Here is a 260,859-nt window from a genome sequence, read left to right as displayed (position 1 = left end):
AGAAAAACACAGAATTGTTGACATTGTTGCAGATTTATTAAAAAAGAAAAACTGAAATATCACATGGTCCTAAGTATTCAGACCCTTTGCTGTGACACTCATATATTTAACTCAGGTGCTTTCCATTTCTTCTGATCATCCTTGAGATGGTTCTACACCTTCATTTGAGTCCAGCTGTGTTTGATTATACTGATTGGACTTGATTAGGAAAGCCACACATCTGTCTATATAAGACCTTCCAGATCACAATGCATGTCAGAGCAAATGAGAATCATGAGGTCAAAGGAACTGCCTGAAGAGCTCAGAGACAGAATTGTGGCAAGGCACAGATCTGGCCAAGGTTACAAAAAGATTTCTGCTGCACTTAAGGTTCCTAAGAGCACAGTGGCCTCCATAATCCTCAAATGGAAGACATTTGGGACGACCAAAACCCTTCCTAGAGCTGGCTGTCCGGCCAAACTGAGCTATCGGGGGAGAAGAGCCTTGGTGAGAGAGGTAAAGAAGAACCCAAAGATCACTGTGGCTGAGCTCCAGAGATGCAGTCAGGAGATGGGAGAAAGTTGTAGAAAGTCAACCATCACTGCAGCCCTCCACCAGTCGGGGCCTTATGGCAGAGTGGCCCGACGGAAGCCTCTCCTCAGTGTAAGACACATGAAAGCCCGCATGGAGTTTGCTAAAAAACACCTGAAGGACTCCAAGATGGTGAGAAATAAGATTCTCTGGTCTGATGAGACCAAAATAGAACTTTTTGGCCTTAATTCTAAGCGGTATGTGTGGAGAAAACCAGGCACTGCTCATCACCTGTCCAATACAGTCCCAACAGTGAAGCATGGTGGTGGCAGCATCATGCTGTGGGAGTGTTTTTCAGCTGCAGGGAAAGGACGACTGGTTGCAATCGAGGGAAAGATGAATGCGGCCAAGTACAGGGATATCCTGGACAAAAACCTTCTCCAGAGTGCTCTGGACCTCAGACTGGGCCGAAGGTTTACCTTCCAACAAGACAATGACCCTAAGCACACAGCTAAAATAACGAAGGAGTGGCTTCACAACAACTCCGTGACTGTTCTTGAATGGCCTAGCCAGAGCCCTGACTTAAACCCAATTGAGCATCTCTGGAGAGACCTAAAAATGGCTGTCCACCAACGTTTACCATCCAACCTGACAGAACTGGAGAGGATCTGCAAGGAGGAATGGCAGAGGATCCCCAAATCCAGGTGTGAAAGACTTGTTGCATCTTTCCCAAAAAGACTCCTGGCTGTATTAGATCAAAAGGGGGCTTCTACTAAATACTGAGGAAAGGGTCTGAATACTTAGGACCATGTGATATTTCAGTTTTTCTTTTTTAATAAATCTGCAACAATGTCAACAATTCTGTGTTTTTCTGTCAGTATGGGGTGCTATGTGTACATTCATGAGGAAGAAGAATGAACCTAAATGATTTTAGCAAATGGCTGCAATATAACAAAGAGTGAAAAATTTAAGGGGGTCTGAATACTTTCCGTACCCACTGTATATCTTAGCTATATGGGCTAAAAATGTAATTATGATCATATGGCAAAAGAACCGAAGAAAAATTTAGTAGATGTGTGGGTCTAGAATATATAGAGATAGACATCAGCTTGCAGGGGGTAGCCAAAGAAATGAAGACAAATTGAATAGTGATGTAGGTCTGATATTGAACTAACATGGCTGGAACTTACCCTAATAGAGAGATGCAATATTATAAATGCAGTCAAGGCAGGCTGGAATAACCACTACAGGGTAAATCAAGGGTAAAGTGATCAGCCAGTTGAAAATCAGAAAATATGAGAAGAAATATATATGTCTATCTATATCCCTCAAAATTTGAGACCTTCTCAACAATGGCAGGTCCCTTTGCATAAGCAAAAGAGAGAGAGAGATTGCCAATTAGCCTAAAGAAACAGAAGCACACTATAATAAATATAATATAATAATAAATATGTATGAAAAGACAAAAACCAAATAGGTCTGCTGTGAGTAGAAAAGAAGAGGAGCCAAAGTCTACATACCACTGGACAGCCTATACCCTGCTTGTGTCGCCCATAGAGTCTGTGTGTGTCTGAGCTCCTTAAATGTCCCCCACCACGCAGGACGTTGGCCAGCGCGTGTGAAGCAAACCGTGATGTGCGCTCCAAAGCAGCGGCGCACACAACCGGATGAGCAGCAACCAGGGAAGTGACGACCACTCGGCCATCCAAACACTGCAAAGGCAGTGGGAGGAATACGGTGGAGAGAAATCCCTCCCAAAAGCAGGCAGAAGCATAGCTCCCAGATGGGGGAAACAGGTCCCACCTGTAGGAACGCATGTGCCCACCCAAGAAAGCCAGAAACAGCCCTGCGCCAAGAAGAAATGTTGCCACTATTAAACAAGACTTTTTCAAGAGACAAATACAAATTGAAATAAACAATATATACATATATATTTTTTAAATATGAAATTGTACATGGTGAGCTGTATCAGAGTATATGGTACAAAGGCAGGCACAAACCTGGGAGAGGGAAACAAAACAAATCAAATGTTCCCTCAATTGGCATCAAAATTGGAGTAAGATGGAGCATTATATATAAGGGGCAGTGGTGTATTTAGGTTTTGTGCTGCCCTAGGCCAGGCTACATTCGTGAACCCCCTAATTTTACTATGACCCACCCCTTCCTTTCAAGACCACACCCCTACCTGTTTCAGACCCGCCCCGTCATCGGTAAACCACACCCCTTCCTCTTTAGGCTCCACCTTTTCCTTTTAGAGCTCCACCTCTTCCTCTCTGCACATTAAGGTGGGTACAAAGTGCCTACTTGTATATTTTGTTGTTTTGTATACCATTTTATATGTTGTATCTATTATTTTAAAAGATAGAAATCATCAAATAAAATAATGAAAAGTGTAAATTTGATCATTTTACAAAGATCGGTCATCCATGTCAAGTATACTATATGGATGACAGCAGCTCTAATTGGTTGAATTAGCACGTGGTCAGTCCATATGAGCAGTAACACCATACCAAGGTTTCAACCATTGTTATTGGACATTCATACACCATTTACACCATTCATACAAGACAGTGTCACTGTACATATCAAAACATCCAGTCTTTTATACTACTTACGCCTTAGCACATACAATCAAACACCATTCACTCCATACTTACATCATTAACACCATTCACTCCATACTTACATCATTAACTCCATCATGAAACTGACATGATGATGTTTTTAATAACTTAGGTAACTTTAATTAAACTAATATATAACTCTTTTAAACTGAAAAGTGCAAATTGTTGAATCAGAGAGGATGCCAAAATCAAACTAAAGTGGCTTTCGCCGAACTCTCTGTGTGGCAAAGCTGTTGATAAGCTCATCGTAGTCCAAAGATTTTGTGAGTTCTGACTCAATTGCCAACACAGCCAGTGAGTTCAATCTTTCCTCTCCCATTCTGGATTGCAAGTAGTTCTTTACACGTTTCAAAGTGGAGAAAGAACGCTCAGCTGAGCAGTTAGTTGCTGCTGTGCATAAAAATATTCTGAGAGCAATGTCCACATTTGGATAAATACTTTGCAATCCTCTCTCTCTTATCACTTGGGACATAAGCTAGGACAGTGGTATGTTCTGCAGAAGAACTTAGGAGATAGGAACGAAAGTGGAGGCACGCATCAAAAAAACACTCCGATTCCAGGTCTTTGCTGTAGGAAGTACAAAGCTCTGTAGCATGCTGTGATATTACTGATGGTTCAATTTTTGTGAGGTCCGTAATGAATTTAAACTTTCCAAAGAAAGAGTTGTATGCAGTTTTTCTTCTCAAGTTCAGCAACCAAGTTGTCACAAATGACATAAAGGTGTTGATCCGGAACTTTTCTTGACCTTCCTCTTCCTTTGTTTTGCTGGAAGTTGCTGAGCTTTTCCTCACTTGCATACTTTTCCTCTTAATCTCAGAATTCTTGGCACTTGATTTTTCTATTGCTGTAGCTTCGTAAGTGAGGAACATTTCTCTGGTGTCTTGAACAAACTGGATCAGTGACTCATATAGCTCTACCACAATTCCAACATCAATGGCGATGCTTTTGATTTTTTTGCTAACTGCACCAAATCTTTCCAGGATAGTACCCCACAAACCACTCATAAGTGCAGTCTCCAGACATAGCAGTTTATTCAGTAGAACTTCTGCTTCCTTGCATGTTCCTGGTAACTCTGCTGTATTTTCCCTAATTGTTGTTAAAGCGCCGACTACTTGAATCCAATTTCCGATTTAGGCTCCGACAGGCATCTTCCCTGGCTGACCACCGTGTGTCAGATAGTCTCTTTAAAGCTGTGTTGGGCACAGATGATAAATGTTCTTGTAAAATCTCCCATCTGTGAGTGGAAGCAGTAAAAAAGGTATAAAGGTACTGTAAGAGACAAAAGAATGCACAAGCTTCATTGCAACTTTCAGCAGCATGCTTTCCTACTTAATTTGAAGAATGTGCAGAGCATGGAATGTACACAGCAAGTGGGTTTCTATCCAGAATTCTGGCTTGCAATCCTCTATAATGACCGGACATATTGCTTGCGTTGTCATATGACTGACCATGACAGTTGGCAATATCACATGACACTTGGCAAGGACCACTTCAGCCAGTTGTTCTGATTTATGTCCAGGATTTGGAATGAACCGTAGAAAGCGCTCAACTGGTAAACCATCTTCCTTGACATATCTTAAAGCGGAGTTCCGGCCTCAAAATCGACAAAATCGTTTTGGGGCCATCCGCTTGCTCTGGGTCACCTGAAAAATAAATGGATATTTACGATTTTTTTTTTTTTGTTTACTTACCTTGATATTAAAAAAAATATACTCACCTTTCTTCTACTTCCTCCCTCTACGGCCGCGGCCCGCGCCGTCACTTCCTCTTTGCATTGATTCCTGGGAGCTGAACGTGGGAGAAGAGGACGCAGAAGAGGACGCGCTGGCTTTAGCTGCCCACACCTGAGATGGCAGCGCTGGAGAAGAAATTTTCAAGGTAAGTATTTCTTCTAAAAGGTAAGTGTGACCCGGGACAGTTCAGAGGCTATCCATTGTGGAATGTACTAGCCCTGACTGTCCCTGGGGTATTTTTATCTAAATTCCCCCCCCCCCCCCCCGAGGCCGGAACTCCGCTTTAAGATGAAGGACAGCTGATCCGTGTGGGAGCTATCAGGTGTTAAATCTACACTGATAGAATAATACTTTGCAGCCTTTGCCTGCTGAACTATCTGCTTTGTAACATTATCAGCCATAAGCTGAATGAACTGTATGCATGTAGCAAATGAGAGGTATGATGTGACCCCCTTTTCCTGCATTGCTATAACGGGCAATATGTTCGGCTATAAATGGGTCATATTCTGAGAGAAATTCAAACTTCATCATGTAGTTTCTGTTGTGTGTGGAACCAAAACAGTCATCTTTCCCTCTGCAAGCCCTCGAGTGCCAAGTGCCTTAACAGCAGCAACAAATCTTTTTAATACACTTCTCCAATATTGGATTTCATCAGAAAGTGGCTTTGTGAGTTTCTCATCAATTCTCCCCAATACACATGTTCTTGATTTTAAAGCGAGCACGCAGGATTTGTGTTCAGCTGAATGCCCATGCTCATTTAATCGCGCTGTGCCATTTTTCCAGTCATTGAAACCACTCTCTGCCAATTGGGATTTGCCACCAAACAAGTGGCATGGAGCACAAAACACTACTCCTTTGCTTTGGGAGTAAACCAAATAGGTCCTTTGTTGTTTCTCTCTTTTTTTTTTTTTTTTTTAAACAAGTGTTTAGAAGGCTCTATGCTGACAAAGCTAGGGTGCTTACTAGACTGTGTGAAGTCCAGATTTTCATTTTGTACTATTCCATGTTTAGCCACATGGTCCTGGGTAGAATCACCATCTTGCAGCTTCATTTCTCCATTCAGACCTGCTATGCCTCAAGTCCTCCTGTCTGTGTAAGGTAGGGGAGACGTACTGTAGGAAGGGGGAGAGACACTGAGTACAGCAAAGAAGAGTACTCTAATGTGTGTGGGGGCTGAGGACTCTGATGTGTGTGTGGGGGCTGAGGACTCTGATGTGAGTGTGGGGGCTGAGGACTCTGATGTGGTGGTAATGGGGGTTAAGGCTGAATACTGTAATGTCGGGAGGGGGGGCTGAGTACTGTAAAGAGGGGAACTGAATATTGTAATAGGGGGGGGCTGAGGACTGTAATGGGGGGCTGGGGACAGTAATGTGGGGGATCTGAATACCGTATTGGGGGGCTGAGGACAATAATGTGAGGGAGCTGAGTACTGTATTTGGTGGGCTGAGCATAATAATGTAGAGGAGTTGGGTACTGTAATGGAGGAGGCTGAGGACAGTAATGTGGGGGAACTGAATACTGTATTGGGGGGCTGAGAACAATAATGTGGGGAGCTGAGTACTGTATTTGGTGGGCTGAGTACTGTGATGGGGGGGGGGGGGCTGAGGATAGTAATGTAGGGAAGTTGGGTACTGTAATAGGGGGCTGAGTACTGTAATGGAGGAGGCTGAGGACAGGAATGTGGGGGCTGAGGACTGTAATGTGGGGGAGCTAAATACTGTATTGGGGGGCTGAGGACAATAATGTGGGAGAGCTGGGGACTGTAATGGGGCGCTGAGGACAATGTGGGGGATATGAGTACTGTAATGGGGGCTGAGGACAATGTGGGGGATATGAGTACTGTAATGGGGGGCTGAGGACAATGTGGGGGATATGAGTACTGTAATGGGGGGCTGAGAAGGGTGTTGATGCCAAGGGGGTATGATAACACAAGGGGGGATCTTGATGTGAAGGGAACTGTGATGTGCGGTGGACACTGTGGAACTGATGTAAGGATTGTGATATGGGGCTCAGTTCAGATCTGTGCATGCGCATTTGCTTGTGCATGTCACAGGTAGGTCAGCCCATTCATTTTAATGGGCTTCACTACTCATGAGAAATGCAGAAAACAAGTCCCTGGCCCATTTTTAAAATTGCGCCGCACCAACCTGTGCTGAAGTGTGGCGTTTTCCTCTGCGGGCCGGGAACATGTGCAATTTCACCTGCATTCCCCAGCTGCAGAGATGGGAACGCCTAGAAGAGGGTGCTGTAATGTAAAGGATCGGAATCAAATCACAAACATGTCATTTGGACCTCCGCTGGAAGAAGATTTTACTAAGCGGTCCTCCGTGAATTTTAATTCAGTACCCCTGGTTTACAGGGTCACAGTAATGCTGAAGAACACCTATTACCCAGCAACATTATCAAGTGGTGTAGTGGTTAGCACTTTCACCTAGCAGCAAGAGGGTCGCTGGTTCGAATCCCAACCACGACACTACCTGCCTGGAGTTTTCATGTTCTCCCTGTGCCTGCGTGGGTTTCCTCCCACACTCCAAAGACATGCTGGTAGGTTAATTGGATCCTGTATGTTTTTTTGGCACACTTTGGGCCCCTTAGTACCAATCGAGCATTGTTTAATTGCCACGGCCAACCTGAGTATTGTTACTGACCATGTCCATCCCTTTATAACTACAGTGTACCCATCTTCTGATGCCTCCTTCCAGCAGGATAATGCACCATGTCACAAAGCTCAAAACCTCTCACCACTGGTTTCTTGAACATGACAATGAGGTCACCGTACTCCAATGGCCTCCACAGTTATCAGATCTCAATCCAATAGAGCACCTTTGTAATGTGGTGGAACAGGAGATTTGCATCATGGATGTGCAGCCAACAAATCTGCGGCAACTTCGTGATGCTATTGTGTCAATATGGACCACAATCTCTGAGGAATGTTTCCAACACCTTGTTGAATCTATGGCACAAAGAATTAAGGCAGTTCTGAAGCCAACCCGGTACTAGCAAGGTGTTCCTAATAAAGTGGGCGGTGAGTGTATATTTACCCTTCAGTTATGGGTGGCACATTTATTTGGCCTCAGCTTTTCTTATTTAAGCCGATTGCTCTTTGTCAGCAGTTACATACATTGTAGTACCTACTTCTTACCTCTAGGTGTCATTGTTTACTACAACCTCAATCTCTAAAGCTGTGCTATTTCTATAAATGCTACAAATAGAATTATTGACAATGATAGCTAATGTTTTTGCCTAAAAGCAAAGGTGTGCTTAATAACAGCTTATAATTACCTTAAATATTTATGTATTAACACACAATAAAAAAAAAAAAAATTGCCTAGATCATTATTTCCTTTAAAATGCTATTAACCACTTCTGGACTGGAAGGATTTACCCCCTTCCTGACCAGGCCATTTTTTGCAATACAGCACTGCGTTATTTTAACTGACAATTGCGCGGTCGTGCGACACTGTACCCAAATAAAATTGATGTCTTCTTTTCCCCACAAATAGAGCTTTCTTTTAGTGGAATTTGATCACTTCTGCGTTTTTTATTTATTATGCTATAAACAAAAAAGAATGACAATTCCTGTTTGTAATGGCTATTGCACAAAACGGCATACAGGTACGTAGTTTTGCGCAATACAGCCAACCTGCTGCAGTATATATATTGTGGCTGATTGGCAAGTGGTTAAAGTGATTGAAAAGTCTCGTTGCTATGGGGGCACCCGAGTCAAGCTGCAGCTCTGTGTGTCCATTCAGACATTTGGCTCCACCCCCAAGTATTCCAATTATCACAGAATATGAGCCAAATTTCGGCATAGGATTTTCTTCACTTTTCTTTAGTTGGATTTGGGACTCGGCTAAAACACCTTAAGAGTGGAAGTTTCTGATCTGTTGACTTTACCAAAAGAATGCTGGGCTTCCTATCTGCTAGAGAAGCTGTTCCTTCAAGATGCCATGAAGATTTAATCATCGGTGGATCCCATATATTTCGCAAACTGGACTTACCCTTAGTTCTCTGGAGGCTTGTTGAGTCTCCTTTCTTTCCACCTGCCTCATGCACTTTGTGGCACTTAAAGTGGTTGTAAACCTCAGACATGTATTATGAGCCAAGCATATCCCTCTATAGTGTGTACTTGTCTCAATTAAAAACACCAAGTGTCCTTTCTGTCTGCTGCTTCTTTTCTCTGCTATCAGCATGAGTCACTTTTGACAAGTTTTCCTGACGCCAAGAGAAAAATTGGGACGGGGAGAGAGCTCCAGCTGTGTTCCTGCATGCTGTGTGAAGGGGGTGTGTCCCTTCCCTCCAATCGGCTCTCCTTACTGAGCATTGCAGTAGCTCAAAACCAGGTACCCGCTCCTCCACCCCCCAAAAGGTGCCAAATATTGCAGCGGAGGGGGAGGAGGCAAATAAGCAGAGCTTCCCCTTTTGAGTGGAGCTCTCTTTTAAATTGTCTTTGTGGGCCTTTATGTGCTCAGTCCAATGGGGAGGATTTCTTCATTTTGATAAACATTCCTATACATTTATAAGAATTGATTTAGAGCAGCAGTTTGTATTCTTGGTTACTATGAGATCATTTAACATGACCCCAAACAACATGTGGAACCCTGGGAGCCAGTTAGTAAATCTGAGCACTTCACAGCGAGCAATGCTGGATAAAAAATATGTCTGTAGCTATATTTATACCAATCTGTGTATGCATGTGACTTGCTCTGGGATCTCATGTTTTTGTATCCTACTTCCTAAATTAGATCAACATATGGAACACACAAGTTTATTTTTATATTACTGTACTTCTTCCAAGGCACATGAATAAATTACCAGCAGAAGGTGTGAAATATAGACATCCAGTAAACATATTTCTTCTTATTTCATTTTAAATGTTTCCCAGACTGTTCCTCTGAGACCATTTAGTGTCCTTACTTATGATCAGTTTTACTGCTTCAAAGCACTGTTTGGGGAACAGAGGTCAGTGTGCAATTTCCCTAAAAGATAATGGCAACCTGGATACCATATAACATCATGTCCTGTGGAAGATGTAGACATCAGAATAGCCCTGTGCAACAGCACATATTGTGCCGCTCTTTGACACTTATTTTATGTTTTTGTATTTGTTCTTATTGTATGTACATGTTCTCTTGCCACAAAGTATGGTGTGCCCCTAGGAGGAACTGGCAGTCACCTGAGCTGTGTGGTCAATAAAGATCAACAAAACATGTGTAGCACCCTTCTAGGTAGGTGCTAGAAAAGAGAATATAGTTTTTGGGTCTTTCTGCTTTCCAGAGAGATTGCCAGGATCTGCTAGTGAGGTCTGCTCATAGTGCTCAGGTGCAGCTCAGTTTGTCTGAAGTGTTTCACACAGATCCAATAGGGAGCCATATTGGACAGTGGGAGGAAACCTGACAAATGAGTGCACAGGCATTTAGTACAGACCTGGTGATTGGTAGAGGAAAGTCCATCGGTGCATGGACAGGTGTAGGGCAAATAAACCTGAAGAGGGCTCTTTTTATCTTCTCAGGGGCACACTGAACACCCAGCCCATAGAAACCCTTAACACTGACACCTGTGCTACCATAGTGCTATGGGCTGGGCTTTCAGCGTGCCCCGGTACCTTTAAGAAGGGATGTGCTCCCTTCAGCTTTATCTGCCCTACACCTGTCCATCTAAATGCATGTGCTTCCATTGTTGGAGACTCACAGAAATTAGAGTTAGATCCACAGAAAATGGGATGCTTTGCCGGGGCTCAGTGGCTTACGCATGTATTTGCAAATGTGTGCAACTAAACCCCTGTTTTTAAGGCATGCTGTTAGACAGATTAATTCAGTTGGTCACAGGCTGGTCGGTAAGTTGGAAATTTCTTTGTTTTTTTTTATCTGTTATATACAACCTGACTGATATGAATAATGGGGGGGGGGGATCCCAGTATGTACCACCTGGGGCCCTAGGTTTGGAGGCACTCGCTAATGCATACTCTGTGGCAAAAGTAAACTCTGCTTTTTTTTTTTACTATTTACGGCTGTGTTATACACTATTGTTCATCTTGGATGAATCAATATTTAGTGACCTTCAAAAAAAAAAAAAAAGCTGTTCTCTTGTGTTTTTGATGATTTTGATTTTACTGTTTTTACTGATGGTCTTTAACTGATTGAAATGGATATAATAAAATAATATTGTTTAGACAAACTCAATAGCTATGGTCTGTGAGTTGCCCTTAAAAGTCTCATTGAGTACCTGGGGGATACCTACTTTCTTTCTACATTCCAGATAATATACACTTCACACAGCAACCCTACTAAGACCAATCTACATGAGAGTCTGCTATATGATTGTGTAGGGTTCAGCAGGGCAGGATGCAAGACACATATTTTATATTCAGCTCAGAGAAAAAGTAGGCAAGAAATGGATAGGAGAGTGGGGGGAGTGGGGGTGTATAGGGAGTCCAGGGGATCTCCTAGCATAGAATCGAATCAGGTGGCAATGGTTTCAAATACAATTGCTGCAGAAATCAAGCCTCAAGTAACGATGCATCAGATTTAGGTTGGGGGAAATTGGTGATCAATGGTTGCCATATTTTTGAGTATTTAGAAATTCTATCTTGTAGTGTGGCTTCAATCTTAGCATGTATCATTGCCTAGATAACCCTGTGTTTAGTCTCAAGAATACAAAGTGCGGGTGTTTTCCAGGCCTTGGCAATGATTTGTTGGGCAGCAACAAAAGCTTGAATTGAGACGAAGTAAGCTTAGGCTGATGTTTACTAAGAAGAGCTACCAGTGGGTTCAGCGACAAACGTGGTCTGAGAATAAGTTGACAACATTACGAAAATGTTAGACCAAAATTTGGTGACCACTAGATATGTTCACCAGATTTGGTGTTTATGCATTCCCATGTCTCCGCAGCCACTGAAGCACGTGGGAGGATAATTTGATAAGTACTTAGCAATGTGCACTGGGACTAGATGGCAGCGGGTCAGTACTTTATAATTTCTTGTGCTAGAACTTTTGGGGAGGAAGATCTAATCACTGACAAAGTCTCCCTCCAACAATCCAACTCTATGAAGATATCAAGGTCTGTCACCACTTGGTCACACATGCGGGTGGGGCATCGTAGAGTTAAAAAATGTTTTCTCAGTACAGCACAAATAGAAATTTGCCCTACATCAATCCAGGTAAAGACAAATAAGTCAGTTGGAATTAGTTGGTGGTAATATTTCTATAATGAGGATAAGAACTGCACTGAAATGCAAGAAACAAATATGTATTAGGAAATAGGTTTGTTGCTAATGTATTAGGAAATAGGTTTGTTGCTAAGGGTCACAATGAAAAAGAGCTAAAAAGGAGTTGTTAAAAGAAAAAAAGTATGAGAATTAATAAAAGAAATAAGACAAATAATACTTTTATAATTAGGTTTGGAATGCAGAATAATCAGCTTAAATGGATTATAAATAAACATTGGTCAGTATTGGTGGATTCTTGTAAACATTTTTTTTTAAGGTTTTTCAAAATTTTGCATAAAACAATGCAGAAGTTAAAAGTAATTTACAGAAATCTTGTCGTATAGAACATTTTAGACCAATCAGCCATGATGACTATAATCACAAAATTCCACCCAGGCCAGCCACCTACAGAAGTCTATAGCCAGTGTCCTGGCCTAGAGCAATAAAGCAAAATGATCATGCTATCCATATAACAAAAAAACATTTGGGACATGGCAAGACAGGGCTATCATTTAGGTCACATGTCAAACACAGGGCCTGCGGGCCGCATCCAGGCATCCAGGCCATTTCATGTAGCCCTCGCACCTCTCCTGCATTTGTGGCTCCCCCTCATCTCCACATCCACTTTGTCCCAGCAGTTGGCAGCAGAAAGGAGGACAGACCTTCACCGCCAGATCCTGCACTTCTCTATGCAGCTGAGAAGAGACTCGCCACTGCCACCCCCCCCCCCCCTTCTCAGCAGTTGGCAGCAGAGAGGACAACATAACTCCTCCTACAGATACTGTGTGTCTCTGTGCTGTGCAGCCGCAGCACCCTATCGTCTTCTTCACCTCTCCTGGTCTCAGCATTCAGCAGACTCTGGCAGTGGACTCCAGCCCACCTCTGTTCCTTCTCCAGACCTAGCAGTTTCTTCCCAATGCTGCCTCCAGCTTCTTCCCAGCAGCAGCACAGGGTAAGGGGGTGCACTGTGATGTAAGGAAAGGTGGGAGACGTCTGATGATGGGGGGGGGGGGGGATTGTGACATCTGATGAGGGGGGGGGGTGGAGTGCTCTGGACATCTAGTCTTACAGATACAACTGGCCCTTTGAGGGCAACCATAATGCTGATGCGGCCCGCAATGAAATGGAGTTTGACACCCCTGGTTTAGGTGAACACAATTCCTACATTTCTGTCAGAATATAATAAATGACCTTTCCTAAAAAAGAAAAGAAACAATAAAAAATAAATAAAATCTGTCATTGAAACATAGGAACTAAAGATCAGTAAATTTATTGCCAGTGACTAATGCTCAATAAGTGTTCTTCCCTGGGAATTGGTGAGCTGGGCCTTTGCATGCCATGCTGTTTATTTGCATGGCTTCATCAACTGCTTTAACTCCCTCTTTCAAAAGTTATTTCAATAAAGCCACCCATCTCCTGAAAAAATGAGCGATCTATGTAGTTTTTTCGGCATCCAGTTTTTCTTATATGAACAGTATTGTTGTGCTTTGAGAGAACACATACCCAAGAATCTAATGATTGTATCTGCAATTTTTTTTTTTTTATAAATACACCCCTAAGGGTTTGCATGGTAAACATTTGAGAAGGAGCATAGGGTTCTAATTGCTGGCTGGAACAAAAAAGTAAATATCCTCATGTAATATGTTATAATTATTTTTTCGTCCTGAACATAAACATATGTATACATTGTACATGTGTGTACAACATTAAAATGAAAATGTTAAAATGAAACAATTCAAATAAATTTGAAGTGCAGACTTTCAGCTTTAATTCAAGGGGTTGAACATAAATATCAAGTACAAATTTTAGGAACTGCAACAATTTTTATGCACAGTCCCCCCCATATTCAGGGGCTCAAATATAATTGGACAAATTAATATAATCATAAATAAAATGTTCATTTTTAATATTGTGTTGAGAATCCTTTACTGGCAATGACTGCCTGAAGTCTGGGACCCATGGACATTACCAAAGACTGGGTTCCCTCCTTTCTGATGCTTTACCAGGCTCTAACTGCAGCTGTCTTCAGTTGTTCTTTGTTTTTGGGGCTTTCTGCCCGGCTTTCTGCCTTTAGTTTTGCCTTCTGCAAGTGAAATGCATGCTGAATCGGGTTGAGATCAACTGAGTGACTCAGCCACTGCAGAATATTCCACTTCTTTTCCTTCAAAAGCTCATGGGTTGCTTTTGCAGTGTGTTTTGGGTTGCCCATCTGTACTGTAAAGTGCCGCCCAATCAACTTTTCTGCATTTGGCTGAATCTGGGCTGACAGTAAACACGACAGAATTAATCTGGCTGCTTCTGTCTTCTATCACATCATCAATAAACACCAATGACCCAGTGCCACTGGAAGCCATTTATGCCCATGCCATCACACTGCCTTCACTATGTTTTCCAGATGATGTTGTGTGCTTTGGGTCATGAGCTGTTCCAAGCCTTGTGCCACTTTTTCTTCCCATCATTCTGGTACAGATTAATCTTAGTTTTATCTGTCCAAAGAATGCTTTTCCAGCACTGGTCTGGCTTTTAAGATGTTTAGTCTAATCTGGCTCTTCTAGTGTTCAGGCTTATGAATGGTTTGCACCTTGTGGTGAACCCTCTGCATTTGCTCTCGTGAAGTCTTCTCTTGATTGTAGACTTTGACAATGATACACCCACCTCCTGGAGAGTATCCTCCACTTGTCTAGTTGTTGTGAATGTTTTTTTTCTTTACCATAGAGAGTATCCTGCGATCATCCACTACTATTGTCTTCCGTGGACGTCTAGGCCTTTTTAAGTTGCTGAGCTCAACAGTGTGTTCTTCTTTCCTCAGAATGTACTAAACTGTTGATTTGACCACTCCTAATGTTGATGCTATCTCTCCAATGGATTTGTTTAGTTTTTGAAGTCTTAGAATGGCCTGTTTCATTTGCGTGGACAGCTCCTTTGCACCCATGATGTAGGTTCACAGCAATACATTCCAAATGCAAATACCACACTTAGAATCAACTCCAGACCTGCTTTACTTGCTTAATTTATGAAGAAATAACAAAGGAGTAACCCACACCTGGCCATGAATCAGCTTTTGATTCAGCTGTCCAATTACTTTTGGTCCCTTGAAAAAGGAAGGGGATGGGGGGGTAGTTGGCTATTCTTAAGAGCTGTAATTCCTAAACCCTTCCTCTGATTTGGATGTACATACAATCAAATTAAGCATCAGAGTGTGCACTTTCAGCCCATATATGTTATACAACTATAGCTTGAATGTGTTTTGGTAATGCCTAAAAAAACAACAAAAATTTTGCTTGTGTCCAAATATATATATGGACCTAACTGTATATACATACAATATATGATGTGTGTGTACTGTATATGTATACAATATTATAAATATATAAAATACTATAAATTTCCTTTAAATCCCATCATTTTTACCATGTGGAGGAAAAAGATAAAAACCTGTTGGCACTGGTCAACTGTACAATTCACAGTACAACAGCAACAAGGTTTTCAGTAAACAGTGAAAGGCGCATACCTACATCTACTACCACTCCCATTGAATGTTTCCAAAACTTTCTATTGTGGTTGGAGATCTGACCCAGTCAGTTATACCTGATTCTTTGAAGCTGCAAGGAGTTCACTGAGGAGCTGTCCATGGTTGACAGCATTTTAAAATGATTTCCTGGAACATTTGCTGCTCAGCTAGGCTTACTATAGGAAAAAAAAAAAAAAAATCACTAAACAAAGTTAACATTAAATGTGCTAAGTAAACTTGTTTTTTTATTTTATCTCAATAACTTTCTGCTCAAAAAAATTTAACCTCCATTCTCCTCTATAGAGCGACGGATGAAAAAAAAATGTGTCTGTTTACATACGCCGACATCCGATCCAGTAAAACAGACGGATGGGGATTTGTTCCCCATCCCGCATTCGGATCAGATGGCAGAAAGGTGCAAATGGACAGGCGGTCCGTTTACATCTGACCACCCATAGAGGAGAGTGGGCTGTGTCCGTGTCCGCATTGCATAAGCAGAGCGGACACAGACCAGCCCATCTGCCTATAAATATTGACATGTTTATTTTTGTAAACACATAACATAGCACGTAGCAGTTTGTACACATATAGGTGCTAATTATTTCATAAATATAAAGAACAGTGGCATAATAGCAAATCATATATATACTTGGACCACATTATAGCACATTGCAGTAACCGATAATGTAAGCCAGTAACACTAGATGTCATGTGGTCAAAAAAAAAAGAATAATAATCAGGATGGAAAAATAAACTATATGTTAAAGACATGGCTGCATCCAATATGCTCAATGTGTTTCATGAATTTGCATATGCCCAAGTATACAAATGTACACTGCACCCCACACCTTGGAATATGGCTCCATGTGGCAACAACACTAGATATACTTTTCTGCACCATTATCGAAAAAAACATGGAGACCCTCTTTCCCCCTGGTGGTGTGTTTGTGCCCCCGGCTTCTCTGCGGGTCTCTGTCACCACAGCTCCCGGGACAGACCTTCCTAGCGGTCCTATGTTTGCAGTAACACATGTTTTTAATTGTAACCAATATATATATATTATGCGTCTACTCCTGAGGAAGTGGATCAAATCCATGAAACGCTTCAAGCTTATTGGATGCAGCCATGTTTTTAACAAATAGTTTATTTTACTGGCTTACATTACCAGTTACTGCAATGTACTATAATGTGATCCATCCATCTATATATATATATATATATATATATATATATATGAATTGCTATTATGCCACTATTGTGTATATATCTGAAAATATTAGTACCTATAGGTTTACAAACTGAATTTTTTTATAAGTGCATAACATTCTGTCATTTCACTCAGCCCTGATAAGTGGGGAGTTTGTCTCCCCTAAAACAAATTGACTGTTTTTTGCACTTCATGTTTTAACCTGTGGTTGCAAATAAAGATTGTGGACTCTCAAGGATTTCTGTCTGGTATGCTCATTGACCTATTATACATTCTGCCATTTCACTCAGCCCTCCTCCTAAAATGCGTTGGATGTCCTTTGCTCTTCTTGTTGTAACCAGTTGAACAATTAAAGATTTTGGACCCTCAAGGATTTTTGTTTGGTGCTCTTATTTATCTATTACATTTTGGAAGATACAGCAGGAAAGCGCTGCAAAGGTGAGAATAAAGTGGTTGGGGGGGGGGGGGGGGGGCAGGCCTTTAACCAGACACCGGGGTTTATTTACTAAAACTGGAGAGTGAAAAATCTGGTGCAGCTGTTCATGGTAACCAATCAGCTTCTAACTTCAGTTTGTTCAATTAAGCTTTGGCAAGAAAACTGGAAGCTGATTGGTTTCTATGCAGAGCTGTACCAGATTTAGCACTTTACAGTTTTAATAATTCAACCCCATAGTGCCTTTAAACAACTGTCTTCTTTCTCTCCTTGCTAAAAAAAAATCTCCCCAAAGGTCAGTTACAGCCGGGTTGAAGTTAGCAGTGTTTTAAAGAGCAATAATCTGTGTCATAGTCTGCATGAATTGATTTCTACTGTCAAAATACTTAAAAAATCAATAATATAACATGCTATTCCATACAGTAATGCCTTAGGGAAATGAAAAATCAATTTTCTTCAGTAAAGCAAAAAAAATATGCATGCTATTAAAATGAATGCCAAAAGAGTATGAATGGTCTGAACACAGATTTATTGCAGAGTTGCCAAATCTTTAAAAATCAAGGACATTCCAGGGACAAATCTCCAGAACCTTGGATTGTCCTGGAAATCCATAGTGGCACGTACTTTGATTCCATTCATCATACATATGTAGTTTTGCTACACCTCTGCTGCTAAATCTTCATGCCATCGGGTCAAAGGTGGGCATGGCAATTACAAGTAATTATACTTATATTATAGATGTTGTGACGGTACCAGCTAGCTGCATCCCTGACGAATCCAGTTTTTAAGAAAAGACGAAATCTCATAAATATTACATGCAGCTTCTCAAGGTCAGGCAGAATAGTCCCAGACACTCTAGGTTTCATTATCTCTTTGCAATATCAAAAAAATAATCCTGCATGCTGTACAAATGATGCAGCTCGATGGATGGTTGTGTGCAGCATCCGTTCCCAGCGTCTGCAGCCGCTGACATTCATTGCTTGGTGAACATGTTGGCAGCTGTTTTAACAAAGAGCTCATGTGTCAGTCATAGAGGGATTTAAAATGGAAAAAAAGCACTTGAGATTTACAGTTGGGCTAAAAATACTTTCTGCTAAGAGACAAATGACAAATTGCTCAGTGAAGGTGATATCTTTACTGGCATTCACTGCTCTGAAAGCTGGATTTAGGGAGCAGGGAGGCTGAGATAATTACAATAGCAAGGCATTTAGGGAAAAAAAAACTGTTTTTAAGCTTTGCAGAGGCTGGCAGAATTGATATTTTGGGGTAGGGCTAAGAACAGTGCATATAAAGCCAACCTTTATTCAATTGTTATTCTAAAGCTATGTGGAAAATAAAAGAAGAGAAGCACCGCTAAGTGCAGTAAGACGGTGTATTTTAATAAACCCCACAACAGGACTACTTACAATAGATAGGTAAAAAAACGGCACATAAATAAGTGTAGGTCCGGAATGCCAGTTGGAATGGGCCGCGGGAGCTACTGGTACCGCCAGGATGAATGTGACAGGAGTCCCCGTGTGGAGGAGAAAACCGGCCGAGGTCCTTCCCGAAGCGGGTGGAACACAGGCAGGAGCAGGATGATGCAGGCAGGGCTCGGGACCAGAATGCAACGCGTTTCAGAGCATGTGCTATACCACATAGGGGCATGCACGCTCCTTTCTCAAGCAAATTTCAACACCTCTTGAAAGGTGTTGAAATTTACTTGAGGAGGGAGCTCAAATGCACCTATGTGGTACAGTGCATGCTCCGAAATGCATTGCATTCTGGTCCTGAGCCCTGCCTGCGTCATCCTGCTCCTGCCTGTGTTCCATCCACTTCTGGAAGGACCTCGAAACGCATTGCATTCTGGTCCTGAGCCCTCCCTGCGTCATCCTGCTCCTGTCTATGTTCCATGCTGCATTCCACTAGCTTCGGGAAAGACCTCAGCCAGCTTTATCCTCCACATGGGGACTCCTGTCACATTCTACCTGGTGGTACCAGCAGAAGGGATGATCGAACTTTTCAAAAGTTCGGTTCGGCCAGAACATCCAAACTTCCCGAAAGTTCGGCCCGGATTTCAGAACCCCATTGAAATCAATGGGACCCGAACTTCGGTAATCAAAAAACACAATTTTGAAGCCCTAAAACCCAATAAATGCCCCTAAAAATTGCCTAGGGTTCTGGGTCATACTCCAGGGACTATTAATCACACAAAAAAAGTTCTTAAAAATTTTCATTTTTGATAGAGAGCCAATTATTAAAAAAATTAAAAAAAAAAAAAAAATTCTTTGGATTTAGTATCTGGGGGGTCTAAAAAGTGTACCTGTGAAGTTTCAGCTCTGTAGCATGTCCAAAACCATAAAAAAAAGATTGTTTGTATTAGGTCACTTATAGAACAGGTTAGTGGCTTCTCTCTTTTCACACCTTGCCGGTTTAGTAGCAAGCATTTTTTTGGGCATTTTTTGGGGTCTTTTGAGGCAGGCAAAACATCAGAACATGTGTATAGGGGGTATATATACACACCCATGTATGTATATATACACCTAGACATATATAGGTGTGATAGTAGCAGAAATATATGCTTGCGCTAATGAAATCATTTACACTAATATGGCTCCGCTCCTATCACACCTATATATGTCTAAGTGTAAAATACATATAAGTATGTGTGTATATATACCCATATACACAAGTTCAGATGTTTTGCCTGCCTCCAAAGAACCCCAAAAATGCCCAAAAAAACGCTAGCGCCAAAAATAAAACGCCCAGGTGTGTTGTTGCAGGCATTTTTTGGGGGTTTTTGGAGGCAGGCAAAACATCTGAACTTGTGTATAGTGGTATATATACACACATACTTATATGTATTTTACACTTAGACATATATAGGTGTTATAGGAGCGGAGCCATATTAGTGTAAATGATTTCATTAGCGCAAGCATATATTTCTGCTACTATCACACCTATATATGTCTAGGTGTATATATACATATAAGTATGTGTGTATATATACCCGTATACACAAGTTCAGATGTTTTGCCTGCCTCCAAAACCCCCCCAAAAATGCCTGCAACAACACACCTGGGCGTTTGATTAGAGATAATGTGACCATATTCTTAACCTGTTGAGCCCCTATGACCCTGTTCAGATGTTTTGCCTGCCTCCAAAGAACCCAAAAAAATGCCCAAAAAAACGCTAGAGCCAAAAAAAAACGCCCAGGTGTATTGTTACAGGCATTTTTTTGGGGGTTTTTGGAGGCAGGCAAAACATCTGAACTTGTGTATACGGGTATATATATACACACATACTTATATGTATATATACACCTAGACATATATAGGTGTGATAGTAGCAGAAATATATGCTTGCGCTAATGAAATCATTTACACTAATATGGCTCCGCTCCTATAACACCTATATATGTCTAAGTGTAAAATACATATAAGTATGTGTTTATATATACCACTATACACAAGTTCAGATGTTTTGCCTGCCTCCAAAAACCCCCAAAAAATGCCTGCAACAACACACCTGGGCGTTTTATTTTTGGAGCTAGCGTTTTTTTGGGCATTTTTGGGGTTCTTTGGAGGCAGGCAAAACATCTGAACTTGTGTATAGTGGTATATATATATACACACATACTTATATGTATTTTACACTTAGACATATATAGGTGTTATAGGAGCGGAGCCATATTAGTGTAAATGATTTCATTAGGGCAAGCATATATTTCTGCTACTATCACACCTATATATGTCTAGGTGTATATATATATATAAGTATGTGTGTATATATACCCGTATACACAAGTTCAGATGTTTTGCCTGCCTCCAAAAACCCCCAAAAAATGCCTGCAACAACACACCTGGGCGTTTTTTTTTTTTTGGCACCAGCTTTTTTTGGGCATTTTTTTGGGTTCTTTGGAGGCAAAATATCTGAACAGGGTCATATGGGCTCAACAGGTTAAGAATATGGTCACATTATCTCTAATCAAGGGATAAGCCAATATATACACCGGGCATGTACTTCATAGATTACCACACAACATACCTAGATTTGCGGTCACTAGCCCTAGAGGAAAACTAAAGCAGTTTTTCTCTAGGAAAGATAAAGCTGAACTCCAGGCCAATAAAAAATAATATAATAAAATTCATACACCGTATGGCGTACCTCCATACCTTTATGTTATGTTATGTTTATGTTATAATTCCCCATTAATGGGTAAACCATCCTTATTGCTGTTTACGGTCCCTGCATGTGTGGGAGTTCATAGCTAAGCTGCATATGGTTTGGGCTGCTTGGTAAACACCTCTTTGAACCTGACCTTTTACACCACATTGGCCAGCTTGGTATTCCAACAGATCCGAGTTTCAGGGTGCTCTTCATCCACTATGTCGTGTTTGTACGATATATGGTTTTATGATGTGATTGTTCTATTGACCTGTACGGTCATGTTTTAGACTGTTACAATAAAATTTTGATAAATTTTAATTACTTTTCATTATACTCTCCAGTTCTCTCCTATCTACCTTTAAAGTCCCAATTGGGGTAACAATGTTTTCGATAAGCTTCCGGGATGTTGGTAGAGTTATTTACTTCTGAGAGAGACCAGTACATGTTTGGCCTTTCCCCCCTATAATACATGTGCTAACAAGGAGCATGTTGATAGGAGCAGACAGCTGAGGGACAGAGATGAGCTCCTCAGTGTGCTGTTTCTCCTTTCATTGTCTGGTCACAGTCTGTGGGAGAGAGAGAAGACTTATTGGTGTTATGAAACTAGAATTGGGTCTTCTGCCCTACCAGAGCTGTGTATTTCATAGGACTGAATGAACAGAAGTATACATTCTAATCTATGTGCGGGGCGCTGGATGCATGGACTTCAATGGGGCTTTTTTTTTTTTTTAGCCATGTGATTAGAGCCAGAGGCTTTAATAGGCTAAAAAAAGGGTGGACTTGGGGCGCAGGGCACTGTGCCCCGAGCCCACCCAGTTGTGTGACAATAGCGAATTAAAATTCGCTATTGTCACGCGGATCCTCCTCCTGGCCAATCGGGAAGCGGGTCTTGAGACCCGTTTCCCGATTGGCCCGAAAGGAGAAGCCATGTCATTGGGCATGGAGGAGCAGGGAGGAGACGTAGAAGACAGGAGGAAGAAGCCGAAGCTGACGCCTGTTGCTGCAGATATCCAGGCAGGGTAAGTGAGCGGGGGGGGGGGGGGGGGTTTGAAGGCTGCTGTCCATCTGCCGCCCCCCCCCCCCCCCCGGCCCCGTCTGCCACTGGTTCTCTTATATGAATTTTACTAAGGTATTTATCAAATTGCCTACAGTTCAACTTTTGGTTAAAATTGCAGATCAAAATTCTCAGGAGATGCAGAAATATAGTCAGTGTAAAGTGAACCTGTGTCCAGAATAAATACAGAAAATAATTTACTTGTTCCTAACAAGCGGTAAAAGTATTTTAAAACAAGCCATCACTCATCTATAAATCTACAGACATTACAGATCATTTAAAAATCACAACAAAGTCAGTGAAATCTGTATTGTTACCAATGACTTTCTATTGCTACAGAATTTTGGAAGCCCATCGATCTTCTAATGTTAACACACAGCAGGTGTTAGCTGTGAGAAACGTTCTTGTGGTCTTTGAGAATGAATTACTTTGTAGTGTAGAGAGGTCAGGGAGGACTTTTACTGCTTGTTGGGAATACTGTATGTAAATACTTTCATCTGTATAGTCTGGACACAGGTGCACTTTAAAATGGATGTAAGCCCTGTTTGAAATTTAGTGACATTTAGCACAGTGAGGGGATTCAAAAAAGAATTTGAGACTTTTTCAGGTGGTATGGACCCTTTAACTGCTTAAGGGCCGCCCCACGTACATACACTGCAGCAGAACGGCCCTTATGGGCAAAATCACATACCTGTACGTGATTCCTTTCTCTGACTCTGGGGTGCACGCACGCGCCGGAGCCCTGCTTCTGCTGTGATTGGACACAGCGGGAGAAAATCAACGGGTCCAGGGGGACCCAATGTCCGCCGGAAACTCTGCGATCATTTGGAGAGAGGCATAAAGGCAGTCTACCTATGTAAACAATGCAGATCGCCGGTCTGCTTGTAAGAAAGCCAGAGATCTTGTGTTTCTGCTAACAGGAACATGGATCTGTCTTTCTTCAGTTAAGCCATCCTCACACAGTAAGAAAGCACTCCCAGGGAACACAGTTAACCCTTTGATCGCCCCTGGTTTTAATCCCTTCCCTGCAAGTGGCATTAGTACAGTGACAGTGCATCATTTTTTTTAGCACTAATCACTGCATTGGTGTCACCTTTTCCCCTAAAGTGTCACCTAATGTCAGATTTGTCTGCCGCAATGTCGCTGTCCCGCTAAAAAATCGCTGATTGCCGCCATTACTAGTAAAAACAATACAAAAAAAAATAAGTCCATAAATCTATCCCAAAGATTGTAGACATCATACGTTTTGCGCAGACCAATCAATATACGCGTGTTGGGATTTTTTTTAATACCAAAAATCGAAGAAATTCGATTTTTTTATCTATTTTCTTTTGGATGTATTTTATAGCAGAATGTAAAAAATATTGTTTTTTTTTTCAAAATTGTCTGTCGTTTTTTTGTTTATAGTGCAAAAAATAAAAACAGCATAGGTGATCGAATACCACCAAAAGAAAACTTTACTTGTGGGAAAAAAAAGAACATCAATTTTGTTTGTCAGTAAATTGTCAATTAAAGCAAAAATAAAAATAGTCAGTAAGGGGGTAAAACCTTCCGGCGCTGAAGTGGTTAAAACAGCCTGTGACTAATGTATGAAATCCTTGCAACCCGTGTGACAGATTCATGCAACAAATTAAAAAAAGACAGTTTGCAGATTAGGAAACTGGCAATAACTAAGACCAACTCTGAATTGGTGTACAGAGAGATGCCAGTGCTCTGGGGCATGTATATGCTGGGAAGCTATTATGAATGTGAAAGCTTCTTGACCAGGACTTGTGAGTTGTGAGTTGCTAGGACGCTGGCGTCTACCAGCATCCTAGTGACCAATGAAGCCCCATTCAGCTGCCAGCTGGAAGATTCCCTGGCCAACAGCTGAATATAAACAAAGGCGCCAGTGAATGTTGGCTGACGTCATTACCCAAATATGACAATGACAATACTTGGTCAATGATTAGACTCTCCCAGCCTGCAGCAAAATGGAGCCAGGGATGTCTCATTGGTTGCTAGGACGCTGTCAACTTTGCAACCAATGATGCTGTGCAGCTGACAAAAGTATAGCAACCAAAGACGCTGTGTGGCCCGAGGCTAAACATTCACTGAGAATTAGTTTCCAGTATGTATTCTCTGGCCTTGGAACCACCACCCACCTTGTGATTCAATAGGTATGTACATTTGAGCAGGCACCAACATTTGTTGTGTGGAGGCACAATACAATCATAAAGAGTATTTCTGACACACTTTATGAGTTCAGGGTGTATATTATAGACAATTGTCACGTGTTTCTATAAAATACTGTTTTCACCTTTGTTTTTCATCCTCCAGCCTCTTTCAGCCACTTCCTGTCATGCATGCACTCCAGTAATGGCTGCACATTGTTGCTCTGGACCAGTTTCCTGACCGTAACAATGGTGTATCATGTTTGGGCAATGTGTGTCAGCATGGCTTGTAGTCTCCACCAGATGCTCATGTGATAATGTGACAGGTGGGAACAGTATTGAGACAGCTGTCACCATATAACTGGTAGGGCCTAAACAAGAACCATTCTGGCAAAATCACAAGGTATGACTTTAATGTAAAATACAGGTTTAAAAGGACTGGAAATAACTCTTGAATGACGTTATCATGTTAATGCCGCTTATTTGAGATTTTCGTGATTTAGATCTACTTGAAGTTGTATGCAAAACTTGTTTTTTCCTGTAAGAGGTGAGGTTAGCCTCACCTCCCATTCCCTGAACCTATTTATTGGTCAGTGAGGCCGCCCTCCACATTAAAGGGCCAATATGGATTCTCAGGAGGTGGGGGCAAGCTGGACTTTTACAGAGAAAGTCAAGATTTTCATGAACCTTCAGTTGCCTATTTAGCTAAGATTATTGAACATTTTGGTTGCAGTTTTTGTAACCTCCACCCATATATTTTCCATCAAAACTTCAATTATAACTCGAAAGTTAAAATGCAACAGTTGAGTTTAAAAATGTTTTTACTTTTCTACACGGGACAAGGTAATGATTCTATTCCCGAGGTTGGTGTATCACCTGATCACAACGTTAGTTAGATAAAACATTAACTTAATCACAAACAAACCTATTGCAATCCAGTTTGATGCCAAAACACGGGATATCCAGTGTTTGATAAACAGGTGTTCTAGAGCCAACAAAGATTATTTCACAATAATCCAAAATACCTTTGCTCAAACAGACCTTAAAAAGGACTTTGATCAGATGTTTTAGGCACTACTATTTAGTTAAGAAAGGGAAATGTTGACAGGTTATGAGGGTAAATTATGGATATTGCCACTGTTACTTATCCAGTTAAGTGCTATAATTTTTTGCATAATATTTTTCTATTTTGCTCACTCTTATGCAGTGATTTACAGAAAATATAGGACCAGATTCAGATTAGTGGTGAAAAAATGGGGTGCGCTGATATAAAGTAAAGCTGCTACCGAAACTATACCTAATAGTGCTAAAATTGTAGTGAATTAGGGTGCGCTAAACAAAATTAAGGTTCCTAGCGTAAAAACACACTGAAACAATAAATGAAAATACACATGTGACCATCTCCATAAAATTCAAATCAATAGTCCAACAAGTGCAATAGTAAAACTGTAAATATTCAAGTGATGATAAACGGTGATGAAAAATCCACAATTGGTCCAATCTATTGAAAACTCTTCACCCTGTGACGGTGACCAACTTCTTGATGAAAATCAACTCTGGTGATAAAACAACTGTGTGATTGAATGATTCCCACCACCTTCAGGCTTATCTCCTTACCAGATGTTGACAGCTAATGGGCAAGGTTGATAAATACGGCCAACTGCTAAGGAGAGATCCTTCACCACACTCCCATTCTGTGTACACACACTGATGGGCCTCTTACCAAAAGGTGCAGGTAAAGCGCGGTAAAATCACCCTAAATGAAGGTTCTCTCGAATGGCCAGACGCCCTGGGCAGACTTCCCACCTTATCGGTCTGCACTCCTACCTTCCCCCCAGGTCACAGGTATCCTCATTAACTAGACTCTGGAATATTGGTGCCTTTTGTGTCATTCACCCAAAACGCCCATTTCTGGACAATGTAAACAATGAGCGTGACTAACCGACTTCCTGAGGAAGAGGAAGTTGGTTAGTCACGCTCATTGTTTACATTGTCCAGAGAGGGGGGTGGCAGGGAGAGAGAGGGGGTGACAGAGAGAGAGAGAGGGGTGACAGGGAGAGAGGAGGGGGGTGACAGGGAGAGAGGGGGGGCAACAGGGAGAAAGATAGGAGGTAACAGGGAGAGAGAGGGGGGTGAGGGAGAGAGAGGGGGGTGACAGGGAGAGAGGAGGGGGGTGACAGGGAGAGAGGAGGGGAGTGACAGAGAGAGAGAGGAGGTGACAGGGAGAGAGAGAGGGGATGACAGGGAGAGAGAGGGGGTGACAGGGAGAGAGGAGGGGGGTGACAGTGAGAAAGGGGGTGACAGGGAGAGAGGGGGTGACAGGGATAGAGAGGGGGTGACAGAGAGAGAGGGGGTGACAGGGAGAGAGAGAGGGGGGGGTGACAGCGGCTCTATGTACCTGAGAAGCTCCCGGAAGTCCAGGTAGGACAGGATCAGCAGCAGAGGGTCATACGGCAGATCAGCCAGTCCCAGCTCCCCGGCCCCCGCCATCAACAAGCGGGACTCCTCCCCTTCCCACCCCCACACCACGCCCTGTTGCACAGGAACATGCCTGCCCCTTCCTGCTGCCGCCTGGAGTGGATATGTCTCTGGAATTGGAGCTGCACGATGCCTGGGGGCGCCAGGGGCACAGGCTGAGAGCACAACAATCACCGCTAACACTGACAATTTTTTTGCGCCCCCCTCCTCAGCCTGCGCCCCTGGCGGGCGCCAGCCTGGCCAACCCCTTGGTACGCCCCTGCGCACATAAGAGGTTGCAGCTTTCAAATATTCTGTGGTACTTACATTTTAGCACGATTATTTATCTGAATAGTAGATGAGCTCAGTGGCTGCGACAGGAGAAATAGTGTTGTAGCTGCTGAGGTCAACAAGAAATAGCACTGCGCATGTACAGGGCTTGGATGGTTAGTGCTAACTCTTGTACCACTAGGAGGCACTGGTCTGTCCTAGAGAGGAGGAGAGCTGTAAAAAAATGTTTGGGGCAGGCTTCCCTCCGAGCAAAAATGGCCTATAGTTACAGGAGGAGCATGAATGGATATTTTAAAAATCAGATTTGGTTAAAACTATGTAATGGTGTTCATGGACTGCATAGAGTATTTTCTTTATAGAGATGAACTAACCATTTAATACACAGTAGCCCATGCAGCATCTCTCACAGCAGTATTTTTAGGGTTAAAATGATCAGACTGTATCTGCTACATATGGAATTGATTCATCTAACCTGACTTAATACTTGAGCTGATAAAAATGAATATTAATGACAGTCTGAACAGTCCATGTACTGACTTTAGAAACATTCATGCTTTAGAAAAAAAATCCAGCTTAAACAGACTTGTGACTCCAGAATCACTACACAGTTCTGATTATATGCATAATATGGGGAAAGGTTATAGGTGGTGTTTGTCATTAAACATGAGTGTATTTACTGTACATTGACTTTTAAGTGTTTATGCAGATGGTATGTGTTTTCCATGTTCCTTGATGAGTCGCAAGGAAACTTCAGTATTGCTGCCTGTGGGACTGAATATGATTCTTATGCTTAAAAAAAAAGGTAGTAAGAGGATGGAAGGTATGTGTATACTGAACATGTATTTAGGCTAGGTTAACATACAGGAGCATCTCAAAAAATTAGAATATCATCAAAAAGTTAATTTCAAGCATTTCTTTCTTTTAATTTTGATGATTATGGCTTATAGCTAGTGAAAGCCCAAAATTTAGCATCTAAAAAAAATAGAATATTACATAAGACCAATAAAAAAAAGGATTTTAATTACAGAAATGTTGGCTTACTAAAAAGTATGTCCATGTACAGTATAGTATGCACTCAATACTTGGTCGAGGCTCCTTTTGCTTGAACTACTGCATCAGTGCAGTGTGGAATGGAGGCGATCAGCCTGTGTCACTGCTGAGGTGTTATGGAAACCCAGATTGCTTTAATAGCGGGCCTTCAGCTCGTCTGCATTGTTGGGTCTGATGTCTCTCATCTTCCTCTTGACAATACCACACAGATTCTCTATAGGGTTTAGGTCAGGCGAGCTTGCTGGCCAATCAGGCACAGTGATACCATGATCATTAACCACTTTAGCCTCGGAAGATTTGGCTGCTCAATGATCAGGCCCTATTTTGCGATTCGGCACTGCGTGATTTAACAGACAATTGCGCAGCCGTGCGACGCTGTACCCAAACGAAATTGACATCCTTTTTTTCCCACAAACAGAGCTTTCTTTTGGTGGTATTTGATCACCTGTGTGATTTTTATTTTTTTGTGCTATAAATAAAAAAAGAGCGACAATTTTGAAAAAATAACAATATTTTTCAAATTTTTTTATATGAAATTCTCAAAAAAAAATGTAATTTTTTTTAACATTTTAGGCCAATTTGTTTTCTGCTACATATTTTTGGTAAAAAAAAAAATGCAATAAGCATATTTTGATTGGTTTGCGCAAAAGTTATTGCGTTTACTAACTACGGGAAAGATTTATGTAATTTTTATTTTTTTAACGAGTAATGGTGGCGATCTGCGATTTTTGACACTTTTGGAGGTACCAGTGACATTACTACAGTAATCAGTGCTAAAAATATGCAGTTACTGTCAAAATTACACTGGCAGGGAAGGGTTAACTTTATTGGTGATTAAGGGGTTAAGTGTGACCCTAGAGGCGTGATTCTAACTGTCAGGGGCCGTGGCTTGTTAGATCATCACAGAGACATACGATTCTACATAGCAGGATCGCATAGCCTCTGTGATGATCTAAGGGAGAATGACAGGCGGCTGTGTTTACATCAGCCATCTGCCTTTCTCCCTCTCCTGCAGGAGATTGTGAGTGGCTGGCGGACATCGGAGCCGCTGGTCACCCTCGCTAGCTCCCCAGGGAACGAGCAGGGGCGGGAGCATGCCGCCGCGCGATCGCCCCCTACAGGCGGCTGAGCGAGCGACGTACGGATACGTCGGTTTGCCCAGCAGCGGCAGAGTGCCGCAGTATATGCACGGTGGGGGGTAAAGTGGTTAAACCAGGAATTGGTACTTTTGGCAGTGTGGGTAGGTACCAAGTTCTGCTGGAAAATGAAATCAGCATCTCCATAAAGCTGGTCACCAGAGGGAAGCATGAAGTGCTCTAGAATTTCCTGGTAGAACACTGCGCTGACTTTGGACTTGATATAAAACAGTGGACCAACACCAGCTGGTGACATGTGAAACTTACCTTAGAACGCAGCCCTTCCAGCCACGAGCTGTCATCGCTGACACGGCTTTCATCTTCACCCATCTTCCTTCTGTGTTCAGGGACTCTGCCTGTGTGACTGACCGGAGCCTCAACGATGTCACTCCAGCGCATGCATGTGGGAGCTGCCGTTTACAGCACAGGACTCTTATGGAATTATCTGGGTAGCTGTACCTTCAGAGTGTGTGTGCTGGTGATGTCACCGGCTGCATGTACAGTAAATATCTCCTAAACGGTGCACGTTTAGGAGATATTTACAGTACCTATAGGTGAGCCTTATTATAGGCTTACCAATAGGTAAAAGTCATATATGTGAGTTTACTCCCACTTTAAGTATGCTCCCTCCCATTTATAACACCTATGCTAACTAACCTGTATAAGATAAAGATGTATACACTTACTGATTTTCAGCCCGCTTTGGCTTGGTCAACATGATCCCCTGTATTTGATAGTGTCAGCGGGATGGAGACAGCTCCCAACAATGGCTGGGAAGGCCAGGAGCAGTGACCCATAGGCTCTCATGGTGCAGCAATTGTTGGTCGTCTCTCCTCCCCCTGCAGCTGTTACTGGCTAACACAGGGGAGCCAGATCACATGACTAGACTGGAGCTGACATTGTTTTTGCATAGGTTATTTAATATTTTTAGTAGCTTTCTCAGGAACTTGATTGGTGAGATTTCTGAGCTTGGGTTCTTGGGTCAGCATACCTGCTGTGGCCATTATAAGTGGTTTCTGCTCATTCTAGATTTTTTTAAATTTTATTTTATGGGGAATGCAATTGTAGCTTCTGGAATTATTTATCTTATTGAATAGTGAATTCAACAGGAGCTTCAGGAATTTTTTATGCTATGGAGAATATAATAGGTGGTTCACGAGCATGAAAAGAGGGGACATGGAAAGGAACAGATTAGAAACCATGGTAATATAACTATGCTATATGCATTGCAATCCTATGAGAAGTCATGGGCTGAGCTAGTCCATCGTGTTCCACCTAATTTATCACCCTTTAAAAAGTGCCCAGTTTTAATGAGGCTGGACTATTTGTGAAACACGCACAGAGAGTTGGGGAAATATGAGGCAAGGCAGCCATATTGAGCAGACTCGGTCGTACATCATACTAGGACCAATATTTGTTTTTTATTAAGAGAGGAACCAATTATGATGAGTGCCAAACTGAGGTGAGCATCTGCATTAACAGCTCCTTTAGGGTCCTTGCCAAACCTTTGTATTGTGGTGATGTGCAGTAAAACACCCCAAGGAACTATTACACTGAAATGCACCACAACAAACATGCTTTTTTTTTTTTTTTTTACTGGGTTAAGCGGTGCTGCCATCCCATTCTAAGTAAATGAGCTGCTTTAATGCAGCATACCTTTAAGTGGTTGTAAACGTTTACATATACCCAATGTAGTGATTGGCCTCAGGTGATACACAGAGATTAAACAAATCCTCCTACATAAGTTGTACCTGTTTATCTGCTGTCTTATTTTTTCTACAGTTCTTTAAAGTCTAGAATTTATAAAGCTTGTCTGAGCTGTCAGAAACCAGGGGGCAAAGAGCTGAAGTTACACTCTGCAGAGTTCAGCGAGAGCTGATTGGAGGGATGGGACACCCTCCCCTTCACACATTTCACAGAAACAGAGCTGAGGCTGTCAATTAGCTGGAGCTCCCCTGTCACCATTTTTCTCTTGGTGTCAGGAAAACTTGTCATTACTGATTCATGCTGATAGCAGAGGAATGAAGCAGCAGAGAGAAATGAGACTTGGTGCTCTGAGTTGAGACAAGTACACACTATAGAAGGATATGCTTGGTTCATATTTGATATCTGAAGTTTTACAACCACTTTAACACACTTAATCTTTTAGGCAAAAAAAAAAACAAAACAAAAAAAAATAAAGAAACACACACACAAACTAAGCTCTATATTTAAACAAGTTTATTGACATTTTCTTTCTTTTTTGCAAAATAAAAAACATAAAATAACCACAAAGATAAAGGCCATAGGCTGTATTAACCAAATGAACCAGCCACTTGGTTAAATCAATTGACATTTAAGATTACAACAGGATATTATTGCATATACCCCAGATGTGTTAGTAGAGTTGTAACATTTGGCAAGTTTACAAACTGAGCTTTGGTTGTAAAAACCGACTGCTGAAACATTATTCCCAACGGGTCAGAGCTGACGTTAGAGAGTGATTGGATTGCCACTTCCATATTTTTCAATCAATACCCAATGTAATGTGGATTTCCCCCACCTAATCAGTAACATTATCTAGTGTTTTTTTTTCCTAAGACTTTCCATTCTGTTCATTTGCTGGTATATTGCAACAGAGTTATCCTGTTTTAATAGCACCTGTATCTACAATGCTAAACTAAACAGTTAATGGCATTGCCAAGAATGGACCCTGTAAAAACCTGAATTTCAGTCAATGGAATATGGCTTTCTACAACTCTGGGGTTAGAATGCTTTCCTATAAGTCTACAAATGATTTATTACATACTACCAACCCCTTATTACTCATGATTACAGGTGTAGGCCTACAAAGGAAATTTCCTCTTAAAAGAGTTCTCCATTTTCAGTAAAAAGTGGGAAGCCCCTGCAATGGAGATGTGACGAGCAGGGTTTTAGACTGAAAAGAAGGATTCAAGACCCCTTGAACATTACATTTCTATTGAAACATTTTCCAGTTTTTTTTGTTTTTACTGATAGTGGCATATCCTTAGCAATTATCCATTATTGAGAAAGGATAAGCCTAAAATACAAGCTGCCCATATAAATGCCATATAGATAACATTGAAACACATACTTAAAGCCCAAATGAAGTCAAAGAATTGAACAAAAAAATACAAATCAAATGTTTATAGCAATACCTCTATTTTCTCATTATAGAACTTGTGCCAGGTGTTATAAATACGACTGTGCAGTCTAATAGCAACAGAAAAGATCCACTGCAGTAATTCACAGAGACCTGTATTGACAGGTCTGTGTGAGGACACTAGTGCTGAGGGGCGTGGCTGTTACTCAGCTCTGCCAGCACAGAGCAATGCAGTATAAAGGCAAGGAGCAGCATTTTCACCAAGCATTAAAGGCATTTCCCCGCACAAATTAGTCACAATTCATAACCTGTGCACTATAAAGAGATGAAAAGGTATGATACGTCAGTTGGGCTTTAAATTTGTTTAAGAAGCCTATATTTTACTGAAGGGAAAGACAGACTGGTTACTTGCCTTACTAAAAAATACTACAGAGAGCCTCTAAATAGCCTGAAATGGTGGGTAATATATAGTATAAAGAATATTAATACTGCAGGACGTACTGTAAAAGTTCTGTCTGGGTACAAACATTCCATTACATATATTTGTGAATGTCAACGACTGGTACTTTATGCAAGGCAATTTATATTTTAGGTTAAGTGGCCATTTAAAATCTAAGAAGTAATTTGCACCATCTTCATATAAATTTGACAGAATTAAATAGAAATTGTAGAGACTAAACTATATTTAGCAGCATTATTTATAGGAGACGGGATAATTTAATCCTGTAGTGTAAATGGACTTTCCTAATTTATTCAAAAATTAAAGTAAAACTGTACTGAGAGAAACATATGTAAGCTGCAGTTGCTTACCTATCCTTTAAAAATGCTAGCTGCCAGGCTGCCCTGCCTATTAAGTGACTCTAAACATAGAAATCACTGACACAGAACAGCTTTAGAGTTCAGGGATATCATACTGGTTCCATGAGTACCAAATCCAGAGAATGAGTATGAATGCCAGGCATGTAGAATTTTCTTAAGAAGAGATATTACTATTATTATTATAATGGCAGCTTCCATATTTCTCTTATGATAGGATAAGGTTATAGTAACTAAATGGTTTCAGAGAAAGTATTTTAGTGATGTGGAAGCAAATACAAATATCAAATTCTATATTTGTAATAGGGTAATCCTTAGAACCTAAAGGTTGGGTTCACCCTTTGAATAAAAATGGACTATGCAGTCAAGGGGCCCCAGTAGGTTAAAACACACTGCAATTTTGTAAAATATTGCCTGATGTAATTGCAATACCTGTAGGCCATTTGCGGCACCCTCAAAGGCTGGAGGAAAAAATTCTGAGCTCGCCCACTGTAAGAGGAAAGAAAACGCACAGTGGCTTTTGAGCGAAGGGGCAAGCAGTCAATGCAGGCCACACCCTAGCCACAGGGCATTGCCAACAACTGTAATTTTTCAGTAACTGCCATGTCAGCATTTACATTAGGCAATATTTTTCAAAATGGCCCAGTGTATTTTAACCTACTGGGACCACTTGACTGCACAGTCCATATCATTTAACAGGTATATATCATTAAATGTAAAATGGTCTCCAAACCTAAAATACACAAATGACTAGTAACATTCACAAACACATATATAGGATAATGGATACCAGAATATGTTAAACATACCCAGCATTAATACATCTGTATGCCTATTCCAACAGTAACTAAAAGACCTTTTATATGGGGCTTGTATTTAAGGCTTATTTGAGCAGTTTTGCTCATTATTCCTTCATATTTATGGTTCTGCTTAGGCTAGTTAGGCGATATGGGCCATTTGGTACCATGTTGCTACATAACAAAGTTGTAAATAATATTCTTAGCTGAATTAGAGCATTTATGCAGTCATGGCAAGTATAGCTCCAATAGAAGACCATACCTGCTATAATGTTGATTACGATGAATAGGCCCAGAAACAGCTCTGGTTCTCTTCCTATTGTATACACATTTTTTCCTTATAATTAACACTGAAAATTCACACCACAACCAAATTTAAATAAGAAAGAGAAGGTATTTGAAAGAAATACTGATACACAGGAGCATATACTGTAAATTCACTACATAACAAAAGGGAATTTCCCTATGCACACCCCGAACATAGTGTCTGAATGAAATGCATCGAGCTACAGCTTATGTGACGTCCAGAAAATCACTTGGAAGTATATGGTTTAATGTAAACCTGACAAAATAAACAGAGTAATGTTTCCTGAAGAAGTCATCTATGACCATTATTAGGTCATGTCCATCCCTCGTCACAGGTGACATAATTAGTGTGATTCTGTTACAATGTAACTAATCAATGCATGGGGAAAACCTGTTACTGGTATGGCCTTATTTACTATTGAGGCCCATTCACGGGTCTATTTCCTGCCGTAAAATGCATGTATTTTATCGCATAAAAATGTATTAGGCCATTCATTACTATGCACTGTAGCTTATAAAATAAGATATGTAGCATTTTCCTTCATGCTACACTCTGGCCAACTCTTTTTTTTCTTGTTGTTTAGAGCCTGGACCACTGTCAGGTATTTATTGCCATCTGTGTCCCTATTTGGGAGATTTCTCTTTTCTTTGTGCCAATTTGATTGGTGTCAGACATAACCTTTCCTCACTCTGTGCAAAGCAGAAAAAAAAAAAATAATTTTGGCTGCAGTTGGCCCTTAAAAGGCACGCATAAGTGCCTGTGAAAACACATACAGTAATGCACTTCATATACTGTACATATGTTACTGCATGCACCTAGGTGTGTCGGGTCTTTTACAGTCCCTGAGGAGTCCTGGATCTTATTCATTTCAATTGTGACAAGTCTATCACACATGGATTTACAGTCTAAAAACCCAACATGGCATGCCTGCATTGACAGATTATGGGAAACAGCAGGATGCATAGGAAAGGTATAATCTGCACCTATGAAAGCAAAAGAATAAAAAAAACAACCTAATTTAGTATATATCATCACAGTATAAAGCACAGAGCTTCAGGAATAAGTCTGGCCAGGTTCACTTTAAATCATTACTTCTCTACACTGAAGGTGGAAGACCACTGCAATAAATGCATGATTCTACATGAGAAGTAGATAAGTACTTAGGTTAGTAACACATTTTGTCTGCGAATAGGGTATATATGTTGCCCTGAATATCCCTGTGAATAGAGCCCTTCCAGTCCAACGTAGGTTTTTCACATAACATGAATATTGATATATTCAAAGTAAGACAGTATAAAAAAAAAAGTTTCCATTGAAGATGGAAACCAGGTCACTGCTGGGTTGTAGTGTCCACATTCTACAAGTTAATAGTTTCATTTCTGGTGATACAGAAAACACAAAAATTATTACTTTGTTGGGATTTCTTCTCTATTCTTAACAGATAACTATTTCTTGTATCTACTTTCTAAAGATAAACAGAGAATTTTTGATTTTATATTCTTAGTGAGCAGAAAAAAATGAAAAATGTGCCTTATTTGTAAAATCGTGCCTTTTTTTTTTGCCAGATCCTTGAGAATTCCTAAGCAATGCTTGCTAAAAAAAATGTAACTAAGCAGAGTACATTGCTATACTGTTAACACAGGCAACAGGCTGCTCAGGGCTCGCTTAAAGGTAAAGGCTAGAGGCCACAAGCTAGGCAAAACCCATTATAGTTTTTAGCTCTGTAAGCGCCACATTTTACATTCACCTTGGGCCTCCATGATTATTTAGCCTGCCCTGAGGTGACCCTCCTAGATTATTTTATTAGTGGCACAGGCAAATTCTGCATCGCTGTAACTGCTGATCATGCAGGCTAATTGTTAATTCAAAAAATACCTGAATTTGAAGATTCTTTTGATTTCCAAGAGCTGGGATTTAAGCAGTATCATAAGCACATACAGCTTTGAACATGATTGTCCTAGACAGAGGTTAACGCAAAACAATTATCTTGCATGTTACACAACTATGATCCCAACTTTTAAGAACACAGTACGAGCAGAACAGATGGAGCTTGCGCTCTGCAGTATAATGATATAGTGCATAAGCGCTTGTCCTTGTATTGGCTTATTTGCTCCAAAATTAGAGATCCCTGTATTTAGTGTCATGTATTTTCCTCAACACACCTTACTTAGTCAATAGATGACCATTCTGAAAATCTGTGATTTATGCCTATTCATGCCTTAAACCTTTCCAGTGACACAAGGGGTCCACGTGGGCCCCCTTCCAGCTAAAATTAACAAGCTTTTTGACCTGCTTGAAGTGAATTGTGCTTTGATCTTATAAAAACATTAAATGCACACACGTGGATTGAAATCAGTGCTTCAAAAAGGTAACTACTGTACAGCTTGTTTGAACATTAAGACAATATTCATACACATGTGTTTTTTCAAGTCATTGCTTAGGCGAAGGCCGCGGAGGAGGAGCTCCAGAAGCACCACTTGCGTTTTGACCGGTGTTTATTAAGGACACTGTCTTCCTTCTCCCTTTCCTTCTTCACTCGTTGGTAGTGGTCTTCTTCTTTCAGGTACCAGACTGGTGGCCATCGATGTCTTTCAAAATATTCTTGATTTTCTGCAAAAAGAAATAGAACAGTTTTACAGCAGGGAAAAAGTGAAAGTCTATCTTAAAATGGTTCTAATGGCAGGGCAGTTTTTACCTTAACGCATTCCCTGTCCTAAGGTAAAGAATTTTCTCATTATTTGTATCACCCCCTCACCTCTATAAATACTTACCTGAGCCCTATCTCAATCCAGCGTGGTGCCTAGGTGCAGCAATGCTGCTCTCTCTTCCTCTCCTCACAGGACTCAGTGAGAGCAGTGAGAGTCATTGGATCTGGCTGCTGTCAATCAAATCCTGTGAGGACAGAGCAGGGGCGGGGCCGGGTCGCACTGTGCATGTCTATAGAAGCACACAGCCCAGGTCCAGCGCAAGCCTGCAGGTGCACCCCCATAGGAAGCTGCTTCCTATTGTGGCACACAGAAGAGGAGGAGCCAAGAGCATCAGCAGGGGTCCCCAGAGGAGGAGGTTTAGGGCCGCTCTGTGCAATACAACTGCATAGAAAAAAAATAGCTTTACAATTTAAAGCTGAACTACAGACAAATCGCTATATACAAATTGGAAATATATTTTTGTGGTCTGTCTCGTTAGCTCAAAAAAAATTGGCAAAGATGTCTAAATCACAAAACTGGTTTGACAGAATTACAGGCAGCTCAGCCAAGAGGGTGACACTGCTTTATTTTACGGTTAGGGAATACAGTAATGTCAGTTTGCTGATTGGACAATAAAGGAGCAGTTACACAGTGTTAAGACATCAACTCTGCTCTCTTCTCCTGCCAGAACATGCGCGTGCAACAAAGTCTGTGTGGCCTCCACTGACCCCTCTATTCAAAGTGCTGCTGAGTAAAGGATGGGAGCAGCCCATATCAAGACAGATTCAGGTACTTACGAAAGTTAGAAGTATATTTTATTATTTTTAAATGAATACACTACATGGTGTTCTAATATTTTGCCATTGCTAGACCTAGTTGTACAATGGAATTGTTTTACATGGATGGTCCTATCATGTCTACTAGAAAGTTGAAGACCAAAATCTGCTAGTCTTTGGAACTTTAAAGGTAAATTCCAGGCAGATAGATTTACTGTTAAAACTAAGCAGTCAGAAGTACCAGTGAACTAGAATAAAAGGTTTACCCTAAGCAGGTCTAATACGATGACCTGGTTAAAGTGAAAAATGGGGCAGATGAAATGACAGTGTAGTTTTAGGACTGTCATAGCCAGGTTAATGAACCTATAGGTCACCAGATGGAAATAATGTCTGAATCCAAAACAAACGAATTATCCCGTGGATGTCACTCTAGACGTGTTTCATGTTAGTGTTGTGCTTTCTGTAGTATATTCCCCACAAAATTTAGTACAGCCAACAAGGAATTCTTGTAATGCCATCATATACATTGGCAGCTTTGGTCTTTGTTATATTAGGCTCTGAATCCACCAGTTTCATTTAATATCATTGACAATTATCAATCACCCATAAGTGATACATTAGTCACAATAAGTGACAATTATTAGCAGGTAATTAAAAAAAAAAACATTTAAATTAGCTGGCATATCATTGACTAGGACTCTAGCCGACAAGTACTTATATCATGTAAACAGTGGATCCACGTAGAAAGGACAATGAATGATGGTGGTAATTGCCTGCTTTCATTTTCTAGCCTGTGGCTGAAAAATGATAACTTGGAATCTAAATGGTTGCTATAGGCCACACCTGTACTATTCTTCACTCCAGTTTTTTTCCCACATGAGGTCTAGTATGTTGCTAAGTAACCATACTGACTAAAATGATATTTCCTTAACCCCTTCACACAAGCAGATTTAATATGCTTACTATCTCACCAAGTTTAATGGTCTTGCTTAACATCTGGAATGTTTAATGACTTTGTACAAATAGGATAGGGTTGACAAAATAAGTGGTAACAGTGAATTAAGGGAAAATGCATTAAATAATTCAAGCTCATCATGTTATATAATATAGCCCATTCTCATGAATATTTGTCATAAAAAGAGTGAAAATAACAGGTTTGAATAAAAAGATTCACCCACCAGCAGATTTTGCTTTAATGTCTTTGCGGAACTTGGAGCAAACGCTGTTATAATTCGTGCAGATATGGTGCAGGCACCAGGCAGCCAACTGATGTGCATTGTGAAACTGGAAGTCAAATTTTCAGCTCGGTTATTACAAAGCTCAATAATTAACACAATTACATTTGGCATTATTGCAGAAATGTTAAATACATTTGGTCAGAGTAGGCACAGTGGGGCAACAGCTTTTAAGTTTCTCAGCTTATCTCACTCTTTCCTTAAGTATTTATGCAAGCCATTAATACCAAAATTCACACATTAAAAAGTAGTAACACAGATAATTATACTTTCTCATACAACCCATTATTGTCTTTAAATATTGCATTAACCATTAGTTCAAGACATTAGACTCTAGTTGTGTCAAATGTACAAGCATATTTTAATTTGGTGCCCAGGATTACCATAAAACAATTGCTACAGTATGTATTGAGGCATAATTATCTGGAGGGGGGGGGGCAGCCAAGAAGGGTTAGGTATGGGCTTAAAAGTGAACCCCAGGAATTAAAGCTGCTAAAAAATGCCCCTGGTGTGTAGGCACTTAGAAGATGCCAGCTATTAGACACTTTAAGAGTAATGGCCATTAGTAAAAACAAACCTGTCTTTACATAACCTAAATAAAACTCTGAGTTTTGCACAACTGGCAGAATAACCCCTGGACCTGACATAAATTTCCCTCCCATGATAAAGTGTCACAAAATTTGTTCGGAGTTACAATTTATTAGGAAAAACAATGCTCTAGCTTCCAAGCACCTTTGTACTACAGCAATGTAGCCAGTGCTTCAGGCAAAGAATATATATATATATATATATATATATATATATATATATATATATATATATAAATATATGTGTTTATGTATATATATATATATATATATATATATACACACACACACACACACACACACACACACACACTATATTGTCAAAAGTATTGGGACACCTGCCTTTAAACACACATGAACTTTCATTGATTCCCAGTCTTAGTCCGTTAGTTCGGGTTCAATATTGAGTTGACCCTTCCTTTGCAGCTATATATCCATATCTTTATGGACCTTGCTTTGTGCAATGGTCCAAATCATTTGGGGGGGGGTTATGGTGTGGGGTTGCCTTTAGGGGTTGGGCTTGAGCATCAGGAAACCAAGACATTTTGTACAATTTCATGCTTCCAACTTTGTGGGAACTGTTTTCTGTTCCAACAGGACTGCGCACCAGTGCACAAAGCAAGGTTCATAAAGACACGGAAGAGCAGGTTTGGGGTGGAGGAACATGACTGCCCTGCACAGAGTCCTGACCTCAACCCAATAGAACAACTTTGGGTGGTGGAGACTGCAAGCAAGGCTTTCTTGCCCAACATCAGTGCCTAACCTCACAAATGTGCTTCTGGAAGAATGCTCAAACATTCCAATAGTCACACTCCTAAACCTTGTGGACAGCCTTCCAAGAAGAGCTGAAGCTGTTATAGCTGTAAAGGGTGGGCCAACTCAAGATTCAACCCCACAGACTATGAATGGGATGCCATTAAAGTTCATGTGTGTGTAAAGGCAGGCATCCCAATACTTCTGACAATTTAGTGTGTGTGTGTGTATATATATAATGTTTTTTTTTTTTTTTTTTTTAAGAATATGACTATACTACTAAACAAATATATTTGTGTAAAACTGGTAGACATTATTAATGTGAAAACTGCTATTTTTTTTTTGTCCAGGAAGATCTGTCAGTATAGCATTGTGAATATCTGTGTTTGTTTTGTCTGATTCACACAATTCCATGACTGCTTGATCTTCAGCTAAGATAATCCCTACTTAATACATTTACATCTGCTCTCCTACTGCTGCCAGGTTGCCCCTAGTGCTTAATACAGTAATATGTGCTGTGCCTGATGGAACAACTGTCATAATACTGACCTGAGCCAATTCCAGATAAGTCAGCACTTCTTGATCAATATCCAGCCCATTCATTGCAGCTTTGGTCAGCTCTTGCACAGAATGCTGTTCTGCAGGACAAAGCACATTTTATGCTGTATTACAACCATTATAAATAATACAATGCTTTGCTGATGTTAAAAAAAAAATACAGAGGATGCAGAATCTATTATTAATCTACGTGCAAACTGACCTAACATTTAGCTGTATGTTGCAAAGTGTTAAAATGTAAATTCATCTTTATAATCATTTGAAACTAAAAGTTGCAGTGAGATTTTTGCATTAGTAATTAGTATTTGTAACTTTATTTACATTACTGCAACTAGGATTGTACAGGCTTTGAAAGTATCCGTGCTTCCCAGTGGTAAATCGCTGAAATTTGCTTGCCACGATGACATATCGTCCTTGTGAATGCAAGCATTTCAGGGACCACTGTGATATTAAGGATAGTTTAAGTGAGCTGGCAGTGAGAAAAACTGCACCATTTTTCATTTGATACAAATAATACTTCAACTATCCTATAAAATGTGTTCAATAGTTAACACATTTATGACTTTCCAAACCTGCTCACTATCTCAAATTTTTTGGAGAAAGCATTCAATTGGCCACATAGGGGGATCATTTGGAAGTAAAGAATCTGAACCTCAGAGGACCCTGCTCCCTCAATTTTATTTAACATGCACATTAACTATTCAGTGTACATAGTTTTTCATTAGCAGTACCATAAAGCAGGGCTCGACAAACCCCAGGCCCCGAGTCGCATTGGCGACTAGAATTAGTGGCCTGGTGCCTGGGCTACACTGCAAGGTGTCTTGTCCCCATGTGGCCCCCACCCGCGGGTGCGCATACTAAGATGCCACTCCGGCCGGTAATTGAGGCCGCGTCTTTGCAGGCCTGCTGGAGGGAGACGCTTACAACGGAAAACTGGCTCCCTCTTGTGGTTGCCGGGGCTGCAACAAGCAGACACTGGCTGCTCTAAAGGGTTTCCCCTGCCTGTTCTCACTACCCGCCCATCTCTTTCCCAAGAGAAGAGGTTGAAGATGTTAAGGGCTTGATTTGGCTGGTGAGTGGACAGGGAGTGTGGGGAAGCTGGTCGAAAAGGTCCTCAGTTCCATTTACAACCCTACAAAGATGGAAAAAAAAATGTTTTTTCCATTAAAATTAATTGTCATTCTCTCCCTGTCATGCAACACAGCCGAAGGCCCCTTACACATGGGTTGTCTAAACAGGTCTGCCTGTCAGTTGTTCAGGCGGACCTAATCGGACTCTCCAGTCTCCTCTATGGAGTGGCGGATGTCCGCTAACAACTAACGCCATCCGATCCTGTCCGCCAAAAAACAGATGGATGGTGGTCCTACTTTCCATTCAACTGATCAAATCAGATGGCATTGGATGGAAATGAACAGGCAGTCCATTTCCAACTGACTGCCCCATAAGGGAGAGCGGGACTGTTTCCATGTTCGCTCTGCATAGCGGAGCAGACAAGATCTGTCATCCGCTTGCTCAGCAGGGATAGGCTCCCTGCTGAGTAAGCAGGTTCCGCTTAGAGGAGGTGCATGTGTGAAAGGGGCCTAGGGTGGTATGAGTTACTGGATCTCCTATCGCCTCCACCTTGCTGCACTGTCCTTCCCTAGTGAGCCAATGTCCATCACACCATCAAGCCAAGTACACACAGGCTGAATGCCAGGCAATATCAACCGATTCATTAAAAACTGGCCTCCATTCGGTCTGTGTGTATGGCAGCCGGTCCGACAGAACTCGGCCATTCAGCATGCGCGGAAAAAAAATGGCTCCTAACTTTTTTAGCTGGCTCCTAGATTCCAAGCAAATTTGTCAAGCCCTGCCATAAAGCATCATGCTATCATTGGAAATAAAAAAAAAACACAAATATTTCCTAGCCGCTTAACTGCCCAAAACTCTTCTGTGGTCTACGGAAGTCCCAAAAAGTGATTACCTGTGTGCGTTGTGGCACAACTACACTACTGATGCTCATACTGTATGACTGTCTCTTCCCATATAGTCAACACAACACTTCTAAGAACTTCAGCTGAAAACCAATGTTTTAATGGAATGTTTTCTTTTCTATCTCAGTAATTTTTTTGCTCGTGCAGTCTTTGTTAAGAAACATTTGAAGATTTCCCACCTGAAGTAGCTTGGTTTAAAGTTGCTCATAAACATGACATTTTGACCAATTTTGGCCATGGGGTAATGGTCATCATGTCAAGGGGTAACAGTAGGCCCTAACAATCTGGAACTAGAGTTTGGCTGAGTGGAATGATCTTCCATATGGACAGGCTGATGCCTGAATTTTCATGAAACTATTATAAAACATTAGTTTATTCAAATAGTAATTTGGCAGCCAGAATGTACTTTTGGAATTTAACGAATATTTTCAGGTTACAAGATTCATGTGGGCAGGCTGGCTTTCAGTAAAGCTTTATGACTTTTAGTGTGTTGGTATGAATTATGATCCATGTCACATATCACTTTGTTCTCACCTGTGAGGGCAACCAAATGTGGAAGGCAGATTCTGTTGGCCAATGCAATTAGCTCCAGTGGATCCATCTCTGGGATGCATGATAGCTGCTTAGTATACAGATAGTCTAAGACTGCTTGCATTGATGATTTGCTTACATTAGGAAGTATGACCTGTAAATATGAACACATGCAAAGAAATCAGCTGAACATCCATATACAAGCTGCCAACCAAATATGATCATCACTCTGGTGCTAGAATATCTTTTTTTTTTGCAGTTTATGTGCATAAGACTTTGTATATTGTAGATCAAAAAGTATAACTTTAAACAGTACAGAAATGTATGTTAACTTGGGATCATATTAATATTTGTGAAAGAATGTTTAGTGAAAGCTTCTACTAATGGACAGTTAGGAACCACAACAGGCAATGCCTTACTTTGCGTATTATAAAATTTGTCCTTGCATCAACATATGCCAAAATTATTTTTAGTTTGACCAGTAGATGCAAAATTGCTGAAACAAGCCAGCTCACAAAAGGTCATTAAAGGGTTTGATAATGGGTATAATATAAAGCAAACTGCAAATCACACCACACAAGGGCTAAAATCATACTGTATAGCTATTCCCACATACCTCATTATTTGCACTTTCTACAAATGAACCTCCGAACATTGCAGACATCCATTCACAGCTGCAGATTAGAAGTGGTTTATGGGCACTGATGCTTCCATCATCCAATTTAAAGGTCACATCTGGAAATATGAAACCATGGTCACTCAGTGTGTGCTTCCTACAGTATCTTCAATGCTAGCAGAAAATGCCCCCTCCCCCTAGTTTTATAATTTATATATGGATGGTAGCCATATTACACAAAAAGAGGAGCTCCAGTCATTTTTGTGTTTATTAAAAGTCAGCAGCTACAAAAACTGTAGCTGCTGACTTTTAATACACAGACACTCACCAGTCCCAGGATCCAGCGATGTGCTCACTTAAGCCATTTCTTTCCTCAGTCTTCTGTTTCCGGTGCCAGCATCCCAACTGTGGGCACCCGGCTGTGACAACTTGCAGCTTCACAGACAGGTGACCACTTCACATGCGCAAGCTGCACTGTACATTGTGAATGGTCCCGCAGTCTTAGGGACCTGTGACGTGTTCCAGATGACTGCGGGGAGAGGGAGAAATTGTGCTCAGATCACCAAATGGGAGGGGTACCTGTCAAAATCAAGAACAATGAAGAGCCCAAGTTCTGGTACAAGAAATATGCAGCATTATTGTGATGACATAACTGCAATTTGCGTGCAAGTCATCACACATTATCCCCTGATGCTCTCATTACATCTCATTGATCAATGGGGGCTGTTTCATGCACAGAGATTTGCATACACTTCCAGTTTCAGATGTCTGTCATCAGAAGGAGCTTGTATTGAAGACATCAGACAGCTTCTGTAGTTATGCCACTAACTGTCAAACTCTACATGAGCAGCAGAAGTCTAATACTGGACATTGTTTTATTATCTGCAAAGCATCCTTGAAAAACTGCAAACCTCTTTTGAAATCACAAAAGTGTAAAAGCACTAGAGCTCAAGCCGGGATGCCCAGAGTCATTAAGGACTGTGGATCTACAAATTATATTTTTACATTATTCTAGAGCAAGTCCAAAATGTTTGATCCTAATGCAATATACTGAATTCATATCTAGAAAATAAAAATAAAAGTTCATGGCACAATTTGGGCCTTTCTCCTTTTGGGTCTGCACATCTGATCAAACAGCCTAAATTTTTTCTCAAGACACAGTGGGGGTTATTTATTAAGACTGCATGGTGCAAAATCTGGTGCAGCTCTGCATAGAAACCCATCAGCTTCCAGGTTTTATTGTCAAAGCTTAAAGTGGTTCTAAAGGCAGAAGATTTTTTTTCTTAATGCATTCTTTGCATTAAGATTAAAAACCTTCTGTGTGCAGCAGCCCCCCTCAGCCTCCCTAATATATACCTGAGCCCCATCTTACTTCAACGATGTTATACGAGAGACTTGGCTGTCTGGGACTCTCCCTCCTGATTGGCTGAGACAGCAGCAGGCGCCAAAGTCAGTGAGTCAAAGAGGCGAGAGAGAGGGGGTGGGGTCGAGCCATGGCTCTGTGTCTGAATTAAAACAGAGCAGAGGCTCAGCTCAGGTGCCCCCGTAGCAAGCTGCTAATTGTGGGGGCACTCAGCAAGAGGGAGGGGCCAGGAGCGCCACGAGGGGCCAGAGAAGAGGAGGCTTGGGGTTGCTCTGTGCAAAACCACTACACAGTGCAGGTAAGGATGACATTTTCTTTTTTTTTTTTAATAACAAACAACAAGATTTTAATATTACTTTAATTGAACAAGCTGAAGCGAGAAGCGGATTGGCTACCATGCACAGCTGCACCAGATTCTGAGTGCACCAGTTTTAGTAAATTTCCTCCGGTAGAACAATCAAGCTATTTTAATGAGCTTGTTTGAATGTGCTCTTAACAGGAGAAAAAAAATTATGGTCTCACCTGAATGATCAATTGTATTAATATCCCATTATGGAAAGACAGAACATACACATAAAAACAGCAACAAAAAATATAACCCTTATACTGTAATCCCTCAATCAGTATGTGTAGAATGTTTCAAAATGACATTCTCCTTTTTAAAAGTTAATGAGTTGCATGGAGGAGAAAAAAAAAAAGATGGTATGACCTTTGAAAAGATAATGAAAACATACTTATAAAGAAAAGAGGACTGCAGCTTCAAGATAAAGAATACATGGCTACAGGCAAAGCATTTGACCAAGAAGTCAGTTAGCAGTTGATATTCAATTTGACCAATAAGGTTGAGGTGGAAAGAGGTCAATAATGCTGTTGCAAAGCTGTAAACTTGACTGCGTGAAGGTGCAAAATTTGCAATTCTAATTCAGACTGAGGTGCTCAATAGATGATTTAGCTGAAAAGAGCTGTAATCAAAAGGCAATTTGCTCACCAGAAAAGGTTGCCTTGGAAAGACATTCCTTGATTCGATTTGCTTTCCTGACGTGGAATGCTTTTGTGATCTCCTGGTTCATAAAGGCTTCTTTGTTTGTAATGTTTTCTACCATCATTCTCAAGTCAAACACTTCTAGGATTTCTGCAATTTGTGCCACTCTCATCAAACCCTTCTCATTTTCATCTAACTGTCCTGTGTACAGAAACCGTAGCACAGTCCTAAAAGGCCCATACTGTATAGAAGAGTCCATTCGGACCACAGTCATTGAACAAGTCCTGTTTGAAATTGGGTTGACCATCAATTCTTGGTGCATGCTAAGAAAGCCTTTGCTCCATGTCGACAGTGCAACACAACCTTCTCCTTCACAGTCTGTAGTGAGTAAAGTATCATCACTTCTTGATATCCGAAGACAGGCATTTGAAGGTTTCAAGGAAGCCCCATCTATGTCCTCCTCTGTATCGAGACTCAATGTTCTCATTAGCAAGTCCTTGGTAGGCTTTTCTTTCTTGCAGTGCCGGTCAGCAGAATTCTGAGACTGTTCGTATTCCATTAAAAAAAGGTCATAAAATTTTGAGGAGGAGGTAGCAAGGTAAATTTTATGAGCGAAGATCTGTTTTTGGTCCTGAAGGACAAACATGATATCTGCACACAATGAATTGTCCAACAAATTTCCAGCATCATTCATGTTAGACTCGCTGGATTCTGGGATTTTAATAACTGGTGGTGGTGATTTGGGCGGAAGAAATGGTGCTTGGAGTAAAGGTTTCTGAACTCTCTTTAGATGAGACTTCCAAAACTGGAGATGTCTTCTAGAGATCAAAGCTGCTCTGATTGCATTGTCAAAAACATCCTTTATCCCAAACTGATCAAAAACACTGGTTTCGTAATATGGAATACCAAGTTCCTTCGCAACTTCTCGTCCTCTCTCTGGTGGCAAGATGTCTCCTCTTTTTATAGGTCTGCAAATCAAAATAAATATGAAATTGAGTATACTTCATAAAAAAAAAATAATAAAAAAAATAATACCTTAAAGAGGTTGTAAACCCATGAAACTTTTTTTATTTTTTGCTGCAACCTGAAAGACAAACCCATGATGAGCTAGTAGGCATCGCCTACTAGCTCATTTTAAAATACTTACCTAAGAACGAGCCCCCGCCGTGCTGCCCGCTTACCTGTATGACGGGCGACATGTCCAGTCGCCTGTCTTCTGGGATCGTGGCATCCGCGCGCGGGAGCTGACGGTCACGGCACGGGGCTCTGAAGAAACGGCACCAGCGGCCGTTCCTTCAGAGCGCATGCGCCAGTGACGTCACTGGCTGCATGTAAGGTAAATATCTCCTAAACGGTGCATGTTTAGGAGATATTTACAGTACCTATAGGTAAGCCTTAATATAGGCTTACCTATAGGTACAAGTTGTAGAGGATGGTTTACTTCCTCTTTAAAGACCCCAAGGAAAAAAACATGATTCACTTTGCGTAATAAAGAGATGAATAAAATACAATGAAACATAATTGCATGTCATCTAGTAATATTACCTTCCCGGGGCGACCTGTGAAATCTCGGAGCGGCCGGCACGGACTTCATATCATTGAAGTCAATGCAGGTCGCCCCAAAGAAGCTCCGGACCCTTTTTCTAAGTCGGAGCGATTTGTGTTGCTCCTATTACAACGGGTCCACAGCTTCTCTATGGAAGGCGACCTACGGCAACCTGTCAGGCGACCAGGTCGCCTGACAGGTCGCCCCAGTGTGAACGGGCTCTAAATTTTGTCTTTAAAACCCATTTTAAAAAAAGGGAAAGAAAAGTAGCCCATCAGTCAACCCCATGGCATAATTGGTCTGCCCCTTTGGCGGAGGGCATTACCATGGTGCCCTGCACTTACAGTATATTAATGCAGAGCCTGGAAAAGAGGCAAAAAGAATCAGGACCCTGTGCATAGCAGAAACTGGACAGAATATACCTGAAAGGGTAGGTATATGAATAAAATGCAAAAAAAGACATGCTGGAGAGTGGAGATTGACTTTAAATTAAGTTCTCAAAACTGACATTTTAAATCAGGTTCCTAAGTGGGCTTAAAAGAGGAAATAACTAAGCTGATTTTCATCCATGTGCTCATGCCTACTGGTAGTCAACAGATAAAGCAAAAGGTGGAGAAGTAACAAGTCAGCAAAATTGTTTCCATCCTCCAAACACCAGAGCAAGGGTGGGGTATATAAAGCTCTGTGTATGTGCATTTCTTTTGCAAATATTTGGGTAAGTGTTTAAATATAAAATAGTTTTTCAATTGTTCGGGTAGAATATTGCATGACAAATCAAAATAATCTAACACAAAAGGAGAAATTCACTTTCAATAGACAAGATTGACTGAGGAAGGTCAGAAAATATTAGCGAGAAAACATTTTCTTCACTTAGGAACACAAGAGAAAGGGAGTGGATATCTCCCACAGACAGCAATAACATTTTGGCAGAGGTCCTAAACCTTCCCAGCTCTATACAAAACAAAAGACAAAAATAGTTTTTATTTTAGTCCAAGTTATCTTGGGTCATCGGAGTTAAAACTTGTGTCAAATCATGAATGGTGTTCAGTTGAGCAGCCTTAGTATAGGCAATAACAATGGAAAGGATTATTTGTTCAGGCACTTACCTAGCCAATGGTCGTCTTGCCCTATTTACTGCTTCAAGATCGGCATATCGCAGGTCCAGCTGGCAGCCAACCAGTATGACAGGGGTGCGAGGACAGAAATGCTTTATCTCCTGAGCCCACATGGTTTTTACATGATTTAGGGAGTTGGGATTTGCGATTGAGAAGCACAGGACAACCACATCAGATCTAGGAGAACATAAAGTAGGACATATACAATTACAAAACTCTATTCTGTATGCATAGGTTAGCAGATAACACAAATCTAGAAAGGGAAAGAAAACAATAATTTCATTGTACAAGTTAGGCAGTGTTGGAATGTTGTTTAAGATTATATGTGCATAGTCAACATCTATCTATCTATCCATCATAGTAAAATAATTATATATTGAAAACTTTATAGTAGAAAATCTAACGTCCTCCGGAATTTCTGAAAAGAGAATGTTGCAATTGGCCCTCCACACGGTGAATTGGCCAAGTAACTCTTCATCCATACATGCATGGTAAAATACGTTTCTCTAGAATAGAGAATATGAGCAAGTTGTATTAAGGATTTGGCTACCTGATGCACCCTGTCAAGGATGGTCCTCATTTGTCACTTCACATTAAAATGGAACTTTATTCAGAAATTTAAGTTGTGCTAGATCACTTCAGGCTGGCCCTGTTTGCAGGTATTGCTATGTAAAACATAAAAATAAGTGCCTATACTTTACATCCATGGAAGCTGCTTCTGTTTGTTCTGCAACTGCCATGGTACTGCACATGTAATCAGTTATGACTAATGAGCTATTTGATGGTTTGACATTTTGGTTAAGCACACAAGCAAATGTGACAGTTAGCAATCCCAGCTTTCCAGGAATTTAACAGTTTTTGAAACTGTTCAATGGATGGTTTTAGCTCCACTTTAGGATTTACTGCTGTTAAGGGGCTCTGCGCAACTTACAGCACACACAAATTTTGGCAGCATAATTATTAATGTGGAATGTCAATGTATGTAACTTGCTAAAGAACATTTTTTTTTTAATCAAAATGTTATGGGTAAATTTCCACTTTAATGTTCCAATTTTTCTTCCTTTGCTAGAATGACACACATTGAATAACCAAGATTGCTGTGATCATCCCATACAATGGGAAAAAGACTGAAAAATCTTACAACTTGCATTACAGAAAATGAACTGAAGGCCTCTGACTGTCCGCTGTCGCTACATAGACATGGGGAAGCCATCACAACTAGTAGCATGTTCTACTCTAAATTGTCTTTACATGCCAAGTTCTCTCAATACTCTACGAGTTAATACTAAATTATCAGAGCTGAGATCTAAATGCCATATGATCATACACCCCCTGTTCTTTTTCTAGATCTTAACAGAATGGCAGGAAGATCACGCTAGACGCTCGGTTTCTAAAAATAATATGCTAATACACCAACACTGCAGGTTTCTCCTTCTTAGAATACAAAAAAGAAAAAAAAAAAAGATATCTATGGCAATTATAAAACTTAAAAAATGTTTTCTTTTTTTATTGTTGCATTGAACTTGAGCAGCATCACCTGTCTTAATTATTACATGTATTAGGTAAGGCATTGCTGGATCAATGATGTGTAGTAACCCCCAAGAGTGCACATGTCATCTGTTTAAAACGATGCAGAAGATGGATGCAGACTGGTTGTTATAGTTCACGGCTCTTTTCTTAAATAAATAAACGCATGTGAATGAATTACAGCAATTACTTTTTTTTTTGGGGGGGGGGGGGGGGGGGGATAAAGAATGTACAGTGTATCTGGTAATAAGCACAATTAACTTGCCGTAGTTTTATGCATGAATTCTCCATAGTATGGGAACACCCCATTTAACATTGGACGCTTAAGATAAATCTGTTCCTGTCCTTCTAGTCTGATGACATTAGCTTCCCTAGTACAGACTTTCATCACATGGCCAGCTTTGATACACAACTGCTGATCTCTACAGCTCTGCTCTAATAATCTCCTATTCACGTCAATTCAGACTTTACAATGGTAATTAAAGGGGGCTCAGGAACATAATAACTACTTTATTCATTCTGAACTGCAGTTAGTCATTCACTTTGCTCTCTTTGCTGCTTATATTTCAAGCCTCGCCTGTACATTATTAAAAAGTAAATGATAAAAACCAGGTTACATGAACTGTATTTGTCAGTAGTAGTTTTACTAGCTTATTATGACCTTTCATTTGTATGTGACAGAAACAGGCCTGGATTCATCATACAGTATCTGCTAATAAAAGTAATATAAAGTCAGAGTAAATCCTTCTGATGCCAGTATCTTGGTCCTGCATGCTTTAAGCGCAGGATTGCTTGCTACTTCCAAGGCCATAACTATAAAGGATTTCAGCATTGAGCTCACTGTCAGTCTGTAAATGGTGATATGACGAAGAATGATGACTTCAAACTAGTAATCATTTCAGGATTTTGCTATCTGCTGATGCCTTAATACAGATAGTGGGTATTTTTTGCTGATGCATGGGGCAGTTAATGTTTATTCTGGCCTGTGTTAGAGTGCCATCATTTTTCTCCCTGAAAATGTTTTCTACAACATCCTCATAACACAAGAAATCCATATGTTATGGCACTTTTCCACTGCAAGTACCGGCTCTGCTCTACTCGGCCCTGCTTGGCCCGGTTTGCTTTTCCACTGCTGGTACCTCATGGTACAGTGTTGGAACGGTTCGGTACGGTACGGTTTGCTTTTCCACTAAAGTAGTACTAAAGTTAAGTGGGTGGGATAACAACGGGGTGGGTGGGATTCTCTGACCAATCAGTGGCTAGTAGTGACTGCATGCAAAGGATTGTGGGATATGGTATCGGGTATGGTACCTGTTGGAACCACAATCGAGTAGGTACTGTTTTTGAGAGCCGTACCGTTCGGTTCCATGCAGTGGAAAAGCGCCATTAGACACCTGCAAACTCTGCTTCCAGTACCTGCTTACACTATATGCAGGAACTGATTGCCTTGACTTCCAATATGAAGTGTCACACTTGGGTAAAGTTGCTTTTGATGTTCTGGACTGCAGCAAATCTAGTGAGTGGCTTTGCTTGTTAAAAAGTGGGGAACTAAGACAGAAGAGGGCTTTGACGGATTAGGGGTTCCCTGTCAACCTGTGACACTTGTACAATATGGCCATCCCTGGTAACTCCCGTTCATACTGAACCAGACTTTGAAATCATGTGACTTCACTTGAATTTGTATGATTTCAAAGCCGTCAGTGCGACTTGGCTGACATCTGTGGAAAATTCACGCACAGATGTCTATGCAGGTCGCACCTGAATTCGCCAAAAATAGTGCAGGAACATTTTTTACCAATTAGTGCAGGCACTGTAAATTCAGTTCCATTGCAAACAAACAATAGGTTGCGACTTGTCATGCTATTTGGACATGTTAAATTGCACGACAAGTTGCACCGCTGTGAACAGGGGCTTTAAGACTACCCATAATATGTAAAACAGATAGCAGATGGGAAATGGAAAGAGCCCTGTATGGGCACTTGTTTCCCGCTACCCCAAGTCCGTCCCCCCCCACACCATTTTCTATTTATTTATTTTTATTTCTTTCTTTTTGCAATTTTTTGAAATAGTTAATATGTACACACATCAGGCCTGAATGAGTAATTATGAGGGAGGGATAAAGGGGATGGATATGGAAATATGGTAAAGGAAGGTAAGGGTAGAAGTTTTTGCCCCATATGTAAAAAAATGAGTACATATGTTTTTGTCTTATATGTTTTTCAGCATTTTTTTATTATTTGGTTATGTTACAAACACAAGAAGGGGTGATTGAGGGTGATGAAGGGGGGAGGATAAGTGAGTGGGGGATATGGGGAGCAAGGATTAGTACACCTAGGTTTTTCTGGGGGGGGGGGGGGGCAGTTTGAGCATTTGCATTTAAAGGCGGGGTGCCACCACCTCTCACGTTGCCTCTTGCCTCCTCTTTGGGGAAGAATTATGATAAATATTATTATAATAAGGTCCTAGGAGATATGCCTTTTAAAATTGTTTGTAAATGTACTTGTGTTGTGTTTGAGAGGTTACTTTATTGAATGAATATTGTCTTGGCTTTTTAGAGTGACGTTTTGTGTTTTGTAACCCTTTACTAAAATGAATTAAAAGAATTGAAAACTAAAAGACGGCCAGTCCTGAAAAAAAGCCCACCTGTACTTACCTTACCAGTGGCCAAAGTCTTCATATGCCATCGATTTACTGCTCCACGGGAGCAGCAGGTGTCCAAACCTTCCAGTTTGGTTGGATGCCTTCTCCCCGGGCCCCATGCAGGGATTTCTCCTGCCGCCTGGTACATCCCATAGTCATGAACGAGCTGGCAGGAGGAACCACTGTGTGTGGCAGGAGAAGCAGATATTCACACACCTGAAAGTGTGGAATACCTGCAGTGGCTGAGGAGCAGTGACTAGGTACACAAGGTTTTTTTTTTCCATGTTAACTACTGCTATAGTCATTTTGCGCTGGGTTCATTTTCACATTGCTTTATCCCAAGTGAGAAACCCAATTCAAAAGGATTTATAGATAGATTATACCAATTCCAACATAGTAAGTACATTTTAAAAAAAATCACTTTTTTTTGCTCAGAGTTGCAGGGAAATATAAAAGCTTGAGGCACAAATACTATTACCACTTTAAACATACAGATTTAAACTTTTCCTCTTTTGTGACAATGTAGATGAGCCACATTAAAGACAGAAAAAATAAAGTACTTTATATAACTGCTCTACATAGTTCTAACCTTAACATAAAAAGCCTTCCAAATCTATAAATATCAAAACCAGGCACTGCTCCAAGTATCCAGATGATATCCAATAACTTTTTTTTATGAAAAAAAAAAAAATTCAATTCAAGACTTTGCCCAGGGGCTAAGTACTGATTAAGCTGGAAAGTGCACTGTAAAGTGCGTAGAAGCACAATGAAAGAATCCAAACCAGTCTGTTGCTTAAGTGTATTCATTGCTTGTTCAGATTATCCTCAGCCATTATAAGAGAGTTTGTACCTTTCATTACTTTCCCCCGTCTTGTTACAACAATATGCGACTCTTTATATATTGTTCCTTTTGCATCTGTTTAATTCACAAACTTTGCCAACATTACAACCAATGCTTTTTTTGATGCAGATGGATGCATTGAAACCAGCTCTCTATATGTACAGTCATTATAAAGACGCCATGGATAAGCACCTTTCAAAAGGAAGTTAATAAATTGTAATCCCTGGCCTTCTATTAAGCATCCAGCATCACCAGTCAATGCTTCACTGATCCTGTAATTTAGTGCAGGATGGGAGTGCAGGACCTGAATGGACGCGCAAGAGTTTACAAGGGTGGAACTGGGAGTGACCGTGACAGTTTGCAGATTAGAAGAGTAGCGTCAGACGCCACAACTGCCAAAGAAAAAAAATTACTTTGAAAATTGGCATAGGGTTGCTGATATTTAACAATTTAATTTAAATTCCACTGAAAAATTACTTTAAGACGCTATAATAAATGTAAAGATCCTCCAAGTAAATATTAAGCTAAAACCTACAGTCACTGGTACTCAATATTGGTTTCCTCATCCTCAATATACTTGCATTGAAGGCTAGTAGCATTAATATTAAAAGTTTCACCAAACGTATTCCTCCAAAAACAGATTTAATATATATTCAAGTATTAAAACAATGTTTAAAAAACTTAATATGATCTTTAACCATTTTATACCCCCAGTGCTCTCTTTGACAAAAAATAATATAAACTTCATCTAGTTTGGCCCGAGCAGGCAGTGACAGCCGCCTGCAAACCCTTCACACTTCAACTCTATCCTGGCAAAAATAACTGCCGGTAGCACACAGCTGGGGTATAGAACAGATTACAAAAGGATTTTTGTTACATTGGAAATCAATGGGATAGGATTCATGGGATATGATTCAAAAGAGATAAAGTCTGTTAGTTCTGCTTAAAGTACAGCGTAGTTTACCATAAAAAATGACTGACTGACAAAACAAGTAGAGTTTACCCAGCTCAAAGAAAAATTAAACCCAGTTAAGGCTGGGGTGCCACAGGGTGATAATGGCCTCACTGTCTCACCCCTTCAAAAAAAGGGAAGTGGGTGTGGGGTTCCTTACCCAGCTGTTGGCCTCCTTCAGAAATGCTTGTTACCTGGCTGCTTCTGTAATTTCTCAGTTACAGAATTATAACAAGAAGGCAGATTAAAGTAGAAGTTCACCCTAATACTAAAATCTCCAAATCTACTGGCATCCAAAATCCAAGACTAACCTATCTAGCCATGTAATGAAGAAATCTCTATACATATCTTTTCTGAAACCAATTTGGTCTTGTGCCATGCTGAGCGGTCAGCGGCGGCTTCTCTGTAGAGGCGGGTGCAAAGAGGCAGCTGACAACAGAATCACCATAGTAAGTCTATGTGTGACGTCATTTGCGAACCATTTCACAGCCATTGTCGGCCTTCTCTTCCACTTTTGGAAAGTCAGAGCTCCTGTTTTGCATACTTGTTCCAGGTCAGTGACTGAGAAAGTACCAAAGCCACTGGATCATTCTAGCTTTTTTTTTTAGCAATGGCAGCTCCCCCCCCCCCCCCCACACATATTAAAGTGTTACCAAAGTCTAATTTATTTTAAAATGAAAATAACAAATATTTTATACTCACCTTCTTTGTGCAATGGTATTGCACAAATCGGTCCCGATTCTTCTCTTCTCGAGCCCCCCCCCCCCCCCACCCTGGCGATCTTGGCTCATCCTCTTCTAAGTGTGTCCCCATAGCAACCTGTTTGCTATGAGGGCACAAGGTGTCTGCTCGTTCCCGAGCTGTGTGTCTATGGAGCCGTGCTCTATAGACACACACATCGGGGCTTAGCCTCACCCCCCCACTTCCTCCCCATTGCATTTGATTGACAGTAGCAGGAGCCAATGACTCCTGCTGCTGTTCTGAGCCCCTGTGTGAAGAGGAAGCGAGGGGTAGAAGAGAAGCAGCCGTGCACAGCGCTGGATCCATTCTCCCCACTTTTCCCTTTACTTTTCCCCTTTACAAAGGGAAGGGGGGGGGGGCAGAGAAAAATAAAATTATTTTTCACCCTAATGCAGGGAATGCATTAAGGTAAAAAAAATTTTGACCTTTAGTATCACTTTAAGAGACCTATCCAGAGAAGTAAAAGACCTGTATTTTATACTGACATCCAGTACTTTTACAATCTTCTAGCTTTCCTGAAATGCAATTATCCTATTACTTATTATAATATATTACTTTAGCTGTTGCGTACATTAAAATATAACACTGCCATAAATTAAAAATGGTTGTAAAAAAAAAAACTTATTTGCAGGAACTTAACATTGTAAAGCAATCTGCTAATAACCTACAATGCAATATAAGCCAACGATGTTTTGCTTACTTAACTGTGCGGGCATTGACAGAAGTGACAGTAGCAAGTGACGTGTTTAATACAAGAGTACGCACCAACCACATCTGATGAAACCCTGTGAAGGACTGCTCTTTAAAAACCTGTGCCAAACCACACATACCAAGTGGGTTCAGGTCACTTAACCATTCAAATAAACCCTGACTATGTGAACAAGCCTCTGCAAAGCTGCTCACTGCATGTATACACAACTGCAGCTCATGTGATTTCAAGTGTTCTAAGACTACCGATAGGATATTAATCACCACACATAGGAGAAACAGCATTACAAATTAGAAGTAGAAAGATAATATGGTTGATAAATATATTATAAAGTTGGGGAATAGCTATATCCGCTTTAACAATAACCAACCATATTGCTTTTCATGTACACCTACATGAACCTGAAGCCCATGTCATATTGCTGTGTGCACCACTAAGCTCACAGAAAATGAAGACTTCACACTGCCACAGGAATCTCTATTATTGAAAGCCAATTTAGGTCTTTTTGTAGGAGCAGACAGCAAAAATGGTGATGTTCAAAGTAGACGGACTTGATCCTAATTACAAGTATTAGACTCAGATGTAGCTTATAACAACAGTTTCAATTCAGAATAGCCCAAATGTACCAGATCTCATACAGAAAAATCAAACTGGACGATATAGAGAACCCAGTATTTTTTGTGTTTTAACAGTTGTTAGCTATAAAAACCCAAAAACAAAAATTACTTTTTTTTTTGCATTTTACTAAATCTTAAAATGTGATGGCTGCATTCATTTATGTTTACCTGGTGATATGGCCACTTCCGGTGTTTGGGTGTCTCCACGCCGAATAGAAGATCAATGAAGACACCTTTAAACAGCAGCATTGTCAAGCTGGAGAGAGGGTAATATTAGGCCTGGTACACACCACTAGTTTTATTAATTCAACCAAAAAAACCTGACAGCTTCGGTCGAGGAATCGACATTAGTACAGTGATCTCCCCTGCTGTTCTTTTGTGTTCTGACAGCGGGACAGCCCCACACCAGATCACTCCGTCAGCTCTCTCAGCCATTGGCTGAGAGCACTGAATGAGAGCTGGCCGGCTGCTGGTTTTCCAGCATGCTTCTGTTGGACCAGCTGCTTTACAACACAAGCTGAATGTCAGAAGGTTTTTTATTGAACGGGCCGATGTCACCCGACATTCGGCCCGTGTGTACTAGACTTTAGACTAGCAGATTCAGACTTAAAGCAGTTGTAAACCCCACTTGGTCATTTTTACCTACAGGCTTACCTGTAGGTAAAGTGAATATCTCCTAAACCTGCACTATTTAGGAGATATTCACCCTGCATGCAGCCAGTGACATCACTGGTGCATGCACTCTGAAGGTCTGGCATACCTTGCTGAAAGTTCAGAGCTTCGTGCCAGAACCGAGGGCATGACATCATCGCAGCTCCAGCCAATCACATAGCTGGAGCGTGCGCCCCCGAAAGAAAGACAGGGGGAACATGTCAGCCCTCTCAGCGGTGACATTACAGTGCTGGAGGGCTTTGTTCCAATGTGAGTATTTCATAATGTGCTAGTATGCGATGCATACCAGCACAGTATGCCATTGCCTTGCAGGTTTTTTTTTTTTGCAATATCCACAGTTTACAACCGCTTTAACTAACAAATTCAATCTGAACTCCACCTAACACTTTTTAAGCCGGCACAGAAACCATTTTTTTTTTTAGGTGTTAAATGGTTTGTCTCAAACCTCTAGCTGCAACTTTTGTTGGACAGCCCGTTTTGTTAAAGAAAATTGAAATATAACAGACTTACTGGCCGATTCACCTGATAAAAGTGAAGGAAAAAAAGGAAAGGAATGCAGCCACCACATCGAAGATTTAGTGTACTACAATAAAATGAATTTGTATTTATTACCACTTTAACTAATAAAACTGATTTATGCAACAAATAAGTGTATGCATGAGTTAAATCAAATCAGAATAAGTTAAGACAGCAGCCTGAACATTAACACAGTGTACTTGCTTTAATTTATGGTGCTATATAGTTACTGTACATGCAACAAGAGGAGAAGGTGGACATAAAATTAGATTATGTATCAGTTACTTGTTTACTTGGTGCCAGCTGACAACCTCTGCAAAATCAGTGCAACTCCTAGACTAATGGTAAAGTCAAATGTGCCATCAAGTTTAGATAGTTTTGTTAACACAGAAGCTACACGGGTTTTAGAAAGAATCCTCTAATTAAGACAAAACATTGCCAGTAACTGTAAATTTACTAAAAAGGTAAAAAAAAAATGATAATTTTCCTTAGCTTAGTGAATGTGGTTAGAATTCACTTTGCAAAGAATACACAATCACGTGCAAGAAAAAAAATATACATTTTTGCTTGCACGTGATTGGATGATGAAAGTTAGCAGAGCTTCACCTCATTTTCTAAGCGAAGAGAAAACTCCCTTGCAAAGTGAACAACTCATTTGTCTTCAGTAGATCTACCTCCATTCAGTATCCTAAGTAAAACATAGAATCGAGTCTACCAATCAGTTTATACAAAAGGTAAGGCCCCGTTCACACTGGGGCGATCCGACTTGCCGGGGCGACCTCATAGGTCCCGGCGAGCTGCTCGCACCGCGACCTCGGAGCCGGCACGGACTTCATAACATTGAAGTCTATGCAGGTCCCTCCGGGTTGCCCCAAAGAAGCTCCGGACCCTTTTTCTAAGTCGGAGCGACTTGTGTCGCTCCTATTAGAACGGGTCCACAGCTTCTCTATGGCAGGCAACCTACGGCGACCTGTCAGGCGACCAGGTTGCCCCAGTGTGAACGGGGTCTAATACAAACAGATTCTACAAATTACAAAAAGGTAACATTTTATGTACACAAAGATTAAAGAAACAAAAAACACTTCCAAATATAAGTCCAATATCTCTCCAAACTTGATGTTTGATATTTTACTCATATTTGCAACAAGTGTATGTGTAGTTCACACTTTAGTTATGTTCTAGTCAAAGTCTGGACATATTTAACATATTTAAGATAGCAAATGAAACCCAGGGGACAGTTTGTCATACAATATACTGTATATTTATTTACATGGCCTAAAGCATCCTACACCTGCTAGTGTGAGCTGCCCTGCATTTCTGCACGTAGATTCCAGCCTATATTAATCCTAAGTATACACTGTTAAGCAATTAAATCTGTGTGTGTATTCGAGGAACGCGACCCTTCTCAGGGACAGCCTTCTGTCAACAGATTACTTGGAAGACTTATTCCAGCTAGTGACCCTCAACATAAGTAGACTAGGGTCCAAAAGACAGGTGGCATGGATTTGACGCTGGAGGAATTAACCTCAAAGTGTACCTGCCACACAGACTCGGACAAAATCCCGGGTTTATTTGCTTGATGAAGGATTTAGAGAAAGCCGTCTATCAAATCTCTAGGTGCCAATGATGTTGCTGTAGTGCCTGCCCCAGTGATACCTCTACCGCCTGGTGAATTTATAGGCTGAATATCTGTTTCAATTACTCACTTCAATCCAAGAACTCATTATTAAAGTGGTTCTACTAAAGCCTTAAGGTTTTTTACCTTAATGCATTCTATGCATTAAAGTAAAAACCTTCTGTGCTGCAGGATTCCTCAATCCACATCCCCCCACACTTATATAAGCCCGATCCAGCGATGTGCACAAGAGCAATGGCTCTTGCCAATGTCTCTCTCCTCACTGGAAAAATTGATTAATTTGCTCTTGCTGCCGTCAATCAAATGCTGTGATGGAGTGGGAGGCGGGCAGGGCCGATCCGCCTGGTCTGCTCCAATGGTAGCAGACAGGGTGGCTCGGGCCCGCGTGAGTACCCCCATAGAAAGCAGCTTTCTATAGGGACACTCACTGAACAGAAGGAGCCTGGAGCGCCAGAAGAGGAGGATCGGGCTGCTCTGTGTAAAACCATTGCACAGAGCAGGTAAGTATGACATGTTTGTTTATTGTTATATTTTATTATTTTAATTAAAAAAAAACTAAAGGTTTAATTTTACTTTAACATGACTACTTACAACTGGGCCCATGCCTAAATGCCTGTGTTGGTTTTGGCAACCAGTCAACCTTAATTGTGTATGGAAGGCTAAATTTTATTGGTTGCAGGGATTTCTCCCTTTAAAGTGTATTTTTAGGCAAAAACATTTTTTCTAATTTTGGATAGAGTGGGGAAAGGTGAACCCCCCCCCCCCCCCCATTTTTGTATGGCCGTCCGTGCCCCCACTGTAGAGATTGATCCTATATTTGTAATGGTGGCTGTTGCCTCAGGGAAAAAGTCATCCAAAATGTTACAGTTGTTTCACAAAAACAGGGAGGTGAAAGGAAGTCTTCTAATGGAGACACCTGTTCTGGGGAAAAAGAACTAAACGGGGAATTACCCTCATTTTGAGAAATTTTCACTAATTCTCAGTTTTTTCAAAGATATCCAAAGGTTTAAAAAAATATTTTGGTTATAAACTTTAAACACCTTAATATGTATAGTGTTCCAAAACAGCACATTGGAGTCTACCAAGAACTCATCAGACTGGCCTGTTTGGCATACTGGACAGTGAAAGCTCCAGTAACTGGAATTCATTTTCATTTCACCCATGACCCAACAGACTTTGGTGTTGGAAAAATAACAAAATGGCTTTCTCTAGAATGCATGGATGACACTGTCCACATAACACCATCTCATTGTTGGATAGACATCTATCCAACAAAGAGATGGATAACAAGCAGTTGCATAAAAAAAAAAAAAAAAAATAGAAAACACATTTTCTAGACCAGAATGGTGTTTGCCCTAGGCATTAGCTGAGGAATTTATCAGGTGATCGCGTCAAAGTTTCCACAACACCTGAAGTCAAGTGAATCCCAGTCATTCACAGTTTTCGTAACATTTGCCACTGTGTAGACTTTTTGTCTCCGATAACCTTCTTTACGTGCAGACGAAGGTTACATTTAAAGTGTATCATGGTACAGATATACCATTAATCAGATTCTCTGTCAATAATAAATCCTGTACATTTGTTTTGAGTAACATGCATTTTAAGCAGCAAATGCTTGGTGATCCTGCCAATTCAATTGCTGGAGCATTCTGACCATGCTAAGCACAAAAGCAGATAAATGCTGGCATGGTTAGTTTGCGTCCCTTGGCTTCTAACCCAAGCTTCAGGATCTTGTGCCGACACACATGGGTGCCTGATGATTCCAGGGTCAGTATAGCTGACATAACCCTACACCCAAATCTGCTTAATTGCCAGCATCTGCTATCCAAGGCCTTACTGTCAATACACCAGCTGCAAACAAAGTAGAACAAAGTAGGAAGACTGCAAAAATTATTTTCTCACCTGATGCAAGTGGGATTCCAATCTTCCAGTGCATGAACCTGCAGGCTTCAGCATACGTGTTTATGGAATGTATGTTAGGGTGCCTACACATCTGACCACCATCTAATGTCTATATGGGTAATTTTACTGCTGAGGAGTAAAATGTGAGAAGTACCATACAGAGGTTGATTTACTAAAACTGAAAGTGCAACATCTGGTGCTGTTGTGCATGGTAACCAATCAGCTTCTAACTTCCGCTTGTTCAATTAAAAAGGTTGTAAAGGCTGAAGGTTTTTTTTACCTTCATGCATTCTTTACAGGAAGGTAAAAAACCGTCAGTATGCAGGAGCCCCCCAGACCCCCCTATTACTTACCTGACCCCCCTTTCGATCTAGTGTGGTCCACGAGAGCCTTGCCTCTCCGGGGACTCACACTTCTGATTGGCTTTTGGCAGCAGCAGAAGCCATTGGCTCCCGCTGCTGTCAATCACAGCCAGTGAGTCCATCAGGAGACCGAGGGGCGGGGCCAAACCACGGCTGTGTGTGTGTGAATCGACACACAGAGCTGCGGGTCAGGAACGCGCCTGCTTGGGTGCCTCCAGAACAAGCTGCTTGCGGAGGAGCCAGGAACGCTGGCAAGGGACCCAAGAAGAGGAGGATCTGGGCTACTCTGTGCAAAACTACTGCACAGAGCAGGTAAGTATAACATGTTTGCAATTTAAAAAAACAAACAAAAAAAAAAGGCTTTAGGCCCCTTTCACACTTGTGCGACTTGTCCTGCGATTTGGGACTGCAAAGTCGCATGACAAGTCGTACTCCATGATTTCCAATGAGTACCATTCATATCTGTATGACTTCAAGTCGCAACGACTTGAAAGTAGTCACTGCACTACTTGGGACGATTTTAATGCGCTTTGAGGTCCAAAGACATAGGCATTGCTTCAAGCCCAGTCAAAATCACGGTAAAATCGTGGCAAAAAAATTGCGGCAAAATTGCGTGACTTTTAGGACGCACAAGTGTAAAAGGGGCCTTAGTATCACTTTAAGCTTTGACAAAAAAAAATTGGAAGCTGATTGGTTTCTTTGCAGAGCTTCAGCAAATTTTGCACTCTCCAGTTTTAGTAAATCAACCTCACTGTGTAAAGCCTTCTTATGAGCACGATGTTGGTATTAGGGGATGATGGTGACATTGGCTGCTTTATTAACCTTATAAAAGATGAAACATTTACAGACATTAAAGGAATTCTATGTTCCTTTCATGCCAAACTGTGCTAAATGGCAGTGCATGGCGTTTTCAGAACATGCATACTTTGTGAAATGGGATACCAGCCATTGTAATCCTAATGCATGTACAAGCTATTTCACCAAGCCAGCAACATAAAGGGAAAGTAGTATTCATTTACCGTCCATAGGCAAAACGTCTGTCCTTGTGATGGTCTCCAAAGGTGTCCCACAGCCTTAGCGAAACACTCACTTCATCGACCACATCCCGGGAGCGCTCAAGGACCTAAATGAAAGCCATAAATATAAGAAATGCAGGTTTACTGCTGCAGAAACCTTCACTTTTCTAATAATCCTGCAGCATGTGCACTATTTAAGGTGACATCACAGAATCTTTGCTGAAATGCACTATGCTTGGGCTGCTAATGAACTATTCATTCCATGTCTGCAGTTTCTGCTATATATTAGCAAACTGAGATTAAAGGGCCTCTTAATCTAAAATACAGCAACGCTGCAAGGAATCCTGGAATACTCATTAACATGCTTTAAACATTTCAGAATGTACAATGCATAGCTTAGAAAAAGGCTGTATAGTTAGCATAGCTTTGTTACAGAAAACCACCATTTTTGTCATTGATCCTTTACGGTTATATAACATATATACTCTAAATGGTGACTGAATGATGGGAAACAGCAAACGTACAAGGCCAATGCTGAAGTATTAAGAAGCAAAGTTCTAGAAACTAGAACATGCAGAGATCCATACTAGCCAATCCGAATTCAGCTTTTTTTTTGTTTTGGAATAAGGATTCTGATTAGTTGCTGCTACTGCACCTTCTGCTCTATTCTCTTGCCCCTTTCAGTAAAATATAGGTGGCTCAAGTAGCTGCCACTGTACCTGTCCACTAACGTGTTAGTGGAGTTGATTTATTAAAGGCAAATAGGGTGTTAATTTTGCAAGGGATGTTGTACTTTGCAAGTGAATTTTCCCCAGAGCCTAAAGTGGAACTTCACTCTCTCAATCAACATTGACTATTTTTTACTCTTTATGCGGCTAGCATTAGCAAATTGATATGAAAGTATATCATATTTACATGTTTTAAGCTTTTTTATTTTTTACATTTCTTCAGTTATTTCCTGGTTTGCAGGCCTATGGGATTGATTGAGAGTCATACATCTCAGGAGTCTTCAGGAGGGGAGGAGAGGTTTTCTCAGCTAGGCACACCCTCCTGTCTGCATGCCTGAGCTAAGGGAAGATAGATTTGAGGAAGTAAATGCTTCGTGGATCATCTGCCCTTACCCAAGATGGCCACGACCAGAAATGCTACGGGGTGTTTTTCAAAGTTATATCTCTGCAACATAAAGCCTGGAAGGTGTATACACACTGCTCAGGTGAATCTGTTCAAGCAATCTCTCATGGGTGCCTGGCCCTGGCTCGCCACTGTAACAATGCAGACAAAAAGAGAAAAATGGCCGCACACCACAAAGGAGTTTAAATGAAGTAAGTTCTTGTTTATTGACATGTCCAGGCACAAGGTAAAAAAAGGCTTGTTCACTAGTGAACAAGCACGCTGTGTCCGTATGAAATGCATCTACATTTTCCTTTTTGTACCTTGTGCCTGGACATGTCAATAAACAAGAATTTACTTCATTCAAGCTCCTTTGTGGCGTGTGGCCGTTTTTTTCTTTTTGTCTACATAAAGCCTGGAGACATGGATGGATGGGTTAGTTTGCTTTGAATATTAAAAAACAAATTAAATCATGTTTTTGGTGCTCAGATGCAGTGTAGTTCCTCTTTAAAAGTTGTGGTGAAAGTCCACTTTGAAAAGCATACCCCCCCCAAAAAAAAACATAATTTTGGCTTGCATATGATTGGACGGCAGAAGTCAGTAGAACCTCACATCATTCACTAATCTAAGGATAAATTCCCTTGTAAAGTGCACAGTGTTTGCCTTTAGTAAATAAACCCATTAGTGCCGGTGATACAATATAACACAATGGGACCTTGTGCCAATATCAGTGTGAATGTAAGGCAACACCCATGTATATGAGCCATAGGCAGGATGTACAGTAAGTCTGTAAGTATAGTAACTTTGCAGAATGTTTTCACTGTAGTGCAGAGGTACTCCTAATGTGCCTATCAAGTCTGATTAATTAAAACTAGAGAAAATAAAAAGTGCACTAAATTTTTGCTTCTTGTTGCCATACAACTGGTTACCAGTGGCAACAACATGTTGATTTTTTTGTTTTTACTGAACTGATCATGTAATATTTATGTGCTACTAGACTTGTGGTTGCATATACATTATCACTAGCCTTTTCCTTCAATTCCTAGCTTGCCTTCTAACAGGGGCTTATGCGTTCGCCAAAATATAATGTACAGTATTAGAATACGCAAATATGTATGTACAGTTCTGTAGTATATATACTACTGCATGCACAAATACTGTACATACATACATTTTGAATTTTTTAACAATGTAATTTTAATATCTAAATACACTTTTTATATTATATTTAATAAACAATTATTAAAACAACAGTTAAATACTTTAATAATTCAAAATAATTGATTTATATTAATTCTGCTACCCTAAAAATCACTGAGGGTGGCATGAACAACTATCATTCTTGGAAAGGTAAACTTTAAAGACAGAGCCAGCGGGTAAATGATCTGTGCCTGTAAATTTATAAATGTAATAGAGTGAATTAAGGAAGTGATAAAACCATTTGCCAAGACAACAAATCTGTGTTCATTTCAAGTAGTCAGATTTAGGGGAATGAAAATAAATATCCTTAATTGGGTTTTTGTGGCAAATATAAAGTTACTAGGCTGGTAAGTAACATGTTGTTGAATTTGAATGATATTCAATTGCAGCAAAGCAAACAGAAGCAAAGGATCAGAATGAAGTTTATGAGTTCAGTCTTTTATTCAGTTTGAACTAACATAATAAAGTCTGAACAGGATATGAGTAAGTATAAAAGATGTGCAATTAGATGATTTAAAAAGCAAGGAGAGATAAAGTCAATACATTTCTTCTGTCAAGCATTCCCTGTATATCAAACAGCAGACGAGGTGTGTATGGGTGGCCATACAAGTAACAATCTGATCGAATGATACAACACAGAATCTATGAATTATCAAAACGACACATAGGGACTGATATACTAAAACTGGAGAGTGCAAAATCTGTAGCAGCTCTGCATAGAAACCAATCAGTTTCCATTTTTTTTTTGTCAAAGCCTAATTGAACAGGCTGAAGTTAGAAGCTGATTGGCTACTATGCAGAGCTGCACCAGATTTGGCACTCTCCAGTTTTAGTAAATCAATCCCATACTGTTTTACGCAAAACCAAAGGATGTAATTGAAATTATTCTGATCAGTCTGCAAGAAAAAACCCACTGAAGGGAAGTAGATGTGATATGAAGTGTATAGTGCAATCTTTTCAATTATATTTTAGATTGGACAGTAAAACTATCAACAATACCATCATGTATAAAATAGTTCTGTGTATGGCCCTCATATTTTGTAAGCCGGACCTGCCTAGCTCTCTTCTATTGAATTGTATTATAACTGTCCCCTCTTATTTTGTAAAGTGCTGACATGATATATCTCATAATAATAACATTACACTGCTATGAATACCAAGCAGTTTGACAAGCAACTATGACATAGTTCAAAGAAATTTTAAGCATGCCAAAAAATTTCTGCAACTGTATTTTTAACTTAAACTGATCACCAAAACATTGCTTCACTTTGAATATTACAGCAAATTTGGGACTTTGATGACAGCTAGGAAATCTGTCTAGTTCAAGAAATCTTAAAGTTTGTAGCAAGACTTACTTCTTGGCAGACCCGGTACTGATCAATTGCCCATACTGTAGGTACATGGGTGGCCAGGAGTTGGTACTGCGTTAAGGTGGTGTTGCATGCCCTTGCGCAGATGAGCCGTGTCTTGCCCACAGCATTGTCTCCCACGACCACACACTTTATGGTTTCCACATTGGGACGTTCGTAGTCCATATCAGTGTCCATTTATGCAGGCCTGAGAAGGAAAACCAGGACCAAGTTACTACAAAGCATTCAGGCATCAAGTAATGAACAGAATAAGCATGTTCCTGCTTTTAAACTATTTGAACCGCCCACAGCTATTAGGTCAGCCTATGACAATGTACACCTGGATGAAGTAAACATTACGGCACTCTTTGTTCTCTCTAAAAAAAAAAAAAACGATCACATCAGGTACATATGGAATGTGGTTTGGTTTCTTCAGTTCATCTGAATATTATAAACATCTATGGAGTACACATACTCATAAATCTTTTCTCCAAGCACTACGGAAACTACCTAACAGTTTAAGTCACTCAAATAGTAACCATTATTAACCACCGGAAGGTTTTACCCCCTTCATGCGTAGGACATTTTTTGCCATTTTTTGTAACAAATCAGAATTTTCATTTATTGAAAAACTTGGCATAGGTACAGAGAACATAAAGGACAAGATGGAAAACATAATTGTCGGTGAAACAAGTCAGATTTGTGAGCATATGATGTTTAAAAACAAGCAGTCACCCACCAAGCTGTAGATTTAAGCATTACCATTAACTGCTGCCCATGTACTCAATCAAGTATAAGACCACAGTAGTGGCAAAACCCAGTAGAACATATAACCAACAAAAAGAGGTCTGCCAGAGGTGGCCAGCCGAATGCATTGTGAACACAGGAGGTTGCATTTTCTGAATAAATGCAGTGTTCACTGTTTGGAAAAGGTGTGGAATATGATGTCATTGACCTGCCTCTCCTTGTCCAGAGAGCGCTTTACATTCATTCAGAAAAATGAGCGGCTGACCTCCTGTGTTCACAATGCATCAGGCTGGCCGCCCGACACGGGACCAGGGAACAAGTGGAGATCACTGGCGTAGCAGTGTCTACTTCAGTGACGTCCAACTTCCAGGGCCATTGGCTATGTATGGAATAATACATAGTTACATTGGTCCAAGCTGGATCAATAGAACTATGTAAAAATATACCATATATGGAATTCTTTAAAAAATGTATAAAAACAAAAAGGTTTTTTTTTTATAGTTTTGGATAGAATAAGATTAGGATAGAATAATTAGAACTCCTATCAGTATTTTTTTTGTGCCTTCTATGTTTTCAAAAATATTGGAAAATTCTAAACTTTGACTTACCCCCCAAAAAATAAATCTCCCATTGGGGACACTTGTTCTATAGATAACAGTCTAAGAGGGTATTTTCACTTTTCTGTTTCAGTACTTATTTTATTAAGTTTCAAGAGGATATGACAAGCCATGGTTTGCCCATGCAGGGGCGACATTGAACAGGCACATACAAAAAACAGTGTATCTACGTATGATAAATAACATAACTATAAACTGTTACCAGGACCGAAGAGATTAGGTAAGTATCACAAGCAATACTGCACTGTCCACTAGGGGACATCCGTCTGGGTCTAATAGACTTAATTTCAGGAATGAAGAGGAAAGGAAAGAAATAGAGGAGGAGGATAAAGAAGGTAAATAGAGAGAGAGAGAGAAGCCCCAGAAGAGGGCAAGTACCACAGATGTGGGACCTGTACAAAAGCGATATACAGTCAAACATAGCTAGTTGGGGGCAGGGACGGGCAGGAGTAAGTTATCCAAATGTGCATGTTAATCCTTCAAAACACTGGACATCTGCTCATTAACCAACAGAGCAGTGATCCTGGTTTTTACTCCCTGGAAAGCAACAGATGGAGTCTTCCAGTTCCCTTGGCAGATATAAAAAGGTATGAGGCCAATTTCTTCTGAGGTGCTTAAAGACCCTGTATAAGGCAATGTAAAAGAGCCAGCCAGGCATCCTTAGAGACCATTACATGAAAAAAGGTCTAGAGTAGGCCAAGGACCCTGGACCAGAAGCCGATCAGACGCGAGCATGACCACTACGTATCCAAGACATCCCCACGCTGACCACAATGCCAAAAACACCTGTCACTGCTGCCAGGATAAACATGGGCAAGCCTTCCGCAGGGGCACATGATAGGCAGTCTCGAGAGTAGTAGCATTGAACGCACATTTCACTATCGTCCTCCAGGCCTTATTCCAGTTCTCCCCCTCAATACTAGAACCAAGCTCTCGTTCCCATTGTGTCACATAGGAAAGGGTAGACAAAGATGGCCAACCATTAAGGGAGGCATGAGGCATAAAGCAATATAATATGACCAGGGGACCCCAGGGAGTGTAAACAATTATGCTCAAAAGACGTCTTACAAAAAGGAAAGGAGGAAGTGTGACAGACAAAATCCAGTTGTGTAATTGCAGATAATGGAAATGTTCTTGCCCAGGGATCTTGTGCATCTCCTGGAGTGCCTCCCATGACAAAAATGAGTACATGGTTAAAAAATGATGCACACCGATAAAGCCATTGGAGGTCCACCAAGAGAAGGAACAAGGTTGTTCCACAGCTGGACATTTTAACTTTTAAGATATTTTCCCTCACTTCCTTTAAGGACTACTCGACAAGAAGTGAACAGAAGTGTTAACCATCCTTACTCTAGCCACAATGGAAACAAAAAAAAAACTTTTGGATTTAGATACACTTTAAGGTGTCCATGCGTGTATCAATTATCAATAATTCATTTGACATCTGCTTAGACACCGTTGTGATGAAATGGAAAAGTTAGCTGCTGAATACCTGCATCAGCAACCATATATCACCTTGCTTTTTCATCCATTCTCTGGCAAAAAAGCCAAGTGACCACAGTGCACAGATCTGGCCATATGTGTGTTTAGGCAAATGTGATGGATACTGCACCACCCAGGATCTGTCCCGAGTTGGATCTCATGGCCTTTGTGTGTAGGGTCAGCTGTGATATTTAATTGTATCTGATACTTACATTATCATTAGTAGACTCTTTATAAAAATAGAAGCGTACTTACAGCTAATATAAACAGCAATAACAACAATAGCACGCACATAAACTGGAAAAAAAACATTGAGGGGTACCCTGCTGTTTAGTTGAGCATTGCTAATAATCAGATTTTAAATTGTTTTTGTAAATGCAGAATCCATAAACTGGAAATAAAACACTTTACCTGAGGTTTTACTGCAGTGCAGTAATTATACCTGTTCGTTTTCTACACGTACTCCCATAGGAAATAGTTATTACACCACTTTAGCGTCTTTGCTTTCTAGAACACGTATCTATTCTCAGAGCTTGTTAACTGGCACCAGGAGAAATTATGCTAAATATTACAATGTCTTATGAGAGGCAATCTGTGCAAGCTTTCTAGAAAATATGATCTATATTTAATTTTCTAGAAACAGTGTATGCAGCTTCAAGAGCTTAAAGTGAAACTCCAGATCTGTTTAAAGCAGCATGTCATCCTCTGCATTCCTCTTGCCGTTGCTAGTCTTGGGAAAGTTCTCACAGCTAAGACAACCTCATCTATGGATCAGTCCTCTCTTTTGTAGCGGTTGTTGGATTGACTGTGGGGAGGGTTTAGGCAGAACTTCAATCTGACAGCCGCAAAGGTTGTCAATTTTGGTATTTTCCCATTTACACAATTCTGTGAATAAATGACATGGCTGGAGGAGGGGAGCCCCGCACAGGCAGCGGCTGCACCCTAAAAACAGGTGGAACATGTAACTTGTTCCCAAAGGTAAATTTATCCTTTATTCTGTGGGGGGCAGCCCCACCTCAAGATGTTTTTTTCTCTCCCTGCTATCAATTTTTTTTGCCACCTGTGTCTCTTTAGGGAGATTTTCCTTCACTTCCTATCCTGTAAACTCAACAAGAAGCGAGAGAATATATTTCCAATGTGAGGATATCCTCTATTTTTACGGGGAGATGTGTCCCCATGGGGACATCTCTCCCTCACTTCCCCTTTCTGGTGGCAACTCAAAATTTTGCACTTACCCTCAACTTTCATTCCCGGTGACACTGGTGATCAGGACAATTAGAAAGAGTGACATTGAGCAATAAAAACTGGATACTGATTCTAGTCCCCCCCAACACCAACCTAATTAAAAAAAAAAAAAAAAAAAAACACGTTTTGCCTTGAGTCATACTTTAATGACACGTTACACTTGACAGAACCTTCAGGCAGAAGTGGAAAAAAAATGTGAGGGCTGTCACTCCATTTTTTTAAGCCTGAAGCTGCTAACCTAGAACAATAATCCAGTAAATCTATAGTTGCGTTTGAACCAGAGAGTATGCTGTCATTTACTAAACCGGCCAGGTCCAACTTATTACTGGAGTAATTATCAATGTCTCAATATGGCAAGACCTAGAGCGGTCTATTGATAACATACAACATTTAAAGTCGCGGAGAGTTTGCGTCAACTTCTGGATATTACAGAACAGCCTTAAAGAAGGCTAAAAACTCAGAGCATCATATAGTGTAAAATAGACCAATTACATAATACTTCTAAAAAAAGCCACAAAAGGAGGGGATTTACTAAAACTGGTGAACACAGAATCTGGTGCAGCTGTACATAGTAACCAATCAGCTTCTAGGTTTTATTGACACAGACTAACTGAACAAGCTGAAGTTAGAAACTGGTTGGTTACTATGTCCTCCTGCACCAGTTTTTAGTAAATCTACCCCAAAGAGTGATGCAAATTTGTGCCAGGTGCTAAACGCCAAGGCCAATGAAGATTTAAAGCTGGCTTCCCAATTTGCAGGACATCAAATGTACAGTGAATGTGTATGGATGATGATGATGATCAAGCATGCTGAGTCCTACTTAGGGATCAATAAAATCAGAAATATGCCCTCTGAAAATGTTAAAAGCAGATCTGGGTTGGCTGCTGTAACATTCAACTTGTAATAAAAAAATGGGAATGTTGCAGAGGCCTGAAAAACAAAAATTCCAATAAGTGGTGAATGGTGGTGGATTCAACTAGATCCTACAAATGCATGGGTGAATCGAGCCTGTGAGCGTGCTTTATAACGTCAGCAAAATCTCCACCCCATCCAATCAGAGAACACTCTGCATTCATTGAGAAAATAGAAAATGTTCTCTGACTGGTGCCTGCGCTGAGCAGGGGACCTCCTGCATTTAGTAAAAGAAGTGAATCCATTGGAACATGTAGTTATTGGCAATCACTGTAGTAGCAGTGCCTACTACAGTGCTTTCCAGCTTTCAAGGGGATCGGCCAGGTATGGCACATACATACTTACACTAGGCCAACCCTACTACAGTGCTTTCCAGCTTCAAAGGGGATTGACAATGTATGGCACATACATACTTACACTGGGCCAAGCTGGACAAATGTAAAAATGTCCATACCTAGAATTTAGCTTAAAGCTCATTACCTCATATTAGGCAATTAGGGTTCCCTATGTTGGATGAGTCCATAACAAAATGATTTCTTAAATGCAGTAACCCATATCAGAGTCATTCTTGTACTGCTTACAGCACAGCCCCACGGCATGGGTTAACTGCTCGTTTCTGTCTAGGGGATTTCGTAGCGGAGATATACTTATCTAATCCGCCTATCCTCCTAGCGCAAGACCGATCCCCACCGCTCCTGCTCCCCTGCACACTTACGGTCTTGTGAATGAACTGTTCCTGACGTCATCACGCTTCATAGACTGGCTCTGAAGGTAAGGGCAGCAGGAACAGTCCACCACTGGACATGGGGAGCGCAGTTTTTTGGAGGATCGAAGGACCGGGTAATTAAAGCTTTTCCTTACTCCCATGAACAAAACGAGCAGTTAACCCATGCAGAGCCCCAATGCATGGGAGAATACCATTTTTTTAATGAAGTTATGCTTTAAAGCTCAATATTTTGCCTTGCTTTGTTCATCCCTCCCCTCTTCATCAACATGCTTGCTAATTAAATTTTTTATTTACTTATCTTATTTTAGACACAATGATGTCATCACTGAGACTATCATTCTCTATGTAACACAGGCAGATCAAGGCTGGTGAAAGAGGCTGCATATTAAGGAGGAGGGGCTCCTAAAAACAGACCACCCGAAAGCCCATGTATGATACCGAGCTTTTATAATTGACAGAACTGAAATCCAGTAAATGAAAGGGGGAGGCCAGGGACAGTGCAGCTGAGAAGGAAAAGGGTTAGATGATCCTAGGTGTCCTCCAGCCAGGAAAGGAGGCAGGCTCTGTCTTACTGCTGTTTCTAATGCATACTGTGAGATGCTCAGAGGATGTAATAAAATCAGAGTAAGCCATTTCAGTACAGGAGGAGTCTGACAGTAAGGCTGCAGTTTGGCATTAAACTCTGATTGATTACCAGTTACAATATCAATAATTAGCACTCTATTGAATAAGGTCAATATTGCCATATTTTTGTTCTTAGTTGCTTTTGTGAATGCTTACTGGTTATTTTAATATTATAATATAAAAAATATTTTGATAATACTTACACTACAAGCACGCACACACGTATCGGTACCATGCTCTGGATAGAACAAAGTCTCTCACGAGCACCGAATACCAAGACAAAGTGTTCTACTTCATGTTGCAATGGTGATTACAATGTGACAGCAGATAAGGGAGGGAAAGCAGGAAGAAGGCGTGCAACTTTCATCAGCTAGCTATTAAAACAATTTGTCACAATAACGCTCACGTGGCGCTGTAAGCTGACCATACACATTATGAATGAAACAGGATATTTTTCTTTTTTTTTTTGTGTTCCATTTTTTGCCACTGGTAAAATAGAAGCTTCCCCAGGGATAGATCATGTCCTAGAACTTCCCCCAAAGTCATTGCCATTTAATTAGTAAACAACTGTTTATGTCCAAAATCTGAATGTGTTACACTTTACACTAATTTTAAATTGTGTAATGTACTTTAGTGTTAGTTACTTGAACTTGGCATAAAAATAAAAATAAAAAAAAATTGTCCTAAAGAATTCTGTTATTTTTATCCTGTGCCATTTAAGAACAAGCAGCTGTACAATTTTCCATTCGTTCCCTATATATCATATTTATTACAGGTATTTAAAAGCATATAATAATGTAATATAAAGCATATGCTCATTTTTTTTAAAACACGTGTTACCCTATTTTTTATTACATACATTTTTTTTTCTCCCATACACCACCACACTTGCAATTTTATTTAGGGTACTACTATAGAAAGGGTGGCAAAAGTGTTAAAATGTTGTAATTGGTTCCCATAGTGTTTCCATTTGCAATCTACTACCTGCACTTTCATGGTGTTAGTTTCTGTCCTGGCCAATGACATGAGAGAGGATAGGCAGCTGTCCAATACAGATTCAAAACTAGGTTCAGTCTGTTTCTGTTAAAAACAATCATTTCCCACACTTGGGACCTATGTATAAAAAATGTGCCCTGCGAATGTCTTAGAGTCGGTTCACACTAAGGCGACACGACTCTGTACTACTTCGGGGGCGACTTGTGCATTCCCATGCACCACGACTTCGGAGCGACTTGCAGGGACTTCACATAATGGAAGTCTATGCAAGTCGCTCCGAGGTCGCCCTGAAGTAGTACAGGACCCTTTTTCTAAGTCGGAGCGACTTGTGTCGCTCCTATTAGAACGGGTCCTGTAGCGGTCAAGTCTCGCTAGTGTGGACCGGCTCTTAAGCATTGGCACAGACACAAGGATTGATCCCCGTATTGTTTATAATATGATTTTCTCCATTTAGTGGACATAAGGTGGTATTTTTTTTTTTGATTAGGCATTTTAGAAAACTACCACATTGTGGCCACTAGATGGAGCTGATTATCATACATGCATTACAGACAACACGGGGGATCATTTGTTGTGCCAGGGCAAACGCTTAGGAAATTCACACAGCAAATTTCTACACAGACCCCTGAAGACTGTTCTAATCTGGGCTTGTCTCTATTGAACCATGTATGGGTGGGCTGATTGTACCCAAGTCGATCCATCGATCGACTTGGGTACAACCAGCATGTCATTTTTGTTTATGCGATTATTGCCAGCGGCTACAGCTGCGACCCACAATAGCTCCACGGGAGGGATTTCCCCATAACGGTGTTGGAAATCAAGTGATTTTCTTTCCTGCAACCTGAGCTTGTAGGTAAGAAAATCACACCATCTATGGCTGGCTTTAGATCAGGTGAGAAAGGCGTTTGGATAGCCTGAGAGTTCACACACCACTTAGTGTGGTTTAGTGATCAGAAGACCCCATAGAGTAATAATTGTCCCACTGTAAGGCAGCTATATTAAGTGGAGGCACATATAAAGAAAAGATTTCCACTGAAGCTGGCCATACAAGACACTTATTTCTTCAGAGTCCAATGAACTGGCTAAAGTTCCAGCCATGGGTGTCACTGCTGATACTACCCAGCTCGGGAGGAAAGTCAGTCAAACAGTGTCTGCCACCAATCAGCTGTAGTCACTATTGGGGTATACAATAGCTGGGAAGGGACACTTCTCTATCTGATGGCGGCTCCCCGGCGGCAATTGCAGATACCGGCCCTGAAGATCAGCTTGCTCCTGAGGAGCGACGTATGGGTACGGCGATTCACGCAGCCGAGTCACCTTGCTACAGTATATCTGCGGCGGGTGGTCGGCAAGAGGTTAAACTCCTGTCTAAACTGTCCTAGGTGTCCATGCACACATGGATGTTTTTAGCAGTTTATCAGCAGAGGATTTTATAGGTTGTTTTCTGAACACCTTAAAATCGCATTCAGGGGTGGGATATCTGACCACAAAAAAACGCTGAATGCTGTAAAATGCTCATAAATGCACATAAACTCTAGGCTCATCTAGTACTTCAGCATTTGTTTATTTCAGTGGCCAGTTAAAATAAAATTCTGCCCAATGAAATAAAGAAACTCTCAAACTCTGATAAACTCATCTAGACGGTTTTGAAAAAAAAAAAAAATGCAGCTTCGGTGAGCTTATAACACAGATTCTCTCCTGTCAGGATAGATAGCGTTTACAAGTAACCAGTGTGCAAGAGGCCTTAAAAGCAGCAGTGCAAAACCAATGTATTTTGGAAATATACATACTATACAGCAGCCTTTTTCAAAGCAGGGTACCCAGGCACCCTGGGGTGCCTTGAGGTTTATTCAGGGGTGCCTTGGCAAAATGCCTAACAATTGCCCCAAAAATTGTATACAAGCCAACGTGTGGATGAAGGCTGTCTTTTAGTTACACAAAGCCACAGGTTTTCATTGTGCACCATTACAACCTTCTAGCTGCTGGCATCCTAATGACATGTGGGCACGCTTAAGTGCCCGCAACATGGGATTGTGGCCGCCAATTTTATTTAAAAAAATAAAATACATTTTAGGTGCTCACAGCTTTAAGGCCTCAAGTGGCCTGTCACGGGGACTGGAGGCGGGAAACACGCTTTTGAATCCCCTCACGTGTACTGGGGGACTATATAAGCCCCTATTATGACAGGATTTCTTCACAATTTTAAAATTGTCTCTGTACGGCTGGGCGCCATTCCCTCCCTCCCACCCTGTCGTGGCACCATTTATGTGGTTTTGTCACCCTTGGATCAAGAGGGGACTCTGCTTAATGAATTTCAGTTTTTAACACTCAAGTTCTATGACTGAGTGATTTTTGAAGTTGTAATATTTATATATTTTAAGGCCTCTTTCACACGGCCGTTCAGTTTTTTTTCTCCACTCCGGTGACATCCGATTTTGCATCCGTTCCGTTTTTTGAATGGAACAAAAATAAGGTTCTGTTCTGTTCCAAAAAACGGAACAGAACTGATAGTCATCCGCAATGCCATTGACATTCATTATGTCCGTATATCATCCACAAAAAAATAGGATGATTTGCGGACATGCGGAACGCCCGTGTGAAAGGGCCCTTCTAATACTATTTATGTTTTTTTAATAAATTTGAAATTGAGACATTTTAAACCAATAAAGGTGCCAGGGCCATTTTAAATACCAATTGGTTGTATGTCTTTATTTATTCTATATTTTAGTATGTTAGTTAAGTTTGAATGTGCAACCTACAATCCCATGACCAAAGGCATCATCAGATGATGTCAACTGAAGTCTGCATAGCATCCTTGTTGACCTTCCTATGCCCCTCTCCATCAACGTAGGGGTCACATTAGCTAAATCATGGGGAAAAACTGAGGGAGAAGAGAAACATTAGTAAACTAGTCAGTACCAGTTTGCAAAAGTGTATTTGCCTTAGAAGAATAAATCACCTCTAACGTTGGGTGTCCTATGTGTGTCGAGACTGTCAATAACTTTTTAAGGGTGCCTTGAGCTTGTCCCTCATTTTTAAAGGGTGCCTTGACTGAAAAAAGGTTGAGAAACACTGCTATACAGTATGTATTATAATGGAATGCCTGAATTTTAGACCGAAAGTGTTCAGGAAGCCTGATTTTACTATACGACCAGCTGTAGAGGATCTTTATTATAGCTGCTTGAAAGGAGACTTTTTTTTTTACTTGAGTGTCTCTGAATATTATGCAAGACACATCATAACAAATCTGGAATTTACCTCTCCACAAACATTAATAATGTAGTGTCAGCAAAACGGTACCAGGTAATTTCCAGTAAAGAACTCGTGGGAAGCCTTACACAGCCATGACTCACCATTACTAAAAAGGAAATGAAGGTACAAAGTTCAAGAGCATCCTCTGCTGCACTCTAAGGGCAATGTCACATTTCAGCATTGGGTCTGCAGCAACTAAACTGCGACAGATGTAGTTATGAATGTTAGGCAGTAATCTGCCAGCATGCTGTCAGACAGGGATACAGGCAGATTATATGCTAAAATGCAAAAAAAAATAAAAATAAAATAAGTGTCTTAGTACAACGCTCCTTGTGTGCAATAAATATGCTGAAAAAAAAAAAAACGAATTGGTAACCCAAAAGAAACTGCGCAAATGGTGATATTCGATAATAAATTATTAGTCAAATGTTGATTATATGTGAGGAATTGCTTCCATAGTGCAAGCTGCAATAAAAACGTGTATACGCATAAATAGTGAAAAGGGTAAAAATATTGCGCTTAAACACTTAAAACACAACCAAAAAAGTGCTTGTGTGCATAAACATATAAATAATAAATATATATACTAGTGAATAAATAAATAAATAAATATATATGTTGTGAAAAAGTCCTTAGTGAAATATATCAACAATCCTTAAAGTGCCCAGTGCAATACGGATCTCTCAGCAATGACTGAAAATCACTTTAGCTTCAAGTGAGGGACCTCCACCATAGGGACTTTCTCCACCCAGTGCTCAGGGTAAATACTTCTTACCGAAGCTGGTGGACCCCTTAATTACAGGGGGTCTAAAGCAGCATATAAGGTCCACAAATGCCTCCAAGCTATCCTTCAGGTCCCTTAATAAGGCTCAGCTCGCACAAGGAACTCCAAGTATTTCCAGGGTGGTATGGTATGGAGAAAAAGATAAGGAAACTCTGATAGTGTAGTATGTTCTATTATTGGGGTTTATTAATAGAAATGCACTTACTCAAACATCATAAACAGAATGCCTTCATGGGGTAAATGCAGCATGGGTTCGGTGTACGGGACGCTCCTCTGTTCCTGCGTATCACCAACCCGGAACTCCCGGGTTAGTGATACGCAGGAACAGAGGAGCGTCCCGTACACCGAACCCATGCTGCATTTACCCCATGAAGGCATTCTGTTTATGATGTTTGAGTAAGTGCATTTCTATTAATAAACCCCAATAATAGAACATACTACACTATCGGAGTTTCCTTATCTTTTTCTCCATACCATACCACCCTGGAAATACTTGGAGTTCCTTGTGCGAGCTGAGCCTTATTAAGGGACCTGAAGGATAGCTTGGAGGCATTTGTGGACCTTATATGCTGCTTTAGACCCCCTGTAATTAAGGGGTCCACCAGCTTCGGTAAGAAGTATTTACCCTGAGCACTGGGTGGAGAAAGTCCCTATGGTGGAGGTCCCTCACTTGAAGCTAAAGTGATTTTCAGTCATTGCTGAGAGATCCGTATTGCACTGGGCACTTTAAGGATTGTTGATATATTTCACTAAGGACTTTTTCACAACATATATATTTATTTATTTATTTATTCACTAGTATATATATTTATTATTTATATGTTTATGCACACAAGCACTTTTTTGGTTGTGTTTTAAGTGTTTAAGCGCAATATTTTTACCCTTTTCACAATAAATATGCTGAGCTATGCTGTTCAGCAGTGAATTCTATGGTCCTGTCACACAGGATAAAGAAAACCCAATTCACAGGGTTTCAAAAACCTTTTGAACCTCTACTGTTACATAGTTATATAATTAGTGAGGTTGAAAAAAGACACCAGTCCATCCAGTCCAACCTATGATGTGTGTGTGTGTGTGTGTGTTTGCTACTAACCGTACATTGTATACCCCTGTATGTTGTGATCTTTAGGGTGCCCATCTAATATTTTTTTTTTAAAACTATTGATGCTCCCTGCTGATAACACTGCTTGTGGAAGAGAATTCCACATCCTTACCGCTCTCACAGTAAATAACCCTTTACGCAGTTTAAGGTTAAACCGCTTCTCTTCTAATTTTAATGAGTGCCACGGGTCTTATTAAATTCCCTTTCGCTGAATAGTTTGTTCCCTATGCTGGGGTCTCCAGTACGGTATTTGTACATTGATATCATATCCCCTCTAAAGCGTCTCAGAGAGAATAAGTTCAATGTTTGTAGTCTTTCCTTATAGCTGATGTCCTCCATTCCCCTAATTATCTTTGTTGCCCTTCTCTGGACTCTCTCCAGTTCCAGCACATCCTTCCTGAGGACCGGTGCCCAGAACTGGATAGCATACTCGAGATGCGGCCGGACCAGAGTTTGTTGAAGTCATCACCACTACCAGTTCTATTAGGTACCAGTATACCTACAAAGGATGTCAACAGCTTGGCTTTACTTTACACATAGATAGCTATGAACACAAGGGTGGCAAGCAGGTACATGCTCCCACTTCTGGTTGGATTGCGGTGGCAATCAAAGTGGAAGTTTGGCTCCCCTCCTTCCCCCACAGCCTTCTGGGACATATAATGGATCCCAGGAGACTGTGGGACCATTCACAATGCACAGTGCAGCTCATGTATGTGTAGTGGGAAGCCAGCTGTGAAGCCACGAGGACGGTCAAGATGAAAGCACCTGGACCCAGAGCCGATTGAAGGCTTGGGTGAGGACAGCACTAGATCCCTTCACAGGTAAGTGTCCTTATAATTACTTGCGCTACAAATACTGTAGCTGCTGACTTTAAAGTGGAGACTGCGCTCAAATATTAGTGCATAGTGCTGTTTACTTGATATATGCAAAAAACCATATTGCGAAAATTATAAAAACATTTTTATCATTTAAGAATCAAATAAATATATAAATCGACATAAATATAAATATAGATGAGTCACACCAATAGTGCTCAAATAATATAGTGTAAGATAAAGTGACTGTGCATTTAAGTGAATATTAAACTCATAAACATATCCAGGTGCATAAACATATAGTCTATATATGCATATCAAATGTAACAGTCTTTAGTTGTTTCCAAAAAATTGCTTTTGTGATGGTCAAAGTGATAAAATGACCGTAAACATCCAGGTGCACACTTAAGTGGGGAATCCTTCACCTTAATTTCAGCCCACTTACCAGACGACCCCTTGGGGTCTAGTGTAGGTAAATGGTCCCCTTTGTATGACTCCCGAATGTCCCTCAAGATGCCACGATGGGATCTGTTTCGTCTCACTGAGGTGGGGGTGTCATCTGGGGGTCCGCTGTATTTAACCACTTAAGCCCCGGAGGATTTTGCTGCTAAAAGACCAGGGGGTTTTTTGCGATTTTTTACTGCGTGACTTTGACGGACAATTGCGCGGTCGTGCGACGCTGTACCTAAACGAATTTCGCGTCCTTTTTTTCCCACAAACAGAGCTTTCTTTTGGTGGTATTTGATCACCTGTGCGATTTTTTGATCATGCGCTATAAACAAAAAAAGAGCGTAATTTTTGCAAAAATAACAATATTTTTCACTTTTTTTTATATGAAATTCCCCCCCAAAAAAATGTAAAAATCAAAATTTTTTAACATTTTCGGCCAAATTGTTTTACGCTACATATGTTTGGTAAAAAAAAATCGCAAAAAGCGTATTTTGATTGGTTTGCGCAAAAGTTATCGCGTTTACTAACAAAGGGAAAGATTTTTGTCATTTTTGGTGTTTTTTTTTTAACGAGTAATGGCGGCGATCTGCGATTTTTTTGCGGTACTGCGACATTGCGGCGGACAGATCGGACCCTTGACTGACATTTTTGACACTTTTGGGGGTACCAGTGACATTACTGCAGTAATCAGTGCTATATATATGCACTGTTACTGCAAAAATGACACTGGCAGGGAAGGGGTTAACTTTATTGGACAGGGAGGGGTTAAGTGTGTCCTAGGGGCGTGTTTCTAACTGTGCAGGGACATGGCTATTGGTGTAAAAGCAAAGATCAACGGTTCTACATAGTAGAACTGTCAGATCTTCATTTTTACACCAGGGAGAATGACGGGCGGCTTGTTTACATAAGCCGCTCCGCCTTTCTCCCTTCACAGGAGGGATCGTAGTGTGACCGGCGGACATCGAGTCCGCCGGACACACGCACTGACTTGTCTGTGAACGAGCCGCGGCGGGCGCGCACCTCGGCGGGCGCGCGCCCGCAATAGGCTCGCAAGTCAGTGACAGGCGAGTGACGTATCAATGCGTCACTCTGCCTGGCCGGGGCTGACCGCCGCAGTATATAGTCGTTCGGCGGTCGGCAACCGGTTAAGTCGAAAAAGAGAGCGCGATATAGGAGCTGTATGGAATCCCACTGTAAATCTTGTTGGTGGGGTGGTCTCAGTGATAAATCATAAGAGAAGTAGGGAGACTCATAGTGTACTATTTCCTCCAAGTTTTATTGTAAATAGTAGTCACTTACATTATAATTAGAAGAGAACATCCGGATCGTGGAGCCGCAATGGTGGTTGCTGGTTTGCGTTCCAGATGATTTCCACATTCCCGGAAGTGACATAGGGCGTACCTCGGTACCCGACGCGTTTCGTCAGCAAGCGTCTGACGTCATCAGGGATCTCTCATAGGTCATAGGTGATCACTAAAGACGGTTACTTTTGATATGCATATATAGACTATATGTTTATGCACCTGGATATGTTTATGAGTTTAATATTCACTTAAATGCACAGTCACTTTATCTTACACTATATTATTTGAGCACTATCGGTGTGACTCATCTATATTTATATTTATATTGATTTATATATTTATTTGATTCTTAAATGATAAGAATGTTTTTATAATTTTCACTATATGTTTTTTTTGCATATATCAAGTAATTAGCCCTATGCACTAATATTTGAGCGCAGTCTCCACTTTTCTTGCACTTCACTCAACTTATAGTTGTTTGGACTAGCAGCTCATATTGATTTATTTATTTATTCATTTTTATTGATCATTTATATTGATCATAAGTATTTTCCTATGCGCGATCACGTGAGTGTTTATCACTTAATCATTTTTCACAGTATTTGTAGCAGCTGACTTAAATTTTTGAGGGGAGACTGGAGCTCCTCTTTAAGGAGACGATAGAGCTGGGCAGAAAGAGGATAGAAACAACAAATCAGTAATAATAGTAGCTATGATTAATGGAATGATCACTGTTTTTTTTTTGTTGTTACTTGCATGTCATCGGAGCACATCCAATCAATATTTCTACTTTGATTTCAAATTCAATAATGCAGAGAATCCTGTTTTAAAATGCATGAAAATTATTTAGAGATCTAGACCTATATCGCCATCATTTGGTTCTCTATCCACCCAAGGAGAATGGACACCCCTGGTCGAGGCCCCAGATTAGCTTTAGATATTGCAGCACCGCATAGTTCATCACTTCAACTTTGTAATTTTGTGTAAGCTGGAATTGTCAAACACAGGACTAAAAGTTTAAGACCCTGTGTAGCTGCATTTTAGCAACATTGTTACCGTTAGTGCGCTAACATATCCTAGAGGTTCACTATAAATCATATGATCCAGGAGAACAATAAATGTGACATATACACCAGCTCAGGACTATGCATGTATGAACTCACTATATTTAAAGGGAACCAATAAGGATAGAAATATAGGCGAGGCCATTACAAACTCAATATGGGGCCCTATTACTGGTCCAGGTTTTAGTGCCTAGTGGCTTGAAACATATGTAGGATGGTAGTTCTGGCTATATACCTATTCTAGGGCTACTAGTGATGCTAAAATCAGGATGACATCCTTGGAACATGCAGCTTACAAAACATACAACCACGGCAAGTCCCATAATTCCCTCCTCACGGGTTCTCTTTATAAACTCATCCATTGGGTTAGGAATGGCCTATTTATAAATATACATCCTGTCTTTTTACAGAAGAAGGTGAGCAGGGATCTCACTAGCAATGAAACCAAATGGAAGGCTTTAGTTTTGGTAGAACGAGAAGTCCAATAACTGAACTTGTGGCTTAAGTCAGTTTAGCCAAATTCATGTTTTGTAGATTCTAGTAAGCTAAAAGAACTCCATGATGTTTATTATTGGATCCCAGTGGTTAGATTTTCTATTGCTAACTCCTGTTTATCCCTGTCTTAGAGACTCGCACTACTTTTGATGTATTAAAGTACATTCTCGCTACACCAACAGCATATTCCACAATATTAAAATCTAACAAGAACAGTGTGCCTCCTCCAGGGATCTATATAAAAGAAAGGTTGGTGGGTGATTTGAATCAAGAATGTAACTGAAAATCTGTCAAATTAAATAATAGACCTTTTTTAACTGAAGTTTAAAAGCGGAACTAAACCCTTCCTATCGTTTTCAGCTAAGGAAGCTGCCATCTTGGCCACTGTTTGATCTTCAACTGCCATAATGCAGCACATGAGATCAGTAATGACACAAGTCATTTGATGGTTTGGTAAAGAGAACTTAAAATCATACAGCTTATCAATAATTATAAAATGATAAACTTAAAAAAAAAAAAAAAGATGTCTAAACATTAAAATAAATATTAAAAAATCAAGTAAGACAGTGGCCACAGCAAGTACGTAAACCCCCCAGTAAAAAAAAAAAAAAAAAAAAACATGCGGAAAGCTGGACACTCAAAAAAGTCCATTAGCTACTTTGCCATGTTGCTCGTGTGTAGGGAGGCCTGCTGAAATCAATGGGCTGCCCTATGCATATGCTGCAAATACACACATGAATGCCATGTGATTTTTGTGGGATTTACGATGCTGAGAATTGTTTGAGCCAGGAAATATGCAAAAACGTGTGACAATACATAGGTGTGGTTGGGCCTCAAACTGTTCACCATCTGCCAAAAACTGAAATATGACCTTTGGATGGGCTGACTATGTAAAACTGTCTATGACAGCAAATTCCTGGCCAGCTTGAAGAACTCTCTTGCCCAATAGAACTGCTACTACTAGTAGTACTACTACTAGTCCCTCTATACAAGCCTTTATAGCTCCACAGCAGTTAGAATGACTGGGGTTGATTTACTAAAACTGGTGCAGCTATACATGGCAGCCAATCAGCTTCTAACTTCAGCTTTTACAGTTAAGCTTTGGCAACAAAACCTGGAAGCCGATTGGTTCCTATGCAAAGCTGCACTCTCCAGTTTTAGTAAATAACACCACCAGGTTAGTCAGAAAGTCGAATGGTGGCCATACACTCTTCAATAAATAATTGTATTATTTTCCAATCAATCTCTTCCAATAGGAATAATCAATCTATAGTTAACAACCCATTTGATCGATATGCCACACATGGCAAAGTAGAATTTGACCAATAGTTAACTTGTGATTTTAAGTTATTATTCACACTTCTATTTCCATTATGCAATCTCATAATCTGATCAATCAAAATACGATCTTATTGATTACTACAGCATCACAACCAATCAATGTAAAAATTGATGTGTAGAATCACACATTGATCCAGATAATAAAACAGAAGTGTGTATGGCCACCATAAGCAATTGTAGTGTTCAGCCTGTTGGAGCTGCTATTTCCAGATAGTAATAGTTCCTAAAACCTGCTGTGTGATTATTAACCTCCCACCACCTTCCTTGGCTTTACTGGGATCCCCTGTCCCACGGGGAGTTCTGATCGACCAGCCGACGCTTCCACCGGGTGATCATAGAGGGGATCAAAGACCAGAACGGCTTTGATTGCCACTATGATATAGGAACCCGATGAGATGGCCTTACATCACTTCTGGTCTTGGTGTGATCAAATGCTTTTAAGTGCAGAGTAGAGATCTGGGGTCTTTTAGACCCCAAACCTCTCCATAAAGAGTACCTGTCACACAGGATATTTACATTGCTTGTGACAGCAATAAAAAGTGATAAAAAGAAAAAAATTAAAATGACAGTGTGAAAAATAAAGAAAAAGCAATAACAACAATAATAATAATAAAAAAAAAAAAGTTATGCCCCCCCCCCCCCATGCTCACGTTGGTCAAATGTCCCACAAATGTTAGGTATCACCGCAAACGTCAGATCATGGCAGTAATTGTAGCACCAGACCCTCTGTGTAAATCTAAAGTGGTAACCTGTAAAGTCTTTTAAAGCTTCATCTATGCAGTTTGTCACCACTGCATGTGACATATTTGGTATCTATTTACTTGCCATAACATCATCTTTTATATTATACAAAATAATTGGGGTATTTATTGTGTGTTATTGCAAAAAAAATTTTAAAAAGTTTTTTTTTTTTTGAAAATCACGTTTGAAAAACTGATGTGCAAATACCATGTGACATAAAAAACTGCAACACCCAACAAATTATTCTCTAGGGCCCCTGCTTTAAAAAATATAAGTTATATAAATCCTGTATAATAATAATAATAATAAGTTATCAAGTAATTTTCAAGAAAAAAAATACTGATTGTTACACGTAAACAAAAAAAGTGCCACAAAAGGCCTAGAGCTAAAGCGGTTAAAGAATTGCACTAACATGGATCTTTTCAGCAAGTCCCCTAAAAATCAAGTCACCTCACCTGATTTCCAGCATGCGGTCCTCACATGAAAGGTTGATTGAACTGTCAGTGGAGACGGATCTCTGAAGCTGGCATTTACAATAATTGAATGCTGTCTCAGTGGACTGAGGCTGCTCTCTGAACGGGAGCTGTTCGCATATTGAACTTTACTATACGTATATATATATATATATATATATATTAGGCTCCAATCCAGTCATAGAATGCAGTCAGTATGACTCACGTCTCTATACGACAGGCTTACAGGTGTGCCCGCTACCTAGTCATCTCCTGACATTACCTGAACACAGGGTGCAGCTTCCAGTCTACTGTTCAATAATTAAACACTGATACATTTCACAGACATTTCCGTACAGTGAATCCCTTTCACCTTTTTATGTGCTTGGAAACAACGTGCACATATTTCCATCAATTATTTTGTTTGGAGGTGCAGCGTGTGTAACATATCTAGTAAGTTTATAAGGCTTATATAAGAACAAACATATACAACCATGCTATTATCCATGTGCAGAACATAAAAAAACACCATACCAGCTAATCACTCTTTACTAACCTGCCAGCGGAAAGCTGCATTCTGATTGGTTGGTCTAGGTCTGGGACCCATTCACACTATATGCATTGAGCTGGATTGGGCAGCACTGTATAGACAAGGCACAGGCAAGTCCTATAAGCCAAGTAGGACATTCTCCATACCACATATGTCAAACACAAGGCCTGCGGGCCGAATCCAGCCCATCAGGCCTTGTCATGTGGCCCTCGCACCCAGTTTGGCAGCTAGAACGTGGTGGAATGCCATTTCGCCACCTATGGATCTCACCCTCTGCTCCATGCTGTCACTTTGCTCTCAGTGGCTCCTCTGACTCACAGATCCCTGTATGCACTCATAGCAGGGTTCGGTGGGGACAGATCTCCAGAATCTGAGAGAGAGAATGATCTCCCTGCAAGGCGAGGCAGAGCCACCTACACAGGGTGGTATTAGAGTTAGACAAGGTAGGAGAGAGAAGTGAGGAAGCTTTGGAGGGGGTTAGGGTTGCACGCTGTGCATGGTGCACCCCAAAACCCTGCATTCTGTACACAGCACACTCCTGAACTCTGGACTCTGTTTGTAATACACTCCTGAACCCTGCATGCTGTACGTAGCGCACCCATAAACTCTGTGCATAGGGCACCAATGGAACTGCACTCTGTGCATAATGCAATCCTGCACTCTGCACTTAGCACACTCCTGAACTCTGCACTTAGTACACTCCTGAACTCTGCACACTGTTTGTAACACACTCCTGAACCCTGCACTCTGTACGTAGCGCACCGATTCTGTGCATAACGCAATCCTGCACTCTGCACACTTCTAAACTCTGTATGTAACACACCCCTGAACCCTGCACTCTGTATTTAGCGAACCCCTGAACTCTGTGCATAACGCAATCCTGCCCTCTGCACTTAGCGCACTCCTGAACTCTGCACTCTGTATGTCACACACTCTTGAACCTTGCACTCTGTACGTAGCGCATCCCTGAACTCTGTGCATTGGGCACCAATGGAACTGCACTCTGTGCATAACACAATCCTGCACTCTGCACTTAGTGCACTCCTGTACTCTGTATGTAACACACTACTGAACCCTGCACTCCCTCTCTAGTGCATCCCAGATACAACTAGCCCTTTGGAGGGCTACCATACTGCTGATGCGGCCTACAATGAAATTGAGTTTGACACCCCTGCTATATACAGCACACTGCATACCAACCTGCTGCGGTAAATAAAGATGAATGAAATTTCATTTTGTGACATTTCAGCAAAGTCAAAACAAAAAAAGGAAACATTGTCATGCATCATTTACAAGTCACTGGCACCACCGCTCCCTTCACAATGACGACCAGAAGCCGTGGTATAAGGTGTCCACTGGTGTGGATGAGCCCAACACTTAACTTATTAAATGTGTCAGTGTACACTGTACTGTATATATACATGCACACAAAGTACTGTACATCTGAAAGAGGATGTAACCCAAATTCTAGTTTTTGCCATGTTTCAGCATCATATCTTTCCTATTTAAAGTGGTATTACTCCCAAAAATAAAAATGTAATATATTGCCGCTTACCAATCATTTGATGTGGTGGCTGCATTAGTTCTCTTTTTTTTAGGCTGCTTTCACCTGGTGATCTGGCCAGTAACACACCTATATTACCCCGCTCTGAATGAAGGAGCAATGGGGGCACCACTGGACAGCAACATTGTCAGTCAGGGGGGAGGAGAGTGTTAAATGTACCAGCAGATTCAAATATACTAACAAACTGAAGCTAAACATCGGTTAAAAAAAAAGCAGTAACAGCAACACTTTTTTTTTCTTTTAGAATAAAGTTTTTACATAAAAAAATAAAAGCTGATCATTGTAAGTATCCCTGTCAGTGGTAAATGGGTTGTCTCGTCTAACTGCTGGAGGGCTTGTTCTTTTGAAGAACAGACTTACTGGCTAATCAGAAGAAAATAGAAGAAAGAAAGCCATCATAACTTAGATTTGGTAAGCTGCAATATAATAACGGAATTTTGTAAAATCTTACCTGTAAAATTCCTTTCTCTGAGTCCTCCGACAGTCGCCGCCTCCTCTAAGTCATCACTGTTGGGTATTGTCTTCCCATCCGCAGGAATAGCTAGCTATTCCTGCGGATGGGAAGACAATACCCAACAGTGATGACTTAGAGGAGGCGGCGACTATTCCTGCGGATGGGAAGACAATACCCAACAGTGATGACTTAGAGGAGGCGGCGACTGTCGGAGGACGTAAGAGAAAAAATGTTTGCTTTTGGGTTTAATACTACTTTAAGCTAGGATACATAGGAGGAGATTTACTAAAATCTCTTAGATTGTAAGCTCTAACGAGCAGGGCCCTCTGATTCCTACTGTATTAAAGTGTATTGTATTTGTACTGTCTACCCTCAAGTTGTAAAGCGCTGCGTAAACTGTCGGTGCTACATAAATCCTATATAATAACAATAATAAAACTGGTGCACTTAGAATCTGGGGAAGCTGTGCATAATTGCCCACTCAGCTTCCAGGTTTCATTGCCAAAGCTTAATTGAACACGCTGAAATTAGAAGCTGATTGGCTACAATGCAGAGCTGCACCAGATTCTGAGTGCTCCAGGTTTAGTAAATCTGCCCCACACTATTAGGGACACTATTATTGCATAGCAGACTGACAATGCTGCTGCTAACCGTGAGATAGTGGCTAGGCTGCTTTCACACTGATCCCCCATGCATTCCTATGGGGCATCGGATGTCAGCGGAGACATGTCCGCTGACATCCGACCCGATCCGATCCGTCAAATCTGGACGGATGGAAACCCTATTTTCCATCCATCCAGCGGATCGGATCGGATGAGAACGGACCGACGGTCCGTTCCCATCCGATTTCCCCCATAGAGATGCATGGGGAACTAACAGCTGTGTCTCCGCACACAGCACGGAGACACAGCTGTCCTCCTGCTGCTCAGCGGGGGATCGGCGGCTGAGAAAAAGGGACTCCGTCCAACGGAAGGAGTGTGTGAAAGGAGCCTAAGGCACCAAGTGAGTTTAATTACCACCTTAATCAGCCACAGAACCTGTGGAATTAATGTGTGTCCTAGTTTAAAGGGATGAGGTGGCAACCCTACCCCAAACATGCTCCAAAAAATTCTGCAAGCAGGATTTTGTTCACCGCAACGGAAACACTCCATCCCAGTGTGAACAATGAACATATTGATTTTAAGGGGAAGCACTTAAAAAACTCCTCAGTATGAAAGTAGCCTTAGTGTTGTCACCCTGCAACAGGAAGTGATGTCAATGGCAGGATCTCCAGGTAACACATTTTTCAACAGATAAAATATTCTCCTAAAGTCTATCTATACCCTATTGTTAGTCTTGGATAGCATGGGGAAAGCTTAGAACCCTTGTCAGGTTTTATTACTACCCATGGCAGTGTTGTCTGCTGGCCAAACACTATATGAAAATGCAAACTCATTTTTGAAAAACGAACACTCGGCCGTGAGAGCAAACGATCGTGCCATCATGTAATGACTGATAAATCGTTCAATGGACGTAAAAGAATCATTTTTTGTTTGTTTTTTTCCCATATACCGAGTGCAAACAGCTTGGACGAGAAACACATTAACCTTTCAATTTATCGTTCGTTCGGCAGAAAATTTGCAAACTTGTCCCTCGTTTTTTCGGCTCAAAAACGTCACAACCCATTACTGATTTGTGCCCATTAATTGCCCGAAAAACGAAAGATTTGTCCAAATGACTGAATTTCGGCAGATTTTTCGTATAGTGTACGGCCAGCATTGGGCCAGCCATAGATGGTGCAATTTTCTTTCCTGCAGCCACTGGTTGCAGGAAAGAGAATCGCTAGATTCCTCCATCAACACTGACATCCCTCCCACTGAACTATGGTGTTCTCCCAGCGGAGGGGGCGTGGGGAGCTGTCCCGGCAAGGAGAACACACAGTGATTATTGCTAGTGGCTATAGTCACTGTCAATCACATTAAAAATTAGACAGTTGATTGATGGGGCAAGTTGGGTGCAATCAGTCTGCCCATAGATGGTTCAGTCTCAGTCGGCACCTGCTGAACCTACAGAGATTCAATCCAACTATGGCCGTCTTTAGAGACATTCCCTCTCACTTGTTGTCCCACTGACACCAACAAAGGGACACTATTCCTTCCACTGACACCAATGAAAGAACATTATTCCTCCCACTGACACCAATGAAGGGACACTATTCCTCCCACTGACACCATTGAAAGGACACTATTCCTTCCACTGACACCAATGAAAGGACACTATTCCTTCCACTGACACCAATGAAAGGACATTATTCCTCCCACTGACACCAACAAAGGGACACTATTCCTCCCACTGACATCAATGAAGGGACACTATTCCTCCCACTGACACCAATGAAAGGACATTATTCCTCCCACTGACACCAATGAAAGGACACTATTCCTCCCACTGACACCAACAAAGGGACACTATTTCTCCCACTGACACCAATGAAGGGACACTATTCCTCCCACTGACACCAATGAAAGGACATTATTCCTCCCACTGACACCAACGAAGGGACACTATTCCTCCCACTGACACTAACAAAAGGACACTATTCCTCCCACTGACACCAACGAAGGGACACTATTCCTCCCACTAATATCAACGAAGGGGCACTATTCCTCCCACTGACACCAATGAAGTGACACTATTCCTCCCAGTGACACCAACAAAGGGACACTATTCATCCCACTGACATCAATGAAGAGACACTATTCATCCCACTGACACCAACAAAGGGACACTAACTATTCCTCCCACTGACATCAATGAAGGGACACTATTCCTCCCACTGACACTAACAAAGGGACACTATTCCTCCCACTAATACCAACGAAGGGACACTATTCCTCCCAGTGACATCAATGAAGGGACACTATTCCTCCCACAGACACCAACAAAGGGACACTATTCCTCCCAGTGACACTTACAAAGGGACACTATTCCTCCCAGTGACATCAATGAAGGGACACTATTCCTCCCACTGACACCAATGAAGGGACACTATTCCTCCCACTGACACCAACAATGGGTCATGTTCCTCCTACTGACACCAATAATGGGGTATTATTCTTCTCATGGACACCAATGAAGGAACATTGTTATCAACGCCAGGACATTTTTTACATCTTCTACTTTCTACAGTCTGGTCCCTCTAAAGCTTGAAGGATAGTAAATGGGCCCTTTGTATAGATGGTTGGGAAACCCCTTATGTCGAGCCTTGTTCCTGGCTTTAGGGTTTCCATACACTTGCAGAGCGGATCCCGGACATCTAGAACACAGGAGAAACAACAACAATTGCTCGTGTGTGTGTGTGTGTGTGTGTGTGGGGGGGGGGGGGGGGGGGTGCTTTCCTTTATTACAACAGTTTACCTTTGGTGAAGCATGTACAGGCCGGTGTACAATGTGTATGGGGATGCTTTTCAATGTTACATGCAAGGCACAGTTCACCTTATTTATTGAAGTGTCACAAAATGACACGTCATTTACACCTCTGCACATTGCGGAGCACTGCCATGCGGGCACACTAAGGCAGATCTAGGACTATACAATCTGATTGTGAAGTCTCTGGACAATCTTATTTAGATTTACAACACAAGGCACTGTTTACCTTTTATAAAACCCTTAATGTCACACAATGACACTTCATTCCCCGGTTTTGCACTTCTACACATTGTGATGTACTGCTGAGACATGTGGTGCACTATGTTGTGCTTACTGTGCTTGTTCACACACCGCACATGGCACATAAACAAGTGCAGGCTGGTGTACACTGTGTAGGGTGCCGCACAATGCAAGGTGTGGTTTACCTTTCTGTTAATCTTTAGGCACGGTACAAATATATGCGATGCGTTTTAACCGCATCCGATTTCCATAACATGTGAAGTGAACGGCTTTCAATGGAGTCCTGTGCATTTTTCAGTCCGGTTCAGGTTCAAGTAAAAGGTCACACCTAAACTGGTAGACAAAACCGTACCAGTCTGCTTTTAAAAAGCCGCGGCCAGACATATGAGAAGCAACCCTTATTGAAGTGTCACATAATGACATGTCATTCACATCCATGCACCTCTCTATGTTGTGATGCACTGCTGTGACATGTGGTGCACTAAAGCGAACCATGGCCTAAACAATCCCTGTACAGTCTGTCTTTCTTTCCAACTTTATTAAACTGTCACACAATGACAATTCATTTATGTCTATGCACCTCTGCACATTGCGGTTCGCTACTGTGACATGTGGAGCGCTATGGCTGATCCCTGAATATACAATGTGATTGGAGAATCTCTGTGTGATCTTATCAGGATTTACAACACAATGATTACCTTTTCTGAAAACCTTTATTGTTGTGTCACAGAGACACTTCATTCACATCTGTGCACCTCTGCATGGTGTGATGCTCTGTGGTGACGAGGTTAGGATGCATAAAAACGCAGCATCCCTAAGTTTCTGCGCTGCATTGTTGTGTGAACAGAGCATCTAGATAACAATGGATCTCTATGTGCTCTTGTATTGATCTGTGCAGAGATGGTGGGAGGGAATGAGATCCAACCATGGAATATTTACATGTCATTGTCAACTCTCTGATGTATGACTACAAAGACTGCTCCTTCCTAAATAACACAACTTCCTGCACACAAGGCTCTCGCTGTTAGCGGTTTCACAGAGGAGATGTGACAGCTGATTTTTAGTGCTTGCCGTCCCTGTCTGCAACATGCCATCCCATGGACCCCCCACCCCTGATGTGTGTGTACCCCCCACAGATCTTCTGTGTGTATTTAGAAGACTTCATAAGGCTGAGCCCACTCATGCCTGTCTGCAGGAGGACAGGAGGGTTGTCACAGCAACACACATACACAACACACACTACATTCACATGACACACGCACTCCATAGACACAACACACACACACACTCTATAGACACAACACACACACTCCATGGAAATAAAACACACACACACTACATAGACACAACACACACACTCCATAGATACAACACACTCCATGGAAATAAAATACACACACTACATAGACACAACACACACACTTCACACACTACATAGACATGACACACACTCCATAGACACAACACACTCCATGGAAATAAAATACACACACACACTACATAGACACAACACACACACTCCACACACACTACATAAACACAACACACACACTCCATAGATACAACACACTCCATGGAAATAAAATACACACGCACTCCATAGACACAACACACACACTCCATAGATACAACACACTCCATGGAAATAAAATACACACACTACATAGACACAACACACACACTTCACACACTACAGAGACATGACACACACTCCATAGACACAACACACTCCATGGAAATAAAATACACACACACACTACATAGACACAACACACACACTCCACACACACTACAGAGACATGACACTAACTAGATAGACACAACACACTCCATGGAAATAAAAATACACACACACGCTACATAGACACAACACACACACACTACATAGACATGACACACACAAACACACACACAATCTACATAGACACAACACACACTTAGCACATACTACATAGACACAACACACACACTCCACACACGACACACACTCCACACACACTACATAGACATGACATACAACACATAGACATGACACACAACACACACACACTCCATAGACACGGTACACACAACACATTCCATGGAAACAAAACACACATATGCACAACACACTCCACATACACAGCACACAAAACAGACACACCACACATTCTCCACAGACACAACAAACACACCTTATAAACACAAATACACAATACACTTCATAGAAACAAAAACACAAACATACACACAACAGCACACACTCCACAGTCAACACACTCCATAAGAAACAACACACACATACACACAACACACACACACACACTTCATAGAAACAAAACACACATACATACTCCACAGACACAACTCACACACTCTGCAGACACAACACACTCCATAAACACAAACACAGACCCACAACACACTCCATAGAAACAAAACACACACATACACTCTACAGACACAACACACTCCATAAACACAGACAAACAACATACTCCATAGAAACAAAATACACACATAAACAATCTATAGACACAACACATACACACACTACACAGACACAACACACTCCATAAACACAAACACACACAGCCACACTCTATAGACACAACACAGACACACAACACACTCCATGGAAACAACACACACTCGATAGACACAGCACACATGCCATAGACAGAACATTGCACCGTCCATGGCACACACAATGGGGACACAAATCCTGCTGCCATCCGCCCTGATCTCCTGGATTTCCTGCCCCCTCCTCTCCCGTTATTTCATGTCTCCCCATCAGTGTGCAGGAATCCGCTCAGCATCCCTCTATAACACACTGCTCAGGCCGGCGCTCTGCCCATCTACACACCTGCTGTGTCCTCTCCCAGGCTCAGTGCTTGTCCTCCAGGCAGGTCGGGAGGTTGTCGGCTAGGATCGGGCTGCAGCCGTCTCATGGTCCTCTCCCCGCTCCATCTTATGGGGTGAACATTCCCTTTCTCTCCATCCCCGCCCCTCTCTGGGTTCTAGCCCCACCCTCCCGCGGCACACAGACAATCTGTGAATCGACCACACAGCCGTCTAATGCAACCCGATCTCCAGCTGCAGCAGCAGCAGCTCGCCTCGTGACGTCAGCGCCCTCCCGTGCTATTTATATCCGCCCGATTGGATTTCATTCATGAAAAACAACGAGGGAGGCGCGTGCACGGGGGAGAGCCGGGGGCGCGCTCGCGGCGGGCTGGGTCTGCTCTAGGAAGCAGAGGCTGTGTATTGTGTGTGAGAGAAGGGCTGTGCACAGGCCTGCCGGGCACAGGGGGCAAGCGTGGAGGAGAATGACGTCAATGCAATGACGGCATGACAGTCTGCCCTAGAAAGGGGTGACAAGTAAACAAAGAAGTGTCACAGTACCACACAGGTGACTATAGGCGAGCATTAGGAAATAGAGGGAATTGTCCCGACCTGCTGGGTCACCATTCGCACACATGTGTAGGGCACACCATTCATTTCAATGTACGAAATAAAAGCAAGAGTCGCTTATTCCAAAAATACATGTAACAAGGTTTCCAGGCCTATGGTCTGATGTGGGTCTGCCATTGTTACCGGTAATCCCTCCAGCCCATGTGAGCTGTGACCCTGGGGGTGACAACTGAAGCAGCGACAACTCCGGCATCTTTGTTTGTGGTTTTTATTGGAATTAGGGGATGGGAGAAGGGAATGAATGGGAGACTCCTTGAGGCTTAAAGCGGAGTTCCACCCTGGGAATAGTTTTTTTAATAAAAATACCCCCGGGACAGTCAGGGCTAGTACATTCCACAATGGATAGCCTCTGTGCTGTCCCGGGTTGCACTTACCTTTTAGGAGAAATACTTACCTAGAAAAAGTATTGTCCAGCGCTGCCATCTCAGGTGTGGGCAGCTTGAAGCCAGCGCGATCCTCTTCTGCGTCCTCTTCCTTCTTCTTCGGTCCCACGATGCACTGCACCGGCCCCGCCGTCACTTCCGGTGCGCATGCCAAGAAGCTGTTTAGAAGGGAATGACGCGCGCGCACCGGAACTGACGTCGGAGCCGGTGCCGGCGCATTGATTCCTGGGAGCGATGACGTTCAGCTCCCAGGAATCATTGCAAAAGCCAGGAAGTGACGAATCGCCATGGCCGCCGAGGGGAGGAAGAAGGAAGTAAGGTAAGTATATTTTCTCTACAAGGAAAGTAAAAAAAAAAAAAAAAAAATTGCGATTATCCATTTGTTTTTCAGGTGACCCGGAGCGAGAAGATGGAGGTAAGTATAAATTTAGGGTGGAACTCCACTTTAAACTAATTACAATTGGGACTTTACTTCTGAAATGCCCGTTGGCGCTTCTGTGATGCCAGCCGGCTCCAGCCAACGCTCATTGACACTGAGAACACTCTGTAGAACAGAAGAAGTGCTGAATCCTCGACTTCTAGTCCAGAAGATCCAGGACTGAGAACTGTAGAACTCCTGACACTGTTGCACTGTGAAAGTCACTGAATACTTTCCCCTGCCTGGCACAGCTTGAGGTAATATATAGATTCTTCAAACTACGGCCCTCCAGCTGTTGCGGAACTACACATCCCATGAGGCATTGCAAAACTCTGACATTCACAGACATGACTAGGCATGATGGGAATTGTAGTTCCTGAACAACTGGAGGGCCATAGTTTGAAGACCCCTGAGTTAGCTGTCACTGTAACTGGCACGCTCTGTGCAATTCAGGGCCCAGATGCAGATGCCCCCTTTAACCTTGAACTTTTCAGGGTCCACTGACTATGTACCCCCTTTACAACTTCAGGGTCCTCAATCTAGGTACCTCCTTTACAGCTAGCTGGCACTGGATCCTAGAACCTCTTCCGTAGTGGTCCCGTCTGACACTAGGCAGACCCCCAGGGGCAATCCTCAGTACTAACGACCTGTGTAGGCTTTCCTGGGACTGGACCCCTCTCTCTCTCCGCAGGCTCCCGGCACACCGGACCCCCTCAGCTCAACTCAGCTCTCTCTCTGGACACTCAGGCGACACCCCGAGACATCCACCTTCCTCAGACAGGAGGAGAGACAGCCGCACTCTCCTTCCTGGGACTCTGCTCCCACCAAAGACACCGTGCCACGCACTTCCCCCCAAACTTATACCCTCTCCCAGAATCTATTGCAGCATAATCTGCCTTCTGGGGTAGTTACAAGCTGGGATGTGTGCCCTGATTGGGCTTCCCCCACTGCCCTATGAGAATCCTCTCACAGGAGCCAGTGGGGATACTTCTCCCCTCAGCAGGCACATCTGGAAGCCCTGACACCCTAACTAAATAAATCACAGCCCTGCTGTTAGGCAGAGAGGGCCCACTATACATTTACCTAGCACCTACCTGTAGGCAGAGTTGTATAAAGTACTCGAAACCCATACTTGAGTAAAAGTACAAGTGCTCGATCAAAAAGTGACTTGAGTAGAAGTACTAAAGTATTCAACATTTTTTGTATTTAAGTATTGCAAGTAGTTTTTTTTTAAATTTTGCTACTCAAGTACTGAAAGTAAAAGTACCAGTAGTTTTGAAAAAAAAAATTGCTACTCAAGTACTGAAAGCAAAAGTACAAGTACTGTGTTATGTAGTTATTAAAGAAAGAAGTCAAAAGTTTGAACATCATATTGTTTATTATTTCAAATGCAGCTTTTATTTATACATACAGTAGCATTTATTTTCGTATGCGCTGATAATACACACGTTTTGAGCTTCATGAAACCTGCCATCTACTGTTCTGGCAGTGGTAATTTTTATAATTGTAACGAGTAACTATGCAGCACAAAAAAAAAATATCGGAGTAGAAGTATTGAAATCATTGAAAAAATGTAGTGAAGTAAAAGTGGAAGTAGGAGAAAAAAATTCTACTCTAGGAAAGTACAGATACCGCCTTTCGGTACTTAAGTACAGTAGTGAAGTAGTTCTACTTAGTTACTATACATCTCTGCCTGTAGGGTGCTACATATATCAGTCCATTTATGTGCTAAAGTGTGGCTTGGCACATGCAAAAATACCTCTGCAGATGAGTGAGGGGCTATTAACAATCAATAGTACCGCCGTGCATCCGCTGAAAGACCGCACGTTTCTCTGTATGTTGGATCAACATACAATTTTTTGTGTGCAAACACAAAGGTCTGAACATATCCTTAAACTGGAACTTCACACTGCTAATCATCATCAATTATTTTTAATACTGATCATCAATTATTTTTAATCCTTTTGTAAATAGATAGGGAAGTGTATCATATTTACTTGTTTTAAACTTTTATTTTTTACATTTCTTCAGGTACTAACTGGTTTCCTGCCTAGGCAAAGGATGTCATACATTCCAGGAGTCTTCAGGAGAGGAGGAGGGGTTTTCTTAGCTAAGCACACTCTCCTGTCTGCATACTCGAGCTAAGGGCAGGAAGTAAATGCTACATGAATCATTTGCCCTTACTCAAGATGGCCAGGGCCAGAAATGCTAGGGGGTGTTTTTCAAAGTGATACAATAATAATAATAAAAAAATTCTTAAAAAATTTAGGCCAAAATGTATTCTGCTACATGTCTTTTGTTAAAAAAAAATCCAAATAAGTGCATATTAATTGGATTGTGCAAAAGTTATATTGTCTACAAACTATAGTAGATATACTGGCATTTACACAGCTATACACACTATACTGTAATGGCGGTGATCAGCGACTTATAGTGAGACTGCGATAGCGTGGCAGGCAACCTGGTGCTAACAGACACTGTCTGGGAGGGACTCTGACGCTGAAGTCACTAGTGACACTAATACAGTGATCAGTGATAATACTGTACGCTGTACTAATGATACTGGCTGGGAAGGGGTTAAAGTCAATGGGCAATTAAGGAGTTAACTGTGTGCCCAACAAGTGCAATGCATGCTGCTTTTAGCCCACACTCACTCCGGTGTGACTTGTCATGCAATCTGACAGGTCCGAATCCATTGACAAGTCGCACCCCATTGTCGGCAATGGCACTGTTTAAATTGGTGAAACTCTGACTTTGCAGTGCCGCACCAATTTGAAAGAAGTTTCCTGCACTGTTTTTTGCGATTTCAGGTGCGACTTGTATAGACATCAGTGCATGCAATCGTGCAGATGTCAGCCAAGTCGCATCTGAAGTCACACTGATCTACGATTTCGAAATCGCGCAACTTCACTTCAATTTCAGAGTCGGATTCAGTGTGAACGGGGGCTTACACAGAGATCTGGCTGCTTGTTCTCCCTGCATTCAAAGTTGATTTCAGGGAGGAGAAACAAACAGATTTCCGTCTGCGTACAGAGTTCTATATGTTTGTAAACACAGAACTCTGTGCTGTGATTGGCCAGAGTCGATCATGCAGGTGTAACAGCCTTAAGCATTGGCTGTAACCTGCTGACAAACCTGTGCTGTGTAAAATACCAGCACAGGTCAGCAGGGGGCGCGCGCATGCACGCCGCAAACCTGGAAGTTTAGCAGCGACACAGAGTTATGTTGCCTAGTCTGCAGCTGCCGCCTGTCTGCAGTAAATGTACTGTGGGCAAACAGCAAGAGGGTAACATGTGTATTATTAGGCCTCATGCGCACTGGACGTTATCAAAATGTCAGTAGAAAGCTGTAGCTGTAGAAAGAGTTTTTCAGCTTTTTTGCAGTAGCCTTTTTTAGCGTATTTTAGCTTTTTTCAGCTGTAGCATTTTTTAGCTTTTTTTTTTTTTTTTTAGCAAAAATATATTCCAACAGCTTATGGCTCAAAAACGTTGATAAACACTGAATAGCCAATTTTTTTGGCTTTTATCAGAGTTAAAGTGTTTTTACAGCTGAAAAACCTCCCACTCCACCTTCTACCTGGCAGTGAAGTTAGTGGCTTTTCTCTAAGGGACACCGCGTACCCAGGAGTGCTGGGAGCACAGCCGGAACCAGCAAAGATTCTCCAGATCCCCACTGCTCGTCCTCCCACTGGAGTGGATGAACCCTTTACATGCCGGTTTATAATGCCCATCCTGTGAGTTTGCATTTGTCTGTTGTTATTAAATGCATCTTTTATACTACACTTAGATGGCGCTGCCCTTCTTTCTCTTTTGTTGTACATTTCCACAGAGTTCCTTCTAGCTCTCATCCGAGCCTGCAGCCTGCTACAGTCAATATTTCTCCATTGTCCAGCTATCACCCCATGCTTGAACTTTATGGACATTTTAACCAGAACTTATTCTTACATATGCCCTACTCTTCTCAGCCTATAGAGCGCTTATGTTTTTGTTGCTTGTGCTGTTTTTACAGCTGAAAAATGCCTCCTAAAACCCACTAGTTCTGTTTTTTTTTTTTTTTTTACAGCAAGAAAACGCCCCTGCCAAAAACTGCTCATAACAGCCTATGTGTGCATGGACACATAAGATACCATGCTGGGGAGGTTACTGGCTGCAGAAAAAAACATCTGACACCAAAAACAGCAGCTGTAAAAATGTCCAGTGTGCATGAGGCCTTATTATTATTAATAATAACAATAATAATAAAAAGAAGAAATAAACAAACAAAGAAAACATTTAAAAATACTATCTATTCCCTTCAACCACTTCAGCTCCGGGAGGTTTTACCCCCTTAATGAGCAGGCCATTTTTTGCGATGCGGCACTGCGTTACATTAACGGAAAAATGCCTGTCGTGCCACGCTGTACCCAAATACAATTGATGTTTTTTTCCCCAAAAATAGAGCTTTCTTTTGGTGGTATTTGATTTTAGATTTTGCGCTTTAAACAAAAAAAGCGACAATTCTGAAAAAAACACGATATTTTTTACTTTCTGCTATAAAACATTCCCATTAAAAACATTTAAAAAAATCAATTTATTTTTAAACAGTTTAGGCCAATTTGTATTCTGTTACATATTTTTGGTAAAAAAAAAATCCCAAAAAGTGTATTTTAATTGGTTTGCGCAAAAGTTACGGGACAGATTTTTGGACTTTTTATTTATTTTTCGTTTTTATTAGTAATGAAGGCAATATGCGATTTTTAGCGGGGCTTCGACATTGCGGCGGACAGATCGAACACCTAACTGACATCTTTGAGACTTTTTGGGGGCCTGTGTTACTAATACAGTAATCAGTGCTAAATATGATGCTCTGTTACTGTACAAATGACACTGGCAGGGAAGGGATTAATACTGGGGGTGATCAAAGGGGTTAATGTATGCCTAATAATGCTTACTCACTGTGGGGGAAGGGCTCTGTGACAGGCACAGAGAGATCGGGGTTTCAGCATAGCTGAAACTCCTGATCCCTCTCTGCCTGTGTGACAGAAGACAGGCCTGATTTGTTTACATAAGCAAGTAGGTCTTCTGTCAGTTTCTCTGATGGTCGCGGAAGGACGGCGGCAATGGCCGCCGCTCCTCCCGCTGCCTGACTTCCACTGTGTCTAATCACAGCGGGAGCCCGGTCTCGGCGGCACTCGTGTACGCATAAATGTTGCCCATTTCTCCACAGAAAAATACACACAGGATGCCAGGACTGTGGCATTGTTCTCTTTGTGTCCTTAATACAGGTGCAGAAAAATGCCCCCTGTCCCTGCACATGGTGTGAGCGAGGCCTGAAACAGATAAACCATAATTAGCTATTAACGCAGATCATTTAACAGAAAATGTCAAAAGAACATGAACATCCTGAATTTCTAGAACTGACCAAAGTGTTAGTTTCTTTCTAAGAATGATATATAAGATAAAAAGTGATAGAGACATCCTGTCTACAGAGACGCAGGAAATCAAGCAGCGTACCATGTGCAGCTTAGCTGCTAACATCAGTAGAATGTACATTCAGTTTCAGATGCAGGAAGAAATTCTCAGAATTAGGATGCTTTTCAAATAGAACATTTGTAAATTTCTCAACACAGATTGCCCCAAGTATTTCTATAGTGTTCTGTATTCAATCCTCTCTTCTGACAGGAAGGTTTGCAAGCTAATAAATAAATGTAACAATTCATAGGGAAAAAGACCAATTTCTTAGCAAGTGACATATCCAGTGTGTGTTCAGTTGTTATTAAAGTGCCCCTGTACTGATGGGAAAAACAATATGCAGAAAAGGAGCCAGCAAGGAAAGGGGGACATTGGAGTTAATTTAAAGTGGAACTTTACTCTCCTAATTAAAATTGATTATTTGTAATCTTTATGCTGGAAGCATTTGTAAATAAATAGGAACAAATATCCTCATTACTTGTTTTAAACTTTTATTTTTTAACATTTTCTCAGTTACTTCCTGGTTTCTTGCCTAGGAAAATGATGTAATATCCCAGGATTCTTCAGGAAGGGAGGAGAAGAGTAGGGATTTTATCAGCTAAGCACACTCTTCTGCATGCATGCTTGACCTAAGGGCAGAGGGCAGTGCCGGGACAAGGTCATCCAGTGCCCAGGGAAAGGATGCCAAACTGCGCCCCCCCTTCCCTTAGGGTTAGGGTCAAGGCACCCCCCCCATCCCCGCAATAAACCATTGCGCCCAAGGCAACCTGCCCACCCCTTGTCCCGGGCCTGGCAGAGTGATTCCAAGAAGTAAAGGCTTCATGAATCATCTGCCCTTACTCAAGATGTCCACGGCCAGAAATGCTAGGGGGGGTGTTTTTCAAGGTGATTTCTTAACAAAATAAAGCATGGAGACATGGAGTTTGCTTTGAATATTACAAATTAATTAAATAGTGTTTTCAACTGCTTAACGACCGCCCGCAGCAGTTGGTATACGTTATACGTCAGTCGTGCGGCTGCAGCTAGGGGGCAAGTGCGCGCCACCGGCAGTGCACTCCCACCCCTGCTCGTCAGCGGGGGTCCTGATGCCCAGGGAAGCCGGCTCCGATTGCCGCCTGACACCCGCGATCGTTCCCTGCTGAGAGGGAAGGACGGTCAGCTATTGTAAACACAGCTGGCCGTTCTCTCTGGAATGGTCACAGAGCCCCTGTGATCCTGCTATATAGGATCACAGGTCTCTGTAATCATTTCACAAGCCTCCCCCCCCCCACAGTTAGAAACACCCCCAAGGTACACATTTAACCCCTTGATCACTTACTGTGTTAATCCCTTCCATGCCAGTGTCATTATTACAGTAACAGTGCATATTTTTTGCACTGATTACTGTAGCAATGTCACTGGTCCCCCCAAAAGTGTCAAAAATGACAGTCAGGGGTCCGATCTGTCCGCCGCAATGTCACAGTCCCGAAAAAATCGCAGATCGCCGCCATTACTAGTAAAAAAAAAAAACAATAAAAATGACAAATCTTTCCCGTAGTTAGTAGACGCGATGAGTTTTGCACAAACCAATCAAAATACACTTATTGCTATTTTTTATTTATTTTTTTACCATAAATATGTAGCAGACAACAAATTGGCCTAAAATGTTAAAAAAATTAGATTTTTACATTTTTTTTGGGAATGTTATATAGCAGAAAGTGAAAAATATTTCCAGAATTGTCGCTCTTTTTTTGTATATAGCGCAAAAAATAAAAATCGCACAGGTGATCAAATACCACCAAAAGAAAGCTCTATTTGTGGGAAAAAAGCACATCAATTTTATTTAGGTACAGCATCACATGAATGCACAATTGTCCGTTAAAGTAACGCAGTGCCGAATCACAAAATATGGCCTGGTCATTAAGGGGGCAAATCCTTCTGGTCCAGAAGTGGTTAAACAGGGGTGCTCAGATGCAGTGATGATCCCCTTTAATGAAGGCAAACAGTCTGTTCTCTTTGCAAGGGAATTTTCCTTAGCTTAGTGAATATGGTGAAAATGTACTTTGCAAAGAATACCCAGCAAAGTACATGTTTGCTTACACATGATTGGATGGTGGAAGCCAGAAGAGCTTCACCTCATTCACTAGGCTAAGGGAAAATGAATTTGCAAAGTGAACAGCCTATTTGCCTTTTGTAAATGAACCCCATTGACTTTATTTTTTTCAATAAAAATATGTATTGGGCATTTCGTTTTCTTTAGAGTATTAGCCCCCACATCCCACAGACTGATTGAACCACTTCCACCAATGCTAGCTATGGCTGTCTTCCTTCTATAACCTTGGTTTGCTAGAGTGCAAAGTTCTGGAGCAGGTAAATAATAAACTCCAGGTAAGGCATCCAAAAGAGGTTGCATTTGGTACTATGGTAAATAGACTCATCTCTATCCAAACATTGGTTTTTGATTAACAAATCAGTTTAAAAATACAGTCAATCTCCCACTGTTCTGTTAGGTCTAAAATAACACAAATTGGCCCTCACATACAGATGATTAGTGGAGTTCTTTAACATATTTGAAAAGTAATTTGGGGTCACAAACAGGGAAATAATATTGTATATTGTCTAATATTAGCTATTATACCAATTGCTTTCATTACAGTAGTTGTTGATATTAGGAATGGGCTGTGTGTGTTCGAGTCGAACATCAGCTGTTCGCAGAACACACGACAAAGGGGGCGCTCGGCGGGAAGTTTACCCGCCGATGAGCACCCCATAATGCACTGCGCTCTTGCAGTGCATTGACCGCTGATAATTAGCCAAAGCATGCACCTGACCTGTATGCTTTGGCCAATCACAGCACAATGTCTTGTCAGAGCCATGATTGGCCAAAGGCAGGGTTCCTTTAGCCAACCATGGCTCAGGGGCTAAGTCTACATGCCTCACTATATAAGGCTGCTGCTTACACGGCAGCCGTGTATAGTGTGTTACAATAGAGATTAGGGAAGTAGTTAGTGGATAGTGTGTTTAGTGCAGTCAGTGTAGTGTACAGGCATACTCCACTTTTAAAATGTATGGATATGTTGTAGTCCTGGGTCCCCTCTCGGTGATCCCCAAGTTTGGTGTCCCTGTCACTTATGGTTTGGGAACAGTGCCATGTCAAGCTGACCAATGTTTCCCATAGACACCAATCTTAAAGTATAACTCCGCTTTTGTTGAGAAACAAACATTCCCCTCTGGGGGATCTCTGTACATTGTAGGGATTTAACAAACTTTGTTGCAGATCCCTATCTTTTAGTATTCTGAAGAAATCACTGTTTGTTCCTCTGTGCTGAGTGCATCAAATGGGAGTGGTTTCATAATTATCTATCATTCGTGGCAGCTGCAGAACACTAATGAGGGAAGCTGCTGGCCTGCATCCCTTTAGACGTGTTCCTATTGGGAGTGTCTCACCAAAAATGACATTTTTATTGCAGGGGATGCCAGAAATCTGACTTGTATCTTAGTGCAGACTTCTGGGAAAATTGGTGAGCCAATCACACAAGCAGGAAATGATGTTTCTGGGGTGTGGTCAGTACACATTCTGTGTACAGAACAGCTCCAGGTAGCCATATTGCATTGCAATTTCAGAAAATTACAGTGGCTTCAGATTGAAAAGGAAAGGTCATTTTTATTATCATTCAATTACAATATGATTTGTGTCACAATTGTATACGATGTATTGTTTTTTCTTTATGTGCTATTTTTTTCCCCCACGAAAGTGGAGTTTCCCTTTAAAAACAGGGAGCAGTGCCATGCTAAACTGACCAATATTTCCCATAGATGCCAATTAGCACTGAAAGCTGATAATTGGTCTAGGCAGGAAGGGGGTTAAAGTGCCCTGTATTTAAGTGGTTAAGGGGAACCCTATGACATAATTAAAAAAAAAAAAAAAACTGAGTAGGATTCCCCCAAAATCTATACCAGGCCCTTTGAGTCTGGTACAGATTTTAAGTAGAACTCCACGCCAAAATTAAAAAAAAAGAAGTGGTGCGGGGTCCCTCCCAAAATCCATACCAGACCCTTATCCAAGCATGCAGCCTGGCAGGCCAGGAAAGGGGGGATGAGTGAGCCCCCCCCCTCCTGAACCATACCAGGCCACTTTCCCCCCCATCATGGGGAGGGTGCTTTGGGGGGCTTCCCTCCTCCTGGCTCACATTAGCGAGAGAGTCTTAGCCCCTCCCGCTGTAGTTCTCAGATCAGGGAAGGAGAGCGACGGGCGGTCACGTGAGCACCGAGTGGCGCTCTGAAATAAAGTATTAAGCTGTATATTTTTTATAAAGCACATACACTGGAGCACATAACTTAATCTAACACAGGAGATTCTAGAAATAAAACAAGGTGGCTTTACAACCACTTTAACCACTTTAGCCCCAGCCCTATTTCGGACACTTTTTGTTCACAAGTTAAAACCAGTATTTTTTCCTAGAAAACTACTTAGAACCCCCAAACATTATATATATTTTTTTAGCAAAGACTCTGGAGAATAAAATGTCGGTCATTGCAAAATTTTTTGTCACGCGGTATTTGCGCAGCGGTCTTTAAAACGCCATTTTTTTGGAAAAAATTTGAAAAATCACATTTCACTGCATTTAAAAAATACTAAACAGTAAAGTTAGCCCATTTTTTTTGTATATTGTGAAAGATGATGTCACGCCGAGTAAATAGATACCAAACATGTTACGGTTTAAAATTGCGCCCCCCCGTGGGATGGCGACAAACTACGGTCAATAGAGATCTCAATCTGCGACGCTTTAAATTTATTTAACGGTTACCAGTTTAGAGTTAGAGTGTAGCTCTTTTTTTTTGATTATTGCCCACGCTCTGGCGATCGCGGCGATACCTCACATGTGTGGTTTGAACAGCGATTTCATTTGCGGCTCGACTTGCGTATACGTTTTTTTTGTGCGCGAGCTAACGGTGACGGGGACGGCTAAATTTTTTTTTTTTTTTTTTTTCCTATTTATTTTTTCTTTTTTTTTAAACTTTATTACAGGTTTTTAAAAAAAAAAAATCTGATCACTTTTATTGCTGTCACAAGCAATGTAAACATCCCTGGTGACAGCAATATGTCGTGACAGGTACTCTTTATGGAGGGATCGAGGGTCTAAAAGACCCTAGACCCCTCCACTACACTTCCCTGTATGCAAAACGCCGAAAACGGCATTTTTGCATACAGCCGTTTTTCAAATCTGCCGCCTTTTGCAGCACAGTAACCCGGACGTGACGTCATGGACGCCGCCTCCGGGTTACGTCATCGGAGACCCGATCGATGCCGTTTCCGGCATTCATCGGGACTCCATCCAGCCGGCGGACGTGCCGGCTGGGTGCTCGGGGCTCCCGGTGGGACGGTAGCCCCGAGCAAAGCCGCGGAAGGCGGCGGGAGGGGGGGGACGTCCCCTCCCGCCCCCCCGGGTAACGATCGAGCGGCTCCCGAGCCGCATCGATCGTTGCCGACGGAAAGCCGACCGTCGGCTTCAAACAACGGTACCGGGATGATGCCTCTAGCTAGAGGCATCATCCCGGTATAACCCCGCAAAGTCTGATCACGTAGAGGTTACGTGACTGGTAGTAAAGTGGTTAAGGGTTGGTAAGCTTTTTGAGTTTACTATCGCTTTAACCATAGCTCTCAACCATAGCTCCCAATCTGATTTCAGAATGAGGGACACCTATTAGCAAAAGTATGTAGGTATAGAACACACCCTCTGCCATGCCCCCCTTAAAGAAGAATTAAAGTACATAAAAAAAAGATTGGTTAAACCCACAAGTTTTTTACCACTGCTATTCCTTTATATTGCCTTTTGGAATTTACAAATACTGCAATTTAGAAATTGGATGAAAGGTTAAGCACAGTAAAACACTTTTTGAAACATAAGTAGTACATTTTACATACAACTATATAGATCGGATGAGGGACAAATCAGGAGGAAGTATGGACAGAGGGACTTTGTTCTGAATAAGGGACTGTCCCTCGAAATCAGGGACAGTTTCTTTAACTGTGCCTGGTGGAGCAACAGAAATATCACAAACTAGATAAGAACCTACTGGTAAATATTCCATGCCACTATCAACAAGGTCAAAACACAAACCTTTGTATTTAAAGAAGGCAATTAATAATCCTCCTGGCTATGTCACAAAACAACCTTAACAAAGTCTGTCTGAGTCTGATATTTAATCTATAGTGACCAAGATGATTTATTACAGCACATAAAGGGTGACTATGTAACTGTTTTGCTTGATTCAAATGTGTACTTAGTTCTCCAAAATCTTGTTGTTGCTTCATTTTATTATAGTAAGAGATACAAGTGTAGCTAAATTTTAGGCTGCATGCACACTAAGGCTCCATTCACACTAGAGCGACTTGTCAGCCTGACAAGTCGCAGTCCCTCGCGGTCCATTGACTGCTACAGGACCCGTTCTAATAGGAGCGACACAAGTCGCTCCAACTTAGAAAAGGGGTCCTGTACAAGTCCGTGCAAGTCGCGCCGAAGTCACGTTGCACAGGACTTCACAAGTCGCCCCCGAAGTAGTACAGAGTCATGCCGCTCCAGTGTGAATGGGCTCTAAGTGTCGGTTCACACTATGGCGACACGACTTCGGGGCGACTTAATGAAGTCGCCGTGCACCGCGACTTCGGCGCAGCTTGCACAGACTTCACATAATGGAAGTCAATGCAAGTCACTCCGACTTCACCCAAAAGTAGTACAGGAACTTTTTTCTAAGTCGGAGCGACTTGAGTCGCTCCTATTAAAACGGTTCCAATTGAACAGAATGGAGCACGATTTGGCAGGCAACCAAGTCGCCTGACAAGTCGGAACAGTGTGAACCGGGACTAAGGGGTTATTTACTTAAACTGGAGAGTGCAAAATTTGGTGCAGCTCTGCATAGAAACCAATCAGCTTCCAAGTTTTATTGTCAAAGCATAATTGAACAAGCTGAAGTTAGAAGTGGATTAGCTACCATCCCCAGCTGCTCCAGATTCTGAGTGCTTCAGTTATAGAAAATCAACCCCAAAGTGTCCAACCCATGTGCATCCAAGTCCAGAGTTTTTGTGCACCCGGGAGGCACAGGTGCATCTTCTAGCCCCACTGGCAGCAGCTTGTCAATGTCTATGACAGGTTGAAGTATGCTGGTGTTGGTGGCTGTACCAAGTGTTACCTGTGTTTAATGCCCTATGCATTCAGAAACCTATGTGCGGAACAGAACGGAATAGAATTGTACAAAGCAGCCTTTAACCTCCTCTTCTTGGGTCCCCTGCTGGGTGCTCCTGGCCCCTCCTCTCTGTCCAGTGCCCCCATAATCTTTAGGCTTAAATTATTTTTTAAATGTGTGCAAAAAACGCAAAAATGACTCTGGCATTACAAGGGTTAAAGGAGAAGTTCACCTTCAGAAACATGTTACATGTTTCCCCCCAGAACCGCCCCGGAGGATTTCTTTGTTGAAAAAAAAAAAGAAACTGGCTCCTCATTTTTTTGCTGGCTCCTAGATTCAAAGCAAATCTGTCAAGCCCTGCATTAGGACCACTTTAAACACTTGCCGACCGCCGCACGATTATTTACTGCGGCGGTCAGCCCCTCACAGGCAAAGCGACGTAGTACTACGTCGCTAGCCTGTGAGGCTTCTAGGGAGCGAGCGCGCGCCGCCGGAGGCGCGCTCCCGCATGGTCACGGACCCCTCCGTGCGTGTGCCTGGCGGACCAGATGTCCGCCGGGCACTCGCGATCGTTTGTGACACCGGAAGAAAGGCAGGCGGCTGATGTAAACAGAGCCGCCTGTCATTCTTCCCTGTGTAAGAATGGAGATCAAACGGTTCTACTATGTAGGACCGTTGATCTCTGTTCTTACACCAGTAGCCATGTCCAATCACAGTTAGAAGCACGCCCCTAGAACACACTTAACCCCTCCCTCTCCAATACAGTTAACCCCTTCACTGCCAGTGTCATTTTTACAGTAACAGTGCATATGTATAGCACTGATTACTGCAGTAATGTCACTGGTAACCCCAAAAGTGTCAAAAATGTCAGTCAAGGGTCCGATCTGTCTGCCGCAATGTCGCAGTCCCGCAAAAAAAATTGCAGATCGCAGCCATTACTCATTGAAAATAAAAAACAACAAAAATGACAAAAATCTTTCCCTTTGTTAGTAAATGCGATAACTTTTGCGCAAACCAATCAAAATACGCTTTTTGCAATTTTTTTTACCAAACATATGTAGCATAAAACAAATTGGCCGAAAATGTTAAAAAATTTTGATTTTTACATTTTTTTTCATATAAAAAAAAGTGAAAAATATTGTTATTTTTGCAAAAATTACGCTCTTTTTTTGTTTATAGCGCATGATCAAAAAATCGCACAGGTGATCAAATACCACCAAAAGAAAGCTCTGTTTGTGGGAAAAAAAGGACGTGAAATTCGCTTAGGTACAGCGTCGCACGACCGCGCAATTGTCCGTCAAAGTCACGCAGTAAAAAATCGCAAAAAACCCCCTGGTCTTTTAGCAGCCAAATCCTCCGGGGCTTAAGTGGTTAAATAAAGCGGACCCCCAGATGACACCCCCACCACCAAATTGGCTGAAAATGTTAAAAAATTTTGATTTTTACATTTTTTTTTGGGGAATTTCATATAAAAAAATGTGAAAAATATTGTTATTTTTGCAAAATTGAAGCTATTTTTTTGTTTATAGCGCATGATAAAAAAATCGCACAGGTGATCAAATACCACCAAAAGAAAGCTCTGTTTGTGGGGAAAAAAAGGCCGTAAATTTCGTTTAGGTACAGCGTTGCACGACCGTGCAATTGTCCTTTAAATTCACAGTGCTGAATCGCAAAATAGGCCCTGGTCAGGAAGGGGGTAAAATCTTCCGGGGCTTAAGTGGTTAAGGAAAATATTCAAATAGAAGTTTTCATGCCCAGGATTCAGAGATCAGCGTTGGTTATGCTATGTTATGATATAAACCCAATAAGAGTCATACAAAAGCCATACAAAAATCCCAAGGTACAGTATTTTCACAGGATTAGAAACAAACTATCTGGACAATAAGGACAGTGAGTCACAGTCACTATTTTGCAGGCTTGTTGCAGTCGGTAACGTAGGTACATAGACATTTTAATTTTCATCCTACATTCTCTTGTGAATACGTTGTCAGGACATTTACATGTCAAACGGAGGTGATAAACTACCAAAAGTTGGTATCTGGCATTATATACCACCCCGCATAACGCAACTAGTTACTTTGTAGGTTAATAACTCCCTATAACTTCTCTTTATTGTTCAGACCTCTCCTAAAAGCAAATATTTAGCCAAGCAGATCGGAGAGGAAAATTCCAGGCGGGCTCTGAAACACCTGGCCTGCAGAGTAAATGCATTATGGAAAGTCAACAATCTCAATGAGAAAGAAAAGAAGAAGTAGAAAATGATATCATGGCCAAAAAAAAACATGAAGGAATTGTTTTGAAGTGACAGGAAAGTGGTGGTTATAAAGGAATTCCATTGTTATACTGACATTTTGATGGACGGAACCTTTTTTGTATCCTTTCTAATAGGGTAAAGAAAATCAAGGCAAAAAAAAAGAAATGCTATCACAACAACATTTTTCTCACATGTCCAATCAAACCAGCATAGCTGTTACCTGACCTTATCTTCAGCCATATGAGAAAAGGTCAGGCAGATGTTGTGTTTAAGTAGCAGCAGACGTGTCCTGTTTGGCTATTTCAGACCATTCTTTGCAGAAAAAAATTCTGAAAAATGAAATCTGTGTTTTTTGTTTTTTTTTTATTGGCAAATGGTACAGGACTGCATAATACACAGAGCGCTGGGCACAGGACTACATAATACACAGAGCGCTGGGCATAGGACTACATAATACACAGAGTGCTGGGCATAGGACTACATAATACACAGAGCGCTGGGCACAGGACTACATAATACACAGAGCGCTGGGCATAGGACTACATAATACACAGAGTGCTGGGCACAGGACTACATATTACACAGAGCGTTGGGCATAGGACTGCATAATACACAGAGCGCTGGGCACAGGACTACATAATACACAGAGCGCTGGGCATAGGACTACATAATACACAGAGCGCTGGGCACAGGACTACATAATGCACAGAGCGCTGGGTATAGGACTACATAATACACAGAGCGCTGGGCACAGGACTACATAATGCACAGAGCGCTGGGTATAGGACTACATAATACACAGAGCGCTGGGCACAGGACTACATAATGCACAGAGCGCTGGGTATAGGACTACATAATACACAGAGCGCTGGGCATAGGACTACATAATACACAGAGGATTGGGCATAGGACTACATAATACACAGAGCGCTGGGCATAGGACTACATAATACACAGAGTGCTGGGCACAGGACTACATAATACACAGAGCACTGGGCATAGGACTACATAATACACAGAACGCTGGGCATAAGACTACATAATACACAGAGCGCTGGGCATAGGACTACATAATACACAGAGCGCTGGGCACAGGACTACATAATGCACAGAGCGCTGGGCACAGGACTACATAATACACAGAGCGCTGGGCATAGGACTACATAATACACAGAGCGCTGGGCACAGGACTACATAATGCACAGAGCGCTGGGTATAGGACTACATAATACACAGAGCGCTGGGCACAGGACTACATAATGCACAGAGCGCTGGGTATAGGACTACATAATACACAGAGCGCTGGGCACAGGACTACATAATGCACAGAGCGCTGGGTATAGGACTACATAATACACAGAGCGCTGGGCATAGGACTACATAATACACAGAGGATTGGGCATAGGACTACATAATACACAGAGCGCTGGGCATAGGACTACATAATACACAGAGTGCTGGGCACAGGACTACATAATACACAGAGCACTGGGCATAGGACTACATAATACACAGAACGCTGGGCATAAGACTACATAATACACAGAGCGCTGGGCACAGGACTGCATAATACACAGAGCGCTGGGCACAGGACTACATAATGCACAGAGCGCTGGGTATAGGACTACATAATACACAGAGCGCTGGGCATAGGACTACATAATACACAGAGGATTGGGCATAGGACTACATAATACACAGAGCGCTGGGCATAGGACTGCATAATACACAGAGTGCTGGGCATAGGACTACATAATACTCAGAGTGCTGGGCACAGAACTACATTATACACAGAGCACTGGGCACAGGACTACATAATACACAGAGCGCTGGGTACAGGACTGCATAGAACACAGTGCGTTGGGCATAGGACTACATAATACACAGAGTGCTGGGCATAGGACTACATAACACACAGAGCGCTGGGCACAGGACTACATAATACACAGAGCGCTGGGTATAGGACTACATAATACACAGAACGCTGGGCATAAGACTACATAATACACAGAGTGCTGGGCACAGGACTGCATAATACACAGAGCGCTGGGCATAGGACTACATAATACACAGAGCGCTGGGCACAGGACTGCATAATACACAGAGCGCTGGGCACAGGACTACATAATGCACAGAGCGCTGGGTATAGGACTACATAATACACAGAGCGCTGGGCATAGGACTACATAATCCACAGAGGATTGGGCATAGGACTACATAATACACAGAGCGCTGGGCATAGGACTGCATAATACACAGAGTGCTGGGCATAGGACTACATAATACTCAGAGTGCTGGGCACAGAACTACATTATACACAGAGCACTGGGCACAGGACTACATAATACACAGAGCGCTGGGTACAGGACTGCATAGAACACAGAGCGTTGGGTATAGGACTACATAATACACAGAGTGCTGGGCATAGGACTACATAATACACAGAGCGCTGGGCACAGGACTACATAATACACAAAGCGCTGGGTATAGGACTACATAATACACAGAACGCTGGGCATAAAACTACATAATACACAGAGTGCTGGGCACAGGACTGCATAATACACAGAGCGCTGGGCATAGGACTACATAATACACAGAGCGCTGGACACAGGACTACATAATGCACAGAGCGCTGGGTATAGGACTACATAATACACAGAGCGCTGGGCATAGGACTACATAATACACAGAGCACTGGGTACAGGAATACACAAAACACAGAGCGCTGTACTCAGGACTGCATAATACACAGAGCGCTGGGCACAGGAGTGCATAATACACAGAGCGCTCTGTATAGGATGCTGAGTAAATAGATACATGTCACGCTTTAAAATTGCGCACTCTCATGGAATCGTGACAAATTATTTTTTTTAAAATTTCCATTGGCAACACTTCAAAATTTTTTTGCAGGTTACCTGTTTACAGTTACAGAGGAGGTCTAGCGCTTGAATGATTACTCTTGCTCGTGGCGATACCTCACATGTGTGGTGCGAATACCGTTTACATATGCATGTGTAAATTACGCATATGTTTGGTTCTGCCTGTGAGCTTGGAAGGATGGAGTGCTTTAGAGTCCATTCAGACAGGGGTGAAACGACTTGCTGGGGCGACCTGTGAAGTCGCGGTGCACAGCGCGCACAGCGACCTCGGCGCGACATGCACGGACTTCATATGATTGAAGTCAATGCATGTCGCCTCCAGGTCGCCCAAAAGTAGTACAGGATCCTTTTTCTAAGTCGGAGCGACTTGTGTCGCTCCTATTAGAACGGGTCCTGTGCTAATCAATGGCAGGCGACCGACCGTGACTTGTCAGGCGACCAAGTCACCTGACAAGTCGCGCTAGTGTGAATGGACCCTTAAATTTACATAATACACAGAGTGCTGGGCATAGGACTACATAATACACAGAGCGCTGGGCACAGGACTACATAATACACAGAGCGCTGGGTATAGGACTACATAATACACAGAACGCTGGGCATAAGACTACATAATACACAGAGTGCTGGGCACAGGACTGCATAATACACAGAGCGCTGGGCATAGGACTACATAATACACAGAGCGCTGGGCACAGGACTGCATAATACACAGAGCGCTGGGCACAGGACTACATAATGCACAGAGCGCTGGGTATAGGACTACATAATACACAGAGCGCTGGGCATAGGACTACATAATCCACAGAGGATTGGGCATAGGACTACATAATACACAGAGCGCTGGGCATAGGACTGCATAATACACAGAGTGCTGGGCATAGGACTACATAATACTCAGAGTGCTGGGCACAGAACTACATTATACACAGAGCACTGGGCACAGGACTACATAATACACAGAGCGCTGGGTACAGGACTGCATAGAACACAGAGCGTTGGGTATAGGACTACATAATACACAGAGTGCTGGGCATAGGACTACATAATACACAGAGCGCTGGGCACAGGACTACATAATACACAAAGCGCTGGGTATAGGACTACATAATACACAGAACGCTGGGCATAAAACTACATAATACACAGAGTGCTGGGCACAGGACTGCATAATACACAGAGCGCTGGGCATAGGACTACATAATGCACAGAGCGCTGTGCACAGAGTCGCCTGACAAGTCGCGCTAGTGTGAATGGACCCTTAAATTTTAATCTTTTGATTTAAAGAAAAACAAACAATTGTTTACTTCCAGCCTGGACGTTGCTCTGGTCCTCCAAGGCCATAAAATAGATCAAAGACAATCTACTCTATGATTGCCTCTGGGACCAGCTGGATGCACCATCGGATCGTTTCTCGGGCGAGCCGGTAGAAATGGTAAACCCAAGAGACATGGGTGAGCAGCTGGAGGGGACACCCCCTCTCAGAATGCTTTCATGAAAAAGTCAGCCGCTGTCTGAAAAAACAATACCGGGGTTTTGGCTGATATCTTCAGCCATAATCCCAGAAAACCACTTTGAAGCCGCAAAGTATACTGTATATGCATATTGCAGTCTTGAAGTTAAAGGTGAACGTAGCCTTGAACATGACAGAGGTAAGCAATAACTCCTAATGAACCATTAGTGAGGTGCAGGGTGCTTGGATCAAGTTCTCTTGGGCCTTATCATGGGCCGCAATCGCGTTAATAGGACCTTGACCCTGAGTACAAAAACTGATAAGGGTTACTTTTTTCATTAGTTTATACTATAAATACAGATTTTTCTAGGATGTTTCATAAACAAGATGTGCTATGACTGTAAATCAGGGACAACTCGTTTTTGGGTGGCTTTCTTGGTGAAAACACTCACAGGTCACTGCAATTCACCTACACTAATGCTTCATTTATTTTATACTGGATTGGCGCATCTCACGTGCCTGTGACAAGAAACAGTAAGAATCTATTGAACTCTCTTTGCTGAAAGTAATGTGAGAGGGACAAACATTCCAATTACTCTGAAAGGTCAGATGATGTGAAACATTGCACGTCTCTCCATTGTAAAGGTGAGTATGGAAATGTCTTTGTCTTTGGTGTGCTACATACTCTGCTGCATAGCATTTGAAGATTCAGTATTACTTCCATTTATGCAATGGTAATTGGTAACATGATTTGATTTATCAGATACATTCAACAATATCTCTTTCATTGAATCTTGTGTTACAGGGCCTAACTTTTCACAGTATATAAAAATGGTCGTACACCAACAGATTTATTTCACTCAGTCCTTGGGCTGAAGAAGAGAAATATAATGGATTCCACCATCCGTGCTGAACAGTGAATGGAGATAAAGCCACTTTTGGGCCTACAGTTTTCTACAGGGGTTATTGAACACGGTTCGAATCTCGACCAGTTCAGCAGGAACCAGCCAAGTTTCAAACTGTTAATGGGCAGGCTGAATGTACCAAGTTGATCAATCAACTTGGGTACAACCAGCCTGCCGGATTCTCTTGCGGTTATTGCTAGCAGCTGCTATAACCACTAGCAATAATCACTGTCTTATCATGGCAGGGATGGCTTCCCCCACTGGGAGAAGACAATGGCCCCGGCAGGAGGGATTCCCACATCAACACTGTCGGTGGTTGCAGGAAAGAAATTTGCTCTGTATATGGCCTGCCAAAAGTTGATTGAAAAATGGACCTTTCTTGAGTCAATGACCACCTAGGGCTTGAAAGTTGGCCAATTCAGCAGGAATCAGAAATTCAAGCAATCTATGTAAATTGTAAAGTATTTTCCCACATCTTTAGCCAAATTGGGATAACACTCACTTTATATTTGTTACATGTTCCCATTCACATAATATAACTTAAAAAATATTTTAAAATCTTTGCTTACCATTTAGAGCCGGTTCACACAGGCGCGACCCGACTTGCGGCCGGCACGGACCGCGACCTTGGAGCGGCCGGCACGGACTTCATATCATTGAAGTCAATGCAGGTCACCCCAAAGAAGCTCAGGACCCTTTTTATAAGTCGGAGCGACTTGTGTCGCTCCTATTAGAACGGGTCCTGTGCTACTCTATGGCAGGCGACCCACAGCGACTTGTCAGGCGTCAATCTTGTCGCGCTTGCGCGACCGTGGTGGCACGCAGTGTGGTGATTGGCCGCACGCTGTGTCCCTGGAACACGGCACATCCCCGATTTCCGTAAAGAGCTAATGAGGAGGCTCTTCACCCATGTGACTAGCCGTGTCCAATCATTGGCTTTCCTCTCCTTACACTGACAGCGTGCGCGTGAGGAGAGCCAATCGGCGGCATTTTCCCACAGGGGAGATCTGCACAGACAATCAGGGCACTAATCATCAGTGCAGCCCCAACAGTGCCCAGCAGTGATGCCAGTCAGTTCCAAGCAGTGATACCAATCAGTGCCCATCAGTGATACCAATCAATTTCCATCAGTGATGCCAGTCAGTGCTGCCGTTCAGTGCCCATCAGTGCCGCCCATCAGTGTCACCAATCAGTGCCCATCAGTGCAACCTATCAGGGCCCATCAGTGCCACCTATCAGTGCTGTCTATCAGTGCTCATTAGTGCTGCATATCAGTGCCCATAAGTGCTACACTCTAGTGCCTCCTCATCAGTGCCACCTCATCAGTGCCCTTCAGTGCCATCTCATCCGTGCCCATCAGTGCAGCCTATCAGTGCTGATCAGTGCAGCCTCATCAGCGCACATCAGTGAAGGAGAAAAATTACTTATTTACAAAATTTTCTAACAAACTAAGAAAAATGTTTTTTTTTTCAAAATTTTCAGTAATTTTTCTTTTTTTTTTTTAGAAAAAAAAAAAAAACTCAGCGGTGATTAAATACTACCAAAAGAAAGCTATCGGTCTAAAAAAGAATGATAAAAATTTCATATGGGTACAGCTTTGCATGACCGCACAGTTGTCATTCAAAGTGCGACAGAGCTGAAAGCTGAAAATTGGCCTGGGCAGGAAGGGGGGAAGTGCCTGGTATTGAAGTTTGTAAAGATTAAGGAGCTGACCTTCTTCATTATACGTATGTTAATAAGAAGAGACTTTCTGTCCTATTGGGACAGAAATGCTTAGAGTCAGCCATGAGGCATTCTTCTGAGAAACATCTTAAAGATAGGTATTTAAAAAAAAAAAAATGTTTTGGTATGTTGTGTGAATGGAAACACGTAACAAACATAAGGTGGGGTTTTCACAATTATGACTGCATAACACTTTAGGAGAAAGAATTGTCTGAGACAGGCTTTGTTTCCCAGAACAAGTCAGGTTACATACCAACACTTTCACCAAACGACAAACAATGCCAAACACTTTTATTAAAATTCCAAAAGCCAAAAATGTACTCACAAAAATGCTTATATAAGAACGCTATGAATAATCCCACTAGAAGAAGGTCCAACTGCGGGTGGATGTTAGCAAGTTTAAATCCTCACTTCAATTGGCAGGCTTACGCATTTCAGGAGACGCGCTTCTTCCCTCAGAGCTGAAAGGGAGTACGCCTCCTTAAAGCGAAGTTCCGGGCCACAAAATCGACAAAATCGATTTTGTGGCCATCCGCTTGCTTTTCTTCACCTGAAAAGGAAATAGATAGTTAGGATTTTTTTTTTTAACTTACCTTCTTGTTATTGTAGAAAGAAATACTGTATTTTCTGGCGTATAAGACTACTTTTGAACCTCAAAAAAATCTCCCAAAAATGGGGGGTCGTCTTATACGCCGAGTAGAAGATCTCCAAGGTAACCTAAGTATAATTATTACCGGTAGATGAAAATTAGGGGGGTCGTCTTATACGCCCAGTCGTCTTATACGCCGGAAAATACGGTACTCACCTTTCTTCCACTTCCTCCCTCGGCGGCCGCGGTCCGTGCCGTCACTTCCGGTTTGCAATGATTCCTGGGAGCTGAACGTCATCGCTCCCAGGAATCAATGCGACGGCACCGGCCCCCGCTCATCACTTCCGGTGCGACGCCGCATTCCCTGCTAAACAGCTTCTGGGCATGCCCAGAAGCTGTGGAGGAATGCGGCGCCGCACCGGAAGTGACGAGAGGGGCCGGAGCAGGCGCATTCTGGGAGAAGAAGACACAGAAGAGGACGCAGAAGAGGCTTCAGCTGCCCACAACAGAGATGGCAACGCTAGAGAAGAAATTTTAAAAGTGAGTATTTCTTCTTGCAGGTAAGTGCGAACCGGGACAGATCAGAGGCTACCCATTGTGGAATGTACTAGCCCTGACTGTCCCGGGGGTATGTTCATTGAAATTTTGTTTTTGTGGCCGGAACTCCGCTTTAAAAGCGTAATCTGAATGGAGAAATGCCATCAGTACACCAAGGATTCCTCAGACGGGTCCATAGCTTTATTCACATGGTCAAATGGTACACATACGGAAACTTTTCAGAGCCCCTTCGTCAAACAAGTGGTCAATACAGCACCCAGCATTATTATAGCCATTTCCATGAATGTGTGATTGGGGAATACTGCATTTGTCCTGAAAAGCGTAAGCCTACCAGTTGATGTAAGGGATTGGACTTGATGACATTGCCCCACAGTTGGACCTTCTAATGTGATTATTCATAACGTACTTACATGGTATTTTTTGTATGTTCTAATAAAAGCGTTGTTTGGTAATGCACTAGGCCTTCGCGCCCTTCTGTTTTTTTTTTTTTAAAGATAGAATACATAACCAAAAAAAAACATAAAAATGGAGCTGCCTCCTCTTTTCTGCGAACCGTTTAATTTTTGACTTGACCCCCACTAACTAATAGAAAATTGAATGAATGCCCTGAAAACAAAAAAACAGAATTCCACTTGTGCATGGACATCTTTAGTTGTCTTATCCGTTTGACATCCTATAATGCCACGTTGAAAGTAGCAAGAAGAAGTAGGTGGGGGTGCACAATACAGATTATAGTTTTTTTTTTTTCATTTTTTTTCTATGAAGGATCCATTTCAAATATTTAAAAAAAGATTGTGCAAAATTACTCATTTGATGTACATAAAAAAAGATTTTTACAAGAAGTGTTTACATTTTTATAATCTACGTTAAAAATGTTTTCACGGGGCAAACTAATCTGCAGGCACTTCAGTATGAATTGCACCAAGACACATAGACAAATGTGTACACAGACCAAATATATGCCAAATAGGGCATACGAGGATAAGTATGCAATGACTAATCAGGCATCTTTTCAATATAAAAAGCCACTGCTGCCATAGACAGAATAAAGAGATTAGGTCTGTCTAGAACGTCTTAACATGGGAGAACTGTGTGAAAAGATCAAAGAAGCTATCAGTTAATATTGTCAGATGAGTGAAGTATAAAAAAAGCTGAATTACAGTTTTTCCATTGTACTTGATTTAAACATTTAACTATGGAAGACATGTTCTAAAAGAATTCGGATGAGTATTTAAGGGGAGAAGCAGAAGCAATTTCTGAACCTCTATGCAGAGTTGGTTTACTGGGGTTGATTTACTAAAGGCAATTAGACTGTGCAGTTTGTAAAGTGCAGTTGCACTCGGCAAGTGCAGTTGCTCCAGAGCTTAGTAAATGAGGGTAACATAGGCGTGTGCATGGGGTTGTGCCAGGTGTGCCTGGGCACACCATAATCACCATGTGTGTTGCAGATTCCTCCTACTTCCTGGGCTTCTCCCCACTTGTTGGCCCCCCTGCCCTGCAGTGCTGCTGGCTTTCCTCCTCTCCTCTCCCCCCCGCTGCGGGTAATGTTTCAGGATGGAGAGCAGGGGAAGGGGCTAGTAAATAGTTACTTTTCTAAATGTACACAGTGAACACACTCGCTCACTGTGTCCATTCATAACTGAAGCATAGTAAACTGTGTTTTATATGCTTCAGTTTGTAAATGAACAGGAAGCCACTCAGCACAGAGCACTTCCCATGCATTCACTGTCCAGTGCAGCTGAAGCTGCATAGAAAAGCATGTGCGTTTGAGCTTTGGGGTGCACACCCCAATGCAATAGGCCGTGCACACCTATGGAGGTTAAGCTTCACTTTGCTAAGAATATCTAATCACATGCAAGCAAAATTAAAAAAACAGCATTTTTGAACATAATTGTAGTCAGCAGAGCTTCTGCTTATTTACTAAGCCCTGGAGCAACTGCTCTTGCAGAGCGTAACAGCACTTTGCAAAGTGCACAGTCTATTTGCCTTTAGTAAACCAACCCCATTGTTTCTAGTAGAATCAGCTGGTGCATAGGAACAGTATGTGTGTGTCAACAAGATAGAATGACAAATAGTTGGCAGGTATAATAATGCATAAAATTCCGTCCGTGTATGGTGTCTCAGATATAACACGCACCATCTGGAGAAAGCAGCAATCAGTAAAGTTTACAACACTCAGCTGTTGAAAATGCTTTATTTTTACTCAAAATTCAGGCAAACAGAAAGCAAGTTAAAGCAGGGCTCCAGCCCCCCCACAAAAAAAATAAAATAAAAGTCAGCAGCTATAAATACTGTAGCTGCTTACTTTTAATATTAGGACACTTACCTGTCCAGGGCTCCTGCGATGCTGGCACCTCAGCTGATTTTTCAGTCGCCTCTCGGTGCTGCCACCGCCATTTCTTCTAAGGGAAACCTTGTGGCCTCACAGCTAAGTTCTCTACTGCGCATGCGCGAAACGTGCTGTGCTCTGTGAATGGCCTGAGGCTGATGAAAGAGGAGGGGGCCGTACTTCCGAGGAACACCGCCGTAGCATGGTCTCCCATAAGTGGGGACAGGTACCTGTCAAAATCAGGTACCCGCTCCCCTCCAAAAGGTGCCAAATGTGGCATCAGATGGGGGGGGGGGGGGGGTGGAAAGAAAACCAGTGGAGTTTTCCCTTTTGAGTGGAGCTCCGCTTCAAGCTGGCCATACATGGTTCTATTTTGACTGGTTCAGCAGGGACCAGATACATTTTGTTCAAATAATGGCTGTTCCCATTGGACAGGAATGTTGTAAAACTTTTTTCAGTCAACAGTTGTGGCCAATTAGAAAACAATGGCACAGTGAGGAGGATTCCTTCTTCCATCTCGCTTATGTAAATCAGGGATTCTTTTTTTTTTTTTTTTCTTCATTTGGCTTGCTGCCTGAACAAAAAAATTGATTGCTCTCTTGGCAGCTTTACCTTTTATGAGTAAATTGCTTTCTAATTTCACTCTTGCTTTCATGATATACATACCTATTGCTCTTGCTAGCTTCTGTAGCCAAGTGCTGTTTCTTGTTTTAGAGTGACAACGCTTCATGCTGCCTTTTCAGTTTGGCACAGTGTTGTCACCTTTTTCATACCACTGTAGTTCTGCAACCATTGGACTAGAAGGTTGCATCGCCTGCTTGATACCACAACCTCTCCCAATATCACATGGTTAGCCTCTTCTCCATGGCAGTAACACATCTAGTCCTGCCCCTAACATTCCGATGTTGATCTCTCGCGCAGGGGCCTCAGAAAATAGATGGAGTAATATGTATTTAAAAACTTTTTGTAATGAATTTTTTTTACAGTATAATTATAAGGATAGGTGAAGCTGCTTGAAATAATGACTTTAGGAAATGTTACCAGTGCGTCCCAATGCAAGACAAGGCAAAAAGCCTTGTTTGCTATCGGGGCAGTTCACAATGCTGTGGTGGTATGTGATGAAAAAAGGTACCATACGTAGTACCTTTTTAAGGGCAGTGCAGTGCTATGCAATCCACCAAATTGTACTGTGCTGCATTCGATAGAACTTAAAGGCTAACTGCACCTTTTAAGACCATGTTACACCCAGGTGAAACATATAAGAAGTCAAGCAGACCACCCCCCCCCAAACGACTGCCCCCGACAATCTGTAGGGGTCCCCCCGCAACAGCTGTCAGGTTTAAAATCACTCCAGCTGTGCATAGTTCCACCTGCATAGCCATGTCATTCTCAGAGATCTGTAAATAAATAATCTAAAGCCTCGTACACATGCATCGATAGTTGGCCGTGAATTTTCGGCCAACGTCCGATCGGCCGATTTTCGGCTTGTTAAGCCTCGTACACACGCATCGATAGTTGGCCGTGAATTTTCGGCCAACGTCCGATCGGCCGATTTTCGGCTTGTTAGTATGATGCTTTCGACAACCGACTCCGACTTTTCGGCCGAACAAAATCTGGTGTGCAGGCTATAAAATTTTTGTTGGCCGTCAACAGAACGGCAGATTTTCCGTCAGTCAGTACAGATTTCGGCAGACAAAAATCAGATGAGCAAGACAGGGCATGCTCAGAGAAGAAAAAACACACGGAAAGTAAACCAACACATGACATCACTTCTGAAGTTGGTTTTTGTTGCCCGAGAAAATTCGTGTGCAGTCTAGAGCACATTCCAACCAACACAACAACACTGGACAAAAGCCGGCCGATCGGTCGGCCGATAATCATTGCGTGTGTACGAGGCTTAAAAGTCCTGTCTTCCACTGCGGCAGATGGACTTCTCAACTAGTTCTCAATGGGACAAAAGTGTGGTGATTACTGCAGGTGTAGTCCATTGACACTTCCTCCAGCTCTCCAACTGAAAGTTGTATCTCGGTACAGACATAGAGCTGAAACAGGAACCTGGCATTGTAATTGCAATCCACTGATAATAATTAAATAATAAACGTACATTTTATTTCTGCAAATGTATGTGCCTTTTTTACTTTTTATTTTTGCAAAAGGTAAACTTGCCCTTCAAGAAAATGTTAGTGATATTTTAACACCACTGTCATCACACCACTCACCAGTGGATGAGTTCTTGTTAAATTTGTTTATTGAGGTTTAACAAAATACACAGGCAAACTAGCGGATGAGTTCTAACCAAGCTGCTGGTGAAAATGAGCCCCAAAATGTGTACTGTACTTTTTTTTTTTACAAGTTTTAATACTTTTTTTTACATTCTGGGGATGTTTATTTACACTTTAAAAGTAAAAAAAAAAAAAAATGGGGGGGGGGGGTAGACCTTTACAAGTGCCGCATCCTAGTTAAATGTATACTGACAACTTTTGCAAGACATAGTCCTACTATGGTGGACTTTAATGGCACTAACATGAGACAGATATTGTATAAAAAATAGTGATTAATTAAACATATGTAAAATCACAGTACACGCCCAAAAAAAGAGGGACAACTAATTAAAATTAGAGATTGACCGATTATCGGCAAAGCCGATAAATCGAGGGCCGATATGCACTTTCCCCGATATTTCAGAATCGGCCACCAAGGTGACCGATATTGCCGATATTTCGGGAAAGTGCTTGTACCGGAGTGATGCCTGCAGCTAGAGGCATCACCCCGGTACCCGCGTCCAAAGCCGTCAGTCGGCTGTCTTGTAATGACAACCGATGCGGCTGAGAAGCTGCTTGGCTGTCATTACAAGGAGCGGGAGGGGACCTCGCCCGAGTCTCCCGTCTCCCGACCCGGGCAACCAGCCTGCACGGCCGCCGAAGACCCGATCAAAGCCGCATTTGTCTCTAAACGGGTCTCCATGCAAAAACCCGGAAGTGATGTCATGAGTGACATCACTTCCGGGTACCGTCTGGCGTCAGATTAAAAAAAATGACAGCATTCAAAACAGCCAAACTTGGCGTTTTAAATGCTTTTAAGTGCAGAGAAGGGGTTTGGGGTCTTTTAGACCCCCAGATCCCTCCACAAGAGTACCTGAAAAGTAAAAAAAAATATATATATTTTTTTAAATGTACAAAAATATCGCCCAATATCGGCTGATACCGACATGCATTGACCAAAATATCGGTATCGGCAACGAAAAACCAATATCGGTCGATCACAAATTTTGTATCTATTGTCACAAATGTACAGGTGTACATAGTGATATTCCTTTAATATCAATTAAGTTTGATATGTATTTGAATTAGTTGCCCCTCTTTTTTTGGGCATGTACTGTGTTACATATGTTTAATTAAAGACTATTTTTTATACAATATCTCATGTTAGTGCCATTAAAGTCCACCATATGTCTTGCAAAATTGGTCAGTATTTATTTACACTTTGTTTTTCATAATATTTTCTCTTTCTCATCCCTATAACTATCTATTGCAGTTTACAGAATATGCTTGTTTACAAAATAAAGTAGTGGTTCGGTATTTTCTATCTCTTCCCTTATAACATTTTTTTTGCAGTTTACAAAATACTCTTGTTTACAAAATAAAGTAGTGGTAAATATTTTTTTTTTTTCTTTTGAAAATCTGGTTTGCACTACAAAGTGTTAGTTATGCCAGATAATTCTGCTTCATCTTTATTATATTATTGTATAAGTACAAATGTGAAAAGGAAGGTTTGCATTCAGAGCGGCTATAATATTGTATTATCTGCCATTTATGTTCGATAGCTGGCTTCTTCTGTGCCTAAATCTATAGGTGCTTGTATGCTCATCTTCTGAATATTTCTGAATCTAATTTTGTTTTAATGCCAGTTAGAAGTTCCAAAGTTCCACCGTGCCCACAGCATAAAAGAATTAGAAGGAGGTGGCCCCCTAATTGTACATTTCTATAGTTTCTGTGCAATAGAAGCTTTCTATAGAGTCCTATGTATAAACCTGCTCCAATGAAACAAATAGAAATAATAAAAAAATTTTTTTTTAAGCATGCTGTGTGAGTGGGAAACACCAACAAACATATAGTGGGGGTTTCTCAAATTTGACTGCAAAGGTGGAAATACACTTTGCCTTGGTAAGGTTATTGTGCCCAAATTTGGGCTTTAATATTTGTCAATATACCTGTGCATTAGCTCCCTCTAGAGGCTAGTCACACTCCTTTTTTGATGTTCAGACTTTGTAACAGTCTTGTGACTTTATTCTATTACGTTCTATTTACACTACTTACAAGGATGAAAGTAATCAATAGATAATCCCATACATAGGTTAAAGCACAGAACCTCTAAATTAGTTAATATTATAATACAGGGTTTATATAGTCCAAACAGTTTGCGCAGCACTTTACAAAACAGAGGGAGACATTACAGTTACAATACAATTCAAGACAATCAGAGGCCCCTAGTTTCAGTTGAAGCAGAAATAAACTAAAATAAAAAAAAAATGCATACAGGTAGGATCTTTAGGTCAGAGGCAAATCTGTTAGTCTTTCCTGTCATAAACTCTTCTCCCTGCCTGTCATCATGTATGTACACTCAACCGTCTGGGCAGCATAGTGACCATATAGGCCTCATGCACACTGGACATTATAAAAACACCAAAAGCGTTAGCTGTAGAAAGCTGTAGAATTAGTTTTTCAGCGTTTTTGCAGTATTGTTTTTCAGCGTTTTGTAGCTGTAGCGTTCTTTAGCTTTTTTTTTTTTTAGCAATGCTATACTCCCACAAAAGCTTATGGCTCAAAAAAGCTGGTAAATGCTGAATAGCCACGCTTTTAAGAGTTTTTCAGCTTTTATCAGAGTAAGAGCATTTTTACAGCTGAAAAAATTCCTCTCAAAACCCACTAGTTCTGGTTTTTGTTTCCAGCCAGAAAACGCCCCTGCCAAGAACTGCTGAAAACAGCCTATGTGGACATAGGATAACATGGGGAGTTTACTTGCTGCAAAAAAAAAACACCTGAAGCCAAAAACAACAGATGTAAAAATGTCCAGTGTGCACGAGGCCTGGACGTTTTTTACAGCTGCTGTTTTTGGCTTCAGGCGATAAACTCCCCAGCATGTTATTCTATGTGTCCATGCACACATAGGCTGTTATCAGCAGTTTTTGGCAAGGGCATTTTCTGGCTTGGAAAAATCCCCCAGAACTAGTGGGATTTGAGAGTATTTTTCTGGCTGTAAAAAAGCTCTAACTCTGAAATAGGCTGAAAAAAAGTTTAAAACTGCCAAAACCCGCTGAAAAACGTGGCTATTCGGAGTTTATCAGAGTTTTTCAGCTATAAGCTTTTGTGATAGTATGGTAATTGGGGATTCCACTCTATGGTAATTGGAGAAGGGCTGCTGCCTCCCTCAGAGATCCCACACACGTGGGAAATCACAAATTAAGGTAAAAAAGGGGGCAGGTAAAAAAATGGCGCTGCCAATAGTCTATGCAGGGCCAGTGCTACCACTAGGCGAACTAGGCAGCCGCCTAGGGTGCACTGCTGCCTAGGGCGCAGCTATGGCCAGGAGGACTCTGGGGACCCTGGTGTAAGTAGGGGCTATGGGGACCTTAATGTAAGGGGGGGCTATGGGCACCCTGATTTAAGGGGGGACTTTGGGATGCTAATGTAAGGGAAGACTTTGGGGATCCTAATGAAAGTGGAGTCTCTGTTGTAAGGGTGAACTCTGGGGACCCTGATTTAAGGAGAGGGGACCCTAATGTAAGGGTTCAGGCCCGGGGGGCCCCAGGCCTAAAGCTGCATAAGTGGCCCCAAAATTTCTGATGGCTGTCCAGTTCCCCACACACTGACGTTCTGCATACTGCTGCCATATTGGATGATGTTGGCTGAAGACAAAGCCGTCTCCTGCAAACTTCAGCAAATCAATGAAGAAGAGATATCCAGCTAATGAGGTAGTGGTGGGGGAGGGTGCAAGTAACTGGTCTTGCCTAGGTGCAAAATAGTCTAGCACTGGCCCTGAGTCTATGGAATAATCCTACGAATGAACAAATACAATCCTTTTTTTAACCACTTTACCACCGGAGGATTTTCCTGCTGTACGCCCAGGCCACTTTTTGCGATTCAGCACTGTGCGAATTTAACTGACAATTGCGCGGTCATGCAACGCTGTACCCAAACGAAATTTACGTCCTTTTTTTCCCACAAACAGAGCTTTCTTTTGGTGGTATTTGATCAACCCTGCACTTTTCATTTTTTGCGATATTAATAAAAAAATTTGACAATTTTGAACAAATAACAATATTTTTCTACTTTGACAGTTAAAAAATATCCAATATATTCAAATTTTGACCGGAAGATTTTACCCCATTCCTGACCAGGCCATATTTTGCGATTCGGCACTGAGTTACTTTAACGGACAATTGCGCGGTCGTGCAATGCTGTACCCAAATTAAATTTATGTCCTTTTTTTCCCCAGAAATAGAGCTTTCTTTTGGTGCTATTTGATCACCTGTGCGATTTTTACTTTTTGCGCTTTATACACAAGCGGGCGGATCTCCACGGATCTCCACGACGATCGGGGAAGAGCGGCGGTGATGACCGCCGCTCATCCCCTGGCCCGACTCCCGCTGTGACTGAATACAGCGGGAGCGAGCCTCCGGCGGGGCACGCGCGCCGCCCACAGGGGGAGGAGTCCAGCGACGTAATTCTACGTTGCTGGATGATAGCTAACCACTTTGCCGCAGTATTAGCTCAGTGAGCGGTCGGCAAGTGGTTAAACCATCAATGAAAGTGCTCACAATAGATCATGTGAATAAACAAAACATTTCATTATATCTCGGAAATAACAGGTATCCTAACCCCTTCTGACCCTGCTTTGGCCCTACTTAATTTAGGTATTGATTGAGGATTGAAATAAGTGCAATATCTGTAATAAGTACTCCTATTTAACTATAAATTCTGATTCAAAAACTCTTAGTAGTGATGGTTATTAAATATTGAATATTGAAGTGCTAGACTTGTATTGTGGAGGGATTAAAACTCATATGTGAATTGAAAAAAGTGCTAGTGCTGAAAATGTGCTAAATTAAGGTGCAATAAATATATAAATGTATTTAAGCAACAATTAAGTTGTATAATGATACTACTACATATGTAATATTATGTAATTGTGCTAATCTACAAATAATCAATTAAAATCGTACAACAAAATTAAAACCAAACATCCTCCAACAACAAAGTGCAGGTGCAATAAATATTGAAAAAAGTGCTCATATAGTGCAATAATTTGCATAAATAATATTGAAAACTATCCGCAATCAATGATAGAATATACAGTAAGTATGTGAAAAATTCATTAAATAAAGTCCATATTGCAATCCTCCAGTGACAAAGTGTAAGCAGTGCCACTTATCAAATCATAAGGTGTTCGCAGTGTTCAGAGGTGAGGATCCTTCCACCACAGTGCTCAATGATTCTGCCTAGGTAAATCTCACCAGATATGGGCCCGGAGGATGCATCTTATAATATAACTAAACTAATACTATAAATAAAAACCAACACAAATTAATATTTTGGCATAAGTAAATGGCCGCGGCACTTTATTGGTTATAAATAAATTAAATAATTATTTATTCAAAATTCCATCAAATAAATTTCAAATCCAACAAAATTAAAAAACATACATCTGTATCGCTCAGTCCCAAAACTCAAGCGAAAATAAAAACATATTTAAAACCACCAAAGTCCCCCCTTGATTCAAGGGTGACTCTACCACATAAAGTGCCAGCGACGGGTGGGGGGGAGGGGAGCTCGCCAGGCAGTCACTTCCCAACTGAGGGGCTTACCTCAGGGACCCCCTATATAAAGCCTTGGGTCAGAAAGTTCTAGAGGGGCGCGCGCTGCTGTGAAGCCCGCCAAAACTGTGAGGGGCTACCTTATTACATTTAAAGGGCCAGTGTCCTAAAATTAAATACAATTCTGACACAACATTTTTTTTTTTATTACATCCCCTGTCCCATGTGCGAGGGCACCTATACTTGTGCCCTCTTACCATTCTGCTGGTCAGATCATAAACCAGCAAACAAGCATAAACTGCAATCAATATCAGCCTGGAATCCTCTCTCTTTTTCTGTTGCTCAATCACCCCAGAATGGATATTAATTCATGATGGGCCACATGAGGGAATATAGAAAGGGATACCACACATAGCGTAATACTGTATGATATTTCTTTATTGGAAAAAACAATAATAAACCACTCACATTTGGTGGTGTCTGCCAGACACTAGGAATCTGCACATGAGAAAATCCATCCACTGCTCGGATCCTATGACAAAGGGATACAATGTAGCAGTGAGAAAATGTCCTCAGCGGTGCTGTCTCCACTAATTTAGGTATTGATAGATTCCCAACATGTACCGGTGGTATAGTGGCCAATATCCTACTCTCTGTCAAACTAACTATCACCAGACACTGGAAAAAGACCTGTCCCCTAACCCATCCGAGATTATCAATACCACTCACCAACACTTCTTATGGGAGAAATCCCTAGCTCTACAGAATCATAATCTCCGGTCCTTTGACCTTATTTGGAAATCTTGATCCTTATGGCACCCAGCTTAGTCCTTTAAACCCCTCCGAACACGACCGCTGTACACCTGTAATATTAACTTGTGCTTACCCTGATGTATACAACCTTTTCTGAGATTTAGGCATCATACATATTAGGGAGAGTAGAACTGGGGGAATCCATAGCAGAGAAGGATTTGGGTGTTCTGGTAGATCCTAAGCTTAATAATAGCATGCAATGCCAAGCTGCAGTTTCCAAAGCAAGCAAAGTCCTTTCTTGTATTAACAGAGGCATTGACTAGAGAGAGAGATATAATTTTGCCCCTGTACAAATCATTAGTAAGACCTCATCTGGAATATGCAGTTCAGTTTTGGGCACCAGTTCTTAAAAAGGATATCGGGGAACTGGAGAAAGTGCAGAGAAGGGCAACCAAACTGAGAAGAGGCATTGAGGCGCTCAGCTATGAGGAAAGATTAGAGGAACTGAATTTATTCTCTCTTGAGAAGAGGAAGTTAAGGGGGGATATGATCAACATGTAAAAAAAAAACATAAGGGGTCCATATAGTGAACTTGGTGTGGAGTTATTCACTTTAAGGTCTACACAGAGGACAAGGGGGCACTTGTTTACCTCTAGAGGAAAACAGATTTCATCTCGAAATACGGAAAGGTTTCTTCACCGTAAAAGCTGTGAAAATGTGGAATAGACTCCCTCCAGAGGTGGTTCTGGCTAGCTCACTAGATTGCTTTAAAAAGGCCTGGATTCTTTCCTAGGTGTACATAATATAAATGGGTAAAGTTGATTCAGGGATTATCCAATTGCCTCTCGGGGGGAACAGGAAGGAATTTTCTTCCCCTGCTGTAGCAAATTGGATTATGCTTTGCTGGTTTTTTTTTCCGCCTTCCTCTGGATCAACCGCGGGAAAAGGATTGTGTATATGGGAGTGTATGGCTGGGTTTTCTTTACAGTTTTTTGTTTTTTAATGGTTGAGTCTGATGGACTTGTTTCTTTTTTCAACCTGACTAACTATTTAACTATGTAAGCTGTCAATGCCTTGTTCCACCCTTTTCCCTCCTTTCCCTTTGTACCTCTATTTTTTTTATATACCCTCTTTCTTTGAGTAGTTCTATCGGTATACCTTTTCTTGGAAAATTGTTGTATTAACAAGAAGTTTTTTGATACTATGTTACATTTACATAGTTGCCTGTATTACAATTATTACCATAGTGGCTGCGTCCACTTTACCAATTGAATACCTTTTTTCTTTCTGAAACCAAATTAACATATTAAAAAAAAAAAGATTCATAGCACACTCAAAGGGCCTGGTATGGTTGGATCAAAGTCGGATCCCGCTCATTGAAGTCACATGGAAGTCAGACGTGAAGTCGTAGGACAAAGTTGGATCAGAAGTCGTCCGACTTCCATGTCGGAGCAGCGTGAACCTGGCCTAACCGCACATTATTGTAACCCACTAATGTGAATTCGTCTGGAGGAAATGTGTGCTGAAAGAATATGAAGGCTGCAATTGCTGACCTCTTCTGAAAAATCTAGTTTTCTGGCTGTCATATGGTTTCAGAGGCTTCAGTTTTTTCTGAGCCACTGGCCAGAGACAAGCATTCACTTTAACTTTCTAATCAGTGTGCTTATTGCAGGCCATTGACAGAAAACACTGAAGCCAGAAACATCCAGGCAACTAGTATTAGGAGGTCAGTACATACTCCCCTGCCATGTGTATTGCTCTCACCACTCGAATGTGTTGTTTCATACTTATAAGGCCCCTTTCACATGGATGGGTAGCTGCGGCTGACGGATTTTAAATGGGCAGAGCGGTCACTCAGCCCATTTAAAATAATGGAGGCTGACAGCAGCCGCTGCTGTTCATATGTAGCCGCACACAGAGCAATCAGGTGAGGTTAGGGAAAGATGTCTGAGCCTGGACGTGGCTGACATAGGCTGAGCCACTGCTGCTGATTGCAAAACTCGGTCATTCCAGCAGCGGATTCTTGCCACAGGAATCCAGCGTCCACAGCTATCCAAATGTGTGAAAGGCGCCTTAAACTCTTCAATAAGATTCCTTAAGAAACAGAAGGAAGTCAGTAGTGGCAGTTCCAGTATTTCTTATAATAAAGGTTTTCCAAAAAGAAGATTTACAGGTAAGGATATTCATGTTCATATGCAAGTTTTTACATAGTTACATAGTTACATAGTAGTTGAGGTTGAATAAAGACAATAGTCCATCCAGTTCAACCTGTGTAGGTGTGTGTGGACGTAATTATTTCCCATACCCCTGAATGTTTTCATCCTTGAGATGTACGTCCAAGAGTCTTTTAAAAGTAGCCATACTCCCTGCAGTTAATACCACTTGTGGTAGAGAATTCCACAATCTTGTAGCCCTTACTGTAAAAAAAAAAAGCCCTGCGTAGCCTAAGGTTAAATCTCTTCTCCTCTAATCGCATTGTATGGCCTCGTGTCCTCATGCATTCATTGCGACTAAACAGTTTTTTTTCTATGCTGAGATCACCGTTGAGGTACTTGTAAATTGCTATCATGTCCCCTCTCAGGTGTCTCCTTTCCAGGGAGAATAAATTAAGCACTTGTAAGCGCTCTTCATAATTAAGGCTCTCCAATCCCCTAATCAGTTTAGTTGCTCTTCTCTGGACTCTCTCCAGCTCCTTTACATCCCTTCTGAGTATTGGCGACCAGGACTGGACAGAATACTCCAGATGTGGTCGGACCAGAGTTTTATAAAGTGGTAGGATTATAGTTTGAGTCTCTGGAATACATCCCCTTCCTTATGCATGCTAATATTCTGCCGGCTTTGGCAGCTGTTGCTTGACATTGCATGCTATTGCCAAGTCTATCTTCCACTAAGACTCCCAGTCCCGTGTATTGGGCGTTTATGTTTTTAGTCCCCAAGTGCAATACCTTACACTTCCCCACATTAAACCTCATTTGCCATGTAGTTGCCCACTCTGTTATTTTGTTCAGGTCATTCTGTAAGATTTCTGCCTCGTGATGTGAATTTATTGCCCTACTTAATTTTGTGTCATCTGCAAAAACTGAGATTGAGCTAATGATTCCGTCCTCAATGCTATTTATGAATAAATTTAACAAAATTGGTCCCAGGACTGAGCCTTTGGGGACCCCACTTACCACCCCAGACCAGTCTGAGTATGCGTTGTTTATTACCACCCTTTAGACACGCCCCTTTACCCAGTTTTGTATCCAAGAGCAAACCTTGTGGTCGATGCCTGCAGACCTTATTTTATAAATTAAGCGTTTGTGGGGAACTGTATCAAACGCCTTAGCAAAATCTAGGTACACCACATCCACTGGTCTCCCCCCTATCTAGCTCACAGCTCACCTCCTCGTAGAATGTTAACAGATTGGAACGCCCATTTGTAAACCCGTGCTGACTACTACTGATGATGTTCTCTTTAGCAGACTCTTGGATATAGTCCCTTATCATCCCCTCCAGATGTTTACATCTGGCGTTCCTCTCTTTACATATTATTGACGTCAGGCTGACTGGCCTATAATTTCCTGGGACATGCCTCTGCCCTTTTTTGAATATTGGTATCACATTGGCTTTCCTCCAGTCACCTGGTACAGTTCCTGTCAAAATAATATCAGCAAAGATCAGGAACAGTGGTCTAGATATAACCTCACTGAGTTCTTTGAGTACTCTCGGATGTACGCCATGCGGTCCTGCTGATTTATTTGTATTAAAGTTATCAAGCCTTTCCCTGATTTCACCCTCTGTTAGCCATAGCTGCAAGTCCTGTGAAGTACTACTAACCATACAGTCATGGTCAGTGTGCCCCTCCTTTTCTTGTGTAAAGACTGAAGAGAAGAAAGCATTAAGCATGGTTGCCTTCTCTGTGTCCTCTGTAACCATCCTCCCATCATCATCATTAATTATGTGTGGAACATGCTCTGACCTCATTTTTTTGCTGTTGATACATTATAAGAATATCTTAGGGTTCTTTTTACTATCCTCTGCTATTTGTCTCTCAAAGTTGATTTTAGCGATTTTGATTTTGTATTTACATTTCTTATTTGATTCCTTGTATTGCTGAAAAGCCGATAATGTGCCCTCCGATTTATATTTCTTGAAGGCCATTTTTTTTTCCCTAATACGTTTTTTTACATTACGGTTTAGCCAGCCAGGTTTGGCTTTGGCTCTTCTAAATTTATTTCCCATAGGAAAGCACTGTGAGATACTTCTGTTTAATATGTTCCTAAAGCATTCCCATTTTTCCTCCATGGTCAGTGTTCCTAGGATTTGGTCCCAATTTATTTTCTCTATCATTGAGCACAGTTTGGGAAAGTTTGCTCTTCTGAAGTTTAGGGTTCTTATGTTCCCCTCTTGCCTTGCTATATTGTTGTTTATGCTAAATGTAATCATCCTGTGATCGCTACAACTCAAGTTGTCCCAGACTCCTACATCTGAGATTAGATCTGGGTCATTAGTAATTAATAGATCCAGCACTGCATTCATTCTAGTGGGAGAATCCACCAACTGAGACATGTAGTTGTCCTGACAGGTTTTCCTGAAGAGACGGGCCTTTAGTGAGTGTGCAGTCCCCTCTTCCCAGTCAATGTCAGGATAGTTGAAGTCCCATAATATAATGACTGATCCCAGCCTTGCCGCGTTACCCAACAGTGCTAAAAATTCCAGCTCTACTTCCTCCCTTTGGTTGGGTGGCCTATAACAAACCCCCACAATTACTTTCCCCTTTAGTTCTTCCCTATGGAGTTCTACCCATACAGATTCTAACTCTGTACTCATCCCTTCCATAATATCACTCTTCTCTACCACCTTTACACTATTACTCACTAGCGCAAAATACTGACCGGGAATGCAGATTTTCCTATTTTTTTTTACTGAGGAATACTCAGCGCTTGTTTACGCACATGTACATTGTAAATAATGGGCTACATTTTAGCTCAGTAAAAAACCCGATGTACTGAGCTTTTTCAAGCTGCAGTGTGCAAGTGGCCTTATACAGGTATCAGTAAATTATGGTTTTTTTTTTATTTATTATTTAGATTGTGACTTTTTTTTTGATTATTTGTCTTTAATTTGCACAAAAAAAATGTATTTTTAATAAATACAATCTGACATTAGAATAATACCATCAAAAGCATCTTGAAGAAAGGTATGTGATGCAAGAAGCTTGGAAGAGGTGTGTAAATAAATACTATGGCTGTAGTAAAAAAAAAAAAAAAAATGTGGATATGGCACCGTACAAGTGTTCCCAGCGCAAGTCATTGCATAATACCAGTTTACTCCTTTCCTCTATATTTTATTGTAACACTAATAAACATATTCTAAATATATTCTGGACTACAGGAATATTTATAATTTGTGAGCTCAGCATGATGCTATGAAGCTGCCAAGGAGCTCCAGGTCACAGTTGGAATAATGACCCTTATCAGTCCTTAGATTTGCTTAACAATTGTTTAACAAATCAACAAAGCATTACCGCACTTGAAACTGGCTCTAATTGTCTGATTAGCAGAAAGATTACTAAATATATAAATAAACATTGTAGACTTTAGGAAAAATAGGTTAATACATTTGACCTAGAAATAACTACCCCTTGGTCAGATATAATACTGTATGTATCATGTCATCATTAAATAAATCTGTATAACAACATTTCAAATGTGTTGGATCACCAGTATAAAGGTGTTAATAGACGGCCATAGCAATGATTGAGGGGGGGGGGGGCCTTAAAGCTCAACCTCTCTTTTTGGATGGAACTCCACTTCAAGTACTCACCACTCCTGCTGTCCAAGCCACAGATCTTTGCAGTAGTAAGAAGAAATCATCCTCTGAAGAAACTTTAGAAACTGACACTTCCTAAAGTGTTAGATTCCTTAACCACTGCTGCGCTCAGTGTTTCCTTCTGCTGTCCCCTACATCACTATAAAACACAGGAGTGAGTGACGTAAGAACTAGAGGATTGAAACTGAGAAATTAAGCTAACCAGAACTCCAAAAAGTTTCAGAATTTCTCCTTACGACTCTTTGCTACTGCTTATTACTGCAGCAATTAAAGTGTAGTTAACAAAAGTGGCGAATATACGGTTGCTTGATCGCAAGGAACTCTTTACTGTATTGAAAGGTTAAAAACAGAGAAAAAAACACAGAAACATATTCTAAGATAATCAGAATATTTTTTGCTGGGTTCGATCCATGCAATTTTAATCGGGAATGCATGCAGTCACTTGAAACCACCATTCTTTCTATTCTTCAATTGCTTTGTGAGCCAAAAAAGGGAATTGAAAGTTTAATTGCTCTATCACATTGTAACCTGTATGTACACACAGATCTAACTGGATGGACTGGTGTCATTATTCAAGCTTACCAAATAAGTAATTATGTAACTATGTATAGCCAGTGTTAGAATTAATGGAATTTACTAGTATAGAGGCATCTCCATTAAAACACAACGTAGCTAGTTACCTAGGAAGTATTACCTCTTTTGTTCCCATGTCTGTTTCTAAAATATTGTGCTCCTAATACATTAGAATCATTGAAAAAATTGAATTAGTTGCTACAGACAACAGGAACGTTTACACCTGCTCACTTTTCAAATATCAGGCCCTGACATGACAAAAATGTTGAACTATGCTTTTGGAATTCTGCAAATTGCATATTGCATATTTTAGGGTAATTCAAAACTGAAGACTCTGGGAAACTGATTGCCTTTCTCTGGTAGTTTCAGTTAGTTTTTGTAAATTTGTGATAAACGGTGCAGCTAGAAGAAAGAGAATTTGCAGCAATACACGAAGGCCTAGATACTGGAATTAAACAGACTTAGGCCGTGCCATACGTAACCCAGTTTTTCTAGCAGGACAAAGATTTGAGCATCACTAACAATAATCAAGCTGCGTATGGGATAAAGCACAGCAATTTCTTGTGGGATTGGTCTAGTTAAAGTGATTTTCTGGCTGTGTACAGTTGTTTTCAAGGAAGGGCAGACCTTTTAATCTTCTGCATTATTTGTCCATCTATGGTCTGTCTGATACCTTAATGGTTTATGGCTGTAAAGTTCAAAGTCAGCCTAGCCGGGCTTTGATTTGCTTTTTATTTCCAGAAAAAGGCCATGTAAAATATTAGTTCAAGTGTATCTCTAGTCAAATTTTTTTTTTTTTTGTTTTGTATTGAGTATAGAAGGTATTAAACAAAAAGAGAAAACACCAGCTCTGTGTAAAGTCTTTAACTAAAATTTTTTTAATTGATAGTTTTCATACTCAAAAAGATTTTTAAAAGCAGAGCATATCAAATCTGGCATTCAGCCAAGCAAAGGTACTCTAAATAAACCGAGAATCAGGGGCGTAACTACAGGGGTTGCAGGGGTTGCAATCGCTACCGGGCCCCATGCTCCAGGGGGCCCGGTAGCAAACCAGTGGGTGAACTTCCAGGATCGCAAAGGTCACACTTGCAACCGGACCCTGGCATTGCACCACTGTGGGGAGGCCCCAAGATTGCAGGAAGGGGGCCCACTGCAGAACTTGTGAAAGAATCCTGCTGCGGGACCGTAATAAAAGGCCATGCAACGAGTGTAAAGAGCCCCAGGATTAGTGGGAAGAGCCCTGGGCTTGAAGGTAAGGGCCCCGGCCAGGGGTCTGGGGGGCCCTTCATGGTTTCTTGCATCAGGGCCCTGAAGGTTCTAGTTACGCCTCTGCCGAGAATGATGCATAGTTTTACCACTTGCCTACCGGGCACTTTTACCCCCTTTTTGCCTAGTTAAATTTTAGCTTTCAGCATTGTAGCACTTTGAATGACAATTGCTCGGTCATGCAACACTGTACCCAAATGAAATTGTTATTTATTTATTTACACAAATGGAGCTTTCTTTGATTGGTATTTAATCACCACTGGATTCTTTTTTTGCGAAATAAACGAAAAAAGACCTGATATAACATTTTGGAAACAGGTAATTTTTCTCCTTCACTGATGTGCACTGATGAGGCTGCACTGATGGGCACTGATGGACACTGATGAGACAGCACTAATGAGGCAGCACTGATGGTCATTGGTGTGCGCTAATAGGCTGCACTGATGGGCATTGATGAGGCGGCAATAATGGGTACTGATGAGATGGCACTGATTGGCACTGATGAGATGGCACTGATTGGCACTCATAGGTGGCACTGATGAGCACTGATTAGTAGCACTGATAGGTGACACTGATGGGGAGGCACTGATGGACACTGATTGGAAGCACTGGTGGGCACAGATTGACAGCAGTGGTGGGCACAGTCTGGTGGGCACTGGTGGGCACTGTTGAGACTGCACTGAAAATTAGTACACTGATAATTAGTGCCCTGATTATCAGTGTACATGTTCCTTTTACAGAAGAAGGTTATCAGCTCTCTTCTCCCTTCCTCAAGCTGTCAGCATGAGGAAAGGAATGCCGATAACCGGCTTCTGTGTACATCATGATCAGCTGTGATTGAGCAAAGCTGATCACATGGTAAAGACCTGCTGATTGGCTGTTTACCTCAATCCCGTTATCAGCAGTGTCCAGAGGATACTAGGAACACAGATCGCACTGCAAGCTCACCGCAGTGGGCACAATCACAGGAGGACATCATATGACGACCTCCCAGAACTGACCGGCCGCACTGTAGCCGTCATTTGGCTATAGCACGGTAGGCAAATGGTTAACATGTTTTGAGGACCAAACCCTCTTTTTAAGAGCTGTGCATCACTAAGGCAGGCCATATATGATAATATGTGTGTAGAAGATTCAGCGCTGAATAAATTAACTTGCAATGAGACCAGCAGCTAACACTCAAGGGCAATCCAACTCCTTCAATGAAATAAATAATAAATAGTGTAGCGCAGTCTATGATAGATTATTGGGATTCAATCATTGGATAAAACACTTTAAACCAATAATAAATATATTAAATATATTAAAACATGTCTAAAAAGGAGATAGTCCATATAAGAGGCGATAACAGTCGGTAGAGGTAAAAAGTCCACTTGTGATATGGTGAAATAATAACAGGTGTGACTCTGGTGCTCAAATCCCTCCACCAAGCAATATCTGCCTCTCACCTCCAAAACATGACCCTGCAGGGCCAGAAAGCATAAACAATCTCCACAGGTAACCAACTCGTGTTGCTCCGATACAGGCAAGACCAAGACTCCAGCACTTGTCAGCACAAATAAGGATATCGCTGCAGCAGGTACAACTCACACTCGATTCCAAGTTTCCCAAGATATATAAATAAAAGAGGGGGAGATCTAGTGCTCTCTGTTGTAATGCTGAAAGCTTTAATTCACTCAAAACATATTGCACTTACATTGTATCCGACCATAATAGGCATAGTAGTTGCAGAGTGTGCAGCGTGCTGGATGGTGCCTGGTTACTTCCTGGTTAACAGCCGTAGGACCGATTGACCAATCCCCCGTGGGATTGGTCAATCGGTCCTACGGCTGTTAACCAGGAAGTAACCAGGCACCATCCAGCACGCTGCACACTCTGCAACTACTATGCCTATTATGGTCGGATACAATGTAAGTGCAATATGTTTTGAGTGAATTAAAGCTTTCAGCATTACAACAGAGAGCACTAGATCTCCCCCTCTTTTATTTATATATCTTGGGAAACTTGGAATCGAGTGTGAGTTGTACCTGCTGCAGCGATATCCTTATTTGTGCTGACAAGTGCTGGAGTCTTGGTCTTGCCTGTATCGGAGCAACACGAGTTGGTTACCTGTGGAGATTGTTTATGCTTTCTGGCCCTGCAGGGTCATGTTTTGGAGGTGAGAGGCAGATATTGCTTGGTGGAGGGATTTGAGCACCAGAGTCACACCTGTTATTATTTCACCATATCACAAGTGGACTTTTTACCTCTACCGACTGTTATCGCCTCTTATATGGACTATCTCCTTTTTAGACATGTTTTAATATATTTAATATATTTATTATTGGTTTAAAGTGTTTTATCCAATGAAAGGCCATATATGATGCTTGATTCCCCCATCCCCCCCACCAGATCAGTGCTCGCAGGCAGTAGCTTTTCCTGCATGCTCGTTCGACAGAAGCCAGTCATGAGACCGGCTTCTGTCGGACCAGGAGCTGTACACGCGGGCCGAAAGTCAGCTGGTTCCTGCCAAACCAGGCTTATCCTTATGCTAGTTGGGAGGTTGGATAGGGTGCCCCCCTCCCCCACAACCATTTTACCACACAGTAAGCAAAGAGATGGCTGCTTTGACACTCCAAGCTCCGTATGAGGAATTCAGGGGAAGTAGGTGTGTTAGCTAAAATGTTTAAAGCAAGCAGGCAAATGCTTAGAAGTGGAGAAATGTAGCATTTTTCGAAGCAACAGTCTCCTTACTATTTGTGTTGTTGGACAGCCATAGAGGGAGGTGGGGTCCCAATGCCATCTCGCAGCTAACCTTAAGCCTGGTATACACAGGCCGAATATAAGCCAGTTCAACAGGAACTGGCCGACATTCGCCTGTGCGTACACCAGCTTGTCCGACAGAAGCCAGATGAAAGGAAATCCCCCTGTCAGACCACAAGCGCTCAGCGGGGAGATCACTGTACTAACATCAGATCGTTAGTACAGCGAACTCCTCAGTTTCAGTGGACTGAACGAAGAAAACCCGGAGAGTGTGTACCAGGCATTAGACAGCATCTTGGAAAAAAAGAAAAATTACTACATATACTTTGTGTCCTGGGAACAGAACACATAAATACAAAACAAAAACAGACGTCTTCCTTAAAACGGCCATTTAAAGTCTTCATCAGAAGTCTACAGTTTATGACAATGCAGAAACACAATTGGATGTCAGGGACAGAATGCTGTCTCTCATCGCCTAAACATGGATCTTCATGGTAAGATCACCTGATATTATTTTAATGAAAGCTGCAGATTTAAAGAAATTGAACACAACCCGTGAGTGCCCCTTTATTTTTTCATGTGAAATAATGATTTTGCTCCACTGATTTACAAAACCACAAAAAGAGATTTGTCTGTCTGATTATTTCAAGCAGAAGTGCAGGATTACAGCTATCTAGACATTAGTAGGCCAGGATTTTACACAGGTCACAGATACAAAATATACTTGCTTTTCATTATGCTAATCCTTTGAGATTAAAAATATAGGTCAATTATTGGTCCTCAAAGACTTAAGTCATGCAATCTTGTTCCAAACATGCCCTGGCCAATTATCTTATGCTTGATTTGGAATCTTGGCTGAGATGGCATAGTTAACCACCTGCTATTCTACACTGTACTTCTCTTGCCATGTACTCTAAATTTAAAGTCAAACTCTAGGCTTAAATAACACCAGTTAATGCAGGTATACATTCATTACAATTCAGTAAACTTGTTTTTTAAATGCAACTAGTGCTTTACCTACTTCCATTTATCAGTGTAAAGCAAAAATGAAAATAATAATAATGATATTATTATTATTATTATTATTATTATTGTATCAATAAAAATAACATTAGTATTATTTTTATTATTACTTTTTTTTTTTTTGCTTTACTTTCTACTGATTTATATTCTATATAACCTTGTGAGTTACTTATATTGTTTTGTTTCTCTGTACATTAGTCCTGATGAAGGGAAAGGCATTTCCCCTGAAACACGTTGGATTTACCAGTTATCTGTGAATGGTAAACTTCAATAAACTCCTTATATTTACTCCCAAGTGTTACAAACCTTTATACTGGCAGTGCCTCTATACCCATCTAAAAACAAATCTCCATATGGACATTGCAATAGTGAAGTAGTTGTCAATGCTGACTTGCAATTAAAACTGAAATATAACTTTTGAGTGGTTGGGCCCCTAAAAATGAGAACAAAAGTGAAGTTCTTACCCATAGTCTATTATGTGTTCTAATTTTGTCTTCCCTGGTTTTAATGACTCAACCTCAAAGTAGCTAGAGGGGATAACATGAACTATAGACTTAATTCAAAAGGAGTTACTCATACCTGGCATGGCAAAGCTATCATCTAATTAAATGTGATTTTATAAGTTGTGCAGGATTGTTGCTGCACTGATGTAGAAATCATGTGATGTTATGCTGTGAATAGTAACTATAGTTCTCTATGGAAGGACAAGTATACATTTACATTGGACGTGTATGCAAATACAATTATGCTAATTGGTTTCTAAGGATGCATGTAACAATTCAAGATTCAATAATCTGCATAATTATCACGTTTGTGGTTTCTCTACCATGCTATTACATTTCTGCTTGTTTTTAAGTAAATGTATAGTGTTTTCAGTGAACAAAGTAACAGTTGATGTAACTTTATTATTTTTGTATGAATGCTCAATATACCGTAAAGTGGTTCCTAGATTATAGGGACAATAGATTGGCCACTTTAATAACTGCGTCTTAACTATTGAACTGTTAGCTACACAGAGCGAATATGGTTTTGCAGTAGGTTGTCCAATGCATACACTTCTAATGTGAGAAGTGACAGTATACTACAGTATAATCATTGTGTCTCACTGCAAAGCAGGATGCAGAACCTGTATGCTTAATAAGCTAATATAGCTGCCCCATGTACAGAAAATCTTGTTTTTTTCCCAAAGTACTAATTTTATGTCTGTAACATCTTTCCCTAAGCAGGTTTTATTTCGTTTTTTGGCTTTGCTGTACACGGTTGAGCAGCAATTTATTTTTTGGATCTGGTCAAGTCTACCCCTAAGCCTAGTGGTTGCTCCTGCCTATCTCTCAGGGAAACTTCCAGAAATAGAGTAGGGGGTCAGCCACTGATTTATGAAAATGTATCTGATCTCAGCTAATTCCTGGGGGTAAATAGCAGAAGGTGGCCGGGGAGATGATTAATGTTTGGGAAGGCTTGTTCAGTCAGGGTTATCCTGGGGGCTGCTGCCCCTGGGAGGCATCCTATGTACTGTTGCTAGGCCTCAGTATGTTTTTGACTGAGGGCCTGAAAGAACTTGGTCTGAAAGTTATTTGCTGGAGGGCAATGCCTGAGGAAACTGGGCTGGAGAAGGACTTCTTTTTGACTGAAGAGTGTCACGTGGAAGCTGGTTGGTGAAAGCTGTCCTTGGATATTGTGAGTAGGACCTTTGCCTAGGACTCCAAGTGTGCTTGTGCCTTGGGATTTGAATGCCAAAGGTTGCTGTAAGGACTGGGACTGCTCTTACAGAGTCTCAGATTAGCTGGCCACCCCCCCCACCTCCAGCAAGGACTGCTGCTAAACAATTAGTGCTTGAGAATCTGTCCTCTTGTACCTTCTGGCATATTTTGAGTATCTTGCACTCTCATCCCTCTCTCCTATTTAGGCACTGCAAAAAATATACAAAAAGATATCCCCTAGACTAAGCCTGTGTTTGTTGGTGTGCTTGGAGCTAGTGTCTGGTCCTTGCAGCCTCTGAACTGGTAAAAAAGGCCTTAGTCATTTGAAGTGGCCACTCCGCATGTAGCTAGCATGACCCAAGACATGTGACCCAAAATGTTAATGTTTAGTGCTTCTGAGTACCCTTCTGAGGCATACTTTATATATTTATGTGTGTTAATGAACAAATTTTCATTTCTAGAGGCAGGTTGCTTTAAAGGAACCCATTCATTTTATGCACAAAATACACAAAAAAACAAACAAAAACAAAACAAAAAACCTGCACACTTTTATGACTACCCAGTCCACTACAATGCAAACATTACATCTGTGTATTGTGATGTGCTATAGTGCAAGTGTAATTTTTACAGTAAGGTCCTCAGTTTGAATCTTAGCCAGGACACTACCTATATGGAGTTTGCATGTTCTCCCTGTAGTTGTATCGATTTCACCTTGGTGCTCCAGTTTTTTCCAACACTCCAAATACATGTTGGTAGTATAATTGTTTCTAGTCTAAATGGACCCTACTATGCGTATGTATGCGTGTGATGTAGGAACTCTAGAATGTAAGCTCCTTAAAAACATGGGCTGATGTGGATGTGTATGTGCACTGTAAATAAAAAATACAAAGATTTGTTACTTGGGATGTCATTCAAAACAAATGGCAATGCACCACAATTCACACATACCCCCACCTTAAAATACATTGCAGTAGCATGTTAAAGCACATTTTTTAGAGTGTTACTAAACCCAGGACCCTGTATTTACTAGATTTGGTCTCCCACAGTACACAAAATATGGAAATGTAATAGTTTTAGTAAATATAAACGGCTAAATACCTTTTTTTCATCAGCAGAGAGAGCAGTCTTGTGACTTCTATGAGTGTCTGGTTAAAGCTTGTAGAGGGAGTTTTCATTCTCCCCCAATTATCCTATGATACTGCAGAACCCCTGACCCTCTGTCTGGACGATGCTGATTAGCAACAAATACAATAATCAGCGCATGGAGAGCATGATGTAAACATGGAGAGACAGACTGCACAACACGGCTTGTGAGGATCAATGCTCTTCACAATAGAGTAAGTCCCTAAGAAAGTCTGTATGAAAGAGAGTCTATTGGTTGATGACCACACTTCTAGGATGTCTGCCAGCTCTAAAAAGAGCTAGAGTTATGCTCTAAAAAGAGCACATAGTTCTGACAATGCTGATTGGCCCTGTGCTTAACACATGCACTCTCCCAAAAAAAAAAAAAACTAAGTGTGTGCAGCTCATCCCCAATGCTCTGTTCTATCAGGAGATGGTTTGGGGATTGTCGAAGAAGTAGAGGATCAGAGAAGACAGGATCAAACAGCCTTTTTACACAATGCAGAGGATAAACCCCTTAGGTTCAACAGTGAGTATATAACATGCTTTACTGCATATACAGACTGATTTTAGTGTTGTGGGTTTAGTAACGTGTTTAGTAATGTGTTACTGCAACCCAATCGTGTGAATCCCCCCTAGTGTGGTACCTTTGTACTGCTTAATATCAAAGGCTCCCTTTTTATATTTGATGAAACTGATACAAGTGTTTACAAGTTTTGTGCAGAGAAAAACTGGGATGATGGCATTATTTTCAGAGCTGTAAGTCAGTAAGTATTCTGAATGGCCTTTGCACATACAGTGGGGATCGAAAGTTTGGGCACCCCAGGTAAAAATTTGTAGTAATGTGCATAAAGAAGCCAAGGGAAGATGGAAAAATCTCCAAAAGGCATCAAAATACAGATTAGACATTCTTATAATATGTCAACAAAAGTTAGATTTTATTTCCATCATTGACACTTTCAAAAATACAGAAAACAAAAAAATGGCATCTGCAAAAGTTTAGGCACCCTGCAGAATTGATAGCATGCACTGCCCCCTTTGCAAGGCTGATACCTGCCAGTGTCATGGATTGTTCTCAATCATCATCTGGGAAGACCAGGTGATGTCAATCTCAAAGGTTTTAAATGCCCAGACTCATCTGACCTTGCCCCAACAATCAGCACCATGGGATCTTCTAAGCAGATGTCTAGAAAACTGAAACTGAAAATAGTTGACGCTCACAAAGCTGGAGAAGGCTATAAGAAGATAGCAAAGCGTTTTCAGATGTCAATATCCTCTGTTCGGAATGTAATTAAGAAATGGCAGTCATCAGGAACAGTGGAAGTTAAAGCAAGATCTGGAAGACCAAGAAAAATATCAGACAGAACAGCTTACAGGATTGTGAGAAAAACAAATCAAAACCCACGTTTGACTGCATGATCCCTCCAGAAAGATCTGGCAGACACTGGAGTTGTGGTATACTATTCCACTATAAAGAGATACTTGTACAAATATGGTCTTCATGGAAGAGTTATCAGAAAAAAACCTCTTCTACGTCCTCACCACAAAAATCAGCGTTTGAACTTTGCAAATGAACATAAAGACAAGCCTGATGCATTTTGGAAACAAGTTCTGTGGACCGATGAGGTTAAAATTGAACTTTTTGGCCGGAATGAGCAAAGGTACGTTTGGAGAAGAAGGGGCACAGAATTTAATGAAAAGAAACTCTGTCCAACTGTTAAGCATGGGGGTGGATCAATCATGCTTTGGAGTTGTATTGCAGCCAGTGGCACAGGGAACATCTCACGAGTAGAAGGAAAAATGGATTCAATAAAATTTCAGCAAATTTTGGATGGTAACTTGATGCCATCTGTGAAAAAGCTGAAGTTAAAGAGAGGATGGCTTCTATAAATGGATAATGATCCTAAACACACCTCGAAATCCACGGGGGATTACATCAAGAGGCCTAAACTGAAGGTTTTGCCATAGCCTTCACAATCTCCTGACCTCAACATAATTGAAAATCTATGGATAGACCTTAAAGCGGAGTTCCGGCCACAAAATCGACATAATCGATTTTGGGCCATCCGCTTGCTTTTTGTCACCTGAAAAAGAAATGGATAGTTACGATTTTTTTTTCTGTTTACTTACCTTGTTATTGAAGAAAAATATACTCACCTTTCTTCCACTTCCTCCCTCTGCGGCCGCGGCCCGCGCCGTCACTTCCTCTTTGCATTGATTCCTGGGAGCTGAACATCATCGCTCCCAGGAATCAATGCGCCTGCACCGGCCCCACTCGTCACTTCCGGTGCGGTGCCTCATTCCCTGCTAAACAGCTTCTGGGCATGCCCAGAAGCTGTGGAGGGATGACGTGCCCGCACTGGAAGTGACGAGCAGGGCCGGTGTAGGCGCATTCTGGGAGAAGAGGACACGGAAGAGGACGCAGAAGAGGACGCACTGGCTTCAGCTGCCCACATCCGGGATGGCAGCGCTGAAGAAGAAATTTTCAAGGTAAGTATTTCTTCTAAAAGGTAAGTGCGACCCGGGACAGTACAGAGGCTATCCATTGTGGAATGTACTAGCCCTGACTGTCCCGGGGGTATTTTTATTGAAATGAAAATTTTGTGGCCGGAACTCCGCTTTAAAAGAGCAGTGCGTGACAGACAGCCCAGAAATCTCAAAGAACTGGAAGACTTTTGTAAGGAAGAATGGGCAAAGATACCTCAAACAAGAATTGAAAGACTCTTGGCTGGCTACAAAAAGCGTTTACAAGCTGTGATACTTGCCCGAAGGGGGCAGTACAAGATATTAACTCTGCAGGGTGCCCAAACTTTAGACACCATTTTTTTGTTTTCTGTTATTTTGAAAGTGTAAATGATGGAAATAAAATCTAACTTTTGTTGACATATTATAAGAATGTCTAATCTGTAATTTGATGCCTTTTGGAGATTTTCCCATCTTTCCTTGGCTTCTTTATGCACATTAATACAAATTTATACCTGGGGTGCCCAAACTTTCGATCCCCACTGTATATATATATATATATATATATATATATATATATATCATGCAAAGTGGTTGAAGGGAAGCGTCAGAATGGCAAAGATGTTTTTATTACAAATTATGTGAGCAGACTGCAGTTTCTTTTCAAGGAGGGTAGCTGGTCCGCCCACTCAAGCCTTTCCTGCAAAAACAGATTAGTCATAATAGGGATCTGTTCCTCATTGTCATTAGCCATAAATAGATAATTATTTCAGTAAACTATTCCAAAGAGATTGGCTCTGCCCTCCTTTAAATGGGTGCAGAAAATCCATATAATATCAGTGGGTGTAACTGGGATTTCCCATGTAAGTACAAGGCAGATAAACGTCAGTTTCGTTCTACCCAATGATAATCTTATCTTCTGATCTGAAACTAGTGTTGGAATAATTTTGGCCAACAGCAGCGGCCTGAATTCAGCTTGTGTTGCTGACAGCAGCACCTGAAGTCCTATTTAAAAAGAAGATTGGATAAATTTATTAACAGTCTATAGCTTGGCACTGAATGTTATGCATTCTAATCAATCATTTGACTATCCAAGTGTATTCCTGGGACAATGGTCTAATACAGGCATTACTAAATGGTGGACCATGGTCTGGATCCGAACCCAGTAACAGTCCTATCCAGACCTAAGCCTAGCCAAATAGTTGCCTGAGTGTTCTCTCCCTGCCGCTACCATCCTTAACTACATGGGAGGGACGGCAGGTCTGTCCCTTTCATCATCGCAGCATTCCTCCCCACACTGCCCTACCTTATTCACACAAGATGGGAAGTACTGCAGGTCTGGACAAAGGGCAAAACTTTTCAAGTTACAAAGAAGGCGATTATTTGCTAGGCAGCGGGGCGGTCCCAGCAATCAGACACCCGCCTTTAACATGAAAAGTCCTGCCCTTTGTCCGGACCTGCCATGCTTCCCCTCTTGTGTGAATAAGGTACAGCACTATGGGGAGGGGGGAGTGCTGTAATGTTATGAGAGGGACAGTCCGTAATATTGAGGGAGGACTGTGATGGGGGGGTCTTTGATTTGGGAGTCTGATGAGGGGGACTTGTGGTCAGGGGTCTGTGATTGGGGGGATCTGTGATGGAGGGGGTATGTGACTAAGAGGGCATCTGTGATGGAGGGGGGGTCTGTGATGGAGGGGGGTCTGTAGTGAGGGGTCTGTGATTGGGGGGATCTGTCATGGGGATCTGTGATGAAGGGAGATCTGTGATGGGGAATCTGTGATGGAGGGGGTATGTGATGGGGGTCTATGGTGGGGGGGTCTCTGGTGGGGGGTCTGTGATGGGGAATCAGTGATGAAGGGGATCTGTAATGGGGGTCTGTGATGGGAGGGTCTATGATGGGGGGCTATGATGGGTTGGGCTGTGATTGGGGGGGCCTGTGTTGGGTTGGGCTGTGATGGGACTGATGAGTCGGTAATGAGGGTGGGGGTCTCTGAGGGGGCAGTCTGTGATATAGAAGGGAGGGATATGCTGGGAAGGAGGAGTTGAGGGCATTGATGTATTAGGGGTCTGTGATGTGAAGAGGGGATAGAGGACACAGATGTAAAGGCTTGTTCACACTTGTGCAGAGATCAGTTTTTTTCTGCACGAGACAAACACAGGTCTCTGTAAGGGCAATAGAAAAGAATTGTGACGTGCATGGGAGGCTGTGATGTGAAGGATTTGAGTCATAGCACCAATTTGACACTCGGACCTCCACTGGAAGAAAATTTTACTGACAAACCCCTGTGAATTTTAATTCAGTACCCTTGGTCTAATAGATAGCACAGTGATCACACAGGAGCAGGCTGAAGAACCCAGACGATGACCACACTGGGGACTTCAAGGTTCAGATAAAATAATTTAACAAATGACCAGCTGTGGAATTTATGCACTAGTTTCTCCTCCCTGATCCCTGTCTGGTGGAGGTGCCCTTTAATTTGATGGATTATCATACAATGTCTGCTTTTTAACATTTGTGAAATTTTGAATTTCTTTGAACAGTCAGCCATTGCAAACACAGAGAAGAACGATTTACTGGAGGAAATAAAAGCAAATAGATTCTCATCCTAGGCTTACAATTTTCTCTGCTATTATCATTATGCGGACACTGTTCAAGCTATATCATTTAGCATGTGCGTAGATAGAAGTATTATAAGTCTTCCTTGACAATCCTTGCCCAGTTTTCTAAGAATTATGCCTAAGGCTGATAGAAGGATGTGTCCTACTTTTTTTTTATAAAAACACGGCTGAGGAAGAATGCTGCAACTGATTCAAAACTTTCATTTGTATCTCTTCATAGTAATATTGATAGTTTTTATGGAAAAAAAAGCACCTATGAATAGAATACTATGATAGACAGATATACAGTATCTCACAAAAGTGAGTACACCCCTCACATTTTTGTAAATATTTTATTATATCTTTTCATGTGACAACACTGAAGAAATGACACTTTGCTACAATGTAAAGTAGTGAGTGTACAGCTTGTATTACAGTGTAAATTTGCTGTCCCCTCAAAATATCTCAACACACAGCCATTAATGTCTAAACCGCTGGCAACAAAAGTGAGTACACCCCTAAGTTAAAATGTCCAAATGTCCAAATTTGGCCCAAAGTGTCAATAGTTTGTGAGGCCACCATTTTTTTCAAGCACTGCCTTAACCCTCTTGGGCATGGAGTTCACCAGATCTTCACAGGTTGCCACTGTTGTCCTCTTCCACTCCTCCATGATGACATCACGGTGCTGGTTGATGTTAGAGACCTGGAGCTCTTCCACCTTCTGTTTGAGGATGCCCCATGGATGCTCAATAGGGTTTAGGTCTGGAGACATGCTTTACCAGTTCATCACCTTTACCCTCATCTTCTTTAGGCAGTGATTTCTTGGAGGTGTGTTTGGGGTCATTATCATGCTGGAATGCTGCCCTGCAGCCCAGTCTCCAAAGGGAGGGGATCATGCTCTGCTTCAGTATGTCACAGTACATGTTGGCATTCATGGTTCCCTCGAGGAAATGTAGCTACCTAGAGCTGGCAGCATTCATGCAGCCCCAGACCATGACACTCCCACCACCATGCTTGACTGTAGGCAAGACACACTTGTCTTTGTAATCCTCACCTGGTTACTGCCACACACGCTTGACACCATCTGAACCGAATAAGTCTCATCAGACCACAGGACTTGGTTCCAGTAATCCATATCTTTAGTCTGCTTGTCTTCAGCAAATTGTTTGCGGGCTTTCTTGTGCATCATCTTTAGAAGAGTCTTCCTTCTGGGACGACAGCCATGCAGACCAATTTGATGCAGTGTGCGATTTATGGTCTGAGCACTGACAGGCTGACCCCCCACCCCTTCAACCTCTGCAGCAATGCCTGCAGCACTCATGTGTCTATTTCCCAAAGACAACCTCTGGATAGGACACTTGGCACGTGCAGTCAACTTCTTTGGTCGACCATGGCGAGGCCTGTTCTGAGTGGGACCTGTCCTGTTAAACTTCTGTATGGTCTTGGCCACCGTGCTGCAGCTCAGTTTCAGGGTCTTGGCAATCTTCCTATAGCCTAGGCCATCTTTATGTAGAGCAACCATTCTTTTTTTCAGATCATCAGAGAGTTCTTTGCCATGTGGGAAGGGAGTAATTTGCCATAAAACCAGGAAGGGAAAATGTCTAATTGGGCCCAATTTGGACATTTTAACTTAGGGGTGTACTCACTTTTGTTGCCAGCGGTTTAGACATTAATGGCTGTGTATTGAGTTATTTTGAGGGGACAGCAAATTTACACTGTAATACAAGCATTGTAGCAAAGTGTTATTTCTTCAGTGTTGTCACATGAAAAGGTATAATAAAATATTTACAAAAATGTGAGGGGTGTACTCACTTTTGTGAGATACTGTATGTCTTTCCACACATCTGGGAAAAAAAAAAACAGGAGCAGTGAGATTATTTACTACAAGATTATAGCTTGGTTTATAAAATATTATATTGCTTGAAATTTGCACTGTGCTAATACAAAATGGGAGATATTTACTAAAACTGGTGCAATCAGAAGCTGGTGCAGCTGCAATCAGCTTCTAGGTTGGAGGGCGGGTTTGAAATTGTACGAGTTCAGCTGAAGTCACATGATTTCAAACTGGCACTTCAGTCCAACTTTGGGGACGATTTCACAGACATCTATGTGGGTTCATGCACGGCCTCATTCCTTGGCGCCGCAAAGTTGGCGTCACACCAATTCGGATGGTGTCGTTGCTGACAATAGGCTCAGATTAGGCATGCGATTTAACATGTCAAATTGCATGACAAATCGGGCCGATGTGAACAGGGCTAATTGTCAAAGCTTAATTAAGCAATTCTGGACCGCCCGCCGCGTATTTATGTTACTTCGACAATAAATACTGTAGTTAAGGCAGCAGATAGCTGCCATAACCCCGGTATTTCTCTATGCGGCTGGTGGTCCTCTTTCACATAAAAGTGGTCCCAGCATCAGATTCTCTGCGGGATCACTTTCATGGGCGGCGGGAGAGGTGCCCAGCCTCCTCCCGCCGATTCTGGGTCTTTTTCCTGCTTACCAGGGCTGACGTAGTGGGGAAAACGATCCAGTCCATTGCAGTCCTGGGCAGGAAGTCGAGTGAGGGCAACATGGCCCCCACGTGACTCTATGGCCTTGGAGGACCGGAGCGACGTCATACTTTGCTTCCACCCAACGGCCTTAAAGGGCCATTTTTTTTTTAACTTAATAAAACTACTTTTTTTTGCTTTTAAGTGTAGATGTGAGATCTGAGGTCTTTTTGACCCCAGATCTCACATTAAAGAGGACCTGTCCTGCTTATTTCTATTACAACGGATGTTTACATTCCTTGTAATAGGAATAAAAGTTTACATTTTTTTTTTTTTAAAGGGACAGTGTAAAAATAAAAAATAAAAGGTAAAATAAATAAGAAAAGTTTTTTTTAAGCGCCCCACATCAAGATCGCTCTCAGAAGCAAGCGCATATGCAAGTCACGCCCACATATGTAAACATTGTTCAAACCACACATGTGAGATATCGCCACGATCATTAGAGCAAGAGCAATAATTCTAGCCCTAGACCTCCTCTGTAAGTGCCGGTTCACACTTCTGCAATGCGGGAACGCTGCGAATATGCAGCGTGTTCCCGCATCGCATCCGCACATCTGGCAGTTCACACTGCCATATGCGATACGCAGGGGGTGTCAATTAAAAGTTAACGACACCCCCAGGTGCGATCGCATATCGCAGTGCGATCTGCAAGTACGCACAGAATCGGATCGCACAAGTGTGAACCACTGTGCGATCCGATTCTACTGCGGCTCAAAAAAAGCCTCATGTGCGTGTTTGGTGCGGATACAGTGCGAATTCGCATCCGCAGTGCGCTCCGAATTACATACGATCTCCGCAAACGCGGAAGTGTGAACCGGCACTAACTCTGATAACCTGTAGAAATTTTTAAAGCATCGCCTATGGAGATTTTTAAGTACCAATGTTTGTCGCCATTCTACGAGCGTGCGCAGATTTTGAAGCATGACATGTTAGGTATCAATTTACTCGGCGTAACATTATCTTTCACATTATAGAAGAAAAATGGGCTAACTTTACTGTTTTCTTACAAAGTAATAGAGTAATGAAGCTGCGCTTATTTGTAATAAGATACAGAAATCAATAGTATGTGAAAAATCTGTAAGTATAAGGTTACTCCAGTGCTGTAAACAAAATGACAATGTAAGATGCTAATAGTGCAACAGAGGTGCAGTTAAATGCTGTGGCTCCAGTGCCAATCAAATACATAACTGTTAAGTGACACCAATAAATAACAGTGAATATATCATGAAACGCTTGTAGTGTAAATTCATTATGAACGGTGATTTCAGTGTAAATAGTGACTAAGTGACATCAAAAAATATTAAAATGATAAAAGCAGCCACAGGTAAAAACTGATCCAAAAGTCCATAAATAAAGTAAATACTCTTAATACATAAATAGCAGCATCAAAGTTCATTAAGGTGGCAGTGAAGTGTGATCTTGTGATTAAATCAAGGAGGTGATATCAACACCAGAGTTGAACGGTGGGATAATCAAAGGGTGATTCTTCCGGGTGTACTACACCCTTACCTTACTGCTGTAAGGTTACAGCATTAAAGAAGGACTTCCCAGTAATCCTGCAGTTCCGCGACGATACGCGTAGAGACGTTAGGCAGACGCGGAACTGCAGCATCACGGACGGCTCGGGACTCAGAGCCTCAACACACACTGTTTATTTAAGGAATCCTTCAACTGTATTACCTAATCACCACATGCCTTGCATCTACTATCTAATGTACAACCCATTTCTCTCCAAAAAAGTAGTTGGTCTCTTTGGTGGACTGATGAAGTCTCTGACGTAACGCGTACGGGGGAGGAGCCTGCTCGGAGTACGTCGATCCTTGGAAGTACACAGAGAGTTGTTCTGACGCTAGAAGCCCGCACTGCTCAAGTGCTTGTCAATGTAAGTGGATTTTCATTTGGTAGAAGGAATAAAAGCTTTTGTAAACAGAGAGCATTAGATCCTTTCTTCCTTTATTTGCACCGGGTTCTTATTTGCACCGGCATGTGGAGCGGTAGCTGGAAGCGGTGAAAGAAGGGACACCAGGCTGTTATCCATACATCTATCTATTACATCCCAAAGAGTGTATGACTCTTATGAGTCTAGTCCTAAGGTGAGCTGCTTATTTTGCACTAGCCACTGGGAGCACTGGAGTGGAGCATGCAGCACTATATTATTTGATCACAAAAGAAGATTGATTGCTTCATTGGATTTATTGGTCACTTTTAATTTTTCACGATTGGGACTGCAATTATCACTGATTATCACTGTTATTCGAGTTGATTTATTAGCATTGAGTTGCTTTATTATTTAAGCTATTTAAACACATTTATTTATATATGTTCTTTCACTTGGCGCAGCAATATTATTTATAGATTTATTGCTGGGTACTGCCTTCTTGGATGTCAGCAGTCCTAGCTGACTCCCAACTTTCACTAAGGTGACAACATATAGAATTCCCCTTTGTTTTATCCCCAACAGCTATATCAAAGATTATGTAGATAAGTGAAGGAAGAAACAAATGATTTTAGCCAGCTCATACAGTAATTACACACTCCCAGAAAAGGAGAGTGCTAAAACATTCATGAAGGGAGGGGACTGTGCTGGGGAATTGACTGAAGAAGTAAACATTTCTAGCAAGTTCAAAGCTACCAGACAGAGTCTTGCCATCTTCCGAAGTGCTCTGATGACTCTGCGGTAGTGGGATATATCAAGGATGGAGGAGAGTCTGAGTATAGGACTGTAATTGAGAACTTTGTCACATGGTGTGAGGATAATCACCTGAATCTAAAGACAAAGGTTGTGGATTTGAGAAGGAGAAATGCACCAGTGACCTCCATCTCCATCTGACGAGTGGATGTCGATGTAGTAGAGAGTTACAAGTATCTGGGGCTGCACATAGATAATAAGACAGAATGGAGCAAGCACACTCGGGTGCGCTATAGGAAGGGCCAGAGCCACCTCCATTTTTTGAGGAGTCTGAGGTCTTTTAACACCTGCCAGAGGATGCTGAAGATGTTTTATAAGTCTGTGGAGGCCAGCGCTCTCCTTGGGAAGCAGGCTTAGGGTGGCTGACACAAACAGACTCAACAAACTGAATTTAAAATCCAGTGATGTTAATGGATTGGAACTGGAGTCTTTAACAACAATGTTGGAGAGGAGAATGTTGTCCAAGGTACATTAAATCTTAGACAACTCCTCTCACTCCACAATATGCTGGTCAGTCATTAGAGTACCATCAGTGAAAGATTGCTACAACCAAAATGCACTACAGAGCGACACAGGAAATCATTTTTGCCTATGGCCATTAAGTTATATATTTCTTCCCTGTAAGGGCTGGAAGTGAAGATTTAAAAATGGTTTACGATCAGGAATTTTATGTAGTTTTTTTAGTATGTTGATATTATGTTATTATTGGGGTAAGGCTAGAAAAAGTGGTGTATTATTTGCATTTTGGTAGTTTGATTTTCTGTTATTTTGTAATCTGTGTTATTTATTCTATGTTGTATTATAATTGCATAGATGTTTATTCTACTGTAGTTTTAATTTGTTTTATTTGGTGCTAATGGCTGTTATTGGAAATTTTGTTATCTCTGTGTCGTGTTTTGTTCATTGTTGGGATCTTGCATTGCAATAATTTCCCTTTGAGATCAATAAAGTATTCTGAATCTAAATCTGAAAAGGCACATTGCAAGTAAATAAAAAGCAGTTTATTGAAACTACTGGACCTTATTGTCCTAACAGTTTATGGTTACACCATCAGCTATTTACCACCCCAGTATCTCTTACATCAGGCCCCCCCCTTCCCCAGAAACTGTAAATCCCAGGCTATGGCATATGGTTAATCCAGCCCAAATGTGCATACCAGTCCATTTGATGTCTAAATACCCTCCTTTATACTAATGGTTTCAAAGATTAGATAGAAAAGCTGATATGGAAGAACTTATTCATATATTGCAAGATAGACTTAGTAATAATAACCAAAAATTAATAAAATAAATGTGCCGTGTTTTAACTTCCAAATAAATAAATACAAATCATAAATGTGCTAAATCACCAATATGATTAAACAAGTGCTAGAATAACATGATTCTATAATAATCTTTCAAAATATATTCTATGAAAGTGCAGTTCCATATGTAATTTTCCATTGTCCAATATATATATATATATACAGTGAAGAACCAAGTCTATACACAGTGCTGTGTCTGCATGCACAAACTCCTCCTTGTGCTCCTCACTTTGTGCATATTTACTGCTACTGCGTCTTCTTATTGTGCCGCTTTTCCAAATCTTATATATACATAGAGAGTGCCAGGGCATCCAATGAAATTCCCTCTGAGGAAGCCACTTGACCCTGTGGCGTAACGCATAGGGGAGGGGCAATCGGACGTTCAGACGTCAGGGCGCTTGCATCCCGATGGATACATTCCTGTATACAAGTGTGAGCTGTTGCTCCCCTACTTGGTAGCCTAGCAACGCCTGATAAAGGAGCATGCATGCTCCGAATGCGAGCACCCACCTGCCACCGCCGGATCTGATGTGGGATGCTACAGAGATAACACCAACAGACCAGGAAGTGCTGGACACCACCGACACAGCTGGGACCAGTGGCTGCTCTCTCCTTCCTCCCAGCCCCATTCTACAGCGGAGCCGATGAATCTCTAAAATGCTGGCTTTTCACATACCTTATGTAAGTTTTAAATTGTCTGTGCACAATAAATGATCCATTTTAATCGACACTGAGATTGCGCTGCTTACTTCTCCCCCTCCCCTTTTAATCACCTAATACGCCCATTTATAGTGGAGTCAGGAGAGCTTCTTTGCCTACCTCTGTTACTCCAGCTGACCAGATAGGCTTTTTCTACAGGAAAATACTGCAGAAAATTGTTTTGTTAGACTATTGGCTGAGTCTGCAGCAAATCCCTAGCCCACATGCACAGTTCTGGCAAAACTGCCAGGGCATATTATAGTGGTACTGAAACCTGTTTATCCTTCTCCCGATTCCTCTCTAGGCCACAGACTTCCCAATGTCCTGCTTTGATCCCCCCTGCTATTATGTTTCTTGCTGTGTGTGTGTTTTTACCTATGATGTTCTCTTATACTTTTTACATCCAAGAATTTGTGTTTGGTTGTTTGTAGTTGTGAAAAAAAAAACATATTTAACATCACAGAACAAATCAAGTTAAATGTGACTACCTACTAATAGTTATTCCTTATAAGAGAAGTATGGGATTTAGAAAAAACTCATTTATATTCACTGAGATGTATGCAGCATTGATCCAATGCTGCATCTGTCCCCCACTGGCTCTGCACTGAGAACTTAGTGATCAAACACTGCTAATCACTCATTTCTCAGCATTCTGTGAGCAGAGAGCCGGGGACTGTCAGTTTCTGGTTCTGTGCTCTGCCCCTCCAGCGCTCACTGCAGCATTGGGCAGTGCAGGGGGCAGCAGGGGCTGGCTCAGGCTCTCAACGGGTTGGCTGAGAGGCTGAGCCAGCTGTCGGTCCAGGCTTCTGGGTGGATCCTGACTGTATGGCTAGGATCTTATCAGAGCCTGGACCGTTCAGCCCCCTGTTGGTTGAAAACAGATCACAGGAGTGCAGAACCAACTGCGCTCTTGTGATCCATAGGTAAAGTACAGCCCAAATAGCTTTGGCTATACCTATCCTTTAACCTGGATATATAAAAACCTTCACAGATGTATTGGAAGCTGACTGACTTACCTGTTTGGCTTTAAATACTGGCCTATGTTACCAACACATATTTGAGATGAAGAATCTCCTTGGATGAGTGCCTTCAATATTATAGAACAGGGATCCTCAAACTACGGCCCTCCAGCTGTTCCGGAACTACCCATCCCATGAAGCATTGTAAAACTCTGACATTCACAGACATGACCAGGCATGATGGGAATTGTAGTTCCTGAACAACTGGAGGGCCATAGTTTGAAGACCCCTGTTATAGAACAAGTCCAGCGAAATATAACTTACAACTGCTAGCCATGCTTTGACCTGTTTAAATAAAAACTTTTAGCAACATTCTACCAAACTATTTATGGGCCTCGACCATTGTGCAAGGTGATACACTACAATCATCAAAAAATGACAGGCCACTGTTAGTCTGCAGTTGGCCTTTGGCAAACACATTGTTAACAGGCATAAATATATCATGAGGAATGTTCTCTTACCACAACGGAGAAAGAAACAATAGCCATGTTAAAGAATTCCTGCAGGGTAAACTGTTTAATGAAGTGTTCTCAGGCAGTCTTTTTCCTTGTAGTTCTTGGTAGCTACAATATAAACACAAGCAGAATGTGAACCGGATTTATGATGTGTAAAGCAAAAATTCACATAAAGTAATGCTAGAAACAAATGTGTGAGAGAATCTGTGAAAGTATTAGACCTAATGTAGAATGTGGATATTTCCTAGAAATCCATGTAGTCTTAGATTTCATTTTAATCCCTTTATCTAAAATCATAAGAAAGCAAAATGCAGCACAAGCAAAAAAATTGTAAACCAAGAAGGATCCTAGTGCAGCAACTTCATCACTTGATCCCAACCCTCCCCGTAATTCCATACCTTTCTGAAAGCCTAACCCTTACACTAATCCCCCCCGTACTCTAACCCTCACACTAATCCTCCCTGTAACTCCAGCACTCCAATTAACCCTTTACTGAATTCCAAACTTCACCCTAACATCAAGCCCCTCTTTAACATCAAGCCTCCTTTTAATGCCAACCCTAACAGTTACCCTCCTTATAACGTCAACCAGAGTACTCCCCCTTCTCAAAGCCATAACCCTCATATCAGCTCTCACTGTAATTCCAACCCTTCTTGTAACTCCAACCCTCACACTAAGGCTCCATTCACACTGCCGCGACTTGTCAGGCGACTTGTCAGCCTAACAAGTCGCGGCCGTCGGGGTCCATTGACTGCTACAGGACCGTTCTAATAGGAGCCACACAAGTCCTGTACTACTTCGGGGCGACCTCGGAGCGACTTGCATAGACATTCATTATATAAAGTCCGTGCAAGTTGCGCCGAAGTCGCGGTGCACGGGACTTCACAAGTCGCCCCCGAAGTAGTACAAAGTCGTTGCGCTTCAGTGTGAATGCGGTCTAACTGTTCCTGTAACTTCAGTTCCAAGACTAAAACTTACGCTGTACCAAAAACCAACCCCTCTGCATTGCAAGACAATTGGAATAAGTAGGGCTGATGTATAAACTATTGTTCTACTCACAGATGGTAGAAACCCCATAGCTCAGTAATATGCATTTTCTATGACATTGTTTTGCTGTTAAATGGTTTTGCCTAGGTGCAGAAAATAAAGTAATGGCGCACACTGTACATTTAGAACGTTGCTTGACATTTCAAACTCACTACGATAGCTCCACAAAGAAAACACTTGGGGTGTCTTAGAGGAATGTTACAATGACATATTTGACTATTGCAAAAATCCTAATATACAGTATGTCTGTGTATGTTAGAACAGGCCACCCTGATTTAAAGTGTAGATCATAAGACCAATCAGTCTCATACATCAGCCCTGAAGTATCAATATTAGCACAGAGAAATTGCCATCCCCTTACCTGTATGTATACTATATACACTTACTGGCCACTTTATTAGGTACACCTGTTTAAATACTTGGTAACACAAATGACTAATCAACCAATTACATGGCAGCAACTCAATGCATTTAGGGATCTAGACGTGGTGAAGATGACTTGCTGAAGTTCAAACTGAGCATCAGGAAAAAAAGAGGTTTCAAGTGACTTTGAACAGGGCATGGTTGTTGGTGCCAGACGGGATGGTCTGAGTATTTCAAAAACTGCTGATCTACTGGGATTTTCATGCACAACCATCTTCATAGTTTACAGAGAATGGTCCAAAAAAGAGAAAATATCAAGCGAGTGGCAGTTATGTGGATGAAAATGCCTTGTTGATGTCAGAGGTCAGGGGAGAACGGGAAGACTTGTTTGAGATGATAGAGAGGCAACAGTAACTACAATAAACACTCGTTACAACCAAGGTATGCAGAATACCATCTCTGAATGCACAACAAATCAAACCTTGAAGTTGATGGGTTACAGCAGGAGAAGCCTACACGGGGTGCCACTCCTGTCAGCTAAGAACAGGAAACTAAGGCTACAAGTCGCACAGACTCACCAAAATTGGACAATGGAAGATTGGAAAAATGTTGCCTGGTCTGATTTCAGCTGCAACATTCAGTTGCTAGGGTCAGAAATTGTAGTAAACAACATGAAAGCATTGATCCATCCTGCCTTGTATCAACTGTTCAGTCTGGTGGTGGTGGAATAATGGTGTGGGAGATATTTTCTTGGCACACTTTGGGCCCCTTAGAACCAATTGAGCATTGTTTAAATGCCATGGCCTACCTGAGTATTGTTGCTGACCATGTCCATCTCATTATGACTCCTGTGTACCCATCTTCTGATGGCTCCTTCTAGCAGGATAATGCACCATGTCACAAAGCTCAAAACATCTCAAACTGGTTTCTTGAACATGACATGAGGTCACTGTACTCCAATGGCCTTTACAGTCACCAGATCTCAATCCAATAGAGCACCTTTGGGAAGTGGTGGAACGGGAGATTTGTATCATGGATGTGCAGCTGACAAATCTGCAACAACTGCATAATGCTATCATTGTCAATATGGACCAAGAATGTTTCCAACGCCTTATTAAATCTATGCCATGAGGAATTAAGGCAGTTCTGAAGGCAAAAAGTGGGTCCAACCCGGTGCAAGCAAGGGGTACCTAATAAGGTGGCCGGTGAGTAAATATCTTTAACTCATGTATCCATCTCTGCACAGATATACATATAGTACTTAGAACAAAAATCGAGAATGCTGACACAGTAATATATAGTTTTGCATACTTCTTATTGAGAGCCTATAGCAGAAACATTGCTGGGCAGCTGTTTTAACCAGAATCACACAAGAGATAATATAGTAAAAGACGTAATCTAGGTAAAGTTCTCATTTCCTTATCAGTAACTAGCATGCCTTTTTCTTTTGCACTGCATTGCATTAATACTGTCAGTGATATTACTGAATTTTGCATGATACTTTATGTGCTGGGATAATCCTGTTTCTGTCCTGCAGTAAGCACAGGTTTTATTAACGTCAAAAGTTGTCACATGGAGTGAGTCACAAGTCTCTCCATACCTTGAAGGACCCTATTTCTTCCGGATGCTGAATGTAATGGCAGGGAAATACACAAAACGTAGGTATGTGCTGCGGAGGGATGGAGGGTTACAGCAAAACTTTGGCTTAGACGTGAGATGACATTGCGTTGGGTTAGGTGGGAATCTCATTTTTATGGGGATCGTACATGTTTACTGGTTGAACGATCTGGGGGGCATAGTATATACCAGGCAGAAAACCTACACTGATTGCTATTTTTTCCTCATGAGATAAGTGGGGTTGGTTTTCTCTGAATATGCAATCCTCCTTCTTTCTAACCTCTTCATTGACAAAAAGGGGTTGATTTACTAAAGGCAAATAGACTGTGGACTTTGCAATTGCAGTTGCACTCTGCAAGGGCATTTGTTTCAGAGCTTAGTAAATCAGGTAAAGCGTCACTTTGCAAGGAAAAAAAAACCAGCATCTTTCCTTGCACATAATTGGATGATGGAAGTCAGCAGAGCTTCCCCTCATTTACTAAGCTCTGGAGCAAATGCCCTGGTAGAGTGAAACTGCACAGTCTTTTTGCCTTTAGTAAATCAACCCCAAAGTCTGTTGCTGGGACTGTTTTTCTGTTGGTCACAAACCAAATGCAGCGTTGTTCTTTATTTAAATTGTTTGGGGATAACTTATTTCAGTTGCCTGCTGAATTCTCTTCCAAAAAATGAAATGGGCAGATACATCTCCTTATTACTTGGGAAAACTGCCTTAAGTATAACTTTCTTAACCACTTGCCGACCAGTCACGTTGCGCAGTGCGGCAAAGTGGCTCGATATCGTCCAGCGACGTAGACCTACGTCGCTGGACTCCTCCCCTTGTGGGCGGCGCGTGCACGCCGCCGGAGGCTCGCTCCCACTGTATTCAGTCACAGCGGGAGTCGGGCCAGGGGAAGAGAGGCGGTGATCACCACCGCTCTTCCCCGATCGGGGATCGAGTGTGGAAATCCTAAGTGACAAACAGTGACAGATTTCAGGATTCAGCATAGCTGAACCTGCGATCTGTGCCTGTGTCACACAGTCCCCTCCCCCCACACACGTTAGTAAGCACCAGGCATACATTAACCCCTTGATCACCAATAAAAGTTAACCCCTTCCCTGCCAGTGTCATTTCTACAGTAACAGTGCATATTTATAGCACTGATTACTGTAGTAATGTCACTAGTACCCCCAAAAGTGTCAAAAATGTCAGTCAAGGGTCCGATCTGTCCGCCGCAATGTCGCAGTCCCGCAAAAAAAATCGCAGATTGCTGCCAGATCGCCGCCATTACTAGTTAAAAAAAAAAAAAACAATAAAAATTACATAAATCTCCCGTAGTTAGTAGCTGCGATAACTTTTGCGCAAACCAATCAAAATACGCTTATTGCGATTTTTTTACCAAAAATATGTAGCAGAAAACAAATTGGCCTAAGATGTTAAAAAAATTTGATTTTTTTCATTTTTTTTGGGAATTTCATATAAAAAAATGTGAAAAATATTGTTATTTTTTTCAAAATTGTCGCTCTTTTTTGTTTATAGTGCAAAAAGTAAAAATCACACAGGTGATCAAATACCACCAAAAGAAAGCTCTATTTGTGGGGAAAAAAGGACATACATTTTATTTGGGTACAGCCTCGCACGACCGCGCAATTGTCCATTAAAGTAATGCAGTGCCGAATGGCAAAATATGGCCTGGTCAGGAATGGGGTAAAATCTTCCAGTCTTAAAGCGGTTAAAAATACGCTCATTGAGAATTTTTTTGTCAAAGACATTTTGGCCTAAATATATGACAAAAATTTAATATATTGGATATTTTTTAACTGTCAAATTAGAAAAATATTGTTATTTTTTCAAAATTGTTGCATTTTTTTATTAATATCGCAAAAAATGAAAATAACACAGGTGATCAAATACCACCAAAAGAAAGCTCTGTTTGTGGGAAAAAAAGGAAGTAAATTTTGTTTGGGTACGGCGTTGCATGACCGCGCAATTGTCAGTTAAAATCACACAGTGCCAAATCGCAAAAAGTGGCCTGGACGTAGGACAGCAAAATCCTCCGGTGGTAAAGTGTTTTTTTTAAAGATTATTAGTTAAATGTAACACTGCTCGAAGTAAAGTTGCTTACCATGTTGAACCAGAAAGACTGATAAAACTCTAAAAAGTGGATAAACTAACCTCTAGATGCAATCTGAATACAATGTGGTTTTCATTCCTGTATAATCTACATTGTCAGCACTGTTAACAGAACATTACCATATTGTGATGTGGATGGATTATTTGCACAACATGTTAAAGGTTGTAAATTGTTCAAAATATTTTTGCAATACTATTTATGCAATACTAATATTTTTCAGGTTTTATTATATAGATTATGTCAGTTATTTAAATATCATGCATACATCATGTGATCTAACCACAGCTATGAAACAACAAAAACAAGAGAAGGGCACACCGACCTACTGCAATATCATAAGACATTTATTGGAGAGTAAAAAAAATTCCAACCATCATACTCACAAACGCTTGCTAAAAATGCGCATATAAACCCCTAAAACAGTCAGGAGACCTCCAGGACTGGGATTATTTTCAGTACTTCAGGAGGACTAGGTGAGGCTGACGCATTTCAATGGAGAACCTTCTTCATCAGAGCCACCCTGGAGGTCTCCGGACTGTATTAGGAGTTTATTTGCGCATTTTTAGCAAGCGTTTGTGAATATGATGGATGGAATTTTTTTTACTCTCCAATAAATGTCTTATGATATTGCACTAGGTCAGTGTGCCCTTCTCTTGTTTTTTTTTTGTTTCCTAGTTCATGTGGATGCCCATTGTCCTGAGAGGGCAGCAAGAACCTAGACGCCATCAACACAGCCTTCTCTTTAGCACAGCACCTAAGCGCCGGAGAATTATTACTAGATAACCACAGCTATGTCATGAGTTGAGCAATATATTTGGAAATCTAAAATATCCATCTATTTTTTAGGACCTATAGACTTGTCTATCTTTGGTGTCAATAGTTTCTGGTAGGTAGATTTCAAATCTTTAAAGACTAATTCAGAATCAAGATGCTTGATTCCACACGGTGGAAATATGACAGCTGAATTATGATTGGTTGCTATGGACTATATATGCAGCTCATTTAAGTAGAACTATGGGAAAAATAAAATATACTGTATGCTGTAGTCTGTCGCTAGCGTTAGCACAGTAGTTTTGTTTTTCTAAATCATCTAACATAGGTTAATTACCTGTTGTTCTTTTCAGGAAATTCGATTAACCCACCTATGAATGAAGCTTTGTGCAAAAAGAATGCTAACCTATGTTTTTTTTCTTTTACAGCAAGCAGCCCAGAGCTCTGCACTCTCCTCACTGTGAGGCTTGGCTGTAACGGATAACTCAGAATCTAAGCTAGTGATCAGGAACCAATCAGCTTGGTTCCCAATTATGTGATCACCATGTCAGCTATTATATAATAATCACATGTCTTTATTTATAAACAAAGCCATAAGAATAACAGCTACAACTGTATTTCATTCTGAAAATAATAGAGTTAAACAATAAAAACGTCTTTGTCCATTTATACATACACTATATTACCAAAAGTATTGGGAAGTCTGCCTTTACATACACATGAACTTTAATGGCATCCCAGTCTTAGTCCGTAGGGTTTAATATTGAGTTGGCCCGCCCTTTGCAGCTTTAACAGCTTCAACTCTTCTGGGAAGGCTGTCCACAAGGTTTAGGAGTGTGTCTATGGGAATGTTTGGCCATTCTTCCAGGAGCACATTTGTGAGGTCAGGCGCTTTTGTTGGATGAGAAGGCCTGGCTCGCAGTCTCTAATTCATCCCAAAGGTGTTCTATCAGGTTGAGGTGCAGGCCAGTCAAGTTCTTCCACCCCAAACTCGCTCATCAATGTCTTTATGGACCTTGCTTTGTGCACTGGTCCAAATCATTTGGAACAGGAAGGAGGCATCCCAAAACTGTTCCCACGAAGTTGGGAGCATGAAATTGTCCAAAATGACTTGGTATGCTGACATCTTAAGAGATCCCTTCACTGGAACTAAGGGGCCAAGCCCAACCCCTGAAAAACAACCCCACACCATAATCCCCCTGCACAAAATGATTTAGACTACTGCACAAAGCAAGGTCCATAAAGACATGGATGAGCCAATTTGGGGTGAAGGAACTTGACTGGCCTGCACAGAGTTCTGAACTCTTCTGGGGTGAATTAGAGCAGGGGCTGTGAGCCAGGCCTTCTTGTCCAACATCAGTGCTTGACCACACAAATGCACTTCTGGAAGAATGGTCAAATATTCCAATAGACACACTCCTAAATGTTGTGGACAGCCTTCCCAGAAGGAATTTGGTGTCCATTCAGTGGCCATCGGGCACCTTGGATATATTCTGTGTCACGTCCTAATAAATATGCATAATGAGAATTAAAAGAAGAATCATGGACTTTATAGGTACGTAAGTATAAAAATAACAGATTTATTGGTCTACATTAAAAACATTTGTATACAATATAACAGTAAATGCCGCTGCTGCTCTGCCCCGATCGTCGGGGAATCCAGTTTGGAGATCCGCCCGCTTGTGTAAACAGAGCGGGCGGATCTCCTAAGTGACAGGGAGTGACAGATCGGAGTGTTCAGCATAGCTGGACATCCGATCTGTCCCTGGCTCACTCAGTCACCCCCCCCCCACACGTTAGTAAGCACCAGGCATACATTAACCCCTCCCTCTCCAATAAAATTAACCCCTTCCCTGCCAGTGTCATTTTTACAGTAACAGTGCATATATATAGCACTGATTACTGCAGTAATGTCACTGGTACCCCCAAAAGTGTCAAAAATGTCAGTCAAGGGTCCGATCTGTCCGCCGCAATGTCGCAGTCCCGCAAAAGAAATCGCAGATCGCCGCCATTACGCGTTAAAAAAAAAAACACCAAAAATGACAGAAATCTTTCCCATAGTTAGTAAACGCAATAACTTTTGCGCAAACCAATCAAAATACGCTTATTGCGAGTTTATTTTACCAAACATGGGTAGCAGAAAACAAATTGGCCAAAAATTTAAAAAAAAAATTGGTTTTTACATCTTTTTTGGGGGGAATTTCATATAAAAAAATGTTAAAAATATTGTTATTTTTTCAAAATAAACGCTCTTTTTTTGTTTAAAGCGCAAAAAGTAAAAATCGCACAGGTGATCAAATACCACCAAAAGAAAGCTCTGTTTGTGGGAAAAAAAAAGACGTAAATTTTGTTTGGGTACGGCGTTGCATGACCGCGCAATTGTCAGTTAAATTCGCACAGTGCCGAATCGCAAAAAGTGGCTCAGACGTAGGACAGCAAAATCCTCTAGTGGTAAAGTGGTTAAATGAGAGTGGTAAAAATGGTCGAAGCACATATTTTTTCCCCCCAAACCATTAAATGTAAACCTAGCCTATTGATCATTACACAATGCAAAAGTAATGATGACAGCAATGTATATTTATGCAGTTTCATGTTGTATTTTGGCATAATAGCATTATGAACTAAGTTATTAATTTTTATTTTAATACTGATATTAACATTTATTCAATTAAAAATATTTTAACCTGGGTAGAAAACACACAGAAGCTAAAAGGTGGACAGGAGGATGATGACCCCTCCGGAACCTTTCTTGTTTTTCAGATAGTTGCCATCACAAAGAATTGTTTGCTTTATTTTTACAATAATCAGCAAACCAGAAGTGCTGGTACTGTAAAAACTCAATTGCAGACAATTGCTCACCGCATTACGTCAGCATCTACACAAGGTTTTCAGTATTTCCCAGATTTTTATACTTACAGCTATGATTGTCCTGAAGAGAGATAGATCCCACTCATTTAGAGGTACCTATGACTTCTGAGATAAAGTCACTAGCATTACCAGTGGTCTCCCTGCAGCTGATCTTTTCCGACTCCTGACTTCCCATGCTTTGTTTTGCACGTTGTCCCTATCGTGGTAAAGGCAGAACTTTTGGTTTATGATGTCACTGCCTCCAACATAGAGAACAAGGGCAAGCACAGTAGTGACATCACCAAATATCCTAATCATATAACACTAGCAGTTAGAGGCAGCAGTGCCATAATCTCACATTGTAGATTTACAGCTATGGAGGTGCAGGAGTGCTTCCATAGACATATACCAAGAAGTGACCTGCTAATTTTCAGGGGGTATTCCAAACAAAAAATACAGTTTTCAGGGTTTGTCAACACAAGGCTTTGGGCTGTGATTGGACTCAGCAGATCTCAGCAATGAATCATTGAGAGGGATTCCCTTTAATTAGCAGGGATTTGTGCTGTGATGCTAAAAGTGCTTAGGATAATAAGAGAAAATATGACCTAGAATTGTCTGGATCATGAAACCTACAATCCCCATAAAGTGTATGTAAATCTAACATTGAACTTCTCTTCTTTTGTTCTGCTAAATACACCATTGAAAGCATTTTTGCTATCCGTTCAATAAATTTATTCTACCTGTTGATTTTGCCAAACATTTTTTGAGCTGATGACTTTCTGTGCTCTCTACCTGTGCACAAGGAGGGGTTACGGAGATGAGGAGTGGGAGGAGATGGGGTGAGGTTTATGTTCATTGTAATCCATCAGAAACTAAAGCGGACTTTCACCTTTTATATTAAGTCCCCCCTCTCCACCCCTCCGCCCCTTCTCTACATGAATCGGGTAGTTTTTATTTTACCTTTTTTTTGGCAAAAAGCGTGGCCCTGTCCCTCAATGCATGTCATTTGTCTTGATCAGGGATCCTCTAACTATGGTTCTCCAGCTGTTGTGGAACTACACGTTCCATGAGGCATTGTAGAACTCTGAAATTCACAGACATGACTAGGCATGATGGGAATTGTAGTTCCTGAACAACTGGAGGGCCAAAGTTTGAAGGCCCCTGGTCTAGATGAATGATGTGCATATTGCTCTCTTGGCCTCCTGGGTTATGCACGTCACATATCCCAGAAAGCCTTTAGTCATTCACTCAGTAAGTAGGGAGGGGTGGAACAACGTGTCATTGTGGGATGCCAGCGGCTGAACCTGGAAGAGCTGGCGGGCCTCTCGATGACATCACAACTAGGATGGTGGTGCGGGACCCAGCCGTGTCTGTTGACAGAAGGATGTCAGCAGGACAACGTTGGATCTGGTGGCTGGGTGAGTATTCAAGCTGTGTCTACAACAAAATAGGGGAGGTACACTGAAGGTCCTCTTTAAGTAGTCAGAGCTGACACCACATGTTTAAGAAATTAGTGCAAGCAGCCTCGTTATGTCAAAGAGGAAGGCAGGCACATACCATATTTTTAGCACATCAATAATTATTTTTCTGCACTTGCAGCATGTTTTAAGGAATAAAGCGTGGGAATATGCATGCATTCTAGAGATGCTGTAATATATATATATTTTTTTTTTTGCACTTTAACCTCCCTGGCGGTAATCCCGAGTCGGGGTGGATTTTCTAGTCCAGGATCGGTATCCCCGAGTCACGCTCAGGGTAGATGTGCAGAGAGCGCAGCGGTGTCTCTTACCTTCTCCTGGCGATCCAGGGATGATCTCTCATTGCTGTGACCGCCAGCCGAGATCCCCGCCGCTCGTCCGTCGGTGTGATGACTTCCTAGTTCCGTTCCCTGCAGCAGCAATGCTGCATGGGAGCGGAACTAGGGAGGGAAATTCAAAACATTGCACAAAACACAAACACATAACACATTTTATATATATATATGTATATATGTGTATATATGTATATATATATATACACACACACACACATATATATATATATATAGATATATATATATATCTATATATATCTATATATATATATATATATATATACCTATATACACACGTATATATATATATATATATAAAATTATATTATTGATTCGATTATAATTCATGCGTTATATATTATATATATATGTGTGTGTATATATATATATATATATATATATACACACACACACACATATATATATATATAATATATAACGCATGAATTATAATCTAATCAATAATATAATTTTATTATATATAATATATATTATATAATAAAATTATATTATTGATTTGATTATAATTCATGCGTTTGTGTTTCAAATTTATCACATCTGGGATGTCTACTAGACTCTTGTTTTGGTCAGGTTTAAGTCAGTAATTACTAAGAATTGTAGGCCTATAATACATAACGCCAAATTTCCATGAACATTTTTTTACCGCTTTTGGTACATAATTCCTGACAGAATCATACCGCCAGGGAGGTTAAAGCGTAACTCCACATTTGTTGCGAAAAAAACATTCCCCTCTGGGTGATCTATGTACATCACAAGGATTTTAACAAACTTTGTTGCAGATTCCTGCCTTTTGTTATTCGTAAGAAATCATTGTTTGTTCCTCTAAGCCTCTGTGCTGAGTGGGTCTAATGGGAGTGGTTTCATATTTATCTATCAGCTGTGGCAGTTGCAGGGCTCCAGTGAGAAAAGCTGCTGGGCCTGCATCCCTTTAGATGTGTTCCTATTGGGAGTATCTCACCAAAAATTTTTTGCAGGGGGTGCCAGAAATCTGACTTATATCTTAGTGCAGACTTCTGGGAAAGTTTTGTGAGCCAATCACACAAGCAGGAAATGATGTTTCTGGGGTGTGGTCAGTACACATTCTGTGTACAGAACAGCTCTAGGTAGCCATATTGCATTGCATTTTCAGAAAAATTCAGTGGCTGCAAATTGAAAAGGAAAGGTCATTTTAATACCATTCAATTACAATATGATTTGTGTCGCAATTGTATATGCTATATTGTTTTTTCTTTATTTGTTATTTTTTTCCCCCACGAAAGTGGAGTTACCCTTTAAGTTGGCATAAACTGTAAGCACTGTTGTAGCTGACCTTCTCCCAAAAGTAAAAGTGCCGCTTATTCAATTCCCCTTCCCTGTCCCTAACATATCTGAATTTTTCTTCTTATGGGGAACAGTTACCTTTTTTGACAGGTTCCTGATCCCACTTCCTCAATTCCTGCCCAGCAAGAATGATGTGCACTTAGGCATGCCCCCTACCCATGCCCCCTTTCACATGTCCCAGGAGGCTGCAGGACTAGTCCTGCAGTGCCATGCTATCTCCCAAATACACAGTGGGGATCTGGTGATGATTCCTTCTATTCAGAGTTGACTTCTGTATCAAAAATGGCCATGCTGGGGTCCAACAGCTGTAAGAAGAACCAGCTGCAGGAAGATGATGGACCCTACGCATTGTTAAGTACCTTATTTTATAAAGTCAGCAGCTACAGTATTTGTAACTGCTGTTACCAGAAGCTATATAGGACAGATGTGATGGGTAAACATGTGTTTTTACATCCAAAATTCACCTTTTATACAGTATATTAAAAGGTAACTCCACGTTGAAAGAAAAAAATATAGCAAATAAAAACAATAAAGTCTGTACAATTGCTACACAAACAATATTGTAGTTCAATGTTATTCAAAATTATCTTTCCATTTAATTCTGCTACTGCTGTAATTTCCTGTATAATTCAATACAATATGGCAACCTGGAGGTGTTCTACAAATGTAATTTCTTGCTTGTGTGATTGGCTCACTAATTATCACATGCGTGCAGTAAAATACAAGTCAAATTACTTCTAAAGGGATGCAGACACTACAACTTTCCTCATTAGAAAACTGAAGATGCACCAGGTGATTATAATAAACCCACATTCAGAATCAGTATGAAATCAGGTGTTGCTTCACAGCAACAAAATATAGGAATCTTCTACAAAGTCTGTTCAGATCCCTGCAATGTACATTACCCAGCAAAGATTGTGGAGTTACTCTTAAAAAAAATAAGTAAATGTACATACTGTTGTTTAAATTAACATTGATTAATTTTCATGGTACTTGCTCAGACCTCTTCAAGTGGGCAGTATGGCAACTGACATCTGTAGTGATATGGAGATTCCAGGCAAGGAGAGTTGAGCCCATTCAGCATATTTTAAATTACTAAAACTCTTCTAAACTTGTAAAGACAGAACAGTCTTCCCTTTCATAAGATGAGTTATGATAATGTCAGGGTGTGGAATTCCTGGAAATATTAACATCCTCTATAAGAAATAGAAATAGTACATTGTGTACTACATCAACAAAGCAGAAAAAACACACTTATGTAGCTCTACTCCGTAGGAGCCGCAGGATTACTGTCCAGGTCTTCACTTCAGGCTTTGCCCCGCAGCCAGGCACACAGGCTCATTCGCCTGTTTCTTCAACAAACAGTCTAGTGATTCTTTTGTTGTTTTTATTTTTGGAGAACTTTGATAGAATTTAGGGTAGTGATGGGATACTCCAAAAACAAGAACTATATACAATTTAAAGTGGTTCTAAAGCTTTAAGCTTTTTCACCCTAATGCATTTTATGCATTAAGGTGAAAAACCTGTGCTGCAGCTGCAGACACCCCCCCATCCTTTCCTTACCTGAACCCATCCAATCCAGCAATGTGCACAAGCGCAGCGACTCCCGCTGTTGTCTTTCTCCTAACTGGAAAGATTAATAGCAGCAGGAGCATATCCGGTGACATGGGAGTGGGGCTGAATCATGTTGTCTGTGTCAATGGACACAGCAGCGGCATTCAGGAGCAAACACGCAGAGGTACCCCCAGGAAAAGGGTTTCCCTGGGGGCACTCAATAAAATGGAGGGATCTTGAGCACCGGTAAGGTATCCAAGAGGAGGAGGATCAGGGATGCTCATTGCAAAACCATTGCACAGAGCAGATAAGTATAGGCATGTTTGTTATTTTTATTTTAAAAAACCCAAAGCTTTTTAACCACTTTAAGGACTTTGGTATTCTTTTTGAGCAAATTTTAGTAAAGTCTGGGCTTGAAACAAACAGTAGACTTCAGTTTCAGAGTAGTAGAGTCCCTTAAAGAAGAAGAAGATACAGACAAAGCTCTTCAGGACACCAGCTGGTATCTGCTTTAAATAGACCCACAGCTGACTTTTACAAGCACCAAAGGCTTGGCAAAAGCAGAAAGATCCCCAAGATCTTTCAAAGAGTCTGTACTCACACAAGGCCCAAGCAACATCTGTTTGCCTTCTTCCAAGTGACACCTTACTCCGGTTATACCAGACTAGTGCTTCTGTGAACAGCCTCCCCTCAGTCAGCTTTCTTTAGCACCAGGGTCTCAGCATCCAGGCCCTCGGGTTGCACACTTGAGGTCTCGCGACAGCAGACATATCAGCAGTGCCTGGGAGGGCAGCGTGCCCTCCAGGCTGGACCAATTCACTCTGGGAAAAGACCCTGAGCTCAGTGTGCTCAAAGAATATATACAGTCTCTCAGCATGCCATCAGGGCCTGCCTCTCTGTGATAGGCCAGGGCTGTATCAATATTCATGCTGCCATCTGCATAGCTCCACACCTATCATCCAGAAACTTCTCAAGTTCTCTAGATACAGAGGGAGCTATTAGATCAGACTGGCAGCAGCTGAGCACACTGAGCAGACCTAACTAATTAATCACAGCTTCACTATATAGTATAGTGAGCAACTATGCTTTTACAAAACAAACATTACAGCCACACTGACTACAGTGTGACAACTAAATTTAACCATCAAAACACACACCAATTCTAACCATCTAATTCCTAGCACCTATCTAGGAGGCTGCTATCCTTTTAAAGGCAAAAGCTGTAGCAACTGATAAAGAATAGGCGTCACCTTCTATAGTGTTGCTCAGATTCATCACCAAACTTCAGTCACCTTTACGTCTTAAAAACCTTATTTCACTAATGCAGTGTGTGTTTGTGTTTGGTGGAGGGTGCATGGCCAAGGAACAAGAAAAAGAAGACGGGAACTCATATTTTTTTATAAAGACTGTAAAAATTCTAATTTACATTAGTTGTACCCTGAAGATTAACCAGGCTATGAAGATGGTGATGAAGTAGAATTTTCTTGGGATAAGAAGAACTATCTGAATTAGCCATCACCAAAAAGGCTGGCTTGCAGACTGACTGGTTTTTGTAACATGTGGTGTGTAGTAGTTACCTCCAATGATTTCTGTACAAGGCATTCTGTGAACGGACAAAGGAAAAGAAAGGGAGGGTAAATAACAGGATTGCATTCATGTAGGAAAGATTGTGCTCTAGTGCTTGCAGCATTGGAATTACAGCAATAGCTGTACTTACTGGCATGATTCAAGCTACGCTTTTTTCTTTACACAGTAGAGATACAGACCTGGGATAAGCATCATTAGAGGTACCTTGCTTCAAGTCACAAAAACCTTTTTTCCTGAGTTTCTGACTATCGAGAAGCCAATTATTTTGGCCCTTTGTTGTAAAAGCCAAATTGTGTCATTTTCAGCAAGGCTTCCGAAAACAAAGCTAACACATATCTAAGTTACACTCAGCAATTCGTTTGTGACTATTTTCACCATGTATTTTAGCCTTGCAAATTTGGATGAAGCCACATTCTGTTTTCTACTGCATATTCACTTAACCACCTCTGGTAAATCTGCCTTTGCCAAAACAGCAAAAAGCAGCAAAACCAGCAGCAACAGCAACAGAAACAAAAGATATGGCAGCTTGCTAAAAAAAGATGTAAACTTTTTCTAGGTACCCAAAGGTGCACATTCACTTAACAAAAGCCATGGTGTCTGAAAATATGACTAGAGTATGATTGAATTACCCACTTGGATAGCGTATACCCAAACTGCCTCTTTGGATAGAGCATACCTTAGTTACCTCCTTAGATAGAGTATACCTAAACTGTCTCCTTGGATAGAGTATAACCAGACTGCCTCCTTGGATAGTATGTACATAAACTGCCTTTTTGGATAGAGTATTTCTGATCTAACTCTTTAGAGAGAGCATACCTGATCTCTCTCCGTTAAATTAATTATAACTAAATAGCCAAATTCCAGAGCTGCTAATTCATGAATCAACAGGCCACCAGATGTGCAAACTGAACCAGTGACCTGAGCTAGCACAGTTTGCCATCACATGTTTTGTGCAAGGGTGTCCAGTGTTGCATGCAGTCTAGTCTCAAACAAATGTGCAAGATAATCAACACTAAACAGATACTACAACTTTGTAACAGGTGATAAGCGCTAATAAAACAAGTAAGAATAAGAGACAAGACAATGTAAAGTCATAACTCCCTTATACTAATTTATTGTTTGGAAACCCTTTAAAAAAAACATATATACTGACTGTATGTAATATTTACACTTCTACATGTACTTAGGTCAAAAGAGGACTAATGTGCTTGGGAATGCAGTGTTTTGTGCTGTGTCAGGATGGGAAGAATAAAACCTTTATATATTATTGGTGTAAGGAGTATTCTTGAACTGGTCGCATATTACAGCTGGCTGGTGAAAAAAAAAAAAAGTTACAAATTCCTCTATTCACACAAGTGAGGAATCCTCCCCACCGAGACATTGGGGTCGATTTATTAAAACTGGAGAGTGCAAAATCTGGTGCAGATGTGCATGGTAGCCAATTCCTTTCTAACTTTAGCTTGTTCAATTAAGCTTTGACAACAGAAAACATCCTGGAAGCTGATTGTTTCTATGCAGAGCTGCACCAGATTTTGCAATAGTAAATCAACAATACTGTATTCTGACAAAATGGACTTTGTGCTGTCAGAATACACTGATCAGTTGCTGCAGCCCACTGGGCATCATTGGATTGACTACTGTTGAGCAGGAGCACCCACACATGGATGAAAATGTGGTCAGCTTTACTGTTAACAGCATTAGGAAGGATAACTGGGCAAATTATGAACAGACTAGATTTTAACAGAAATAAAAGCATATCTCGCCATCACACCATGGGTCTTCAAGAAGTTCCAATGATAGAATGGAGCCAGCTTCTTAATATCATCCATAAAAGTGCATCTTTATTGGCTACATATTGGAGTACAGCAAATTGCTCTACTCCATTATGTAGTCAATAAAGATTTACTTTTATGGATTACATTGAGTATCTGGCTACCTTCTATCACTGGATCATTATGAGGGTGGAGGCACCTGAGCCAGAGCTCTGGTTCCTGACCCCTAAAAGATGGTATGCGATTGAGCACATCTGCTGCTTTTTTTTCTAGGAAGATGTCTAACTGTTTAACAATCACATCACAGCAGCGAAAGAGCACTGCAGGACCCTTTCGTCAGGCATGTAATGATTTTTTAGGGTTACTTGATTATTTTCAGTAGTGTAATTTATTTAATTCTAAAGTTAGAATAGTTTTATATAAATTTCACATTAGAAGAAGCACAATAACGCTTAACTGTAACAAAATCAACTATTACAATCTGTTTCACTTTTACAGCATGCTGCTCTTTGGCTTTAATGTAACAGCTGCTGTCTGTTAACAGTTAACTGTTGAAAAATGAAACTTCCCAATTTTACTGTACCAGTACAGCTACTGCGGAACTATACGTGCAACCTGTGGCTGGCAGGACATGCTGTTATTTGTAATTTTACATAAGCTGGAGAGCTAGAACTTCCTTAGATCAGGTGGAATATAAAGGATATCTACCTTTTCTTTTCTTTCTATCTTTCTTATGAACACAGACAACATTTGCACATAAAATCTCAGGAATAAGCCATACCTTATGTAAGATTTCACAGCAGTCACTTCTAGATTGTTGCTAGTATACCTGGCTTACCAAGCTTCTCACCTGTGCAGGGTTTTACTCCTCACAGAACACGCCTTCCCTGCTTTAATCCCAACCCCAAAAACACACCTACCATCTCTAATTCAACCCAGTTTGTAAACACAAGAGCCTCTGTGCACCTTATCTGAAGCGCTGACACAGTAGACTTTATTCCCTGATGTGTAATTAGGTCGTTGCCTTAAAGCAGTCAAAACAAGCAGCTTGTCACCTGATATGTTATGTTAGGCATTTACGAGGGCCGTGTAAGTCCAACAGGGACTTTTGATACTTAGTAAAAAGAACAAATTTAACCACTTTAAGACCGGGAGGATTTGCCCCCTTAATGACCAGGCCCTATTTTGGAAAACGGGACTGCGTTACTTTAACGGACAATTGCGCCGCTGTACCCACAACTAGAGCTTTCTTTTGGTGGTATTTGATCACCTGTGCGATTTTTATTTTTTGCGCTATAAACAAAAAAATAGCGACAATTTTGAAAAAAAAAAAAACAATAAAATAAAAATAATTTTTTTTTTTCACATTCTGATATATGACATTCCCAAAACAAAATAAAAAATGTAAAAATCAAAATTGTTTAACAATTTAGGCCAATTTGTTCTCTGCTACATATTTTTGGTAAAAAAAAATTGTAATAAGCGTATTTTGATTGGTTTGCGCAAAAAGGTATTGCGTCTACTAACTAAGGGAAAGATTTATGTCATTTTTATTGTTTATTTTTTACTAGTAATGGCAGCGATCTGCGATTATTTGCGGGACTGCGACATTGCGGCAGACAGATTGGACCCCTAACTGACATTTTTGACACTTTTGGGGGTACCAGTCACATTACTACAGTAATCAGTGCTATCAGCGTATTCCTGTTCCAATAAAAATTATAAGAAAAATGCTTTTTTTTCTGGTTCTGGACATGCTACAGAGCTGAAACTTCACAGGGACACTATTTGGACCCCCCAGACACTAAATCCAAAAAAAGTCATGCCTGCCTCCAAAAATGCCCGATAAATGCCTGCAAGAAAAACGGCCAGGTGGAGAGAAGCCATATTCCTGTTCTAATAAAAATTATAAGAAAAATGCTCTTTTTTTTTCTGGTTCTGGACATGCTACAGAGATAAAACTTCACAGGGACACTTTTTTCATATTCTGATTGGCCAAATACAAAGTCGTTCAAAGTTGTCTATCATACAAGTCGCGTAAAAAAAATTCACAAGTCGCGCTGAAGTCGCGCTAAGTCGCGTTAAGTCGCGCTGAAGTCGCGCTGAAGTCGCGCTAAAAGTCACGCTAGAAGTCGCCCCTTTATGAGGCGACTTAGAGGTCGTGCTAGTGTGAATGGGCTCTTATATATTTATCCCAATGTTTACCTAATGCCTGGAAAGCTTCTGCATGGACAGTTTTGTCAGCACACCTGAACCATCCTAGGAGAGCCTGCTTCACTTCGTCATCAGTGCTGAAATGCTGACCTCCAAGGAACTCTTTTAGGGATCCAAACAAGTGGAAATTACAAGTGGAAATTACGAGTAAGGTCTGTCCTCTAAGGGGGATATAATACCTCCCAGCCGAGTTGCTGTAATACGCACATAGTGCAGTAAGCAGTATAAGCTTATGCGTTGTCCTGAAGAAACAGGATGCCTTTAGTGGTCAAACCAGGCCATTTTTTATGCAAGCTGATACACACTCTACTTAGAACACTACAGTAATATTCACTGTTGATTGGCACCATGGGGTAGAAAATCCACATGAATAATGCCACGTTTCTCCCTGAAAACACTTGCCATCACTTAACCTGCAGATGCAATTGTATGAAATGTTTTTGGTGGTGGTGAGTCGGCATGCTTCCACTGCTTTGATGCTCATTTTTATTCTGGAGTGAAATGATGTCACATGCAATGATGTGATCCAGAAAATTCTGGCCTTCCCTGTCAAAACACTCCTTCAACGCAGTGCAGACTTCAACTCTTCTGTGCCGGTCAAAAGCAGAAAGCTGTCTTGGTACCCAGCATGCACTAACTTTTCGAAAATGCAAATGTTCGTGAATGATTGGGTTCAGCGTTGCCACAGAAAGAGTCGTCTCTTGTGCAATTTAATTACCGGTTATTTGATGATTAAACAGAATCAAGCATTCCATGCGCTCAGTGTTCATAGGAATGACTGATGTGAGCTGGGAACCACCACGGCCGGGATCATCACTGAGGGACGTAGACCATCTTTGAAACTTTTACGCTACTGAAATATCTTGTTGCGACTGAGCGTCTCATCATTGTACTGTGACCTTCTAGTCTTCTGTAGTTATCCGCGGGTTTTATGCTTTCGTTCACAAGAAACTTCATCACCACACACTGTTCTATGGACACACAAGGGCTGGGTTCACACTATTGCGATGTCAGACATGTGATTCGCACTGCATTGCTGTAAAGATCACATGCAATGTCTGTTTTTATACCTGTAAAATTAAAAGTCCCGATTTGACTTGGACACCCCTCGTATTTAACTACCTTACCTGCATTGGTTTTTTCCACAACTACTATTACACGTAAATGGATGCACCTGTCTCCAAGAAAGAATGGAGCTAAAATCCCTATATATTATTTCCAAATTCAACTGACAGCTAGAGGCATATACAGTATGCTGCAGGAATGAGTCTCTTTTCTATGAATAAAACAGAATGATTGCTGATCATTGCAGAGTGATTACAAGCTTTTCCAATAAACATGTACATTACTCTCAGTTAATGAGTGATTTGGATGCCAGGACTGCGACAGTGTGCATGAGCCCTAAATAAAAAAAAAAAAAAAAATCCCCCAATAATGAGAACAAAAAAAAAAAAAAAAAAGAAGCAAAGGAGGGATTCACAAAATGGATGAGATTGGGTTTGGTCGAAAATGTGCTCTAAAATGGAGTTTAGGTGCATGAACTGGCCAAATATGGCAAGTTCGTCTCCCGTTTATCCCTAATCCCCAATCTGGATCTCAGGAGTTTTGGAACTGATTCCTAAAAACAAAGAGAGAAAGTTAGACACTCACTTGAAATATATGCTTGTCCCTTTCACTTACTTCACGCTATCCTAGAGAATCTCAATCAGTATATGCCTGGCTGCTCGTCCTATTCCACACACAGGGACTGGAGCCTGTGACTGGTGGCAGGAAAAGATGCATGTAGGGAAAAATACTGTATATTAGGATGGGAACTTATTTTCTCCTTATTTTCTCCTTAGGTGCTAAATAATCATGTCCCACCACTGCTCCTTGGTGATCCATTCCATGCTCACAATGCTATATGTCATACTATATAATATAGAATACCTACTTTTGACATGCTAATGTCACGTATTGCAGCTTAGTGTGAAGGATGCAGACCACAAGGTTTGTAGTCAAATTTATAAAGTGCAAAAAGTTCCCTTCCAACCTTGCCCTTGTGATATTCTTAGATATTAATTTAACATAGTGAAAACGAAATTCCACAAATATTTAAGCAGTAATAAACCCAAAAGCAACCAATTCTTAGAGGCGATGGCTTTATTAGTTTACATTTTTAGGCATTCTTCTATTTTCATCTGGTGATCCAGCATGATCTAGTATTTCTAACACTACCCTCTCCACAGACTGACAATGCTTCGGTCCAAATCTGCCCCCTGTTCTCAGTCACCCAGAGTGGCGTCTGTATGATACAGAAGGTGCATTACTGGCCAGATCACCATGTGAAACCGAGGGAAAAAATCCTAAAAAAAGAAAACAAATCTAGTCATTTTAATTTTTATTACTGATGTAACTTGGATAGGTATGGAAAGATATGAGATACCCCAAGGGAACTGAAGGAACTGAGGACTTTTTATTCTATCCTGGCAGAGGACTCCCATAAGGTCTCTGATTGCTAGGGGAAACACTGAAGCTTGTTTCTGTGTAGATCTTCGAACTACATACAGATCTATGCACTGCAAAGAACATGGTCAGCACTTACAGACCTCAGGATCATCAGGTGCCACCTTCTGATATCCACCAAGTGCTTATTAATGAGGAAGATGCAGATTTACTATACATCAACTACTGGACCCTCTTCCATCCAGCCTCCACCTGGTATCCTCCAGAGTGCTTCTCAACAAAAGAACAGGAAACCCTAGACTTTGAGGAATAGGCCTCCCCAGCCAAAGCCATGGCTGGCACCTCAATGAGCACACAGCTGCATCTCAGCAGACTGCCCAGAGGAGCAGAGCCCCTCAGACACGGGGCTCCCCACCACAGGGCTCATGCAGATTTCAAAGACCCCCTGCTCTGGTGCTTCTGGTTATTTATGGGCCCTCTAATCACCTTTTGGACACACACCCTTCAGGGATTGGCTGGTTTTCCATTCTTCCTCCCAATTAGCAACTTCCAGAATGCAGGGGAAAGCAATCAGACCAGCAGCCTGTGTAAAACTGAGCAGGATAAAACAATAGACCTCTGCTCTTCCTTATACAGAGAAGCTAAATTAAATTAACCTTTCAACCTGCACTAATTAAAAGGGTGCTACACTAATAGAGCCACCACATATAATGATTGGAAAGCTGCACATAATTACATTTTTGGTTTTGGGTTTAATACTGCTTTTACTTTTGAAAGTATCTGTGATAAAAGCATACACTAATACCTAAACATATAATACAATATAATTCAGATTACAGGATAGAAATGGTTAATAATTTTTTGACATTTTGCCAAGCCGTGAAGATTGCACAAAATGTTTCTGTTAAAACCAAGAGTTAGAAGCCACTGGTTCAGTTAATGTAAATATAAATATTTTAGATGGTGGTATGCCCAGCTAATTAAGTCTGCTTGACTGCTGGCTTGTCTAAAGTATGGACAAAGTAGTGGATTGGAAATGGAACTCAATTATCCCAAACTCTGTAATAAAGAGGTTAATCCTTTGAAGAGCTCCTCCAATTATCTGCTGAATAATTACATTACAACTCAATGCTGAGCCTTGCCCAATGATGAGAAGACAGAATTATATTACAACATTTTCATAATTAGGTATTAGGAGCATTCATTTAGTGAAAATGTAATTCATAATTTAACCATGAGAAACATTTCACAGCGTGCAATAAGAATACTACAGAGTGATGATGTTACTGCTTTTCCTAAGCATAAAACATCTGTAGATTTCAATAAAGAAATCATTTGACATGCTGAAAAAATGTCTGTATCTTGCATTAAAAAGCAAAGGCTAAAGTTGATCTTACAGGTGACCTTCTCTAGGCTTGCTGTAGGGAAGGTAGAGGAGGAAAGCCTATGACATACACACTATGGATCTTGCTGCCTAGGACCCAGGGCCATCTTACTGAATAGGCACGCTGGGCAGTTGCCCGGGGGGCCCCACTTGCCCGGGGGGCCCCACCTGCCCAGCGACCCAGCCCCAGCCAAGCATTAGTCCCGATTCCCATGTGCATCCCGCCGCCAAACCTAGCAGGTGGTAAACGCCTGTTGGCCCTGCGCTGCTGTCAGGCCACTTGGACCATGGTGGGGAAGCCCACAACTGCAGGAAAGCCTGTCCGCCTCCACAGGAACATACACACAGAAAAGTCGAGTCTAACTCCCATCTGTGTGTGTGTTCACCGGACCCAGCTGCCAAACTTGGAAGCTGTCATTAGCCTTGCACTGCTGTACCAATAAATATAGCCTTATCGTTAATTTGCATTTTTATTCTTGTGGGTGATTGTGTTGGCAGGGCCCCAGTGCACTGCATTGCCCGGGGCCCTTGCTCTTAAGATGGCACTGCTAGGACCTGCAATAGACAGAGTAAGCAAAGAGAAATTTGCCCGATTCCCCCCATCAACACAGACAGTGTTGACAGGGGAATCCCTCCCGAAGACCATTGTGTTCTTCCGGCGGGGAGAGTTTGAGGCAAATACTGCGCTTCCCCGATTTGCAGTCCCGGGCTGGGAATATTTTTTTAAATTCATAATGCACTGCATGGCCTTTGGACTATGGCCAGCAGACATAGAAGAACTAATAAGGGGGTTTTGAATAAACCAGTCCCTCTCATTATAAATGTTGCTGTAGGGAAAGGATGGAAAAAGCTGACAAGCTGCACAGGGATAGATTATGGCAAATTAGGAAACTATACTTTGATTTTAATTGCAAGCTTATAGCTCCCAGGAGTTATCTCTTTGCTTTTTTTGTGCTTCATATTGTGGGCTTATTTGTCTTTAATTTAATGATCATGGAAATATTTATTTTATTTTGTGGATGATTTAAATCCACCATCACTTTAGCTGCTGTCATATCCATAGTGAATATTTCCCACTTAAAAAAATGGGCTTTTGTTTTAGGAAAGCAGTATTTTAAAGTTTTAATTTATTTGGGGTGTATTGTTCTTTTATGTTGATAGAGTCTTTATTTTAGGATAAACTGTTTTTCTTTTTTCTATGCTACAAGTCTTCCAGAAAAAAATGTTGGCTTTTGTTTCAGGGGTAGTATTCATAGCATGCAGCTGCACAGTTTGAAAGAAAATAAATCTAAGCACAAGAACATAGTGCACCTAAACCAACTTACATTATATCAGTCACATTGCACTCCCTATCGCCATAGCAATAGTTAGGCATATGCTGGTTAGGTCTATAAACCCCAATTAAAACTGTCCTGCTTCTGATCAAAATAACACTTCTGTATCTTCTGCAGTATTTAAAAAGAGAAGTGTAGCCAAATCTTTTTTGGCCATACTTCTCTTGTGGGTCACAGGAGTGCACTTACTTTCATTTTCTTGTGACTCAGAGTCAGCTGATAGCGGATGCAAAGCATTTCTAAGGGGATCAGGGACATTGCTAGGTTCCTATAAAAAAAAAAAAAAAAGGTTGGGGCAACCCAAGACACTTTACATTGAAATGTTGTGGAGATTTTAGCATACCATGGCAAAAAGTGGATGAGGACTTTTCTTGTTCTCCATATTTTTGTCTCTTTTTCAAATTCCCTCCCTTTTGGGCAGTGGTTCTTAACCTGGGTTTGATCGAACCCCAGGGGTTCGGTGAGTCAGTCTCTGGAGTTCAGAGGAGGACTCATATGATTCGTGATGACACGCACAACCTCCGCTAGTACCACTTCGTTGTCAGGGACTATTTCTCCAATTATGGACGTGTCCTTCCGCTCCCGCTCCGCGCCGTCATCATGGAAACACACAACATCCCCACAGTACAGAGACCGGACCTGGCGGAGTGATTCACATGTCATGTGACACTGACACACTGTGAGTCAGTGCACTGACGGCGAGGACAAGGACAGACTGAGCAGAGTGAGAGCGGGGACTTGGAGACTAGAGGGGAGAGAGGTCCAACTCCTAGGCCTAGAAGGAGGCTTATGCCTCGTTTCCACTAAGAGGAACGGTTCGGGTCGGTACAGTTTGGAAGGGTTAGAATGGTCCGGTCTATTCAGGTGAGCGTTTCCACTGCAAGTCGGGCCACCAGGGACCATGCGGGGTTTACACCAAATGACGTGTTTGTTTTGCTCTTTCATTTGACGTGAGCATTGATGGTTTCCTGTCCGCCAATCAGTGGACTCTATCGCGTGACGCCAGTAGCTCCGCTGTAACCGTATCGTACCATTTCCTATGGCCCTACATCTGAAGCAGGAATGGTGCGGTTTGGTTCGGTTGTATGGGCCACTTTCATAATGGAAACACTCAAATTAGCGTACCATACCGAACCGACCCGAACCGATCCGCTCAGTGGAAACGAGGCTTAGTGAGTGGTGGCTCACTCAAGTGACTCACCGAGTGAGTCTGACACCAGTCTGGCACCAGACCCAGGCCAGAGCAGGCCACGCACTACTAGGCCAGCGCAGCAGCCAGCCCAGAATCAGGAGGACTAAGGTAGGTAGATGTGGTGGTGTGGTGTTCTCTGCAGAGAAGTGTTTTAATAAAAAGGCGCCCCCCCCCCACTGTGTATAAATAACAGTTATACACAGTGAGTGAGTGTGCTGTATTGGTATGGCTTTTTTTTTAAGTTAGGAAAGCCTTTTTTTTGGTTAGTTGGTTGGTAAGGCAAATGGTCAGTGCTCAGTATTAATGCAAATGGTCAGTGCTCAGTATTAATGCAAATGGTCAGCGGTCAGTGTTAATGCAAATGGTCAGCGGTCAGTGTTAATTCAAATGGTCAACGGTCAGTGTTAATGCAAATGGTCAGCGGACAGTGTTAATGCAAATGGTCAGTGGTCAGTGTTAATGCAAATGGTCAGCGGTCAGTGTTAATGCAAATGGTCAGCAGTCAGTATTAATGCAATGGTTTTGTTCTTTAATGGTTTTGTTCATTTTGTGCACCTATGTATAAATATATACCGTCCTAAATATATACCTATGTTTTGAATTTGAAAAAATCATATTTTATTTTTCCAATTAAGAAGGGTTCGGTGAATGCGCATATGAAACTGGTGGGGTTCAGTACCTCCAACAAGGTTAAGAACCACTGCTTTAGGGGTTCTCCAGCTGATAGACATGCTCAAGGATGTTTGGGCTGTGCCTGCATGGTCAACTGCCCTTGCAGGTCTTTGGCCTCTTTTACCAGTAATGCTTGTGTCCTGCTTCTTATGTTCAGGCCTTGGATATTTAACAATAAATAGGCATTTCTATTTGTGCTAGATGACATCAGAACTAGGGATGAGCTTGGACATGCTTGGAACTTGCCTGAACCCACACAAGCAGGCCCACCAGGAAGCAGTCACTGTACTGGGCTGATCATCTGCAGCTTGGAAATTCCCAACCCTGCAACCGCATTTATACAAGGGGCATGTATATGTTTGACTGTGGGCGGGAAAAACCTTGGCCACTTTTGATTGACAGGCTCACTTACGTGGGTTCAAACAAGGCTCCATACATGCCTTAGCTCATCTCTGATCAGAACTATAGCCTATTCGGACAGGGGGGTCCTGAGTTGCCTTATAATTTCTTATAAGAATAATCTATCTATTTACCTATCTGTCTATCAAAATTTTTTTGAGGGTTACTACCCTCATTCAAAACTCACTTGGGATAGTTCACAATATAAATAAACAGCAATTTAGCATGCTGGGAGAACTTCTGAAACAAGAATGGGTTAAAAGAATATTGTTATGATCTGTATCTTCCTCCAGGCTCTTGGCAACATATAGCTGTCCTTGTGGTTCCTTTGTCTTCAAAACATTAGGTCCATGCCAAAATGTAGTATTTCATTAATAATGGATTGGGACCAAGCAAAATATTTTCTTTCTTCTTACTAGAGAGGTCAAATGTTTATATACTGTCATGTGTACACTACTTGCTTATCCAAAACACATTGGGGTTGCTTTACTAAAAGAGTTTAGATTGTTCACCTAGCAAAGTGAGTTTTCACTTATCTTAATGAATGAGGTGAAACTGTGATCACTCTAATCATTCAATAATATCCAAGCAAAAAAACTGTTATCTTGAAAATGTCCTTGAACATAATTAGGTATTGTTTGCAAGGACCTTCTGTTTGTTTAGAGGTTAAATCCGAGGTGAACAGATTCACTCACCAGGGTGTTGGATTGGAGTGTCACATATTCCTTCTTGGAGGAGCGTGTGGGGAGCGGTGGATGCACATATAGATTTCATATATCTATTTATGTTTTGAAGATATTTAGAAACTGTTTATATCACTTTGCTAGGTGGTTTTATTATGGCCTCACGGTTTTAGTGCACTCGTATATATTTATGATTTTAAGCAATTGTTTTTTTAAAGATTGTTCCTTTGATTGTTTTGAGAGTGTCACACTTTGTATAATATTATTTATTCTTTGCAAAGTGAATTTTTGCTACATCTGGTTCTAAGCTAAATAAAAATTCACTCACAAAGTGAACATGAAGTACTCCTTAGTAAATTAACCTAGGCTTATAATAGAAAAAAACACTTTATGGAAGATACATTTTCTAGCTGTTTTTATTACTTGGAAAATGCTAAAAAAAAAAAAGCAAAAAGTGTCTACAAAAGGACTGCACTTTTATGCACTTTTAAATAGACTGAACAATTTTTCTGCATTTTTAAGTGCAATACCATTTTTTTCTGAGATGAAAACAGGACAATCATTATTGGTGCTCTTACATTAGATTAGATAGAAAGTCCACATACTGTATCACCAATGCTCCAGTTGGTGCCTCTAAGATTGCTTTATTAATGGTGAAAAAAATAAATTTTGGCTTTTCTGTTGACACACTGTAAAGTTATGTAAAACACAATTATTTTTCTATAGTGGATGCTCAGGGTAGGTTTTATTTTGTCTTTGGCTTGTTCTGCCATTTTTATCTTCTGTTTTTCCTTTCACTTTCTCCTCCATCCTCTGATGCAAACTTACATTGTAAGGCTTTTCTCCTTGTCTTGCAGTGTCCATGTGGCCTGTTGGAGCCACCTTTTTGTACATGCTCCCAGGATAATGTAATGTCATTCTCTGCTCAGACTGGCACAGGCAGCATGAAAACAATGATAGACACACCTCTGGCAGATGATTAAAAGCAACCTGCAATTACCATCCATGTGCAGAGGCTTCATGATTTATGGGACATGTAGTCCCAGGTAAGGGGGATCAGATTACTGTTATTTCCTGGAAGTTCAGGGAAGCAGCACAGAGGGACCTGGAGACTGAGCCTGTAACAACACTGGTAGATGGTTCTGGATATTTATTGCAATAACAATTTAGTTGTGCTTAATAAATTAATACACATGTATTTATGCAAAAAAATATCCTTTAGTACTACTTTAGGGGCATAATAATTTCAAGTCACACAGCTGCACCTGTGCACCTCAAGACAGAATGCGGTACAGGCTACAATCCTGTTTGTGTCAATGAGATGACTGGAGGTATTTGCACATTGTTCGTGTTGTTGCTGAGGCATCTGCTATAAGGTCAGTAACAGTTTCCCAATGTACCAGGTTCAATGTACGAAGCTTCCTTATGTTAAACAATGACAGAATTGCAATATGTCCACACTGTCATCACTGCAATCACAAGGGCCAAAGAGCAGACCAATAACTAGACCTATAACTAGATATACAAATATAAAGCACATTTAGGTCCTCGAACAATCAAACTAAAATCTTAACAATTCTAGTGGGAAGGGGCAGTCACATGTGCCATTGTATAATTGCACATGCACAATTCGTGATGGGACCGGTACAGTATAACAGTGTCCAGAACAATCTTGTGACATCAATGTGCATTTTATGGCATTGGTCATTTAACTGCATGATATGGAAGCCCATATGACAGTGCCAGTGCCCTAATGGATGAAAAATATTCATTGTACTATTAAATCACCAATGAGTTACTAATTGCAAAAACTCTTAAACGCTAAGTTCACCCTTTTTTCAGGCAGGATTTCACTTTTCACAAATAAATAGGAACCATTTCTAATGTTTTTTTTTCTGTCCAAGCCATCCCAAAGTTGTTCTATTTTACTTACCTTAAGGCAGCAGTCTGTACCCTCTCTGTTCAATGTTAAAACATGCATTCTAATTCATGCATGAGTCCTAACTTCCTATAGCATCCTATAGCATCATGTAACCATCTAGAATACTTCATATCCCATCATGCAATGCCTTTACTGCATCACAGAATAGGGCATGTTTTACCTGTCTGGAGCACCACCCCTCCCTCATTACTGTACCACACTGTCACATACCTGACTGGAGGCTGATGTGACTAGAGGGTTCCCCTTGCGGCTTAGTGCAGAGCACCCCTGAAGGTGGTGACAGAGGGTGCTATGCCTAAAGAAGCACAGGTAGCCTTAAGATGAAGCTGCCTTAATGTTCCAGATGATTCACTGGAAGAGCTGGTGGATCTTGACAGATGGGTAAAGCAAAGTCAGAAGCCAGGGCCGCGAGTCAAACACAGGATATCAATCAGGAGCAGAGGCAGGAGCAGGTCCATGAAGCAAGCTGGGGTCAGAGCCAGGAGAGAAGCCAGGTCAGTAGCGGGTAATCAATACTACTGCAATGCTCCACATAGGCTGTTATGTGATCGTTCAGCTCCTGCACACTCTGCCAAATGATTAATCAATGTAAGAAGAAGGTAAGGTGCAAAATGATTGATCAGCAGAGGAAGACACTGGCTATGTATTGAGGGAGAATGGTGCTCTTTGACATTGAGACCTGGTTCACACTAATGCAATTTCATATGCACCTTAAGTCTCACAGAATCACATGACAATGGAAATTATTGTTTTCATTGGTGCCTGTTCACAGAAGTATGGGACCCTTTTCCAAAAATGTGCAGTGCTGCATTACAACTCCAGCATGATTCTAGCCCCATAGAATATGAAAACCACATGTAAGTAGCATCAAAGTTACATCACATATTCTCACTTAAAGTCAGATCAAAATCTGATTGCAGCAGTGTGAACCTAGCCTGACTGCATTTAACTACAGAGGTGGTCAAGAGCAATCTCCTGGAGGGGTTTGGGCACATGCAGAATGTGTGTTAATAAGGTCAGCTGCTGAAGTACAGTACAGTATATTTATAGTTTCCATGTCCCAAACTACAGAAACCAGGAAGTAGTGGAGGAGTTTTATATAGAAGAAACTGGAGGCTAAGGCCTGCCCTAGAATTTAGAGAAAGCTTTTTCTTTTCCACAACAGCGGTACATTAATGGTACATTGGTACATAAGGGAAGCTAGAGTTAAAAAAAAAAAGGTGAACTTCGACTTTTACCATAAATTTACTAAGAAGTAGACATAACTGCAGAAGAACCACTGGTTAAAAACGTGTAGCTCACGGCACCAACAAAGGACTTTCATGGTGTACTAGGATATGTTTGAAGGAAAAGTGCAGCACTTGTTATCTTCAAGTGCTGCAATTACTGAAATGATTAAGATTCCTAAATATTTTATTCTAGTGTTAAGGGTGTACACATTTATTGACATTGAATAAATTTGCACAAAGCCATAATAGCCAACTCTGTCCAGTGTGCGGTAGAAATTTAAAGGGCAACTCCACTTTTGTTAGAAAACATATGTAATTGCCACACAAGCATTAAGAATTTCATTCAAATTTTAACCTCCAGCTACTGTAAGTTTTTATACCTGTCAAATATTCAAATGCCTTTTTTGCCAACTGAGGATGTTATTTACACTCTGTATATACCCCTCTTAATTGTTTATGCAATTTTCTAGAAATGTCCTTTATTATAAGATTAGGAGTAATCATATGACTTCAGAAGGCAGTCCTCTTACTCAGCAAACTCTGCAAGGATGTTCACTCTGTGTTCAGTACTTTTTGTCAGTTACCAGAAATGTGCATTGACCTCTTAGGATCAGAGCTCTGATTAAACTGTACTGTATTCCCAGACTTGCACCAGGTTGGTTACTCAGGAATTTATGATGCCAATAGTAGAATTTATGATGGCCAGACAACTTGCATTTTCAAAAGGAGAGATCAACAATGGCAACAATGGGAGCCTCCATACTTTTCTCAAAATGGGCTTATCTGTATTGAGCTTATTCTCATTATAAATATACTGTATATGAGAAAGAGATGGGAATTTTTTTTATTTTATTGCTACTCCCTAGTGACATTTTAAGAAGCAGAATTAACCTTGAATTGTATTTTTACTTTAGGTTTTATCTTATACACTTCGAAAAATTAAAGAACTGACCTTAAGCTAATTCATCTGTGGAGTATATTTTTTGGCAGCCCAGAATATAAGAGACACTATTACCTTGCAGGCATCTGATAAAAATACCATAATAAAGCCCTTTTGTTATATAAAAAAATCATCTTTTCTTTGTTTAGACAACCAGGAAGCTATTTCATTTGCAATGGCCCAGGGCAGGATGTCCTTTTCTAAGGGACATTATGTTACACCCTGTTCCTATGAATATAAATCCATATTTCTATGTGGTTGTAATGGAAAGCAATAATAAAGAAAAAAAAATGCATATGTGTTTTACTTCTGAATAGGTTAGGGTTTACACATTTATTACATGTTTGTCCTCAGATAATATAATGGAAAGAATGAACACATAGCATTAGTATTTATTCTAGAAATTGATGAAATAAGGTACTTGGTTTTCGCATTTAAGAGAATGGAATTGATTTATCCAAACTGGAGCCAAAGGGGAGCTGTTAGGCACAGACCCAATCAGTTTTCATCTGAAATATAAAATAAGCAATGCACATGGCTGCTCTGGGCAAAATATCCTTTCTGCACTCCATTTTTCTTTGCTCCAGTTTGCAGATACAGTATTATACAGTATTATCAACAGTTTTTCAGTAACTGTAGATAGATTAACAATTTTGTATCACAAAAAAATGATAGTATGATAATGGGTCCAATGTGGGGATGGGTTAGAAGGGCCATTTTAGTTGGAAATTGCCCAGAATTTTTTTTTTTTTTCGATAGTTAAAGAGAGATAGATGGATGGATAGACAGACGGAAATGAAAAATGTATTTACTTTTTGCAATAAAACATAAAGCAAACACAAAAGTTAAAAAAAACCTTTGACCCATAGCAATAAAATCTTTGTAGTTGTTCTAAAAAAGAACTTCTGAAAATCCATGCACATTAGCACTGTCCAGATGGCATGAAGCAAGAAGAGACAATATATGTATTAAAACCCTTACAAGGGTTATCTAGGCCAAATGCAGGATTCAAATGAAGAATATTACATTTTGGCTGCTAGAGAACTTGATTTCCTACGTGCTTTATTGGGCTTATGCCATTTTACAACATCTGCTGTGGGGAGGACTTCTTCTCTGGAGGAATACTCGATAAATGAAAAAGCCTAAATATGTATTTCTCTATTGTTTTTTTTCCTATATAGCATTTTTGTGGACATTCAAAAGTAGGCATTAAAAAATAAAATAAAAAGAACATTGTCTTTAAAATTGTTAAAGCAAATTATACATATAATTTAACAAAAATGTCACGAGGAACAGCTATGCATAGCCCTATTACAATGTTATAAGGAATGTTGAAGGTGAGTCAATATTAAAAAATGCCCCCTTTTTTGCAAGGATGGATATTTGCTAGCCCTTTTTCTTTTTTGGATATTTGCTTGCTTTTTTAAACCCCCCTCCCCATGATGGAATCTGTGAGCTCCACAAGTTTACTATCAAGATGGCAAAATCACTATGCAGTATGCACTGGGAGTGAAAGACTCATCTTCTTTGCCTCAACAGGAATTACGGAATCATTTTCATTGACATCTGATTATGACATAATTTGTGCTCTCTGTCTTTCTATCACAATGTTTTTTACAGATCATTAGAAAAACAAACTGTAGACAAACAGTGGTAAAATGACAGCGGGCATAGGTAGTGCCATGAACGCTTGCCAGTCAGTGGTGGATGTAGTGACATTCTACCAGATGGTGGCTATGTAGCTGTGAAGTGACCTCAGTCGGTACAGCCTGTGGAACAGGGCCTCTGCAGCTACTTTCAGGTAAGTAACCATTAGGGATGAGTAAATCTGCCTCAGTTCAATTTACTGCCAGGTTTTCCCTGAACCCTGATTAAATCTGTGGGATAAAGAGTAGAATGCAACAAACACATCACCTGTATTTTGTTTTCTGTGCCAAGCAGAAATAAATAAATATAGGAAAATAGAATCCAATATTACAAATGCGTGGAAATCTTGAATTGTTCTCGCTATTTATTCATCTGCCACTGCTCCAAGGTAGCATCTACATCGAGAAAACCCAACATTCTGATCGGAGCCAAACTGGAAGTGCCTTCAAATGACAGTGGCCTGTGGTTATATTACTGAATTTGCCAAAGTGGGTAGAACAATAAACATTTCTGTATGGATACCACTACAGCCCATTGTGTGACCAAAGATCTACATAGAATAACGTTGGCCATATTATGATAAAAGGCATGTTTGAAGATGATCAGCCTACAGGAGCTCACATCAACTTCCATAGACAGTCAAATCCTGCTTCCAAAAGCTAATACTGCAAGATTAGCAATTCTGGCATGTAAGCAGGTGCTTTCAAGATGGTTTTGAAGTGTTAATATTTTTTTTCTGACTGTGTTCACGCCCGCAAGTTAAATAGGTTAACCAGGTGCAAATTGTTACAATGTCTTAATGTTGCACTGTGTCCTCAGGTTGACTTGCTGAGCTGGTGGTGTCTGAGAAGGAAGGGTTAACGCTTTTCCTGCTCTTTTCAAAAGGTTACTGCCCCCTGCAGGTCATACCATATAAATACGGCTCACTAGTGCCTGAGAGAGAGATTGGGGGAAAGACTGCCAAGATTTAGCCATTACTTTGCCGGAATGGATGACCCCCTGGGTGGTGGGGTGGGTGGAGTAGCTGGCAATCAGAGCCCAGTCAAGGCCTGTAGACCCTCATGGACCTTTGTCCGTTAGTCATGGACTTACTGCCTTTGGAGGATTATTACCAGATCATGACTTTGAGGGGTTTCTTCTACTTCTTGTGGATTTACTGCCTAAATGTACTCTTGCCTTGAAAGGATTGCTTGTATGGACTTTTCCATTTGCCTAAGGTACAGTCACTTTATGGGGCACTAAAGAGCTTTGTGTAGAAAACTGTGTGGAAGATTTCTTTGAGAGGTGTTACTTGTTACCTGCAACTACTACGGTAATAACTCCAAAGGAGACTTGCATGTCATATCAAAAGATGGCGTACAGTATTTGTGTCTCTTGCTAAAGCAACCAACCTGCCAGGAGATGGGTGACATGGCCAAGGTGATGGTTACTCTGGTGGTGAGGGTGTGATGTGCTTGGCCCCTTCACTAGCAACTGGGTCCCCACATACTGGGACTGGATCTTTGGCACAGAGTACCCAGTCTGGATTCATGGGAGAGTAAGAGTTTAAGTAGCATGGCCCGGTAGGATAACAAGCACGGAGTTATGGAGAAAGAGCGTTTTTTTGTATCCTGTAGCAACAGTGGGACCAGTCACTGGTAGTTATGTGAAGGGATTGCTGAGTTAGTGGAGACTGGTGCATGCTCCGTAGTACTGGCTAAGAAATGCTGCACGCTGGGAGGGAGAGGTGTTCTCTAACAGAAGTTTTTGTCTGAAGTGCTTAGTGTCATCAGTGTACAGATTTTCAGCAACAGATTACAGAGCGTTAACAGTGCAGGCTGCTGCTCACTTCTGAAATCAGGAGACCGGCCTTATTGTTGATTCTCACATTACCAACAGGGTGCCTTAAGCCCTGCCAACATACATGCCTCAACAAAGTCCTCAAAGTAGGCAGTATTTAAAAAAATATTTTATAGTGGGACAAATGTATAGCACACAGCATACATTTTTGCATTACATACCATTTTCCATGGTTTGGTTCTGTAACTGGTGTAAACACCATGACAGTGCAGTTGTGCATTGATGTCACACCCTTACAAAACTGCTGAGAGGTTGTATATCATTACATAAGGCTTCATTAGCAATTTACCTTCTTCCAATTTTATTATGTGCCTAGTTATCTGCTTTGCTTGCTACCGTAGAGCATGTGACTACATACAGTCACATATATTAACTAAAAAAAAGAACTATTTTGGTTTTTGGGTGGTCTGGTTGCATTGAAGTAGAACTAAAAAGGCAAAACTTTTTTTCACTTTGAATAAAGGAAGGGTTTCTTATAACTCATCAGTTTTTTTTTCCATCTGTGATCTGAAATTTTCCTGCACTTCCTGTCCCATAGCCAAATGAGAAAGTGAGACAAATAAACGCTTTAAAAGTGAAGAATCCCTGGTTGTCACCAGAACTAGTGTCTTCATAGGAAGATTTCCTCTCCATTCCTGTAGCGGGGAAAACCCAACATTTGGGATTTTCTTTTACTTTTGATGATAATGGTAAACATGACAAATAAAGAGGGTAAACCCCCCTGAAGCGGGCACAGAAAATTTGGCAGGTGTTCTTATTACTCTGTATTCCATTCAAAGTAAAAAAAAAAAAGTTTTGCCTTTAGTTACTCATTAAAATAATTTTCTGACTTGTATATTATTATGAAACTCCACAGGTCCACAGCTGGTAACCAGCTAGTGTGAAAGGGGACATCTGCACCCTATCAGTGCCCATCAGTGCTGCCAATCAGTGCCAATCACTGCCCATCAGTGATGCCAATCAGTGCTGTAATCACTGCCTCTTCGTCAGTTCTGCCTATCAGTGCCCATCAGTGCCACATATCAGTGTCACCTCAACAGTGCCCATTAGTCCAGCCTATCAGTGCCCATCAGTGCAGCCTATCAGTGCCCATCAGTGCAGTCTATCAGTGCCCATCAAAGCGGCCTCATCAGTGAACATCAGTGCAGCCTATCAGTGCTGCCTATTAGTGCCCATCCGTGCTGCCTATTAGTGCCCATCAGTGCTGCCTATTAGTGTCTGTGACAAACACCCCTTTACCTGGACATTCGCCATGGGCTCCTGGAGGAGTGTGGAGGCTAGCCTCCTGCCCACTGACTATGGGCCATGGAACAGTCTCATAAGATGTGACGACAGTGACTTTGGTTGAGGGGCCCGTGGAACTCAACTTACCTTAGAGAGGTTGAGAAATCCCTCTCTCAACTCCCTAGGCTCCTCCTATGTGTAAGTCACCCTGTGTCTATATTAGGGGCACAGGGTGACCGAGAAAAGGCTGGACAACTACTTAATGAACACTGAGAATATGGTTTTGATTACTTTAAATGGGACAGTAATATCTGTCCACAATATCCCTCAAGAAATCTATGCTACAATAATTAAACTGTATCAGAATGATAGAACAGTGTATGGGTTTTGCCTCATAGACCATTGTAGACTGTTGCCATGAAGTCTGTGGCTTCTGAATAATCAAAACATTGCTTAGATGTGGATTCCAAGTACTTCAATGTAGGAGACTTACAGTCTGCTACGTGGGTCTTCTGCTATTGTCTGTTTAATAAGGTGTTCTGTGTTTATACTTCAATCAATGTGTAATGTACTTTGTTTTGGCCTTGTTACAATGCTGAGTTAATTTGCATGTTAATTATAACGTTGTCTAGGTCTGGATTCCCATTTTCCTATTGTTTCTGTCCAGATGGCTAGGTAATTAGCTCAGGTTTATTATGTTTCTGTATACCATTTCATCTGCATATGATAATGTAATCAGGCTCATCTGACCTGTGTGTGCTGATTTGGGTAAATATTTGGGTGGTCACTGACATACTTCTCAAAGCCTGTATTCTTGTTCAATAAAGAGATTTGTTTTACCCTTCATCAAGTCTAAGCTGATGTTTGGGGAACTGGGGGAGCTGTAATCACTACATCACACCTGCAGAGCAAGGTATAAGCTGGGTAACCCTGGGTGATGAGATTTTAGGTCCCTCATCACAGCAGCAGCAAGCATCCCTGGGAGAGGAGATGGTCAGTCCCACCACCCAGCACCAGCCAGCGCTACCGGGAGTCGAGACAGTCGGTCCGACTCCCCAGCGTCTGAAGGATTTATTGGGAGAAGAGACAACTGGTCTCTCTCCCCAGTGGCAGCCAGCGTTACTGGAAGAGGAGATGGAAGGTTCCTCGTCCCAGCAGCAGCCAACAGTAATGGGAGAGGAGACAGTTGGTCCCACTACCCAGCACCAGGAAGCGTTACTGGAAGTCGAGGCAGTCGGTCTGACTCCCCAGCAGCAGCAGGATTTAAATGGAGAAGAGACAACCAGTATCTCTCCCCAGCGGCAGCCAGTGTTACCGGGAGAGGGGATTGTAAGTCCCCTTGTCCCAGCAGATGCCAACAGCACTGGGAGTGGAGATGGTTGGTCCCACTACCCAGCACCAGCCAACATTACCAGAAGTCGAGAGAGTCGGTACACCTCCCCAGCGGCAGTATGGTTTAAAGGGAGAGGAGACGACCGGTTCCTCGCCCCAGAGGCAGTACCGGTTATCAGGAGACAGGGCAATTGGCACAGATGGTACAGATGGGACCGAGGTCTCTGCACCAACCAGACAGGGATGCTTGGCAGCCTTCCTAGATCCCCAACCACAGCTGGAGTTCCAGGGGGTAGAGACAGTCGGTCTCTCTCCCCAGCAGCCGAGCGAAAGAGCTGGCAGCAGGGCAGAGCACTGCTGGTCTCTGCCCACCAGTCCATGAAGCTTTCAGGACAGAAGGGGTGGATGGGACCGTGGTCTCCACCCCTGGAGTACAAGGATGCTGGGCTGTCAGCCCAGATCCCAAGCCCCCTAGTATGGGAGCCCAAGTCACCGTGATTTTGCCCCTTCAGCAGAGCGAGAGTCTGGGATATGGTGCCATCCATCTCCCTCCCCTAGGGCTCTGTGTATCCCTGAGAGGGGAGAACTGCACCCTTCCCCTCCAGCAACAACAGGATGCCTCCCTAGGTGGATTAAAGTTGGTGCCCTGCCCAGGATATTTAAACTGGAATGTGGAACAAGAGGCCCTCTGGAGCCCAGCACAGTCTGGAAAAAGACACCAGACTAACACAGGCCCAAACAGGTTGGAGGTCTGGGATCTGGTTAGTCTCCCCAGAAGGGGGGAGATATGTGAAGAACACCCCTTTGCCTGGACATTCGCCACGGGGCTCCTGGAGGAGTATGGAGGCTAGCCTCCTGCCCACTGACTATGAGCCATGGAACAGTCTCATAAGATTTGACGACAGTCACTTTGGTTGGGAGGGTGGGCCCGTGGAACCCAGCTTACCTAAGAGAGGTTGAGAAATCGCTTTCTCAGCTCCATATTCCCCTCTTATATGTAAGTCACCCTGTGTCTATTAGGGGCACAGGGTGACAGAGAAAAGGATGGACAACTTCTTAATGGACACTGAGAATATGGTTTTGATTACTTCAAATGGGACAGTAACATTTTTCCACAATATCCCTTGAGAAATCTAATTCCACTGTATCAGAATGATAGAACATTGTATGAGTTTTGCCTCATAGATTATTGTAGACCATTGCCATGAAGTCTGTGACTTCTGAATAATCAAAAAATTGCTTAGGTGTGGATTCCAAGTACTTCAATGTAGGAGAAGGACAGTCTGCTACTGGGGTCTTCTGTCTATTGTCTGTTTAATAAGATGTTCTGTGTTTAAACTTTCGGCTAATGTGTAATGTACTTTGTTTTGGCCTTGTTGCAGTGCTGAGTTATTTAGCATGGTAATTATAACATTGTCTAGGTCTGGATTCCCATTCACCTATTGTTTCTGTCCAGATGGCTCAGGTTAATTATGTTTCTGTATACCATTTCATCTGCATATGATAATGTAATCAGGCTCACCTGACCTGTGTGTGCTGATTTGGGTAAATATTTGGGTGGTCACTGATATACTAACATAATAAGTTTACCCAACATGTATCGATTGGCGGGCAGCAAGCGGGTTTGCAATGCACACAGTTCTGGCGCATTTGTCAGCAAAATGGGGTTAAATCAGGCGGTGAGGAGATGTTGCATCAGTAGTCTCTGTAGCACAATTCAAACTCATATGTAAATCTACCCTCAAAGTGGTTCTAAAGGCAGAAGTTTTTTTATCTTAATGCATTCTATGCATTAAGATAACAAAAAAAATAACTTCTTTGTGCAGCAGTCCCCCTCGGCCCTCCTAATATTTACCTGAGCCCATCTTGATCCAGCAATGTTGCACAAGAAGATTGGCTGTCCAGGACTCTCCCTCCTGATTGGCCGAGACAGAGCAGCAGGTGCCATTGGTTCCTGCTACTGTCAAAGTCAGTGAGCCAATGAGGAGAGAGAGGGGATGGGGTTGTGTCGCGGCTCCATGTCTGAATGGACACACAGAGCAAGGGCTTGGCTCGGGTGTCCCAAAAGCAAAATGCTTGCTGTGGGGGACACTCGACAGGGGGTGGGACCAGAAGCGCCGATGAGGGACCCAAAAAGAGGAGGATCCGGGCTGCTCTGTGCAAAACCACTGCACAGAGGCGGTAAGTATAACATGTTTGTTATTTTTAAACAAAAAAATAGACTTTAGTATTACTTTAAAGTTACAGTTATATGTCTGAAGGAAGAGCAGCACCAAGTTTTCAATTTTACATGCTTGTGATCACATTTTTTACTTGTCTGGAGCTGCACTATGTTTTTGCAAGGTGTGCAGTTTTGATTAATTGTGGACAAACAGTTGTTAGACTATACTCTGAGACAATGCAGAACAGTCCTCCTAAACCTGCTATTTTAAAGATAAATAGCCTATTGATAAAGTCGGTCAAATGGTATGTGATGATTGATTAACGATATTGTTTTACTGCTTTAAAGCTCTTTACAACTATGTGCTGTCCTTGTCCTTAAAACCCAACCTACATAATAAAGGCTATTCACAAAACTGCAGATAAGGTCACATAGGAACTCCTTTCTAAAGGTCCCAACTAGGGTTGAGTGAACCCAGACTGTATTGTTCAGGATCGTACTGGACTTTTGGGTATTCGGTACCCGGACATGGACCCGAACATTTCACTGTATGTTCGGGATACTGTCCATTGTTCGGTAATATTATTTGATGTTTTGGCGTGGTTTTAATGTTTTGGCGCGGTTTTAATGGTGTGGTTTCAACAGGTGCAAGGCAGCCAATCAGCAAGCGTTTAACTAGTGTGCCCTTAGCCATCACAGCCATGCCTACTAATGGCATGGCTGTGATTGGCCAGTGCAGCATATGACCCAGACTCTATATAAGCTGGAGTCACATAGCGCTGCGCGGCACTCTGCTATAACTGGAGAGGTTCCTGATGCTGCTGCTGAGGGAGAGATAGGAGATTATTGTAGGGGCAGGCTGGAGATTACGTTCAGGGAAAGAATAGGGAGAATCTTCTTTAATTAGACAGCGATCTACATTGATTTTATTGTGTGGGGGTGCAGTGCACAATCTTTTTGCCCTGAGGGAGAGATAGGAGATTATTGTAGGGGCAGGCTGGAGATTGCTTTCAGGGAAAGAATAGGAAGAATCTTCTTTAATCAGACAGCGATCTACACTGATTGTATTGTGTGGGGGTGCAGTGCACGGTCTTTATGCCCTGACCTGAGCCCAGTGAGGAGAAGGAGGGAGAAAAAAAAAAAACTTTTATCAGTCTGTTAGGTGGGCGGCGTGCGGTGTGTAGCAGCCATGTATTGCAAGCTCAGTGCATATGTGTCTGCTTAATCTGCATTTAAAAAAGAAAAAAACTTTTTTCCTTCATATTTTACTTTGACATACATTGTTTGGACACTGCTTTTTCTAATATGCTCTTCAAAAAGCACCAATGTAAGGGGAAAATAATTATTTTTCAGTATTTAGGGAAAAAAAAATATTTTTTTTAGTTTTTCATTCAAATGGTTTTATTCAATAGCGGAATAGAACAACAACAGTATCCAACCTGTTAGGCGTGCGGTGTGTAGCGGCCATGTAATGCAAGCTCAGTGCATATGTGTCTGCTTAATCTGCATTTAAAAAAGAAAAAAACTTGTTTCCTTCATATTTTACTTTGACATACATTGTTTAGACACTGCTTTTGTAATCTGCTCTTCAAAAAGCACCATTGTAAGGGAAAAATAATTATTTTTCGGTATTTAGGGAAAACATTTTTTTTTCAGTTTTTCATTCAAATGGGTTTTTTTTATTCAATAGCGGAATAGAACAACAACAGTATCCAACCTGTTAGGCGTGCGATGTGTAGCGGCCATGTAATGCATGCTCAGTGCATATGTGTCTGCTTAATCTGCATTTAAAAAAGAAAAAACTTGTTTCCTTCATATTTTACTTTGACATATATTGTTTAGACACTGCTTTTTCTAATCTGCTCTTCAAAAAGCACCAATTTAAGGGAAAAATAATTATTTTTCAGTATTTAGGGAAAAAAATATATTTTTCAGTTTTTCATTCATACTTTACTGTGACACTGTCATACAGCGTTTAGACACTGCTGTTCAAATCTGCTCTTCAAAAATCACCAATTAAAGGGAAAAATAGAAATTTTTCATTCATACTTTACAGTGAGATACACCCATTGGATATTGTTGTTGTATTCCGCTTATCAATAAAAACCCATTTAGGGGAAAAAAATGTAATTGCGGCCTAGTCTGCATATGTTACAGTGAGCTACACCCAGTGGATACTGTTGTTGTATTCCGCTTATCAATAAAAACCCATTTAGGGGAAAAAAATGTAATTGCGGCCTAGTCTGCATATGTTACAGTGAGCTACACCCAGTGGATACTGTTGTTGTATTCCACTTATCAATAAAAACCCATTTAGGGAAAAAAAAAATTGCGGCCTAGTCTGCATAGGTTACAGCGCAACAAGGCACACAGGTCTCGCATGGAGGCCCAGTTATTGGTGGTGAAGTGGTGCTGTTCCGCAGAGCGACTCATGGGTGCATGCTACAGTTGAAACTCCACTATGGCCTGCTGCTGCTCGCACAGTCTGGCCAGCATGTGCAAGGTGGAGTTCCACCTTGTGGACATGTCACATACGAGGCGGTGAGCGGTAAGGCCGAAGTTACGCTGCAGTGCTGACAGGCGAGCAGCAGCAGGGTGAGAATGCCGAAAGTGTGCACAGACGGCCCGCACTTTCTGCAGCAGCTCTGACATATTGGGGTAATTTCTAAGGAACCTCTGCACCACCAAATTCAGCACATGCGCCAGGCAAGGGATGTGTGTCAAACCGACTAGGCCCAGAGCTGCTACGAGATTTCGCCCATTATCGCACACCACCAGGCCGGGCTTGAGGCTCACTGGCAGCAACCACTCATCGGTCTGCTGTTGAATGCCCCTCCACAACTCCTGCGCTGTGTGTGGTATTACCCCAAACAGGCAAGTTTTAAAACTGCCTGCTGTCGTTTACCCCTGGTTGTGCTGAAGTTGGTGGTGAAGGTGTTACGCTGACCGGATGAGGAGGCGGTAGAGGATAAGGAAGCAGAGTAGGAGGAGTTAGGAACAGGAGGCAAACTGAAGCGCACTGCAATCCTCGGTGGTGGAAGGACATGCGCCAAACTGCTATCCGCCTCAGGCCCAGCCGCCACTGCATTTACGCAGTGTGCTGTTAGGTAGATATAACGTCCCTGACCGTGCTTACTGGTCCACGTATGCATAGTTAGGTGGACCTTGCCACAGATGGCGTTGCGCAGTGCACACCTGATTTTGTCACCCACTTGGTTGTGCATTGAAGGGATGGCTTGCCTGGAAAAGTAGTGGTGGCTGGGCACGACGTACTGTGGGACAGCCACCGCCATAAGGCTTTTAAAACTCTGCGTCTCCACCAGACGGAATGACAGCATTTCAAAGGCCAGGAATTTTGAAATGCTGGCATTCAGGGCCAGGGATCGTGGGTGGGTAGGGGGGATACTTCCTCTTCCGCTCCAGTGTTTGGGAGATAAAAAGCTGAACACTTCCACGGGACATTGTGGAGATGGTTGTTGGTGACCCAGGTGGTGGTGTTGCTGGCAGATCCTCTGTTTGCAGGGTGGCAGGTGCCGGTCCCACTACAGAGGTGGATGAAGAGGCCGAGACTGCAGCAGCAGAAGAGGAAGCAGGAGGAGCCAGAGACCTTTCTTGGTTTTTGAGGTATCTACTCCACTGCAGCTCGTGCTTTGCAGTTAGATGCCTGGTCATGCAGGTTGTGCTCAGGTTGAGAAGGTTTATGCCTCGCTTCAGGCTCTGATTGCACAGCGTGCAAACCATTCGTGTCCTGTCATCAGCACATTGTCTGAAGAACTGCCACACTAGGGAACTCCTTAGAGCTGGCTTTCGTGTGCTCGGTCCCTTGCTGCGTTGGACAGTAGCAGGCGTAGTGTCTAGGGCACGGACGCTCCGCTTTTGCACCCTGCTCCCTCTTCTGCTGTGCTGGTGTGCGACCACCGCCTCTACCTCCAAACTACTTAGGTCACCTGCATGACGTTCATTCCATGTGGGATCGAGGACCTCATCGTCCTCCACATCATCTTCCACCCAGTCTTCACCCCTGCCCTCCTTGTCGGTCTCCACAATTCGGAATTCCACAGCAGTTGGCACCTGTGTTTTGTCATCATCCGAGACGTGCTGCGATGGTCCTCCCATGTACTCATCTTGAGACATAAGTGGTTGGGCATCGGTGCACTCAATCTCTTCCACTTCTGGTGCAGGGTTAGGTGAATGGCCCTGGGAAACCATGCTAACAGAGTAATCAAAAAGAAGAAGAGACTGCTGCATGACTTGGGGCTCAGACTGTTTGGTTGATTTGCAAGGGGGTGAGGTGAAAGATTGATGGACATCGGCTGCAGGTGCCAACTCTGACCTTTCAGCAGAAGACTGGGTGGGAGACAATGTGAAGGAACTGGAGGCACTGTCACCAACCCAATCTACTATCGCCTGTACTTGTTCTGGCCTCAACATTTGTAGAGGCACATTAGGCCCTGCCAAATACTGCTGTAAGGTTCTGTTGCCTACTCGCAGCTGAGAAAGGTGTTTCACTTGTGCATGTAGCTGGCACAGATCGGCCACGTCCTCTCCTTGCAACAGGAGTTCCCCCAGCAGCACCTCGACCCAGCACTAACATGGTGGAGCAGTATGTGTGCACACTCCTAGACGTACTGAATGATGGGTCTGCCCCCTTCAACTTCTGGGTCTCCAAACTGGGCACATGGCCTGAGCTTGCCCTTTACGCCTTGGAGGTGCTGGCCTGTCCTGCAGCCAGTGTATTATCTGAACGTGTATTTAGCACGGCTGGGGGAGTTATCACAGACAAGTGCAGCCAGCTGTCCAGAGCCAATGTGGACAAGCTCACGTTCATTAAAATGAACCAGGCATGGATCCCACAGGACTTGTCCATACCTTGTGCAGAATAGACATGTATACCGGCCTTACCCAGCCATTGTTGTATTTGATCTTTCTAACTCTTTTGGGGTGTACCCTAATTTAAAAAGAAATAAAATTAAAAATAAAGAACAGTGTTGGCTACCTTGTCCTCCTCCACCGCCGCTTCCACCTACACCGCCACATCCACTGCCACCTCAACCTCCTACTCCATATGGGCCTCGTCCTCCTCCTCCACCGCCGATGTCGCTTCCACCTACACCGCCATATCCACCGCCACCTCAACCTCCTACTCCATATGGGCCTCGTCCTACTCCTACATCATTCAAGATTACTATTTTTTATTTTTCTGTTTTTTATGTTATTTTAAGTTATTTCCCTATCCACATTTGTTTGCAGAGCACTTGCCATGCTCTTAAGATGATTTTGCTGCCATTTGCAGCCCTCTAGTCCTTTCCTTCCATGTGTTTGTTAGAGCCATTTTAGTGCTCAAAAGTTTGGGTCACCATTGACTTCAATGGGGTTCAGGATCGGGGTAAAGTTCGGGTTAAGTCCGGGTCACGAACCCAGACTTTTTTTTCAAGTTCGGCCAGACCCGCCGAACCCAGACATCCAGGTGTTCGATCAACTCTAGTCCCAACGTTTTTCCCTAAATTTTTTCTATGTAGAAATGGACAGAAAAACCACTGACTGGGTAACTCTGCATGAATACCAGCCTCTTAAAGTGACACTAAATGATATCCTTATTTAAAAAAAAAATCCCTATACATCCAATACTTAAAGCAGAAACTTCACCCTAAAAGGGAAAGACTGCTTTAACACCTTTTTCCCCTCCCATTTGTGGAAATGTTTTATTTATTTTTTTGGAGGGGAGTGGATATCTAGTTTTGACTGGTACCTGTTCCCACTTCGGCTCCAACCTGCTAGGTGATCAGAGTGGAAGTTCTCTCCTCTTTCTGCTCTCAACCTTCTGGGACATGTCACAAATAACAGAAGGCTGTGGGTCCATTCCCAAAGCACAGGGCCACTTGGGCATGTGCAGTGGGAAGTCCCAAAGAGTCACAGCCAGCTTCCCTCAGTAAACCCACTGGTGCTGAAAACCTGAAAACTGGCAAAGAACCAGCCTGGGTGAGGACAGGGCTGGATCATAGGACAGGTAAGTGTCCTTTTTTTTAAAGTCAGCAGCTACAATATTTGCCTCCCCTTATTGCTAAGGCATTTCTTCTTATTGCTCCTGAGTCCCCATGGCAGCCATCTTTCCAGCACCCAGGACTGCCAAGCAGTAAATCAGGTGATGGTTCCTTACTATAGTTGTACCACTGCCCCCTAGGGAGCTGCTGAGAATTACACTTCTTGGGTTCCCCTGGGTTACCATTAGCAACTGGAAGCAGACACTCGGAATTAAAAGTTCTTGGCTCAGACAATGAACAGTCCAGGGGATTTGTTTTTTTATATTTTATTTTAGAACTTGGATGGGAGAAGAGAATGAGTGGGATACTCCAATTTGAAATATGCACAATTCCTGAGGATAACTGACTGTAGAATGCGGCAAGGGCACTGCTTCACCTTGCCACTGAAGTGAAGATAGAGAATGTGTAATCTCACTTAGATTGCTCTTTACAGTCTAACTTGGCACCCCCTATCTCACTGACTGTTTGCGCGGACTTTCTGTCCACTGACACCCTTCTGGAGTGGTCCCCCATCCTGGGCAGACCCCTGGCAAGCTTCCTGGTACCCACAGACACTGTTTTTCCCTGGGTCACTTTGCCTTTAACTCCCTCTGTCAGCATCCACTGGACCTCCTGGCTCAGCACCACACTTCTGGTCCACAAAGCTGACCGCTTGTAACCACCTTCCTGTAAGGTTCTGGCACTCTCAGTGCCTCCTATCACATTATTTCCGGGTGCTTTCCATCTACTTAGATAGATGAAGCACATATAGGTGTGTTTCCCTTTAAGACTGATGCTGTCATCACTGAGCGCCGGACTGGATGGCTATTTAGATCGCCGGCTCTCACTCACATATGTTCGTTCAAACTGCTTTGTGCCTTGATGCTAACCTGTCTTGAAGCTCTCATGCTTGCAAGCATACCTCGCTGTCGGAACCACGCTGCGCTGATCCCTGTATCCCGCTACCGGATCATCCGCTCTTGCCGAACCTCTCCTCTGCTACATTGCTATTAGTGATAAGTACCCCACAGGGGAAACCTCTATAACCTTCATACTAAAGCTTACACTATCTAGCTCTGCATACTAAGGACTATTACTACATCTGCATTATCTAAGATTGCTAGCTCTTGAGCCTACTGCCACCTGTTCTTGCACTGGGTTGATCTCTCTTGTATGTCCACCTGCTACTCTGTCATCTGCTACCATACATGATTGCTAAACCTATCTGCATCCCATCTGCTACTATCTTACTTTCAAGAACATTTCCTTTCAAGTGTCTGTCATCTACCATCTCTACCCAACCTGTCTCTTCAGCCTATCATCACTGTGTTACTATATACATAAGTCACTCTAGGAAACATCTTATTGAGTGTGTGTATTTACTTGCTGAATTGAGATCCTCCACACATGATGAGTCATTGAGAGTTGGGAATGGTGTCTCAGCGTTTCTCTTACATGACTACTGAAGTGGAATATTTCTGCAGCTGAAAATCCACATCATACATAAAACGCAGGAGCGTTACAGATTGAACGAACCCACAAATGGATTCAGCAGAAATAACCACTCAGATGATGCAATTAAAACAGCAAGTAACTGCGTTATTACACGCACTTGCTGAATTAAAAGAAGACAATCAGGCTCTGACGCAGCAGGTGGCCAGACTGACACAGCCTACTGCTGCTCAACCCCCAGAACCTCTTGTCCTTCTACCAGACAGGTTTGATGGTTCCCGTTCCTCTTTTCTTTTTTTTCGTATGGATTGTGAGCTCCTATTTATCCTTAAGCCTAGGACCTATCATAATGACTTTATTAAAGTGCATGCTGCCATTAATTTGCTTTCTGGCAAAATGAAAACGTGGGCATACGAGAAACTGCAAGAAAAAAGTCCGATCCTAGACAATTGGGAATCATTTGCAATTGCGATGCACTCCCAGTGTCTCCCCTCCCAAAAATCTACTCCTAAACCTGCTCCAGGTAACCGCAGACCCCAGCTACCTAGGGAAAAAAGGAAACCAAATGAATATGGTGATCCTGCCTGGTCATGGTCCAAGCCTGCCTTAAACAGTCAGCCTTGTCACTCTGACACATCTCATTTGAACCCTGATCCTACAGAGATGGATGAGGAGCCTATGGAGATTGGTGCCGTACATACTAAGTTGTCCTTACAAAAAAAAAGAGATCACAGGAGAATCTGTGGCCTTTGTTTTTATTGTGGAGAAGGGGGACATTTCATTACATCCTGCCCAACCAGACCCCATAGGCCTAAGGCTCTCCCAATGGAGGCCAGGCGAATCCGAACTGTCTTCCCTGAAAAACAGCCTGGAAATTACCAAGGCTGTTGCCAGCCCTGTCCCCGTTCTATATCAGAAAAGGACACCCAGAAATTGGCAGATGTTGGTATAGATACTCCTATTTTTGCAAGCACATTTTTAGCTTCCAAAGAAAACATTGAGATTCTTGCACCTGACTGCTTCTAATGGCACGGTGGTATGTAGGAAGGATCTGAGGATGTTTGAAGAAGCATTGGTTGCTAGGACTACTAGGATTACTTCGGATGGTTATGCGTCCGATTCTAGTGAGGGGTTCATGTAGCAGACACCCTAACAACAAGTGATCCGATTCTCAGATCGGTTACCAACCTGATCCGATTCTCATATCGGCAACAAGTGATCTGATTCTCACATCGGTTACCAACCTGATCTGATTCTCATATCGGCAACAAGTGATCCGATTCTCACATCGGTTACCAACCTGATCCGATTCTCATATCGGCAACAAGTGATCCGATTCTCACATCGGTTACCAACCTGATCCGATTCTCATATCGGCAACAAGTGATCCGATTCTCACATCGGTTACCAACCTGATCCGATTCTCATATTGGCAACAAGTGATCCGATTCTCACATCGGTTACCAACCTGATCCGATTCTCATATCGGCAACAAGTGATCCGATTCTCACATCGGTTACCAATCTTATCCGATTCTCGTATCGGCAACAAGTGATCCGATTCTCACATCGGTTACCAACCTGATCCGATTCTCAGATCGGTTACCAACCTGATCCGATTCTCATATCGGCAACCATTTTTTTTTTTTTTTTCCGATTTTCACATCGGCAACCAGTATTATCTGATTCTCGTATCGGCAACCAGTCTTATCCGATTCTCGTATCGGCAACCAGTCTTATCCGATTCTCGTATCGGCAACCAGCCTTATCCGATTCTCGTATCGGCAACCAGTCTTATCCGATTCTCGTATCGGCAACCAGTATTATCCGATTCTCGTATCGCAACCAGTCTTATCCGATTCTCGTATCGGCAACCAGTCTTATCCGATTCGCGTATCGGCAACCAGTCTTATCCGATTCTCGTATCGGCAACCAGTCTTATCCGATTCTCGTATCGGCAACCAGTCTTATCCGATTCTTGTATCGGCAACCAGTATTATCCGATTCTCGTATCTGCAACCAGTGTTATCCGATTCTTGTATCGGCAACCAGTCTTTTCCGATTCTTATATCGACAACCAGCCTTAGAGGCCTTCCGGAGCCGGCCTTATGGGGGGGGTACTGTAAGGTTCTGGCACTCTCAGTGCCTCCTATCACATTATTTCCGGGTGCTTTCCATCTACCTAGATAGATGAAGCACATATAGGTGTGTTTCCCTTTAAGACTGATGCTGTCATCACTGAGCGCCGGACTGGATGGCTATTTAGATCGCCGGCTCTCACTCACATGTGTTCGTTCAAACTGCTTTGTGCCTTGATGCTAACCTGTCTTGAAGCTCTCATGCTTGCAAGCATACCTCGCTGTCGGAACCACGCTGCGCTGATCCCTGTATCCCGCTACCGGATCATCCGCTCTTGCCGAACCTCTCCTCTGCTACATTGCTATTAGTGATAAGTACCCCACAGGGGAAACCTCTAAACCCTTTATACTAAAGCTTACACTATCTAGCTCTGCATACTAAGGACTATTACTACATCTGCATTATCTAAGATTGCTAGCTCTTGAGCCTACTACCACCTGTTCTTGCACTGGGTTGATCTCTCTTGTATGTCCACCTGCTTCTCTGTCATCTGCTACCATACATGATTGCTAAACCTATCTTCATCCCATCTGCTACTATCTTACTTTCAAGAACATTTCCTTTCAAGTGTCTGTCATCTACCATCTCTACCCAACCTGTCTCTTCAGCCTATCATCACTGTGTTACTATATACATAAGTCACTCTAGGAAACATCTTATTGAGTGTGTGTATTTACTTGCTGAATTGAGATCCTCCACACATGATGAGTCATTGAGAGTTGGGAATGGTGTCTCAGCGTTTCTCTTACATGATTACTGAAGTGGAATATTTCTGCAGCTGAAAATCCACATCATACATAAAACGCAGGAGCGTTACACTTCCTCAGCAACAGGAGGAGAGACAGCAGTCACCCTCCTCCTGGGACCTGGCTTCCCGCCCAAAGAAACCCTGTCACATGTGCCTGTGGCTTTCATAATGTATCCCAGGATGCACCACTGTTGTGCCTACCCATAAAAGCCTGTGTGTCACTGGCTGGGTTTCCCCCACTGTCCAGCAGGCTCCCCTATTGGATACAGTGGGGACACTCCCTCAGACCAGATGAATCACACATGGACACATGTAACAGGCCTAACTACTGATCAGGCTCCCCTGTGAAGCAGGCAGAGCAAACTATACTTTTTCCTAGCACCTACCTAGGAGGGTGCTACATAGTTTTCTCAGAAGACTAAGTGGAAGGGTGGAGAAATGGAGATGCTAGTCACCTAGGAAGGCAGATTTAATAATAAAATACTAACTTCTAATCAATCAAACATGTCAGCAGAAAAACAAAATCATATCATTTTAATTAAAAAGTTCCTCTTTCTTGCTCTAAATCTCATTTGTCCCAAGATGAGCTGTAAGTACCAAGGACAAAAAACAAAATAGAAATAGTAAAAATACCCTGAATCAATTTTGATTTCAGTTTATAAAACACATTAAATATTACAAAGTACTGCCTGAGAACATGCTTATGTAAGTACAGGTATGACTGCATCAGTGAGACCTTTAGTGTTAATCATAGGCTTGACCAGGAAAAAATAACGACTCCCTAGTTTGCAGAGAGGCTTGGGGCCTCGCCATGCTGCCTGGCAGTTGTATCTGAATTTCAGGACTGACTAAATACAATTACAAATCCTTTAATGTATACATTTCAGAATTATATTTAGAGATTTCTTTGGGGATTACCTTGAAGCATGTTATGTTTCCTGGATAGCTTTAGCAGTTCACTGACTGGTTAACTTGTTGCTTGACCTTGCTTTTTAACTGTACTGATTTTAATTGTACTGATTGTAACTGTACTGTACTGCTTTTTAAATGTGCTGTAGTGATTTTCTTTAAATATTATTATTGTAACAATGTATACTTAGTCAAAGCAGTTTATTTATACATTTATACCTAGTCAGTATTGTTTTACCAGTGATTGAACTGTAGAATTGGGAAATATAGGTTGATGTACTTTCAAAGGTCATTTAGCGTACATTACCTTTTAATTTAAAAATGTGTATTTAGAATAATGATCATATGCAAGATTTGCTGTGGCAATTCCAAATACATAATTTAGAGATGAGCTACAATTTAGATATTTAGAATTGCTCCAACAATGACTTTCTCACCTAGTCATTCAAAGAGTGATTTTTGGAACTGACAAATGCTATGATAGCTTCATAAGCTGCAGATGCTCCACTTTAAAGGTTACATTTTTTATATATTAAATGCTATTAGCTGATGTTTTTTTTTTTTTTTTTATTGCTACTTACAGCTACAGCCAGTGCTAGTCTTCCATTTGAACTGCCTGGTTCCATTCTCTTTATATTTGTATGTGGAATCCACTAATAGAAGGGCATAACTAGCAAACATTATTATAAAAAAAAGTATACCCCACTAGAATTCCTTGCTTTGGTAAGATGAATTCTTGGTACCGGAGTGCTAGGAGGGTGAAAATTCTGGGAACTCCCGAATTCAGAGTATTGTTGTCATGGTTACAAGGAAGAATTTTCATTTTTTTTTGTCAGCTTTAGAAAATTATAGCTTGCTACAGTTTAAAATATAAAGGTAGGTTTAAAAACATCACATTACACACAGCTTGTGTAACATAATATATATTTTGTACCATTTTAATGTGTCATTCCACCAAAAAGGGATATTTTTAGCAATTTAGTTAAATTTATTATAGGTACTTATATAGCACTGTCAATTTATGCAGCGCTATCCTTAACACATTCACACATACAAGGGCTAATTTAAACAGGAGCCAGTTTACCTACCAGCATGACTTTGGAGTGTGGGAGGAAACCAGAGTACCCAGAGGGAACCCACACAGGCACAGGGAGAAAATGCAAACTCAAGGCAGGTAGTGCCATGTTTGGGATTTGAACCCCTGTGCTGCTAGGCAGACGTGCTAACCATTTGGCCTCTGTGCTTCCCAAATCAACGGACAAAAGGCAGAATGCAGAGGGTATGGTAATCGCATGCTAGATACACTGAAACCAACATTTTATGGAAAGTTGGGTGGCTGTGGTTTCAGTTTACCATTGTGTTCTCAGTTTAGCAATGAATTGGTCCTATGTCCGTACAAATTCTTAGGCAGTTTTTCCAGCAGCATTTTATTGGACCATATGAACATATTTTTTTTTTTTTTACTGTGGTAATCATATGGCTTCAGAAGTCATATAATCATTTTTAATTACCCTGTCTGCTATTTGAAATGTTTTAATGTAAGGTGGATACTTAGAGCAGATATCACAGGATGCACACCATTACCTTTTAATATCTAGAAATTTTAACATCTTCGAGTGCCTCTCTGAACCTAGTTACCTTTGGTATTAGTATTTGACATTCCAGACCTTACAGTAAAAACTAATCCCTACCAACTAGCATCAACTGATCCAATGAGAGGACCATATAGGGCTCTCAGACATTCCTATTGAATAGGATTATGGCAGGAGATTTGCCCAAAGCTTAGGGAAGTCAGGCCTTAGTGAAAATTAAAAGTAGTTTTAGGGAAACATATAGAGGGTTTTTTGGCTAGCAAAAGTAGCAGCAGGCTTCCTAAACACCATACAAGGTTAGGACATATTACCATAAAAATTATTAGAAATAGGGAAATAGGGGAAAGACATGGATGAGAAGAAGTAGGATAAGAAAAGTGGGAGGGGACATAAAAAAAGTGAAACAAGATAGCACTGTATAAATTAAGAAATATATTTTCTATGGGGCCAGCTGTGAACCGTAGTGAACTCTAGTTTCCTAAAAGGAAGTTTAGTATGAAAAAGTCTGTCATGGATACCCTATCATATTGAAGGAATGTGTCTATCATTAGCCATCAATTCCTTTGATTTCATCATATCTTTGAGATATTTAGCCTACTCAGCAATAGAATCTTCCAAATAGAAAAGATAGACACATAAAAGCCTTCAAAACAATGACAAAGAAGAATCTTTCAGCCCCCTATGCCCAGGCCTTACACTGTGTCTAGATTGACTCAAGTTGGCCCAAATGGCAGCAGTCTGTATAGGCTGGAAAATAATCAAATATTCAAGGAGTTTAACAGGAAAAATTATAAGAAGACTATACAATGGGCAACTTGAATTTGTCTTTAAAAAGAGGCACACCTTCTGTTTAGGTGAGCATGCTCAGTCTTGCTCATGTAAGTAGATAAGATGCAAGAGTGAATTAAGTATGTGTACTCCTGTCAGGGCACCAACAGCAGAAGAAGGGCTCTATGACCCAGCATCGACAGGAGAAGGACTCTAGGACCCAGCATCTCTACCAGCACTTCACACGGGCCTTTATAAGGAAGTCTGTCAGTGGCTGCAGTTGCTGATTGATCTTCTGCTCCTCAAGTGTGTTATCTCAGTGATATTCCTGTCTCCTCTCTTGCTTCCTGTGTTTGACCTCAGCTATCCACCTGACCACATCCGCTCTGATACCCAACTGGCTCCTGACCTAGGCTTCCTTCTGACCATGCTCCAGTCTCAGCATTATCTGAGTCCTACAACACCTCACGGGCGCCAGCTGTCTTCTGATTCTATGCCAGCACATCACCTGTACTCTTGAACCTCCTGGACACAGTCCAGCAGGCGACCCGTGCTACTTAGGGCCTGACCTCCCCTGTTTCCACCCTCAGGGGGGGTCTGGAACTTAGCCACAAGGGAAGCCCTCTCTCTCCATTGGCCTCCAGCACCAGGTATGTGATAGTATCAACCAGCCAAGATGTCTGAGGCTGAGAGAGGTGTTTCCACATTGGAGCCCTATGTAAGCAGATGACGGGTCTTACACAAGCAGTCCAGAGCTTATAAGACAGCTACTTTCAGCTGGAAGGTAGCCTTTACTCCCTCACTACCTCCACGACTCCTGTGAATCCTAACCAAGCTACGAGTCCCCACTCCAGAGAGCTTTTCAAGTGACCGACGGACATTCAGGGCCTTCAAAAATGCCTGTGAATTTTACTTTGCCCTGCAACCAGAGACTTTTTCTCTTAAGACAGTTAAGATGGGTTTCATCATCTCACTTTTGTCAGACGAGCCACAGTCCTGGGTTTTATAACCTCTTTTAGCAAAAGAGCTTAGTACTGGATTCAGTTGCCACCTTCTTTGAAGCTATGGCTACCCTATACAATCCACAGTAGACTGCCACCGCTGAGTCTGCTCTTCATGCCCTAGTACAAGGCAGACAACCGGTGGAGGATTATATTGTGGAATTTCGCAAGTGGTCAGCTGATACCAGGTGGAATAATGCCACCCTAAAATACCAGTTCTGGCAAGGCTTACTAGAGACTCTCAAAGAAGAGTTGGCTAGGATTGAGACTCCTGCATCATTAGAGAATCTCATCAAAGTCTCTATTCAACTAGACTGACGGCTGGGGGAGCGACGGTCTGAACGCACTCAGACCTTCTGGCCCACATGGGTAATGCCAAATGTTCCAGGACCAACAATCCCAGTCTCTGTTCCCCAGTTCATCAATACTTCTGAAGGGAAACCCATGCAAATTGGCCTACTCCACCCTGCTTTAACCCCAGAAAACAGAGCACTCAGATGACAAGGTAGCTTGTGTGTCTACTGTGGAGCTTCGGGCCACTTCCTTCGCAGTTGTCCTGTTCGCCCAAGTAAGTCCAGCCTTCTATGCCCCTCGTAGCACCAGTTATCCAGGACTGTATCCTCTCATGTAATTCTCCCCATCTCTCTGAAGGTGGCTGGAGAGGAAGTCAAGCTGCGGGTGATTGTTGACTCTGGAGCTTGTAGTTGGACATCAACCTCGCCAAGAACTTGCGCATACCCCTGAAACTAAAGGAACAAAGACTTGACATACATTTAGCAGATTGCACTGCTCCCAGCTCTGGACCTGTCACTCAGGATACTATCCCTGTCCTTGCCACCACGGATGCAAGCCATCAGGAATTACTCTGCTTTGACATGATCGGGCCTCCTATATTCCCAGCTGTTCTAGGGATACCCTGGCTGTGGGCCCACAACCTGCAAATCGACTGGCCCAAGGGAGAAATCATCTTCTCATTTTCCTACTGTTGCCAACACTGTGGCACGCCCATACCTGTCAACCCTTCAGTGTGTCTCTCTATTCAACCAACACCTACACCAGATCCCTGTCATGCCATCCCTTCGGCCTACCTTGAATTTCCTTAATGTTTTTGACAAGAAAGGTGCCAATGCCCTTTCGGTCCTACGACTGCCTGATTGAGTTGCTACATGGAGCAGAAGTGCCCTTCGGACGAATATTTCCTTTATCCGAGCTGGAGCTCCTCTGACAATATATAGATGAAAACCTAGCCAAAGGATTTATCTGCCCCTCTCTTCGCCAACTGAGACGGCATCCAAGTGGATTACAAAAAACACTTTGATCGGAAACAGAGGGAGAATCCTGCCTTCAAGGTGGGGCTGTCTACTGCCAACCTGAAAATGTCCTGCTCTTCCCATAAGTTAGAGCCAAGGTGTATTGGCCCCTTTCAGATTAAACGGGCAATAAACCCAGTGGCATACGAACTGTCTCTGCCTGACGCATATAGGATCTAGCCGGTTTTTCACACCTCCTTGCTTAAACCAACTGTTTCATATCCATTTCCAGGGAGAGCTGAGCCACCTCCACCACCAGTGACTATTGGAGAGGACACAGAATTTGAGGAAGAATCAATCCTGGACTAATTAAATGGGAAGGGTATCCACCCGAAGAAAGTTCCTGGGAACCCAAAGCCAATGTACATGCCCCAGACTCTTCCCAGAGTTTTGAGCCAAATACCTAGAGAAAATTGCCCAAATGGGCATCCAAATGCTGCCTGTTGAGGGGGGCACTGTCAAGGCATGTCAAGGTCTTACATCGCCCTCCTGTTGGCAGCCAACTTGGACATGTGCAGACTGCAGCCTCTTATAAACTCCGATTGCATCATCACTTGTCTGCTGCTTGGGCGTCGCACAGTGATGATGCTGCACACCTGACTATATCAATCACCTGATGGGTTGCAGTCCTTGCCCTTGCATTTGTGCTCCAAGGTGCATCACTGCTAGCAGTCTTCTTTTCTTCGTGTTCCTCCGTGTTTGACCAGGCTTGGCTGATGACTCCCCTGGTTCTCGACCCCACATCGGCAGACGACCCAGCATTGGCAGACTACCCGCTTCTGGACTCGACTCCGGCTTGCATGACTACCTGCTTCTGGATTCGAACCCCAGCTTGGATGACCACCCGCTTCTAGACTTGACCTCGGCTGTTCCTAATCTCGATCCTTTCTCTTGCTTGCGTTTATTGTTGTTTGCTCCAATAAACTGCCCTATTTTACCTGCATCTCCATGTGGTCTGGATTCCTGGCACACTGACAGGGCACCAATGGTGGGAGAAGGGCTCTAGGACCCAGCATCGGCCAGAGAAGGACTCTAGGATCCAGCATCTCTACCATCACTTCACATGGACCTTTATAAGGAAGCCTGTCAGTGGCTGCAGTTGCTAGTTGAACTTTGGCCCCCCCTAGTGTGCGTTATCTCCATGATATTCCTGTTCCTGTGACTCCTGTTACCAACCCGGCTGGTCCTTGACCTGTCTCCTCTCTTGCTTCCCAGCACATTGCATGCACATGAGAAGAATCCGTAACACTGTCTAGTTGGATGATTTTAGCCTTATCAACAAATGTATTTGGCATAATACTCAGCTAAACTTATGTATCAATGGAGCTGTGAACCTTTGCAATGTGTTAATGTGGTGTATACTTAGCAGGATAATATAGGTAAGAACACAGTGAAGTAATATGAGACAACAGGACTTAGGCCAGTATGACATGTCTATTAAATTGCAGCCATTTTAATTTGCCCTTGTACTAAATTTAGAGTAGTTACATGGACTCCAGAAAAGAATTGCAGGTTCAATGCTGTGCCCCCCACATGTGCTACACTATTGTTCATTGATGTGATCAAAACAGGGACCAAAATATCTTCCTCTGACATTAAGTTGGCATTTGCCTAAAAATGCCCCATATTTCGACGTTCCTAGGGCACTGGAAAAAAAAAACAACCAAGTTATTTTCTTGCAGTGTTTTATTATGTTTTCCTTCTGTAATATATTAAGTTCTGAAAAATATTTATCGAAAAATAATATAACTTGGTATTGCCTCCTGCTGTTTTCTCTACCCCTTTACACTCATTTTACATAAAGGGAAAGGGAGAAAAAAACCCTTACAGGTTTTTATCTCTGTGATTCTGGATAGCATATCTGTCCTGGTTCTTACTCTACCGGACTGTCCCATTGCAGAACCCCAGTGCCCACTGGGGGACATGCTATCCATCACACCTAGATGGTTCAGATAGCGGTGGTGCTCCTAGCTCTGTAAAAGATTGAAGGATGGACTTGCCGCCCACTGGAGAGAAAAGTATTCCTTATCGTCTAATACAGTTTGCAGCCAGTGGCATTTTTTATTAGGGAAGTGACAGGATTGCTTAAATAAAACCTGTCTGAGTTGTGAAACTCTAATTGTCCCCTGGAGAAAAAAATATCCTGTCCATCACTGGATAGGAGAATTACCTCTCATGGTGGCTTGAAACTGGATATTATCACTTTAAGTTGTATATGTTGTGAAAACCAACACACAGATTAAGGTGCACATATATTATGTCTTCTTTCTCGTAAACAAGCTAAATCTCCTGAGGCTCGTTTTAGGTATAAAAACATGAAATAGCTGCAAAAGCATTGACAAATACCAACATATTTTGTAGGCCACTGTTTTATAAAGTATATTTTGTTGTGCCAGGCTACAGAGGCGTGGCTGCAATTTTAAGTAAACAAGTTGTCTATTAAAACACCATTAGTCCATTTTAAAGAGGAGTGGCGGGGTGGTGAGGGGGTGCTGTTTGGTGAATAGTAGCACACTGCCTCTACTTATCATATGCCAACAACAACTATTAAACACAACATGTTTAGCAAAGTACACATAATTAAAAATTAATCAAAGACAACAAAAAGGTCAAGTTAATTTTTTATTAGTTTTCAGCCATTTTTAACAATTGCAGCAGCATGACATGTAAGAAATATGCAACCAAACAAAAAATGGACACAGTGGTCTTTACTTAGCAGTTATGTGTATGATTCTTGAAAAGAACAATTTACATTTAACACATTCAGAAAGGGGCACTCTGTTACCCCTTGACACCCACAAAAATGAGCAATATTCTTCCCGGGGAAACCCACACAATTGGGCATTATAACATTTCCCACTCCCCACAGACCCACACAAATGGGCACATCTTTCTACTAAGGTCACCCACATAAATGGGCACTTATTATTGCTCCTTAGGAAACCCCACCAAAAATGGTGTACAAACCAAGGAGATCTGCATACATGTTCCTCACAAATAGAACTACTAAAATGGGACACAAATCTACCCACAGAAGAGGGCACAATACTACCCACAGATTCCACCCACAGGAAGGGGTACTATTCCACCAACAGAAAGGGGTGCAATACTATCCTCAGAGAGGGGTCCTAATTCCAGCCACAGAGAGCCTAATTCAACCAAGATGGCCAAGAAAGAGGGGCCTTTTTCAACTTACAGAACACACACAGAGAGCCTAATTCAACCCACAGAAGACCCACAGAGAGCTGAATTCAACCCACAAATCACCCACAGGGAGCCTAATTCAACCCACAGAAGACTCACAGAGAGCCTAAATAAACCCACAAATGACCCTGAAAGAGGGACCTATTCCAACCCACAGAACACCCACATAGAGCCTAATTCCACCCACAGAAGAAATAACAAAGAAGAAAGAGGGTCCACCAAGTCCACCTTGTTTGGCTTCTCCTCATGTCCTGTCTCTTGCTCTGGCCCGACATAGCAGCGGAAGTTATGCAACACCCGGCTTCCTCCAAAGGAAATGACTTCAAACAAACCTTAACCACTGACACGTGCGATAAATTACCACATGAGAAAATGTTTTATTTACAACTGGCGAAAACGAAAGTGACGAAATACTCATTGCTTCTGGTTTCTTAGATCATAGAGGGGATTGGAGCCATTCTAGTCCCCGATCAGCTCTATGGTCAGCCAGTGGAACTCAGTCCCAGGTTCTCCAGTGGGACAAGAGAGCCCGGGAAGGTGGTGGAAGGGGGCAGGAGGGCCCCTCCACACTGCTAGTAAAAGCAATCCAGCAACTATATAACTGCTAGAATTGCTTTTACACAAACAGTGCGCTGCTGGCTGAAAAAAACAATACAAGCATCAGGCATCATCCCGATATAACCACTGAAAGTCCCGCAACGTATAAGTAAGTAGTCATCATACAGGAAGCCCTACGGGGACATTGCTACATAAGTTTCAGTGCAGGAAGCTTAGTGCTTAGCCTAGTGACTTAGCCACTTGACCTCGGAGGGTTTTACCCCCTTCATTAACAAGAACATGTTTTGCTATTCAGCACTGCGCTACTTTCTCTGGCAATTGTGCCGTCATTCAACACTGCATGCAAATTACATTTTTTAAACCAATAGTGAAAACTATTTTTAACTCTTTTTTTTACAAATTTTTGCACATAAGCAAATTTTTTTTAAATCAATGGACTTTCACTAGCTATTTGTTTTGCACATTATATGTCAAAATTGCACTATAAGTGGCACTGTATTTGCACTGTGGGTTATGGTTTATACAAATGTATAAAAATTGTTTCTTCCTGGTGTTCAGCTTTAAGAACTATTAAGTAGTACAATACCTTCTCATTTATTCCGAAGATTTCTTGGAGGGCAGAAATGGCTCTACAACATGCATACATTTTATTTAGGTACATTTTATTTTAACAAAGCTAATTTTCTTATTTTTTTCCTCCTGAGTTCAGCTTTAAGTACTATTAATAAGTCCTGTACTTCCTGATTTATTCAAAAGAAAGAGCATTTACTTCTGTTTGTAGCTGTGTAATATATGGAAATAACATTTCCTGGAAGACAAAAACGGCTCTACTGCATGCATACATTTTCTCTTTAGCATATAAAATAAAACACTCCTTATATTGTGATAAGGGAATACTGGACTTAACAGCAAGTAAAACAGAGGTCATGGGTTTCGTTACTCTTTTTGACTTTTAATTTAAAAAATCCATATGCTATAAATTATATATTTAATCTGAATATTTCAATACTAATATTCCAGCACTGTAAATGAAAGGCATACTTTAGAACAGCCTTTCCCAACCTTTTTACCCCTGAGGAACCCTTGAAATTTTTTTCAGGTCTTTGGGAACCCCAGCTAAACTTACTTCATTAAGGTCAGTGGGAAGAATTCCCCCCTTACAGTGATGGATTACAGAATGCCACCTTTACAGAACGTTAAAAAGATCATCGGTGTCTTTACTGCTGCCTCTGTCAAGTGGCGTTGGACCCAAAATATAGCAGGCACCATCAGGGGAAAGGTTAGTCAACCATAGCTCAAGAAACCCCTAGCAACCTCTGGAGAATCCCTAGGGTTCCATATAGCCCTGGTTGAGGATGGCTACTTTAGAAAGTACAGTGATTTGGATGAAAATGTGTAGATTTGATTGGTAAATTTTGCTAAGGCCAATAATCATTTTGTTTGTCTTTGTTTTGTTTGTCACACATTAAAAAAGTAACAGTAACTTCCTTAGAATTCTTACAGATTCTAGATATCAACTCTACTTGTACACAATTTGCAAGATTAATATGTTTCATTCCTGTCATTCCAAACACGTAACGTTTTGTTATACAGTACTTGTACTATTGTACCTTCGATAGTATATTTTACATACTGTTATGACATTTCTGTTAACAGATTAGCATCTGATAACCTCTTTTTCCTATGTAATGCATTGTATCTACAATAATAAGTAAACAGAATTCTCAGACATTATGGTCATGAGATTGCTATGTGTGTATTCCCAGGTCTGTGTGCTTGATGTATTCATTACAGATGCATCTTACTGCCCATGCTGGTTTTTCTATTTTACATTGTAAAAAAAAATAGGAGATTAGGAACACCTAGGTATGTGTGAATATCCAAAGCTCCAAAGAATAGAGCTGGGAATCATGCCAATGGAATCTTGTTTCTATAGTCCCAAAGATACATTCCCAAAGATACATTAGAAACAGATAATGACTAAGACCCCCAGTCTACAGTTATAAATGAAATATCTGAATGTAAAGTGTAATGGCTCTTGCGCTATGTGTATGAGAAATTAATCAGGTATTGAGGGCTGCTGCTAGCACTTTGTGCTGGTACACCAATATTTAAAATATAATATAATGTACAGTTGTGGTAATGTCATTATAATTGGTCATTATACTGCCATCTTTTGCTTATTTTGGTTGTTGCACTTTCCTTTCCCTTCTGTGTTCCTTCTGTCCCCTCCCATTTATGATTTATTTCCTGTTCCTGCTTCTTGTGGGAATGGAGATGGCCACATCTGTCTAGGGCTTCATACACTCTGCTCGCATCCCGGAACACCATGTTTTGACCTGCATATACCATCTTCAATAATCTGCCACATTTTGTTGTCTTCTATAATTACTGCTTGCAATAAAACCTATGTGCATGGAAAGAAATGGTGTCTGGTGAGTTCAGCTATCTGATAACGATTGTCCGCAGTGATTGTATCTGCCTATACAGGCCAGGAAGGGATAAGTCACTATTACAACAATTGGAGTCAGAATACACCTAGTAGCTTATCTACAGCTATGTAAATAAAGAATGAGAATGAGATAGTGTGGTGTGGGGCTGCGCTGCCTTATACAGTGTAAAAATACAGAATAAGCTAATTCATATAGTTACATATAATGGAGCATCTTGCTAATATAAAGTGAATAAATCTACATGAAAACCCTCCAAAAAGTGCACCGTGCAAAAATGCAATAAATAATCGTACAAACGAATGATCATGAACAATGAAACGAGTGAGCTAAAAATAACAGAATTCTTGAAGTGAATACTCCTATGTTCCTCCAAAAGTGCACCGTGCAAAAAACATATATGAATTGTTACACAAACCAATAAACAATAAATGAGGTGATCTAAATATCATATATAGAAAAAAGTCCTTCATATATCTCTTGGTGTATCCCTTCACTGATTAATTAAATTCATATGTGATGCTTTTCTTCATCCAAGTGACACCAATGTGCATTCTAACCTCTCACCTGGATATTTCTTGAAAAAAGCCTGTAGTATTACATCACCATAGAGTTGTTGGGTATCTTATTTGCCACTAGGTGTCCTCTGTGCCTCAATGCTTGGCTAGCTCTGTGGGTGGTTGGTTCTGCTTGCAGATAGGGGATATATAAAGGATACTCTCATAGTGTAGTAGATTAAATATTTATTAAAAATAACTCAGCATCAACTTACATTCAAGGTAAAAACATCTGGCAACTGTTACCGAGCGCCGTGCTCGTATAAGGGTATATGTCACTTCCGGTAATCTCTGCTTCCATCCTATGCGTTACGTAACAACCATGTGACTTCTTCAGGGAATGCAAAAAATTGAAATATCTTTCAACTGAACCTTTTCAAAACATGTGCCCGGTACTTTCCTACCAAGCATTTACAGCCCTCCATCTATTATAAACAGTTCAAATAATATTAAAAAAGCCAACAGCCAGCAAAATAGAATATTAGAGGGCATTAAAATATAACTAAAGGCAAACTTTTTTTTTTTGCTGTCTGTGCCCCTATTAAAGAGATTTAATATCTCTATTTGTCCTGTTTACTTTTATCACCGTAAGTGAAAGAAAATCCAAATTTTGGGTTGTCCTCCAAACAAGAAGAGGGAAAATCTTCCAATGGTAACACTAAATTTAGTGACCTTGATGACAATGAGGGATTCCCTCACTTTGAAGGGATTACCGCTTACTTCCTGTTTTGGCTTTGATACAGGAGTGGAAATTTCCTCAATTTCCACTCCTGTATGAAAAAAATGGAAGACCCTCCCTTACTGTATCCAAAGTGGAAAAAAAATGCCCTTAGTTCTGCTTTAACCACTTCAATACAGGGCACTTATACCCTCTCACTTAGACCAATTTTCAGCTTTCAGCACTCTCACACTTTGAATAACAATTACTCAGTCATGCAACACCATATTCAAACAAAATGTTTATCATCTTTTTCACACAAATATTAAAGTATTTAATCACTGCTTTTTTTTTTGCGATATAAGTGAAAAAAGAGTGACATTGTGCAAATAAGTAATTTTTGTTGATACATTTGGGCCATAATTGATGCTGCTACTTATTTTAGGTAATAATAACCCAAATTGATGGATATTATTTAGTCTGTGTGAAGGTTATGGAGTATACAAGCTATGGTGCAACTCATTAAAAATTGATCACACCTGATGTACTGACGGCCTATCTCATTTCTTGAGACACTAACAAGAAAGACAGTACAAATATCCCCCAAAATGACCCCTTTTTGGAGAGAAGACAGTCAGTGTATTTAGTAAGAGGCATAGTGAGTTTTTTGAAGATGGAATTTTCCCTCAATTCTGGGGAAAATGAAAAAATTACATTTTTTTTGTCATAACAAGTTATTTCTCACACACTGCATAGACACACTTGCAATTACACCCCAAAACACATTCTGCTACTCCTCCTGAGTATGCCGATACCACATGTGTAAGACTTTTACATAGCCAGGCCACAAAGGGAGGTATTCTGGATATACAGACTCCAAACCAGATTGCCCAAAGGACTCAATTTCGAATGGGACTTTACCCATTTCTATGAGTAGTCCACTATTATATTGCCTGGCATTGGGGGTCTGTCTATCCAATTGTGATATCTCTGCCTTTGCACGTTTCTCCAGGGGCTCTATACATGTAAGCATATCCTTTTCCATCATTTGTTCCATGTTGGCTTTATTTGGAAACATTTTATATGTACGTGCATCATCATTTCCTCAACATCTAGTTTTTTCCTTATTTTCTTCTAATTATTCCCTATGGAATTTTTGTTTCTATTTTTATGATCTCTTATGATCTTCCATGGAATTTTTCCTTTCTCCTTTTTCCTTTTTTCTTGTTTTCATCAGTGTTTTTGTCATCAGTGCTCTTTGGTGCTTTATGGTAGTCAGTTTCTTTTACATTTTTTTATTTTAAAATTTTTATTCACGCCTATTTTTCATTTTTTTATTTTTATTCTTTAACCTAGTTATGTAGTATTTTCGGGATTTATGAAAATAAGAATATCTTTATTACACTCCACGCATATGTACATATCACCAGATCTTCACAGAGCTTTCTCTATACATACATATTCTCTATCCCGCCCTCCAAAAATACAATTCCAGTCTCCACACTGCCAAACAGACCTATTTTATCACTCTCATTAACAGCCTGTCATCACGCCCCCGGCAACTCTTCGCTACCTTTAACTCTCTACTCCGTCCTCCACTACCCCCTCCCACTGACTCACTCACTGCCCAGGAGATTGCCAACCACTTCAAACAGAAGATTGACACAATTCATAAGGAGATCGTTGCTGTTCAGATATCTTCCTCCATGCCTTATGCTTCACGCCCACAAGTGCGATCATTACTTCCCTCATTCAACCCCGCCACTACAGACGAGGTTGCTAAACTACTTGCTAACGTCCACTTAACAACCTGCCCTCTGGATCCTGTTCCCTCACAAATGCTACGTTCACCTTCTGGCCCTATTCTACACTCTCTAACCCACATCTTCAATCTCTCCCTCTCTTCTGGCATCTTCCCCAACTCTCTAAAACATGCACTAGTCAGCCCCATAGTTAAAAAGCCCTCACTGGACCCAACCGATCTGAACAACCTACGCCCTATTTCCTTGCTCCCCTTTTCATTCAAACTCCTCGAACGTCTAGTCTACAACCGACTGTGCGACCACCTTGCCGAGAATAGCCTCCTTGATCCTCTTCAGTCTGGATTTCGGCCTCAACACTCCACTGAAACTGCACTCCTAAAGCTGACAAACGATCTGCTAACGGCCAAAACCAATGGACACTATTCTGTACTCCTACTTCTGGACCTTTCTGCTGCCTTTGATACGGTTGACCATCCCCTCCTCCTCAAAAACTCCATGCCTTTGGTCTCCGTGACTGTACTCTTCACTGGTTATCTTCCTACTTATCTAACCGCACCTTTTTACCTACAATTCTACTTCCTCCTTTCCTCTTCCCTTCTCTGTTGGAGTCCCCCAGGGCTCTGTTCTTGGACCCCTCCTATTTTCAATCTACACCTCCTCTCTGGGTCAGTTGATAGCCTCCCACGGCTTCCAATACCACCTCTACGCTGACGATACCCAAATCTACCTATCCACTCCTCAGCTCTCTCCCTCAGTCTCCTCACATATCACTAATTTACTATCAGATATATCGGTCTGGATGTCACACCACTTCCTCAAACTCAATCCATCCAAAACCGAGCTTATAATTTTTCCTCCACCGCGTGCCCCTTCCCCGGATTTCTCCGTCAATATCAACGGCATTACCATCAGCCCATCCCCACATGCCAAGGTCTTAGGTGTTGTCCTGGACTCTGTACTCTCCTTCAAACCCCACATCCAATCGCTGTCCAAATCTTGCCGCCTCAGCCTCCGCAACATCTCCAAAATACGCCCCTTTCTAACCAAAGACACAACAAAACTCCTAGTTCACTCCCTGGTCATCTCGCGCCTCGACTACTGCAATTCCCTTCTCATTGGCTTACCTCTACACAGGCTATCCCCCCTTCAATCCATCATGAATGCTGCCGCCAGACTCATCCACCTCACCAATCGCTCAGTGTCCGCTGCTCCTCTCTGTCAAGCCCTCCACTGGCTTCCGCTCACCCAACTAATTAAATTCAAAATACTTACAACATCTTACAAAGCAATCCACAGCCTAGCCCCCAGCTACATCACTAGCCTCATCTCAAAATACCAACCTAATCGCTCTCTTCGTTCTTCTCAAAACCTCCTGCTCTCTAGCTCACTCATCACCTCCTCCCATGCTCGCCTCCAGGACTTTTCCAGAGCCTCTCCATTCCTATGGAACTCCTTACCCTTATCTGTCCAATTATCCCCCACTCTATTAGCTTTTAGGCGATCTCTGAAAACCCTCCTCTTCAGAGAAACCTATCCTACCAACCCCTAACAAATGTACCTCCTTTTTCTCCATCAACCCATCCCCCACAATTATTGCCTTTTGTTTCACTTGACCCTCCCTTCTAGATTGTAAGCTCTAACGAGCAGGGCCCTCTGATTCCTCCTGTATTGAATTGTATTGTAACTGTACTGTCTTCCTTCACATTGTAAAGCGCTGCGCAAACTGTTGACGCTATAATATAATATATAATATATTATATTTATAATATTCTAATAAGATGATGGGAAATGGATTCTATTCATAGTCCATTTTTCTAATCTTTCACTATATTCTTTATATGCAAAATAATGTGTGTGTATGCTTTTCATGCTTGCTTATGGGGATCTGGTGATCTATGTGCACGGGATTTGATATACAATTGTCGGCTTGTGTAGCGGCTCCTGGCACATTTAAATACATCTTTGTATATTCTTACATATGTCTACTGATAATTATTATCATAATTCATGGATCTCTGAAATACTTTCTATACTACAATACGAATATTAAGGGTTTCATGAAAAGTTTTCTGAGCAGATTTTGGACATCTATTGTGTGGATATGTCTAATCCACATAATTTAGGACCATTTCATTTATTAATCTTTTTCTTTCCTTCCTTTTATTCTTTGAACCTTTAAGATAAACATCATGTGTTTTTGCACATCTTTCGGATTTATATGTATTCATTTGCTTTTCTAACCATGTATTTTCGCATATGGCTTTTATTGCCACAATGCATATGTAATTTGTCACGATGTGAACATACATTTGGTTAGATGCTGCTTTATTTATTTATTTTTTTTTTCCAACAAGTTTTGCTTTATTTATGATCTGCAGATTTAGAAAGTTTATTTTGGGGTCAGACTATTTTCCCTATCTCTGCAACTCATTATCTCCAGAAAAACTCTTTGACCAGGTTTTTCATGTATTTATATATTTTCTGAAGAGATATATGTGTACTAACTATATATTCATGTTTATAGTATACTATTGAGATTTTTCTCCACATATGTTTACATGTTCATTTAAACTACGTTGGTATGTGAGGTGAAGGTTTTTCTTTTCTTTTTTCTTTTTTTTCCTTTTTCATTATCTTTTCTTTTTTTCTTTTGTTCCTTTTTTTTTCCTTTTTCTTTTCTTTTTTCTTCCTTCTTTTCTCTTTCTCTTTTTTATTTTAATTTATGTGGCACTTTTTTCTACTATAGAAAACTGCTAGTTTTTATTGTTGTAGGCAATCAGTTCTTCATGATTGGCAACCTTGTGTGCAATCAACGAGAAATGGTTTCAGGTTGCGATCTACTACTTATGCAGCATCTCCACATGAATTTTCATAGTGGAATCTAACTTTGTGAAACGCGTCAACTATGCCTGTCCCCTGTCTCTGATATTTTTGTATATGATGGATTTTTGTATTTTCAATAAATATATTTTATTCATCTTCACCTTCAAGTCGGAGTGCGGTTTTCTACTTCTATCTACACAGCTGCCGGGATTTCGGATCTAACTAGCACCCGACCTGGATGTTTGGACATTACACGCCTGAGCGGTTTTTCTCTGTGTGTGTTTTTACTTGGGTACTCTGAAGAGCTGGTGACAGGTACTCTGGTACTCTGATGAGCTGGTGACAGGTCCTCTTTATTTGGGGGCAATCAGAGCACACACTGAGGAGGAGAGCCCAGTAACAGCACTACAGCAGTTTGTTGACACTTGTGAACGGCTGTGATTGGACATCTTTCATTGGCTCTTTAACCTGATCGGGGATGGGCTGTGTCCCCAGGGACACACCTCCTCCCATGAGCTCTGAGAATGGGTGGATGTCATATGATGCCTGCCCAGAGGGAGGGAGTGTTCCTATCGGCATCATATTACTTTACGTGCGGTCGTGCGACGATGTACCCAAATACAATTGATGTCCCTTTTTTCCCACAAATAGAGCTTTCTTTTGGTGGTATTTCATCACCTTTGCGGTTTTTAGATTTTGCGCTATAAACAAAAAAAATAGCGACAATTTTGGAAAAAAAATACAATATTTTTTTACTTTCTGCTATAAAACATTTCCAATAAAAATTTTTTAAAAATCACATTTTTTTTACCAGTTTAGGCCAATTTGTATTTTGCTACATATCTTTGGTAAAAAACATCCCAAAAAGCGTATATTAATTGGTTTGAGCAAAATTTACAGCGTATACAATCTACGGGATAGATTTTTGGACTTTTTTTATTTGGTTTTATTAGTAACAGTGGCGATTAGCGATTTTTAGCGGAGCTGCGACATTGCAGCGGACAGATCCAACCCCTAACTGACATTTTTTTACACTTTTTGGAGACCTGCCGCCCTGCCACAGTAGATCTGCGTGGGGTGATCGGCAAGCGGTTAAGGTGTCAGAGCTTAAAGGGTAACTCCATTTTCGTGGGGAAAAAAAATCAGCAAATAAAGAAAAAATAATATAGCGTATACAATTGCAACACAAATCATATTGTAATTGAATGTTAATAAAAACAAATGACCTTTCCTTTTCAATCTGTAGCTGTTGTAATTTTCTGAAAATGCAATGCAATATGGCTACCTGGAGCTGTTCTGTACTCAGAATGTGTACTGACCACATACCAGAAACATAATTTCCTGCTTGTGTGATTGGCTCACCAATTTTGCCAGAAAAGTCAGATTTCTGGCATCCCCTGCAACAAAAATGTCATTTTTGGTGAGATACTCCCGAAAGGAACATATCTAAAGGGATGCAGGCCCAGCAGCTTTCCTCATTAGAGCCCTGCAGCTGCCACAACTGATAGAATTATGAAACCACCCCCATTTGACCCACTCAGCACACAAGAACAGAGGAACAAACAGGGATCTCTTCAGAATAACAAAAGGTAGAAATCTGCAACAAAGTTTGTTAAAATCCCTGCAGTGTACAGAGATCATCCAGAGGGGAATGTTTTTTTCTCAACAAAAGTGGAATTATGCTTTAAAGGAAGTGGTGATATCACTTCCTTCTGTGACCATGGTTTATGATAGGAGTTTACATGCACCACCATACAGAGGCGTAACTAGAACCTTCAGGGCCCCGGCGCAAGAAACCATGAAGGGCCCCCCGGACCCCTGGCCGGGGCCCTTCCCTTCAAGCCTGGGACTCTTCCCACTGATCCTGGAGCCCTTTACTCTTGTTGCGGGACCCTTTCACAAGTTCTGCAGTGGGCTCCCTTCCTGCCATCTTGGGAATGCCAGGGCCCGGTCGCAAGTGTGACATTTGCTATTCTGGAAGTTCACCCACTGGTGTCAGTAGTTTTTATTTTTTGGTATTTTAATTGTATTATTTTTTATCATTTTATTTTATTTTTTTACAATGTCACTGACAATATGACTCTGTCTATTCAGAAAAGGAAGGAACCGGATAAATTACATATTTACTGACCCCTTCCTGGTTTTCTATTGTAACACATTTCCTGTAGCAGCCGGCAGGAGAGGGGAGGGAGCACAGTGGGGGAGGGGCAGCACAGTAGGGGGGGCACACAGGGGCCCAGAGACAGCAGAACATAAGTGAACTGGATAGGAGGAGTGGCGGGGGCAGCATAGAGGAACCAATCTCCTCCATTTTCCTCCTGTAGCTACAGGAGGAAAAAGGAGGACAATGATTTCTCTACATGCTGACCCCAACCTCCCCCCCCCCGCCTCCTATCTAGGTGTACAGGGGAGCCATACAGGCCCCCTGGAGCATGGGGCCTGGTTGCAATTGAAACCCCTGTAGTTATGCCCCTGTCACCATACCTAGAAACACTGAGTACATTGTGCTGGCTGCGATGGAAGCAGGATCCTTCTCTTCTACTTCCACTACCATCCAGTGTTTGTGGGGACAGTTGTAGGAAACACTGCTTTTAGACAAAAACCCCTTAAACAAATCAAGGTGATTGGTAAGGAAGCATGCTACCTGCTTACTCAGGATGTTTGAAGACCATTGCAGGCTTTCTTCTTGACAAATCAAGCAGCATCTATTGGTATATTTACCGTAAGTTTAATGTTTACCAAAATTATCTCACTATAACATTTGCAGTGCTAGTTAATGATTTAAATTTCATCGGCAGAAAAAGAATCTGAGCTGTATATATAATGATAGGTATATTTAAACTGATCTTGTGAAAACTAAATATTTGTCTTTCTATGTGGTTATTTTTAATAGCCAAAAATGCCATTATTCAGGACAGAGGTTAATGTGAATGCAATCATATCATTATTCAAATAGTATTAAAACAGATGACAAGGTGACTTTTTCCACATTGGTTTGCTGAAGCAAACCAAAAAGAGCATGTATATGGGTATTTATCTTTAGAAAATCCATTGTAGGAACCAGCAATTGTATGAAATTCTGTAAATGCTCATACATGCATGTGCAGTAAAATGCAATTAAGGTTTACTAAGACTTTCTATAAGTTAAGGTCCCCTAAAATGTCCTTTAATGACAGCAGGGTGCCCCTAATGCAGTTTTATTCTTGTATGGTATGCACAGCCTGTGGACACGTGCATCGCATTGTAAATAATGTGAGACTACAAGTTGGTTGTCTATGCATTTGCTGGGGTAATAGAATATTCTTTAATAAGTCACCCCAAATATGATCAAATTACCTTCAACCATATCTATAGTTTTGTAAGTTTTTCCATGGATAATAATGAACCACAGGCTCTGAGATAATGAGGCTAATAGATGAACAGAAATGAGAATCTTCAACCAATGAATAATGTGAATATTTACATCAGTCACTCAGCCATATAGAAAGCAAATTGTCTTATTTCATCTAAGTGAATAGCTGATATGAATATTTACATCTTATATTGTTTAGAGATTCTTAACTATTTTAGTAAATCAGCCCAAAGATACTGGAAAGAGAATAGTAGGCTAAACAAATGAGTTAAAAGGTTGGTTCACCTTCTGAAAAAAAAAACTAAAAGGTGAACTAACACCGTACACCCTCTACACCCCCCCCCCCCGGTCCCCACTGTACTTACCTCTGTGGATCCTGAGCTGCCAGTGGCCACACAGCCGGTGCAGCGATGAGGTAGGGGCGTATCTACCACAAGGAAAACAAGGTGTTTGCTTGGGGCGGCATTTTTCAGGGGGGCAGCGTCTGTACTGGGATGATGCCTGCAGGTGCAGACTTTATCCCGATATCATTTTTTAGAGCTGGCGGTTGGCTTTTGTAATAGCAATTGAAGCAGTTTATTAGCCCCTCTATTGCTATTGCAAGCAGCGGGAGGGGACACCCCCCCCCCCTCCTGCCACCTTCTGCAGCTCTCTTGGGCCTTCCCGGCCTATATTGATTTGAATAGGTGCATCATTTATACACAATTGATGAAAGGACATCACTTCCGGTTTACTTGGGCGCAATTTGGATTCTTATAGACCCCTGATCTCTCCATAAAGAGTACCTGTCACTGCCTATTGCTGTCAAAAGGATGTTTACAAATCTGCGGTACTTAAAAATCTCCATAGGCAACGGTTTAAAAATGTTTAATGGTTACCAGTTTAGAGTTACAGAGGAGGTCTTTTTCTAGAATTAGATTGCGGCGATACCTCACATGTGTGATTTGAACACTGATTTCATTTGCGGGCTTGAGTTACTTATGCGTTTTACTTGGTGCACAAGCTCACAAGGACAGGGTGCTTTAAAATTGAATTTTTTTCCTATTTACTTTATTTTATTTTTTACTTTTAACACATTTTTTTGAAAAAAAAAAACCTGATAACTTTTTTTGCCTTCACAAGGAATGTAAACATCCTTTGTGACAGTAATAGGCAGTGACAGGTACTCTTTATGTAGGGATGCGGGATCTAAAAGACCCCAGACCCCTTCACTGCACTTTGAAGTATTCAAAGCGCAGAAATCGGTAGTTTGAATACTGACACTTTTTTTAAATCTGCGCCATTGGCAGCCAAACACACTGGAAGGAACATTGAGATGTCGCTTCCGGGTTACATAATCAGAGACCCGATCAAAGCCAAATCCGGCTTAGTTCGGGACTCCAACCAGCCGGCGTACGTGCCTGCTGGTGGCTCGAGTCTCCCAGTGGTACGGGAGACCCAGGCAGGGCCGCGGAAGTCCCTTCCCGCTCACTGGGATAACTGCCGAGTGGCTGCTGAGCCGCATCGGTTATTACATTCCAAAAGCCAACAGCCGGCTCTAAAAAACGGTACCGGGTTGATGCCTGCAGCTGCTGGCCTCATCCCGTTACAATCACTTCTTTAAGCTGACGTACAGGAACATCGGTTTGCAGGAAGTGGTTAAAATGCGTCACGACTCACGACTATAGGTTGATACATTTTTGTAGTGACAACAACAATAAAAAGTTCCATGAATTGTGCGAAAAATAGGAAACTTTGTCAATTCATGTCACCACATTGCAGTGGCATGTAGGCAGCGTGTGTTGAAAAGAAGTAGGGCAGGCTGTACATTTTTCCAATGCAGAGGTGATCCGCTGACCTGCACCATGCTCCAGACAATGCTGTGTGACATTTCAATAGAGTTTGTAAAAAAAAAAAAAGGAACAGTGCGATGCGGAGAGGCTTGCGTATAGGCAGTGCAGTTATCCTGCCACATCACACCACACACCAGTGGTTGGTGCGATTTAGCCCTTATATTGTTTAGGATATGACAAAAAGTGTGAGATATCCTGCGCTACCTTATAGGTAATAGTATATGGCTTGTCTTGTGATAGGTGATTGCATACAACCTAATTGTGTTCACACAATGTGAATCAAATGAGACCATGTGTTGTTGCGCCTATAAAATCAAATACTGGTTCCTAGATAAACTATAATACAGTGATTGTAAATGTGAAACACAAATATGTACTGTGGAGAAAATAAAAAATAAAAATCGCATTTGAAAGTCATACTTGCAAATACAATATTGCAATATAATCGCATAATCTAAAAAAATTCTTAAAAATGCAACATGTATATGCAATTCATAAGTAAATACATAATATTACCAAGCACAAGTGCAAACAACGTCTGAAACCTTCCTCCTTAGGGGCCTTTATAAATTGTATTGGTGAATACACAAATATAAATGAATCATATATCGATATCATAAATACAAACCCTACTTTCTAGGTATACTCTAAAACCGTGAAAATAAATGTGAAACACAATGTGTAATGGAAAGAGAGAAAAAGCAAAATCACAATATTGCAGTATAATCACATACACTGAAAAAGCCCCTAAAAGTGCAATATGTGTATACAATTCATAAGTGAGTCCTTTATAATAATCCGTAATCAGAAAAGTGCTGCTGCTTCGGTGATCCCCACCACCTCTCAACTAGTGCACTCACCTCTATGTTTGACCTCTTACTAGGTCAAACTTTACCTTCCCCTATATGCTGGGGCATGCACGGTGGGCTCCTCTTGCGTCCTCCTCCTCCTTGTTTGTTCCACTGTATTTCCAGATACTCTTTCTTTAGTGGGATATGTGGCCCTTTAGAACCACATTCTTTCCTCCATATAAAGACTCATGCAAAAAAAGGGGTCCACATGGTGTAAAAATTACAAGGTATGTATTTATTTAAAAGTAGTAACTTACATTTACATTTAAAACAAACAGCTCCTGTAATAAACAGCAGGATACAAAGGTTCTAAAATGACTTCCTATGTGCAGCAGGGTCACCTGACTCACCCTACGCTTGTCAGCACGGTCACGTGACTTCATCAGAGGTATCCCTGATATCAGATATCCCTGATGAATTTATGTGACACATATTGCACTTTTAAGGACTTTTTCAGTGTATGTGATTATACTGCAATATTGTGATTTTGAATTTTTTATTTATTTTTTACTCTTCACATTACACATTGTGTTTTACATTTAATTTCACTGTTTTAGAGTATACCTAGGAAGTAGGATTTGTATTTATGATATCGATATATGATCCACTTATATTTGTGTATTCACCAACACTATTTATAAAGGACACTAAGGAGGAAGGTTTCAGACGTTGTTTGCACTTGTGCTTGGTAATATCATGGATTCACATATGAATTGCATACACGTTTCATTTTTAAGGATTTTTTAGTTTATGTGATTATTTTGTATTATATACGCCATTCAGTTGCAATTTTTTTTCCCACAGTACATATTTGTGTTTCACATTTATAATCACTATATTATAGTTTATCTAGGAGCCAGTATTTTATTTCTTGACATCGATATTTATATATGACCCACTTATATTTGTGTATTTCTATTTACCAAGGACACTAAGGAGGAAGATTTTAGACTTTGCACTTTACAACACAATTCTTCTACTGACACTACTGAGGGCATTCGTTACAACAACACACGCTCTCATTAATTGTTTAAGATATGCTAACTGCAGCTTTATCAGTCAATTGAATCCTTCTCAAAATAGACATATTCAATATAATGATATAGGTAAGGATGTTGCGCTGTGATGCACATTAGTCATTCAAATTTTGGACTAGTGATTGACTGATATCGGTTTTCTGTTGCCGATATCGATACCGATATTTTGGCTAATTCATATTGGTATCGGCCGATATGGGCCGATATTTTTGTACATTTAAAAATTTTTATTTATTTTTTTTTCTTGACAGGTACTCTTGTGGAGGAATCTGGGGATCTAAAAGACCCCAAACCCATCCTCTGCACTTAAAAGCATTCAAAACGCCAAGTTTGGCTGTTTTGAATGCTGTAATTTTTTTTAATCTGGCGCCAGTACTCAGAACTTCCAAAAGTGATGTCATGACATCACTTGCGGGTTTTTGCATGGAGATCCGATCAGAATCGAGTGCGGCTTTGATCGGGTCTTCAGCGGCCATGCAGGCTGGTTGTCCGGGTCTCCCGGTGGGACCCGGGCGAGCCGCGGAAGGTGGCGGGAGGGGGGGACGTCCCCTGCTCCTTGTAATGACAGCCGAGCGGCTTCTCAGCCGCATTGGTCGTCATTACAAGACAGCCGACCGTCAGCTATGGACAGCGGTACCGGAGTGATACCTCTAGCTGCAGGCATCACTCCGGTACATGCACTTTCCCGAAATATCGGCAATATCGGTAACCTCCGGGGCCGATTCCGATATATTGGGGAAAGCGCAGATGGGCCCTCGATATATCTGCTTTGCCGATAATCGGTCGATCCCTATTTTGGACTACAGAATTCAGATCAGGGAAAAATTAATTTGGATTGCTTGCTCTATATTGAACTCTTCACACTGGACCATACAGTAAAATTACTTATGCAATTTATAGCTTTGATGCTTCTGACCTGGAAATATATATTAATATGGATCTTTTTCTTTTAAAAAATAGAAAGAAACGTGACTCTGCTCAGTCATTAGCCTTTGATGACACTTACAAGTGAGCAAGATGTAAATAAATCAAATACTTGCTAAGCAGCTTAGGTAGCACCTGAAAAGACTTGGTGAAAATTTGCTTTCTCTGGGGACTGCTAGGGAAAAATATAAATATGGAAATTTATGGTAATAAGCCAACATCTCAGAAATGTGTCATTCTGTCTGCCTAACTGTTCTATTTTCAGCTATAAATTGTTACCTTCCTCATGTGTCCAGAGGCAATGTTATAGATTGTGACCCTAGTGCAAAATTTGCACCTGATTCTCTGTATTCCTTTTTTTTTTTTTTTTTTATAATTGTAATGTACTAATATTAAATTTCTTTAATTATAATCTTGTCAATTAAAGGTCAATTGTGATCTATCGTTCATATTATTTTTAAAGTGAACCTGTGCTTGGCTTGTGCACGGCAACACAGCAGGTTGTTGACTTTGCCCTCCCCAGCTGCTCTTTCTCAACTTTGCTCCCCTGCCATTACTCCACTACTCTGGAGATTTATGGGCTCTATTTGTTAATGCAAATTACAATTAATTGAGCAAATAATGCCAATTTAGAAATCACATGACTAGGGATGAGCTCAAGGCTTGGACTGTTTGTCCAAGCGCTGGACTTTTTGCTCATTTGGTGGGATCTGAAATTAACTACACAGTAGCAGTATTTTTACTATTACTATATATGGCTTCCTTCCTGTCAAATGTTACTAAGAAAGCAGCTGATCCAAACACCTGCCACATCCTTAGCAACCAGTGTCACTGGACTCCATTCATTTATCGCCAAGGAACCCCCCTTGGCAATGTAAAAATAAAGGGGTGGGGATAGCATGATATCACTACCATGGCCATATTTGGTCAATGATGTGACCTCGGAGACCTTGCCCCTTTGCTTACTTTTAGCTCTGAGGTCCTGAGAATAGTAATTCTTGGTGAAATCAGCAACAAGGTCAGATGTGTCGGTTGATCAAAGGATTTTTTTCTATAAGAAAGCATTGTGATTGATGTGGATATGCATCTTTGGACAATGTGTCTGACAATGGATTTACATTGCCAGATTTTTTTTCCGTATCTCAATTTACTGTTTACTTTTTGTGAGAATAGACAGGGGGGGATTTGAAGATTCCAATAAGCCCTCTGCTTGCAGACCCACACATTTACTGGGCAATGGTTGTGGGGAAGAGGTGCTTGTCCTCATCAATATGTGGACACAGTGCTTTGCTAGGGGGTCCACTCTGGCAAGGTACCCCCCACATTTTAAGGGCATGTGGCCTTGTATAGTTCAGGAGTGAGCAGTCCACACACTCGCCCCCCCCCACCCCCTCCTTTCCTGGCTTGCCAGGATGCATGACCAAATAAGGGTCTGGTAAAGATTTTTGGGGGAGTCTTCAACCCTTCAACATTCAGAATGAATGTAAGAGGCTGGGAGCTGTCATTTGCCTGCAAAAAACTGTATTTTTAAATTTATAAATATTATAATATAAATAGTAGTGTTGTTGTAGTAGGTTGACACTAATTTAAACATTTCTTTTTTTAAATTCTACCCTTGACCCTTACACTAACCCTGGCAAACCCTTATCTTGTTAGTATTTTTATTTATTTATTCTGTTCTTTATTTTAAATTTTTTATTATTATTATATATTATTATTATTATTTTTTTTTTTTTTTACACACTTTTTTTTTTTAATTACAGCTTCATCTCCTGCAAGGAGAGGAAGATGCAATGGGATTGATTTACTAAAGAAAAATACTGCACTATGCAAAGTGAAGTTGCACTCTGCACCTGCAGTTTCTCCAGAGCTTAGTAAATGCAGAGGCGCTGCTGATTTCCATCATCCAATCATGTGCAAGCAAAAATGCAATTTTTTTTTTTCATTGCACATGATAGGGTATTCTTTGCAAAGTGAATTTACCACATTTACTAAGCTTTGGAGCAACTGCACTTTGCAAAGTGCACAGTCTAGTAAATCAACCCCAATGTATCTTCCTCTCCAGTCAATAGCCTCTGATCACTGTGATAGCTAATCAGAGGCTATTACAGCGATCAGGGCACTCTGCAGTGCGCTCCCTACAAAAAGAGATACGCATATATGCAGCCCCATGGAAAAAGAGGCCATGTATATATGTTGGGTCAGTGGGAAGGGGCTAAAATCATGTATATCTGAAATGATCCTGAGCTGCCATATCTGATCTATCCTAACAAAGTGCATAGAGACTTTTAGAAGATAATGTACAGACTTAAGCTGGATACACACTATACAACTTTTGTTGTACAGTCTTCTTTAGAGCTACCTTCAACTATGTAGTGCAAGGGCCTGCCTGATTGCATACAAATTGAAAGTGTTTAGGTTTGACCTCATATCACTGTAGATGGTTTTGGTAGATCTGAAGGAAAAAATCTAAATATATAGTGTGTATAGTGTGTATCCAGCTTTACTGTAACCAAATAGAAATACCTGCCACCTATGTCAGTGATGGACCATCGATTTATTGCTGTGATTTGTTTTCACACACAGAGAGCTTCACAACTGCTTCATTTTCATCTGTAGATGTCCAGCCTTGACATCATAGAAATGCCGCACTGATGAGCACTGATAGGTGGCACTGATAGGTGGCACTGATGAGCACTGATAGGCGGCACTGATGAGCACTGATAGGTGGCACTGCTGGGCACTGAGAGGTGGCACTGCTGGGCACTGAGAGGTGGCACTGCTGGGCACTGAGAGGCGGCACTGATGGGCACTGAGAGGCAGCACTGCTGGACACTGATGGGTGGCACTGACGGACACTGACGGGTGGCACTGATGAGCACTGATGGGCAGCACTGATGAGCACTGATGGGCAGCACCATCAGTGCCCACACTCAGTGCCCATAGTGCTGCTAGTCAGTGCCCTTCAGTGCCTAGATGAGCAGGCACTGATGGGCACTGACTGGCAGCACTATGGGCACTGATTGTGGGCACTAATGGGGGGCACTGATGGCGGGCACTGTGGGCACTTGTGTTATTTTATTTACCTCTTTTGTAATCAGGGCACTGGTGATCAGTGCCCTGATTACATTTTTCTTTGTCCCCTATGCGCTGATCGGCTCTGCTCCTTCCTCACACGCAGTCTCTGTGTGAAGAAGGAGAGCTGGCGATGAGAGATGATCTCATATGTTTACATATGAGATCATCTCTCATTGCATGGTCCGATCACATGGTAAATGCCCGCTGTGATTGGCCATTTACCACGATCTGTGATTGGCTGTGTCCAAGGGACACGGCAGTCACAGATTTTCCCCGATGCACGCTCGCGGGAGCGCACGGGGAGCCTGTTACTGGGAGGCCGTTTAAAGACGGCCTCCCGGAAATTAGAGCCCGCGCTGTAGCCGTCTTTCGGCTATAGCGCGGGCCGGAAGTAGTTAAACTGTTCCTAATTTCTTCCCTTTGGACGGTTTATTATAATACTGGAAGCATTGTGTTATATCTACTTGATAAGTGTAAAATAAAATGCTGATCTTGCTGGAAATTAAGGACTGTCCTGTGTCCTCTCCATACTCCCTGTTATCTCAAAAAGCCCTTTTCCTTCTTATCTTGGATGACAGAATGATTAGTTTTTATGTGTGAGAGTGGGAGTGATTAACTAATGAGAGTTAATGAGAGTAAAACTAATGCAGCCATCACATCTAATGATTGGTAAGCTGCAATATATTTCATTTTTGGTTTTGGGTTCAATTCTGGTTTAACGTCTTAAAGACCGCCCACCGTAGCTTTATTGCGGGAGGTTGGCTCTGTCCCGTGAAACAACGTAACTGTACATCTCGCGGGACCGCTAGCAGTGGCGCGCGTGCCCCCATTTGCCACAGAGGAACCCTATCAGTGGGTCCAGCGGCTGTGATTGCCACCGGGCATCCATGATCGCTCCTTCTGGAGACAGAACGGCGGTCTGCCATTATAAACACGGCCAGGGCTGGATTTTGGGGTGTGCGAGCTGTGCGGCCGCACAGGGTGCCATGGGAAACAAGGGTGCCGTGCTGCCATCACAGCTCGCAGTCAGTTACTCACAGGAAGAGACTCGTCTAACGAGTCACAGCAGGTGCTGCCAGGGCAAGTCCCCCTGCCCTGGGGCTGGCTGAAGATCAATGCAGCATCGCTGCACCGGCACCTAAAAAAAAAAAAAGGCCGTGGCCGGCTCGACAGGTACACTGCACATGCGCCGCTGCCGCTGCTCGGGAAGGCCCATACCGGGCAACGCCATCTTTAAATCTTTAAAACGGTAAGTGAGACACCTCCACAGCCCCTGCATCCCCTTTACTCTGCCCACAGCAGTGCCTCTCCTGCACCATACCTGCAGCCCCTGCACTGTCCTTGGCTTTGAATGGGGATATCTGAATGATGCCTGCAGCTTAAGGCATCATTCAGATATTATTTTCTGCTGGCAATTCCCTTCACCGTAAGAACAATCATAGCGGCAGTTCAGCGGCTTGATTCTTCTTACAGGCGAAGGAAGAATATTTTTTCCCTTTTTGTGTATGTTTAGGTGACCAGGGGGCAAGGATTGGGGGGGCGCCACAAGATTAGCTCGCACAGGACGCCTGAACACCTAAGGCCAGCCCTGAACATGGCAGACTGACGTTCTGTCAGTAATGAACACAGAGATCCTGTATTCCTCTTATTTAGGAACACAGGTCTCTGTGCTCACGCAAAAAAGCTCATCCCCCCACAGTTAGAAAGCACCCCCCTAGGGACACATTTAACCCTTGATTGCCCCTGGTGTTAACCCCTTCCCTGCCAGTGTCATTAGTACAGTAACAGTGCATATTTTTAGCACTGATTGCTGTAGTAATGTCACTGGTACCCCCAAAAGTGTCAAAAATGTCAGTTAGGTGTCCAATCTGTCTGCCACAATTCCACTGAATGCCGTCATTACTAGTAAATAACAAAATAAATAAAAATTACATAAATCTTTTCCCCTAGTTTGTAGATGCGATAGCTTTTCCACAAACCAATCAATATACATTTATTGAGATTTTTTACCAAAAATATGTAACAGAATACAAATTGGCCTAAAATTATGAAAAAATATTTTTAATTTTGTTTTATTGGAAATGTTATATAGCAGAAAGTAAAAAAATTTTTTTTTTTTTTTTTTTTTTTTCAGAATTGTTGCTATTTTCTTGTTTATAGCCCAACAAAGGTTGTCCAGATGATCAAATACCACTAGAAAGAAAAAGCCAAAAGAAAGCTCTATTGGTGGGGAAAAAAGGACATCAATTTTATTTAGGTACAGTGTCAAACGACCGCACAATCGTCAGTTAAAGTAACGCAGTGCTATATCGCAAAAAATGGCCTGGTTATTAAGGGGGCAAATCCTTCCAGTCCAGAAGTGGTTAAGAGCTGAGTGCATTTCTAGCAGATCAACAGGTATTTATCTATACTAGTATTTCAAGGGATAAAGAAATGTGCATGTATTGCGGAAAAGTATTCCATATGTTTGTTTTTGTTCTTTGCCTTGACATCTGCTTAAAGCACAAAAACGCAAGGTGCGAATAATAATTTTTCATCCATATTCCCTCGAAAAAAGCTGCATAAAATAAACATTAAAAAAAACCTTGTAGACCTTGTAGGAAAAGAATATGCTTGCCTACCCCCCAGCTTCTGCCCCCCTTGGTCTAAGTGTGGGCCACACCACACTTTTCTGGCAAGATCCCGTGAAATGCAGAGTTGCCCAAATCTTGCGAGAATACATCCCTGCCATGTGTTCAGATGTGATCTTGCAAGATTTGGGCAACTAACAAATAAGGGAATGTGCACACCAAATAAGCAGATCTCTCCTGTAGAACAGGGTTCATATTAAGAAACAAATATTCATCCCACCAAGGCTGTAAAGTCCATATAATGGATTGAACAATAGTAGAGCGTTCTATCCTACAACCCTTTTCTTAAAAGCTCTTTGATCTCTTCATGATATGAGTTTTAATTTTTTTTTTTTTTTATTTGTGGCAGTACCAAAGGAAATTGCTTATAAGCTTTTTGGCAGAGGCAAGGGAAGTTATCGAGTACTTTCACTGAGTGCCCATATTACACTGTTACGGTAAAGGTAATATGAAAGTAATTTTTAATGTGACTTTCACATTCTACTTGCTTGCATTTTTTTTCCACGAGAGTTCAGTATGCCATAGAAAGAATTGTAGATCTCACAACCCTTGCTGGGTAGTTGATGAGAAAAGAGGGTAAGCTATTTCAGGGCCGTAGATAAATTTTTTGTTCTGGGGGGGGGGGGGGGGATCAGCAGCAAGTACTAAGTATTAAAAAAAAAACTAATTGCGCCAAATTAAAAAAAAGCTGGAAAAGGAAAAAAAATATGTGTTGCTCATAGTAAGCAATCACATTCTTAATTCTATTTTCTCAGGCCCTCTTAAAAAATTTAGCCTGATTTCAGCTTTGCCTTCTTCCAGTTCTTATGAACATTGCCCAATTTGTTTGGCTATTGTCTAGCCTAAAGCTGGGTACTGGCTAAAGGAAAAAACTGACAGATCACTGTACTAAAACTCACCGAGTTAGTACAGCGATCTCCCCAGCTGTGCTATTGTGTGCCCCCCCCCCCCTCACCAGAACATAGTGTACAGTGCCCTCAGTCATTGGACTGCCCACAGGGTGGTGCACTGTAATAGCCAATCTTACTGGGCAGGTGCAAAGGGGACTATCTTGTAGAAGGAAGCACTCACTGATTTTTTTGTTAACCTGGCATACCAGACAAGAGAAGCTGCACTGTGCATTGTTCATACATACAGAACAAACCTCACAACTTCCAAGCTTCTGAGAATGAGGGACATGGCAGGGAGGAAGTGACTTGCATAGCGCGACACCGCAGAAAAGTGGGTGTGGAAAAACTTTAGAGTGGGAGGGTCTAAGAGACGGTTAAACAAAACCTGGGCTTCCTTGTACCTATAAAATACACTGAGGCCGGGGCATCCATAATTGCTGTTGTGTTAGCCTGTTAGGCCCGGACTTTTTACATGTAGCAATTTGGGATCTTTACTGGGCAGATGCAAAGGGCACCATCTTGTGGAAGGAAACAGCAAAGCACACACTGCTTTTTCTGCTTTTTTGTTAAACAGGCATACAGTACCTTGCAGACACCGCAGAGTCCATACATACAGAAAAAGAGAAGATGCACCCGGGAGACACAACAGTATCACAACAGCAATGGAAGACTCAGCCCAGCCTTAGTCGATGCCATTAAGGCCTTGTTCACATGTAGTGATTTATGATCACAGGCTGTCAGTATCCCAGTGATTCTGCCTGCAATTCCAAATCACACTGCAATGCTGGAAAAAGCAGCATGTGTGTTTGTGTTCCATTCATTTTTAGTGGCACCAAAACATGGTGTGGTTTTGGATCCTTGTGTGATAAATCACTCAACAATCACAGCAAAACCACACCACACCACATTTTGGTGTCACTAAAAATGAACAGAACACAAACACGCGTGCTGCGTTTTGCCAGCATTTCCGTGTGATTTGGATTGGAATCTGGGTGTGGGGGCGGGCGGAATCTCAGGGCTATTCTGCCCAAAATCCCAAATTGCTACATGTGAACAGTCAGGGCCTAACAGGCTAACACAACAGCATTTATAGAAGACACCTCAATCAACAAACTTTGCCAGCAGTTCCCACAATCTCAGATACCTAGTTATAGTATGAATCAATGACAGGAAGAAATTCTGCACTGCAGTTTTAGCCTGAGGAGCACAAAGGGGAAAGAGGCACACACACACACACAAATATATATATATATATATATATATATATATTTATATATATATATATATATATATATATATATATATATATATATATATATACATATATATATATATATATATATATATATATATATATATATATATAATCCTAAATCTGCAACAGCGTTTGGAAAACATCATTATTAAAATCATAACTAATTGGTGATATAAGCAGCGACTCTGCTCTGCTGTGAGATAATTAAGACAGAATACATTCAAATATGTAACAAAACAGCCGCGCAAAAATAAAGTAATAATAAAAATATTGTGATAATAATAATAATAATAATAATAATAATAATAATGTATGTGATGCATACTAGCACATTATCCCATTAACTTTCAGGGAGAAGATTTTTTTGTGGTTTACTACTATTTTAAGCTAAGACCAGTAGGCCTAGCATCGCATGGAAAGGGTCAACAATTTCCTCAGCAGGACTACAATGTAGCAGGCTAGCAGCATACATTTATATAGGGATTAATAACCTTCAGCATTCAAATGTAGTAGCACAGCACTCCATACAGCTAAGGGTAAATCTCAGAATGTTCCCACTGTTATGTAAATGTGCAGATAGCACACATAGAGAGAGAGGCTGTTCATTTATAGGTCTCCTTCCTTTTTTTCAGAGCCAATATTTGTCATAAAATAGATAAGACAAGAGCAAAAAAAAAAAATCCATCCTGTCCACTATGCTAATATTCAGAATGGCAGGATTGGCTTTTGTAAGAGATCATCAACCTTACACCTATTTACACTCTAATGTTGAAATAAGAGGAGGATAAGAAGAGATATTATAAAAGAGTTTATAAAAGAACAAAAGAAAAAAAACTGAACTCCAACTGTTCTAGCAGCCCTGAACTTGATCCAGGGTTGAAGTTCAGATCTAGAACACAGCACACAGAGAGAGACACACCTGGTGGTTGTTGGTGACCCGTCCTCCTGGAGTTAAGGTTAAGGTCCAGACTCCCAGCACAGCAGCACTTCAGAGAAAATTTAGATGATCCTTCCATGTGGTATTGTCAAGCAGGCAGGCAGGCAGGCTCAGCTGAGCTAACAGCACTCAGACTCAGACTCGGGCAGTAAATTCCCCAAGTGACAGCCAGACGTAGGAAGTGGCAGCTCGAAGAGAGGAGGAGCCGATCATATGCATCAGTGGGCGGAATAGGTGCTGCCCACTCCCTCCCGCTCTTCTCTCAGTGCTGCTGTCCTCCTGGAAGCTTCTGTAACTGGCTGGACAAGTCAAGACATGTCTCTGGAGTGTCAGTTTGGACTAGAGAGGAGGTGTGGAGGCGGAGCAGACAGACGAGAGCACTGTCAGCCAGAGCCTCCCTCATCCCAAGCCTACAGCCCGGACGGTGCTCCAGGTGGTCAGGTGGAGTAACAGCAAGCAGCAGCATTAAAATAACAATGCATTAGTGCCTAGTATTGTACATTGATGCTGGGGGGGGGGGGGGGGGGGGGTTAACCCCCCCCCCTTATCTACGTCCCTGAGCGATTTAGATATGTTGTTTTCAGTCAGTATAAGCAAACCAATAGACTTGACTGAAAAGTAAAGTATTATTTTGCAGAATGACTAACCAGAAACCACAGAAAATTCTGTACATTTAATGTATAATGAACAATTCTAAACACCATTTATTCTATTCATTCTATAATGAGTAATTCTATACACCATTTTTTTAATATGAATGGAACACAGTAAAGTTATTTATGTATGACTTTATTTATATTTACATGCATTGAAACTTTAAAAAGCATATAACTTTCTCTAATAAAGCCAACCATTATTTTCCCATGCAGGGCAAAGTGTTAGGTTTACTCGAAAGCTGAATGCCAGTCAGCCATTAAATATAAGCATTTTGTGGCTCCCCTCTGGGTAGTAAAGGCTAAGGGCTCATTTAGTATTGGGGTGGTAAAACGTAGAGGAATTCTTAGCCTATTCCTTGCTCGCCTGAGAATTGGCACCTATCTTTAGCTTCCAGGATGTGCGTAGGCTCTCAATGTATTTAGCCCCCCGTTCACATCGAATGCGGCATGATTTCGAAGCTGCATCTCAGTGCGACTTTGAAGACATCTGTGCGGCTTCATGTACAGAGGTCTATTGAAGTTGCACCCAAAATCGGCAAAAGTAGTGCATGTACTACTTTTTCAAATCCGCAAAGTCAGCGTTGCATCAATTTGAACACTGCCATTGCTGGCAATAGAATGCGACTGGTCATACGATTTAACCTGTCAAATTACATGACAAATCGCTCCAATGTAAACAGGGGCTTCATGCACAGTGCAGAACCACTGGCCCGGAATTGTATATGAGGGCAAGGGTGGGAGGGGTTTGCACAAATGGCAAAGAGGAGCAGTTTAATTGGAATAGTTATTCTGCAGGAAGTGAGGGATAAAGTAAGCATTCGTCAACTTTAATTAAAACATGTTTACGAAATGAAAAACAATAAAAACAAATCCCTCCATTGTGAACAGGGGCTTTATGCGCAGTGCAGAACCACTGGCACAAATGGCAGAGAGGAGCAGTTTAATCGGAATGGTTATTTTGTGGGAAGTGAGGGATAAAGTAAGCATTCATCATCTTTAATTAAAAAATATTAACGAAATAAAATAATAAATATGCACTCACGTTTACATGATATTAACCACTTCAGGTCCGCCCCATAGCAGTTATACTGCTGCAGGGTGGCACCTGTGCTCTGGATCACATATATTATATATATATATAATATATATACACACGTGATCCTGCTCTTCTGGCTAGGGTGCGTGCCACACACAGCAGGAGCTCAGTGGCGGGTAGCACAGATTTGATGTCCGCCACCATTCGCCGATGATCTAGGAGAGAGGCAGAACGACGGTCTGCCTACGTAAACAAAGCAGATTACTGTCTGTCAGTAGGGAAGGCATGGATCCTGTGTTCCTGAAAAGCAGGGACATGAACCCATGCCTTCCCTTAGTAAAAGCACCTCCCACAGTAAAGAACAGCACAGGTTAGGCACATATTTAACCCTTTGATCGCCCCTGATGTTAACCCCTTCCCAGCCAGTGTCATTAGTACAGTGACAATTCATATTTTTTTAGCACTGATTACTGTATTAGTGTCACTGGTTCCCAAAAAGTGTCACGGGTAGTGTCCTGACTGTCCACCGCAATATCGCAGTCCCGATATAATTTCCTGATCACTGTCATTACCAGTAAAAATAAATAAATAAAAATATCCCATAGTTTGTAGAATCGATAACTTTTGCGCAAACCAATCAAAATACGCTTATTTCGTTTTTTTTTTTACTAAAAATATGTAGCAGAATACATATTGGCCTAAATTTATGAAGAAATTAGATTTTTAAAAAAAAATTTTTATTGGACATGCTTTATAGCCGAAAGTAAAAAAATATACTGTAGTTTTTTTTCAAAATTGTCAGTCTTTTTATGTTTCTAGCGCAAAAATAAAAACCGCAGAGGTGATCAAATGCCACTAAAAGAAAGCTCTATTTGTGGGAAAAAAAGCACATACTTTTATTTTGGGTACAGCGTCGCACAATTACGCAATTGTCAGTTAAAGTAACGCAGTGCTGTATTGAAAAAAAGGCCTGGTCATGAAGGGGGGTAAGTATCCCGCAGTTGGTTACCTTCGAGGTGATCAACTGTGAGCAAGATGCATGTGATGTAAGGGTGTTGGAACCAGGAAGTTAACCAAGGAAACACCAGGAAGAGCCAACATAAGCAGCAGACTGTCTACATATATCACATGGATGAGAATCACTCTGGACAGAAAGGAAACACCCCGAAATGCATAACCACGTGTGGAACCCTCTTAGGTAGGTGCTAGAGAGAAAGTATAGTTTTGGGTCCTGTCTGCTTACCTGAAGGTCTGCAGGTAAATCTATGTTGTTCCCTGCTTACCAGAGAGCAGGATCTGTTAGTGAGGTCTGCTCATTGTGCTTGGGTGCAACTCATTCTGTCTGCAGATTGTTTCACACTGATGAAACCTGATGAATGAGTGCACAGGCTTTTCAGAAAGCCCTGGTGATTTGACAGAGGAAAATTGCATTGGTGCATGCTGGGATACTGTATAAATGCCCATGTGTTTGGAGTCTTTCAGCTGGATAGCGGAGTCCCGGAGGGAGGGGGGCAGCTGCCTCCTCCTCTGTAAAGGGGTTGTGAGGCCTCAGGTGGTCAACCTGAGGGCCTAGAGAGTGCCAGTGAGGAGCTGAATCCACAGGTCCAGGGAAACTGACTGAAAGGGGAGACACTGTAGGATCTGATTCTGCAGTACAGTGAGTACAGATCTGTGTCAAGGGGCCTGACATGAGGGGGGCCACCCCTGCAGCTAGAAGAGTCAGTGGATGGGTGTCAGTAAAGAGGATGCCAGTGAGTGTCCCAAAGATAATCTAGGATCACTAAGTCTATTGCTGGAGAGAAAAGAGCAAGGAGTTTTAACCCTTTCCATACAAGTGGCAGAATGGATTAAACATCACTGCTGTTTCCACAAGCAACCCATTGAGCCAAGTGAGAGTTGTTCTTATCCATTGTGAATAGTTAACTGACTGTGTGCTGGTAATCAGAGGAGGCCCGAGAAGTCATCTTACAGCAGGCTCTACGGGGACAATACTACACATGCAATCATTGTCCCTGAACCAGAAGCTAGGAAACGGACTGCCGAGCGGCCTCCTGCACACAACCAGATGCTCCTTCTTTCTCTGATTTCTCACTGGGGGTTTAAGGATGCCAGTCCTCCCAGGGTTTGGGGACCTTTCAGTAGTGATCTTTTCCCTCAGCCTCTGCACCCCTTGGGACACCTGCCAAGCATCCTTCACAGCCACCACCACTGCAGCTGCCTTCCTCAAGGTGTCCCTCAGTGCCCCCGGCCAGTCATCTGTTATCACACTTGACTCCGAGGCAGCCTTCTCTACCACTGGACCCAGAGGGTCCATCAACTGTGGCTCTGTAGACATCATCACAACTCAGGTTTCCAGTGTTGTTCCACTGCCGACATTGATGGATGGTAGCCAATCATCTGTAGTATCGCCAATGGTTTCGAGAGGTTGGAGTTATCCTTCTTTTTATGGATAGTGTAGGACCCACTGACAATGGGGTACCTTTACGTAGTGGTGGGCTTGAGCACGATATGGCCATATGGTGGGACTAAATCCCCATTTTTACTTATTTTGATTGCCTTGTTATATTTGAAAGTCATTTCTTTTGCATATGTGCGCTACCCTCTGTAGTTATATATAATCATCTGTACGAACCAGGGCTGCCATCTTTTGGTCCTTCTCTTTAGGCTTTCTATGGACACACTCAGCCTCTTCATCCTCAGGGGGACCCCGGTGCTGCTCTTCATTGTAGACACATACAGTATATAGACTGTTCCCCAGAGCTACTGATCATTCAATGTCTAACCAAAGTATGCCAGGCTGTGTAGTAAGATTTAATGCATAATTACTCCCGTGGGCTCAGCATAAAGGCAACAGGAAGTGAAAGGAAATCTCCCCCAAGTGAGGTGAAATCCTCCTTTAGAAAAACTGTCACCTGAACAGGTGTCAACCATTGACAGGAGTCAACCACCTCCTGTTCTCTCACATTATGTATTACCTCCTCAGAGCTCATAATTTGATGCTGCAACCTTTTATCAGGGCCATTGGGATAAATTATACAATCCTGACAAAAATAAATAATAGTATTACTCTTAAAAATGTCATTTATTAAACCTTTCGTTTTGACAGTGCAATGAAACAACAGAGAAGGATTATAGTGCTCCCGCATAGGGAGCTTAAGCGCATACTGCCTCTTCGGGGCTCAGTAATAATTGCTGCAACCTTGGTTCAGGGCCTTTGTGATGCACTATACACTGCTGATAAAAATAAAAAATAGCATTAATATTAATAATTTCATCTATTAAATCTTTGGTTTTTATGATGCTTTGAGATAATGGAGCCTGGTAGTGCTTAGCACTAAAGCAAGATATGAATGGAAAACATAACATCCCTAGCTACATGAGTTGAATGTCAATACAGCTGGCTGCGTTTGAACTTGATGAGGTAGACGATAGAGGTAAGCGAGGCTTCAGACGCAAGTCAGACGGACTGTTAAATCTATTAGAGTGTTACAGTGAATCTCGTCAGCATTCACAAATGATGAGCATGAGGCAGTTACTAGCATATCATTGTTCCTTAGGCATCATGCTGCTGCACATGTAAGCCAGTCTGAAGGAAACGTCTGGAGTTTATAAATAGCAAAGCTGAATTTCACAGTATTGCAGCACTGCTCTGAAGAGTCTTTGATGTTTACCACTTACTGTACTGCTACAAGATTACCCCCAGGATATATGTAATATATTCATATTTTCTGATTGTTTTGGGATCCTTGTCTCTTGTGTGTTTCAGCTGTAGCCAAATGCAGAGATGCTCAATATTTTATATTCTGAGATCCTACTGTCATTGTGCTGTTTCTTTGTGTATCTCATTTGTCATTTTGCTAGTGTTGTATAAACGTGAAAAGAAAAAAAACACAAATGGCCCCATAAACATAAAGGGTAACTCCACTTTCGTGGGGAAAAAAATTGCAAATAAAGAAAGAATAATATAGTGTATACAATTGCGATACAAGTCATATTGTAATTGAATATTAAAAATAATATTTCCTTTTCAATCTGCAGCTCTGTCATTTTCTGAAAATGCAATGCATTATGGCTACCAGGAGTTGTTCTGTACACAGAATGTATACTGACCCACCCCAGAAACATTTTCTGCTTGCGTGATTGGCTCGCCAATTTTCCTAGAAAACTTCCCTAAGATACAAGTCAGATTTCAGGCATCCCCTGCAACAAAAATGTACCGGTAATTTTTAAGTGAGATACTTCCAATAGGAAATCACAGCTAAAAGGATGCAGGCCCTGCAGCTTTCCACATTAGAGCCCTGCGGGTGCACAGGTGATTGATAATTATGAAATCACTCCCATTAGACTTACTGTCCCACATGGACACAGACAAACACACAGGGATTTCTTCAGAACAACAAAAGGTAGGAATCTGCAATAAAGTTTGTTAAAAACCTTGTTATGTATAAAGATCACCCAGAGGGGAATGTTTTTTTTTCTCAACAAAAGTGGAGTTATGCTTTTAGTTAAAGATGCTGTTTCTGATCTGGTGATTCTAAATATGGATTTTGGCATTCAATATTGTGTTGACTTCCAACGAACAACCTGCACAAATGCCCCCAGCACACATTTTCTTTTAGGAGTTAATTTATCTTGTAGTTGTAATTTGCTGCAAGGCAATTGACCTAATAACTAAGCCCTTCTCAACCAGAGTTCTGTGGAACCCTAGAGTTCCTCCAAAGGTTACTAGGGATGCCTTGAGAAATAAGTCATTTGAAAAGTAAAAACTGACATCAATGATCTTTTCATACCAATGTGGAGGATCACTTGTATAGAGCAGTCATGGATGGAGAATTAATTTCCCCATTTCTGAAGATCCCCTCTACTCCTGTTCCTCCTCATAGGCCACTGTTCACTTACAGCAGTCCTTCCAACATTGGAGTGGAAAGTTTGTTTCTAAGATCAATCTTCATTAGCTTAACAGATGAGAACACAAGTTTTACCTGAGCTGTCCCATGGGGAAGGGAAAGCATAGTTTTTGCAAATTTCCTAGATTCTGGTATTTAGGTACTTTCAGATTGTTGTGATGGATAATACAGCTTTGTCCTACCATTTGCCAATAATAATCATATGTATCAGTCTCAGCAACATCAGTGAAATCTGTCACTTGGTATTTAATACATTCTGTATGCAGTGCGTCAAAGTCAGATGGGGGAAAAAATAGCGGAAAATACTTTGCAAGTTCAATAATGTCCCCAGATGCAGACCTGTTTGAAGGTTTCATTAAAGCCAACAGCTTAATGATTCTGTTTGCAATGTGCATCTGTTTTTTAATGGCAGCTACTGCTCTTGTGTAAAATGTTGTTACTTGGACCATGAACTGTTTAACAGCTGACAAATCATTTACCACAGACAGATGTTCCCTTGTTTAGTAGCCAATGTAAATGTTGTCTGATGATTTGAAGTTTGCGCTATAAGTGTGGTCAAACGCAATCAGTGCATCATTTTCAAGGCAAACCAATAGGTTTGGCCTGATAAAGAAGCCCATAAGAGCTTTGAGCAGTTGGCAGTACTTGAAGTACAACTCAGGTAACATAAGAGAATTGTGTTACTATTCAAAATTGATCAGCACAATGGATGTGCTACAACCAAATACATTATACCACTGTGTATTGTGCATTATTTTTTGTCCATAACATAAACTGGTACACTTACAACTGAGGCATTTTGATATTTTGAAATCTGGTAACCAGTCAGCAATGCTATTAGTAAGATCATCTAACAAAGGTAGTAGCACATTTTTTTTAAATTAACTATTTTCAACTCTGTTAATATATATATATATATATATATATATATATATATATATATATATATATATATATATATATATATTCTTTTATGAGCAAACACTGCTGCATCTGGTGTATTTTTTAACAGACTTTACAAATCCAGAGTTGACTTGTCTAGCTGCTGCAATAGACATGTGTTTGGAACTTGCAGCATGACTACAGACAACACAAACTCCACCATGTGCTAGGCTGAACAATTATTTTGCACGACAGGCGCATTGCATTTTGTTTGGATTCTGTATCTTGTGTTAACCAGTACTTGAACTGAACATCTGTCAGCCAAGAGCCTAAAAAAGGAACAATGCCTAAACTTGTTTGTTTTTTTGGCAGAAGGTGGTGTCCCTTCAATTCCAAAAGTGGAACTGCAGACAGTGTAACCTACAACACATGCCATACACAGTTTGTGTTACCAACACCAGCATCTAAATGTGTCAAACTTTAAACTAAATGTAAACAGCCCTTTCACTTTTCTTGCATTTCAGTGATGGTCTTAGAAACCTTAGGCCAAACCAGGCTTCTTCAATTCCACCCACTTCTATCTGTAACCTACTTTCACAGAAGACCAACTTATAGATGTTACCTACAGCAACAACATTCCTGACTGAGTATTCTTAAATTACACCCACATCTGAATGTAAGCTAGCTATGGCCAAACCAGCTCTCTTAAATTTCTGTATCTTCTATGTAGAACCTACCTACGGCCAACACCAGCCCCTTTTAGTGTCTCTCACTTACTGCTGCAACTTAGAAAATCCCTCAGGCCTTTAATGCTTTGGGTGCAAGCTACAGTGGTGATCAAAAGTTTGGTTTAAAAATTTGTATTAATGTGCATAAAGAGGCCAAGGAAAGATGGAAAAATCTCCAAAAGGCATCAAATTACAGATTAGACATTCTTATAATATGTCAACAAAAGTTAGATTTTATTTCCATCATTTACACTTTCAAAATAACAGAAAACAAAAAAATGACGTCTGCAAAAGTTTGGGCACCCTGCAGAGTTAATATCTTGTACTGCCCCCTTTGGCAAGTATCCCAGCTTGTAAATGCTTTTTGTAGCCAGCCAAGAGTCTTTCAATTCTTGTTTGAGGTATCTTTGCCCATTCTTACTTACAAAAGTTTTCCAGTTCTTTGAGATCTCTGGGCTGTCTGTCACGCACTGCTCTTTTAGGGGCTATCCATAGATTTCCAATTATTTTGAGGTCAGGAGATTGTGAAGGCCATGGCAAAACCTTCAGTTTACGCCTCTTGATGTAATTCCCCCATGGATTTCGAGGTGTGTTTAGGATCATTATCCATTTGTAGAAGCCATCCTCTCTTTAACTTTAGCTTTTTCACAGATGGCATCAAGTTACCATCCAAAATTTGCTGAAATTTTATTGAATCCATTTTTCCTTCTACTCGTGAGATGTTCCCTGTGCCACTGGCTGCAATACAACCCCAAAGCATGATTGATCCACCCCAATGCTTAACAGTTGGACAGAGGTTCTTTTCATTAAATTCTGTGCCCCTTCTTCTCCAAACGTACCTTTGCTCATTCCGGCCAAAAAGTTAAATTTTAACCTCATCGGTCCACAGAACTTGTTTCCAAAATGCATCAGGCTTGTCTATATGTTCATTTGCAAAGTTTGAATGCTGATTTTTGTGGTGAGGACATAGAAGAGGTTTTCTTCTGATGACTCTTCCATAAAGACCATATTTGTACAAGTATCTCTTTATAGTGGAATAGTGTACCACAACTCCAGTGTTTACCAGATCTTTCTGGAGGGATCGTGCAGTCAAACGTGGGTTTTGAATTGTTTTTCTCACAATCCTGCGAGCTGTTCTGTCTGATATTTTTCTTGGTCTTCCAGATTTTGCTTTAACTTCCACTGTTCCTGATGACTTCCATTTCTTAATTACATTCCGAACAGAGGATATTGACATCTTAAAATGCTTTGCTATCTTCTTATAGCCTTCTCCAGCTTTGTGAGCGTCAACTATTTTCAGTTTCAGTTTTCTAGACAACTGCTTAGAAGATCCCATGGTGCTGATTGTTGGGGCAAGGTCAGATGAGTCTGGGCATTTAAAACCTTTGAGATTGACATCACCCTGTCTTCCCAGATGATGATTGAGAACAATCCATGACACTGGCAGGTCTCAGCCTTGCAAAGGGGGCAGTGCATGCTATAAATTCTGCAGGGTGCCCAAACTTTTGCAGACGCCATTTTTTTGTTTTCTGTAATTTTGAAAGTGTCAATGATGGAAATAAAATCTAACTTTTGTTGACATATTATAAGAATGTCTAATCTGTAATTTGATGCCTTTTGGAGATTTTTCCATCTTTTCTTGGCTTCTTTATGCACATTAATACAAATTTTTACCTGGGGTGCCCAAACTTTCGATCACCACTGTATCAGCAATGGCAGGTCTTTATAAATTGACCATAATTAGCAGGCGAAAGTCTAGACAATGGCCATAAAATGCTGAGAATATTATGTGTATTCCTTCACAAAATTTGCCAGGTTTGTAATGTGCTTAGGGCTTAATATATGACACATCAAAGGCACATCCAAGGCAAGAAATGAGATAACCACGTGGCTTTTTATAAGGCTAAAAGTATCTGCAGAATCATTTTTGAGTTTTGCAAAAACCAAGAAAAATTAACACTGATCTTGTGGAATGTATGGAAACATATTATCAGAACATTATAGCAGCACTTAGAGACAAATGACATATGACGTTTGGTGTAAAGTTTTGGAGGAGGGTGTCTAAAAAAAAAAAAATAATGTTGTCTGTATGCCCACTTGGCTTATACAACCATCAGGCTTTATATCCAAATTGTGTGTGGTATATTAGTAGAAAAGATAACCACTTACTGTACTGTTTAGTAGATTAGGTTGCTTAATCTGGGGTGGTAGCTATAAAGCCATACAGCTGGCTTTTCAATGCATTGACTGTTTTCTTGGGCTGAAACAAAATACATTTATTCAGATTGGTCTACCTGACCCCCCACACACATAAACGAAGATAACCCCCCCAAGAATAAAAAAAACAGCCTTTCAAAATTGGCTTATACTTTCCAGTGCACAGAATTGAATATCCAATCAGACTTTCACAAAACGCTTTGGCAGTTAACTTGATCTAAGGGTGCTGGAGGCAGTGGAAGTGAAACAGGCAGTTCAGTGGCATCAGTGTAAGTCCAGGAGAAGCTAACTGCACAAAGAGAGAGAAGGAGAGAATCAGAGCATGGGACCATAGCAGATAATTGTTGCCAAAAAGTTGTATATTGAATCTAAAGACTGACAGGTCAGGCTTCAGGAGTTGCAGTAGACCACAGTGGTGCTTGTAGGCAGGCAGCTGACTGTGTGTTTGGTTGGTCCAGTCAACTTGTTCCAAGGAGGGCAGCAGCCGGCAGAGGAGTGACAGCAGGCTGGTCAATAGCAGTGTGGCGTGATTAGTCCAGGGGTCTGGGTCAGGACAAGAAAATTGCACAAAGAAGGAGAGGGCCATAAAGCCTAATAACACATCATGCCAACTTAAACTAATCAACACATTCTCAATTATTATTGTCTCGCCCCCCCCGGGAGAGAGAGACTACTCCATCATTGCCTCCAGAAGTCATAGAGACTGCTCCATTCATTCACTTCCCCCAAAAGCCTGCTCCATTGCATTAATAGCCCCCCCCCCAAAAAAAAAATGCTTAATTTGCATTAATTGCCCCCAAAGGAGTGCTCCAGTGTATAAATTGCCACCAAAAGAAAGCTCCATTGCATTAATTGTCCCCAAAAGACTGCTCCATAGCATTAATTGCCCCAAAATAATTATCCATTCTGTATTATTTGCCCCAAATGGATTGCTCTATTGCATTAATTGCCCTCCAAAAAATGCTCCATTGCAGCCCTATTGCTCCAATCATACATTACCGGATGACTATTACTGATTTACTGATTGGTGGGCAAGTTGGGCAACTAGTGGGTGATTGGTTGGCAGTAGCAGGCAGAAGAGGCAGGCAAGCTGGTACGGGTGGTCTAGTGGCACTGACAGGCAGAGGCAGGCAGGTAGAGTGTGGGTGGCTGACCAACAGGTGGCAGTGCCTGGTGCGGCCTACCCCTTGGGTTACTTGGATGGAAATAGCGACTGGTGGGAAAAAAATCCAGTGTGTGAGCCGGCAACTCCAAATCTGCATAGAAAATGTATTTGTTACATGAAAAGAGCATACAGGAAGGCTAACATGTTTCGGCAAACCGCCTTGATTACAGCACAATAATGAAGTGAGATACAGAGCATATACAGTGCAAAAAACTCCACCTACCCAACAAGCAATCAGACAATTGTGCTAATTAAAAATACAAATTGCTTAATTGGTAACCAGGCATAACACTGAGAAAGCTTATGGACATGAACACAAAGACAACAAAAAAAGTTCAAAGAAATCAAAAAACAAATGAAAAATAAATTCAAATATAAATTTATGTATATATATATATATACTTTTTAAAGGGTATTATTAAAGTTGTTATATAAAGTACATAAAGGCAATAACCTATGTGAAAATATATAACCCCAATGCATATAGAAGAGCCCAAAAAAATAAATAAAGGGCAGTCAATAGCACAGGATAAATAATCCATGATTATCAATAGCACTAACAATACATTAGACTAAATGTTGGTATCGTTTCAGAAAAAGGTCCACATTCATACCAGCAGGAATCTTAGTGTGGAGATTCAAAATCCCCCAGACCTCCCTTTCAAGGAGCTTCCTGTGGGTGGTGTCACCCCCCCAACCCCCCCCCCCTTTCCAAAACATAGAATTCAAAAGAACTCATGTTGCCACCAGCATAAGTATGTTTAAAGTGTTTCAGGACATTGGACAATCCCTTGTTGCTAGAGTAAGAAGCGCCATAATAATGTTAACTAACTCATGTATACACCCTACATAATGTAGTCTACACGATGTACATTCTATGGCATAGACCACATTGGAAGTGCCACAGTTGACATAGTTACGGATGGTAAATTCTCTCCCAGTAGCACAAGCAGTGATGGTTTTAGGTTTACTTCTGTGTTTGTCGCAAAAGCGGCAGGTGTTCAAGCCATATAAATATTATTAGTAGCACATCACATATGATGATAGATAAAGGTCGTATCAACTAGTTTTATATCTATTCATCTATACACATGCCATTAGATTACAATGTTTCCTCAAAAACAAACAAACAAGAAGGCACAGGCACCTAGTGCATTACCAAAAGACATTAATTCAATTAAAAAATTGATACTCACTAAGTAGCAACTAAAAAAAAGCCATTGGACACACATATGCCTTTAACATTAAGGGGTGTATATCTGACGTGTTTCGGGGGCGCACCCCCTTCCTCAGAGCTAAGCTACTGTGGACACCTCAAGACAAGCGCTTTAAATAAGAGAGTCATCACTAGGAAACCCCACTCACAAAAAGGCGGGTAAAAAAAAAAGGGGGAAAGCCACAAATAATCATGTCCTAATGTTCATGAATGTCATAAGATTATTAAAAATTCCTTCATATTCATATATACACAGAACATCACACACAAAGGGTGCTTCATTCCATTCTTAAAGACAGTGCTGTTAAAATCACTAGCCATTTTAATGAATCGTGACTCACTATTTCTTGCACCCTGGCAAAATGACCGCTGGAAGGCAAACGGAGCCCCCCTGGAACACCAGGGGTTCCTGTAGACCAGAAATTTCATAGTGATGACTTCCTTATTTTAAGCGCTTGTCTTGAGGTGTCCAAAGTAGCCTGGCTCTGAGGAGGGGGGTGCACCCCCCAAAACGCATCAGCTACACACCCCTTGATGTTAAAGGCATATGTGTGTCCCATGGCTATTTTATAGTTACTACTTTGAGTATTAATTTTTATCTATTTTTATATTGAATAAATGTCTTTCAGTAATGCACTAGGTGCCTGCGCCTTCTTGTTTATTAGTTTTTTTTGTGCAATTCTCAGCTATCCAGAGTGGAGGAAGCTGTATCTTGATGGGTTCCAGGTGGTCCATCACAGGTACTTAATTGCATATTTGAATTGTACTACATCTGCTTAGCCATGTGTGATTCTTCTTTTTTCAATATTTAGTTCTCAGGTGATAAGCACGCAGAAATAGTGACTCATTTGTGACTCTTGTTATGGCGGAACACAAGGGCCCGGTCCCAAGTGCAACCTTTGCAACCCTGGTAGTTCTGCCTTTGGTTTCAGTTGTTTTTTATTTTATTTTTTTAATATTTTTTTATTATTTTATTTTAATTATTTATTTATTTTACAATAATATATATATATTTTTGGGAGCCCTATTAGGGGTACAGCGCTCTGCATCTCTGCAGCCTCAACTGTACAGAATGAATGGACAGGAATAGCTCTGTACAGAGCATCCTGTTCATTCACAATGTGAAGCACAGAAAAAAGGGGTTCTGTTATGAATGGACAGAGTCATTGATCGACACAGATCACTGACTCTGTCCATTTAGACAAGCAAGGGGCCAGTCCTAACACATCCCTGGCAGCAGCAAGTGGGATAGGGGAGGGAGGAACCTGGCAGAGCTGTGAGCGATCAGGGGGGGGCTAGGAGAGAATGCAGGGGGGAATGGGAGATATCACAGGGGCCTGGGGACAGCAGAAAGAAGCTGGGTAGGAGGAGCAGTGGGGGTGGCATATAGAAGAACTGATCCCCTCCATGTTCCTCCGTCATCCGCCAAATGCCCGAGGGAGGGAGAGGAGGAAAAGTGGGCATTCAGTGGCTGCAGGAGGAAAATGGAGGGGATTGGCTCTTCTGTATGCCACCCCTCATATCTAGGTGTACAGGGTAGCCACATGGGCCCCCTGGAGCATGTGATGGGCAATTGTGACCCCTTTGACCCCTGTTCTTACACCCTTGAGCTTACTGCTTCTTCCTTCCAAGAAGGCTAATCCAAGTAACTTGTTGGAAGCCCTACAGGGAATCACATAGGAATGCTCCCTTCACTTAAGGCCATTTACTTTTCTGCATTTAAAGAGGAGTTCCGCCCCCCTTAAAAAAATTAAAAGTCAGCAGGTGCAAATACCGCCATCCAGATTAAGGGAACCCGGCAGTGAAGTCTTCCGGCTTCACTGCTGGTTCCCTACTGCACATGCGCAAAGCGCGCTGCGCATGTGCAGTAGGGAACCAGAGGAAAAAGGCAGGGGAAAAAGGAGGGGGTCGAACTTCCGAGGGACAGTTGTTGCGATGTCTCACTATCAATCCTGGTTAGACAGACTTTTCCCTCTATACAAGCAGTGATGGTGCTCTCTAGTACAGTCTGTTCTCACCAGTTATACAACTCACACCTCTTCCCAGGGAGAAAGTCCCTGTCACTAAGGCAAGGTCCTGTGTGATAAGCAGTCTCTCTAAAGTCAGCTATGGCAGGGTTCTGTTCAACCAGAAGCCCTGTCTCTCTGTTCAGCCAGCAGTCCAGTCTCTTGTATCCCCCATATTCTTTAAGACTACCTTCTCTCTTTCTTTCAGCAGCAGACACTCTTTTGCTTCATTTGTTGCAACAGCCTATCACTGTCCTTCCAGGACTGAATTAGACTGAGCCAAGATGGCTGCCCCTGCACTGGAGACACCACATGGATGAGCATTGCAAAGTTGTTTCCTTAAAGATGGCTGCTGCACTTCTGCATTCATGAATGTTCAGTTTAATCCTGTCCACACTGCAGAAGGATAACACAGCTGTAACAAAGGAAGAAGTTCCACTGCAGTTATCAGCTACAATCCAGGTTACATATACATGGGGCAGTAGGGAACCCAAAGACCTAGGCAAAAGATGAACCTTTGTTCTTTTTTGTCTTTATCCACTATCATTGCCTCACAGATATGCAAATAAAACAGCTTACTCTCTTCAAGCCTTGTGAGTGGTCTGCAGTGATATTAACTATTTTACAGTGCACCAATGCTGCTTTGCATGGCCAGCTTAATTTATCAATATCAAATGTTCATTGAGATCAATGACTGGAATCACTGACTTTAGGATCCAGGGGATGGCAAAAAAACTCTGTAGAAATTTTAGTCAATTAAACTTCAAGGTATGAACCATTCTACCTCACTTTAAATATGTCCTATTGCATGATATAATTCTGATGCTAGAGTTGGGAAATATCATGCTGCTGGTATGGTGCTGGTGATGGGATATATTATGGTGTAGAAGATATTTTCATAGTAATAGAAAATAATTATACTTTGAAGAATTTATGATAGTGCTGGAATTAGGAACAATTAATATAGAACTGGGCAATATATTCTTAGGGCATATTAGCATGGCACTAACGGATAATATGATTGTGATGACAGGTATTTATGGTATAGAAGGATGTTATTGGTATGGTGTTGAGAGATAATATGAAACTGCTGGGAGATATTATTATAGTGCTGAGAAAAATTAAGAATATGCGGGTGAGAAGAGATATTATTTATGGTGCTGATGAATATTGTATGGTGCTGGTAGAAATATTACAAGGCTACCTTATTTTGGTTTTCTTGGTAATAGTTTTGTAGTATTGGTGAAACTTTACATTTTTTACTTTACTACGCATTTTCATGGTGGTGCTGGTGGTTGATGGTGGGGTATGTTATTAAACTGCAGTTTTATTGATATATTGCTAGTGGTTTTGTGGGCAAGGGGGGATGGGGTGGTTGCATATGCTTAAAAAATCTTCAGAAAAAAGCCCATATTAGGTCTTATGGGCCTTGAAGGTCAGTAGTTAAATCACAATTCAATAGAAATTGAGGCACCCATTTTACAGGCTGAACCAATATTCATATATTTACTGACAACATGTGGGTAGATCATTGTGAGTTGTTGGATATAATGGCATTAAAAATTGGCAGCTATCCTCACTGAACACTTTATTTTACATGTCATTAATAAAAAGCGAAACAGCTGAGCAGTCAGTTGGCAGTATACAGTACAGCAACAACTGTTGATATCTGAAGTGTGGAAAACAGTCACCGGTTGAGCAAGCCGCTTAATATAATATTACATATATATTTACAATTCAGAATGATACTGTTCCTATCCTGCCTGATATTGATCATAGGAGGCGAGATTCTGAAAAACAGTAACTCTGAAGGTTGATCGGTTAAATATAGAGATTCATTTCCAGTGTTACAAATGTTGAAATAGGGTATTGTAATTAGCTTGTTTTTTTTTTCTTTTTGTAGAGACCCTGCCTTAAGAAGGAGTATCCCTAAGGCTACGTTCACATCTTGGCGTTGCTATTACAGGCGTTTTTATGGGCGTTTTTTCAGGCGTTTTTATGGGCGTTTTTACAGGCGTTTTTTGTGCAGGCGTTTTTAGATTGAATAGAGACTAATGGAAAACGCCTGTAATCTGCCCAAAAAGAAGCTCATGTACTTTTCTGAGCGTTGGGCGTTTTGCTCACAGCGTCAAAACACTCAGATGTGAACAGGGGCCATTGAAATGAATAGGATTTGTCTTATTGGGCGCTTTTGAGAGCTGATCCTAGAGCAGAAAAGCTCCCCAAAAACGCCCCAAAACGCCTACATGTGAACAGAGCCTAAACCAACTTTAGTGGACAGCTAGGCTGTAGTCAGCCTGAGCTCTGACTGCTTTTGTTTCTGTGTTTGTTTTGTTTTCCCTAAGTTCAGGATATTTTTTCTCCAGTCTGTTGTTGGGATAGGTCTCTAGGCCCATTTTGTGGGGTTTGAAGGATTGTTTGCTGACCTGATAGAGGGTACATCTAGAGGGAGCAGGAAGATGGCTACCAGTATGGAGCATCTTAGAAGGAGATTTCTGTGCTGAAAAGTGTCCTGGAGAGCTGGGTATAAGCTGTCAGCAAACACTGCAAATATTCTTACTACTCATCTACTTAACAAGTATGGGGACGAAGTTCTGCTTGGTAACTCTAGAGAGATAACTACCTACTTTCCTGGAAGAGAAGTTTGGAGCGGTTTTAGTGTTTCCTGTGCCCTAACCCTCTCTCCAGAGTTTATTGAGCTAAAACAAACACTTTAAATGCACCATAGGTGGTTAGCACGCAATTTGCTTTCACCCCAAGAAAAACCAGGGCTTTCACCCTGAGAGTTGATATGCTAGTCTGCTAAACCACCTGGGAGTTCTCTTCAAATCACCCAAGGTAAATTAGGGTTTATTTTTACTCATCTTGATTATGTAAGAGATGTTATAAAAGTGCAGTGTGTCAGTACAGTTTGGTCCACTACGTTCCTGTGTTCCTGTTACCAGTTCTTGTTGCTTTTCTGGTGCCGACCCGATTCTGCCTCTGACTTTGCCTGAATGCCGCCTGTACTGACCCGGGCTTATCCCAGGATTACGCTTCTGCCTTCTTCTGCTCATCCGTTCTGCTGTTGACCTTGGCTGACTCCTGACTACTCTCCTGCCTGCCGCCTGAACCTGATCTGCTTGCAAGTTGCTGACACAGAGTGTCCAACTCTGTCTTGTGCACCCACTCAAGCTGGTCTGCACTCTTCACTTGATTCTGATCTTCTGCCACTGTGTTCGGTCCTGCCATCCCTGCATTCCAGATGCACACCGCCACCTTCCAGCGAGAGACCTACCAGCCACTCTTTGCTCCG

The 260,859-nt window shown here is 41.5% G+C and overlaps 1 protein-coding gene across 2 annotated transcripts; it reads right to left on the bottom strand.

The window, feature by feature from the left end:
* Window positions 1–36,339: 36,339 nt before the first annotated feature.
* On the bottom strand, window positions 36,340–176,217 carry RHOBTB1 (Rho related BTB domain containing 1). Of its 2 annotated transcripts, XM_082268254.1 has the most exons (11): window positions 176,159–176,217; window positions 158,561–158,662; window positions 67,057–67,258; window positions 63,395–63,498; window positions 49,252–49,437; window positions 46,606–47,567; window positions 44,255–44,373; window positions 43,642–43,792; window positions 41,126–41,214; window positions 39,180–39,285; window positions 36,340–37,148 (listed from the first exon to the last, which is right to left on the bottom strand). In XM_082268254.1, exons 3-11 carry the CDS (start codon window positions 67,246–67,248, stop codon window positions 36,976–36,978), a joined length of 2,082 nt encoding a protein of 693 aa, XP_082124380.1. In that variant the 5' UTR covers window positions 67,249–67,258; window positions 158,561–158,662; window positions 176,159–176,217; the 3' UTR covers window positions 36,340–36,975. The 2 variants fall into 2 exon arrangements, with proteins under 2 accessions (XP_082124380.1, XP_082124379.1); XM_082268253.1 differs by lacking the exons at window positions 158,561–158,662; window positions 176,159–176,217 and adding an exon at window positions 95,262–95,405.
* Between the last annotated feature and the right edge of the window lie 84,642 nt (window positions 176,218–260,859).

The sequence above is a fragment of the Pelophylax lessonae genome, assembly GCF_965119305.1.
Source record: "Pelophylax lessonae genome assembly, chromosome: 9".
Classification (NCBI taxonomy): Eukaryota; Metazoa; Chordata; class Amphibia; order Anura; family Ranidae; genus Pelophylax; species Pelophylax lessonae.
The sequence above is the reverse complement of the archived record's forward strand: the minus strand, read 5'-3'. Positions and strand labels throughout refer to the sequence as shown.

Excerpts from the sequence above, each read along its gene's own strand:
- RHOBTB1 (XM_082268254.1), bottom strand. The coding sequence starts at position 67,248 with ATGGACACTGATATGGACTACGAACGTCCCAATGTGGAAACCATAAAG. Across the intron at positions 44,374-46,605 it reads TTCCAAGGCAACCTTTTCTG|ATGTGACCTTTAAATTGGAT; the intron begins GTGAGCAAATTG and ends TCATATTTCCAG. Across the intron at positions 37,149-39,179 it reads CATTAAAGCAAAATCTGCTG|AAAATCAAGAATATTTTGAA; the intron begins GTGGGTGAATCT and ends TTCTTTTTGCAG.